We start from the raw sequence: 288358 nt of genomic DNA on the forward strand, positions 1-288358 counted from the left end.
TCAGAGCTCTTCCAAACTGGAGAGTCTAAGAATCTCAGCTTCCCAACCTCAGTGGGCCATGCCCTAAGAACCAGTTCTCACTCCTACCCTAAATGCCAGAATTCTGCCAGCCCCAGCCACCTTGGGCATCCTCTGCTCTTGAGGCATATTTGGGGCTTTGATCCTTGTTAGGCGGACCATCTAGCCTCTACTCTCCTGGCAATATTTACAGTCTTCTCCTCTTGCCCCGTCTCTCTGTCTGTGCCAGCCCCTCACTCATGGGCTTACTCATGACTTCCCCTTGTACATTTAGTTCTACCTCAGTCGCATCTTGCAATCTTATTGCGGCAGGAGTGAGAACTGCAAGCTTAGCCCCAAGGTCTGGGGGAAGGTCTGGAGGTGTCTAGTTACATCTCCCACCTAGTTCATGTTATTGGAGGGCGTTACCCTACTACTAATCAGAGAGTCAAAGCGGTGACCTATGAATATTTGTGTTGCCCCTTAAAGTGGAGCAAGTGCTAACCTACCTTCTCTCTTATTGGCCCATATGCCTGTTCCTGTGTCTGGTCCTGAGTTCTGATTGATTCCTTTTCTTGATCTACCCCGAGAATCTCTCTAGAACCCAAAGTAAACTAGTCATATTGGAGCACCCATCCTGCGCTGGAAACTTTTATTGGTTATCACATTTAATCTTTGCCCTCACATTAAGGAAAAATTATTAACGGCCCCATTTTGCAGATGAGAAAAATCAAGGCCTAGAAAGATGAAGGAACATGTTCAATATTGTACAATCAGCAAGAGGTAGAAATTTGAACCCAGAGCTGCCTGATTCCAAATTTCTATGTTCATTCCATTGTCCCATCCACCAACCTAAATTCTTGTTGGCAGCTGGATGACTTGGGCACCTACCAGTTCTTGCCAGTCTAGCTCCATGGACTTAGACAATCCTGTGTAACAATATGTAGACATTTTTGTCTGCCAAAATTCCAAGGCTGGGGGACTGTGAAGGACAAAGCAACCTGCTGGGGCCATGAGGTCACATGTCAGAGTTCAGGCTTCAGAAAGCTGCAGAGTATGACATAGCAGTTCTAGTGGAAGAGAAGGGGTGGAACAGCTAGGGAACAGGAAGCTGGCAGGTGGTTACACCTTTTATGGAGCTTGTCATCTATCTCTCTCACTGGATTAGAAATTCTAGGAAGATAGGAATTTTGTCTATCACTGCTGTACCTAAAGCATTTACGACAGCAACTAAAACATAGTAGGGACTCAAGAAACGAATGGATGTGGTTGTCCCTTGCCTCCACAAATATCCAATAAAACTACAAAAATTATGATGTACTCTGTGTGATTGGATTTCTTGTGAAAGTTGATGAGGGATGAGGTATTGCACCCAGGTGAGAGCCATGGTTTGCTGAGACATGGATGCAAAGGAGTAGAGACAGAGAGAGCCATAAAAAATAAGTCTGGAAGTGTATAGTAGTTGTGTGGTGGGTCCTCAATAATCCCTAGTTGTGAGGGTGGATATTTGAGGAAAGTTTACCTAAATCTCAGGGATTTAGGTAGGATACGATAGGAATCCCCCAAATGACTCCTGAAAGACCTCAAAGAGACAAATGCTCCAGATGATAACTATCTTCTTCCTAACTTTTAATACCAAAAAACATCCTCCCCCTGCATGTATACTGGGCAAATACCAAGAGTTTTCAGTATGGGGACAGTAGCAATTTTCTCTTAGGCACTAGGTCCCAGTTTCCCTGTTGTCCCTACTCATGCCCATTCTTCAGAAAGGCTAATTTAGGTCAATGGCTGCCTAACTCTAGTCCATAGGATCTCATACTCAAATTCATCTTGTCCTTGGGGACCCACAATATTTTGAGCCCAAAGAATCTAGGACTATGACACGGACCCTCATTCTCCTATGGCTTTTGTCTTGGCTCCCACAGTCCTGATTGATGGCCCATCTGCCTCATCTGCTGCCCACAGCTGGGTTACAAAGTAACCCAGGGCTCAGGAGCACAGGCTGCAGATCTTTCTCGCTCATCTTCCATCTTATCTCATAATCATCAGTGCACCAGGCTTGCCCTTCCCCAGGTCTGTGAGTGGCTGGTGCCACCCCCCCGCATATTCTTCACACTTTCTATGCATACACTTAGCATGGGCTCAGTAAATGTGGCTGACTGAGGAGATGTTGGATCACTCTGATTTAAATTTTTTTTTTTTTAAGATTTTATTTATTTGACAGAGAGAGAGAGAGACAGCAAGAGGGAATACAAGCAGGGAGAGTGGGAGAGGGAGAAGCAGGCCTCCCGTGGAGCAGGGAGCCAGATGCAGGGCTCCATCCCAGGACCCTAGGATTATGACCTGAGATGAAGGCAGACGCTTAACCGTCTGAGCCACCCAGGTGCCCCGGATCACTCTGATTTTTAAAGTCCTGTTGGGCAGCAGTTGTTACCACTTAACCTGACTCTCAGTAGGAGAATCCTGAAAGGATGGTGAAAGCTCTAAATTTCCTTAGTTATGCCTCTGCATAATTTTTGTGCTATTCAGAGTTTTTTTCTGCACCAGAGGTTCTACTCTCACTTAAATTTGGAGAGACCTCAGTAAAAACAAAACAAAACAAAACAAAACAAAACAAAAAAACAAGGTTATAGAGACACATTCCAGAGAAGACTAGAAAGATAGCCCACAGCTTTGAAAGAGGAGAGAAATCATTGTCTTTTTTTTTCCTTCTTATATTCTATTTAATAGGCATACAGTGATGACAAGCGATAGCAATGGTAATGAGATTAGGTGTAAATGATTAACTATTATGGACTGTTACTATAGTTATTGTGATTTGCATGGCTCTACTGTTGATGCCTAGCAATTAAAAGATTCAAACTAGATTTTAACCATAAGGTACTGGGTATTAAGGAAAAAAGGCACATACAGGAAAGCAGTAAAGAGCAACTGAGTTTTTAAATTATGGAAGGTCTTTGAACAGGTGTGCTTTCTGAGGAGCTATGCAGAATTTACATGTGGGTAGGTGCTAGCAAGCATGGCAATGTGGCGGAGGGTCTTGGTGATAATAAACTGTAGAGTGCACTGAACACTGCTCTTTCTATTGCAGACAGAAGGGGGAGATTCCTGTCCTCAACGTGCATCATCCTCATCCTCCATCTCCTGGCACCCCATGGATACTCTGAAAAGCTCTCTTCCCAATTTTCTCTTTTTTACCTTCCCAATTTGCTCTTTCCATCCCTGCTGCCCCCCTTCCTTTCTCTCATCCTTGAAATACAGCTGCTTTCCACACTATTCTCAGCCCTCTGTTTGATTCTTAATATACCTTCACTTAGAGACCTTACTCACTCTCAAGGAGTCAGCTACCACTTCTGAGCTGCTAACTCCCAGACCTTTATTTCCTCCCCTAGTGCATTTTTCCAGGCAAGGGCACACATTGCCTACCTGATTTTCTACTTCATTTCCAAGTGATGCATCACTTAAAGCTCAGGATGCTTCAAAATGAACTTTGTCAAAGCTAGTTTCTTTTCCCAAAGTCTCTCTTTCCAAGTACGGTATCACTATTCCCTTAATTCCCATCTGTCCCTCACCCTCCATATCTAATCAGTCATCAAATGGCATGCCTTTGATCTCCACAGTTCTTTCATCCAGTCCATACATATATGCCCATTTGCCACTGCCAGAGTTTGGGAGCTTAATCCTTTTCTGGACTATTAAAATGGCCTCCTAATTGATTCTTCCTGCCCTTAATCTCATACTGCCTCATTACAACCTAAAATCTGCTGTCAAATAATTTTTTTTCAAATACTTCTGGGATTGTTTCATTTCAGTTGGGACTGTTTCAGTTCTTATGGCTCTTCATTATTCATTGTCTAAAGAATAACTCATGCAATCATTCATTGAACAAATATTTACTGAGCACTTAATATGTGCCATGTTGGGATTAGGCAGTGAGCAATATGGAAAAGATTCTTGTTTTCATGGCTTTTGAGAAGGTAGGCAGTAAACAAACAAATAAATAAGATAATTTGGTGCTATGAAGGAAATGAAATGTAGTAATGGTAGAGTGAGTTGCTGGATAGAAAGAGAATTGTTTTCACAAGTTGGTCAAGGTAGACTTTTTAGAAGAAATGACTTTGATTGAAGACCTACATAATGAGCAGGACCTCAGCATCTGGAGATCTGGGGGGAAAGCATTCTGAGTAGGGAAAAGAGCAAGTACAAAGGACCTCAGGAGGGAAGGTGAATTATTTGTCATTCTTGGCCTTTCCCATGTCGGGCCAAGATAGCTTCTTAGTCTAATCTCATATAACAACTCCACACGATACTCAGGTTCCAGCCAAATCATCCTTCATACTGTTCTCCAAACATGCCTTTGTGTTCCTGCCTCCATTTTTGCCTTTCATGTGGAAAGCCCTGCTCTTTCCTATGACTATTGAAATCCAGCAAAAACCCAGTTAGAGGCCATCCCTTCTGTGAAAGCATCATTGATCACCCCCCAGCAACAGTCCAGTTTTTCCTCATTGAAATCTTATTGCATAGGTTGGTACCTCTTGTGTCTTACTTGCCACATCCAGATGGTGCTATAGGAGGCTGCATTCCTGGAAAAGGCATGTGATTTGAAGTACATAAGATGAATCTGAATTTTCTCATGGAGACTGTGTCATGATGATGGTTATTCTCCCAGTCAAGGACTTGATCACTGGAATATAGAGAAATGTTCTGAAATAATAAATTTGAGGAACTCTGTCTAATAAATCCATATGCTATCTCAGAGCTATTCAAACTTTATTTTTAAGCTCCCTGATAATATATACCCATATTTTCTACTCTGTAAAGCATAAAAGCAGAACCAGTCTCGTTGAATCAGGGAAAGGAGACCCAGGAGCCATCCTGCTCAGCTTCTTTGCCCTCTGCAAGAAGGATCCTCCATCTCTATCCCTCACCTCCACCCCCTGAGTCCCTGAGACCTTTGTGGGACCCTAGGGCTTCAGGAATCTGATTCAATGATGCACAATCTTACCCAACATAAAGCATATATAAAATCAATTCAATTACCCTCATTTTAATTTTCTTTAGAAGCAATTTAATGGAGGCTTATACCCCCATCTATATATCTATATCGCTACCTGTGTCTACCTACCTATTGCTTAGAAAGGCAGCTGAGATGGATATTAATTACTTTGATCATAGTAAATATTTCACAACATACACATATGTCAAATCATCAAGTTATACATCTTAAGTATATATAATAAGGGGAAAAAAAGAACAAAAAGGCACTTAATACATGGATCAGTAGATAGTGGCTGCTGTTGTTTCCATTGTTGTCAATGTTATTATTATTATTATTATGTTATTAACAATAACAATATTGTTAATATTGTTATTATTCCACAGGCTACGGCCATAAGAAGTTAGGAGGCTTTGGGCTGCAACCATCTTGCTGCCTCAAGGGAAGCCAGCCAGAGGGTGAGGCCAGCACAGAAAACAGTGAAGCCCAAGAGTGGGAGAACTGGGCCCAAAGACATGATCTGAGTCATGCCTGACTCGGGACTAAGCCCTGCCTGAAGCCAACCTTATCCCTAGACTTTCAAAGATGCGAGCTGATGAATTCCCTTTCTTACGCAATCCCCTTAGGGTTGTATTTGCTATTATCTGGAGGGAAAAGATTCCTTATTGGCTCACTGTTCTTTGGTGGCAAGGGAATAAACAACATTTTGAATACAAATGTGGGAACCAGGTGATCTTCTAGACTCTGTTCATCAGATTTGTGTGTCATTATGACCTTATAGATACGTATGGCAGGTTTATCCCCTTTGGATGTGGAAACTGAGGCTAACAGGGATGAAGTGATTTTCCTAAGGCCTAGAGCTAGTCAGGGGGTGGATGTGAATCATCCACCCCCTGACACCAAGGCCTGTGTTCTTCGGCCACAACTTTCACCTCTCCCCAAAGGAGGAAGAACAGATAAGACCCCAAAGGATAAGTGCTCCTTATTTAGGTACTTGAACTTGGAATGAAATTTAAATCTTCCTGATTTTGATACTGCCTCTGTATCATACAATAAGACTCAATCCCAGGGACAAATGCTAGTTAGCCATCAAATGTTTGGAGAATCAATAATCTAATTTTTAGAAAAGGAATTAATACCATATTTAAATTTTTAGGTTCAGATTTCATTTTCTTAGAGCTACCTTAAGGCAGCTGAGCATTAAAAATAGAAAAGATTATGAAATTAGTGTGCGGAAGTTTTTTCCTTTCTTTTTCCCCTTGCTACTTTTAACCCCAGGCTCTGGGTGGGTGGCAATCCTAATTAGGAAATGATTTCCTTTCAATTAATTGTAGATGGCCACAGTCATACTAAAGGTTGTAATCCACAGGTCAATATTAGTATCTTGGGCCAAAATTTTATGTTGGCAAATGTTCCTGTGGTGAATTGTGACTGTCTTGTTTTTAATAGTTATTTTCCTCCTGCTCTCTATAGAATTAACCTCTTATGAATCCACTCATAAACTGTTAGCAAGAAATTTAATTGTAAAGAAAATTATATGAATTCTGAGCTACTTCACGACACGTACTCTGCACACACAGTTCTCTACATGATGATGGAGGGCTCTTGTTTGAGAGCAAAGCTCTGCCCATTACACTGGGTTGAAGGCTGCTAGGATAAGGAGGGAAGTTTGTGGTAATTCTAACCCTTCCATGAAAAATCTCCAGGATTTCTGCCACTATAGTTTTGCAATTCATTATTCCTGCTGTCACTTGTAATACTTCATTTTTACAAAAAGCACAAGTTGCAAACCCTCGTCCGTCGCTAGTGTAAGTTCTTTACCCCACAATGGCCCTAGTGAGGAAAAGATTATTAAAGTTGGTTTCTGAAATACAAAGATCATGAAACAAAATGTAAAGATAACTTTAAAAGTAATAATTTATAAAAAGAAGTATTGATAGGTGCATCTTTTCTAGGATGTGTAATTCTTCCAGCTCACCTCTCCTGATTATGTTTGGTGTTAATTTTATCTATGTTTGTTGTTTAAAAGAATTGATTTTGCATAAAAAGGCAACAGAAGAGGAAGAACTCTGTCCCTGAAGTTGCTTTGGGGCATTTATTTGGAGACACATTGGATAACACTTTTAGCAACTAGTGAAGGTATGTTTTTACCATAATCAAAATTCTTTCCTCCTTCAGCGCAAAGGAGGGCTTGTGGCAGCGGAAACCTGTTGGAGAGGGTTTCTGGGATACTTTATACCACTTTCTTACCTAGAGTTTAGGACAAAGAATGTCACTTCACAGTGAAGCCTTTGGAAGAGGGAGAGCTAAGGAATTGTCAGCCTTCCCCCTTCTCTGTTGAAGCTTATACCTGAGAGGTGGTACACTGGATACAGCATTGTGCTTTGGATGCAATTCCAGTGCAAATAAAAAAAATGGTATGGTTTTACCATAACCCATTATGCATGTTCATCAAAAGCCAACTTGCCGTGCAAACTGTACAAAAAGGTCTTTGGGCAATCCATTAGAAAAGGTAACTGAAGGTAAATTTGTTAAGTCGTGCTCCCTGGACTCTCTTATTAGGCCAACTCCTCTGTCTGTCAAACAATTTATACTTAACATGTGTCCACATCTCTGTAATCTGGCCCTTCTGCCTCATCCAGGGAGGGGAGCAGTTTGGAAAGTCAGATGGCCTTCTTTCCTGGACAGTGGATTGGTTGATACTTCATGGCTTGCCTTGACTTCCTCTACCTTCTATTCTGGAAGAACACTGTCTGCAGACCAGAGATAGGCTATGGAAGGGCCTCTAACATGGTGGTTTATCCCTTCCCTCCGCCAGGCCAACATTACAAAGAATCCCTTAAACTATTCTTAGTTCTTCCCCTTAGATTCAAGTAATATAATCTACCGGACATAATCAAATTGTGGTAGGTGTCTCTAGTCTGCTTAACTTGTTCCCATGCCTCATCTACAGGCATGGGCACACATTTCTAACCTTCTGGAGAGCTGTACATGTCGACTCTATCAGTTGTTGGCAAATTCTCCATAGAGTCCCTCTTTTATACTCTTTTAAATCCTCTCCACCCCCCAGCCCAAGTGTCTGCTTCCTCTCCTTCCCCATTGTGTTTTTTGGCATTAAGCTTAGTCATTCTCAATACGAGACAGAGTGGAAGGGATACATAGGGTCTAGACTCTGGAGGGGGAGTGGGTTATCAAGTCACCTGAAGCTGAAATATCTTTCCAAAAATCTTATTTTTCACACTGCTAAGGTCACACAGACTTTTTCTTCCCCCCAGCTACTCCCAGGCCATCTTAGCACATGAATATATATCTCTGTACATGTCCAATTAGCATAGTGACCATCTTTGCATATTTCTGCTGCTCTTCTGTAAGTGTTCCTATCTATTTTCATTTGTAACTGTCCCATTTTCTTGCCCGTGTATTTTTTTTCCCTCCATTAGATTTCACACATCTAAAAAGAAGGGGCCATATCTTCTATTTCACTTTAATACCCTAAATTCTCTACAAAGAGCCTTAATGGACGCTCTTGGCTGCCTGATATGACTTACCAAATAACTTTGATTCTGCTGGTGCCCTGGGCTTTGCAGAGGAAGCTTGTCACATGGAGGTGCCCCCTTTGACCTTGAGCAAAGCTCTAAATCCCAGTCAGCTGCGTGTTTTCCTTTTGTCATAAAAATACCGCTGCCAAGGAGTCGCGGCCCAACACAGATTCAGGAATCAGACCCCAAATCTGACCCCACTGTCGCTGTTGAGAAAAAAAGGACTGCAAGTCATACGCTGGACACTGGCTTTCTAGCTCGAGGGAAACTGTGTGTAATGAATAGTTCCGCTGACATAGATTCAACCACTCTCTTTCTCTGTGAAGAGAATGCTTGCCTGACAGGCTCCTGATGAAATGCTTTTTGTCCCTTTCTTGTATTCTAAAAAATAAAACCAAGGCCATTCGCGGGATAATGACATCAAAATAACACTAGGCTTGTGAATGAGCATAATGAATGCAGAGAAAATTGCTGGCAATTAAGTCTGAAACACTGTCCTTGTCTTTCTAGGCATAGCAACGCCTTTCCCGAACAGCTTTCTTCCTCCTCCATCCTGCCCAGGTTTTTTGAGGACATTTAGACATTTGGTCATTTTAGCCTTTGCTGTGCTTCTTCCTTTTGATTTGTTGAGGAGTTTGTGGCTTGCTCTTTTAGTGTTACAACTCCTTTCATGTTATTGGGATTTTCAAGGAGGATGTGAATGATCCCAGGGAGGACAATGTTTCAAAAGCTGCTAAACTGACAGATAATGATGACACTAGGGTGAGCCAGTAAACAAAGAGAGCAAAAACTAAGCTCAGGTTTTAGGGAAAACTGGCATTCAAAACTTGATACAGAGATCTGAGGTCAATCAGGCACTCAGAAACCCAACACGGGTTATAGTCAGTGTCAGACGATGAGAAATACAGGTCAAGATACAAATGGCCTCAGGTTTGATGATGGGGGATATTGGATTGGACGTTTTATTTTGACTGATTATATCTTGTAACTAAAGTGGCAAATGATGGACTTTATTGGTTATCAGATAAGAACTGTTAGGGAAAGTTGGAGACACATTTCTTTGACTTTGTCTTTGGATTAGGCTCTTGAGCTTCACTGGCTCTTGATCCCATGAAAAGTGATGGATACCTAGAGTTATAATTTTCTTTTTTGTTTAGAAGAGCATCATTGCCTTCTCTCTTCCAAATTCCCCTTTTAATTTCAATATAACTACCTCTCCCTTGCTTACATGTAATCTTAAAGGGGAATTCAGCATCTATTTATGAGAATCAGTTCCCCCAGTAAGGAGGAAATTCAGACTTACTCTATGTTATTGAAGGCCAGAGAGGAGTCCTTTTATAACACTAATCTTGAATTTACTTTAAACCTCATTGATCTTTTTTTAAATGTATGCTGATATCCCTTGACCTACCTTGAATTATTATTTTTTGTTTCCATGCCCTTACCTACTTTAACGTGAATGTCCGTGCTTTTCGTATCTTTTGATGGCCCTAATGTCTGAAATCATGCTGAGAATCTCTACAATTTAATAAACAGAGAAGTACGATATATTTACCCTGTCTCTGTAGATACTCAGGTCTATCTCACAAAGAAAATGAATTCATCTCTAAGGTTCAGGGCTTCCCAACTGCTTCAAAGTCATGCACTCATATGCATTGATGTGAATATGTATATATACATACAGGGCTTAAGAAATAGAATCCCCTGTGCACTGCTACAGCTGGGTTCTGGACTAGCGAAAACGCAGCTGGGAATTCTTTTCAACTCATAATGGGCTCTACTCCAAGCTGCAACCATCACACTGCTTGTTTTAAAACATTTATTCAACTCCTAGGGAACATACAAATTCCTGCAGGGAGTAGTGGGGAAAGAAGAAGGCACAATCCTGCCTGCCAAAGTCTAGAGGGCATGAGCCAACCTCTCATAAGGGATGAGTTAGAGCAGAAGAAAGAGTCTGGCATTTTCATTTGTTCCACATTGTACTCTGGCAGTAGCTAGAGTCAATACCAAAAGTTGGTTGACAGTAAAGGTGAGGTGGGGGAAGAAAGGTAGTTTTGATTATTTGGTATTAATAATGACATCCCAAATATTTTCCACTGCATTTCCTTTTAAAAGAAAAGATTCAATCAAGAAAGAATAGTTAAGGGGCGCCTGAGTGGCTCAGTTGGTTAAGCGTCTGCCTTCAGTTCAGGTCATGATCCCAGGGTCCTGGAATCCAGCCCTGCGTGGTTGGAGTCTGCTTCTCTATCTCCCTCTTCAACCTCCAACCCCCTGCTTGCGCTCTTTCTCAAATAAATAAATAAAATCTATTTTTTTAAAAAAAGAACAGTTAAGTTAGTTTGAAAGGGAACAAAAATTTCAAAGACAATGAGAGTTAAGTAAATCTTATGCAGAAACCAACACACACAAACATCAGGCTTTTGAACAAATTCCTATTCTTAGAAAGGCAAAATGTTCTCAGTATAGTAAGGGATTTGTCCACAAAATGTCCTTTCCCTCCCTAATATATTCCGTTTAATTATGAAAGCAGATGTCAGAAGGGGGTTATAAATGTTAGTTTTTGCTCTGGATACTTCAGCTTCTATCTACCCAGGTCTCTCTTCTTTTCTGTCCATGCCTGGAGTCATTGGCCAGTCATATACTCACCAGCTTTTTAGGGGACAGCAGCCAAATTGGGCAGTGTGCATGTGGATATACACATAAAATTCAAGTGTTATTGTCAGCACTAAACTTTGAAAGGACGAGAAACTGGCTCCATGCCCTGTCATGACTTGCAATTGATCTGTTGATGCATAAACTTTGGTTGGAGGAAAATAGGTCCTCTGACAATAATTCTGAACATTAATTTTAAGTGCTCTCCCACAGATTTATTTAACTTCCAAAAATACCATGCTTCAAATTAATGGTCCATTTGTTTGAACAGAATAGATGCAAAAATGGTGAAAATGATATTCCAACTCTCAGCTCAGAGGCAGGGCACCTGGTTACCTGCTAGGTTATCTGGGGAAGGGGAGAAAAATGTGAACAGAGTTAGTGTCAACGTTCTTCACCCCAGAAACAGAGAACTGCAAGTAACTGAATCAAGACAAGTGGTAACACTTTATGATCCTGGAGTCCCGGGATCGAGTCCTGCATCGGGCTCCCTGCTCGGCGGGGAGTCTGCTTCTCCCTCTGACCCTCCCCCCTATCATGCTCTCTCTATTTCTCATTCTCTCTCTCAAATAAATAAATAAATAAAATCTTTAAAAAAAAATAAAAAAGATGCGTTTAAAGTTATCTTTTGCTAAATTTACATTCTAATGACCTTGCAGAGTTTATTTTTGAGAAATTGTCTCCCCTATTCTCCCTGCTCTCCAAAACCGAGTAAGAGCTTATGCTAAGAGCATCCGTTTCCTTACTGTGATTTAGGAGTTATCTTTGATAACAGAACTGCCCCTTTTTCATTCACTCAACAAATATTTATAAGTGCAAATTACTGGGCAAGTTCTGTGGCAGATGTTAATGAAACAACAGGGAGTGCATTAAGACCCAGTCCCTGTCCCTACAGGAAACTTAGAATCTTGAGGAGAAAGACAAGTTAATAGGTGACTGCAATAGAGAAGGATAAAGATCACTCTGATGGTTAATAGGGTACTTGGGAACACATGGGAGGGAAACCCAACCCAGATACTCAGGTATATTCTGGAGGAATAGATGGGTAGACTAAGACCAGAAGAATCAGGAGTTATGGAAAAGGAGTTCAAAGTTGGAGTATGTGGGAGAATTTTTCAGGAAGACAATGTGCTCCGTCATGGATGGCAGTGAGGAGTGAGTTTCTCATTAACTAGAGCAGTCAAATTCCAATCATTGTTTTTGTTCACATTCTCCAATGTAAGAGAGGTCAATAATGAATATTTCTACAGAGCAGGTAAACATGGAAAATGACTTGGTTTTGAACTTGTACCCATGGAGGTAGGCACACCAGGGGGCCATTTTGCCTTAGAATGGGATTTCATGTAAGAATATTACTTGCTTGTTCTTGTGACTGTTTTTGATAACTGGCAACAATAGCCCGTAACTTTACTTTTGAATGGTACATACATTCATGTGGTTGATAATTCAAAAAGAACCAAAAGGAACATCATTATATATATATATATATATATATATATATATAATTGAATCATATATATATAATGGGATAATGGGTGCTGCTTTTTGTTCTTTTTGAATTTTATATATATATAAATATAAAAATATATAACATATATATAAAATATATATAAATATAAATATAAAATTCTATACATATATATTGTGTATGTGTGTGCATGTATATATGTACCCTCATTTCCTCAATAGTAGATGAAGATCATTCCTAATTGGTAAATTAAATAATCCCCCATGTTTTTCTAATGGTTTCATAGTGTTCTGTTTTATGGATATACCATATAATGATACTACAATACAGACATATAGGTTTATCCAAATTTTGATCTTACAAATAATTCTGTGGCAGTAACCTTGTACATTGCTGCAGGTTGAATTTCTAGAAGGTGAATTGCTGGGTCAAATGTTATGTGAATTGTAATTTTGTTTGATATTGACAAACTGTCATGCATAGAGCTATGTCAACTTATACTCTCATCAGTAATGTATAAGAGTCCATGTTTCCCCACAATCTGTGTAATTTTTGGATATCTACCAATATGATAGATTTTAAAAATGACCTATCAGAATTTTAGTTTGCATTTTTTCTTATTATAAGTGAAGTTGAGCATTTTCTTTCTTTTCTAAAAAGCTACTTATATGTCTTTTTGGGGAACTGTCTTATATAACCTTTGATCCCCTTTCTACTGTGTTTTGAATTTTCTATCCGTTCAAGGAGCTCTTTATATAAAGAAACATGAAATGTATGGCACATAGTTTTCTTTTACACTGCTTAGTGTGGGCCTAAATACTTTTGGGGCCCAAACTTGTTTTAGGTTACACCCCAGTGTAGTAAATGGGGTCTTAAGCGTTAAGATTCAAGTGATCTAGGGAATTCAAAAATGCTTCCTAAGAAATATGCTAGCTTGGATTTCAGATACTCCCACCTTTCTACATAAAGGAGAATGTGACTTATTTTCATCATAAAATATCCCTACCCACTATTCAACTACATGGTTTTCAAAGCCAATGAGTTAGCAGTGACAAGATCATTTCATTCAGGCCCTCCTAAGGATGTAGACGTTTGGTGTGCTTAATACCAGCTCCCATGAGGAGCTGTTTGAAGGTAATGTCCTCAAAGTGTGAGGTATGATAAGGTGTAGGGGCAACGCTATCTGATTATTCCTCTAGCATTGTACTCTAAGTTCTGTCTGTGCGTCATTTGAAGACCTCAGGACTATACACTAAAACCATAGCCCTATAATCCCTTTAAGAACTGCCCTCATTGCAGTGAGTATTGCATGGGTATATACTTACCTCTAAACACATCAAGTTGTATACATTAGAACATACAGGATTTTGCATTTAATTATACCTCAATAAAGCTTCAATAACGTAGTTTTTTAAAAGCTGCCTTTACTTTGTCATCAAGCATGAGAATTTCTCTCAGAATTTGTGCCAGGAAAAATTCTGTTTCCTAAAGCACTAATTTGTTTCCTCCTTTTAGGGAACTAAAGTTTGAATTCTATCCCTACCCCAAACCTCTTCTATTTAAATGCCTTAAATTACTGTTCTTGCTATTTATGATTATTTTAAATTTTTTGTGGAGGAGGAGTGATCCAGCTAATAACCAACCAATTTCATCAGCATTTCTCAACCCAATTTGTACATTAAAATCTTCTTGAGAGATTGAACACCTCCCCATGACCCAGACAATTCAATCAGAATATTTGGGAATGGGTCTATTTAGAAGCGGCCCGGTGATTCTGATGCTCTGTGAGGCTTGAGGACAAGTAAACTAACTAAACTTAGGTAAAGCTGTATAAGCAGAATAGAAACTGCCCAGTGACATCATTATTTCCTTCTCTGTGCAATTAGTAAAACTAATATCAAACAGGTGTTGAATTAACACTCGTAAGTTTGAAATGATATCGGGGGTGGAGAACTGGTTTCTCTCTCTCATTCACTCTGGAGTGCTGGAAAGGAAGATTCATGCAGTATTTTTCTACAAAACAAGAACATTTCCTAGAAAATCTGACCGAAGAGTTAATATTGTCCTGGGCTTTTTGAGGTGGGATTTTGTCATTTCACCCTCCCAATTGGGAAAGCTCATTAAAGGCAAGGATCATGTCTTAACAGCTTTGTATACTCGGTGTCCTACGTCTTGCCAGGCATATAGTCTGTACTTAACAAATGTTTGTGAAAGGAAAAAGGAATTAAGTTCACAATTGTTGCAATTACCTGGGAATATACTGAACATTCCATAACTGTTTTGTCATTTTATACTGCATTTAATCACTTAACAATAGAACGCCTATTATGAAAAGGAACTGGTTTTTAAAAATCACCTAAGTAAATATCCTATGAGGCAGACATTAAGGTATATATACACAGAATAAAGACAGTCTCAGTAACTGTGTTGTATACTCCATCCCACTCCATATATGTATTTATCTGTTTTATCTTGTTCTCATCTCTTTTATGTTCATCTCTGTAGGAAGAAAGTGAATCAGTGTGGGAGGAAGGCTTTCAGAAAGAAAGAGATGTGGGTGGAAAGAGAGATGCGGGAAAGGAAGAACAAAAGGAGAGGGATAAAGAGAAAGAAACAAAAGTACGAAGTAAGAATTAGTTCTACGCCGTATGCAATTAATAGGTGAAAAGTTGAAAATAACGTTCATGAAATTTTTCTATAGGTATTGACCCTTCAGATAGAGATCAGGGATGGGGTGAAGAGAGCAAAAATGTAGTAAAGGGGCCCTGACCTATAGAAAGGGAGCCCAAATCAATAACACAGATAGCCTACCAGTTCAAGCCACTTCCCCTGGCATTATGGCTCCACGGCCCACCCCATCTCCACTAATTCAGAAGTTCACTGAGGACTTAATATTTGCAAGACATGGTGCTTATGTGAATATGAAGAATATATCAAGATGATTGCAACAGGAATTCTGTCCTCAGAGATCTTATGTCTGTACCTTCAACTATAATTTAAAATAAAAATTAATATTTGCCATAAAAGGTACAGATACAATGGAATTTTATAAGAGGGATAGATTCTCCACTGAGAATTAGCAACCTTTTTGCTATTTCCTTTTCAAAGTGGTATTATTTCTAAGTGTCTTCACTTCTAGAATCAATCTATTTGCCTAAAAGGAAGTAACTCGTTATCCTGAAGTTATGGGTAAGGTACCTCCCAATTCCTGAATTCCACATAATTACCATTAAATAGTGTTTTCTAGGTGGCCAGATATGTATGTCATAGCTCTAGACTGTCAAATACACAGCCCTTGTCTTTAGGGAGTGGATAACCTCTGTAGGACATCAAACAATATATGAACACACCACGTACTGTGTATATGATGGTGTCCCCTGATTATTTATAGGAACGAAGTAAGAACTGACATGGACATCTTTAGAGGTTCTTCCAATCAATTGGAGTATGATACAGGAGAGTTAGAGCCAGGCTTGACACCAAAGGAAATCTTCCAAAAGAGTTGGGATTCAGGTGATGCAAAGGATGGAATGGAACTAACTTCAAAGTACCAGAGTACCCTAGTAAATGAAATAAGATGTGAAGGCTCATGTTCAGGGGTGATGAAAAAGAAGGACCCCCTTTTTTAAATCCTAGATTGAAATAACATTTGATATATTTGTAGAACGTATAATTTTGTCATTTATCATTAATGATAGACTTGGAAAGGGCTACTGTGGGGCGCATCTTAGGATTGCACTAAGAGAAATTTGGGAGATGAGAGGAGCCCGTTATTTTGATGTGTGGCAATCATCTTTTCTTATTATCTGAAAGAAACAGACCTCTGTGTCCAGTCCAATAGGAAACACTGATTCTGAAGTGGAAAAGGCCAGGACCTAGAGGTATTTGATTCGTCAAGTTCTACACTTAAGTACTTGCTTGCTTTTCACTTGGTTTCAAGTGAAAAATTCCTTTTGAAAAGAAAAGAAAGGAGAAGGAGGGGGAGGAGGAGGAAGGAGGAGGGGGAGGAGGGGGAGGAGCAGGAGGGGGAGCAGGAGGGGAGGAGGGGGAGGGGAGGGGGAGGAGGGGGAGGGGAGGAGGAGGAGGGGGAGGAGGGGGAGGAGGAGGGGGAGGAGGGGGAGGAAGAGGAAGAGGAGGAGAAAAAGGAGAAGAAGGAGAAGAAGGAGAAGAAGTGCTTCTGTTTCAGCAAACCAATGGCCTGAAGATTGATGGATGGATCTCATTTTAGCCAGTTCATCCAGGGAGCAAGATATGGTACTCAAGGTATACAAAGCTGGATGATTGGAAGAAGTGGGTCTATCTTTGCCAAGTGGCCAACACTAAGCTGACCTGAGCTAAGAGAGGGAGGAAAAGCCTAAGAGGAGCAATTAGAGGTGACTGGTTCACTGAAGCACCTTGGTCAAGGACGTAAGGCTGACATAGTAGGGCGGTGCAGGTGGGCTCTGTGGAGTTATTGTTAAGGAGAAAAGCAACATGGTCAAGGGTGGGGGAAAACATCCTCTTGGCAGCAGCATGAACATTTACAAAGCAGTCTCCTAAGGCAGAGCATGCAAATCCTGTGAAATGCTGCCACAGATCTGGCTGAGCTGGCTCCTAGCACTCCATATTGTACATGTCATTGTCAATTTGGTAAACCAGGCGGTGACTGTAGCCACCATTTCAGGGGCTCATAAAGTGAAACTGCATTATAATTTCAGCAGTGTTAAGAGAAACTGAAGGTTTCAACAAAACGAAACCCTGGAACTATAGATATGAAGCTCTGTCTTCCCTGAAAACAGCTTTATAGCATATAAAACCAACCTTGCTTTCTGCAATTAAATCAGGACAAGATAAATGTGTCTATTCCTTGATGTAACGGCCTTGGAGCATCGTAACGGAAACACTCTAATAAAAGTTTATCTCAAATACTGACCAAAACCTTAGTACTGGCTGCAGTGAGAATCGTGAGCAACAGCCCCAAGCATTCAGCCTTATCAAAAAAGAAACTTCTGTGTCAAAACTTGGCAATGAAGAGATCGGGATGAATCGTGAGAACTCTGGGATGAGGAAAATACAATAACATCTGGCCCGAGGCCCTCCCCTCACTATCTCAGAGAAGTTATTTCTGATCTCTTAGTCAAAAGGTCTTCTGAAGACCTCCTGATGCCTCCATCAACCCATCTATAGTAGCTGGGAGATGAAGAGGCCGGCCTCCAATCTTGCCTTCCCTGAGAGCCGCGTGAAAGAGAACAGGACATCACTGTACTTCTCACACTGGAACTGAGCTCTTTAAGAATAAAATCCCGTTTTAATCTCTAAAAGAAAGGAAAAGAAAATCTTTCAGCAGCCATAAAGGAAATCCTAAGATGTGCTCAGAAAGAAAAGCACTCCTAAGAAATGCACCTCTTAGCACTAACACAACACCTTCAACATGGATGGAAGCCTGACTGCAATTCCCTCAGAGGGTTTTCCATTTCCACAAGAATCATGATGTTTCCAAGCTTTGCCTTTGTGGAATAATGACTGTATTCCACAAACTTCAGGCCCAATTCACATGCATATCCCACTCCCACCCTGTCCCCTCAGCAGAGAACTAAGGATTGATTGATCCCCATTTCAGTCAGTGTAGTCAGGGGACAAGATGGCGCTTGAAGAACAGAAGCAAACAAACAGAAGCAAACAATAATCAAGCCATCTTAATCTAAAAGAAGCTATTAAATTGGGATAAGCAGGGTAGTCATTTTCATGTCCACAAAAAATCATTTAGCGTCTTTATTTATTGAAGGGGAAAGCCAGAATAGTAATTGACACTGTAAATTTACACTGAAATTTAGCAGTCAAAAATGGAATTCAATTGCTAAATTCATTTCCTGTTGTTCACATTGGCTTAGAAATACTACCTTGTACTATTGCTGGGAAAAGCCATCTCTTTAAACAACAGCTACTGTTCTTAGACTTCAGAAACTCACCCAGCCATATGTCAATGGCATGGACTTTCCAGTAAGTCCCTGTTTGAGTTGGTCTCAGTTTGAGTCTCTGACTCATAAGCTATTAGCTATATGACCTTGGGCAAGTTATACGCCTCTCAACATCTCAGATTTTTCATCTGTAAAAAGACAGTTACTTCCTACATGTGTTGGGAGGAGAAATTCAGATAATGGTTATAGACAGTGGTATCTGGTACTGGAAAAAGGGCTCCAAAAAGGGTAGATGTTAGCAGTAGTACTGCTCAGTTTCTCAGGCCAAGGATATATAAACTAGGCAGCATTGGCCAGGGCTGAAATATTCAATTTACCTTCAGTTTTGTTTTGCTTGTTCCACTTTCTGGGAATGAAAGGACATTAGTGAGGTTTTTGAAAAAAATGGATACAATTTTTTTTCTGTATGCAACTGGTACCCTCTTTGTTTGGCCATGAACACACTGCCACTGTGAATAATGAAAATTCTATAATGTTTCACTCAACTTCTGCCTCTTGGCAGCCATGACCAAAATCACCCTGCAGCTGTCCTTTACAACAGGGATCCCCAGCCAGTCACTCGCAGCTACCCTACTGTGAGGGGCAGCTGCTCAAGAGTATTTCAAGCAGGAACGTGACAGAGCCAGATGCTATCAGGAATTCCTCAGTGAGGTCAGAGCATTAGAAAACAGTAAGCCTTGGCCCTCCAAAAGGATGGGGACTCCTGCTTCCAACCCATGCCAGGCGACTAACCATATGATCTTCCTGAGATCTTGTTAATTACAACAAAGGCCCAGATACTTTACAGTGTTTGGAGATCTACAAAATTAGGAGGAAACTGGTGAAGCACAATGATAAAGTTTCAAGGAAAGGTGATCTGTTATGACAATCCTTTAAACCTTCCCTGTAGGAGTTCAGAATTTTAAAATGCAAGTATGTAAGTGATAACAACGCATAATTTGAACTTGCATACAACTCTTTCAAATACATAACACGCATTCTCTCCTTAAAATGCTCTGAATTTGATAACCTATTTGGGAAGTCTAAGATCTTAATGTTTCTCTCGAATTCTTACCCCACTAGAATGGGAAAGATGTTCAGAAAAACATTTTTTCATTTGTTGTTTGAGAAATGCTAGTTTCTTGGGCCACCAGCAGGTGTTACACAAAACGTCTGTCCAAATTTATCTGAGTAATATAAAATTTAATAGGATTCCTTATCACCAAACCTCCAGAGCTTTTAATATGCTGATGTACACTGTGTATAACATTTCAAAAAATATGTTTGATGAGGGGGGATCTGGGGAGGCTTAAAGGGGGGTGGAGTGAAACAGCTACAGGAACGTGTTTTCTCTGCAGCATGTTTTGGGAAATAAGTGTAGCCTCAGACTATAAGCACCTTGAGAACAGGGGCAATATTTCATTTTTCTTTTTTACTCCTAGACCCTAGCACAATGCCTGGTAAAAGCATTCATTAAATGAATTAATAAATGCTAAGGCGATTCTTCAAATTTGTTGATAAATACTTACGCAGCAAGGAGGAGAAAATAGTTTCAGGTCAGGCCAAAAGAATTGATGCTAAGATGTGTCACCTGATGAAGGTCACAATCAATTTTATAGCAAAATTAAGTAAATTAAGTGATATTAGAGTAAGCGGAGACTAATTCAGAAAAGAAAAAAGACACTGATATGTCAGGGAATGAGAACATAGTCACATATCTAGTAGAACAGAGAAATTATTTTAATACCGGAAATTCAATAAAGGATGATTTTTGCAAATGAGTTTTATAGGATATTGTCTTCTTTTTTTTTAAATAATCTGTGAACTCGTTTTTTTCTTTAAAATTTTTTATTGTTATGTTAATCACCATACATTACATCATTAGTTTTTGATGTAGTGTTCCATGATTCATTGTTTGTGCATAATACCCAGTGCTCCACGCAGAACGTGCCCTCTTTAATACCCATCACCAGGCTAACCCATCCCCCCACCCCCTCCCCTCTAGAACCCTCAGTTTGTTTTTCAGAGTCCATCGTCTCTCATGGTTTGTCTCCCCCTCCGATTTCCCCCTCTTCATTCTTCCCCTCCTGCTATCTTCTTCTTTTTTTTTTTTCCTTAACATATATTGCATTATTTGTCTTCTACTTGCCTATGTTCTGTTGATGGGAGAGAGAGACCTAAAAGTCTGCCTTGCCCTAAGGTAGGATACCTTCTTGTTCATCTTCTCTTATTTCACTTGCAGCATACAAAAAAGTTGAAGCAGTCTCTGCAGGTGTGATTGCCCTATAATCCCTAGTGAATAGATGCCAGTGGGAGGAGAGCGAACAGTCTGAAGGAGGTACATTTCTCCCTCCCAGCCTCCCTTTTATGCCCCGACACACAACAGGGCCCACATCACACACCTGGTCACTGCTGCCCTGTCTGCAGCTCTTCCCTAACCCACATGGCAGTGTGAAGACCATCTGGACCACTGCTTGAAGGCAGTGTGGATAATGAGTGCCCCATAGAGTAGCTGCAGAAATGATAACGAACCCCACATCAGCTGCCAGGGTGCAAGCTGCCAAGCCTAGCACCTGCTTCCCACAGAGACTTTACAGGGATGCTGGAGAGAAGAGCTGAGGACCTGCTTACACCTGGCAGGATACCTGATACACCAGGAGATACAATTTTTCACCTATCAGATGGGGGGAAAGACCAAACAGTTTGATAATCAACTATGCTCACTCATTTTCTCAAAACGCATATTGTTTATTCTGAGACTAGGCTGGTCAAGAGGTTTTGGTAGGCTGATAAACTATTAGCATCTTGTGTTGAAGGCAAAAATGTGTTATTTGGGTAAAGTAAGATACTTAAGTTGCAATTCTTCAGTGTACAAAAATACCTTTAAATCTCTGGCAGAATATCTATAATCTAATATCTCCTTTTACTATGCCAGCAGCTGCTGCATTTTAGGTGCTTTCCTAGGGATTCCATGTTGCCAAAAAATACAATTACTTTTCAGTTACTTCAGAAAACTTTTCAACAAACTGTCGGAAAATGTCAGAATCCGAAATAAGAATCTGCAAAAAAACTTGTTTCAATCACATCCATTTTGGCTGCAAGGTGCAAGCTTGGTGATTCCATCTTGATAGATTGTGTTTCATTTGCCTTGTGAGCACCGTGTAATTTATGTCTAGGGTTGAATTCTATCAGTAGAAATCTGAGCTCTGCGGGATTTGCTGTCGGGCTGCTCTCTGTGTGTAAGTTACCATGTAAGGCCTAGGATCTGTCTTCTGGTCAAGCCTACTGTTCAGTCAGATTGGCAGCATACAGAATGGTAAGGACAGTCAAGTCTCCAAACTGATCTCATATAATTACAGAGTAACAGTGGGCATTAGGGACTTCTAGCAAACCTTTATAATTTCTGAAATGGCTGTAGACTTCTATTTTAAAACTGGAAGACCACTGTCCTTAGTATAGCAAAGGGCTGTGCTTAAAGAACCAGGTGGTCCCAAGCCCTTAGCTGATCTCTAAAAAGGAAGAGAAAACAGATTAAGTGCTATCACATGCGATTAATGCGATTTCAAATGATCACCTTGATGATCCTATTTAATATTCACAAACCCCTGAAATGTTGGAGTTATTCTTCCCATTTTCCAAGATAGAATATTCAGATGCTAAGAAATTCATTCATGTGACATAAGTCATACAACCAATGTATTATGTGGGCAGAGCCAGAATTTGAAGCCAGATCGGTATAAATGCAAAGTCCAGGCTCTTTCCACTAAATGACCAAAAAAGGCTACATTAATTTGGTCAGTTCATTAAGATGGTATTTGAGATGCTTTTGAGCTATTCTGTTCAACAGAAAGTTATCAGCACAGTTTACTGACTTTCTTACTATCCACACCTCTAATTGTGGACCAGGCAAGGGGAAAAAGTGTACAGGACTCTTTTTGTGCCCACAATTTTAGTACACTGGGATGGAATTTAGGCAGCCTCCACAGAAGACCACCTTAAGGCAGATTCCCCATTAGCATTGGGAAAATGTGGCCCATTCAGGTGAAGCCCACCTTCATCTTCCATGCTATACCACACTGAAATGGGATGGATTTCTTTCAGTCCCACTTGGTGCTCACCATGACCCGTCTCTCCCACCAACTGCCCTGTTCAGCTTCCAAGAGCATGGACTGCTTAATTTCACTATCGGAGGAAAGCAAACATGAGTTGCAAGGGAAGAACAGGTCCTCCTTTTCCCCTTGGAGCCCCTGGAGATCAACAGTGTGCAGTCTTCAAAACAAGCCCAAGACCATACGGGCAGAACCTGAAGCTCCTATCACACTTGAGCCTGGGGCATCCTGCCAGAGGAGAAACCTGAAACATCTTAGAAGAAAGTCAACAGGATGTAGTGATTCATTAACTCACACTTTGTCTCACGAACAACAATTGTTACTCAGCTGTACCTGGACCAGTTTAGTAAGAAATACAGTACACCCTTTTAAAGAACATCTCGGCACTCTGACATTTCTACCATCCTTTATTAAAGTATTTATTTATGACACTATGTGCTAGGCACTGTTTCAGGTACTCAGTGGATATTCAACAGTGAAAAAAACAATGAATAATCACTAAAAGACATTCATGAAAAGAAAATAATACAAATTTGAGTGCATGCTTCAATCACAACTACCTAAGACACATATAAATCAAGCTAAAGAATGCAGTAGCAGATGTACAACTGAAAATAATTATATTGGTATCCAGGTGACAGTTGATTTTTAAAATTTTTTTCAAAATTTTCTTTAATATTGGTTTTATACTGAGTTTGTAATTTAAAGAAAGCACAAAAATAGGAAAATAGTTAAGTTAGACAGTAGAGTTAAGTTGTTTGAGCTGTGTTTTCATGGGTCTCTGATTCTTTAGTGTAGGGTTTTTTCCTAATTTTAATTGGGAACTTAAATTCCTTGAGTATTAAAGTGCAATGTCATTTGGGATAAGGGTTGGAGATGATGTGGCAATAAATCTATAAAGAAGAGAAAAATCTAGCTTCTAAAAGAAGCACCTACTAAATCTTGATGCTCATTTGTTACATTGTCAAACTGTAATTCCCAATGACAGGAAGGGAGAAAAGGAAAGGAATTAGATCCTATAAGCAAGAATTAAAAAATAGGGTCATGGGGCGCCTGGGTGGCTCAGTTGGTTAAGCGACTGCCTTCGGCTCAGGTCATGATCCTGGAGTCCCGGAATCGAGTCCCACATCGGGCTCCTTGCTCAGCGGGGAGTCTGCTTCTCCCTCTGACCCTCTTCCCTCTCGTGCTCTCTTATCTCTCATTCTCTCTCTCTCAAATAAATAAATAAAATCTTTAAAAAAAAACAGGGTTATGAATTAAAGTATATTCACATATACTCTTGTCCAAGGGAATTTATTATTTGAGATATAATTTTAGAACCATTATAGTTTGCCCAAAATATCCTATAATGTATTGTTTCAGAAGAGCCTGTGTATGTTAGTTGTACTATTTAGCCAGTTGAACATTTAGTAGACGTTACTGGCAAACAGATGGTGACAAATTATCGCTCTGTAATATTAATACATTAATATCACAGTGAAACTATACTTTCTCTCCTTCGCTCCTCACCACCATCTTTTCACCTGTCTGAATAGTAGTTTCTATTATAGAGATGGATTATCCTTGAGGTGACCAAGCTAAATCTTTATAATCACATCCAGATTGTTGCCTTTTTTTTGGGGGGGGTCATTATTTATCCAGTAAATGTCTTAAGAGTACTGAGTCTTATTTATACGTTCTGTATTAAAGAAAGAATTAAATATATCGTTACCACTAACTCATGTGACCAATGTCTCATTAGGAATTTGCAACATTTTCTGATTACCAAATAAACAATTTCCAATTGAGCAGGTCTTCAGGAAATTTGATGCAGTACCGAACATCACTTGTCATGTTTTTTCTTCTTTAGGTGAGCAAAAAGTTTTGTACTATCACTGAAAAGCAATCTGGTGGTTCACTTTACTGCATCTAGAAAGAATTCAGCCTCATACCGTGGTTAAAAAATAAAAAATAAATAAAATGTACAAAACGAGAAGAATCTCCATGAGTAATTTCACACATGCTGCTAAGTACTGCAGAGTATTGCCAAGACTAGTCTTTAATCTCTATGGGAGCCAAAATAGATATAAACTTTTATTTGCTGTCAAATGTCTTTTTCAGGGTTATTAGCAAAGATAGGAGATAAGAAATCCTTCCAAGTTACCTTACTTTATTTTTTGACCTGCTTTTCTTATCATTACCACTTTATAACTTCTGATAGCTTAAAATGTGCATATTTCACCAGGCCCAAGCAAAATTATGAAGTGGGATTCATGAGGCTTTGAATTTCTTAGTGTTTTCCTCACTCTGCTTTCTAGGTTTGCACATACATTTCCTTCCAGCAAGTTTCTGGCCCCCCTGAACCCCTGGCAGCTCCTACCCTCTGTCCAAACCACTTAGCAACAATTTTAAGGACATATTCTCAGCAAAATGCAGACCAGTGTGATCTACCGACCCACAGTCATGGGTCATCACGTTACTTCTCTCAGGTAAGGATCTTACATGAAAAACTGGACCGAAAAGAGTAAAGCTAAGCTGGGGAGAAATCACACTTACTAAAGTTGTCCATCTCCTGAGGGGGGGGTCCACTTGTAGATCATTAGCAGACTCCTAGTGTGCTCTAGCTTTTCACTAGAGCTCCCCAGATATCTTTGCAGTATTATTGGATTCCCCTGCCCTCACTTCTGTCACTCTGGGCAAAAACAAAAACCCACATTACCCTATAGTTTGCCAACCCTGCTGTTATCCTCCTAGTGCTGGAAACACCCTCCTAATTTTAAAACCCTTTAGAACTTGTAAGGAGTAATAATTCCCACTGTTAATGTGTGAGGGTAGGGTGGGTGAGGTGGGGGCTAGTATCTCCACAGCCTGGACAGCAGACTGTTAAATTTTGGGGAATTTTGAGAACCAATTGACATTACCTTGGCAATTTACAATCAGCCATAGATGGAACTATTTACACCATGACCTGACAAATGCTACACAAATTAGCTGTCCCCACCCCCAGCTGGTGTGGGAAGAGCCAGGACTGGCAGGAATAATAAGCAATGGTAATATTTCCTCATCACACCATAAACTCCAAGTATCTAGCTATTATATATTTACATTGTTCACTCTTATATCCCCCTTGCCTGGCATGTTAGGTCTTCACTAAGTATTTATTGAATGAATGAATGAATGAATGAATGAATGAGTGAGCTGGAGACAGAAGAGATTTTTTATACAGTAAGTACATGTTCTGGTCTTTGCTGAAATGTCAAAAAAGTCTAGGCCTATTCCCCCTCAGCCCCTTTTTGACTATCTATTTAGAAGAGCTTTTTTTAAAAAAAATTTTTATTATGTTCAGTTAGCCAACATACATCATTAATTTTTGATGTAGTGTTCAGTGATTCATTAGTTGCATAAAGCACCCAGTGCTCATCACCACACGTGCCCTCCTTAATACCCATCACCTGGGTACACCATCCTCCCACCCCCCTCCCTTCTGTAACCCTCAGTTTATTTCCTGGACTCCAGAGACTCTCATGGTTTGTCTCCCTCTCTGATTTCTCCCCATTCAGTTTTCTCTCCCTTCCCCTGTGGTCCTCCGTGCTATTCCGTATGTTCCACATATGAGTGAAACCGTAGGATAATTGTCTTTCTCTGCTTGACTTATCTCACTTAGCATAATCCCCTCTAGTTCCATTCATGTCGATGCAAATGGTGGGTGTTCATCTTTTCTGATGGCTGAGTCATATTCCATTGTATATATGATCACATCTTTACCCATTCATCTGTTGAAGGATATCTCAGCTACTTCCACAGTTTGGCTATTGCGGACATTGCTGCTATGAACACTGGGGTGCATGTGCTCCTTCTTTTCACTACATCTGTTATCTTTGGGGTAAATATTTCGTAGTGCAATTGCTAGGTCGTAGGGTAGCTCTATTTTTTTTTTTTAAAGATTTTATTTATTTATTCATGAGAGACAGAGGGAGAGAGAGAGAGACAGGGAGAGAGAGAGAGAGAGAGAAGCAGAGGGAGAAGCAGGCTCCCAAGGAGCAGGGAGCCTGATGCGGGACTCGATCCCAGGACCCTGGGATCATGACCTGAGCCGAAGGCAGACGCTTAACCATCTGAGCCACCCAGGCACCCAGGGTAGCTCTATTTTTAACATCTTGAGGAACCTCCATACTGTTTTCCAGAGTGGCTGTACCAGCTTGCATTCCCACCAACAGTATAAGAGGTTCTCCTTTCTCCACATCCTTGCCAACATTTGTTGTTTCCCGCCTTGTTAGTTTTTGCCATTCTAACTGGCGTTAGGTGGTATCTCATTGTGGTTTTCGTGTGCATTTCCCTGCTGGCTAGTGATGTTGAACATTTTTTCATGTGTCTGTTAGCCATTTGTATGTCTTCTTTGGAGAAGTGTCTGTTCATGTCTTCTGCCGTTTCTTTATTTGTTTTCTGGGTGTTGAGTTTGAGAAGTTCTTTATAGATCTTGGATACCATCCCTTTATCTGTAATGTCATTTGCAAATATCTTCTCCCATTCCGTGGGTTGCCTTAGTTTTGTTGACTGTTTTCTTTGCTGTGCAGAAGCTTTTTATCTTGATGAAGTCCCAAAAGTTCATTTTTCCTTTTGTTTCCCTTGCCTTTGGAGACGTATCTTTTTTTTGGAGACGTGTCTTGAAAGAGGTTGCTGCCTAGTTCTCCTCTAGATTTTGATGGATTCCTGTCTCACATTAGGTCTTTCATCCATTTTGAGTTTATCTTTGTGTATGGTAGAAGAGAATGGTCCAGTTTCATTCTTCTGCATGTGGCTGTCCAATTTTCCCAGCACCATTTATTGAAGAGACTTTTTTCCATTGGATATTTTTTTCCTGATTTGTAGAAGCTTAGTTGACCATAGAGTTGAGGGTCCATTTCCGGGGTCTCTATTCTGTTCTATTGATCTATGTGTCTGTTTTTGTGCCAATACCGTGCTGTCTTGATGATCACAGCTTTGTAATAAGAGCTTGAAGTCAGGCATTGTGATGTCCCCAGCTTTGGCTTTCTTTTTCAACATTCTCCTGGTGATTCGGGGTCTTTTCTGGTTCCATACAGATTTTAGGATTGTTTGTTCCAGCTCTGTGAAAAATGCCAATGGTGTTTTGAGAGGAATGGCACTGAAAGTGTAGATTGCTCTGGGTAGCATAGACATTTTAATAATGTTTATTCTTCCAATCTATGAGTATGGAATGTCTTTCCATCTCTTTGTGTCTTCCTCAATTTAATAAGTTTTGTAGTTTCTAAAGTATAGATCCTTTACCTCCTTGGTTAGGTTTATTCCTAGGTATCTTATGGTTTTTGGTGCTCTTGTAAATGGAATCAATTCCTTAATTTCTCCTTCTTCAGTTACATTGTTAGTGTACAGAAATGCAACTGATTTCTGCGCATTGATTTTGTATCCTGCCATGTTGCTGAATTGCTGTATGAATTCTAGTAATTTGAGTTTTCCATATAAAGTATCATGTCATCTGTGAAGAGAGAGAGTTTGACTTCTTCTTTGCCAATTTGAATGCCTTTTATTTCTTTTTGTTGTCTGATTGCTGAGGCTAGGACTTCTAGTACTATGTTGAACAATAATGGTGAGAGTGGGCCTCCCTGTCGTGTTCCTGACCTTAAGGAAAAAGCTCTCAGTTTTTCCCCACTGAGAATGATTTTTGCTGTGGGCTTAAAGGTTCTTATGGTAATTGCCTCCTAGCCTACTCATCCTGTCACTTTTATTCTTGGAACTGGAGTTCACCATTTGCTCTACCCCCTACCTCACATCCATTACCTCACCCATTTCTTTCTGTCACATAAGTTCATGGATATCCTACATAATATGTTCCAAAAAAGTCAGGAAGAAAGAATAAAAGAACATTAACTGTCTTAATCTGTTCAAGCTGCTATAATAAATTACCAGAAACTGAGTGGCTTATAAACAACAGACATTATTTCTCACAGTTCTGGAGGCTGGGAAGTCCAAGAGCAAGGCACCAGCAGATTTGTTGTCTTATGAGACCCTCATTCCTGGTTCATAAGCTGCCATCTCACTGTGTCTTCACATGGCAGAAGGGGGCAAGAGAACCATGCAGGGTCTCTTTGATAAGGGCACTAACCCTATGCATAAGGGCTCCACCCTCATGACCTAATCACCTCCCAAAGGCCTCATCTCCTAATGCTATCACATTGGGGATTACATTTTAACACACAAATTTGGGAGGAACATAAACATTTACTCCATAACATTAACTTGTCAGGAAACCTGCCTACTAGCCTCAGCTCAGTCGTGTGATATCTGTATAACCTCAGAACATGTAACCTCTTAAATCTTTGGTGTTTTCATGTGTAAGTGAGAATGTTATTACTGCTATACTTATTTCAGTGAGTTCATGATGATCAGATAAGATGATGCATGTAACAAGGCTTTGTTAAACTGTAAAATGCTCTAGAAATGTAAATTTTTGTTAAAGGTAGCCAGATGCAATGAAGTAATCGCTGACTTCAGAGACAGCGAGAATTAGATTTGAAATCCATCTCTGCATTTCCTAACTTTTTGACCTTAAGCAAGACTTTTAACTTTCCTAAGCCTCTGTTTCCTCATCCATAAAATGGGAAAAATGACATCTAACAGGATTATTGTCAGGCTTAAATGAAATCATGTGAAAAAGGGCCTATCACAGTGTCCCAATAATGTCTCCTTCCTTTTCCAATCTTCTAGCTCAAATGTCTTTGGGATGATATTATTATCATTGTCATTAGTCCATCATTAAGGTTTCCCTGTTCTCAAGGGAGAACAGTTTATATTTTACTGGTTAAGGGAGAAAGTTATGGTGCCAGATCACCTGGCTTCAGATCTTGCTTCTGCTACTTGCTAAGTCTGTGATCTTGAGCAAATCACTAAACTTCTCTGGGCCTCCACTGTTTTTCTACTTATTATAGTACCTACCTGGCATGATCAAGCATCCCAGCTTGCCTGAGAATAAGGAGGTCCCTGGGACACATGATTTTCATTGTGTAACCAAGAAAGTCCCAAGCAACTGGTGATGAGCTGGTCACCTCCATACTGACCTCACAGGACTATGATAAGAATGAAGGGAGCTGTAACTGTGAAATACTTAGAACAGTGGCTTGCAAGGAGTAGGTATTAGGTAGACCTTTAGTTATCACACTTATATTCTCCAGCTATATTCCCGGTTCAAAAGTTGAATGGTGAGATTTAAGGGCACAGTGACAAACTATGGTAGAGAGGCTCAGGAATAGAAAGCTGGAGTACAGCTGCCTGCCCAGGCCTGCTGCTGACAATGTTCTGAAATGTCCTCAGCTTCACAGGGTGAGTGGCAAAGGAGGGGCGCATGTCAACCACTGACCTGTGACTGTCCTTCTGGTCACTCTGAACTTGCTGCTTGAAGGGAGGAGAGAAGTCAGGGAAGAAAACTACTACCTGACTGTTGGATGCTTCTTGTGAGGACTGACCAAGGCCTGGAGGGTGAAGGGAAGTGAAGCCAGGGAAGGGTTTCAGTACTGCTTTCCCTATCCTGGCTCCAGACAGGGCCAGCAGAGGACCTGGACTGTATTTTTGATGCTGTCCTTTGGACACTATTGTGGTGACTTGACATGTTAATTCTGAGCTTCTCTCTGGGTCTGAAATCAGGCTGCCTGGGTTCCTGTGTGGCTCTGCCTCTGCTTGGTGGGTGACTTCATATAAGCTATTTAACTTCTCAGTTCCTTCATCTGTGAAACATATAATAACAGGATCAACACCATGAAAATGTTGTGAGAATTAAATGGGATAATCCACGTGATGAACTTTGCTCACCGGCATATGGGAAACTCTCCATAGTTACTCCCCTCAGTGCCCATTTATATACAGGGGTGCTGAGGGGAAAAGCTGACTCTGAGGTGTTGTTTCATTGTTATGCTTATATCTGTAGATACTAAAGGCTTCTCTTTAACTAACTAAACTTACACATATTTATTCACTCAGTCTTAACACATCTCTGAAATTAGAATGTTAAAACTATGACTAAATATTTTTCTAGGCCTAATGCTACTTGAAATGGAAATCATGTGTGGTTTCTCTGCCTTGTTAGAGTTTGTTTGCTTTTTGTCAATAACCAATAAGAATTTAAAATCTGTGCTTCTGAAAACTGGTTCCAGGAATTAGGTTTTAGTGTGTCATCAGTTCTCCCAGAAAGAATGCCAGAAATGAACATCAAACAATAAAGTTATATCTTGCATATTTAATTGCTTACATGTTTACTCAAATCACTTTTCATACTGATCAAATTCCCAATCCCCACTCTTATCAATGTTTCAGAAGCAGTTTTAATTGTGATAAGGAAGTCAAACAATGCCTGAAATTCCTGCTTCTACTTTTCCTTCCTTCGTGCTCTACTGGGTTTGGCTGTTTGGCATTCTCTAGTGTTTTTCCATGCGGAAGATCTTGCTCTTGGAAGCACGACATGAGGCAAGTCTTTCTCCTTCAGACAGACTGGTGCTGGCAGAATTCCCTGTGCTCCTCCCTCTCCCACCTCCTCTGTACATAAGGGGACCCACTAAGGGTCCCTAGTAAAGCTCTCGGGCCCAGATCCCATCACCAGGAATAGCCCTCTGCCTTCTCCTCTCACGTACTCCTACTCTTAAATAAAAGGCCTTCAGGTCATATCACTGGTGGTAGGCGGGGTGGGTTGTGAATCACAAAGGGAAAAAATCTCCTGCCCTTAGGCTGCATGGTCTTCCTAGAATTCACAGATTTGCATCGTTAATTTGATGTTTCAGTATATATAGCCAAGAAAGAAAATATTAAAAGTTTATATATTATGACCCTTGACAAACTGTACCCTCTGAGTAAATGTAGCTAAAAATATATTTTAAAGGTAATTTTAATAATCATTCACATTTCTGCTAAGTCTCTGAATTTCTTCTAGTCCTAGAGATGTTCAACCTGTGGCTTGGAGGTCAAAGATTGTATATCTCTGAAGTTTATGGCATCTATTTCAAAACTGGATCCACTCATCAAACAGTAGACGAAAAACCTGTGTGTGTTACTCTATGTATATTAAACCTAAGTTTTAAAATAAGGGGAGAAAAGTACCAGAACAGTTAATTTAGGATCTCTTGGTGATGGGGCCTGAATATGAATATATTATTCAAAATGCTCCAGGTGATTCTTATGTGCAACTAGGGAGAAGAAACATTACCTTTTAATACAGGAAGGCCAAGGGTAGTTTGGGTACAGGGTTTGGGGCATACTGGCATCTCCTAATACTGAACTCCTACCCTCTACCTCTAATAGTATGCTACAGAAGATTCAATAATGCCATTCTCTTCTAAGCTGGTTGGGACCCCTCACCCTTTCTCACCTAGACCTTCTAGAACCTTAAGTATGAGTTTGTGAAGGGTATTTACAGTATTGTTACCTGATAGCAATGACCCCAGATTATCTTTTCTCATTCATTCCCACAGAATGGACACTTGCCTTATTGTGAGATATAAAAATGCACTGAAAAGTTGAACTTACTCTGTTCCTTTAATCAGGGACTAAAATTCCTATTTTTAATCTCAGTATAATTAGTTTGCATCTCTCCTCTTCTTTGCCCTGCTCCCCTTTCTTGTCAGCCACAGAAGCACTGCTCCATGATACACTTAGAACTAAGAAAAAACTGGAGTGCCTGGGTGGCTCAGTTGGTTGAGCAACCGACTCTTGATTTGGGCTCAGGTCATGATTCCAGGGTCATGGGATCGAGCCCCATGTGGGCTCTGTGCTCAGTGGGGAGTCTGCTTGGGATTTTCTCTCTCCCCTTCTCCTTCTGCCCCTCCCTCCACTCTCTCTCTCAAGTAAATAAAATTAAAAAAAAAAAAAAAGAACTAAGAAAAAAACTGTGAATTTCACACAGTAAAGAATGAACATGCCTACCATAGACCATAAAAAACATGATTGGCAGCTTCCTGGCCCAGTCCGGAAGCCAGAGTGTGGCTTGCACTGAAAAGGGCAGAATAACTTTCATCTCTTCCCTCTGTACCCTACTGGCAGAAGGTTTTTGAAAAAATGACACTGATCGTACCATGTGCTTGATAAGAATCTTCCCATGGTCCCACTGGTTGCAGGATAAAGTACAGTCTTCACATTCCACCACTAAATGGCCTTACTCCTCAGGTCCACAGCTACTAATTCTAGCCTTATTTTCCACTATTTATCAGTACTACTCCTCGCTCTTCCCAAGCAAATTCTTCCCTTTCCACTCCTTTTCCTTCCCCGTGCCTTATCCTTGGAATATCCTCCCTCCCATTCAACCAAACCTCCAAGTGACCTCTTCTTTTCCTAACAGTATAAGACTATGTTCCCACCAGAAAGTATGGGCTTTGAACTAAGACAGATTCACATTAAAATCCCATGACCTTCAGCAAGTTTTGTTATTCTTTACCAAAAAAAAAAAAAGAAGGAATGATAATAATACTTCTGGGGGAGGATTGCTGTAAGAATTATATGAGATCACATGTGAATGCACTTAGATGATCAATACATATTTCCCTTCCCTTTACCACTCAAATAGCAGTGGTCTCTATTGGGGTTTTTGAGAGCATGTCTTACTGTCTCTATAAGAGCATCGGGTCCTTGAAAGCAAGAGCTTTTTCTTAAACTTATTTGAATATTCTTTAACACTTGCACACAGAAAGTCCTCCATAAATATTTTTGATGGCTGAATAAATAAATGTATTTTCTGATCCTCTGTTGGGTAAAAGTTAATGGCATGGAGAGAGATGTGGAGGAAAGAGCCAGCCTACTTAAAATAGTGTCCTGACAAATGTTATGATGATTAGCATTAATGATAATTATGGAAAATGCATTAAATAACGTATCCAGTCATATCCTAGACTACTTAGGCTTCATGGGTATGGACATGAGGATTTTAACCTCACAAAGAATCATTAAGCTTCTTTTCCATAGAACAGCAAAGAGGTACCCAGTATCACACAAAAATAAATTCACTGACATTTGATGTACTTCCACTTGCGATATAAAGAATAAAATAGGCTCTTACAGTTGCCTATTTAAAATTTACCTTTAATAAACTGCCTACTACTGTGTAGTCCAGATGTCTATTTAGTATATCAATGTAAAGAAATGCTTTAAATTCCAGGAAAATAGGGAGGAGGCACACAAAAGGGATGCTTTATGGAAAGTCCAGGCAGGCTTGTTGTTTCTTTCAGAACAGGGATAAAACACATTTTTTAAAAATGGTTCTGTATATAGGAAGGATGTTGCTTCACTATGAGATGAAGAACTGTTTGACAAAGAGATGATGCCAGAAGGTTTCTATTCCTTGGGAGAAATAGCTTTGTCCTCTCTCAAGAGAGAAAGAAAGAGGAACTAGATGTGATGCTTTTGAGTGTTTACTGCTAACACTGCTAAAAAAATTCATAGTCTTATTAGATGACAGAAGAACAGACTCAGTTTTGTATTGCAAGGAAGGAATGAGCCACTTATTGATGTTTAGGATCCATCAAGATTTGCAGGTAAATTGAGACTCTTGACAGATGACCTTGAAACAAAGCAGTGCTATGTGGTATTTCTCTACTACCGAAAAGAAAAGACATTTTTGACAGCTGAGAAATGGTGACCAGATCTTGAAGTCATTGTTTTTCTTTTAAAGGTATTTGAAATATAAAACTTAAGAGAGAGGTCACATCTTTGCTGGGCTTTTCAAGAGCCTAAGGTAATATCAAGATCCCGCAGATAAACAATGACTTCTCATAATTAAGTTTTTAAGAAAAAAAAAATTATAAGATTTAGTGAGGATTAAATTTAGAGCACAGTTTAACAAATGCCTCACAATTTCACATGGACAGATATTTATGCAGTTGGATCTTTCTTGCCACATCTAATACTGATGGGAAAAAAAAAGGTTCACATAAAAATTCCTTGATGTAAATATATGATAATAGTATCATTGCTCTTCCCCCGGCTAATGCTCTATTGGGTAATCAGTATGACCAAACTTAAACAATGCTGCATTTTATGAGCACCTTCAGGATGTGTTTTACCTAGTTTATTCTTTCAAGTGTCAAATAACGATTTTAAAAGAGGGAAAATCACTGTTCATATTAATGATTGATATAGCCAGTAGATAATCAATGACATATGATTATTTTGCTAATAGGTTAGATTTAGAGTGGAAAGGAAAACTGGAGGGAAACAAAAGAATGAAATTCTAGGTTCTATCACTCTCACCAAGATACAAAACATTTAATGAGAATCAAGTTATAGGGGCGCCTGGCCGTCTCAGTCGGTTAAATTTCTGACTTTGGCTCAGGCCATGATCTCGGGGTCCTGGGATCAAACCCCGGGTCAGACTCCTTGTAGGGCTCCAGGTCAGGCTCCCCACTCAGCGGGGAGTTTGCTTGTCCCTCTCCCTTTCTCTGCCCCTCCCCCAGCTCATTCTCTCTCTCTCAAATAATAAAAAAAAAGAATCAAGTTATAAACAGTAATGTTAACTTTTTTCTTTATTACCAAATATGACTGTTAAAGTTAGAGATTTTTTCCTGTTTCTTTCTAACATAAGCCTGACCATGAGATATAGCTGAAGAAAAATATCCTACAGTATCTTACTATCTTACGGAAAGCTTTTGCTGACACCATTTAAGAAATGGATACCCTTTCTAAAGCATAAGCTATGCTTCTGAACTTTTACCTTATAATGTGCAAGTAAACAGACTTAGTAAAAAGACAATATAAAATGGGAATTCATATTTTAATGTTGTTCTCTTATATATTTTTCTTCAATCACATAGCTATAATTTTGAGGCCATATTGTTCCCCTAATCAATAAAAGTGAAGGTGGAAAGATTTTCGAAAAATGTTATACCCAGAACTGATCAAAATGTATTGGTCTTTGTTTCACTTTAATTATCCTAAATCAACACCTTTGTCTAGAAGTTTCTATATATTTTTTATCCTTTTAATCTCCCAGGTACTCTAATTGCTTCCACATTGTGAAGAACGAACATTGTCATGACAACTAAGAGGAAACTTTGCCACCGGAAGTTTTTCAAAATACAATGAAATACTTACTGTTGGGCTTTCTAGTGTTGGCTGAGATTATAAAAATGTGCTTTGTGCCTCCCACCTCAAACTAGATCAAAGTATTTTGTCTGCTTACATCAGGAAAAGAGTGTTTGCTTTTAATTTTTGTGTGGGTTTAGTTGAATATATTTTTGTTACAGTAATGGTACATGGAAGGAAAAATGTTTAAAGCAATAAAACCTAATTTTCATGGGTAGGGAAGGTGGTGAAAATGCATTGGAATAAGCATGCAGCTGGTCTTAAAGGACATGCAGCTTCAAAAACATATACCAAGTTATAAAAAATGGGCAAGGCTAAACAATAGGGTCTAGATTTGCACTCTTGGGTGATAAAACTATAAAGCAAGGCAGGGGATAATTATAAAAGTCAAGGTAGTGACTGCTTTGGGAGGATGGAATGGCTGAGGTTGTTCATACGGACAGGCTTCTGAGGTGACCTGGGAGGTGGTTACAAGGGTGTTCGTCTTATTATGATAATTCATTAAGCTATACATTGACCTAGCTTTCTGTATCTGTGTTTTATTTCACAATAGAGTTTTTTTTTTAAATGTAAGGGTATGCAGCTTTATTTTTTGCAGGTTTAGGTTATGAGCATAACTGTAAGCTATTTATAATTTGGAAGAGTTTTTTTGGACTTAAAGCAATACCTCTTCTGTGGCACATCTCAAAATTGCACAGAGAAGGTTACAGTTCAAAGAGAAAGATCAAGAAGAAATACCATAAAGAGAAGGAAAAAACCAATTATTTGAAAATAAAATTTTAATATAGAATTGCCTTTAAATTATTATTAAATTATTCAGTGTAATGATTTTTTTCAAAGAGATACATACTGAAGTATTTATAAGTGAAATGACATAATATCTGAGATTTGCCACAAAAATGATGCAGTGGGATGGCATATGAAAAGTGGGGTTACAGGTGAAACCAGAGTGCCTGCATGTTGATAATTGCTGAAGCTATAGGATGGGTGCATGGGGGATTATTATATATTGTTCTCTACTTTTGTCTATGTTTGAACACTTCAATAGTAAAAAAGTTTCAAAAGTAAAGTAAATTCTAAGGTATACGGTGAGAGCATACATACTTTATAAAATACCTTCAGACAACTGTAGTCTATATGGAGTTTGTAGCATGCCAATTTTATATACCTGAATATAACTATTTATAAAAATTCAAACAGAACTTTTTTAGAGATTAGCCCTTCGTTTGGGACTAGTTCAATTACAAATTAGAGATTTAAAATAATTGCAATTCAATGGCTCTATAACTGAAATGAAATAAACCCAGGTATATGAGCAGGTAGGGAGGTTGGTGTTTCAGGCATTCAGAGAATCACAGCATTATTGCTAACCCACAATGAGGAGAGCAAGGGAGACTTGAGCAAAGGCAACTGTGCACAATCAAAATGGAGTAGAGAACTGAATTAATTCCTGACATAAAGAGGGGACAACTGGACAACAGAGATTATTTCTAAAGAAACATTGTAACTTTTGCTTTTTTTCTTCTCAAGATATTATACCTGTTCCATGGAAATCAAATCAAAGTAGTTTGGTCTTTCTTACATACTGTCATTTACTTTAACATAAAATGTTAAAGCTATAAATAAATTTGCTATAACTCACAATCTTATATTCTTCCTGTTAAAATTTTGTTCATTCTTGAGCTAACAGCTCCTCAATATAAGAAAAAGTATCTTCTCCTGGATCAAGATAGTACTCATAGCCAGCTTTTTTAGCTGCTTTCCTAATTAACGCCATTTTCTCTACAGATCAGTGTCCTCTAAAGGGCAGAAAAATAGTTCACTAAAAGAACACCCATTCCTAAACAGTAATCTTTTCAGATGAAAAAACCCTTTTCTCAGAGCCTCTTTCCCAGACATACAAAACACATAAGTCCTAGAAAACAAAAAAAACCCCTTTAATTTGGAAATAATTTCAAACTTATATAAAGATAAAAGAAAAAGAATATTACAGAAAATACCAATATTCATTTTACCCAGTTTCATCTATTGTTAGTTTTTTACTCTATATGCTTCATCATTTGTTCTATATCATCTATCTATATAGAGTGTATGTGCATATATATTTTTCCCTGAACAATTTAAAGTAATGTGTATATATCAGGCTGTTTACCCCTATATACTTCAGTGTATATTTCATAATATTAGGGACTTTTTTAAAAACATAAATAACTACAATGTAGTTTTCAACTTCAGTAAATACAACGGTGAAACAATACTTTTACCTAGTCTACCATCCATATGTCCATTTTGTCCACTAACACAATAGCATCTCAGTAACATTTCGTTCCCTCCAGAATAGGATCCAGTCTAGGATCAAATATTGCATTTAGTTATCAGCCTTTCACTGGAAAATTTCCACAGGCTTTGTGTGACTTTTATGTTATTAATTTTTTTGAAGTATACAAAAATATACACTGTTTCTCATTTGGGCCTGTCTGATACTGCCTCATGATTTAATTCAGGTTATACATTACTGGCCAGAATATCGGATAAGCAATGTTGTATCCTTTTCAAGATATCGCATCTAGAAGCACAAGATGTCTATTTGTTCTTCACTGGTGATGTGAATTTTGATTAAGTGGTGAAGGTGTCCTGGTATTTGTGTACTACATAGTTACTATATTTTCCCTTATAACTAACAATCAACCTATGGGAAATTTCTTGAAGACTATGCAAATATCCTGCTCCCCATCAAAATTAGCGCTATATTTAGAATCCACTGTGCATTATACTGTAAGCAAGAGCCCTTCCTCTCCCTTATCCATTTATCTTATTCTCGGTATGAACATGTAGATTCCTAGCTTATAATTAATTTATAATTCATGATTGGACTCAGTTATTTTGGCATTAACATTGTCCCAATTTGGCCAGTGTTAGACTCTCCGAACTAGCCTCTATCATTTTTTAAAATCACCTCCTTTATTTCTGGCACAACAAAACGTTGTAGGTTCATTTTGTACCTTTTCTGCTCCAGTCTTCTGGTATTGCTCTAAGAAGCCCTGGTTCCTTTTGAGAAAAGAATATGAGACACTAAAATATGCATACTAAGTGTACTCCTCTGAGGCCTTTCTGCTTGGCCACCCTCTCACTGCCTCTTCACATGGTCACTCCTCTGCTCACTCAGCCTCCCGCTGTCTCTCTGTGTGTCCTCATCTCCTCTTCTGACAAGGACATCAGTAAGACTGGACCAGCGCCCACCCTAATGGGCTCATTTTAACTTAGTTACTCCTTAAAGATCCTGCCTAGTCTTAGGTACTAGGGGCTAGGGCTTCACTATAAGAATTTTGAGGGAACACAAATCAGCCCATTATATCTTCCAATGTTTCATTTTGTCAAGACAGGTAGGTATGTGAATGAGTGTTTTCTTCTTTCTTACACAAATGGTAGCACAGTATTTATATTCTTTTGCGCTTTTCTGGCTTTACTCTTCTCAAAGGCATTTTTATGAAACACAGTTTTGAATTTTAGTATCCATTATGTAACATCTGTTACATATGTTCAATAGATTTCCAAGAATTTTTATGCATTTACAATGACTGCATGGGTTTTAGCCTCACAGAAACTGTGTTTGGACTAGAGAGCAGGGAGTCATTTTGGATGTTTGGTCCACCAAGAGGTCTTGTGAAACAATAATAACTAGGTGCAATAGCTTAATCCATTAAGGCAGATATGAAATAATTAAATCGCAAAATTGTTGTGATTGTAGCCAGGCAGTATTTGATAGTGTGACAAAAGAAGGAGTACTGTAGCCAGTGATTCTTGCTCAGAAGGAGAATCTTTTTCAGGTATAAATGAATATTTTCTGTCCAAAAGTCAGCATGGTCTGTATAATCCTTCTTACTATCACCACACAGCAAAGAGAGAGACAATATAGAAATATGAAAGATATCCCTCAACCCCATCCCCACCCCCAAACATCCTACAGATTAAATTTGGATTGGTACAATAGCAAATTAGGAAAAGTGGTAGCTCACACAATAGAAATATCGTTGCTAAAGACCTTATACCTAAAGTCTAAACATGCATGATTCATACACAGAGACTAAATTATCTTTGCAGAGGAAACTATCTGGCACAGTAAAAAGTGTACATGGGTTTTAGTCAAGTGTCATTGGCCACCCAGCCAAACCACCTTTAGGTGTTTGGAGAATCTGCCACTGTGTATATGAGTCTAGTGGAAGTCAGGACCGAGATTCCCATGATGGAATAAAAAATAAAGAAGCTTCTTCACTACTATGGACTACATTGTGTCTCCCCCAAAGTTGATGTGTTGAAGCCCTAATCTCCAATGTAACTAACTGTATTTAAAGACAGGGTCTTTAGGAGATAATTAAGGTTACATGACATCAGAGTGGGGCTCTAATCCAATGGAACTGGTGGCCTTATGAGAAAAGGAAGAGAGAATGAGAGAGAGAGAGAGAGCAAGAAAGAAGGAGGTCTATCTTGGCCCATAAGAAGAGGTCATAAGAGGCTACAGTGAGATGGCAGCTGCCTACAAGCTGTCTACAAGCCAGGAAGAAAGGTCTCACCAGAACCTCAATCAGCTGAACCTTGATCTTGGACTTCTAACCTCCAGAACTGTGAGAAGTAATTTGTGTTGTTTAAGCTACCCAGCCTGTGGTATTTTGTAACATCTGTTTACATATGTTCAATAGCTTAGCTCACTAATATACTTGCTCAGACCAGGAGATGCTCCCCATCTTCAAATGCTCTCTTTCTGGAGCAAAGGATGTAGAAAAGGCACACATGTAGAAATCTCATGTTGAGGGGAGCCTGGGTGGCTCAGTCGGTTAAGCAACTGCCTTCGGCTCAGGTCATGATCCTGGAGTCCCGGGATCGAGTCCCACATCGGGCTCCCTGCTCAGTAGGGGGTCTGCTTCTCCCTCTGACCCTCTCCCCTCTCATGCTCTCTCACACACACTCTCTCAAATAAATAAATATAATCTTTAAAAAATAAAAAAGCAAGCTCACATTGATGCCACAGCAGTGACAGAATTCTAACCAGATCCTTCCCCTGGCATTTAAAATTTTGTTATTTATTACATGTGCCACATATAAACACAACAATGCAAAAATGCTGAAATGTAATCATATACGCACAGTGTGCTTTTCAGTTTTTTGTTGTCCTTGATTCTATCATTCCTTATCCTGCCCTTTGCCCCACCCCAGCCAAACACTTCTGGTGACAACCTAGACTAGATCCTTCCATGTTTTTCTCTATATCATGTAGTCATACGTGGACAAATACATATTCATATTCATATATATATATTCATATATATATGAATATGTAGGCTCTGTGATGTTTTATCAAGATGGGATCATATTATAGATACTTTCCTGCATCTCGCTTTTCTTACTCAGCAACTCCTTATGGAAATCTCTCCAAACTATCAGTGAGAGCTCAATTCATCTTTATTAATGGCTGCATTATATTCCATTAAATGCATCATTTTCAGCCATTCTCCTTGATGTCCATTCACTGTGTCCATTTTATTTTCTACTATGAACAAGTGGCATGACTTGGGCTAAACTTTTGACTGCCTAGCCTCTCCTGTGTTCCTTCAACAAGTTTTGAGCCCACTTCTCCAGCATAATATCACATATTGCTTAAAGGGAAAAATATAATAAAGGGAAAAAGTATATATATAATTTCTGGAAGGATATTCATAGACACTGTGAGGTCTCTGATATTCTTCCAGTAGGTTACTGTTGTGCTTATGTTAAGCAGAGTCAGAATCTATCATTTGCAACCCAGAAACCTAAATGGTACAACAGTTTTCTCATCTTAGTTTTTATATTATCCATTATTATTTATAATTATTATTATTTATCAATTACTAACCATGTGCCCTCTTTGAGCCCTTACTTCCTTGTAGAATTATAAGAATTTGGTAAATACATGCAATGTGGTTGGTACAATAATCGATATATGCTAGGTTCTCAATAAATGGTAACAAGAATCATCAATAGTAAGCTACTAATAACAATTTAACGATATGAAAGAGGATCAGTGGAAGATAGGCAAGAAGGTGAGGGTCCAAATGGGACCAGGCTCAAGTCTTCACCCATCTTCTAATGAGAAGGATTTGGGGTTACTGAGAGAACCATATAGTATTTGTATGTCTAATTACCTATTTATGATCTCATATACTAATTCCCCAGTCTGGATTCAGACATTCTTATTTTGCCTTTTGCATTGTCACTACAAAGTTTTATGTTACAAGAATCCCTTGTGATATTAACATAAATACTGAAAGGAGTGAGTAGACACATCTGATGACCACAGGCACGATCTGGCCCAGAATGGGTACTGCAAAGAAGCAGCTCCTCTTACTCCAATGCCTAGCCTTTGCAAGTGCCACATGTTAAATTACCATGTGACACACTCCAAAAATGTATATATCCCTTTGAATGTTTCTTTACCATGTAAGGGTATGGTTGCAGCAGCTATTGCAATGAAAAGAATGTCTACATTTAGATGTCGATATTTTAGGTGGGTCATGAAATTAAATTTCCCTTCAGTAGTGAGCATATGTTGACAGTGCATGGCAGAGCTGTGTGTGCGTGAGTGTGGTTAGGAAGAAGGGAAGAGGCCTTCTGTCTTTTCGATGCATATTCATAGGGAAGCTCATAAAGTTCTTTGAGAAAAGTTCCATTTATATATTTGATTCTTGATAATTAAAGCAACTGACTTTTTGAAAAAAATCATTAGTTTCACAGTTTCCCTTATAATTTAGTGCTGTTAACATACGGCAACTAATGTGTTTAATGTATTATTTAGCATTTATTTTCTGGTTTTTCTATTTTAGATTTGTGAAATAAATTTATTTTCATTGAAAATTGTTTATCTCACCTTTTTGGACCAAATAATGATTTCCCTTTATTAATTGTTTCTTGGATATATTTGCCATTTGCCATTAACTGTCCTTGCAATTTTTTAAATTTTTTTTTCAGTTTTAAACTAGTTTACTATTACAATAATTCATGCTCAGCGCTAAAAATTCAAACAATATGATGGTGTATAAACTGAAAAGCACAAATATACTTTTCACCACAGTCTCATTCTAGAGGTAGTCACTATTTACAATCTCTTGTGTATCCTTCCAGAAATAATTTTATGTGTATGTAATTTCCCTTTAGAAGGGATATGTAACTTTCTTAAAAAGATTTTTATCATTTATTTATTTATTTATTTATTTAGAGTACACGAGCAGGGGGAGGGGCAGAGGGAGAAGGAGAGAGAAAATAATCTTAAGCAGCCTCTGCGCAGGGTGCAGAGCCCAGCGTGGGGTTCGATCTCACAATCCTGAGATCATGACCCGAGCCGAAATCAACAGATGCTTAACTGACTGAGCCACCCAGGTGCCCCAGAAAGGATATGTATATGATGCCATTTTATAACTAGAATTTTTATTTAATAGCTATCTTGAATACCTTTCCGTGTCTTGAATATCCATGTATATTATATATCCTCATTGTTCATGTGATTTCTGTAAAATATTTATATACATTTGGTGCATGTATGTTATTTTCATAGCTGATTAGTATTCTATTGCATTGGATGTATTATAAATTTTAATTTTCAACTTATGAACATTTAAAGTATTTTGAGGGTTTTTTTGTTGTTGTTAGATTACTTTTAATAAACGATTGACATCAATTCAATTGTCCATCCTATTATTGAGTCATGGACATCAACTGATCAGAGGAAAGACTTGAAATTCACCAATATCCAACCCATGCCAGCCCTGTCACAACAATAATTCCTATTGTGCTTCTCTAGCAGTATTTTGGAAACCAGTTAACTAAGCAATAACCTTCCTAGAAGCATTACTTTTGTCAGTAAAAGTCACTTACACTTTTATTTCTGGGTGAGAGTTTGCTAAGATTTAAGGAAGTTGATTATTTTAATGGTCAAGTATATAATTTTCTTTTTGATGACAATGAATGCTTACCAGAAAGGTGATGGATCAGTAAGATCTCAACTGAGCCTGTATACATTGCCTAATTGTTCATGTGATTCCCATAAGAAATGCAATAATAACAGCAAGATAATTCAGAGTGAAAAAGAGAATTCAAAAATTCTCCTACGATATGTACAAAGTGCTTCCCATTTATCTCATTTATTTTTGTGGAGTTTTTTGTTGTTACTGCTTTTGAGATTTCAATAAATCTTTTTAAAGATTTATTTATTTATTTATTGAGGTGGAGAGGGGCAGAGGGAGAGAATTGTCAAGCAGATTCCCTGCTGAACATGGAGCCCAATGCAGGGCTTGATCTCAGGACCCATGAGATCATGACCTGAGCCAAAACCAAGAGTTGGACTCTCAACCAACTGAGCCACCCAGGCACCCCTTTAACAATTTTTTTTAATTGCAATTGATTTCTTACTTTTCTATTAATGGATAGATTTCTCTCTTTTGGTTGATAACCCCATTTTGAGGTACCTACAAACATTAAGCTAACAGTGAATACAAATAAAGAATACAAATAATTTTATCTTTAAGTTTCTGAGTTTTCTTTTTCCTGTCTCTTATTTCATGAATGGTTTCAATTTTATAATGAGTCTCTTTTTCACATTTGATTGTTTATTTCTATTTATTTTGAAGTCATCACTATTGCAGATATCCCACAATACATGTATTACCTGAATTCCTTTCATTCTTTATTTCTCACTTTATCTTTTCTGTGATATAAATGATTCCTCATGCAGGATATTCCTATGCCCCTTTGAATTAACCCAGCCATTAGACATTCTCTAGTCACTTCTCTATTTTACTATCAGTTCTGAAATATGCATTATCTTTTGTTTCTTGACTATTCCTCCATTCCTCTGCAGCAACATGTGAAAATCCTTGTGCTGTGGGGGGAAGAAAGATATGCTACCAATACAAAAAACTGTATTTTATTTAGATTGATTGTAGATTTTCAAGGTATTTTCTTCTTTGTGTTCCCAGTACTTTAGAATAAGGCCTGATACTCAGTAGGCAATCGATAATTGCTCACCAGGGCATTCATGTGTTTTTTGAATAGATCCAAACTGCTATAAGTGTAACTGCAAAATTATGTTTGGTGATGGAAAAAATCAAAAAAGAATATAGAAAAATAATAATTAATGTGTTAGGGTGGAGGAGTAGCAGGTGCTTTGCTGCTTATTTTTATTGTTTGGTATTACTATACTGCTAATAGAACAATAAAAATTTCTGTTAGAGTTCATCTGTTACAGGTCTGTGCCTGACTTCAGCATTCCTTCTTCTTTTACCAATGACAGAGCACACTGTGGCCTTTCTCTGACTCACCCTCAACATTTTTTGATATAGTAAAATTTAACTGAAAAGAGCATCCAGATTGATGTTAAGGATAATGATAAAAATAAAAGCCAATATTGCGTATTCACCCATAGGCCAAGTATAATATTTAGCACATTGCTTGTAGCACCTCATTTAATCCTCTTGACATCATTAGGAGGGAGTATTATTATTGTCTCTATTTTATAGATCAGGAAGCAGAAACTCTGAGAAATCAAAGAACTTACCTGGGAACCCCCAGTATCTTGGGTCTATCTCCAAAGTCCTTTCTAGTAACTATAATGGAGCCTGACATAAGCAGTTTAGAAAGGGGAGCTGGTAGGCACATCTACTTTGCTCCAAAAGGGTTTAATGGGGTTGATTGACTATTCTTTGTACAAGGGCTATAGCTGCTACCTCAGCATTTGTTTACCCAAAACTCAGATAAATCAGAATGTAAGTGAAGTACAAATAGGGTAGACCCATGAAGGGAATTATTTGCATGAAACACAAAGGTATGGGCTGGGGAAATAAAATAAATAAATAAATAAGGAATACAATAACCACATTCTTATTCTCAGTAATAAAAGAGTCAAGACTGAAGGTTTCACTCACTTCAGGCTCATCATTCAGCATGAGAGGAAAGTGTCTGTTCAGATCTGTAACAGTCCCTGGTTCCGAGGCTAATGGTGTTACCAGCAAGAATGAAGGGGCTCTTTTGCACCATCTCACTAGCTTTGAGAACACCATTTCCTGAGCCACATAAAAGATGACATATGGACCAAGGGGTAAAGTGTGGGCAAGGGACCCCTTACATTGTAGCCTTAAAAGTTTTGTTGCAGGAAACCAAAGCAAGCAAGAAAAAAAAATGGAGATGACTCCTTTCCTGAGTCATCATGTGAGACAGCCCTAGTGTTCATTATTGGGCTATTTCCAGTGTTCAGAACTACCTTCTGTTCCTCACTGCCCTTCTGACTGCTTCCCAGAGTCACGCCCCACTGGATGAGGGTCAGCCCTACCAGAATGCACTATACCCAAGGAACTGAAATATTTTGTCATTTTTGTTATTAAATATTGTTGCTCTATAAAGATAGTGAACTCTTCAAAGGACAATATTATTTTTTGTCCCTTCAGGAGGGCTTAGCAAAATGTTGGCCATAGAGCAAGCTGTTGTTAATTCCTCATTAACCTAATTTGACATTAGTTTGGTTCTTATTGTAAGTAATTCAAAACTTTACAAGGTTGCTAAAAGGTATAAACGAAAAGAAATCCCTCCTTCCTGGCTATCACCAAGGACAACATTGCTTAGAAAGGATTAAAGCGTTTTATATCTCTACCAACCATTTCCCTAGGAAGCAAAGCCAAGCCTGTAATGCTGATTAACAATGTTAATGTTCTTCTGTAGGCGGACAGGCAACTCAGAGGCTTGCTTCGCACCTTCCCCCTCTTCCTTAGATAGAATGACTTAACTCCTCTAATTTTCAGAAAGAACAGGAGAGGAAGAAAGAGACTGAGACTTATTTACAGCTATGTAGACTCTACCTGGTATACACATATCCTACAGGAATTTAGGAAGCAGTGAACTTTAAACTTTAACAACAACACAAATACTCTAGTTTAACCCTGTCTACCGTATCAGAATAATTAGGAACCAAGAACCGAAAAGAGACTTGATGCTTTAGGCCATTTAAGGGCCTTTTTGCTGAAGTCAGTGAAGTTTCAGTATCAGAAATAGCTGCAGCCTCTAGATCGCAGTGACTATAAGAAAAATAAAATACCACAACACACCTGGCAGATTATAGTCTTTCAGTTCAGTTGTTTATTTATACGTTACCATGTACTTTCTTGACTAGGAGACTCTGTCTCTCTTGAAAACATTTTATGGCCAGACCTTAATCCACTGCCAGATTTCCCTGGTGATGACTGGGTGTTCATTAGTTTGTTTGCCTCTTGATGGAAATTAAATGGTGGGATGACTTGTGCTTACAACTAAGTTTAATAAAGCCTATTTATCCATGGCAACAAGGAGTGAGCGCTGGTCCAGGAGTCAATAAGTTTTAGCCTAATTCCTTTCTGACTTTCGGCAAAAACCTCATCTCTTTGGGCCCCATTTCCTTACATTACCCGTAAATGAGCAGGTTGGGCTAGATGTCTTAGAAGATCCAGCCCAACTCTGATGTCTTTGCTATCAACTCTGAGAGACTGAGGTATGACAGAGAGGTATCCATCCAACTGAAAACCAGAAGACGTGGCTTGAAGCCCCTGCCTTGCCATTTAGTAGCTTGTTAAACCCTTCTGAGCCTTAGTTTCTTTCACTTGTAAGGATCCATTCCAGTTCTAAATTCCATGATATTTAAGATATTGCTTATTGAGTCTGAAAAATCACAAATATAAGATCTCAGAAATTACCTTTAAGATTTTTATACTGCACATACTGTAGCACATAAACAACCCAATTTGATCATCAACCACCAGCATTTATTGTGCAAGCAAATGGTTTATCATTGCCACCTTGCAGGCATGAGAGGATGCATATTTTGCAAACACCATTCAGTAGAGGTGGCTTTACTTGCCCCGTCGTAACTGAATTTTAAATCACTGTTAGTATTTAGCACTAATTACCACCATGCTGTCTGGTTTTCACGAGGTTAAACACTGTGTCAGGTTGATTAAGTTATGTATTTTTAACAGTCTAGATTGCTTGCTTTCTATAGAATGGTGCCACTGACAAAGAGCCAAACAGATTGGCACCTTCATATGACTGGCCATTGGAAAGCTGCATGCCCATTGAGGTGCTTATGTAGCCTGCTTCCTGTAGTAGGTCCCACTTTAGGGTCTGGCCAACTCATTTCCTTCCTCTTTCAGGAAATATAGTATCATTTTTCGTACCGGCTTGATTCTGGACCAAGCAGTTGTCTGAGCTGTGAGAGTGTGCTGAGCAGAGAAGGGCTGCTTCCAAAGAGGTATCTGTAAGATGCAGATGGGGATTGCATTGCTCTGAGGGGCTGACTTTGTGCTCATCATTCTCCCTTCTCTTACTGGCTTTCCTGTAAAAGCCAGAAAGAGAAGTGCTGGCTGCCAAAGATGGTTTGAATCTTTATCTGGCAGATGCCAAAGTCAAAGAGGGAGGAAAAGAGATGGGCTGTAACCCTTACTGAGCACCTCCTATTGTTGCCAGTCACTGTTTATGAAGTGACATTAGACATGATGGAATCCACAAGCCCAAACAATGTGGTCAGCACTCTGTCTCCAACTCTCAGCTCTGCTTTTCCGTTTGGCTGTTCTCACATGGGCTCTCTTCGTGCAGTAGCAAGATGGCCACCAAGAGCCCCACTCTCATGTCCTCCTAGCTTTGCAAGCCCATGGATGGAAGACTTCTCCTTCCCCCATCTGTACAGCAATCTTGGGGAGATTCAGACTGGCCTTATTCTGTCACATGGTCATGATTGAACCAATCACCCCTCTGAGGTATGGCAAGCCTGTTCAGGAATCAGGGTGGTACAGTGGTGGCCAGCCCCAGCATAGAATGGGGGAGAGATTTCTGTAAGGAACCAAAAGAAGAGGAGCGGCAACCCTTGTTAGACAGAAAAACTCTGTCAAATAGCTACCCCAGACCACTGCAATGAGCTACCGAAGGATGATGCTGGTTGAGTTGTCACTTTGAATGCTTCCTCTAGAAGAACTGAATCAAGAACCAAAAGGGAAAGTTAAGAGCCATATACCAAGTCTCAGTGCACACATGTATTACTATACATTTATCAGACAAGCTACATAAATCTTTTTTCATCTTTTTTTCCTTTTTCATCTTTTGATGACTCTTGCGCAGAAATGGCAGTTAGCTTTCTCTTGGATACGTATGCAGTCATCTAGATTTAAAGGCATATGGTCTATCTTGGATCGTTTACAGATTGCAAGATGGCTCCGAAGCCAAACTTGCTGCTTATTTCATGCCCTGCACATTTAATTACTCCTTGATGTGAATGAAGCGTTTTATCCGAAGATACGTGCTGCTGAAATTTTCGCTGGGTTGAGTCATAAAACAGTTTTCAACAGATTGAGGCAATCTTAGAAGGAAGTTTGTGAAGAAAGTTGGCTTGAACTATCCCACTGTAAATCATAAATGTGTTGAATCAGTCTGATCACTGCTAAATAAGATGACAAATACAAGTGATCCTAGCTTCGTACTTTTCTGGAAAATTCTAAGGCTAAAAAGCAAAATTACTCTATTGGGGTTAATCAATATTGGTAAATGGTTAACTATTAACAGGTAGGTTCTGAAAGAAGGAGGGAATTTCCCCTAGCCACTTCCTTTTTTGGGTTACACTTTAGTTTGGCACAAACTAATTTTTCTGCAGTTACAAGTTTTTTTAGTTCTACTCTTCGGCTTTTCTTCCATGTCTTTGTGTGAGTTCAACCATCCCTCAAACCAGTCTTCTTAGGTGGTACTAGCCTGGGCACGGAAGAAGCAGTAACTGGGGAGACTGTATAACCTGGTGTTTCAGCAGAAGAAGAGCTCATGAGTTCAGGTGGTTCTATCTCATGGGTTGCTCTACCAACTTCTAATTATGTAAGCATAAATGTAGGGAAATATCTAGGCTTATGGTGTGGACTGGGTAAAACAATCCTAGTAAACTGCCACAGTATCTGGCCACTGTCCTTCATATAAAGTGGCTACTGCATTGTTGTTCACATTGCAAGGCTCCTCTCTGTGCACATTCTTCGTATTAAAGCACTTGAGTGGTAAGGGGTAGTTAGTAGCCACTTCTGGCTCCTGTATACCTCCTCTGCACAAGCCTCTGCTTTTTGCTTCTGCTGCCTTCCCTCCATGCAATATAACTTGGTCAAAATATGAAGAAAAAAAAAAAGATTTTATCCAGGCTCTGACTCTGAGAAACAGACTGGAGAAAGTAATTTTTTTTTACTTCTTTAAACTCCTCTAAAGCACAGCATGCTCTCTCCCTGCTTCTGAGTCTTCACGCAGGCTGTTCTTTCAGTGAGGAACATTTTTTCTCTTGTATTTGGTTCATGAGCCTTCTCACAATCAAGATCTTAGTTTACATTCCTTTCTCTCCAGAAAGCTTTGCCTGACTCCTGCTCCGAAGCCAGAGTTCAATGCTGCATCTTCTAGGTCTTCTCTGCCTCCTAGCACTGTAGACTCCCTTACCACAGCAGTGTTCACAGCAGTGTTTACCTCGGGTGACTGACTCTGGTAGGGACTGCAAGTTCCAGGAAGGGCAGAGATCATGTCTGCCTCATTGAACCATATTGATCATTGTGCTCTTGGAACCTAGCACAGTGCCTGGCCAAGAATAGGCACTCGATAAATGTCCCTTCCTTGGAAACACGTCAGTTCCTTTTCTGGAAGGGGCTCAAGGATCATTTGCTCTTTTGTATTTCCTCAGTTATCTGTCTCCTGGAGCAGCACTGCTATTATGGTGGAAATGTCCAATGGCTGTGCTGGCTAGCAGAGTAGCCACTAGCCACATGCCACTATTGAACATGGGAAATGTGTCTAGTGCAACTGAGGGGCGTACATTAGTTTAATTTAAGTAGCCATATGCGCTCTCATATCAGCCAGCACAGTCCAAGAGCCTGAGGTTTTTTTTTTTTTATGATAATTATTCTTTTTTTTTTTAAGGTTTTTATTTATTTATTTATTTGATAGAGACACAGGGAGAGCAGGAACACAAGCAGGGGGAGTGGGAGAGGGAGAAGCAGGCTTCCAGCAGAGCAGGGAGCCCGATGCAGGGCTCAATCCCAGGATGTTGGGATCATGACCTGAGCCAAAGGCAGATGCTTAACGACTGAGTCAGCCAGGCACCCCGAGCCTGAGGTTTTATTAAAGGTTTCTTTCCAGGAGCTGTAACTTGAGAAACTTTCACTTTTGGGGAAGATGGAATTGTCACAAATCCAGAAGACTGGCAATAGCACCAAAGTTTATTTAATGTTTGGAAACAAGTTCCCAAATAACACATACGTTGTGTAACTTGTTGGGTGATGTAAGCATCTGAGTTTTTGGTGAAGCAGCACAGTGTCTGGGTTAGCATGCCTCTCTGGTACCTTACAGCTGTGTGATTTGAGCAACTCACTTGACATGTTTGCCTATCAATTTTCTTATCTATAAAATGGAGCTGATAATAGTTTCTCCCTCAAATTGTGTTAAGTGACAGTGTGTGTATATGTGAGTGTGAGTGTGTAATAAAGTGTTTAGTATAGTGCCTGGCACACAGTATGTTCTCAAAAATGCTAATCACCATGACTGATTATTCTATTCTTCCATTTCTAAATCAGCATGGTATTTAGATATACAGAGGTATGTGTACATGTGTCTATATACACCCCGTCCCAAATATACCCACTGCCTTTGCTTCGTGTAAGTTTTGATCAGGCAGAATAGGCATGTGAGTGTGAAGTGCTAGGAGAAGATGAGAGAATATGTGTTTGGACCATTATTAGGGAAGGTGACTCATTTTAGAAAGGTAAAGTATCTTGATATGTTATTTTTAAAGAGCAACAAAGTTTGAAGTGGGAATAGAATTACTGCGTGCAGAAAGGCTTTGTTGCCAACATTTCTATGTTGCTCCATTTGTGTCTACCTGTCCAGGTTGCCCTTTTGCCATCCTCCCAATAGGCAAAATATTGAGTAGGTAGCTGCCTTGTACCATGCACCAAATGGACTGAAATGAGCTGAATGAAGCAATGAGTCCAAAATCCAACCTTCAAAAGAGTTTTACTACTCAAATCAGTGTGCTATACAATATTTGTATGTTCTTAGTGTCCCTTTGCCCCATTATTAGGAAACGATGTAAGCATGGGTGGGAGACAGAGAGAAAGTTTCTAGAATTGGTAGCTGATTTGCAAGCCTGAGGAGTCTGCATGAAAGGCAGCAGTAAAAGTCAGTCATCAGCTCTGATATTTATAGTGAGGGGGAGGAAAGAAAGAAGAGAAAGCCATGAAATGTTATCAGCAAGTCAGGGAAATAAAGCTATTCAATATAACTCATACCTTATTACCTGTTCTTCATTTTTTAATTTATGTATGATGTATATGTGGGGTCTTTTTTTTTTTTTTTAAGAAATGGAAACAAGAAACTGTCCTCCCTCTGATCAATGGTATGTGGTAAGTTACTATATTCTTTTGATACAAGAAATTGAAATGAACTAACCATAAATGCAGAATGAGGAGATCCAAGGAGCAATATGAGGCTTCCTTTGTTGTTTTCTTTGCTTTTTTTTTTATGTCAGAAGTTGAGGAATCACGATGAATTTCAAATAACCTGCCTGGTCCCAATACCAAACTGTTGTACACTATTTTGCAACTTGAGATGCATCTTAAAAACTATCTTATAAAATACATTTGGTAGGGTGAGAAGACAGAAAAAAACATAGTTCTCACATGATATTAGAAGAACATCTAGCAGCCTGCAAATTAGGAACAGTACAATATTGTACAACAGCAAGCATTCATTTTATTGTCAATATTCACAAACAAAAAAATAGCAATAGTCTCAGAGGCTATGAAAACTGTTGAAACCACTGAAATCCCACAGAATTGGGGAGTTCTAACATGCCCCCATGAATTGTCACTATTGGAAGTCCAGAATTATCTGGACTTATTGCTTGTTTTTGTAGCTTGGATTTATTATTATCCTGGGAGATTAAACCATGGTGTTTGGAATTCTAATTGACCCTCCACGCTTGGAGATTATACTACCTTATACTACTGAGCAACTGGAAAGCCGGCAAGCATTTTGGGGGAAATATGCTCAAATATTCGACCAAACTCCCCTTTAAATGTCTTCTTGGGTCTCTGAAAGGCATTCGTCTTAGAACTGAAACTCCTCCTTGGATTAGAATGAAGTCCCTTTGGGAAGGCTTATAAAAGAATTTGCTTCTGCAAGGCCACTGGGTTCCCCCTGCAATTAACCAAACCAGCGGCAGTAACAGAACTTAGAAGTCTGAAGGAAGAGTAGCTCTCTCTGCCTGTTATTTTGCATGTGAGAGAACTGGAACCCTAGAGGTTGGAGGCCTTGCCCAGCCCACACACTAGTCAGGGGCAAGGCTGGTCCCAGAATGCCACTTTCTAATGCTCATCTAGTACTCCTGTGACCACAGCATGCTCCCTGGAATTCTATGGTATCCAGCACCTACTCCAATGCCTGGCACACAGCAGGTTCACAATAAATGCGTATTGACTAACTGAATGGCCTGACAGCCTTATATTTTCAAGGAATCATTTTAAATTAGTTAAAAGTGCTGAATAAATCTGGTTTTGGGAGATACTAGCCAAATGCTAACGAGACCACTATGAACAAGAAGAGAGGGTAATTGGCTGGCTCGGTCAGTAGAGCATGCTATTCTAGATTTCAGGGTCATGAGTTCAAGCCCCACATTGGGCCTAGAGCTCACGTTAAAAAAAAAAAGAGGGGCTACTGAATAAAAGAAACAGGAGGAAATAATTCAACTGTAGCCTACAGTAACAGATGAAACTTATCTCATGATGGAGAGGGGCTGGGAAAAGTGGTAACTTGTGGCTATATCAGAAGCATTAAAACATTCTTGGCTATGATGCAGAAAAACATAGTGTGAGATTCCTTTGCTTTCTGCTGCTATTCAAACAGCAGGTGTGTGCTCAGAATGGTTCTTTTAGAGAAAACAGGGTGAAATTTTGACATCAAAAGGTCTTGAGATAACCACAGTAATGAGAATGACCACTGGGGAAAGAGCATCCCTCTTTTAGACTGAATTAGAATATATCTATTTTGAGCATTTTTATTCAAAAAAATGGAAATTTTGCTTAATTTCCATTTATCCTGTTCTAAGTCTACCAACCCTGCAAAGAAGAGGTATGATTGATCTTAAAATGTCAATCTCTCACCTAAGGAGAGGAAGAAAAGATTTATTTAAAGAATAAAATGTCATAGGGGTTCTTAGGAGAAAAGCTCCTGGGTTTGGATTTTGTCTTGACAGCCAGCCTTCCAAGTGAGTAATTTTGCCTCTCCATCCATCTTGTAGCAGCTCCCCAGATAGCTATGAGTGCAGACAACCACACGAGCAAATGTTTGCATGTTTTAGCCTCCTTTTTGGCAGTTCATCTACCTGGGCACTGACTTTCAGGAAAGAGTTCTTGTTACCAAAAGAAAAAAGTCCTCAGAACTTTGGGAAGATAATAAAACTCTACTCTTGAATACACTCATACCAATAAAAACTCATCCAGTAGGCTGGGTTTGGGATAAAGGAGCTAGAACTCAATGTCTTTGGTTTAGTCCTAGGGGATGCAGGTGACCAGTGAAACCTACAATTTGGAGAGCTCACCTGAGTACAGTTTAAAGTACAACTGGGTATCAAAAATGTGAATGGATTCATCAGAGGGCCTTAAGAATTCTCAGCATCTAGATGCAGTCTGCACTCTGAAGGTTTAATATATGCATTATGCTGTATATCCAGCATTTACAGCTGTGCCTGCCTGGCACATCAGAGGTATTTGATGATTATTTTGTTAAAATAATTCAGCATTAAAATTAGAGAAAATCTCCTACTGGTTTAGATATGGACAGAAATTTATATTGCTTATTAAAATGTAGCCATTATTTCATGACCCTGGGAACTAAAAAATAACACAAGCAAAAAAATGAACTGAAAAACACCTTGAGGTGTTGTCTAAATTGGCCTTCTGTTTCAGGAAAAAAAAGTCTTATTCAAATCACTCTAGATTAATGAATTCTATTTCTGAAGACCCTTAGATGGAGAATGGCAGTATATAAAAGTCCAGTGACTGGTGCCTTGGTTTTCTTTGTGTGAGGGCAAACAATTCCTGTTCTTGACATTTTCTGTATTTCCCAGATGGTGGGCAGATTAATGGTACCCCTTGTCATTGCTCTGGACTGGCTGTAGGGATCTCTATTCATCCTGACAGCCTGGAAAACTAGGTTCCTCTCCTCATCCTTGCAGTCATTACAGAGGAGTAAAAGGCAGAAAGAAGAATCCCCCTCATAGCAGAAAACCAGACCAAGGAAGAACCACTCTAAAGATAAGAATCTACAGCCTGCTCTCACTCTTAGGGAGCCTGAGGAAGGAGCCAGTCTCTCTAAGGACCACCAGGCTGCCAGAACCGAAGAAGTCTCATTTGTCCTTTTAAAGATGGGGAGGGAGAAAGGGCATAGGTGAGAACACAGCTGTAGTTGGCTATTCTGAAGCAATTTGGACAGAGTACGGCTCTAAGAAAGAAAAAAAGGGGAAGGGAGCCTACTATGGCCTGAATGTTCGTGTCTCCCCATAATTCATATGTTGAAATCCTAAGCCCCAAAGGTGATGGTAATAGCAGGTAGGACCTTTGCTAGGTGTTTAAATCATGAGGGTACAGCCCTCATGAATGGGATTAGTGCTCTTATAAAAGAGAGCCCCCCTTCCACCATGTGAAGACAAAGAAAAAATAAGAAGTCTGCAACCTGGAAGAGGGCCCTCACCCAACCTTGATAGCACCCTGATCTCAGATTTCCAACCTGCTCGTCTGTGAGCCATAAATTTCTGTAGTTTATAAGTGACCTAGTCTGTGGCATTTTGTTGTAACAGCCTGAACTAAGATAGGGCCCAACTAAGAATGTTCCTCATTAATTTTCTAAAGAGTTAGTCCACCAGGAAGCCAACTATTCTTACTTTCCAGATAAGGCAAGTTTCATTCATTTATTTATTCATTCAAATTCAGTAAACAGATATAGTTCAGACCAATATTATGGACTGGCTTGGTAAATACCTCTCTGCTTCTTAGCAGAGAATTGAGCAAGAAATTTACATGTGAATTAAGACTGTTCTAAGTAACTTCTTCTTTTTTAAAGTTTATTTACTTAAGTAATCTCTACACCCCAACGTGGGGCTCTAACTCATGACCCCAAGATCAAGAGCCACACACTCTTCCGACAGAGCCAGCCTCGCACCACATTGACTGTTCTAAATAATCTCTGTAGGTTACATAGTTACGTGCTTATAGTCCAAACATACCAAGGACAAAAGGAATTATCTCAAAATAAAATCACCCTTCAAAAATTATTAAAGAGGTCTGGAAGATGTTAAATTGAAGAGATAGCTTAACATCAAGTCAGGGTCTGAATATACCAGAACTGCTATGTCTTAACAAATTTACTCCCCTAGGGGCAACATAATATACATAAAGCTGAAAATGCACAGGCCTGCCGTTTGCCAATGGCTGTAGGGAAATACTCCAATATATTTGAAATCTGCCAAGAAAACAGTTTACCTTTTCAGTTATGTCTCATTTTATGTTTTTGAATTTTTAATAAGTTTTATTGATTCTTGTTGACCATTTTTCTATGACACACTGAGAAAATTGTTTTAGAATTTTCTCTCTAAACACCCTCCATAAAATTTAATTATATTGCTTTTCATTTGTATAGTTCTTGGATGCTATTTTCCCCACTGTGTGTCAATGACTCATCGTAGGAAAAAAAAAGGTTACCATCCATTCCTTACTTGGTATCTATATGACTGTAAGGGAAGACATTGGTTTTATCCACAAACTACTGTAGCCAGATTGTTGCAGAAATATGAATTAATTAATGCAGAACTGATGTAACACTGTTACCAGGAACCAAAGAGTTAAATCCAGGATCCAAGGTAATTCCTATAAACAAAAGTGGTTGGGATTTGTGTCTGAATCATGGTGGGGTATTAAAGTGTAAGAGGGAGTTTGGGATGGAGAGACAGAGAAAACCTCACCACAGCACATGGAAGTTTCTCCTTAGGAGAGCCTTGTGGCTCATTGTGCCTGTCAAGTAGGCTAATGTGCCTGTAAATTTCCTCTGACAGAAAACACATCACAGCAGCACCACCAGAAATTCACAACACAACCAAACTGTGGAAGACTGAAAGCCCAGCGCTTTCAAGGGTGATCAGAATGTAACAGAGTAAAAAAATACAATGCATTGAAAATAAACAAAGGCTAGGAAGAAATGAGATCACTTTCTAAGAAAAAAGCATTTATCATTTATAGGCCAAAGGAAATGCTTCTCCCACAGCCATTTTTTATACATTATTTGGCAGTCTCAGTTCAAGGTCAAAAATGTCAGAGGGTAAAAAGAATAGGACTCAAGGTTTAAGATTTGTCATGACTGGTTTGTAATTGCATAAATATTAAATATGTAGAAATAACTGTAAGCACATTCTCTCCACATCTCCCCACGTTGCTTTAATTTTTAATGTAGTCTTTTATCCGCCTTCCCCTCAGCTGGCTGTGGGTTTGTGACCTGCATAGCTAGAATGATCTGGTGCCACCAATCTACTAATGAAGTCACTCACTGAGCAGAAGAGGCTTCTAAAGATTATACAAAGCTGTAGGAAAGAAGGGTGTGGAAATGAAATTTCATGTTTCAGGTAAATGGAAAGTTTATTTTACAGCACATTTTCCCATTGTAAATCTAAAATGGCCACTTTAAAATAAATTTGGAAAACAGAGAAGAGGGCAGACAAAGCACCCACATTTTCATCATCCTAACTTATTGGTAGTGTATATTCTGATCTTTTATACCTATGCACATATATTTTTAACATAGATGTAATCACTTGTGTGTGTTTATAAAATTTTGTATCCTCCTTTTTTCTCCTATTAACATGGTTATCATAACTATAACTTTTATGACTGTAAGATAATAATAAAAAGAAAAGTCCATAATTTACTCAGCCACTCAGTTTCTGGTATCTATCATAGCAGAATGGTTAAGCAGCTGACACTGCAGCCAGATGAATCAAATACCAGCTCTGCTACCTAACTGTGTGGATCTGGACAGGTTAGTGAAGGCTGCATCTCAGTTTGCTCATCTATGAAATGGGGATAATAACAGTGCCCCTATGAGAGTGTTCTGGTTAGAGTTAAAGGAAATAATCGATGAAAAGCACCTAGCCTGGCTCTATTATACAGGAAGGACTAAAACAAAGTGTTATTGAAACCAAGAAAGTCAAATACATTACACTATAGTTTCAAAATTAACAAAAAAAGTTTCAGTCCTACAGTCTCCTGAGACATTGCCATCACCCCACAAGTTCCCTTGTGCCTTTTTCTAGTAACAACTCCCCACCTCCACTGCTAACCAGATTTTTATGGTTAACATTTCCTCACTTCGCTTCATGCTTAACATGTAAGTATGTTTCCTGAAAAATATAGCTGTTTGGCCTCTTACTGAACTTGATGTAAATGGCATCTGTCTGTCCCTCTCTCTCTCCCTCTCTCACACACACATATTCACATACACAATATCATTCTGTATTTAGGAGGCATACAATCCAAGTCTTGATTTTGTTGTGATAAAGAAAGGTTTGGACAGGGAGCCAGAGAACCTGGCTTCTAATCCAGTCTCCATGAGATCCCAGGCAAATCTTTTTGCTTCCCTGGGGCCTCCATGTAAAATGTGTGTATGTGCTAAGTGTCTTTGAAGCTCTGGAGTACTAAATTGTTAAGCCTTTCCTATTTGAGTACTGTGTTGGCATATGAGAAACCAGAGCCAAAGAGAATCCAGAGAAAGACCTGGGGCCTGCTGGAAATAAGCCTCCTTTCCCCCAAAATCATGCCAGTAATAGTGTCAGCAAACAAAGGACTATAAAAAAAAATGGAAGTGATGATCCTACACCACAAATAATTTTCTCTTCTCTGATATGTGCACATTTAGATATATTATTGGCCTTAGTGATCATGTGCATGGATATTTTCCCTAAGATAAGTCATAACCATAAAGATTTTAATGTCAGGAGTTTGGAGTTCAAATAAATAATTACATATTACAGGTTTTCCTGGACAGAGTCAGTTTTAAACATCTTCACTGATTCTAAGTATTTCTTATATGTATTTCTGTATGTGCGTCTGGATTTCTCCCAAAACTGCCCGTAGTAAATACTGCAGGTTTGCTCACTTAATGTCCATTCCACCCTCATCTTCTGGCGTCTTTCATAATGCAGAAACTGGAAGCTTACAACAGTTTCTAGATTTCTTTGCGCCTAGAGCTATGGATATGAATTAGGTCTGCAATTAGATATATTCATGCAAGATTTAGAAAACATAAGAGAAGATGGGCCGTCACCCTGACCACTCTTGGCTGTATTTCCCTAATAATTAAAGTCACTGAAACATTTTTCTGAAGCAGTGTTCCATGGCCCATCATTCAGCCCCCTGAAGGACAATAAGCAGTTGGGACAGCAGTAGCTTTCTGTCTCTGCCTGCCATCACAGGGTTATGTTACTGATATTCATATTCCAAAAGTCCTCAGCAGTCATAGCTCCGCCAATAGGTCAACTCTGTATTGTGCTAGAATCATTGATTTTCAGAGGCTCTGTCTGTCACTCACTTCTCCCACCCTGATCATTCATTCGTTTTTGTAAGCACCCTTTGTTAAATACCTTCCTTCGTGAAAATACCTAAAATTGTTTCTATTTGTTTACACTGAACCCTGACTGATACACATCCTGATTGTTACTTTAGAAAATCTGTTCACAAGGTATAAATTTTCATAACTCTGTAGAATGCTGTATTGAAAAGAGAAGTTTCGAACCCAGAAAAAACAAGCTATACCGTTTAGTATCTATGTGTCCTAAAGCAAGTTGTCTAACTTCTCTGTATCTACATCCTTTCTAAATAAAATAGATACTAACATACTAATCTTACAGAGTTGTAAGAATTAAATAGAGGCAGCACAGGTAAAGCACCTAGCATACACTGGTCATTCATTATATAGAGTTTATTTCTTTCTATCCCCATATTGGACTTTCTTTAGTAATCAAGATGATTAGTAAAATAATTTTGGGGGAAATTCTCTTTAAAGGACTTATAAAAAAAAAAACACACCCTTAAGGAACTTAAAGATTCACAAAGACAAGAGGAATAGCTTTAAATGCCATTCAGGAGCAAACAGACTTCTATTATGAACCAGAGCAATCCATTATGAGTACTACCCATTCACCCCAACTAGTGGCTCAAGGCCCAAATAATCATTAATTCATTCAACGAATATTTATTAAGCCTTGACATTGCTAGACATGACTTTATTCATTAAGATACAGTGATAAATCAAAAGGTCCCAAACTTCCAGGAGCTTGCATTCTACTGGAAGACACAGACATTAAAGTAAGTCAATAAATAATTTCAAATAGTGAGAAACACTATGAAGAAAAGGCATTCTTCCTTTAGCTCTCTTTCCCTTACCTTCTCAGAAGTTTATTATGTTACTTGACTCATCCTCTTTCTCAGCTTCATGGAAGGGAAAGCATAAGGAGGTGAAGATTATGCCAACAGTGTCGTGATTCTCTTAGGCAGATGAGTAGTTTCAGGATCTGTGAAGGGTCTGGGGCCTGTCACTGTTTCATGGATGCCAGAAGAGAACACAAGATGCCTGGATTAGAGATAAAAAAGCATGTCAAAGCAGCATAAGCATGATATTGGTGTTAGTTTCCCATGTCTCCCAAACCCCAGAGGGTCTAAAGGAAGGGGTCCAGATGGGTGCCATACACATAGCAGATTTCTGTCATAGGCCAAAGAATACCGAACTTGGAGAATTTACTGCTTTTATAGTGTTTTTGGTAAGCAAGCCTGCTCTTGGTTTGGGAGAAGATATTACTTGGTTGCTCAAGGTTGCTCACAGCAAACACAATCCTGAAATTGACCCAAGTAAAGAATAGTCAGGGGTCTTGCACTCTTGGCATACACAGAAATGATGTGTAGAGGTGCTCATGGGCCAACGGATAGGAGATAAAATGATTGAACCCTCCAACCTCTATAGTTTTATGCAATTATAATTATAAAATTTTCTTAAGTTCTTAACCCCTTTCAAACCTTAATCTTAGATATGATGTAGTTAGGCAACTGAAGAGTTCAGTCAGACTTAGAATAGCAGTTGGCACGGGAAGAAATAAATTTTCCAGTTTTACCAAATATAACCTGAGGCTCTAGTATAGACATAGACCCTCTCATCAACAGAAGAATGGAGCCAGACCTCATACCTTCCAGAAACCTCACCCCAGGCTCTATTCCTGTTCAAGATTACATTGATTGCCCATTTTAACAAACCTCAGCTGCAAAAATCTATTTCTGTAGGTAGGGAAAATAGTGTATGTTCCTACCCAAAGCACTCCTCACATGGCCATTGCTCTTGCATTCTGATGCAAATGGCTCTTGCTAGATCATCCTCACAGTCAACTTTCCTTGGGCTCTCAAGCCATGGATCAATACCAGGGAGAGAAAATTGTAGACTTCCTCCATGACATATCACTGCTGTCCAAATTATCCATGTCGACTCCATTATCCACTTCCTGTAATGGTTATTTCAAATGTTCTCTACCCTACTCGCTTCTTCATGGGACCGTTCTTCCCCTTTTCCAGAGAGTGGAAAGTAACTGGGGAATGCTCTCTCAGTATGTCATTTACAGCACACGCTGAAAAATAGCCATTACTATCCCAGTGTGGCATGTTGGAAAATGGAGCTTTGGAGATATCATATAACTTTCCCAAAGTCACAAAAGCTATGTATCCTGGAGAAGGAACCAGATTGAATCTTTATGATATGGGCCCTGCCCCCATCCAGCTTCCAGATAAGGTAAAATAAAACTTCTCTGTTTTTTTAAGTGTTGGTGTAAAAAGTTCTAGCCTCCTAAGCCACAGAAACATGTGCACTATAGAGAATGTTTGCTTTTACTTTTCCTAGATACATTTTCTCATATCATAATGATTAGATCGGTAGCTGTTTGTTTCCCTAATGACAGAGCTAATTGCTCTGGTCCAAAGGGCGAATAAAACTCTTATCATCCCCAAAGCAAAATATTATATCCTGGGATAGGCACCTAGGTTAGTTCTGAAGGTGCTGGGGAGACTGGAGTGTTATCTTTATAGTTATTTAAATTCCAACTTGGAATGAGGCCCTAGAGCTTAGAAACATCTGGAGTAAGGAGGAGAGCCTTTCAGGAGATGAGGAGGAACAGCTGCATCCTTTATCTTTATAAACACAGAAAAATCACTTCTTGTCCCTTGTCTATAGAGTATCTGGCCACTCATGTAGAAAAATTTTCATTGGCTTTCATAATATCGCCCCAAGGGTAAGACCTGGAGCAAGCTGGGAGAGTGGAGCATGCAGTTCTTATTTACTCTGGGATAGTAAGAAAATCTGCCTCTGATCCAGAACATCTCATGTGCTCATTCAAGGTAAAATGAATAAAGACAAATATTAAAAACACAATACTAGGGGCACCTGGGTGACTCAAGTCAATTGAGTATCTAACTCTTGATTTCGGCTCAGGTCATGGTCTCAGGGTTGTGAGACAGAGCCCCGTGTTGGGCTCTGTGCTCAGCGGGGAGTCTGCTTGGGATTCTCTCTCTCCTCTCCCTCCGCCCCTCCCCCTGATTGCATGCATGCTCTGTCTCTCTGAAATAAACAAAATCTTCAAAAAAAAATCCCACAATACTAGACATTTCAGAGAAGGGATAAGAACACAAATACTTCCAGACCATGAAACAAATAGTTATAACAAATACCTGGTAATATTTGAAGAGATAAAGATAGTACTTGAGCTTCTTTGTGTAGAATGAGTAGAAATTTGCTGGTGGACAAGGCTGCTGAAAAGCATTCTAAACATAAAGAATTGTACCAAGGATCTGAGGTGCACCTTTGTTCAAGTTGTTATAATATTGGCCTTTCTTCAAGGTACTTTATTTCCATATATCACAAAATTGTCATATTAATTTCATTAGAATAAGATATTCTACTGCCATCTCCCAGAAGATAGTTCTAATAACAAATTGACAATATCAGCAATACATACAGCACCTCTTAGAGATGTTCTATGTATGGTTTCTACAACCATACCCAGTGGCCCTGTCTGCTTGGCTCAACAGGAAGAAAGCAAATCGTTCAACATGACTAGCGTGAGGACTGTGAGTGAAAGAGCAGGGGTAGGGGAGGGGGATAGGCAGAGGTCAGAATTTGAAGAAACTTAGGGTTCATACTAATGTGATTAGAATTAGATGTGAAAGTGCTGGGAAACTACTGATGGATTTTAGGCAAGAACTAATGGGACTGACATTTTCCCAAACCTAGAGCATAGAACACTGGAAAAGCGGCGAAAGTAGGGTAAGATTAGTTGGGAGACCTGGTAAGGGACCAGAAGACCACAGGAGCTCTATGATAAGAAAGGATAGGGAGAAGGCTGATTTCTTTGGCCTCAGAGGGACTGGCGGGGGTGGGGGATCTTCTTCCTGTCCAGAGTGATTCTCTCCTGCAGAGCTATTGGTCCCCATCACTGTACCTTCTTCCCTACCACCTTGATCTGTCACTTAACTCTTCTTTCTCCTGTGTCTTCAATCTCTCTCTCCACTTGTTCCAACCCTGCAGGCCTTGGTTGCCCTAATATGCCAAAGTCTTGATTCTGCTCACCCTATTTTTCTGCACGAGTATTTCCCCCTGTATTAGAATGGCTTTACTCACTCTTCAGATTAGGAAAATACTACCCTTCTAACAAGTGGTTGAATAGCCCCTAAGCAGCAAAGTGGTAGCTAACAGAGCCACAAGGATCACTAGTGAAGCTACTAGGTTGGCTTGCCACACTTGCAGAGATTCAGCCAGTAAGATGACTATAGGTTCAACTGGATTAAGGTAATTTATTACTTACACAGCAAAAATAGTATCAGCATGGTGTCACCTCCCCACATCTCTAGTCCCAAAGGATGATACTCAACTGGAAGGACCTAATGAGAGAGACAGGAGTGATGGGCTGATCTGTTCCTGAGAAGCCATCTAAACTGTAGTCTGACCGTTTCTAGATTCACACAGAAGTTTGAAGCTATAATTGAAGTGGGGTGGAGTCAGATGGAAAGTCCTATGCTCTACTGAAACTAGGGAGCTCAATGAGAAATGGTTTGATAGAAGTCTGCTGCTCACAAGAAGCTTATCTCCTCTTGGTCATGGAGGAATTATAGGGCATTCCACCAAGACTGATCAGAAGTGCCTTTCTGGTTTATGTGAAGACACGGAAGGTCATGTCGTGGCCGGGCTATACCCCAATAACTCCACCCCTGACCTTTCATGTATTGAAGTAAGAATTATTTTCAGGAGTTTAGGACACCCATGAGATTACCTAATTAATTGTACTGATTGATTATAGGGACTTGGACCAAATATTTTCCATTCATTTTAGGCCACAGCAGATAAAAGTGACCGTAACTATGACTCCTATCAAGATGGTCAGGCTAACTTGAAGGATAAATTGTAAAGGCTCCCCATCCAGAGCCAAGACGGTTAAGTATGTTTCAGGTGTTGTTAAGATTGACCTGAGAAAGCCACACTGCTTTCTCTCTAAGGTAGAAGATAATTGTTCCACCTTTCCTGATTCATTAATCTAAGTGCAGTAATAGGTGTTGGCATTTGAATATATTCTCCCTTGAATGTCCAGCAGGAGGTCCAGGGCAACATGATTGTTTATTATCATTTGCATTAGAGATTTTACACTGGTTTAGGTTTGTCAGGCAAGTATAGGTCTGATGTCCACATAAGTACCCTACTGGGGGCATAACCTGTATTAGGAGTGTAAGTGCCATTTATGACAACAAGGGTGGGTCAATTTTGTGTCCCTTATGGTGGACAAACTCCTTGTTTAGAGCTAAATAATTTCCTGCAAAGCAGCCTGCAGTGCTGCTTCTGCAGAGGACAATCTGGCTATGAGAGCCAACCAGCCTAGCCCTTATGGTGTGGACTGTTCCAGGTGAACTAGAGTCTGCTAATGCAGAAGTTTGTAATGACTTCGGCAATGGCATTTTGCTGACATGGGGGTCAAGGTTTAATTCTTCAGTGTCTGAAGGAAAAGCTGTTAAGTTTTTGTCAGCAGGGTCAGGAGGGAATGATAGATGCAGCAATCAGTTAAATTCAGCAGTGGTGCTGGTCTGGAAAAAGCATACAACGATAGGGAGAGACCACAAGGGAGTAGGCTTGTGGGGTGGCAGGCATATTAATATCCAGAAAATTAATCTTGTTCCGTCATCTCAGGTGGAGGTCATCTATCTGAAAGGGCAACAGTCCCTAAAGTCTAAAAACTAAAGATCTAAGTCCTAACATCTAGGACTCTAGGATTTAAGTTAAAAATGGGTTTTCAAAGATTTTTCTTTTTCTTTCTTTCTTTCTTTCTTTCTTTCTTTCTTTCTTTCTTTCTTCTTTCTTTCTTCCTTCCTTCCTTCCTTTCTTTTCTTTCTTTCTTTTTTCTTTCTTCTTTCTTCCTTCCTTCCTCTCTCTCTCTCTCTCATTTAAAAAAAGAATGGGTATTCAAGTTTACAAAGGCATTCTGAGATGATAGACCAGGCCAGGTGTCCTATAAGTGAGAGGCAAGAGAGGCTTAATGATTCTTTCCCCAACCCCTGACTTCCCAGGGTTTAGAGTATTCCTCTCCTACCAGCTGGGCTCTTCATTACCTTCCATAGCCACATGATTGGTATAACTAGTCTCTGCAGCAATCACTTTATTCTTTTTTCCAATCCTCATCATTTCTAACCCACACCATTTGCTTGGATTCATCGCTCAGTGGTTTTTTGTTTGTTTGTTTTTTGTTTTGTTTTGTATAGCTTGTAGCATCCTAGAACTTATCCCACCCTAAAGGTGGGGACCTGCCAGGACCACTTTAGAGTTATCATCTCATACTCATTATTTTCTTCTGTGCTCTAGTTCAAATATATCTTACCAAGGCATCTGAAATACCTGCTACTTCCAGTTCGTCAGGTCCAATTAGCATAATGTTGTCATTATGAACTACCAGAATGAACCAGTGTGATGTTTTGTGGAATGTCAAGAGGATCAACATTTCTGTAGACTATATTAAGGAGAACTGATGTGCCCCTGAGGTAACCATGTGAAGGTATACCATTGGCTCTGTTAGGTAATAGCCAACTGCTTCTGCTGGTTTTTATAAAGAAGTATAGAGAAGATGGCATTAGCTAAATCAGTAGCTGTATTACAAGTACCAGGTGCTGTGTTGATTTGTTCCAGCAAAAATACTGCACCTGGAACAGCAGCCCCAACTGGAATTACCTCCTGGTTAAGTTTACAGTAATCCACATTTTTCAGGATCCATATGACTTTTACACTGGCCAAACTGGTGGGTTAAATGGGAATGTGCTAGATATCACCACCCCTGCTTCTTTCAAGTCCTTCTGGTGGTATTGTTTCTGGTTTATGATCTTGGAAGACAGTGAAAATTCCAGGAGCATCCCACTTGGCCTTCCTACTATAAAGGCACCCACCTCATGGGTTAAAAAGCCAATGTCGGGATACTGTCAGTTTTAGAACTGAGAAAATAACCACAAATTTCGTGTGTGAATCAAGTGAACTAACAGAACCAACATGAGCTAAGACTTCATCTAACTACTGACCAAGATAAACTCTAACTTTGGTTGGAGCATGAAAGAGGCATTTTGTAGTCTTAGGGATTAGCATCAGTTCAGATTCAGTAAATCTCAAAAGATCTGCATATTTCCTTTTCTCCAGTGTAGTAGATGGATACACAGCTCTTTGGGGAAGGCTTGGGCAAACATTTAAAATGTGTATTGTAGCAATGGTGCAAGGTCCTTCCTTTTAAAAAAAAAAAAGAATTGGTAAAATTATATATTTCATATAATGTATTTAATCTAACCCATTATATCCAAAATATCATTTCCAAATATAAGCAATATGAAACATTGATATATTTTACTTTTAAGGATTGAAAAATACATGTTTATTATGACATTGTCCATAGTGGCAAAAATCTGAACATGATCTGAGCGGTCCATCAATGGTACTACTGCTGTGATCTGTGCAAAGTCCTTCCTGAAGGAGACGCTCTGTCAATCAAGGGCTTCTGGGTCTGTGAACTGGTTTAGGTCTGAATACTGCATGAGAGGCTGTGATTGTCCACTCAGCTGACTCAAGTTAGATTTTACCTACCTTAGAGCTTTTGCTATTATAAATATCAAGCACTACTCTGTTAGGCTGGCTATGTACTTTGTTCCTAGGGCATCTCTGTGGACTAAGGCATCTGAGTGTCTGTACACACCTGCTGCCCTTTAAGGCAAATGTACCTACATCATATTTGGTGCCTAAGTGCTGCTTGTCCTCTGCTATTCTCAGGTCCTGTAATCTCCAGTGAAATCCAGAAGCCCATCTCAGTGGTGGCATCCTCTGTAGTCATACATGGCCTACAGAGGGGAACATCCATAGAGATTTTCAAAGATGCATGTCTTCCTCTCACTAATTTATTTCTCAATTTTTCAGTGAAGGGAGTGTCTCTGGGCCTTTGATGGAATGCAGTTGAGGATGGGTATTCAGGTAGTATATGGTAAATCCTGTATAACATTTCCCTAAGTCTTCGGATTCCCTGTTCCACATGTCTGGGAAACTTGGGCACCTCAACCTCACAAACTGGGTCCAAGTTTCCATCAATCAACCAAGTAAGCTGTTAGAACCACCTCTAGCTGCATAAGCTGAAACATATAATTAACATCATAATAATAAATTTGGCTCAATATAGTGTTCTACAGTGTCCTCCGTAGTCTAACACCCTTAGGAGCCACTCCCAAACATGTTCTCCAGTTCTCTGCCTATGTATCAACAAGGTAAGTTATTTCTCCTGCCCATGTATCAATTTTGGTGTTTAAGTTATTTCTTCCTTCACCACAGTGTGCACCTATCCCCCAGAAGCATGCTAAGATTTGACGCTATTTAAGAGTATAGTGGCAATAGAAGGTGATTGTGGTGGGTTTTGAGGAGAATGTGAATTCTCTCTCAAGGGATTGTCCCAGGTGAGGTTGTCACAAAGTTTTCAAGCAGAGGAAGCCCACCTCCTCAGACAAGGGAGGGCAACCTACTTCCACTGGTAACAGAGACCCAGAGTGACTTAATGGTTCAAGATTGCCAGTTTCATCTGGGTCCAACCCATTCTGAGTTTTGAAGTCCTATTATTTAATCATCAATACTCTTTTACATGAGAAACTTGGCACATTTGTGAATTCAACACAAGCTGTAATTCAGTAACCTGAAAATTAAAATTTTGCGTTTGATTTTCAGAAATACAATTTTTGTTGCTACAATAAGAGCCTCTTTTAGAATTGTTATAGAAGCTCTCTGGTTCTCATGCCATACCTTTGGATTTGTGTTTGTCATTTCTCTTTGTAAGTATTCAAAGGAGCTCAAAAGAATCCATCTCACACCACAGTCCTTATAGTCACCTTACAGCCATAACAGTCAAGTGTCATTGCCACTTGGGCCCCCCCTCAAGGCACATGCTTCAGTTGGCACTTCATCACAATCAGCCACAGGCAATTGATTAATTGGAACACCCTGTGTGCCATGAATCTCTAGAATCTTATTTCCCTTTGGCAAGGAGTTCAGCACTGAGCTCAAGCCAAAGGCCCAATCAAACCAAATTCCTAACCCCATCTTTCCAAAGCCATCTCTTGCAGTTATAGGTAAAGCTTAATAAAAATAAAAAAGCCTAAATGAAACAATTATAAACTATAACAGAGAATTAATGAGAGATTCACTAGTGGGAAGACAACCCTAGGGAATATACAAATAGCAGTTACTAGGAGCTAACCTTATAACTAATCCCTGGGCTGGGAGCTAGAGTTTCCCAAGAAGGCTCCCCACCCCCTCCTGACTTCACTGGAGAGGGAAGAGTCCTCTCACTCTGGCTCGCTGAATGGCAGAGAAGTAACACGGGCAGAAATATGCCCTGTGGAATTTACTACAAATCTTGTCTCTAATCTTGTCTCTAGAAAGCCTGGAAAGCTGTTCATGGGGTAGTGGCTCACCTTAGCACCTCCACTACACAACCACTAGAGTTAAGGCTGAGGGGGAAACTTCTGACCTCCAAAGCACTATCGGAATTTGGCACTGGAGAAAGCCAGGTACGCTGCAAGCGCCTGCCTACACATATACCAAAACCAGCAAGAAAAACCCTTTTCTTCCTGTAATGTCTCTTCAGCGCCCTCTACTGACAAAGCTTCAGCGGCTGCTGGCAAAGGAAAACTTACTTAAAAGGGCCCAGATCCATTCTCACAGTGCAGTCAAAAAGGGCGGATTTGGAACAGCGCGGCAATAGAGCAATAACCTGCACAGCATCACTTCTTGGGCTCCACTCAGAGACTCTGTAGCCAGCTGTCGTTTGGCAGTCTCCTTTCCCTCAGGTTTCACCAAGAAGTCACCAAAAGCAGCAGAGGAAAAGATGAGTCTGAACAGAAAGCAAAGGCCCTTTCTCTATTTCTACAGCTCCTCACCGAATTGACGTCCCAGGCACGCCAGGCCCGGGTCCTCAAGGACAGGAAACCTGGGCAGCGAAAAGGAAGTGGGGAGAGAGCTCAGCCCTTGTGGAACCGGGCTGCTGGCGTCTGCAAGCCTCTGAGGGCCTCACCTCCACCCAGGCTGCCAGCCAGTTCACAAAAGCCGTCTGAGGTCTTCTCTCCGCCTGGGCGCAGGGAGGCGGGCGCAGAGCGGGCCCGATGGGCGAAGCACTGTGATTGGTCGCCGGAGGCCCCGCCCCCACCCCGGCGCGTCGAGAGGGGGCGGGGCCAGCCGCCTATTCGGCTCCGGGGCTGCGGGCGCCTATTGACCCAGCAGCCGCCTCGCCGCGACTGTCTCCTTCTGCTCGTGGCGGGCGGTGTAGGAGCGCCGAGTGGCGCTGGAGAACCGGTGCTTCCTTTCGCAGCTGCCGCCGCCATCTCCGCATTTGCGGGGCGGGAAGGAGGGAGGGGACTCGCGGCTGCAGCTGGAGCGGGCTTCTCTCCGGGGACGCTCCTCTCCTTGCTCTCCTTTTCCTCCTCCGCGCGCCGCCGCCGCCCGCCCCCTGCGCCCTCCTCGCGCAGCCCGGGTCCGGGAGGGGAGAGGAAGGGGCGCTGGGGGGCGGGAGAGGCCAGCGGACGGGCGCGCGCTCGGAGGAAACTCCTGCCGGATCCGTTCGTCCCCGCGCCCAGGGTGCACCCCGGCCCGGCCTCGGCGGCGGCGGCGGCGGCGGCGGCGGCAGCAGGAAGGCGCTCTAGCGGGGGCGGCGCCGCGGGGGCGGGTCCGGCCGTCCCGGCGCTAAGTTGTGGGGCCCGGCTCCTCCCGACCTGGTTCCTTTCCCCTGGGCTGTTCGGACCCAGCCCTGTGCTGTCGACCCCAGAGCCGCTGATCCCGCACCTCCTGGGTGAGGGGGACACGCCTGCCCTCGTCGAGAAAACTTTTCCTGCTGACTCGGTCGGGGCGGCGGTGGCAGGAAGTCCGGGCAGCGACCTCTTCGCCTGCCCTGCGCCTGCCGGGTGCGGGCGCTGAGCTCGAGATCAAGTTTGCGGGGGCCCCTTCCGGGCTGCAGGCGGGTCCCGCCTGAGGAGGGACGCCCGACCCCAGGGAGGGCGGTGGGCCCGGGCGAAGGCCGAGGGCGTGTGGTGGCGCCGGAGACGAGGTGCGGAGTGCGGTTGGGATCCGCACCGGCAGCCAAAAACGCAGAGAGCAGGAGCCCCGGAGCAGGGAGCCTCCCGCGGCCGCCTGCAGGAGTCCACAGTCCGCCTCTTTCTTCGGTGAGGACAGTGTCCTGGCCCCGAGTCTATCGAGGAAAAATGAAGTTAAGCCGCCAGTTCACCGTGTTTGGCAGCGCGATCTTCTGTGTGGTGATCTTCTCGCTCTACCTGATGCTGGACCGGGGTCACTTAGATTACCCTAAGAGCCCGCGTCGCGAGGGCTCCTTTCCCCAGGTAAGCTACGGCGTGGGGCTCCACGAGGGTAGGCGTGGGGGCCCGTAGTTCCCCGCTGCTTCGCGACCTCTCCCTCCTGCCGAACCTCCGCGCCGGGGCAGGGCGAGGCCGAACCGGAGGAGGATCCGAGCCTCCCCCAGCTCGAGCTCTGCAGCGTTCGGACGGCGGTGACTGAGACCCGGGAGCCTTCTCCTCCCGGGCGCTCCGAGTTAACAAAGTGCCGGGTGGCATGCGGTGGCGGGATCGCGCTCAGGGGCAGTGGCCATGTTCCCGCACTAGCGTTCGGGCCTGTTGGGGTGGCCTCGGGCACCTGCCAACTGGAGAACCGGCGCAGCGCTCGATTACCGCTCTTGGGCAGCCCCTCGGCCCACAAAGGGTTAAGCTGCACAGACCCCCTGAGCGCCCCCAGTCGTGGAAATTGATCAAACAGACCCCATCTGGTCTGTTTTTTCACTCCACTGTCTCTCGAGAAATAAGCAAAAGTTTATTACGTGTTGCAAACCTCTTAGATGTGAATCTGTAGGGTTGATTTTAGTGTCGTCATTCTTCAGCTATTACATAGGGTTTGTTTGGAGCAGACGTGGGAGCCCAGTAGGGAAGCGCGTGTTATACTCCAGCCGGAAGCTGTGGGGCGCTCAGTCCTGCGCCCAGTGGTCAAATTCTCCATCGAGTTGGGAAACCACCCGTCTTAAGTCTTTTATATAAAGTTACTAAAAATAAGCAAACAGACAATTGGCTGTGTTTGGAAAGATGCCGTGCCACGTGTGAGATTTGTTTCAAGTTATTTGCACATGACCTGTACTCTTCAGAAATTTTAGTAAAACTGGGTGTTGTGTAGTAACCTCTAAAGAGTTGAACTGGAGAACTCAAAACCGTGACAAGCTGATCTAACAACTACTTGACTCAGAGATACTGAAAAAGTTGACAGAGTTTTTCTTCCTTTTGTGACAATGTAAGTGACCAGAGAGTATCCTTGCTCTTTGTTCTTGTGCTAAGGCAAAAGGCCTGAATTTAATTGAAATTAAGCTACTAACTTTATCAGAATTCGGAAAGTTAAAAAAAGACCTCTTTGTGGATGCTGTCATCAATACAGAGCCCTCAAAATATTTTGCAGGTGAAAGGTGTTAAAAATATTGTTGTAAACGTGTCAAAAAATTTTAAAAGCTTTTTTTCTTAATATGATGGAGGAAATATAGTGAGATAAGCAATATGGAATGTCTTTAAATCTTGACTTTAGAGTTTGTCCAGTGCTTGTTGATGAGACTGCATAAAATTTTGAAGTGGGGTAAACCCTCTGAAGCCATAGCAAAAGGAGTTCTAAGCCCTGCTTAACATGTTGTATAATTTGGTAGCTAAACTTGCTGTGATTCCCCCCTCCCCATATCACATTTTCAGAATTTTCTTCATTACAGGAAAAATCATAAAAACTGATACATTTTATTTAAGCTGTTACCTTGAATAATGTCCTTTGGCTTTGGCTTGATAATCACTTGAAATGATTTATGCAAACATCTGGGGCTGGGGTTCTGTGGCAACCTTGACATTTTACTGTTTCTGAAGAAGTGAGTGACTCATTCAGTTACTGGGAAATTTTAGGCAAAGTTAATTCCAATTATTTTAATATCCAGCCTTAGTCCTCCTCAGGGGGCTTAAGTTCTGCATAGAGCAGAATGCCTTTGATGGAAAGTGACAGCGTCTGCTGGAAGAGAAGGGTCTTGTCTGTATTCTGTTTTGTGTGCAAGGGGAGAGGATTTGGAAGGTGGAGCTTTTTATGCTTAAGATTGACATTCTCAGATTTTCGGGACTGGATTTTCGGTTCAGGAAGAAAGCACTTTTTTGCTGATTTAGTTTTGGAGAGCCACTGAATCCCCAAACAGGTGGACAGAATAAGCACTCTGTAAACCTAACTCTTACATGCCTGACATCAACCTTGTGTGTCGTATGGGACAAAGTTGATCCCCACCACCCAGTAGATGAGGAAACTGAGGCACAGAGAGATTAACTTGCCCAAAGTCGCACAGCTAAAAGCTGAGATATGAACAGGTGGCCTTTGGAGTCTAGGCTTTCAGCTTGCTCTTTCTTTCTTTCTTTCTTTTCTTTCTTTTCTTTCTTTTCTTTCTTTCTTTCTTGGTTTTATTATTAGAGATAGAGAGCAAGAGCAGGAACACATGCAGGGGGAACAGGAGAGGGAGAAGCAGGCTTCCCACCAAGCAGGGAGCCCGATGCGGGGCTCAATCCCAGGACCCTGGGACCATGACCTGAGCCAAAGACAGACACTTAAAGACTGAGCCACCCAGGCGCCCCTCAGCCACTTTACTATACTCTTAGTAAATCTTTGCCTACTTTTTAGGTCCCAGTCTGCCTACAGAAAAGATCTGGTGTGGAAGATAGAGCATGTTGCTCTGTGGTTTCTTAGCTTATCACCTTTTTTTTTTTTAAGGAACTTTCATTATGAAGCTGTAACGAATGTGTTCCTTTTTCTGAAATGTTTAACATTTGAGATTTATACCTCTCCAGAATGTCTTGTCGCTCACTTTAGAGCTAAACATTGTAATGAAAACCATTATGTAGCACAGCATCCAGCCTTTTGAGTTGGTTTTTATTTTTTTTTATTACTTATAAATTTTAAATTTGTTGAGAACACCACACAACAAAACTAGCTTGCAATATATTTTTTCGGTGAATTTGAAGCAAGCTAGTCCATCACTATATATCATTTTTGGTGTCTAGTAGAATGATTTATCTAGAAAGGGATTAATTTCCGCTGAATTTTAGTTTAGGATTTAGGATTTTAGTTTAAGTCAATGTGGAACCTTCAGTATTATAGATGGTCTAGCTGGTAAGCAGGATACATTGTAAAGCCATCCTAGATCAAGAGCAGCCTGTTTGCTGTTATTCTGGCTTTCATTCTTTTCCCTTCCTCCTACAAGTCTGTGTTTTTCACCACTTGGCCAGACTCTGGGGTGGCAGTAGGCCCAACTCTGGGTGCTCCCGTTTTTCCCACCCTGGAGGAACAGCCTACCTCTGACATAGTCTTTGGAAGGCTTTTCGCTTTGCTCCTCAGAGGAATTCCTTTGAGGCTTGGAGGCAACAGGCAGCCTTGTCTCTGTTAGCTTCTGTGTATATTTCAGGGTTAATAAATCTCAGCTAGAAAAATTAATAAAAATTACACTGCAGTTGAGAGGCTGACCAAGGCCTAATTTCCTGAAGATGATTTGAGGTAATATAAGAATTTGAGTAGATAGAAAAGAGAGACATTGTTAAGGTCCTGAAATTCTTCGTCACTTCTTATAAGCAGATTTCACAAGTTGCTTATTGTCTACATTGAGTTTAATAGATCTCTTATTAATGTCTTAAGTTTGGATCTGGAGAATTAATAAATCAGATTTTGTGTAACAGATGATCAATTTTTAAATAACTAGTGTAGACTATGACCATAGGGATTAATATTAACTCTTAGAAGTGTCTTCAGAGATTGGAACTCTGATAGAAGATGTGAAAGTGAAGTTCAGACTTCATCTTTGCCCAGATAACAATTATCAAGCAAGAAAGTAAGAATGTCTTTAAGATATTTGATTAAAAGACTTTGGAATGTGGAGACTTTTATGCCTTTTGGAATTTTTTCTTAGAGGTGGGGAGGAGTAAATGGAGGGAGAGGGGGAAAGAGAATCTTAAGCAGGCTTCATGCCCAGTGCAGAACCTGACGCTGGGCTTGATCTCACAGCCCTGAGATCATGACTTAAGCCGAAATCAAGAGACGGTTGTTTAATGGACTGTCCTATCCAGGCCTTTTGGATTTTAACTTTCATTGTGAATAAACACATAAAAATATGCTTAAACGTTTTACACCTTTAGTACTTTTTAAAGAGTCCATAGTTGATGTTTAATAAAAGTTGACTTTAGTCTTCCAGTTGTTTTTTCTTGCTTTCAGAAATCTGAGAATCTTAAGAATGATATATAAAAAAACATGATCCATGATCTTCCTTCTACATATTCTAGCGCACTCCATAAACTATAGCACTTGTCGCTGGGGTTTGGGCAGGTGTGTATAAGGGAGTTAGTTTCATTGTGGAGGGTGTAATGTTTGAGATCTGCGACTTTGGCAAGTGATGGAACTCTGGCAGTGGTGGCAAGCAGGCATTGAGGAGGAAGGCAAGAACATGGAAGCATCTGGAGAGGCTGGTGTCCACCACCCCCTCCTGAGGTCAGCAATTCTGCAGGACCCCTGCCCAGTGTATTTGACCAAGACCCAAGCTCACTTCCTATACACCAACTGTGACAAGAATGCATCTAGTCTGAAGGCTTACGTTTATTATTATTATTATTAATTATTACTATTTTAAAGATTTTATTTATTTGACAGAGAGAAACACAGCGAGAGAGGGAACACAAGCAGGGGCAGAGGGAGAGGGAGAAGCAGGCATCCTGCAGAGCAGGGAGCCTGATGCGGGGCTCGATCCCAGGACACTGGGATCATGACCTGAGCCGAAGGCAGACGCTTAACGACTGAGCCACCCAGGCGCCCCAAGTTTATTATTTTTTTAATTGAATTGAATTTGTTGTTCCCAGATCAGCACCGCTCTCAGGGCCTAAACAGGTATTTTTGTTTGGGAGATGTTGCAAACCTATTTATCTGAAGGGCATTTTCTCTCTGACTCATTAGTTAGCATTAAGGGGTATCTGGGCTGTGGGCAAATTGACTAAAATTACCACTTTTTTTGTTGTTTTTACTTTGAATCAGCTTTTGTACTTTGTGATAGCTGTTAAAACTTTGGCCTTTTTTGACAGACCGGAATAAGTGTTGAGATTTTTCCTAGTAGAGTGGTAAGTAGTTCAGTTGCAGCTGCTTGTCCCTCCTTTGGGTTTTCGTTTTTTGAGCCCAGTGGTCTTAGTTGCTCCCTCTCTTGCAGAGAGATCTTTAAGAAAATGTGAGGATATTCAGTACCTTTGGATAGGATCTCTGGTTGCTGGATTATAAAGGCCTTACCTGTGCTTTTGGCCCCCTCTGTCTCGGTGGTCAAGTTAACTGGTAGCATCAGCTTTTACAGTACGCATAGCGCTGAAGAGGGGAGGAGCTCCCAAAGAGTGGATTTTGCTTTTTATAGTTGTGATTAGCAGGTTGATCAGGAGCAGGGAGGTAGACCATTTTGACTAAAATGGGCTTCTGTTTCAGTTGTACATTTCAAGCCAAGCTGCTAATTTTAAGGTTGAATCCATGTTGAGGTTCAAACAAATTTGAGGGTTGATTATACTGAATGGACTTCAGACTTAGTGTTTGAGTATTGCCAAATTTGCTTTGTGATAGGCAATGAATCATTTGATTTGAATGAATTAAGTCTGTTGAGGTTGTAACGTAACTCTGTTGTGAGATAGTATATTTAATGTAATGTTATTTGTGCTTTTATGCAGACAAGCTCATAGTTGGTACCCAGGAAATATTTTATGTTGAATTTGTAAATTTAACACACCATTTTCTAAATAAAAGATCAACTTGGAAGCACTTTAGCTTAAAACTTTCATACTCTACTTTTGACTGCCTCACAACTTCATAGCTATTGATATTTGGGGCTGGATAATTCTTTGGTGTGGGGGCTGTCCTGTGCATTGAGAATGCTTAGCAGCATCCTGGTTTCTACCCAGTATAAATCAGAAATACCTTTCTTCCTTCTCCTGGTTGTAGCAACCAAACAGGTCTACAGACATTGCTAAATCTCTGAGGGGAAAAAAGTTAACCCTGTTGAAAATCACTTGGTTGCATTCTAACCAAAGGCCTATTCTTTATACCCATGGCACTGTGTTAGCATTTTGCATTTTAGGAAGGAATGATTAGAAGGCTTAGTTCTAATTCTCAAAAAGATAACTAGCATTTTTTGATGATTGAAATGTATCCTTTCTCTGGATGCCTAAAAATGCGCTTATGTTTTAGGATTCTAAATTTTAGTATATTACAGAAAATACAAGGGTAGATATTATGTTCATATGCAAATTAAAGAAAAAGAGGATTATTATAATGAAATTTCCTTTTCTAAAGTTGAATATACTTCTTCTGAGAAAAACTTTATGGGCAGGTGATAATAAATAGGTCATCTTTTACTTTTTGCCAATTGAATTAGAGATTGAAAGTAGTCCAGGTTTATTCCCCTTATCTTTTAGCATAGGAAGGAAAGATATACTGATCAGTAATAAGGTAGTATAAAAGTCATACACAAACATAATTTGAGATGTCTGAAGTTTTCTTTTTTTTTTTTAAGATTTTTTTTATTTGACAGAGACAGCGAGAGAGGGGAACACAAGCAGGGGGAGTGGGAGAGGGAGAAGCAGGCTCTCCTCTGAGCAGGGTTCCTGATGCGGGGCTTGATCCTAGGACCCTGGGATCATGACCTGAGCTGAAGGCAGACGCTTAACGACTGAGCCACCCAGGTACCCCGATGTCTGAAGTTTTCTTAAGTAAGCTTTATTTCTGTTAATTCTGATTCGAGTTACTGCATTTTGTATTCCTTCTTGAGAAAACGCAGGAACAGAAACTGGAAAATAAAGTGGACGGAGATTTCTCTCTTGTTCAATTCATTTTGTTTTAAATAGCCTTTTTTAGAGAAAGGACGATGGAAGTGGGGTAGGAAAAGACTGAAGTTTTTGGCAGATGTTCTCCTTCCTTCCCTTTTGTCCCCAAGGTCTCTGGTCTTGAACTCTGCCTAACTCAGCTAACTGTGGGCCAAATTTGGCCCACCACCTGGTTTTGTGGGGCCACAAACTAAGAATGGTTCTCATGTTTTCAACTGATTAAATATTTCATGACGGGGCCACACTCATTTCTCTACAAATCGTCTCTGGCTGCTTGTACCACAAGAGTTGAGCAGAGCTGAGTAGTAGCCACAGAAACTCTCTGACCCACAAAGCCTAAAATATTTGCTGTCTGGCCCTTTACTGAAAAAGTTTGCCAGTCTCAGATTTAAACTGTATTTCTCTATTATTAACGTTAGAGGCAAATAGTGTGGTTAGATCCGTTGAAGCAGAGGTGTGTATTGAAAACAAAATTCTTGTCACCTGGTTATTAGATAAGCATTAGTGAAACTTAGTTTGTGTTTTGAGAGTGTGGTTTAAAACTGGTATTATATACATGTTTCATAGATTTCCAAGTATCCTTGGGGAACCTCTGTGCTGGAGCATGGACATGCTTGACATGTTTAATTTGTTTCCCTCTATCACCTGCAGGCTTCTCACTACAGGACTGCTCTGGGATAGAGGGTTCTGGGGCACGAACTCTGCAAAATTGATCCATAGTCTCAAGGTCGAAAACCATGACTTTATTGTATTTTGGATTGGCTGTAATTCACAGATGGGCTGAATTCTGAGCTTAATCAGACAGCTTGGGTTAGTTAGGGTTGTGGAAGGAGAGCCTGGGTCCATCAAAGATGGAACTTGGCAGTCCTCTCTGGGACCCTGAAGGCTACTCACCTTGGAGGCAGAGAACTACCAGGATGTCTGCCTCCAGGGGCACTGGACTGCTACTCATCAAAGAGTAATTAATTCCTGCTAATTTTGATCCTTCTTCATGCTTCCTGAAGATTATGTGTGACTTTCTTCATTCCTTTTGGCACAGGCCACCACCCCATTTGTGTCCTCAGAGATTTTACTGTCATCATTAAATTGCAGTACACTTAGTCCGAACAAAAATGAGTGTAATGAGTCTCATTGAGTGGTGTTGCAGTTTTTAAGTATTTTTTTCCATTTTTAAATGTATGCATTTCAGCATTTTCCACATGTGCATGGTTTTCTCACTGGCTTCCTTTGCAGGTGGTTACCTTTGGGAGTGAAGAGAAATGAAATGCTTTTTCCAAGGACAGAGCAGGTCCCAAATGTGACCTAGTCCCACCAGTGAACCTCATTGTCCTGAATCAGGAGACTTGAGAGCCGGGGAATTTGTCAGTGATTTTTTTTTTCTTTTAAACGTGTTTTCTTCCAGGACTGATTGTTTTATGATGGGTAGCTCTCCTCCTTCAGGGTGAGGCTGTACTTTGGGGCTGAAGACAGACTTTGCAGCAATTCACCCCTGTTCCTTCATATCTCAAGTATGAAAAACTGTGGGATTTGTGGGTCCTGGCCTTCGTGGTAACATTTTTACCTGTAGAACATTAGAAGATGGAAGCCAGAGAATAGGAGTTATTCTTAGAATTACTTTCTCCCTAAAAAAGTTCTGAATTTGCATTTTGAGACTCTATGGAGGTAGTCATTCTCTTAATAGTCACCAGCACCCCTAGAAAAGTCATAATATGAGAAAGGCAGATACAGAATTTTAAAGTAGGGAGGCTTATTCCAGATCAGATAATGTAGTCTTTGATTTTTCAGAGAAGGACACTGAGACACATAAACTGGGCTTCATCAGTTTGCCCTGGGTCCCCTAACCTAGCATACCCGGGGTATGCATCCTGGCCTGTAATTCAGTGCTTTCTATTGTTCTTTACTCGGTATATATTTGAGAATTACTTTGTGTTAGGTACTGTGGAAATTACAGTAGATGTACTAGCTAATGTTTCTTGCTTTGCAAGAGCGTCTTAGTTATTTGAGGCGGTGCAACTGTTGTTTGTGAAACAATTAGAGACAGCTGAGTGTTAATTACTCATTAAAAGAGTTAATGTTAAAAAGTTAGAATAGTGCTTGGCACATAGTACATGTTCAGTAAATGCTAGTTATTGCCAATGAACAGATTTATGGAGTAACCATTGTGTACCAGGTATTTTTGTAGGTTCTGGGGATATAGGAGCTAAGAATAAAATAAAATAAGAGTCCATGACCTTAATTCTTATTCTTGGCATAAGGGTGGAGGCCTTAAAGGAAATTCAGCACTAAGTTCTGGTAGTGGCCTGGCTCAAGTTGACCAAAGGACCTGAGGCCAGAGCTCGGCTTTTCTGACTGGGTAGGACTTTGAAGGGAGAAAGAATATTCCTAGTGTGCAGTATCGTGCTTAAGGCTTGGGACATGAAGGAGCCTCGCACCCTGAGAAGAGGTGAGGAGATTGGTTTGATTTGGAATCTTTGGTGCTTGTAAGAAGTAGTTGGGGAAACATGGTAGGTAGTTTGGGATCAGATTGTTAATTGCCCTGGGAGTCAGTCTGAGAGGTTACATGAGTCAGATGGTAGGGAGCCATTCAAAGTTATTGAGTATGTTAGGAAGCTGCTTGAGAAAAATCATGCTGGAGAATTAATTTCATAAAAAATTTTAGACCTGGAAGGGAGCTAAGAGTATTCAATCTAGATTATTCTGGTAGCAGTGTGTAGGAAGACTCAGAAGCAGGAAGGCAGCTGAGAATCTGTTTAAGGTAATATAGACATAAGGCACTAAATCCCTATACCAGTATCGAAATGGCTAGAATCAAGAGGAAGAGAAAAATGTGCAGGTATTTTGTAAAAGAAACATCAGGGCTTTTTTTTTTTAAATGTTTTATTGTTAATGTTAATCACCATACATTACATCATTAGTTTTTGATGTAGGGGTCCATGATTCATTGTTTGTGCATAACACTCAGTGCTCCACGCAGAATGTGCCCTCTTTAATACCCATCACCAGGCTAACCCATCCCCCCACCCTCTTCCCCTCTAGAACCCTCAGTTTGTTTCTCAGAGTCCATCATCTCTCATGGTTCGTCTCCCCCTCCGACTTACTCCCCTTCATTCTTCCCCTCCTGCTATCTTCTTCTTTTTCTTTTTTCTTAACATATGTGCATCAGGGCTTTTTAACAGATTTCTATAAAGGGTAATTATGGGTGTGGCTTGAATGAAACAATTTTTCCCACCCTTTTCCCTTTGGGGCATTTGGAGAATTAGCTAATACCCTTTGCAGAAGGGGATAGTTTGGAAGATGACCTGGTTTGGGGAGCCAACCTCAGGTTCGTGTATGATAAGGTGGGTGTTAGTAGAATTAGCCAAGTGGGCTGCAGTGCCCAAGTGAGAGGTGAAGGGAGATGCTGATCTGGTAGTCATCAGCATAGTTAGAGTGGATGAGCTCACTCGGGACTGTGCTTTGTGAGAAGAGAGCAGACAGCCGAGGAACATTTCTTCTAGCCAAAAGCTGCGCTTCTCGTATTAAGATGATTGTGTAGCAGATGCTAATAAAATGAAGCAGCTTGTATTCAGATTGTCAGAAACCAGCTCATTGATCAGCATACCTAAGAAAAGATAAGACTATCATAAGGAAGGATTTCAAAGAAGCATTTCAGTAGGAAACTAAAAAAGACCCTTCTAATTTTTGGCCCAAATTATGGAGTGAAATGATTTTTTTTTCTAGGTTATAAGAACAGAAAATAGATTGTGTGTGTGAGAGAGAGAGAGAGAGAGAGAGAGGGAGAGATGAAGAGAGATGGATTTATTAAAGATCAAAAGGCAACACTTGAAATAGGGGCTTCATAGCTCAGGGTTGTTTTGAAGATCAGACAGATTTCTGAGTACCCCCAAACTGCCTCTTGTTGATAGTAAAGAAGAGCCCTTTTTGATTAGTGGCTGACCAAATCCTCCCTTGCTCAAACTGAACAGATAAGAACTGTCTGTGGCCCAAGGCCAACTTTTGAAAACTTGTAGGGCCCAATGACTACAACACTTAAAATGCAGGATATTTCTTCTAACTTTTAGGGAAAAGATCTAACCAATAATTGTTGAAGAGAAAGAAAAAAAAACTTAAGAAGAACCCGAGAAATTTGTATCCTTAACTCATCTTTATAGCTGATTGTATGATACTTAGAAATCTGTTTTCATTATATTTTTACATATTCTGTTGTGCCTTTCTATTATGTTTGTTGCTTCTGTGGTGTTTACCATGCCCCACCTTGCCCTTGTAGATTGAATGGTTCAGATGGACTTTTATAAAGTCTGTAGGAAAGGATTTGTGAAATTTGAGAGTCTTTGCTGCTCGAAATGAAAAGTTAGGAAATTCAGAATTTGTAATAATTCCGATGGAGCTTGCCTAGACACTTCCTTTCTCCTGTCTGTAAGGAATAGAATGGGCTTTTTTAGGAAATGATTAGTGTAAATAACATCGGAGGCAGGCTGATTACTTAAAATTTAACACTGTCTTCAGAGGACCCCAAAACTTTTCTGTATGAAAAACCATCTTAGACATGTCAGTTGCATTTATTTTAATAGGCTAACAATGTTTAGGTTGATTGCTTTTTCCACTACCAACAATTGTTCTTTTTTTACATTAATGTGTTTCTGAAAATTACTTGGGTAAATGTATGTTGATGGAACTTTTATCATCAGATCCTAAAATACGATATATGCCATTCATCCATGCAGAATGAATTTAGGTGGTATAAATAGTACATAATAACAACCCTTGTGCATAAAGGCAGGCATATCTCAAAAAATGTAAGACAAATTAGCAACATCAACCAGCAGCCATAGACCAGATGACATAAGACAGCATGACCCTGGTTCCCTGAGAATTGTTGCCGTCTGAAAGCCTATCCTGTGAACATTCATGCATGTTCTTGGGTGGGATACACTGTTGACTATCTCAGAGTGCTATATAGAAGAATAGAAGTACATTAAAAATATGTCGTAGAAGTAAAATTAGTGCGGTTTTCAAAAAAAATAATTTGCAAAAAATATATATATATATAAAGAAAGGAAATGTTCCACACAACAGTTCGGGAAGTGCTGGGTTAAAAAATTTTGTTAGTCAACACCTAATTTGCTTAGCACCACTTAATTGCAGTTATTAAATGTATTTGAAAGTTATAAAGCTGCACTGTGTGAAAATTGTTTATAATCGAAACATGGTGTGCTTACAAGCCCTTGTTCTAATAATCGTTTTAAAAAAGATGGCTGTTTTGCAGCATCTCGATTTATACACAATAGCGTGGTGTCTAAAACGTGGCCTCAGCTGGACGTGGTTTTTGTGCAGCTGCATTGGGGTGGTGTGGGTGGGGTGCCTCATAGTTCTAATCTCAGTTTACATCTGGAAACTCCTAGGGTAGGGTTGGAGGTGTGTCCTGGAGCCTGGACACAGCGCCAGCAACTGGAGTCCTGACCACATTTTTGGAGGTGGCGAAAGGATGGGGTTCACAAGGGTGGGGAAAACTGGCGTGGCCTGTTGTTACTCTAGGTCAGGGCTGGGAGGCACAGTGATTCTGACAGCTGCAGAGCGGTTACCCAGGGGCAGCGTCTGAGTGCTGAGGGTTCCCTGCCAGGGCAGGGCATGGTGAGCTTGAAGTCCCAGCTCTTCCCTTCACCGTCCCTTGGCACTCTTGTTGTATACCTGTATCTGAGTAGCCTCTACTGACGTCACACGTAGGCAGGTGTGAGGTTGATGAGTACTGATTTGCCAAGGCAAAGCCCATCGCTCCCGTGTTTTGGCTAGGTGTTATGTAATTAATAATTAAGTGCTCTTTGTGTTCATTTGGTGAGTACATTATTTCTTTGAACGGACCAGTGGAAGCACAAAGGCAATTAATACCTTGGAAAAGATTAAGGCATGATAAGCTTCAGGTCTGGGAAACACCATTAAAAGGTCATTTGTCACTGTGGTTTGTGGCTTGTTACAACTTGGTAGTGTTGCATGCATGACTATGGCCAGGGCCTCAGCTCACACTCTTTTTGGTCTCAGCACTACACATCTTAAGGGTGGAGTGGTCACTTGAGGGGTTTCTTGTCATTTTATGAAACCAAAATGCCTTCCTGTTGAGTGCCCGCAATCTGACTTAATATAAATAGCAGGATTTTTCATATAGTCGAATAGCGGCTGCCTGACTTGGAGCTACTGCAGTAACGGTGACACTCTGCTGGAAATAAGACTCTGTTACCAAATCACTGTTTTTATATTTAGCTTTCATACAGTGGTTCTTAACCGGGGATGTGTGAGAATTGCCTGGTGAGCCTCTTACAATTATTAAAGGCAGATCTGTGCACTCTCTATAGGTAATCCCCATTTGTCGCCACTGCTTTAAATTCATATTTTCACTGACCACTCAAATAGAGATTCTCCTGACTTCGAGATGTAATGTCTCTACCTGACACCACCATTGAGCTGTCTCATCATTCCAAAACAGAACTTTTGCCTCTCCCTCGGCTCCTTTCCCGGGACTCACTCCTGATTTCCCTACAATGCCACCCATCTTCCCAGTTGCCTCAGTAAAAAACAAAACAAAACAAAATGCAAAGGCTATTTTTCTTCTTTCCCTGTACCTCCCTTTCCTAGCTCATCTGTCCTGTCCCATCCTGTTGCTGTCCTCCACCACCTCGGTCCAAGCCACCACAGCATTGACTCCCTATTGCCCCACCATAGCTCCAGAGTAGCCTTAAAACCCTTTTTATTCATTCCCCTAAACCTGTCCAAGGTGAAGATGTTGTTTCTTTCCTGGAAAAATATTTTTAACTGTTAAGTCTTTTCCTGCCTCCTCTGTTCAGAGATAGGTGTAGAGCCTCATGAGACTAAAACATGGCCCTGGGAGCCAAGTTGTAGAGTCACATGCTCTCACCTCTCATTGCTCCATTGCAGGGGCTCTTGGCTGCTGAGGCTCACAGCTCTCCAACTCTTCTGATGGGGATTTGGACAGACTTCCTCTAAGAGGGCCAGTCAGTGGAAGCTTTATTTATATAGGGTCAGCTCTTTACTGCGTGTATTAGTTTCCAACTGTTGCTGTCACAAAGCAGACAAAGTGGCTTAAAAAAAAAAAACAAAACAAGAAAAATGTGTATCTTCCAGTTCTGGGGATCAGAAGTTTGAAATGGGTCTTATTGGACTAAAATCAAGATGTTGGCACGGCTGTCTCTCTTCCGGAGGCTTTAGGGGAGAATCCGTTGCCTCATCTTTTCCAACTTCTAGAGGCTGCCTGCATTCCTTGGTTCCAGGCCCCGTTCAGCACGGCATCACTCTGACCACCTCTTCCTTCTTTGTATCTCCTCTGACTCTGATTTCCATCTCCTGTATTTCCGTTGTAAGGACCCATGTGATTATACTGGGCCTGTCAATATTCTAGGACAGTCTCCCCATCTTTCAAACCCTTAAGTTAATCACATCAGCAAAGTCCCTTTTGTCAGGTAAAGTAACAGAGTCACAGGTTTCAGGGATTAGAACCTGAACATCATTGGGGTGGCCTTCATTCTGCCTACCACACCAGGCACTATTTAAACTGATTAGTATGTGCTCACTAATTTAACACTCATAACCACGCTATGGGTGAGGTATTTTTCATTACAGATGAGGAAACTGAGACACAGGAAAGTTATGTAACTTGCCCAAGGTTTCTTTGGGGTAGTGGAGCTGTAATTCATATTTGGCTTGGCTTCATTTTTTATCTTATTTTATTTTCCAGCTTTATTGAGATATAATTGACATAGAACGTTGTATTAAGTTTAAGGTGTACAATATGTTGATTTGGTTAACACTTATGTATTACAAAATGGTTATTACCATAGTGTTAGCTAATACCTTCATCATGTCACATAATTACCATTTCTTTGTTATGATGAGAACATTTAAGATTTACTCTCTTAGCAACTTTATGTAGTACAGTATTAACTATAATCAGCATGCTGTACATTAGATTCCCAGAACTGACTCATCTTATCATTGGAAGGGTTTTTGTTTTTTTTTTAATAACTGGAAGTTTATACCCTTTCATCAGCATCTCCGTTTCCCCTCCCAACCTCTACCATTCTATTGTTTCTTTGATTTCAACTTTTTTAGATTCCACATGTAAGTGATATCATACAGTATGTGACTTTTTCTGTCTGACATATTTCACTTAGTGTATCCTCAAGGTCCGTTTGTGTTGTCATAAATGGAAGATTTAATTTATTATGGCTGAACAGTATTCCACTGTGTGTGTGTGTGTGTGTGTATGCATACATGTACTTGCATAAAGTATCTCTTTCCAACCCTTCACTTTGGGTTTATGTGTGTCCTTTAAAGCTGAAGTGAGTCTTTTATGGACAGCATACAGTTAGGTCTTGTTTTTTGATTTTTGGTTTTTTTAAAGCTATCCAGCCACTCTTTGTCTTTTGAGTGGAGAATTCAGTCCATTTACATTTAAAGTAATTATTGATAGGTAAGAACTTAACGTCATTTTATTAATTGTCACCTGGCTTTTTTGTAGTTTCCATGTTCCTTTCTTCCTCTCTTGCTGCCTTCCTTTGTGACTTGGTGATTTTACATAGTGGTATGCCTTTGATTCTCTTCTCTTTATCTTGTGTGGATCTGCTGTAGTTTTCTGCTTTGTGGTTATCATGACACGTTCCATAGAACATTTTATAGATATAATGGTGTATTTTATAATAACTTTGATCACATACAAAAACCTTACCCTTTTACTCTTTTACCCTCCCTTTTATGTTTTTGGTGTCACAACTTACCTTTTTCTATCGTGTATCCATTAACAAATTACTGTAGCTGTTACCATTCGATCCAGCAATTGCACTACTGGGTATTTACCCCAAAGATACAAATGTAAGGACCCAAAGGGGTACGTGCACCCCAATGTTTATAGCAGCAATGTCCACAATAGCCAAACTGTGGAAAGAGCCAAGATGTCCATCAACAGATGAATGGATAAAGAAGATGTGGTATATATACACAATGGAATATTATGCAGCCATCAAAAGGAATGAGATCTTGCCATTTGCAACGACGTGGATGGAACTGGAGGGTGTTATGCTGAGTGAAATAAGTCAATCAGAGAAAGACATGTATCATATGACCTCACTGATATGAGGAATTCTTAATCTCAGGAACAAACTGAGGGTTGCTGGAGTGGTTGGGGGTGGGAGGGATGGGGTGTCTGGGTGATGGACATTGGGGAAGATATGTGCTACAGTGAGCGCTGTGAATTGTGTAAGACTGTTGAATCACAGATCTGTACTTCTGAAACAAATAACGCAACATATTTTAAGAAAAAAGAAAAAGAAGAAGATAGCAGGAGAGGAAGAATGAAGGGGAGTAAGTCAGAGGGGGAGATGAACCATGAGAGATGATGGACTCTGAAAAACAAACTGAGGGTTCTAGAGGGGAGGGGCTGGGGGGATGGGTTAGCCTGGTGATGGGTATTGAGGAGGGCACATTCTGCATGGAGCACTGGGTGTTATGAACAAACAATGAATCATGGAACAGTACACCAAAACAAATTATATAATATGTGGTGATTAACATCACAATAAAAAAATTAAAAAAAAATTACTGTAGCTGTAGTTGTTTTTAATACTCTTGTCCTTTAACCATTTTACTGTAGAATTAAATGGCTAACATTCCACCATATTAAAGTATTATTTTGAATTTGACTGTATATTTAACTTCTATCAGTGGGTTTTATATTTTCATAGGTTTTCATGTTACTAAGGAGTGTGTTTTATTTTAGCTTGAACTGTTTTCTGCTTTCCTTGTAAGGCAGGTGCTGTGGTGATGAATTCCACCTTAGCCTTTGTTTGTTTGGGGAAATCTGTATCTCTTCTTCATTTCTAAAGGACAGCTTTGTCAGGTGGTGTATTTTTGGTTGGCATTTCTCTTCTCTCAGTACTCTGAATATATCATCCCATTCTCTCCTGCCCTGTAAGGTTTCTGCTGAGAAATCTGCCAGTAGTCTAATGGGGGTTCCTTTGAATGTAGCAAGCTTTTTCCCCTCTTACAGCTTTTAAGATTCTCTTTGACTTTTGACACTTTAATTGTAATGTGTCTTGGAGAGGATCTCTTTAAGTTGATTTGGTGTGGTGACCTCTTATTTCCATGAACTTGGATATCCATATCTCTTCAGACTGGGGAAGTTCTCAGCCATTTTTTCTTTAAATGAGCTTTCTGCCCCCTTCTCCTTGAATTCTAATAATTTGCAAATTGGTTCTTTTGTTGGTATCTCACAGATGATGTATGCTTTCTTTACTCTTTTGCATTCCTTTTTCTTTTTTCCTCCTCTGATTGGATAATTTCAGTTGATCTGTCTTGGAACTCACTCATTCTTTCTTCTGCTTGGTCAAGTCTTATGTTAAAGCTCTTTGTTGACATCAGTTCAGTCATTGTTTTGGTCAGCTCCAAAATTTGTTTGGTTCTTATTTATGTTCTCCGTCTCTTTGTTGAACTTCTCATTTTGTTCTTATGTTTTCCTGATATTGTTAAATTGTTTATCTGTATTCTCCTGTAACTCTGAACCTCTTCAGAACATTATTTTGAATTGTTTGTGGGGCAATAGCTGTATTTCCATTTTGGGGGGACCAGTTCCTAGAGGTTTACTATATTCTTTTGGTAGAGTCATGTTATCCTGAGCCTTAGTGATGCCTATAACTTTGCACAGGTGTTTATGCTTTTGAAGAAGCAGTCACTTCTTCCAGACTTTATGGACTGACTTTGCTAAGGGAAGCCTTTCACCTGTGTGGGAGAGGGGACATTGGAGCATGCTAGTGATCCCAGCATGTCCCCAGGTCTAGCACCTGTGACTCCAGTTCTAGTGGTGCGGGGCACCAAGTGTAGGGGCACGTGGCAGCATCTCTTTTGAGGGTGGCGTGATGTCTCTTTGGCTCAGGTTGCTGGGGTCCATAGCTTTGACAACTGTGTGGTTCTTGGCAAATGCTCCAGGGTGTCAGCAGTGGCTGCAAGGGCTGCTTGTGTCCTCATTGGCACCTCCAGGCCCAGTGGCTAGGAGCTGGGGCAGACAGCCATGGTGGCCAAACCTGGTTGTGTGCACCTACTCAGCTGGAGAGGCCTGTGTAGTGGCAGGGGCTAGTTGCACACATACATGTAGTGGTGGGATCCAAGGCAGGCAGCAAAGGCTGGGGCCAACTGTGGGTGCACTGGCAGTTGCAGGCGACCTGGTTGTTGATGGTATTACCATGACTGCTCATTCTCACCATGGGCACACAGCAGTGGAGGCTGGTGGTGGAGGTCAAGCAGGGGATGTGTAGTTGCACAGGTGGAGTGTCTGATGCCAGGTGAGCATGATGGTGCAGGCTAGTGACAAAGACAGGGACTTCATCCATGTTCACAAGCAGCTGTGGAGGCCCTGGCTATCGGCTTGCTCTCCTATTGCTGCAGTCTCTTCCTGAACATTTGCAGGCAGTGGAGACTGGTGACAACTGGCAGGTTGGCAGCCTGCAAGTGCATAGCTCGAGGGGCTAGCTCCATGGCAGTGGGGATCAGCCATTGGGATCTGGGCTGGAGTCTTGCACTTGAGCAGCCACAGAGGCCTTGGCTGGCTGCTGGCGTGTTTCCTAGGTTCCAGAGGGGCTGAGTGGGGAGAGAGCAGGAGGGCCACAGGTGGGTGGCATCAACAAATGCCAATACAAGGGTTGGGTGAAAACTGGTAAAATCTGCAGGGATTCCATGGCAGCTGTGCTGGCCATTGGTTCCTTCACTGGTGAAAGCTGCTGGGTTTGTCTGTAGAGCAGGTCACAGAACCATTCTTGTTCATGCTGTGTGGCTACTATTGGTAGCGCCTGCTTTTCTTCCTTGTTCCTAGTTGTCCCTTTGTGTCCTTTTGTGTGGTGCTCCCAGTGGCAGGGGAACCTGTTTTACCCTGCTCTTCTTTCCTAGCAAAGGGAACTCTTTCCGGCTGGGGAGTTCCCTCTTGGCATTGAGCATTGCCGACCTGGGGGATGGGATAATGCAGGCAAAATAAAGCAGTCTTTTTTTTTTTTTTCTGTGTGGTTATTTTCAGTTTTTTTGTCCCACTGTGTTGCCGAAGTTTTATAAGTAGACTCCAGAGCTGTCCCACAGCTGTTTTTGTTCATGGATAGCTGTTTCATTGTTGATCTTTGTGGAGGATGGAGGTTGGGGTCTCCTTGCTGCCATTTTGATGACGTTACTCTTGGCTTGGCTTTAGGGCCTGTTCTTAATCACAGTTGTTGTGCCCTGGAAAGTGGTACCCTTTGAAGTGATTTTCAAAGCCAGGGGCATCTGTGTGGCTCAGTCGGTTAAGCGTCTCGTCTGCCTTCGGCTCAGGTCATGATCCTGGGGTCCTGGGATCGAGCCCCACATAGGGCTCCCTGCTCAGTGGGGAGCCTGCTTCTCCCTCTGCCTCTCCCCCTGCTTGTGTTCTCTCTCTCTCTCGCTCTCTCTCTCAAATAAGTAAATAAAATCTTTAAAAAAAAAAAAACCCAAAGTGATTTTTAGAAAGCTATACTTTTATTGTAGCAGCAGCAGCAAAGGTAACGTCTTCTCGAATGCCTACCTGGTGGCAGGCCCTGTGCTAAGTTCTTTTCAGCCATTCCAAGCAATAGGTATTAGCACTGCATTTTGCCCATAAAGGAAACTGAGGCCCAGAAAAGTTAAGTTACTTCCTCAAAGTCATAGTGCTAGTAAGTGCCAGACCTAGGATTAGAACCCACATAGTCTGACCCAGAGTTCTTGTGCTTAACCATCTAGCTCAACTGCCTTTATCTGGTAAAAGGAGTTATTAAAATAAAGGTATTCATTATTTGCAGTTATTAAAAATAAAAATGTGGTGAGGTATAATATCCTAAAGCATGAAATGGAGGAGTATGGTACAAGGATAATTAAGAGAATTAATATCCATTTAAGCAGATTATCCAAGGGTGCAGGTTTGTGATTTATGTTACCCTCTCAGGTAGTTTGGGGGTGATTTGCCAAATGGCTTATTGGCTGGTATATCTTAGATATTTCACTGACGTGCATGAAGTTGGAGATGTAGGTCCCAAACCTGTCCGATCACCAGAGTCACTTGTGGAATGTAACATTGTAGTTTCTGTGGCCCTTTCCAAGATTCCAGGGTGGATCCCTAGGATTTGTAATTTTTTTTAAAGATTTATTTATTTATTAGAATGCACGCACGCATGCAGGGAAAGGAGCAGAGGTAGAGAATCTTCTAGCAGATGCCCCCGCTGAGCATGGAGCTCGACTGGGGCCCGATCTGATGACCCTGAGATTATGACCTGAGCCGAAACCAAGAATCTGACGCTTAACCTACTGAGCCACCCAGGCACTCCTGGGATTTGTAGTTTTGAGCAGCCTTTCAGATGCTTCTTATGGTTACTCTTAGAGCCTTTTACCCAATCACATTGGTACATGGTGGGCACATTTTATGACAGAATCCAGGCCCAGAGAGATCTTGATGTGATGGAGTGATATACTGAATCTAACAAAATCTGACAAGAAGGGGGAAAAGAAAGCATGAATGACAGGTGATATGGAGCTAGAGTTTCAGACGTACATACACATATGTATTCCAGTAAAATTTTGTTTCTTTTGAATCCCACCATTGGTGATTATATTTTAAATCATAATATTTTATCTATCGTTCTCTTAACTAGAAAACTTGATTTGGTTGAGTGAAGATCTTTTATCACTACTGTGGTAGGAAGAATTTCAGAATCAGCCTTGGGTTCTTTTACCAAACCCTCTTTATTCCGTGCATCAGTTGGAATTAGAGCCCAGTGAACGCTGATTACTGAGAGTAGTGAACGTTAAAGCTTTTGGTTGGACTGTACAAAGTCCATAATCTTCGCCTGCCCTCGAAGAGGAGCTGCATATTCTATCCTACTTACAAGGTCATGATTGTCACTCTGTGGCCAAACAGCTCAATTTCTGTACCATTTCCCTCTCAGTCAATGAAGATCACCCTATAATTCAGGACTTTCCTTCTCATTCTTACCTACTTTTTGGGTCACAGAGAAGATTTTTGTGAATTTTCTTTCTTAAAAAAATTGTTAAGAGTGTTTTATTTTTATTCGTATTATTTTGGTGTAAGCTGTGTGCCAAAAAATGACATTTAATACTTCCTTGTCTTAGAAAAAAATGTTAGTATGTTTTTTTTTCTCCCCCCCCCCGCCCCCCAGTAAATATTTGCAGTTCTTTTGTGCATCAGGCATTGTGCTGGGCATCAGGGTACAGTGATGAATAAAACAGCTGTGGTACCTGTTCTCAATATAGAGATTCATTTAGTGATGAAGATGGGGAACAATACATGAATAAATAGGTAAAAAACGGCTGTGGAAGAAGCAAAAAATAGACCTAGAGAATAACACGAGAAGGCCTATTTTCAGTAGGATGGCTAGGGAAGGCTGCGCTGAGGGAATGTTTCAGGTGAGATTTGAAGCACTGTATAAAGGGAGAACATGTATGAAGGTCTTGAGATGGTTTGAGGAGGAGAACTAGCTTACAACTGAGATGAGATCAGGGTGAAGCTACGTTGGGGGAGGGATAGATAGATGCAGGTGTTTACTGATTGTAGTAGAAGTGCAGTGAGAAACTAGCACTGGATTGTTAGAAGGATAACGCAGTTGTGTAGGGCATGGTTGAAGGGTGTAAGCTTAGCACTGGGAAATTAGTTAAGAGGCTGCTGTGTACTAGGCAGGAGAGGTTGCTGGAGGCTTGGATCAGTGTGGTTGCAGCTGAGAGGGAGAGATGTAGAATGATTCATCGAGTATTTTAGAGGTAGTAAGGAAAGAGCTTGCAGGTAAGTTGGATGTATGAACACGGTGAGGAAGGAAGAAGAATCAGTTATGCCACCGAGATTTTGGGAGTGACCAACTAGATGGAGATTAAAGCTACTTACTGAAGATTTGAGGATTGTAGAAGGCTTTTTTGGGGAGGGTATCTTTTGGACATAAGTTTGAAACCAAGTTGAGTGGAATAGTTGTTAGGACAGATGGGTTTGTTTTTCAGAGAAGAGGCTTCAGCTGCAGATAGAAATATAGATGAGACATCAGTACAAAAAAAAAATGGAATTTAAACCATGGAGTGGATGAGATAATTGAAGATAGTATAGAAGGCAGAAGGCTCAGGTGTTAATAACCTTGAGGCAGGCACTCTGTCATGTAGATGCTGGGGGGAGAAGGAGACTGATAAACAGGAGGCAGGAGGAACCCCAAGAGCATGCTGGGCTGGGAGTAAGTGAAGAAAATGTTGCCAGGAGGAAGAAATGGTCTAGAATGCTAGATGCTCCTTGAGATGATGAGTAGGGGGGGGCAGTGTTTGCTTATCATCACTAACAACATGGAAGCCTTTGGGGACTTGGCAGGAGCAGTTTTGGTGGAGTGGTGGGCAGATGCTGATTGGAATGGGCAGATGAGGGAATGGGAGTTTATAAGGAAGGGGGGTGATGAGTACAGACTGTTGATAATCTCTGTATGTCTGTGAAGGCGTTGGGGCTCGGGAAGGGAATCGTGGGGCTAAGGGAAGCATTGGAGTTTGATGTTTTAGATAGGATATCATGTTAAGTTGAACCATAGGAGATTTGTGAATTTTACTATTTTTGATTTATGAGAATGGCAAATTTCATATAGCTTGACCTGAAGTTACATGTTACACAATTGAGAATGAGTTACTTTTAAAAAGGGAGTTTGATGAAGCAGTGTTGAGAGAGTTTTAACCAAAAGAATACCAGCCTTTGAGCTGTTGAGAGAGATGGGTTTGGAGCTCACCAGTTAAGTGTTGGCCTTTGAAGTGGGGAAGGGGAAAGGCATGCATTTTTTTTTTTTCTACTGTAACAGGAAGGAAGATGCTGATGTGCAGATTCAGCTGAGCTTGAGTGATCACAGTGATGCCAATTCCGGCAGCTAGTGCTTACTTGGGGCAAATAATTATGTCATAAGTTTTCAGATTTAGCTGTAGGTGTACATTGATTGATTTTGTTCATAGGACTGAGTGGTTTCTGATCCTGTTTTGCCTGTAGTAGGCTTTAAATTTTCTTTCTCAAAAGTCATTCGTATTAGTGATTTTTTTTGCTCAATTTTTCTCTTTCATCAAAATCAAAGTAAATCAAATATCATGATTTCCTTCTCCACTCCTCCGCCGTGCAACACCATGGCCTCCCTATAGAACTGACTGGCAAATCAAAGAATAAAATGGTTTTCTCACAAGTGATTTTCTTACCCTACAGAAAATTGTCTTTTTCGGTATTACTATCAGTATTCCTTGACTTGTCAGTGTAATTGAAACATTATCTATGATTTCTGTTACTTTAATGAAGAATACAAGCACATCCTTTTAAGGCCATACCACTCTTCTCTGCCGTATATACAAAATTTGCTTATGAGGTGTGTGTATTTCAAGAATTTCGGCCATTTGGGGGGAGATTTTATTCCACTGCATAATGTAGTTTAAAAAATTATTTTCATTAGACCATTCTGCTGACATATCCCCAGACCACAATTTTCTCCATGGACTTATTAATTCGGTACAGAATTCCAGGTACTGATCATTAATTGTATCTTTAAAGCTACCATGAGATCGAAAGTCGTCTTTGGTACCTTCTGGATTGTTTTTCACAAAACATCTCTCTCCTGTAGTGTTTATTTTGAATAATACTCTCATCCATGGGTTATGGGACTAAGGCCATCGTAAGAATATTCCTAGATAGAGCCCTCTTCTTTCTCAGTGTGTGCTTGTTGAACTGTATGCATGGCTCCAAAATTATCTTTTCCTGATACAGAAAGGTCTGGAGAAATGCAGGCACCCCTGTATTAATTTATACACTCACTGTAAGTTTATCATACGATAAAGCATGCAGCATCTTAAAAGCTCTAGGGTGCTGGTATTTTAGACTAAGTTTTACTTTATAGAGGAGGGTAGCTTTACTGGAGGCAAGACAAGTCAACATGTTCTAATTCTGCTTGGAATCAGGAACTTGATTTACTCTTGTTACCTGCTGTGGTAGAAATTGCAAGCATCACTGAAGTAGACTTGTATCTTCAGTATTGGAAATATTCAACAGAATTCATCAGAAGTGATTTCAAAAAGCAGTGTTTTGATAATAAGTGAAGAAAAGTTTTTCCTTTATTTCAGACAGCCTTTGATAGAATGTCTGTTTAGAAAAATAAATATAAGTTAGCTGCATGCCTGACTCTCATACATTTTAAGCTTCTTTGGGTGAGCTTTGGGTTATGCCAAGGGGACTCACTTTGGCCTTTCTGCTGAGAACCACTCAACCAGCGTCAATGTCTGCTGATAAAGAAGGGTTTGTAGTATGATACTGCTCAATAGCTTTGCTGACCTGGAATCTGCGTGGTTCAACCAGCTTCTCTTTGAGCCCTGAACTGGTGTTGCACTGATGCATCCTGTTTCCTTTGCTGTGCCATGTCTAGTCATGAACTGATGCAGGTTTTCTCTAGCTTTTCACTAGAGGAAATGGGGCTTGTCTTACAGGATGAGTTCTGTGTTAAAACCTTGTACTTCTGGCTTCTGTGTAATATGCTGATAAATACTCTTCAGAGTTCTACCTCTTGGAGACCTAGCATGCCACCCCAGAGGAGACAGTTGGCTTATAGGACAGCAGTTTTGACACATAGGGGCTATTTCTGTCCCATGCCTCTTCAGTAGGCCTGGGAGAGCATCTTTCAGGTGTGTGGAGGCCATCTTAATATTTCTTGTCTCTGGCTTTGGATATTTGTCCCCAGTGTCATCTTTTCTCCCACCTTCCTCCTCCCCAAAAAATTAATGGCCTGCTGACTTGCTTCTAATTTTGGATATTTCTTTTCTCATTCCAAAATATCTTCTCTAGTCCCTTCAGACTTCTGTCAGTTTCACACAGTTGGCTCCAGTGGGCTTCCCTTGGTAGACACCAGTCCGCTGACCTCTCCCCTCCCCTTGTTGAACTGGCCTCTAACACGGAAGTAGAATCCTTTTTTTCTCCTGGCTTCCCTATTACAAAGTCAGCAGCTATTCATAACAGACGAAAGAAGAATATAAATACCCATAACCAGTTTTTACCATCTTGATTATGGTCTTCCATAATTATTTTTCAAAAAGGATGATATCAGATTACTATTTTTTTATGCATGCTTTTTAAACTTTTTCTCTACTGTATCTTCTGAAAGTACCTTCCCATATACTTCTGGTTTTTTTTTATTAACAGAATATATTATTTGTTTCAGGGGTACAGGTCTGTGATTAGTATATTTCTGTTTTTAAGGAATTAATATTTCTAAATTTTCAGTGACGGAGAACATTTCCATGATATAGATGTACCATTTGACCAGTACTTTACCTTTGGACGTTCAGGTGTTTTCTCTTTTCCCTTCCTCTTTCTTACTGTCCTCCTGTTACTTCATTCCTCCTTTCTGTCTTCCTGTTATTTACTGGTGATAGAACTTTTGTTTTTGGGTGTCCAGAGTTATTTGTTCACTAGGCATAGAGTTATTTTATTAAACCCTAGTGTGGACTTTTTGGGTAGGCTGTTGCTTGTGAGAGTGTCACTTTTTGTGTTCAGGTATGGACCCATATCTTATGTGTATCTGTCTTCCCAGCATGTAGCGTTTGCCTGGTACACTGGGTGCTCACTAAAGAATTATTGTTGAGTTCCAGAAATATAAGGGCCATGGGACAAATATTTAAGTATCTACCATGTATTTAAGGCCCTAGATATAGGAATGAACAAGACAAAGATTGTCCTTGCTTTCATAAGCTGAAATATTACTCTCTACAACAAGGTTTATATTATAAAGATGACAAGCCTCTTAATGTGAGGATCAATTAAAAAACCTTAAAGTTGGGGCACCTGGGTGGCTCATCGGTTAAGGGTCTGCCTTCTGCTCAGGTTGTGATCCCAGTGTCCTGGGATCAAGCCCCACATCAGGCTCCCTGCCCCTCCCCCTCCACTCCTGCTCTGTCTCTAGCTTTCTCTCTGTCAAATAAATAAAATCTTTAAAAAAAACCCAAAAAACTCTTAAAGTCACACAATGTAGGAGAAGCAGTCTACGTGACCTATAGCATGGTTATTTTTCATGCATATGGCTAATTCAGAATTGACTAATTGATTTTCCTGTAGATATTTCTTATTTAGGATTGTCCACTAGGGTTACTACAATGGAATGATTTTTTTCAGGTTCATACTTTTTGACCCTTTCAAGTAACTAGAATCAGTTAACTGAAATTTAAAATTTCATGCCTGAACATAATATATTATACTTAGCTATTATAGAGAACTCAACAGATATTTTAGGATTGGGTTTGGGGCAATAGGAAATACATCCCAAAATATTTTTGGTTTTTCTGTTGCACATTTTAAAATACGATTAAACAAAGATTGCAGCCATGAAGATTTTTTGTTGTAAATTGTTGTTTCAACACTACCAACCGTCCACGCTTTTTGTGGTCCCACTTATAAAAGTGGAAAGTGAAGGGTGAGTGGCTGCCCTCTTGGGCAGGCACATAATTAAAAAAAAAATGTGTGTGCCTCAGCAGAGCTATATTAGAGTTTCATATAGCTGCCTTTTTCTTTTTTATTGTAGGGCCAGCTCTCAATGTTGCAAGAAAAAATAGACCATTTGGAGCGTTTGCTAGCTGAGAATAATGAGATCATCTCAAATATTAGAGACTCGGTCATCAATTTGAGTGAGTCTGTGGAGGATGGTCCAAAAAGTTCACAAGGCAATTTCAGCCAAGGTGCTGGCGCACCTCTTCTGCCATCAAAACAATTGTCCCTTGTAGTGGACCCTGAAGACTGTTCGTTCGCTTTGCAAAGTGGAAGTCGGAATTCAGATGTGCAGGTAATGTATGCATTCGTTAATGATCATTGGGATTTTCTTGCTTTTCTTTCTTTTTTGATCTGGTATCTGTTTTAACTTAGTAAGTTGCTTAAATTCTCTGGATTCCAGTTTCTGTTTTTGTAAAGTGACTAGATTAGTCACATGATCATTAAAGTTCTTTTTAGTGATAAAATTCTGTAATTCTATATTTCCCTAATTTTTTTTATTATTTTTATTCTTTGTGATTATGGCTTTTTGTATGCTTTTTAGGTCTTATTTTGTCTAGTAGATGAAGACTTTTAGAGGTTTAAATTTGACCAAAGAGATTTTCTTATCTTCCTATTAAGAGTATAAGAAAAACCTTATTCTTACTATATATCTTTTATACATTATAGGTTTTACACAGTGTAGGGTTCGATACCTTCTGCTGAATATCTCTTTGTGAGAGAGAGAAGGGAAATATTCTAGAGCTGTGCTGTTCAGTATGAAACTCACTGTCCACATGTGGCTCCTGAGCACTTGAAATATGACTAGTTGGAATTGAGATGTGCTCTAAGTGTTGAAGACTTATTATGAAAACAAATGCAAAATACTTTGTTTCATTTTACATATATATGGAGATAATATTATGAGTATATTGGATTAAATAAAATGTGTCATTAAAATTAATGTCACTTATTTCATTTTACTAGACAATTTGAAATTACAGATTTGGCTTGCATTCTGTTTCTCTTGGATAGCGCTTTTCTAGAGGGTAGTGGAGTTGTAAACTAGGATAAGAAAGGACTACTGCTTTTCTTAAATTTAAAGTGTGTCAAATGTGCTCTGTTCTGCCAGTTAGCAGGGAGCTGTATTTAACCTGTACCTTAGACCTGAAGCTGGAACTTGGTGACACGTCTGTAAAGGGCAAATGTTTTACAGTTGGACAAAATGGGTTGGCTCTGGCCTTGCTTTGGAGTAGATGTTTCCACTAACTTCTGGGGACAGAGAATGTGATAGGATCTTGAAGCCGTGGCTCACAGGCCAAGCCAGCAACTGGAGACAGAATTGGCCAGGCTTTGTGCCTACAATCTTATCAACTAGTATGTGGTCAGGTTCCCACACTATCAGGATTCTGTGCTGTGAAGGTATATCTACTTTTGTGAGTCTTGGCTTTGTATAGATTTTAAATAAGTACCTTTTAAAGGAGAACAACAAAACTCTTTTTGGAGGGGGTTGTTAAATCTGGGCTGGACAGAAACAGCAGTGTTGTGAACAACCCCAGAAGGCAGGCGGATCGAGGCAGTGGGGTACAGGGTGAGTTGCAGGGCCGGAGAAAGAACCAGAAGGAATAACAGAGACTGCTAACACATCCTCCTTTCCAGCTGGTTCCCAAAGATTTATCGACTCATCCTTGGGAGCATTTTATTTTATTTATTAAAGTCATACATTCTGAAGTGAGAGATATGTTGTTGCCTTAAAATACTTTGCATTCACTTTTTACATAATTTGCTCAGTATCTTTAAATTTTTTTGTAACCCGCTTATATATTTTATCATATATAGTGATTTTTACATAATTAAAATTTTATATATAATTTTTACATAATTTAAATTTTACCAAAGTCAAATTTTGGTAAAATCAGTTTTGTGTTCTTTGTCACATTTAGTATTATAGAGGATATGTAAAATACCAGCTTTTAGGTTTTTTTTTTTCTGCAATATTTTTTCCTTTGTGTCCAAAAAGATCATTACCTAGGACTACTACATTGGAAACATAGAGAGCATTTGAACGTTTAAAAATTTCCATTTTTACATGATTATGCCTCATTGACTCAGTTGTAGTTTTAGTTTTAGAATGAAAAAGGTGAACATAACATTTGCTAAATGAAGGAATAGCTGTAGATGCATTTCCATTCAAATACAGATTTTAAGATATATGTGATTAATTGTAAAATAAAGAACTCAAAATAAAAAAAATCATTATCACTATTGCTTGTGAAAATGCTGAAATATTTGGTCATAATCACATTTCATCAAGAAATTTTTTCTTTGCTGTTTAGTTCCTATCAGTTTCCACTAGAATGTATTAGAAGAAAAGCAGGGCAAGAAGGAATTGAATGAAATTATTTTTCATTAGAAGCAGATGGAGGAGGGGCTTATTTATCAGGATAGTTAAGTAACACAGTAGCATTTTAAGAATTTGAATGGTAATTAAATGTTTTCTGCCTTAAACTATTCAATTAATGTCTACAGAAATAGTTTTATCTAGTAAAATACATACACAGTGAATAGCTTTGAGCAAATATTTTCCAACATTAAGTTCAAATTAAAAATGATAATACATGGTTAAATTTACTCTTTTTTCCCCTATATTTTGTCTTTTGTATTTTTAGATGTTGGATGTTTACAGTCTAATTCCTTTTGACAATCCAGATGGTGGAGTTTGGAAACAAGGATTTGACATTAGCTATTTATTTAATGAATGGGACTCTAAGCCCCTTCAAGTCTTTGTGGTGCCTCATTCCCATAATGACCCAGGTAAAATTTACACTTCAAAAAAACTACAGGTTATTAAGCCCCTGTACACACAGAGTATTTTAATGAGAATCTGGTAGAGCTGATTTCTCAAGTTTTTGAGACACTATTCGCTGACTTGTTCCAGCAACGTATTCCTTTTATATGTCATTGTATTTTGAGTTTTTACCAATTTATGAGCAATTCATGGATAGTACTTGTGCAATGTGAAATAGTAATAAACACAAGAAGGTCTTTGTTTTGGGGATGAAAAGTTGAATTCACTTAAGGTGCTGACTGTTCATTGTAGTTACTTCTTGTAAAATACTGCATGGGAGAATTATTTTGTGTTCATAAACTGGCACTAAAAATTGCAGAATTCTCGTGGGAACGTTTGGATCTTTAAAATGGAAAAGCAATGTAAAGTGGTTAAGAGCCTTAGTCAGGTGGACATGAGTGTGGAGTCCCAACCCCATGGTGTGAGACAACTTTAGGCAAGTTACTGAACATAAAAGTATTTTCCCGGGTAGAATCAGAATAAAGTATCTGCTTCATAAGATGAAATGTAAAGGCATGATGCATGGCCCCAGTAACTCCTGTCATTATCATTATTGTTATTATTTCATATGACAGCTTTTGTAATTTATTGGGGCTGGAGACTTTTTTCTCCAAGGTAAGGGAAAATTGCTAAAATTACAGTGGGAAATATGATTCGATGTATAGATTTGTTAGTGTGAGTACATTGGCACAGAGTAAATACTTCATGAATTCCATTGCAGGATTTTTTGGGGAATGTACTTCGAAAGACTTCCTTTGAGGACTGACTTACACTTCTATTTGTTATTTTTCTCAATTTCTCCATTTCATCATTACTAATCAGAGGCACCATTATTCACCTAGTACTTTGAAGGTTTTTTTCTTTACTCCCAGCATTCATTTATCTCTGACTTATATCCTTTCCCACTGGTTTATTGGCATATGTTCCTTTCTGTTTCTAAGACAGTAGAACTTGTTGCTTTAGGTCTGGACACGTGATTTGGTGAAGTTGTGTGTGTCTATGTGTGTGTACACACGTGTGCTGCTTTGGATGCGAAAGGTACTCAGAGACAGTTTGGATGCTGAAATGTTTGAATTAACATAAAACTTCAAAATTCAGTATGCACAGAGGTCTGAAATATGTGAAATCAATATTATTCTGGAAATTTGTGATGAGCATATGTCACACCAGCTTCTGACTTGGTTTTTCTGTCTTTGGTCTTAATGTCTTTATCTTTTCTTACAAATACCCATCCATCTTATTAACCTCTTCTCTTAAATGTTTTGCATCTTCTTCCTCCTTAATCTTAGCCTGTCCCTTCAAATCCAAACTCCGATGGCCAGGCATCATGGAAAGACTGGAGGGATCTGGAGCCAGGCAGAATGAGGCAGGCATCCTGGCTTGGCTGTATACTGGCCCCAAGTCCTTTGGGCACATTTGTGTGTCTGTCAAATGCAGATCATATGGTAGATCATCTTAAAGCAGGAGTTAGTTATCAAGTAAATACAAAAGGTGAGGAAAATCACATGTAATTAAAATACCTTTTGCTATTTACTTACTTGTATGTCAGATTAAATAGTACATTTGCATCTAGGGTATGTGTACTGAAAAACAGGTCTTTGTTTATATCTAGACTTACAGTGAGGTGAGGTGTTCACACTTGATAGGTGGGATCCGAGTTTGCCTGTAGGACTACAGATGATTTTCTCTGTAAATCTCATTCACTCTGAACTATTCCCTTATTGAGTGAAATGGTGGCAGAGCCCCTGTCGTATTTAAATTATTCTCTCCTTTCTTCTCCGCCCGTTCAGTTCTTGTCTCTTAATTGGGTGTGTGATGTGATTCCATTGTATCCAGTTTCTTCTAGGGTCGTCAATACATTTTGCAGTATGTCTTGCAAGTCCTCATGTGAACCCATTTCTCCTCCCTTTTAGATTTTTTAAAGACTTTTATTGTCTCTTCCCCTTTTCTGCCATCCTCAGTTTCCACCAATCTCATTTCTTGTAATTCTAGAACACGTACACTTAAGTGTAATAATAAAATTTGTGATTTTCCAGGTAGCATGCCAAATGTTTTATAAACATTGAGTGCTCACAGTAACCCTAGAAGGTGAGTGCCACTATTCATGATGAAGGCGTTACCAACTTGTCAGACTTCCAGGGACAGTAAGTGACACCACAGGAATTCCTTGTTACTTTACCTGGACCTCCCACCTGAGTACACTCAAGGGACAGAGAACATGTGCCTCCTGTTCAGTCTGTCTCATTGCCTAGCATATAGTATGGACAAGTGGCATATAGTAATTGCTAAATAGAGATGAGGCCTTCCTGACCTGTCTCCATGCCCCTCTGAAGCTTCTTGAACCTTCCATACTTGCACACAGAGATGTCAACGTTTACAGCACTTCTGCTTTGTCTCCTCACTAGATTGTAAGCTCAGTGAGGGCTCACACTTTGTCTTATAACCAGCAGGTCCCTAATGCCCAGAAGAGTCAGCGGCACATGGTACTGACTCATTCAGTTAAATAACCATTGAACCAGGGAATGTGATTCTGCAGACTCAGATGAAACATTGGACCTTGACTTGCGCATTTCTTTAGCTTCCCTCCATCTCTTCTTCCTGTTGTCTTCTATTCCTTAAAAAAAAAAAAAAAAAAAAAAAAACATTTAAAATGTGCTTTGTAATTTTAAATACAAATAGCAGATGATATGAAGCTCTTCAAAGGGAGGGATTGCCTATGCCTTTGAGATTTTGTTTGTTTGCCTTAGGGGTTCCCGCTGTAGTTAGTGTGTTGTTCCGTGGGGAGATTTCTCTAATCCCTGGTCCTGACTGCTCTAAGTGAATCTTTCTGTTGGTATTTTAGCAACCAGGGTTGAGTCTTTTTGTCTTAGTAAAAGATGTTAATGACCCTTACCCTCAGGCCCTCCTCCACTTGAGGAAGAAATAATAGTCCGTCGCGGACCTTTTATTTTTTTATTTTTTTAAAGATTTTATTTATTTATTTGACAGAGAGAGAGAGAGAGCAAGAGAGGGAACACAAGCAGGGGAAGTGGGAGAGGGAGAAGCAGGCTTCCCAGGGAGCAGGGAGCCCGATGCAGGGCTCGATTCCAGCACCCGGGGGATCATGACCTGAGCCAAAGGCAGATGCTTAACGACTGAGCCACCCAGGCTCCCCCATGGACCTTTGAAAGCGAAAGGGATAGCGATTTTTGCTACCAAGCAAAATAGAGAACGGAACCCGCTGGCTTTTCTTGATAATTTTCACAGCTCCTTCACAAAAGTAGAGTTTAGGTAAGCTAAATTATTCTGTGAAGAAGTAAATCATTCACATCATGAAGAAACCCCACTTTCAGTGGAAGAAAAGAGATAAGTGTGTGCGCAAACATTCCAAGTCAAAATGTGACTCTGTAATGGGAAATCTTCGTATAATACTCCTAAATGAATGTGCAGTTAGGCGGTTTACTTTCTAAATGAGATTTATAGAGATTTGTTTGCATTTTCTGCAGCAACAGTTTAAAACAAACTTTAGCTCAGTGGTTTGTTTCATCGGAGTTTTGTCTGTTGGGGATAGGAATGTTTGAAATAGACTTATGAAAGATTCCTATATTGAGTTCCCTAACTTTAAGAATTCTGTTGCTGTGTTTTTATATATGTGGGTGTTTTTCTTTTTGGATCAAGTTCTGATATCTCACAAGACAGATAAATTTCAAATTATGTTTTGTATTTTAATTCCTAATCATGCCTTCTTCCAGTCTATGAGGACATGTAACAGTTGTCGTACAGTATTTTATATGGTTTACATGAGTTAAAACAAAATTGGAAAGCAATTGTTAAGTGAATGCTGATAACTTTGTACTGGTACGCTTTTGAAAAGTTTTGAATCATAGACCATGAAATTAAATGTTAGTTGATTGATACATGTTCATGTTATATTTAATAAGCTGATTAAAACACAATTACAGCACCTTTGTATCTACAATCTTAATTCTTTCCTTCCCACTACTTAAACTGCTGAAATATTTAGTTAATTTTCCTTCAAAAAAGTCACAGCGTGTAGAGAGTAGATAAGGTATACTAAATGGAAAGTTGGACAGCATATTGTTAGTTAAGCAATTTGTAAAATGAACATTAGAAGATAATCCCCCATGTGGTATGACTCCAAATCAGAGAGAGACCTAGGCACAAGAGCCACAGTGGAAAATCACTTTATTTTGTGCATTTGCAGTTGTTTTACAGAGTTTTTATTGATTCAAATGAGTGAGTAGGATTTTTCACTTTTTTTTAAAATTAAGGAAACAGAATTTTGCATTTAGCATTATATGGTAATTTGAAATGAGTGTATGTACCCTTATTCTTTTTTTTTCCTTAAAGATTTATTTATTTATTTTAGAGTGGTATAAGTGGGGTGAGGGGAGAGGGAGAGAGAATCCAAGCAGACTCCCTGCTGAGTGCAGAGCCGGACTTGGGGCTCAGTCTCACGACCCCGAGATCACAACCTGAGCCAAAATTAAGAGTCACCCTTAATCGTCTGAACCATGTAGATGCCCCTATGCCCTTTTTCTTAAAAAAAAAAAAAAAAAGCAAGAGAGAACAAAAACATGAGGAAATCGCAGTGTGACATTATTTTAAAGGTTTTCTGCTCATGTATTGTTTAGCAATCAGAAGAAAAGAGTTCTGGTCAGCCATAGTTGGGTAACGCCCAGACGGGTGAAAGCAGGGGAGACTTGCATCTCCATCTGCCAAAGGAACCTGCTGAGTGGAAGGAGATGGTCAAGAGAGGGGAGGTTTGTTTGTGGGCACAGTTTGGGGAGCACTTTGTTCTGTTTAATAATTGAGGGATAAAATGAGTTCTTTGGTTTTGGCCACTGTGATGGGAAATTTGAGTTTCTGGAGCTAAGATGCATGAGGAAGAACTGAGTGAGAACTGGTATTCATTGCCTGTCTTGTATCAGGGGAGTGTTTAGTGTGTGTTGCTTCATGTAATCCATTCTGCAACCCTCAAAACTGGTAAATTAAACCCCATTTACCAGGTGAAGACAGTGAGGCTAAGGGCAATATACTAATGTCTTCGAGATCCATCAGTTATAAATTGGCACAGGATGGCGAATTAAAGCTCAGATTTGCCTGATTCTAAGATCTCTGTTCTTTCTACTTACCATGCTGCTTCTCAAGATATTTTATTTAGTTCAAATGATTTTCTTGCTTTATGGGCGTTAACTAGTTTGGCACATTTATCTGAACCTTGGGCTGTTAATAGAGTTGCCAGATTTTTTTTAAAGATTTTATTTATTTATTTTAGAGAGTGCTCGAGCAGGAGGAGGGGCAGAGGGAGAGAGAAAAATCCCAAGCCGACTCCCTGCTGAGCGCAGATCCTGACTCAGGGCTTGATCTCAGGACCCTGAGATCATGACCTGAGCCGAAACCAAGAGTCGGATGCTTAACCGACTTTGCCATCCAGGAGCCCCTTGGGTTGTCAGATTTAACTTTAAAAAAAAATGTAAGTTAAGCTTACATTTCCAATAAACAATAATTTTTTTAGTGTATATGTGTTCCGAATATCATATGGAACACACAGTAAACATTTATTCATTATTTATCTGAAATTCAAATTTAACTTGGCATCCTGTATTTTATCTGGCAATCTTAATTAAGAAAATGTTGGCACTAAGAGTTAAATGTTTACATAGCTCTTTAGAATTATCTTTTTAAGCGATCTCTGAAATTGGTGTATTGAGGTTCTTTTTCAGAGGGAGAATGCTGATTGTTGGCGGCTCTCACTGGACTGCATTCCTTAGGAGCATATATATCAAGTAGCACCTAGAGGTGTAGGTGATCATCAGACATGTCCCCATTCTCCTATTTTGGTTACTTTTGTCTGTCCAGTCTGGGTGCTTCAGAGCTCACCAATGTGCCAGTTATACAAATAATTGCTAGTTTTTATGGGACTTTACTGTGTTTCAGGCACTGTTCTCTTCACGTATTAAATCCATTACTGCTCTCAGCAACTTTATGACAAAAGTCCTGTTATTACCCTTATTTCACAGGTGAGAAAACTGAGGCAGAAGAGAGTCCAAGTAATGTGTTGGTGGCAGGCCTGGGCTTGAACCCAAGCTCTGGACTCGGACTTGTAACTATTAATATTGTTTCTGGAAGGTAATACTTCTGAAACCACAGGCAGAGCTTCTAGGAAGAAGGTCTTTTAAGTGTTTCCGTGTCAGATGCCATCCACTTTAGTATGATTAATCATATAAAACATTTTATGAACTGTCTTGCAAAAGTAGACACCTCACCACACTGTTTCCCCTCCTTTTTTCCTTCTGGTCTATCCTTTTTGAAATGGATGTCCCTGTCCTTAAATACTACTTGAGTACATGAGATGGTGAGTGGTTTTCCTCATTGCTGCATATTTTACAATTAGCAAGTCATTTTGAAGCAGTATTTTTCCAGCTTTTAAATGGTTTCTTTTAGAAACTGATAATTTGCCCCACATTTGCCTTGACCGTAAGGCTAAATAGCCTCGTATCCTAAGAGTAACTCCTCAAAGGAAGTCACTTTTACTTTTACTTCTAACGGTGTCTTTCATATTATAGACACTTTTCATTTTTTTCAGACCACTAAGCCCTGTTTGGGGAAGACGTAGTAGGCCTGAAGTGTCCTACTCAGTGTGAATTGATGCTCATGGATGGAGTCCTTAACAAGGGAGGGAAGTAAATTTAGCCCAGATTTAGAAATTATTGTGTAGGTTGATCTCACAATGGCAGGTGTCAACTATCGAGGTATGCGGGTCTTTTAAAGGGCATTTAGAAAAGCACTATAGTAAAGGGGTCACAATTGGACATTATACATACAGCTGCAGGGTGAACAAAACCCTAACTGTCCTAACAGTAATGCAGATGGCTCCCGTGGTGTGGGATAGAATTTCCAGTGAGGGCATCTTAACACGGGTTCAAAAAGTGCTGTATCTCAAACAGCTTCGTGGACGTGAAGCTGATATGCTTTGAAAACTATTAGATGACACTGAATCATCTGGGAAAAAGGTGAGGTGATTCTGGAAACCTGAGTTCAGAAGCATTTATAGTATTCAGCAGGCTTCTAGGTTTCCAGAGACTCACAGGTCTTTGGAAAACTTCAGCTTCGTCTTTGAGTCTCTCTCTTCTCTCTCTTGGGAGCTTCAGTCAGTTAGCATCTTCTCTCCATTTTGCCTCCTTGGCCTCATAAACGTTTTCCAGCAGAATTTTTGCAGTGGCCTCGTTTCCTGTTTTCTACTTTACCATCTTCGTCTGTCCTTTACATTCACAGCACACTCATTTTTGAAAGCACAGATCAAAAGACCTTAACTTCCTTCCTCCTAAATTTTCAGCAAGAATCAAGAATGGTTTAGAAGATTTTCGGCGATCTGACCCCCACTTCTATTTTTATTTCTCTCCGTACTCCCACCATGTAAGCTGCCACGCAGCCATACCCGCCTGCCTTCTGCTCCCTGAAACTGACACAGACCTTCGTGGCTTAGTGTCTTTTCCATATGCTCTTCCTTCTATTTGGGAACTACCGCCTTTTTCCTCTATACAGATGATGACTATTCTAAGAATCTCTTCTGTCCTCCTGGTAGGAATTCACCACTTCTATTTTTCCCACGGCATTTCTTTCCTATTTTCACTGTGGAATCTGTTTTCATTGATTAGCTTTATTGCTTTGCCTTATTAGAGGCTTGGTTTGTGTTTGAATGAATAAACTGGAACAAGACGTTGGTGAAAACTCTTTCACAGTTTATCAGGGCGGGGGGAGACAAGCTTAACTTATAATAGAAATGTTAGAATTAAAATTAATCAGCAGCGGATTTGAGTTACGATAATACCAATTAAGATGGTACGTGATGCCTTAAGTGTAAGACTGGCTATTGCAGTCAACTATGGAAGGATTTGACAAGTGATGGGAGAAACCTGTTGATCATATGGTGGTAGACAATAACTTAATTACTAAAATGAAGTTTTATTATTTTATGAATATTTATATTTATTTTTTAATTTGAGAATATTATGTTAAAACAGAAGTAACCTGAAGCTTAAGTTGTAGTTTTTACATGTTTATTATCTGGATATAATTATTTTTGATTCAAAATTTACTATGCTTTCTTAACATTCGGTACCTATTTAACTTTGAGTAGAATAAATGTAGTCATTAAAAAAATCATTATAGCAGTTAAAATCACAACAGTGTAGCGATGATTTGAGGGGATGTGTGTTTTAAATCATCTTAGGGCTGACAGAGCTTTTTAAAATATAAAATAGAACCTTAAAAGATAATGGCCAAAGATTATTAGGTTAGCATCAGAACAGACAATGAATGCTTTAGAGCTAATTGTGTATGTGAGCAGTGTCTTTTCCTTTTGGTTTCATTTCTAGTTGGAGTAATAAATTTGTTTTTATATTTCATATACCTTTTTTTCCCCTATCCTTTTGGCCACACATTTCATTCATCTATCACATACTTACTGAATTCTTGATGGTGTAGGCTTCATACCAGGTGCTGGCTTCATGAGAATTGAATGCTTTGAAGTTCAGGTTATAGGTTTTCAAATTTGTAGGAATTGGGGCAGAAATACCTGGAGGCCCTGAGGCCCTTTGTATAAACATTTAAAAGTTATAAATCAAACTGATACATTGCTAAATAAAGATAGGTCTTTTCATCCTGCCTTGAGAAATAGCACCATTATCAGTAAGGCCATGTGTGGGTTGAGATTGATCAGGCTCCAGTTCTCTACTAGAATGTGTTGGTGCATGTGGGAAGAGCCAGCCTATGGTAGCCCAACCCTGTTTCCCAGAAATGGCCCTGTCCTAAACCAGGCCCTCCTTTGCAGACACCCCAGCACTCTTCCCACACCCCTGCAAACTGCATCCCCTCTGCCCATTGCTCAGGCTAGGGAGGTTCCACCTGCAGGTCAACTTCCCTATAGAAAAACATATAGAAGGCCCCTGGTGGACTCTAGAAACTGGCTTGAGGCTGTTTGAACACAGATTTCTGGGCCCTGGTACTCAGAAGGGCAGGTCAGAGCAGGCTCTGGGTGGGCACGTCCTTTGCTTTGGGAATTTATTGTGTGAAAGGACTGTGGTCAGAGGAAGAATGGGAAGATCCCTCAAGTGACCAGGGCTCAGGAAGGGATTCCCTTGCCCAAGTGCTAAATTGGTGCTGTGTATGCCCTTGAACCAAATGAAACTGAGTGTTCCTTGAGAGGATCAGAGTGCCACAAAGTCTTTAGATTTTGAAGCAGGATCAAGAGTGAAATTTTAAAAAGTGTTTTGTCAATGAACAGTTACGAGGTGCTTAATTGTTCACAAGCATTAAAAATAAGCAGTAGAGTTGTCAACTTTATTAGGCTTTATATTTTAGAACTTAAAATTTTTTATGATAAAACAGTGATAGCAAATTTGGAGTTATGCCTGCTTTAAAGAACTTCTAATTATGTATTCTTTGTTTCAGATATTTCCCCACTTACTTAAAAATGGTGATTAGCTGTTTTATGGGTTAAAGTGTTGTTAGAGGGGAAAAAGAATAAATGGAAAGGTATTCTTCGTGCTATTCTAGCCCTAGTTCAATTTCCAAGTGTATTCAAGGGAAAGAAAAAGACTGTGAATTGACCACTTAAGTAAATCAGTTTGCAACTCAATGTCCTAAGATTATTAAATCCAGAGGTAGGAATATAACTTTATGTCACAAAAAATCATCCCATACAACTTTTCATAAAATACTGTCTTTCTGATTGGTCTTATGTTAATATACAATTGTAGTTTTACAGTAATTGAGGAAAAGAAAGAGCCAATTCAGTGTAAAAGGGAATACTTGATTACTCTATTGTATAAGAGCAATAAAAGCTAATTTACTGTTATATTACTCAATATTGAAAGCTGCAAGAGGCTATCTTTTAGTTCATTCTTCATTAATTGTGTTATATGTAGTGATATTAGTATCTATTATAGATGAGTTTTATGGAAGGCTTTTAAGTTGACATCTCTGAGCATGTGTTTTGGCTCACGTAAGTATCTTTGACATATTTTCTGCATGATTGCTGAAGGGCAAATGAAGTGTTGAAGGCAAAATGAATTAATCAGTCACTGTGATTTCTTTATGAAAACTCCTGTGATAAACTATTCTTTGAAAGGATCTTAGCTAATAACAAATTATAACTGATGAAAACAAGTAATTGTACTTAAAAAAGAAAAAAAAAACCCTGTTACTTATTCATCTTCATAAAGACAATTTCCTCTAAATTTGCTTTCTATGCTAGATTACTAGAGTTTTATTATTAAATTAATTTTGGAGTAATTCCATTGTTCATAGTTCTTTTCTTTCATTGAGTCAATAGCCAAATAATTAGGGCTTAGTTTTGACTTTTGTTAAAATTTAGGTAAAATACCTATGTGTGATGTCTTAAAGACAGTAATTTTCACAGAGCCATTTCAAGAATTTACATGGTCCTTACTGCACATGTATAATAATAGCATGGTGCAGAAGTAGAGGTCACTTACAAACATTTGATTTTAGCTCAGTCTTGCAATATGGAGGTAGATACATGTTAAATTAAATTATTATTATGGTACTTGGTAAAATAAATTCTCCCCACAGTGCAATCTTTATTTTTCAGATGGTAATAACACTGATTTTTTCTAGGGCTAAATTAGTTTGCTAGGGTTGCCATCCCAAAGTACTACAGACTGGGTGGCTTAAGCAACAGAAATTTATTTCCTTACAGTTATGGAAGCTGGAAGTCCAAAATCAAGGTGTCAGCAGTGTTGGTTTCTTCTGAAGGCCTCTCGTCTTGGCTTGCAGATAGCCCTCTGTCTTCGCATGGTCTTCCCTCTGTGTATGTCTGTGTCCTAATTGCTTTTTCTTGTAAGGACTTATTGGATTAAGGCCCACCTTCATGACCTTATTATACCTTAATCACCTCTTGAAAGACCCTGTCTCCACATACAGTTGCATTCTGAGGTATTGAGGTTTAGGATTTCAACATAGGAATTTTGAGCGGACACAATTCAGCCCTTAATAGGGGCATAGAATGAATTCTTTGCAAACCAAAGTTTTGGGTTACCAATATGTTTAAGATGTGGAACAGTTTATTTAAATGTTTTAAATAAATGTGCCCTTTTCAAAATTTAGTGGTTAGAAATATCTTTTTATTTCCTCTTTCACCTGTTTTGATTGTAGAGATGGGGAAGGGTCCATTAAAGACTGATGAAGATGATAATAATAATAGCAACTAACATTTTTCAAGTGCTGTGTTAGATCCTGGACTCTGGTCTGAGCACTTGATGTTTTTTTGTCTTAGATGTTGGCATGGTCAGCATTAGCAGTGAGTTAGAGCATTCTTGGGGTGGGTTGGATTTTCTTTGCTTGTCCTTGGGAATCCAGATGTGGATCTTGGCTTTGTGGTCTGGGGCAGGAGTCCAAGTTTGTACCTTTGCCAAGCAAGATGGGATTCTTTGCAAAGCACTATTTCATGAGCTATCTTTGAATTTTCTATATGTATAGGCTTTTTATTTAAACATGGAAAAGTTAAATTATCCACATAGTATTCTTTGGTGACTTTAAAAGTACTTAAAGGTGCCCCAGATCAAGAAAGTCCTGTAAAGAATATTTTACACTGAATTCCTCTTTGGCTTCTAGCTTCATACCTGTCACTTTGTACATGCTCACTAAATAACTGTGGAATGAATGAATAGATTTTAGTTAAAGCAAAAGGGAGAAATACAGAGTGTCAGTGCCCTTTTCAGAAGCTCATATTTACATTGTCAAAACAGTTGCATTGTCTTCTCTGCCCTAGCACATTTTATTATTTTTCAGCTAATATAGTATATTTCAGATATTAATTATAGACAAAAGAACTAACCAGTTGACCCCTTAATATTTTAGTCTCCCCACATGTTTGAGGTTTGGAAAAAATAGAGCAGTAGTTTAGCCTGGATGTATAGAAACTCCTATCTCTCTGTAAGATTTCATAGATAAGAGGTTGTTCTTTGGAAGGTCCATGTGGCCAGTGGATAGCTGGGTATGATTTTCCCTTGGCTGCTTATCATGTTGCTTTAATGCTCTGCTAGATAGGGCTATGCTTGGACCTATGGGTCCTGTTAAAAATGTTTCTTTATAGGGATGGGGCACCTGGGTGGCTCAGTCAGTTAAGCGTCTGCCTTCAGCTCAGGTCATGATCCCAGGGTCCTGGAATCGAGTCCTGCGTCAGGCTCCCTGTTCAGCGGGGAGTCTGCTTCTCCCTCTGCCTGCCGCTCCCCCTGCTTGTGCTCTCTTTCTCTCTCTCTGTCAAATAAATAGAATCTTATAAAAAGATGTTTCTTTATAGTGAAATTGCAAATATCTTTAGATAAAATTTCCGGGATATTTGAGAAAAGTCTGAGAACTAAGTCCTCAGTATCTACAATTTTCTTTTGAAAAAGACTTGACATACATGTATACACTTGTGTTGTTTGATTAGTGTCAGTTTGTGCTTCCAAAAAGTGGAATAATTTACAGCCTTTGGAAACTAATGCCCGTTCTTGGCATAATTCTACTTCTCTGTATTCATAATAGTGCTCTTAATTACCTTACTGCTTTGCTGCTGGCTCTTATATAGTTTATACTTTTCTTTTTCTTAAGTTTACTTACTAAAATGGGTAGGGAATATCAGATGTGGTATGAAAGGATACAGTTTTCATTACATTATGAGTAGTACTGCCAGCTGGTTAACGCTGTTCAGATTTTTGGAATTAAAGCAAATTCCTTAAATTAGAGATAAATTATAAATAATTGAATTCAATACTATAATTACTAAGCATAAATAAATGCTTTTTGGCCTCAGGTCATTTTTCTTTTTTTTCCTCATCTCTATCTGAATTTGTGCAGTTTTCAGAGTGTTTTTGTCATTAGTGACTTTTTGAGTTTCATGTCCATTGAAATGGAATTTCACTACTTGAAACATTCCTGAAATTTTTAAATGTGTCTTCATATGAATGAAACATCTAAGGGTATCCAAAGGTGATGCAATGGAATGTGACTGAGTTGAAATCAGACATACGAATCAGACCTTTGTTGTGTATTTGTGTCTTGATTTAGGTTGGTTGAAGACTTTTGATGACTACTTTAGAGAGATGACTCAGTATATTTTTAATAACATGGTCATCAAGCTGAAAGAAGACTCACGGAGAAAATTTATGTGGTCTGAGATTTCTTACCTTTCAAAGTGGTGGGACACTATAGATAAGCCGAAGAAGGATGCTGTTAAAAGGTTTGTTTTAAAACTGTTTTTTTGTTTGTTTGTTTTTTGTTTTCACAATTTGCTAATATGAAACAATTATACAGTGAAACAAGAGTTGAATTTTTAGAAGGTAAAAATTCTTAGCATTATGTCTGAAACTAAAATATTTCTTCACATCCTTTTTTCCCTGATTCTGGTTCATCTCTGAAAAAGTGACTCGAAACTTTCTGTTGAAGTCCTTATGTTCCAACTTTGTCCCGAAAATTGAATTACTAGGTCAAAGGGGCTTAATATTTTAAACGGTTTTTGAAGCATATAATCAAAGTGACCCCTGGAAAGATTGTTTCAGAGTATTCTTCTATCTTCCATATAGAATTGTACCAATGTCTCTGCCTCGTTGGCCACCAGTATAATTTTTTTTCTAAAACTTTGACCAATTTGATGGGTGAAATACTTTAATTTGGATTTTTGATTACTGATAATGCATATTTTCTCAGTGTGGTATGATGGGAGAATCTGTTCCCCATGTGTCCCTCCCTTCTGCTCCCAAGAGTTTAAAAGATTATCATAGCATGAATTGCTTTCTTTTATTTATTTAATACCACATATATAGCACTTACTGTTTTAGTGCCTTTTCTGAGCACTTCACAAATGATAACTGACAATCCTTGCAGCAGTCCTGTGAAGTAGGTACAATGACTGTCCTCGTTTTACAGATAAAGACACTGGTCGTCCGGGGTCACCCAGCTGGGATGTGCCTTGCTGGCGTGCCAGCCGGGGCCGCCTGTCCAGCCCCACGGGCTGTTCCCTCCCATGCTGTGCTCTGCTGCTGCCCTAAGATGTAAATTGTCCATTTTTTTTCCCTACTGATTTGAAGTGCCATCTTTGTTGTAGTTAAATTTGCATTGATTTCTGGGTTTTCTGACTTCTTTCATGGACTTTTCTGCTTGACTCTGATTGTCGTGGCTTTAAGATCTGTTTCATTAACGGGCAATTTAAATCTCCCTTTGTCTTTCTTTACTGAAAAATTCTTTTAATGAGTGACCACTTAATTTTCCCAAGGAGCTTTAGAATTAGTTTGTTAAATTCTTCCTACTGTATCAAAAAAGAAAAGGATTTTGATGGAAGTTGACACAAATATTTAAAGATAATTTGGAGAGATTTGGTTTTCCATCATTATCCATCAGACCTTTTTTTTTTTCCTTGATAGGGCACAGCATTCAAAAACTTTGCTAGTGATACACACACACACACACACACACACACACACACACACACACACAGAAGAGATGGGAATCTAATAAAGATGCTGGTAGAGTTTTACATATGTTAGGTGGTTAGAAATAACATAAATGCTACAATAAAAGACCTGAAATTTATACTTGTAGATGTGGATGTCAGAAAGGGTACAGATTGTGAGTTAGTGCAAAGTGGTAGAAAGTGGGTTATCTGAAATCTGACAGGAAGTTTTTTGGCATATGTGGATGATTGTGAACACAGTGAACTGAGGTAGCTGGTAGACCTTGGAGGGTGTGTGTGTGTGTGTGTGTGTGTGTGTGTGTGTGTGTGTGTGTGTGTGTGTGTGTTGTCTTGTGTATCCCTATGTGGTTGGGTTCAACTGGGTGCAGTTTTCTGCCTTCACTTCTGTTTCTCAGGGACAGAATTTCACTTAAGCAATACAAAATTTGCTCCCTGATATAATCATTCACTTTGGAATAAATTTTTGTTTTTGAAACAAGCATTTATAGCAGAAGTGACTCTACCTATTTTTTGCCACTGTTCCCCTGTCAGCTCCCTTTTATTTTTAGGGATTTTATTACTTTTTAAATTTAGTACATAAGGGTTTGTGCCCGATCTTTGCTTATTAGCTCATTCAGTCATGCATTCTGCAACTGCCTCCTGAATATCTCCAATGGTGCAAGAGCGACGAGGTTTGGGCACTCCTGAGCTGAGTATTTCTTTTTCTTGATCATAAATTCTAACTCTCACCACTGACAAATAATTATCTTTTCTCCTTTTAATAACTAAAATTACTATAACTACCACTCACTTGTAGTTTGTTTGGATTTGCCTGATCTCTGTGCCCTTTTTACATTAGAGAGAATTCATTTAGAACAGTAGTTCAAATGGTTAGGCCCTGGAACGAGGCTACCTGGGTTCAAATTGTGGCAACTCCCATCTATTGTGTGACCTTTGGGCGAATTACCTAACCTCTCTGTGTCTCATTTTCTTTGTCTAGTGAGGATAATATTGGGACCTATTTTATTTGGTTTTTATGAAGAGTGAATGAATAAAAATAAATGCTTAGCCCAATGCCTAGCATATTTTAAGTCCTTAATAAATATTAAAAGCTCTTGTTACTTTAGTTTTTGTCACTTTGAGTCTTTCTCTTGGACACTCAGTGTAGAGCTTTAGTTCCGAAGTCATCCTGAGAGTCTTTATCTTTTAATAAAAGAATTTAACTATAAAATATATGCTTTCTTTCTTAAAAAAGCTTTTTAATGTATTGCTTCAGTGAAGATAACCTTCCCCTCCACTTCCCTGCTCAGACATTTTTAGGATTTTTAAAATTTTATCCATAAAATTCTAAATTTTGACCATGTATCTAGGTATAACTTATTATTAAATTTTCCATCTGTCAATTCAAACATATCTTCGGCTTATGTGTTCTGCTCTTACTAGATACTGTTTTTATTTTCTCTAGGGATTAAATTTTCTAGTTATTGAGTCTCGCTTTTCCACATGCATTTTTGACTTCTTTGTTATATTTACTATGTTTGGGAGATTTTTCTTAAGGGTTCTTTTTTCCCCCACTTCAGATTCAGTTCTTTGAGGGTATGAAACATGTTCTTTTCTGGCTTTGAATGCTTGGTTTTAACTGTTTTTGTGTGCTTGTTTGTTTTTTACCCCTCAGTTCTGCATTCTTTATGTTGTACCCTTTAAGTCCAATTATTTTCCTCCTTTTTATTCATCCTTGAACAATAACAGATGTACATACACCTGGAATTTGTCCCAAAACAGAGAGTGTAACTGGCCTTGATTCCTTCCTGTTCTAACTAAATACTTTGTTTCCTTGTTGTGGGTGTTAGTTAATAGTGACTGGCCAGCATCCATTCCCCCTGATTTCCTTTTGGGAAATGGCCTCTCACACATGTCAGATCCTCCATCTTCCTGCCTCAGGTCAGATAGGCCAGCTATGACCTGAGCTCAGCTAATCAGTGTATTACTGCCCAGCATTCTGAGTTGTTAGAGAGTGAAACGAGGATGGACAAAAGGAAGCAGAGGAGGCAGACGTAGAGGGAAGGTTGCAGGTCATCCCTCACAGCCCTGGTGCGTTCATAAGACTCTTCCTGTCCTGGGACATGGTCCCTGTGATCCCTGTAGCATGGCCTCTCATTTTCTTCCAGCCCTTCGTTAAGCTTGGACTTGTAGTCCTCAGTTTTGTGTGCCCAGGAGAGTCTCCCAGTGCATTTCCTCTCCGGAGTCAGCAGGTGTTGTTGGCAAACAAGAAAGCTAGCTGATGTATTCCCCCTCAGATCCTTTGTTGGAGAGCTGGATTCTGAAAGATTGCATAAGCATCAGGGACCCAGCAGCTGGAGAAGAGGTCCCTGTCATGAGAAGGAGTGGCCGAGGGGAGGAGAGGAGCTGGGGCAGTGGGAAGATGGGGAGATTTATGAAGTGTTTGTTCTCTGCTGGATGAGGCTGAGGAGGCCAGGATTAGCTTTCTCCATTCAGCTTTCTGTTTTGTGACATGTAAGCCAAGTAAGAGCTTTGGCCTGTCTGAAGGTCCTGCTTCACAAGAGTATAGGAGAGAGTCCAGCTACCTCCGAAGGAAACTGGGCTTGCTGCCTGCTGCTTTTCGTAAGGTGTGGCCATGCTTGTTTCCTCCCAGGATGGCTGCATTAGGGAGCTACCCTCTGCAGCAGAAAGGACCTTGGGGTCGAGAGGCTTCTCTGTAGGTTGAGCTCTCAAAGAGCCCTCAGGTTGAAGTATGGAGATAGTGATTAGTGTCTGTCCCAAGATACAGCTTTGCTTCAGTCCTTGGCCCTCCAAATTAGGGGCTGTTGCCCAAATCTCTCAGAGTCCTTTCTCTTTATGATTTGAGACTCCACGTTGATTTTTTTTGTAGGATGATGGCATCTCAGTACTTGAATAATTTTAGTTTCATCTATGTAGTATCTGTTAGATCCACTGCCAATTTTATAGCATGGGAAGAGTCCCCTTCTCCTTACTCTAGCTGGGTGCACATCTCTCTCTCTTTTTCTACTCTGTTGGCCATTTTACTTAGGTTGAGCTGTATGAAATTGTCAGTATTTCACCATTTTTATGTACAAAAATATCAATGTTACGGGATTCAACCTAAATTAAGGATAGAAAATGGTAAGATGTGGTAAGGAGTGGGAATACAAATTAGAATCTAATGCTCAATTCATTGTCTTAAACTTCTTTTGACAGATGCTATTTTGGCAATGCGAAATATTCTGGAATATAGGCCTGATCTTGATGATACAATTTTGCTTGAAGAAAATATTGTTTTTGTTTGTTCTTTTTGTTTTGTTTTGTTTTAAGATTTTATATTTATTTGAGGGAGAGACAGAGAGCACAAATGGAGGGAGGGGCAGAGGGAGAGGGACAAGCAGACCCCTCTCCTGAGTGGGGAGCCTGACAGGCTCAGTCCCAGAACCCTGAGATCATGACCTGAACCAAAGTTAGACGCTTAACCGACTGAGCCACCTAGGAGTCCCAAAGAAAACATTGTTTTATAGCAAACTTAGGGCAAATGAGTTTTGTTTCTGGTCAAGCTTTGTCAAAGTTTTCTCCCTTCTTGGCATAATCGTACACTTTTATTCACTTATTACAGTTATCTGTGGAATTAGGGTGATAGCATTTTTCCCCCTACTTACTCAAACATAACATTCTTAGTATTTCTTGCCTAAATGTATGTTTTGGGGAAAAGTTAATAGATGTATAGGTGTGCTTTCAGTGTTTAAAATTCTGAGTTTGTACTAAGTGGTGTTAACTGATAGAATTTTTTTGACTGCTAGTATAATGCTTATGCACTGGCTTATTTTTTCCTTTTTGAAGATGAGTCTATGGATTATATGTCTGTACCTAAATTTGCAAGCTAGCTATTGCAGAACAGAACCTGTTAATTCCAGCAGAGTTCCATGTAAGCTTTTATTGTCCCTGAAGAATACCAATTGATTGTGGAAACTTAACAGAAACATAACTGAAATGATCCCCATAATCTATTCTAGCAGTGACTTGTTTGATTCTCACCCCCTGTGGCGGCAGTATTCAGCTCTATAAGCTTTTAAAAATGAGAATCTAGTTAACTAAAGGGAGATCCATGCAAACAACATCTAGCCTTGTGTGTGTGTGTGTGTGTGTGTGTGTGTGTGTGTGTGTGTGATTTAAAGTAATTTAATCAATTATAGTCATGGTGCCTACTTGTAACACATATCCAGTGGATTTAAAAGAAACTTCCTCCCGTTAAATAATCAACACATTTTCTGTCTATGCTTGTTTTATTTTTGAAAATGACTAGGATGTTAACATTCTTTTTACTTTTTAGGCTTCATATTTGAATATTCTTCAGCTAAATGCAGTTAAATACTGCATGTTGTTTATAATACATCAAAATGTGAATCCTTATTCAGAATCAAGCAGCTGAAACATTAACCTTAGCATTTCTTTTGACTAGCACCCAGCATATTACATACTTATTTTTTTCTCTCTGGGCACTGAGACACTGAAACAGTTTTTACAGGGCATGTGCTCTTGCTGTTGAGACTGGTGTTCAGTGAAGAAGCCCAGTGAGTTGTTGGAACCTAGAACAGTTTGTGTTCACCGAAGTCTTGACCAGCTTCCGTGTGGATATTTTGGTATGAAATAAGGCTTCATATGTGTGTGGGGAGGAAAGGTATCATCAGTGAAGGATTATTGAAGTGACGGTTAATGAAAATATTTTATCTTCAACACATTGCTGGGTTTCGTTGCTTTGCCAAGAATGCACAATCTTTTTTTTTTTTTTTTTAAGATTATTTGTTAGCGCATGCATGAGAGAGAGCACTAGCTGGGAGGGGGAAGGGGCAGAAGGAGAGGGAGAAGCAGGCTCCCCGTTGAGCAGGGAACCCAATGTGGGACTTGATCCCAGGACCCCAGGATCATGACTGAGCTGAAGGCAGATGCTTAACCAACTGAGCCACTCGGGAGACCCCAAGAATGGAAAATTTTTATTCTTTCTGTCATTCTCTTACATATTTTTTCCTAGGTTTATATATATATATTTTTAAAGATTTTATTTATTTATTTGAGAGAGAGAATGAGAAAGAGCACGAGAGGGAAGAGGGTCAGAGGGAGAGGCAGACTCCCTGCTGAGCAGGGAGCCCGATGCGGGACTCGATCCCGGGACTCCAGGATCATGACCTGAGCCGAAGGCAGTCGCTTAACCAACTGAGCCACCCAGGCACCCCTCCTAGGTTTATATTTAAGTGAACCTTGTACCCTATTTTCTTAACTATCTGTTTGCTTATTGAAATCAGAGAAATGGTTGAGATCACATTCTTAAATAATACAAATCCAAACTTATTGATGTACATTTCAGGTTTCACTATAAAAATGTACCTTTAAAGTTCTCATACAGGTTAATTTATTATACATTTTATACAGGTCAGATTTTATGGTATTTGACTGAAGGCTGCTGTGAAATTTGCAGAGCAATAAGAAGTTACAGTGTGTCTTGTGATGTTCAGAGTAAATTGCAGATTTGGATTGAGTTTAGAGCCTAAAGATACATAGCATTTCATCAAAGGAATCAAAGCAATTCGCCGGTGTCTAAAATAATTTTAGTTCTAATAGTTGAAGCAGCAGCATATGTGTATTTGAAGAAGTATGTATTTCACCCCACTTCCTCCACTCCCAGTTCATTACCAGTGAGGCAGCTTTGTGCAGCTTCTACCCCTCAGCCACTTCGGCTGCTGGCTTCTGTCTACCTCATGGATACTGGCAAAAGCCATGAGGGACTTCTCAGCTGCTCCATCCACTGGATGTTTGCGCCGTCCCCCTGAAGGCTTTCTTTGCAGCATCAACGGTGACCACTTCACTGTCCTTGAAATTCTTTCCGTTTTTGTCTTCTGTGACCCAGAGCTCTTTCTGCCCTGTTTCTCTTCCTGCCTTGCTGAGCATTCCTTTTTCATCCCCTCAGTTTCCTCCTCTGCTCACTTCCTCCATGTCCCTTTCTCGCCTGTGGGGGTCATACCCTTTGCTTCTCCTCTTCATCCTGCAGGCTCATCCATGCTGTTGTTTTACTAGATGTTGGCCTGCGTCCAGATCTAAAGTGCCAACCTCAACATCTTTTTTCCCTGTTTAATGATAATAGTAACAGCTAACACTTCCTGAGTGCTTAATGTATACCAGGCATGTTGTAAGCACTTACATGTATATATCCGGTCAGTCCTATAGTTTTCTTAGGAGTTAAGATGAGTTAAGTTTCCTTATGAGGAAACTGAGGCAGGGGTGTAAAGGAACGCACCTAAGATCCTCCAGCTAGTGAGTAGGGCATGAGGACCAGAGCCAGGCAGCCCGGCCCCAGAACCAGTGCTGTTAAGCATTGTGTGCTCTGCCTTTTCCATCTGCCATTCAGGCCAAATCCAGTCAGTCCCCCTAAGCCTTGTTAGTTACGCCTCTTTAGTATTTCTGTGCTCTGAACCCCAGCTCCAGGCCCATTACTCTGTGTTTCCTGCTATTATGAAAACCTCCAGCTGGTCTTTCTGTGTCTACCTCTGTCTCTTCCAAGTGTCCTCCATTTCTCCAACAGAGTTAGGTTTCTAATATATCATTCTGTCCATTTCACTTCTTGGCTTTAAAATGCTTCAGTGATGCTTCAGTGTCAAAAGGTACAGATCCATCTCTTTTGTCTGGCACACACTGGCTCTTGCCCTGATTCCTCCCTACTTGTCCATCCTTCCCTCTGATCACTTCCTGCCTCACAGTCTACTCTTAGCCCTGCTGAGCCACGTGGGTGTCCTCAGACACATGTTATTTCTTGTTTAGGAATTTGCCCATGAGTTGAGCTTAGAATTTTTTTTTCCTTTTGTGCAATGGATAATCTCAATCTTACTCATTTTTCAAGACTCAGCTGAAATATTACCTTATTTCCGAAGCCTTCCTTTATTTACTCCATCATTCATTCAACAAATACTTAACTGTTCTAGACTTCGGGGATACAGGAGATGAGGAAGACAGACCTGATTCCAGTCTTCAAGGCAGAACAGGGAAGACATGTAATTAAACATAGTAGCAAAAGAAACAGTCAACAAAACCAAAAGACAACCAACAGAATGGGAAAAGATATTTGCAAGTGACATATCAGATAAAGGGCTAGTATCCAAAATCTATAAAGAACTTATCAAACCCAACACCCAAAGAACTGGGTAGAAGACATGAACAGACGTTTTTCCAAAGAAGACATCCAAATGGCCAACAGACACATGAAAAAGTGCTCAACATCGCTCGGCATCAGGGAAATCCATATCAAAACCTCAATGAGATACCACCTCACACCAGTCAAAATGGCTAAAATGAACAAGTCAGGAAACTACAGATGTTGGCGGGGATGTGGAGAAAGGGGAACCCTCCTACACTGTTGGTGGGAATGCAAGCTGGTGCAGCCACTCTGGAAAACAGTATGGAGGTTCCTCAAAAAGTTGAAAATAGAGCTACCATACGATCCAGCAATTGCACTACTGGGTATTTACCCCAAAGATGCAAATGTAGGGATCCAAAGGGGTACGTGCACTCCGATGTTTATAGCAGCAATGTCCACAATAGCCAAACTATGGAAAGAGCCATGATGTCCATTGACAGGTGAATGGATAAAGAAGATGTGGTAAATATATATACAATGGAATATTATGCAGCCATCAAAAGGAATGAAATCTTGCCATTTGCAATGACGTGGATGGAACTGGAGGGTATTATGCTGAACGAAATAAGTCAATCAGAGAAAGATATGTATCATATGATCTCACTGATATGAGGAATTCTTAATCTCAGGAAACAAACTGAGGGTTCCTGGAGTAGTGGGGGGTGAGAGGGATGGGGCGGCTGGGTGATAGATTGGGGAGGGTGTGTGCTATGGTGAGCACTGTGAATTGTGTAAGACTGTTGAATCACAGACGTGTACCACCTCTGAAACAAATAATACATATGTTAAAAAAAAAAAAAGATAGCAGGAAGGGAAAAATGAAGGGGGGGAAATCGGAGGGGGAGACAAACCATGAGAGACTATGGACTCTGAGAAACAAACTGAGGGTTCTGGAGGGGAGGGGTGTGGGGGGATGGGTTAGCCTGGTGATGGGTATTAAAGAGGGCACGTATTGAATGGAGCACTGGGTGTTATACGCAAACAATGAATCATGGAACACTACATCAAAAACTAATGATGTAATGTATGGTGATTAACATAACATAAAATAAAAAAATTTAAAAAAATAAAATAAGGGAAAAAAACAAAAAAACATAGTATCCCAATAAAGTGTTTCCTTCTATGGAAGCAAGAAGTGTGTCTTGGAAGGCTTCCTGAAGCAGGCGGTATTCAGGCTGAAACCTGAAAGGGGTTTAGAATTAGCCAGTTACATAGGGGGTGGGGAAGGAATTCCAGGTTATGAGAGGAGAATTGTGATTATGGACCAGGGATTATCAGCAAGAGCTTGGCATGTTCAAACACCTGGAAGAAGTTTATGAGGCTTCAGCAGTGAGGAGGAAGGTGTGTGTGCTCGGGCTGGTTAATGTCTGGTCATCAAGGAAATTCAGATTGTAACTACTACAGGATTCTATCACAAGCCCTTTAGAATGGCTACAATCAAAAAGCCTGACAACACCAAGAGTTGACAAGAATGTGCAGCAACTGGAACTGTCATATTGCTAGTGGGGATATAAAATGGGACAAGTGCTTTCTGAAAAACCACCAGAGTTTTCCAAAGTAACACATACATAATAAGACCTAGGAGCCCCCTGCTAGGAATTTACCTAAGAGAAATAAAAACATGCTCACAGAAAGACTTGTTTAGACATTTTCATGGTAATTTCACACTGGAAACAGTTCAAATGTCCATCAACAAGATAATAGATGAAAAAGGCATATTTGTGCAGTGGAATACTGCGCAGCAATGAAAAAGAATGAATTACTGAAATACATGGTAATATGGTTGAATCTAATGAACATGTTAAACAAAAAAAGCCTGACAGAGAAGAATAAATACTGTATGATTTTATTTTATGAAGTCTAAGAGTAGCTAAACCTATCTATTACGACAGAAATCATGAAGTAAGAATGTCTTTCTTTTTTGGAGCATTTGAGGCAGGAAATAATTGGAAAGGGGCATGAAGGAACTCTCTGAGTTAATGGAAATAGTCCGTATCTTGTTTTTGCTCGTGATTACAGGGGTATAAACACTTGTCAAAACTGATCAAACCAAACACACATGTATTGTGTTGATATCTCAAAAGTCCTTTAAATACAGTACAGCCATAAGCATGATGATAGGTCTGTTTATTAACATGGAAAGTGTGCATTGGTATAGTATTAAGTAAAATAAGTTGGTTAAAAACTGGGCCTCCCATAACCCCTTATGCATTTATAGCAAGATAGTGAATATGTTTTTGAATTTTATTCTTTAATCTCATATATTTTTTGATTCATTATGAATGAGCATTTTATTAATTTTGGTTTGGAAAATGATAGAATGAAGGTAATATTCACTATACAGTGAAATATTTAAAGACTATCCTCTTTTTTTTGTTTTCTTTTTTCTTAAGTTTTTGTTTAAATTCCAATTAGTTAGCATACACTGTAATATTAGTTTCAGGTGTACAGTATAATGGTTCAACACTTAATGTGCAACACACAGTGCTCATCACAAGTGCACTCCTTAATCCCCATCACCTATTTCACCCATCCCTCCACCCCCGTCCCCTCTGGTAACTGGCAGTTTATTCTCTACAGTTAAGAGTCTCTTTCTTGGTTTGCCTCTCTCTCTTTTTTCCCCCCTATGATCATTTGTTTTGTTTTGTGTCTTAAATCCCACACATGAGTGAAATCGTGTCATATTTGTCTTTCTCTAAGTTATTTCGTTTACCATAATACGCTCTGACTCTATCCACATCATTGCAAATGGCAAGATTTCATTCTTTTTTATGGCTAATATTCCATTATGTATATATATACATATATATGACATCTTTATCCATTAGTCAATGGACATTTAGGGTCTTTCCATAATTTGGCTGTTGTGGATAAAGCTCCTGTAAACTTTGGGGAACATGTATCCCTTTGAATTAGTATTTTTGTATCCTTTGGGTAAATACCTAGTGCAGTGCTGGATTGTAGGGTAGTCCTATTTTTAACTTTTTGAGGATACTCCATACTGTTTTCCAGAGTGGCTGCACCAGTTTGCATAAAGAATATCCTTTTATTAAAACTTTACAGAAATGGCGGTGCTTGGGTGGCTCAGTCAATTAAGCATCTGCCTTCGGCTCGGGTCATGATCCCTGGGCCCTGGGCCCGTGTCAGGCTTCCTGCTCAGTGGGGAGTCTGCTTCTCCCTCTCCCTCTGCCCCTTACCCCACTCATGCTCTCTCCCCCCCCCCACATAAATAAGATCTTTAAAAAAATGATTAATTGAGCCATCTAATATGGGAAATATTCTTAAATAACATTTCATGATTTTATGCTATAGCTATGTTAGTTTTCAGTGTTTAGGAGAAATCAGGGTATAATATTTATAGTTTAGAAAAAATTTTCATTTAATTAATGTTTTATTTTTTTAAATTTTTAAAAAATTTTTTTAAAGATTTTATTTATTTATTCGACAGAGAGAGACACAGCGAGAGAGGGAACAAAGCGGGGGGAGTGGGAGAGGGAGAAGCAGGCTTCCCATGGAGCAGGGAGCCCAATGCGGGGCTCGATCCCAGGACCCTGATCATGACCTGAGCTGAAGGCAGACGCTTAACGACTGAGCCACCCAGGTGCCCCCATTTAATTAATGTTTTAATGTAAGTCCAAGTGTATAAAGTGTATAAAGGGTACACAGTGAAGGGTAAGGGATGAACCACTCTTGTCTCTTTGCCATCTAGTTCTTCCCACAGAATGCAGCTGCTGTGAACTGTTATATTATAGATATACAGGAAAACATGTACATATACCTGTGTGCAAATACATGTTTATTATGCAAATAATAGCATGCTATGCACATTGTGCTGATCTTTTTTTGAATGACTGTTTTTTTATTGTAAAATATTCATAACGTAAAAACTTAGCATCTTACTGATTTTATTTGTACCATTTGATTGCATTAAGTACATTCACATTGCTGTGCAGTCATAACTATCATCATCTCTAGGACTTTTTCATGATCTCAAACTGTAACCGTACCTGTTACACAATAACTTACCATTCACCTTCAGTCCTGCCCCTGGCATCCACCATTCTACTTTCTGTTTCTGTAAGTTTGACTACTTTAGGTACCTCATATGAATGGAATCATGTGTCTTATTGTGTCTGGCTTTGATTTCACTTAGCATAAAGTCTTCAGGGTTCATCCATGCTGAAGCATGTATCAGAATTCCTTTCCTTTTTTAAGGCTGAATAATGATATTTTATTGCATGAATATACCACATTTTTCTTATCCATTCATCCATCATTGGACATTTGGGTTGTTTCTATCTTTTGGCTAATTGTGAATAATACTGCTGTGAACATAGGTGTTCAAATATCTGTTCAAGTCCCTGCTTTTAATTCTTTTGTGTATATACCCAGAAGTGGAATTGCTGGATCATTTAGTAATTCTATGTTTGAATTTTTGCAGGACCCCCCATGTTTTCCACAGCAACTGTCCCCCCTTACATTGCCACCCACAATGTACAAGGTTTCCAATAGCTCCGCATCCTTGACACCTATTTGCTGTTTTTTTTTTTAATCTAATTTCCATCCTAATGGATATTGTACCATGGTTTTTAATCTTAATATATCTTGGAGAATCTTTCAGGAAAGAAGAGCTCCTCTTTTTAAAGACAGTATAAAAATCTATTTTTTTGACTCTTCCCAATGGGTGACCGTGTAGTTTTATTTCTGGTCTTTTGTGAATGCATGGAATGTATCTTTATAGTTAGTGTGTATAATGCTTCTGTTTATTTTTATACTTTATTTTCTGACTTAATTTGAATGAACATGTATAAAAATGTATATGCATTTTACAATTTGATAGTTACTGCCAGCAATGTGTAACAATACCGATTTCCATACATCTTTGACCTCATCGTATGTTACACAACTTTTTGATCTTTCCAATATGATAAGTAAAACTGACATCTCCTTGATGTTTTAATTTGCATTTCCTTATGAGTGAGGCTAAATTTCTTTTCATTTTTGGGAGGCCATTTCTGAAATATATGCTGCATATTCTTTGTTCACTTGTCTTTTGAGTTATTGGTATCCTTTTCTAATAGGAACCCTGAGTGTTAAATGGTGAGCAAACTAGGTGTGACTCCTGCCCTCATGGAGCTTACAGTCTATGGAGGGAGAAAGACAGTAAACATATAGTGTGTAATTAAGTTTTGTGATAAATGTTATAAAAAGAAAGTTTTGGGTTTTATGAAAGGTAACTATATAGGTGGTTGGGCTTTAGAAGAGATGTGGTGGCTAGGAAAAGCTCCAGGTGGATCCATAAGAGCCGGTGAGGCAGGTGTTGGGAGGGAAAATATGCCGGGCAGAGAGCGTGTGGATAGTGAAATGAAAGGAGTATGGCTGGAATGAAGTGAGGAAGGAATGATGAGAGAGAACACATTTGCCATCCGTCCCTCATGTTCTAAATCTTTATATACATATATGCATGTATATACATTTATTTATTTTAGAAAGAGAGAATGTGTGAACAGGGGGAGGGGCAGAAGGAGGGGGAGAGAGAGAGAATCTCTAGTAGACTCTGCCCTGAGATCAGAGCCTGACCTGGGTCTTGATCTCACTGCCTTGAGATCATGACCTGAGCTGAAACCCAAGAGTCAGATGCTCAGCCAACTGTGCCACCCAGGCACCCCCTCGTGTACCATATTTTTAAAGACAGGCATCAACAATATTCAGAAGTATACGATGAATATCCCCAATTAGTATTATATGAGGAGTCTTAAAACAGGTTTTATTTTTGTTCTCATATATTAGGTACTTCCCATGAAATGTGTATGAATCAGACACATGATAAGCAAATGTTTTTAGGCTATTAATTGATTTGTTGGGAGCCTCCATCTTTTTGAATTTTCCACTTAACTAAATTTTCATTTAAGAATGAATCCCTGTACATCATCTTGTATTATTTCATATTTCCCCAGATGTATGATTACAAATTCAATTCATTTTCTCATGTGAAATTAATTTGTGGTTCTTTGAAGCTGGCTAAATGATGCATTTTTTACTAAGTTATCTGTAACCATTTCCCCATTAGGGAAAAAAGCTCTTTGAGTCTATCTTTCTATGTGTGACCAAGTTCCAAATGTGTGATGAGTCTACAGAGGGGAAAAAGTGACACTCAGAGAAAATGATTTGCTGCTTCGTGTGCCTGGCAAGGACATTCTTAAGTGTAAATTCTGCATCTTAGGCAAATCGAGCTGTGACAGATATGCTCAGCCTAATTTTGATCAGTTCTTTTGTTAAGCTTTTTATACCAAATTCCTCAGCAGTGAAATAGTAGAAACAGAAATGTGTAATGCTGTTACCAGTGGTTACAGGTCAACCATTTAAAAAAGTGAAACAGGAGTGTTGTTAATTTTGAAGTTAGTGCCTGGTTTCCTATTTTCTGTATGTCTGTATTCTTTTCTTTCCCTCCCTTTCCCCTTCTAGAGCTCATGTTTATTAGGAAATACGAGGAAAAGTGTACACGCAAAAATTTTGCCAGAAGCGTCTCTTGGCAGAAACGGTGAAATAGATCCTATGGAGTGGGCATGTCTTTTTTGATTTTGTATTCCTCTGGGCCAGAGAAATAGCTCAGTTGTGCTTGTTGAGCACCAAGTGCATGGACACTGAAAGCACCTGTATTCTAAGTGACTTGTTCTGTAGCTGTACTTCCCATTGCTTGATTTAAAAAAAAAAAAAAATTGAAGTCTCAAATATACAGTTGCAGTCTGTCTTAATTTTATTTTCATCATGTTGCTAACAGTGGCAATTTTAAATATAAATATATATTTAATATTTATATTTTATATATAATATACATATAAATAATATATATATATAAATTAAAAAGCCTACCTTTTTGTAGGCTACCGTAGCCTTTCTATTATTGCTTATAAATATTTTTCTGTCTTTCGTGAGGTGTTGTTTCTGTAGACTGGCAGTCCTACTTTTTGTACTTGTTACTAAATGATGATGATCATTGCTGTGTTTCTCAATCATCAGGTTAATGTTTTCCTCGTGTTTCTTTGGACCTTTTTTGTTTTTCTGTCGTTCATGAGATACTTAACTGCATATATTCTAGAATACAGGCATATACATGGGAATTTTGTGCCCTTCTCTCTTCTGCAATTGCTGTGTGTGGGTTTCTGGTTTGGTTTGGTTTTGGTGAGTGTTTGTGCCTAACACAGTGAATATTTAATATAAAGACCACACCTTCCTGCCTCTAAGAGTCTTACACTTTATCATCTGGTTTTCACGATTCTTATGTATAGACTAGGAAAACCAGGCAGTTCAGTGGAATAGGAGTACTCACCAACCTGATTGTTTGGCCAGGTATCTAGTCATTGTTATATTGCTTCATATCATTGTTATATTGTTTCATATTTCATATCATGGGTTTTTTTTTCCCCCGTTTGGTTTTTCTTCCGCTTGGTTAGAGACACTATCCTCAGAAAAGCTAAAACCTGTGTCCTTTCTGGCCTGTGACTGTGACATTCATGCCTGTTGTGACCTATTCATTTAGTTTTTCTTAAAAACCTATATGAGCATGCTCTTTCAAAGTATCAGTCTTTTGGTTTGTATGATGTAATAACTTGGCTTTCTTATGAGTTTGTTTTAAATCCCTCTGATTGAAGCTTTTATTAAATAAAACTATATCCCATTCTTTTCCAGTAATGTAATTTGCTATTTTAATAGTATAAATATTTTAAAAATTTATTTCTCAGCTTTATATTCTGGCCCACCGATGTGTCTTTTTCTGAGTAAGTCACAATTACGTGGTAGCTTTTTAACTGTAAAAATGCCTTTTACCAAGTGGGAGCATAGGTTGCGCCTCATTACTGTTTTCTAGAATGTTTCAGGCTGTTTGCACAGATTTAGTCTTTTTATCTTTCACATTTCTTATTGCCTCTATTTCCTTTTATATTTTCCTTCTGCTTGGTCCTTACTGTCCTTTTGATTGTTTTCTCCTCACCTCCTAGCTTCTCTGTTTCCTCTGTGTTTTAGTCCCCCTAAGCTTAATTTTTATATCGGCCTCTTTTCCTGAACTTTTCATCTTTGGTTAGCTCCTTTGGGATGTCTCACCGGCCTATCAAACAGCCTTATCCATATTTATATTTATGATCACAAAGTGACCTCCCTTCTCACCTCCACTGTGTGTGTCACACTACGGTGCCGTTAAACACCAGGAATTAACACCCAAGACATATGTGCTTTCATCCTTCCTTCTATTGCCAGTCATTGCCCAATTCCCATGGATGATTTTTTATGAGACACCTCCTCTCTCTCCTTTCTCTTCCATATTTCCTACCACTTTCATATTTTTTTTAAAGATTTTATTTATTTCTGTGAGAGAGAGAGAGCAAGCAAGCAGGAGCGGAGGGAGAGGGGCAGAGGGAGAAGCAGACTCCCCTATGAGCAGGGAGCCCGACACGGGGCTCGATCTCAGGACCCTGAGGTCATGACCTGAGCCGAAGACGGACGCTTATCTGACTGAGTCACCCAGGCGCCCCACCACTTTCATATTCTGAGTTGTACCACCTCACACCCAGATTGTTCAGACTCCTTTCCACCTGGCCCCTTGCTGTCCAGTTTATTTTGCATGTGTCTGTGAGCTTCATCTAATCTAAAACTTTCTGTCAATACTGACTTTGAGCCAAGAGTCTCGTTCAATCATTCCTCATTTATCTCACAGCTGTCAGAGTGCCCCTTACATGCCACACACACTTCTCAGTGCTGGGTGTGGATAAGTGAGCAAAACAGCAGGTGCTAGTCCCTGCTCTCTGGGAGCTTACAGTCTGCTCTCATGGTGGGTGGGGTTGAGGAGGGAGAGGGAGGAGACATGGAAACGGAACAAGGTAATTCTGGTTGGTGATAAATGCTGTCGTGTGAGAGTGTGGTGGTATGGTGGGAGGACTGATTTAGTTTGGGTGCTCAGGGAGACTTCTCTGGGCAGGTTTTATTTGGGCTGAGACATGAGGACACCTGGGACCAATCAGTTTGGAAAAAATAGGAGAGAAGAAAATAAGTAGGTAAAAAAATTGTGGAAAACATTTTAATGCATGGGAGGCTTTTCATGCCTTCCCAAAATTAAGTGACAAGTCAGTCTTCAAGGTAATCATTGCGTTCGAGTAAGAAGTCAGTACTGATCACAGACATCTGGGCCATCATGGGGAGGAGGAAGGGATAGATTGTTTACAAATGGACCTGGGGAAATTAGTTGCTGTATATAGTAGGTATGATTCTTTGCTCACCTAGCTGTTTCTTGGAGCCCATTCATGCCTGGGGACAGGGATCACGTAGCAAAATAAAACTGAGATGAAAAATTCCATCATTGGAGTGATTTTTTTTTTAATTTTTAGACTTCTTAATCTGTAATTTCTATTTACTATTCAGAAGCACTTGCAAAGACTTTGTTTTGACCAATTTATTTCTGAAATTTTCCAAAAGATCTGTTTACTAGAATGCTGAGTTAAGGAGCCACGTTTCTATATTTGATGGCCAGAGTTTAAATCCCAGATCTGTCCTGACATCTCAGGCTTCTAAGTACTGGCCATAAGACTTAAGATCTGGGTCTGGGCCAAGGCCTCCGGAGTATGGCTAAATCTGGCAATCACCAGAAAGAGAAGAAAGAGAACTGACTGGAAGCAGTTTGACAGTAAGGGTAGGATAAAATAGCCTTGGATTTAGTTGTGTTCTTAAAGAAATGGGTGGGGTTTTTTTTGTTTTTTTTTTGTTTTTTTTTTTTTAGAGATTCCCAGCTTATGGTCGTAAGTTCTTGATTTGGGCCTCTGAGAATCTAAGGTTTGACTGGACATTTGGGTTTTTTTAGACACTATAATGAGCCATCACAGTGTCCATGTGAAATTATGTTAGTTGGTGATTCCCATGGCAATACAGGATTAAATTAACATTTAAAAATTTTATACAAGGAATTATTCATTCATTTTTAAAATTTGTGTCCATTATCCACTCTCTCACTGATTATATGATTATGCATATGTTTGAATAAATCAGATCTTGTGTTAATGTAGTGGATTCTGTTACAGGCTTTGTAGGAAAATGTTTATCTTCTATGCCTCTGGGCAGCTTCAACAAAATTTGGCTTGGTACTTGGCTGTTAGGGGTAGGTATCCAGTGATGTGTATCCTTATTAAAGCTACTTTTCTTTCTGAAATTCTACACTATTTTTCAAACCATCTTACTGCAGACTGACAAGTCTATGGCATTTAAGGTGTTTGCTTAAATTCTTGACCTCTATACTTCCTTAGGTACTTCAAATTTTTAATAGTCTGTGATTTTTTTTTTTTTTTTTTTTTGAGGAAGGGATCTTCTTGTAACAATTCAGTTGTTCCAGGGGTGGGGAATCTAGTTACCTTGTGTGGTATTATGGCAAAGGAGTACCCAATGGACAGATAATGGTAATGTTAGAGCTTTTCACTCAGTAATGTAAAATAAACTATATAGACACATTTTAACTGAATCTGGAGCAAAGTGCTTTATAATGTTTTCTGTATTCCCAGAGGCATGTGTTATTTACTGGCTTTACCTTTATTATTATTACTTTTGTGTAGTTTGCATGATTAACTTACCATTGTCAGAAGGACTAAAATAAATATTGATTTTCAATATAGGTATATTGAAACAAATATCATGCTTAAAATGACAGCCCTCCAGTAAACATTCAGCATATACTGCAAGTAAAGCACTTTGCTAGGTGTGCTTTGTAAGATTCAGAAATAAATCAGATGTGTCTCCTGACATCAGGATCTTTGAAGTTGTCTGGGAGATTATAACCTTATGAAAAGGAACTTCCAAAGTGACCTGCAGAGGCTTTGTCTAGGAAGGAAGGGTCACACACACACACTTCACTAAGGATGTTTTATCACCAGGGCCCCAAAGTTGAAATTTATTCCCTGGTTTAAAAAACTTCTTTAGTAACTCATGTGAGTAATGGTTATACTTGCTTAAGGGCTGTCCCTGATGTTTACGCTATTTTAAATCTTTTATTTGAACTGTTCTTGTGGATGTTATTGTAAACTCCTATATTTATTTTCTCTCTAGTTTGCTACAGAACGGTCAGTTTGAAATTGTGACAGGTGGCTGGGTTATGCCTGATGAAGCTGCTCCACATTATTTTGCCTTAATTGACCAACTAATTGAAGGACATCAGTGGCTGGAAAAAAATCTAGGTATGTATTGACGTCTTTCTTCTTCATTTGGACTACTTTGGGCAATTAATTTTGGGGAACATGAGATGAGGCTCTATTTTATTTTTTTAAATAACTGATTTCCCCAGTATTTTTTTTATCCTTCATTAATTTATGATGTTTCCTCCATCATAAGCTAAGTTGCATAAATATATTGTGGTCACTTTTAGGGTCATCTACTTTGTAATCTATTATTTTGTGTAGATTCTTATTTATTTTAGAATAATTTTCTTTTAACAGTATCCCATTAGGATTTTAATTTTATATTAGTTAAAACTGTTGGTTAGAAGAGGCAAAACTTAATTTACTTGCCTAGGAAAAAGAAGGAAAAAGAAGAATGAAAGGAAGGTATTAGTTTTGTCATTGAGAATTCAGGAAGTATGGTAGGTTCAGGTAAGGTTGGATCCAGGAGACTCAGGTTATATTGTGTGGACACCATCTCTTTTGGCTCTGCTTCCTTGCTTGCTTGCTTGCTTGCTTATTTATTTATTTATTTATTTATTTATGAGAGAGAGAGAGGGTGGGGGAGTGGCAGAGGGAGACGCAAAGAGAGAATCTGAAGCAGTCTCCATGCCCAGCATGGAGCCCTACTCGGGGCTTGATCTCATAACCCTGAGATTATAATCTCAGCCAAAGTCAAGAATCGGATGCTCATTCGACTGAGCCACCCAGGCTCTGCTTGGCTCTGCTTATTTTTGTATGACTTTAGTCTTCTCCTGGTTCTCTTCACATGGTGAGTAAGAGGGCCATAGGCAAACTAGGATTCTCATCTTCCCAGTCTAATCAGTAGAAGTTTTTCTTAATGCCTTACCTAATTGTCTTACTTTGGATTAAGTGCGTAACTCTGAGCCAGTTTCTGTGGCCAGAGGTATAGGGGCTGAAATCATCAAGCCCTAGTCAGTTTATTGGAAATGGTCATGGGGGAGAGGGGTTTGTGGAAGGCATGGTCCGCTCCACTGGAACCATGTGAATACGTCCTCCATGGGAAAGAAGGATCTTGTTACCACAAGATGTGTGGGAGAGGACCCTGCCCCGATAAAACCAGGTGTTCACTAGAACTGGTAAGAACATGGGACTCATTTAAATCTTTGCAGTACCTAATATTTGCATCCTGCAATGCGGTAGGTAATTCTTTTCAAATATTTCATATCTGAGTACAGTTTTGTAGCATTTAGGAAATCCAGGCCCCCAGACACCAGCCAAGGGCAAACCTTCCAAGCAAGACCTTTCTAAAGATAGCACTTTCAGACCTCCTGTATTATCTTTTTTGTGTACAGGTGTGATATCGCAGCTTATTCTAATAATAACAACAATCACACCGATGATATGGCAAAAGAAAAAATAAAGCAAATATGTTAATAATTGGTAAATCTGGTGGAGGAGTTTATGGGAGTTCTTCATATTTTTCTTACACCTTTTCTTTAAGTTTGAATTATTCCAAAATATAAAGAAAGAATGAGTGGGGTGGCAGGGACTTTAACACAGAAAAAATTTTTAAATGGGAAAAAAACAGAAATGCCAATAAATAAGTCCAATAAAAAACATGTATCCTTACCACACAGATACTGTGGAATTGTTTCACTGTGTTTAAACTGTGTAAAAACAATGTAGTTTATGCTAATCACAGATGCTACTGTGATCGTGTATTGAGTTCTTTTCCTTCTGGAAGTCCCAGAATCTTAATATGTACTGCTAGGTTGAGGATGCCTCCATGACCAGCCCCCCAAAAATACCCTGAACGCTGAGTCTCTTAGGAGCTTCCTTGTTTGATAGCATTTCACTGTTGTCACAGTTGTTTTGATTGTTGTCAAAACATGGACGGATTGAACCTGTCCTGTGTGACTTGTGCTTGGTTTCCCATGGACACTGTGCCCCTGTGCCTTTTCCCTTTGTGGATTTTGCATTGTGTCCTTTCACTGTAATAAGTCATAGCTGTGAGTATGACTGTATGCCGAGTCCTGTACATTTTCTTAACAGCTCACTAAATGGGGGTGGCAGACTTAGGGACCCCCTACACAGTGCCACTTTTCTTAAATAATTATGTTCTAAACCAAGAATATTTCTTTTATAAACCTCAGTTTGGGGATTTTTTTCTTTATGTTTAGCTTTTATTGACATATAAGTTCTATGCAGTGCAACATGCAAATCTTTAACTATAGAGTTCAAGTTTTGGCAAATATATATACCTAGTTAAGCCACTTTTTCATCACCCCAGGAAGTTCCCTCATCCTCCTCAACTCTCCTGCAGCCAACTGCTCTCTGATTTCTATCACTGTAGATTATTTTTGCCTATTTCAGAACTTCGTATATATGGACTGACTCCTTTGGATCTGGCAACTTTTGCTCAGCATAAATTTTCTTCTTAAAATTGTATTGTCTCCAATATCATCAAATTTATCCCCTTAAAGTATACAATTCAGTAGTTTTTAGTATATATTCACAGAGTTGTGCAACCGTTGCCACCCTCTATTTTTAGAACATTTTCAACATCCCCAAAAGAAATCTCTTACCCATTAATAGTCACACTCCTTTATGACTCCACTCTTCCCTGCCCCAGGCCCATGCCACCACCAATCTACTTTTTTTTTTTTTTTAAGATGTATTCATGTATTTTAGAGACAGGGAGAGTGTGTGGGAGTGGTGCAGAGGGAGAGAGAGAATCCAAGTAAGACTCCCCACTGAGCACAGAGCCTGACATGGGGCTCAATCTCAGGACCCTAAGATCATGACCTGAGCCTAAATCAAGAGTTGGACGCTTAACCAACTGATCACCCAGGCACCCTCTCACCTGCTTTTTGTATGGATGGATTTGACTCTTCTGGACATTTTACATACACCAAATCATACGATATGGCCTTTGTAACTGGCTTCTTTTACTTGGCATGATGTTTTCAAGTTCATTCATGTTGTAGGATGTATCAGTGCTTCATTCCTTTTTATAGCTGAATAAATACTATTTTGTTTGGAAAGACCACATTTGTTTCTACTTTTTTCAGTTGATAGACATTTAGAGTGTTCCCCTTTTTGGCTACTGTGAATAATGCTGCTATACACACTTGTGTAAGGTTTTTTTGTTTGTTTGTTTTTTGGCTTTTGGCTTTTTTTCCCAGCAAATATAGTTTTTTAATTTAAATTCAATTTAGTTAACATATATTATTAGTTTCAGAGGTAGAATTTAGTGATTCATCACTTGCATATAACACCCAGTGCTCATTACATCAAGTGCCCTCCTTAATGACCACCGTCCAATTACCCCATCCCCCTACCCCACACTAACGTAAGTTTTCATGAGGACATACGTTTTCATTTCTTCTGCGTTTATACCTAGGAATGGAATTGCTGGGTCGTATGGTAGCTCATGTTGAGCATTTTGAGGAGCTGCCTAATTGTTTTCCATGATGGCTGCACCATTTTACGTTCCCCCCAGCAATGTATGAGAGTTCTAATTCCTCTACATGTGCAACATTTGTTACTGTCTTTTTTATTTTAGCCATGCTAGTGTGTATGAAATGGTCGCTCATCATGGCTTTGACTTGCATTTCCCTAAAGGCTAATGATGTTAAACATTTTTTCATGTGTGTATTGGCTATTTATATATCTTCTTTGGAGAAATGTCTGTTCAAATTATTTGCCTATTTTTACAGTTGGGTTCTTTGTCTTTTTATTTTTGACTTGTAAGAGTTCTTTATATTCTTGATGCTAGTTTCTTGTCAGACAATGATTTGCCAGTACTTTTTTCCGTTCTGTGGGTTGTTTTTCAGTTTCATGAAGGTGTCCTCTGATGCACAAAAGTTTTGATTTTGATGAAGTCCATTTTAGTTTTTCTTTTGTCACTTGTGTTTTGATGTCACAGCTAAGAAACCATTGTCTCACCTAAGGTCATAAGGATTTACTCTGTGGTTTTTACCTAGGAACTTTATGGTTTTAGCTCTTACATTTAGATAATGAACACATTTGAGAAAATGAAATATCTTTTTGTAGCTTTGGCTGCATTTTGTAAATTCATGTTCTGTTTTGTTTTTTAAGCAATTTAGAACAGCATGTTGTTTTGGACACTTGATATTTTGTCATGGAATGCTTTTTAAATTGTTTAGTTTTTTGTTAATTTCTGCTTTTGTGACCTCTATTATGCAAATATCATTATAAACCTATTGAAGTTTGAGTTATTAAGATTATCTTTTGCCCAAAATATCATAAACTTTTTGAAGTTTGAGTTATTAACATTGTCTTTTGTCCAAAATACCTGTTTTTCTAACTGTTCCCTGACTTCTCTTAAGCTTTAATATTGAATGTACTTGGAATAATCCAGTGACAATTATATTATTCATATTACTTATGTTCTAATTTTTAAGTCTGTTAGGTTTGTCAAAAATTGAGGGGTGTATTTTATTCTTTTTAATGACCATTTCTTGTCATTTTTCCTAACAATTTTACTTTATTATATATTTTGATAATCTTGCTTGATGGCACAAAATCTTTTTCATGATCTTTCCTGGTATTATTGGCAAACATACCCTTTATAAAACTTTGGCGCTTTTTTATGCTGCGCTTTTACCTAAATTTGCCCCTTACCCCTTTTAAAACAATACTTACCATACCAAGGAAAACCCTAGTGGGATACTGGGGTCCTCTCTAGGTCTCTGCCTAGCTCTCACCTCCTTTCATGTCAGAGTTTTAAAAAATATGGTTTACATTCTTCCTTTTCTGTCTCATCACCTCCCAGGGACTCTTAAGTCCAGTGCAGCTAGGGTGCTGCTCCTGTGGATCATGGGAGTTTGATAGGGAAAACATCCCTAACGTTGCTAAAATCTGACATCACTGTAGAATTTGATGGTGATTTTTACTCTCACTTATAAGCTAATTCCGCCCTTGTTATTTGGGATGTTGCAATCCTTTATTATTTTATAACTTAATTTTGTTATAATTTCAAACTTATAAAAAGCTGCATGACAGCTGGGAAGGGCTCTTTTATATGTCCTGTACTTAGATTCATAATGCATGTTTTTCTGAACTATTTGACAGTAAGTTGGAGGCATCTTCTTCCTTTATCTTCCAATCCTTCATTGTGTGTTTTCTAAGAAAATAGGGACATTTTCTTCTTAATCTCAGGAAACAAACTGAGGGTTGCTGGAGTGGTGGGTGGTGGGAGGGATGGGGTGGCTGGGTGATAGACATTGGGGAGGGTATGTGCTATGGTGAGCGCTGTGAATTGTGTAAGACTGTTGAATCACAGACCTGTACCTCTGAAACAAATAATACATTAGATGTTAAAATAAAAGAAGATAGTAGGAAGGTAAAAATGAAGGGGGGGGAAATGGAGGGGGAGACGAACCATGAGAGACTTTGGACTCTGAGAAACAAACTGAGGGTTCTAGAGGGGAGGGGGGTGGGGGGATGGGTTAGCCTGGTGATGGGTATTAAAGAGGGCACATTCTGCGTGGAGCACTGGGTGTTATATGCAAACAATGAATCATGGAACACTACATCAAAAACTGATGATGTAATGTATGGGGATTAACATAACAAAATTTTAAAAAGTTAAATTTAAAAAAAAGGACATTTTCTTATATAACTAGAAGAAGGTTATCAAATCCAGAATGTTAGCAGTGATATACTGTAATCAAATTCATAGGCTATATTCAAATTCTCAATAGCATTTTTTTTTAATAAAAGGTGCTTTTTTTTTTTTCCCCGTGGAGTCCAGGATCCAACCATGCTCATGTGTTGCATTTAGTTATCACATCTCTTCAATCTCCTTTAATCTGGAACAGCTAGCTCCTCAGCCTTTTTTATCAGCCTTTTTAAAAAATTTCTTGACCTTGATATTTTTGAGGAGTGCAGAACTTTGTTGTAGAAAGTCCTTTTATTTGAGTGTGTCCATTTCCTCACGATTAGCTTCAGGTTGTTTTTCCTTCCTTTCCTTCCTTCCTTCCTTCCTTCCTTCCTTCCCTCTTTCCTTCCTTCCCTCCCTTCTTCCCTCCTTCCTAACCTAAACCAATCTACTTCTTTTTTTTTTTTTTTAAAGATTTTATTATTTGTCAGAGAGATAGCGAGCACAAGCAGGGGGAGTGGCAGGCAGAGGGAGAGGGAGAAGCAGGCTCCCGGCTGAGCAGAGAGCCCAATGTGGGATTCAATCCCAGGACCCTGGGATCATGACCTGAGCCGAAGGCAGTCACTTAACCGACTGAGCCACCCAGGTGCCCCTAAACCAATCTACTTATTTTGCTCGAATATCACTGCAGTGATGTTCCCTTGGCCTCAGTGCATCCTGTCAGGAGGCACATGATGTCTCCCTGTTCTAATACTGGTGCTGCTAGCCTTGGTCAGTTGCTTAATTTGTGTCTCTTAAGTTTCTTTGCTGTACTGTTATATCTTTTTTCTTTAACTAATAACTTATTTGTGGGAGACACATTGAGATTAGCTAAGTATCCTATTCCTCATCAAACTTGCCTGTTGTAATTTTAGGATCCGTTGATGGTTTTCTAATTCTGTCATTCCTTCTATAATTATTAGTTGGCATTCTACTGAAAGGAATATACCTTTCCTTTTGGTTTCCTTTTTGTTTCCTTTATTTCCTATTTCTTTCTTTTTTTTATTTTCTTTTTATTTAGGGTTCATGGATCTCGTGGCTTCTTATTTTATTCAGTGGGTTATAACCCAGTACTATCATTGTTTATTTTGATGCCCCAATTGTCACACATTTGGATAGTGGAAGCCCCTACAGGCTGTCTCCTGAGTTATTTTAATATGTTCCCATTATTCTTTGACCATTTCTTTACTTTATGCTCTAAGTATATGTTCCAGGCTTATTTTGTATTTTACCAGCCACTGTCCTGGGATGAGCCATTTCTTTAAGGTTATTTTTAATAGAGCATAGTGTTTAGAAGTCATCATCTAGAAGCTAAGGTGTGCTCATTGGTACTGAGGTTTTACTGCATCTAGGCCCTCCTGGGGCAGAGCTAGAAAATGGGTGTGGGTGTGGGTGTGTGTTACAAAACCATAAATTAGTGCTGATACCTCCTATTTCAAGTCAGTGTCCTAAAGTACATTCTGCTCTCCCACATTTACATATTTGGTAGTTCCTTAACAGTGTGAACCCTGGCTCCCTGGTCTTAATTTGCTCAACCTTAGAATACATGAAAAGTAGTTCCAGAATTGTTAAACCATACCACCACAAAAAACCAAAAATACTAAATTGAGTGTGATTCAGTGAAGCAACTGACAGCACAGAAATATGAGCTAAATTGGGTGGCTCAGTAAGTTAAGCATCTGCCTTTGGCTCAGGGTCCTGTGTTCAAGTTCCTCATCAGGCTCCCTGCTCAGCGGGGAGTCTGCTTCGCCCTTTACCCTGCCCCCCTGCTCATGATCTCTCCCTCCCTCTCTCTCTCTCTCAAATAAATAAATAAACTATTTTTAAAAAAGATTTCTTTACAGTTTTTAGAGGTGAATTACATATGTGAAACGCAAAAATATGTGGTCAGTTCTTTGAGTTTTGACACATATTCTCGGTCCTCTGAGAGTTCTGACTTTTTCTCCTCAATCTCCTTTGCTGGTTTCCCAGCTCTGTGTTCATCTTCAAGATTGTTCCACAGAGTTCTTCCCTCCCCTCCCTTTTCTGATACTCTGTATTACACCCATTTGCATGATATTCTGTGTAGTCAGGATCAAGATAAACTCATTTTTGTAATCCTAGAACCTCTCATAGTCTAGGTATATGGAAGTGCTAACCAGGGTTTGACTGAAAAAAATGCACATAGTAATACTACTTCTATAGATTTGTATAGGTTGTATGTGCAAGTTTGCTTTTGAGTATCCTGAATAAATAAAAGATCAGATTTGTATAATGCCGGATGACTAGTCTTTCATTAATTCCAGTCTTTACATTTATTATGTTTATTTTTTACATTGTACCCTATGTGAAATTGAGCTATATCTTTAGTCGATGGCTCTTAACAGTTGCTATGGGTCAATTGTGGAAAATTCCATTAATCCTTTCTGGGTAGAGAGAAAGTACCAGCATTATATTATATGACAATTTTATTATATTTCACTAAGATTTAATGAAATATGGTACAGTTAATTTGGCCACTTCTGCTACCGTATAAAAAGATCATTTGAAGCTATTGTGAGGTATGAAAGACAGCCTGAAAATTCCTTAACGTTGGGATTGAGGAGTCCAGGTTGAAATAAGTTAGCTTACTTTTCTTTATTACATAGCAGCAAGTTGCTGGGTTATCCACCTCAAAGGAAAACAAGACTGTGAGGTCTTAGAAGGATGGGGGCTAGGTCCTGTTTATTTCTCTAGCTCCATCAAATGGCAGGAGCTTTTTAGTACCTATGAGATGACAGAGTACTGACTTCAGCGCCGGTTGATTAACCTCTAGCGCAATTCCTCTGCCTGGGAAGAAGACATGGCAGCAGTAGCATCCTCCCATCTGGGAGCCCTGCTGGGAGCGTATGCTAAAGGGACATGCTGGGCAGATGCTTTGTCCTCAGACCCAGAATACCATAGAACTCTGATGGCTCTGAATAGATTGTGACTTCTTTTCATTTCATTATCAATTAAAAAAATAACACTTATTTTCTTTATCGACAGGAGTGAAACCTCGGTCCGGTTGGTCTATTGATCCTTTTGGACATTCACCAACAATGGCATATCTCCTCAAACGTGCTGGGTTTTCTCACATGCTTATTCAGAGAGTTCATTATGCAGTTAAAAAACATTTTGCATTGCATAAAACGCTGGAATTTTTTTGGAGACAGAATTGGGGTATGTAGAGTGTGATAAAAGTGGAAGATCTCACTTGACCTAGATGTTATTTTATAAGGGTTATGAACTCCTGCTGTTATGGGCTTTATTCAGAATGTCAGTCTTGAAAATTAGGCTGCTTCAAGATACACAGTCTTACGATTTTTTTCCCAGTGTATTTGTGTTAAGATTCTCTTAAGCAGTGGTGAGGATATTTATCTATAGAACACTGTGGATTCTTTTTTATGCCTAAAGGAAGTAAATAAATGTAAGGAATTAGTCTTTTGCAAATAATGCTTTTACTTGCTTCTGTTTTGAAAAGGACGTGTTTTATCACAAAATTGAACATGTGTGAGAACTTACATCCAGTCATTTATTTCACATTCAGCCTGTGTTTCCTCCTTCTGTCTTTCCTGTCTCTGCATCTAGTAAGAAGTGCCTTTTAAACCATTAATCCTGTCCTCCTGGAACAGCCCTCCTATTACCTGTCCTGCTTGTTTTCACGCTGTATTCTGTGGGTGCACAGGTGGTCCCAAGGTCATACTTCTACAGCTCTTTGCTGAGGGGTGGGAAGGAGACAAGATTTAGGCTTCTTGAGAGGTTTTTGCCTTTCCCAACCCCCATTTAATTCAGAATACCTTATTATTTCTTTTTCTTTACTGAGGTCTTTATTAGGGGCCATGCATTGTATTGTATGCTTTATATCTGCTCTCTCACTAGATCTTTATCTTTTAACTTCGGTTCTCTCATTATCCCTTTTAAATGGTGAAGAAATGGATGCTTAGAGCTGTGAAGCCTTTTGCCAAAAGTACAGGTAGTAGGTACAGAGGCGAGATCTGAATCCAGCTTTGTGTAGTTCAGAAGCCCAGGCTTTTAAGCCCCTGCCATTCACTGCTTTCCCGGTACTGGGTTTTCAGTAAGATTTCATCCACAAAAAGGGTTCTGTTGCTAAAACAATGTTCAGAAATTACTGCATTGCATCGTACTTGTTTTCCTGTGTTAGATCCCCCCTTAAGTGTTTTCAAAAAATCGTTTGTAAATCTAGACAGTAACTTCCTTATACGTACTGCTGTTTTTTCAATAAGGAAAGAAATTAACTATATAATTTTTTATTCTGGAAATTAAAACCTGTAGGGAAAACGAGAACTTGTAGGGGGTTATATCCTGTATAGTTTGATCAAATGCAAAGAGCATATTAATTAAAAAAAAGGGGGGATTGTTAATTTGAAGAGGCCCTACTTACAGTATTGCCTATATTCAAATTGCCCATAAATATCAATCAGCAAGAAATTACTAAGTACTTTTATGTGCTTAATACCATGCTTGGAAGAAATATAAAAAACTTCCTTGCCTATCAGGAAATTACAGTCTTAATTTGATAAAAGACAAGACCAACAGCAGAAGATAAACTGAAATGTGTAAATGAGCTGCTAAATAGTACGGGTGAGGCGAAGGAGTGGGGCTGTTGAGTGTCTTTGATCTTCCCAGGAGAAGGGAAGAAGAGTTGCCACTGAGGGCCTCTGTGCGGATAGCAAGCATTAGTGACCGGCATCCCTGATGTCACACTCGAGTGTGATTCAGTGAAGCAACTGACAGCACAGAAATACACAAATTATAAAAGCTTTAAAATTTGGAAATGAGCTGGTAATTACTTTAACTAAATGGAGTATGAGATAGAACTGGAATATTTTAGCACTTACCAGATAGATTTGAACACGTTCCTTCAAAATTATGTTTTGGAGCTCATTTGAGCTTCTTTGTTCCGGTTCTTAATGGAGTTATTTTCATTTTTTAAAACGTTTGTTTTCGTTGTTGTTGTGTCTGTCTTTGTCATAAAAGCAGTACATAACCCACTGCTGAAAAGTAGAAATCCACACTTAAATAGAGACAGAGAGGTGTTTACAGGTCAGGAGCCTAAAAGATAACCATTTTTAACCCTTGCTCAAGTCCTCCGTCACTGTGTGGTAGGCTTCTGACCTCTCAAGGGCAGGGATAACAACACTTGCTGGCATTGAGGATTTAATTAAAGACAGTTCTGCATCAGGAACCAGCACTCGCTTTCAGTATATTTTTTGTTTGCTTTGTTTTTATTCTTGGGTTTTTTTGTTTGTTTGTTTGTTTGTTTTTAAGAAGTACTTCCCCTTGTCCTGTGCTGCTTTCTTGGTGAAAAGTCCCAGTGGCTCGTCATTGGTGAACATTGGGGAGACTCTGTGAACTCTTCCGGTTGCCCTTTCTTTTCCTCACAGCGAGAAATAGATAGGAATTTGCCCAGCATTCTCACAAGCCTCCCTACTTCTTCCTTTCCTCCTTTTATTCTCTTCCTCTTTCCTTCTCTCCTTTCCTTTGCGGCTAGTGTCATGGTCTTCCCCAGTGTGTCCCGTTACTGATGTGGGGACAGATGTGGCAAGGAGCTGGCAGCCAGGGATGGACACAGCCCATATTTTTGGATGAGCCAGTGATAACTTTTGCTTCTGTTCCTTTGTATCTTTCCAGGCCAGTGGACTCTGGTCCGTGATGGGTCTCTGCTCAGTTTAGATAGAGGAGGTAGAGAGAGACTGAGATGTGAGTCTCTTCCTTCAGGCTGGTGGTCTTTAAATGCCACTGGAGTTTATGTACGAGTAGTAGTTAAGTAGGTTGTAGATTTAGGGTGGAGCTTGTATTATATATGTAGAAAGTACTGGCATTTTGAACAGTTTTGGGAAAACACAATTTATAAATCCAGGTTTGTCTGTTGGCTCTTTATTTTAGATCTGGGATCTGGCACAGATATTTTTTGCCACATGATGCCCTTCTACAGCTATGACATCCCTCATACGTGCGGACCTGATCCTAAAATATGCTGCCAGTTTGATTTTAAACGGCTTCCCGGAGGCAGATTTGGTTGTCCCTGGGGAGTCCCCCCAGAAACAATACATCTTGGAAATGTCCAAAAGAGGTATGAAAATATGCATTTCATTAAGACAGCATCTTGAACAAAGCAACAACTCTGCTGCTCTTTGCTAAAGGGTTCAGTAGCCAACATTATCCATGCTCAAGGTACTTATTCAACCAGATGTAAAGCAACTTAAAAATGCCAGAGCTTTGACTGTGCCTTTTATGTGTTATAACTTAATGGAAAATGAACAACAGTTGATCAATATACAGTGGAGAACCTATAACACTGTTATTACCCTCTCCTTTGCCCTCATTATAAAAGCCTTCTGCTGCTTTTGATTGATCTCACATACTTTCGTTGATAATAAAACTTCTGGCCTCTGTTGTATACTTTGGTAAGAAAAGCAACCCAACTACAAAAACAGGTTTATTGAAATGGAACACATAAAGAGTATAATTATCTGTTCTTTTAATACAATTTCAATAATAGTGGATGCTGCCCAGCTCTGATGAATACACTCTTTCGATCTTTCTGATATTTTTGACTTACAATTTTTAATTAGGAATATTTATACTTAAAGATATTTACTTAAATAAGAAAGGAATGAATCCTTTTTTTAGGAAGAAAATTACGCTCATGACGGAAGCATCTCATTACCTATACTTGTCATTTGTGTGCTTTTAAAGTTTAATTTCTTCACTTTAAAATTACTGGTGTATAATGCCTTTAAATAAAACATTGTGTTGCAATATAAACCGCTCACCTCTGGCAGAAAAATGATACAGGCTTTTTATTTTTTTAGATCGATCGTGTTATTTATTGAACACATGAGGAGATTTTTGAGAGTGAGGGGGGAGCTACAAACAGTTAAACTAGGATGACAACCATAAATTCTGCAAACCGCAACATTCATTAACTGTTTTTAAGACCCTGGAATTTCTGGTTTCCGAAAACCTACTCTGCCTAGGTTCTTGTACATGTTGTCCTTAAAAAATTTTCAATAACATGATGGCAACACAAGTGTAGGAATATTTTTAAACTCATCATATTGTGTACACTAATTGTATAACAATAATTATGTGCAGTTTTTCTTTGGCCATTTGTAAGTTTGATGGTTTTGGGGAACTCCACACTCGTGCGAATTGCTAAGAAGAAGCCAGGCATCCTGCCTTCCACAGGAGGGTTAAATGGGCAAGGGTGAGGCAGGTCGGTAGTTACCAAGCATGGCTGCCCAAATCACCCAGGGAGCTTTCAGAAAAATCTCCAGCCCAACAAAATGAGAATAGGGTGCCAACATAACCATGCCCCCAGATGGTTGCAAAGCACAATGGTAAAGCCTTTTAAATAAAGTAAGATCTTTGCACTGTGCACTATCAAGTCTATTTATTTTAAAAATTGCTTTTTTAAAAACTGTGTGGAAGGAGAAGGTGAGATTGAGTCTCTGCCTTGAGTCAGTCCTTGTGGCCATAAAATATTCTGTTGAGGGCCCCTCACTCTGGCACACACAAAAGTATTTTAACATGGCAGCCTTCTTGAAGCCATAGATCGCTTCTAGCAAAATCTGACTTTTATGGTTATTTTGAAAAACTGTCCCAAGATTAGGGATTAACCTGGTTTCATTTTATTGGTTCCTACAGCAGGGAAGAAGAGTGAATAGCATGCTTTCTGGGCTTAGGTTAGTTAGGCGGAGGAGAATAATCCAGTATATATATATATATATATTTTTTTAAAGATTTTATTTATTTATTTGACAGAGACACAGTGAGAGAGGGAACACAAGCAGGGGAGTGGGAGGGGGAAGCAGGCTTCCCTCGGAGCAGGGAGCCCATGCGGGGCTCGATCCCAGGACCCTGGGACCATGACCTGAGCCGAAGGCAGATGCTTAATGACTGAGTCACCCAGGTGCCCCAATAATCCAGTATATTATGTGGCAAAAGGTATAGAGCTAGGCAGCATACGCTGTTCTGTAGCTCAGGGAGTCAGAGATAGGGAATTTCTTTGAAGGTAACCAGATGCTTTAACTGGGGACTCCCAGTGCACCAAAGACCTTGTGAGGCTCCTCTTTTTCTTTCTTGGGTGTTGCTGAGAGTACCTGTTTAAAGTGCATTATTGGGGGGGGCTATTTTGCATAATTCTTTTGCTGTGTCCCATCTGACACTACAAAGATTGCTCCCCAGGAACATACCTTGTGCTCAGTCAGTTCCAGTGAATCTGCAGGTGATTTCCAGGCACCTGGGGACATAGAGGTGAAAGAGTCTATTTAATACTTATGTAGATTTTTTAAAAAACTTCTTATAATTCTTGAAATCTTTACTGGTTACTTCACATCCAGATATCACCGTCCTTTTTACTTTGTGATGAATGGAGAGCAAACATGGGCATTCCAGCTTAGTGGCACTTGATTTTTGATACCCTAAAGAAAATGAAATTTAACTCTAATTTACAGGTGATAAAATTGGTACTGTTTAGTTCAGCAGGTTCCTCTACTTTGCAAATAAAGAAGTACCATTCTTTATCACGTTGAGTTTTTGTTCTCATACAATGTATTTTACATATGATGGTGATTTATGTGTCAAATGATACAGGATGTTCTTTGTTCTAGTTAAGTTGACATTTCTAACCTGGTAGGAGTGAAGAGCAGATTGCTGCTGCACATCTTCAAGTGTGATATTGGTCATTTCATTTGGCATTAGTTGTACCATGTATTTAGTGAATATCCACTCTCTACCAGGTAGTATAGATTGGTCTCTTGAATTCCGTGTTGACACCTCCTGAGCAGGAGCTTGGGAGTTAGGACAGATGCTGAATGGAAGAGTAACACTTAATGTTTGTGATTTCTTTCCTCTTATGTGTCATATGCATATACACACAAGATACGGTATATCTAGTAGTAGACCTTGGCATTCATTAATGATCACTTATACTTTTCTATGCTGGTTGCCTAGGGGAGTCTGATTGGATGCTCAGTCACAGTGTATCTTTCTCATATCTGTGATTTATATGTTTGGTTTTTTTCTCTTATTTTTCTCTTATTTATCTTTCTATTTGATTAATCTCATTAGACATGTATTCTTTAATTATAAGTAATAATCCAAGGTTATTTTTGGTAAGTGTGGAATATTAGTAAATTATTAGTAAAAATTAAGTACTCTACTGAATGCTAATCTCAGAAACCTATGCTATGTAAGAACATTATGGTTATATTTTACTCACCAAGTTATTGAATTTTGCTAATAATTTAATATTTGCAAGGCAGTTTCAGAGACTATCAGTATAAAAAGATCATGTGAGATTCTAAATTTAGTTAAATGTTTTTAATTCTATAAAATACTTTGTTACATTATTGATGTTCTTTGAATTTCTTTCATAAGTTTTTATATTATGAATTGGAGCTTCTCGATAACCCTAGAAATGAAAATTGGAATACTGGGTAAAAAGCATATTAGTCATTTATCACTGATTTCTTAAGCTTGGCATTACAAACATAGAGAACTACTCTGAGTTCATCCGCTTATTTAATTTCATTTTTGTAAGCCATTCCTCTTAAATACTTTGTATTCCTAGACTTCCTCAAATGGTACCCCAGTTCAGCATTCAGCAGTTCAATCCCAAAGGTTTTCTGCAGAATACTAGAATATGAAATATAAAAACACATCAGCACCTTTAGTATTTAGCTGACCTTTGGACTCATGGGTTAGATTTGAGGGAGGTAGAAATCAGAAAAGCTAATTGATCTCCAAAGCTGTATCTGTTGATCAGCACTGAGAAGGACACTGACAGATATCCAGTTTATTGATGGCAGGTATTAAGTGAGTTGTTTTTCTTCCTTTTGAAGAGGAAATCAGGTTCTATAATTGGTTTCATGCAAACTATTAATTTTTTTATGTTTAATCAGGCAAGTTTAGATCATATTAGAGAAAGGGATCTTAAGTCAAAGCCAACTTCAAAGTTTATATATAGATAAGAAATCCTTATTGGCTTCTTGGACTAAATTATTTTAAAACACAGGCAACCTGGGATCCAGTGTCTATGGCCAGGCTTCAGGGAAGCCATTGATGTTCCCAGTAATTTTATGTCAAAGTTGGTATGTGACTTTATTTCTCTAAGGATAATCCATTGGAAAACTGTGGGGTTTTCTCTCTGGTAAGAATTTATGAATATATTTTTTAAAAGATTTATTTATCCATTTTAGAGAGAGAGAAAGAGCAGAGGGCAGGGGCAGAGGGAGAGGGGGAAAGAATCCCAAGCAGACTCAGAGATGAGCACAGGACCTGATGCGGGGCTTGATTTCATGACTTAGAGACCGTGACCTGAGCCAAAACCAAGAGTCTGGATGCTCAACCAGCTGCGCCACCCAGGCACCCCAAAATTTGTGAATATTTTAAGTGGATAATGAAAATTAGTATAGTAGTTTTAAAAAATCTGCCTTATAAATCATACTAACCTAGAATACAGGTAAAATATATAATTTCTTTTAACATAATACACTTTTTAATGAGTTGCCCCGTTGTCTTTTTCTTAATACTATTCTTATTTTCCCTTTTTCTTTTGTAGGGCTGAGATGCTTCTAGATCAGTACCGAAAGAAGTCAAAGCTCTTCCGTACTACAGTTGTCCTGGCCCCACTAGGAGATGATTTTCGCTACTGTGAACGCATAGAATGGGATCATCAGTATAAGAATTATCAGCTGCTTTTTGATTATATGAATTCTCATCCTGAGTATAATGTTAAGGTAATTTGAAAATATTTAATTATGATACTGTATTTGAAGTTGAGCCTTTATTATTAAATGAGGCTAAAACACAACAGCCTTAGTTTCTTTGTCCCACATCCCAATATTTCCTAGAATATGTAGTTCTTATGTAAGAGTAGTTCTTAAAAAGGAAAATTATGTAGTACTATAGTTGCATTTCTGAAGTTGTCCCTTTCCCCCCATTCCTACAGCATTAAAGAGACGTTACTTTTATGTAGTTATAAACATGTACCTACTAAGTTGTGATCTTCAGTTTTCAGTGATGTCCTGTTTTTCTACCAGCATCAAAAGTTTGTTTCTCTGATGGCTGCATCCTTGTGATTTTAGTAATGTGACGGGCAATGCAGATGAACATGTCATGAATTTTGCAAATGAATGTCTTGTGTCCAGAGAATACACTAGCATCTTTCTTAGTTGAGAAGACTTCCAAAATTACTCATGTACCTGTAGTTCTTCCTCTTTTTTTTTCCCCTTTTGGAAAATTTTGAATGTACCCACCCAGGTGCCACCCTAAAGTTTTGAGAACAACTTAAGTACCCTTCCCCTGACCCCTGCCTCCCCATATCCATAGCTCAGCTACCACATTGATCAACTCGAGGTCACTCTCACTTCAGCTGTGCCTCACTGTCCTCTCTCACCCTCTCCCAGGGATTATTTTGGAGGAAATAGTAGTCATGTAGTTTCATCTGTAACCATTTCAGTATGTATCTAAATGATAAGGACTCTGTTTAAAAATACAATCATAATGCCACTATTACATCTAAAAAATTGACAATAATTCAATATTATCATATATCCAGATAGATTCAGATTTTCCTGATCACATACAGGCATTTTTTTTAAGCATATGTTTCATGAGTCAGGATTCAAACAAGAGTCCTATATTAGACCCTCTATGAGAAAATTACCCAACGTGTTTATTATATTCACATACTAACCTATGAGACAGTAGAATATTTGTGGAAGGGCGCTTGGGTGGCTCAGTTGGTTAAGCGACTGCCTTCAGCTTAGGTCATGATCCTGGAGTCCCGGGATCGAGTCCCACATCGGGCTCCCTGCTCAGCAGGGAGTGTGCTTCTCCCTCTGACCCTTTTCCCTCTCGTGCGCTCTATCTCTCATTCTCTCTCTCTCAAATAAATAAATAAAATCTTAAAAAAAAAATTGTGGAAATACTACAGAAAGGAAGAGATGTTACTGTTTAGAAAATTAGAAAGCTGATGATAGGCCACATTTTATGTAGGGAGAATTCAGGTTTATTAAGTAAATGTAAATAATATCAAATAGTTAAATAAACTTAAATAAAATGCCAAGTGTATTCAAGATACTTACAACTGAATTTCTACCAAATTATGAACTTTAGGGCTATGTTTAAATCATCTCTGTAGTCTCCTCAAAGATGAAGCTGATACACGAACATTTGCTTAGGGGATGGCATATGTAGATGGGTATTTTATCCCTAAGTACATCTTCCTAGTGAATGGTTTTGAGATCCACAAAAGGATCTCCCACTCATTCTAAAGAATTAAAGTACTGATTTTTGTATTTTACCTATTTCCTTCTTTGCCCAGGAGGGCAATTTGTAAAGTCACTTTAAAAATTGAAGTATCACATAGGAGACGTGCACAAACAGTTAAGTGTACAGAGAATTTTTCAAGTTTAGAAACCCCCATGTGACTGCCCTCTAGTCTAAGACAGATCAATTATGGCATCCCAAAAGAGTCCCTTAGACGTCCTTCAAATCATTGCCAAATCTTAAAAAAGTAACCTTATTTTCCCTTCTATCATCATGATTAGTGTTTTTTCTTTTGAAATGATACAAGAAGGAAATCTTAAGTATGTGTTATTTTGTGTCCGGCTTTCCTTGCTCCGCGTTATGTTTGTGAGATTCATCTGTGTTGTTGCCTGTAGCAGTATATATATATATTTTTGAAGATTTTATTTATTTTGGAGGGGGGGAGTGTGAGCAGGGGGAGGGGCAGAGGGAGAGGAGAGAGAGACTCTCAAGCAGACTCTGTACTGAGTGCGGAGCCCAGTGTGAAGCTCATTCTCATGATGAACCAAAATCAGGAGTTGGATGCTTAACCAACTGAGCCACCCAGGTGCCCCACAGTATATTCATTTTTAATACTGTATATTATCTTTAGTATTCATTTGACAAATATGTCACGATTTGTCCATTGTATTATTAATAGACATTTAGGTTGTTTCCAGTTTTTGTCTATTACAAATAAAGCCATTTTGAATATTTTGTGCATGTTTTTATATGTATGTGAATTTATGTGGGTATAAAATGGGATAGAAATTTTTGGTCATTGGGTATGCACATGTTCAACTTCAGTAGATATTGCCAAATGGTATCCCAAAATAGATGCACTAGTCGTTGCATTGTATGACAATTTCGGTTGCTGTATTCCTTACTCAGATTTTTTATTGTTAGGATTTTTTTTCATTTTTATTTTTTTATGATCGATATGATGGTTTTATTTTATATTTCCCTGATAGTTAATGAGTTGAACCTCTTTTCATAAGTTTATTGCCATTTAGGTGTCCTCTTTTGTGAAGTGACTATTTAAATCTTTTGATGACTTTTCCTTAAATTGGATTGTCTGTTTTTTTGTACCATTTATAACTCTTTTATATATTTTGGTTTGAGTCTTTCTTCAGATAAAAGTTATGCAAATATTGTCTCCCACTATGTGAGCCTGTTTTTTAATTTCTTTCTTAATGCTGTCTTTTGATAAACAGAAATTCTTAGTTTTAATTAAATCTAATATAACAGTATTTTCCTTTCCATGTCATGTTCTGCTTAAGAAATTTTTGTTTATACCGCATAGTCATGAAAATATGCTTCCTATGAAGCTGTCCTCCAGAAGCTTTATTGTTTTACCTTCAATATTTAGGTCTGTAATCTGTTTGGAATTGATTTTTTTGTGAATTGTATGAAGATAGGGATCAAGGTGCATTTTTGCCCATATGGATATCTACCACCCTTTATTGAAAAGACCAGTTTGCCCACTTTACTACAGCATCATCTTTTTCATTAATTTTGAGTGAAACTATTTGTGTGCCTCTTGTATAGACTCTATTCAATTTTGTCTATTTAATCTCAGACTGTCTTAATTACTGTAGTTTTAGAATGGATCTTAATTTCTGATAGCCTAAGTCTTCTAATTTTGTTTTCTTTCTCAAGATTGCATTGGTTTTCTTTATAGTTCTGTATAGGTTTAGGATCAATTTTTAAATTTCTACCAAAAAAAAGTTGGAATTTTGATTGGGATTGCATTGAACCTATAGATCAGTTTGAGTACAGTTAACTTCTTTACAAATATTAGGCCATCCATGAATGTGGTATATTCCATGTATAAAAATACGGTTGACTTTTGCATTCTAACCTTGTACCCAGTAACCTTCATGCATTTCCTTTCTTTCTGGAATTTTTGTCACTCAAGTGTTGGCTGCTTTGATTGTCCTTAGATCCTTCAAACAAAAGCTTTTTTTCTCTCTGTGGTTTATCTAGTTATATCTGTTCTCCATAGGATGTTTGAAGTTATTTTGTCCAAGCCAGAAGCTTCAATTTATTATTTTCTTTTAATGAAAGGAAAAACACAAGTAAGCAATTGAATTTAGATGGCTAAAAAATTGACATTGTACCAACCAAGCCAGTTAGTTTCCCATTGGTCATCACTTATTTAACAATGTATGTATTTTTTCTCATATGTTGCTCTGATAGAGGAGTTTGATTATGTTTAAGGTTATGTTAAAGATATAATTTGTTGTCTTTTGAAGTAAAAAACATTTACTTTTTTTTTGGTTATTTGGAATATGTACTTTGAGCTACCAAAAGACTGTAGAAAAATTTACTCTTAAATAATTTCTTTTGAAACTACTCTAGCGTAGATACAGGATTATTTATCAGTCCTTTGAGATTTGAAGTAAGTTTGTGAGAATGCACACCAGGCTGCTTACTTAAACTTTGCCTGGGGAAATTACCAAGAAGGAAATATTTTCATCTTGGCTAATACCAAAAATTAGTTACAATATTCTAAAAGGGTATACTTTATTGTTAATATTAGCTCTGTAGCATGCCACAGTTCCCTAAAATCTGAAACTGAAGGGAATTTTTGTTATCTCATAGAAATCCCTTTTTATATAGATGAGAAAGTGAGTCAGAAATTTAGATTGTTGAATATTTTGGTACTTCTATCAGTATACTTCCCTGAGCTTATCTGGACTATTGGGCCTGAAGTTAATGCTGTATTTCTTTGCATTTGTGACCCTCGTGGTTATACATACACACTTATATTCTGCTGCTTAGAATGTGTTAAGTGAGTGATAAATAACACTTAATTTTTAAGTACTTACTATTTGCTATTAACTTTTTCTTTTAGAGAGAGAGAGAGCTTGCACTTTGGGGCGGGGGATGGGGATGGGGAAAGGGAGAGAGAGAATCTTAAGCAGGCTCCATGCCCAGCACAGAGCTAGTTGTGGGGCTCAATCTTATGACCCTGGATCATGACCTGAGTGAGCTGAAATCGAGTCAGATGCTTAACCAACTGGGCCATCCAGGCACCCCTGCTATTAACTTTTTAAAGTGCTTCACTTTAGTTAACTTATTTATTCTATTTAATTCTCTGAACATTTTCTGGTAGGTACTATAATTATCCCCATTATAGATGAGGAAACCGAGGCACAAATATATTAATTTGCCCAAGATACATTGTATTTGGTGAAGCCAAAATAAGACTAGGTAATATTGTTGAAAATTGCTTTTCTGTGATGTAAACATAAGGATTTAGAAATAATTATTTATTTTGCTGTTATAAAATTTATTGTGTCACAGGTACATGATGATAACTTCTATTTGTCTTACATATCATGTTTCCAGCTGAAATTTTGCTTTTGCAATAGAAAAATGATAGCTAAAACTTAGACCATTATTTCCCAGTTGTGTTTCTAAGCATTTTACTTAGAACCCTATTAACTGTAACACAGACACAGAGACAATATATAAATATGCTCAAAACCACATTGTTAGGTAAATGGTAGAGATGGAATTCAAACCAATGCTTTCTGGATCCAGGTTCTGTGCTGTTCTTAACCACTCTTCTAGAGTGCTGCTCACTGTTTTTAACTACTTTTTTTTTTTTTTTTAAAGATTTTATTTATTTGACAGAGACACAGCTAGAGAGGGAACACAAGCAGGGGGAGTGGGAGAGGGGGAAGCAGGCTTCCAGCCAAGCGGGGCTCGAACCTAGGACCCTGGGATCATGACCTGAGCCGAAGGCAGATGCTTAATGACTGAGCCACCCAGGTGCCCCTGTTTTTAACTACTCTTAATTATTTTTCTGCCACATAGAATCAAAGTAGCTTTTAGTATCTGTGTGTGTGTGTCTGTGTGTGTGGTAGGAAACAACAAAAATAGCATCTTAATATTCAAAGAAATACATTCCCTGTTAAATTCTCTGTTTATCTCTAAAAACACTGCCTTTTAATACCTGTTTACATGGTGTGGTATAATACTTCTTTTTTCCTTTGATTTATGGAATAGCTTGGGCTCATAAAAAATGGATTTATGTTCTGGTAATTTAAATCATTAGTCAAAAGACCTTTTCGTTTGAGCAGTCAACCTTGCAGTTCTTGTTACTCTTTGTGTTTTACTTCTATTCAATGTTACCTGCTGGTAGAGAAAGTCCATTTTTTTAATGACCTGCTGTTCTTAAAGTCTCCCTTATGAGAGCTCAAGCAAGGGGGATGGGGAGGCAAGGGGAGTGTATGTGCATATGACATATGAAAATACTTAATGGTTAACCAAACTGTATGTGTTTTATTTTTGCTGCTTCCTCCCATCTTTTATTCATCTCTGAATTATTCTATTCCCTGACCCTTGCACATTTTGAAATTCTGGAGATTGGTAAGGCATTTTCAGATCCACAGATTTGTATATCTAAGTAGTTCTTCTAACCCCTTAGGTGTGTAAGTTTTATTTTAGTTTAATTTGAGACCTGATGCAAGTGAAAGAGCTACTATATATTTTCCCCCTGCTTTTGAGTTTTGTAAAATCTGAGCTAGAATTTCATCTTAACTGGAAAGCACATCTTAAATATTTACTATTAACTTTTCCTTTCAGTCCTAGAAGTAATTTTAAGGTAGAGATGAATAATTTAAGTGTCACTTTTTTTCTTATTAGATACAATTTGGGACTTTATCAGATTATTTTGATGCACTGGATAAAGAAGATGTAACCATTAGAAAGAATAGCCAATCCATGTTCCCTGTTCTAAGTGGAGATTTTTTCACTTACGCTGACCGAGACGATCATTACTGGAGTGGCTACTTTACATCCAGACCCTTTTACAAACGAATGGATAGGATATTGGAATCCCATTTAAGGTACAAAATTTACATTTGGAAAGCTACATTAATTATTCACCTTTTTTATGTGATCATAGCACATAGCATAGTATAGAGTTTTGCATAACATACAACATGTATGCAGTATTGGGATGTGCTTAATGTAATTGTGAAATTCTAATGCAATCAGAGCTATGTTTCCAGCGCATAATCAGATTATTACATGGGCTTTTGTTCTGAAAGGAAAAGCAGTTTATGTGATTAGACTTTCTCCTGTATCTTATGTTTTGTATGTTTCTAATTAACTACTGGTATTGTTTGCACACCGTGATAACATCCAGTGGCATTGTTATGTGTGTCTGCACGTCAGTAGCCAGACAGACTAAATTGCTGGAAACAAGCAAGGGTCACAAGAAACAAGTAGGGCTTGTCTGTGGCTAAAATGTGGGCCTCAAAGTACACAATCTAAAACTAATGTATTTTATATGTGGGAGAACATCAGAGGCTCCACCTCAGTTCTTATTTATTTGAAACATATTTCTATAGGTGTGATTCTCTGCTTAGAAGAACATAACTTGAAAGAGATGAGAACTGATGGTAGCAGAGTGATTGGCTGAAAAAGCATAGTGACGGAGAAGGCAGAAAAGTCAGGAGAAAACAAAAACGCTTTAACCAGCGTTGTCCAGTAGAACTTTCAGTCACTGTCCAGCAGAACTTTCTGCAGCGGTAGAAGTCTTTTGTTTCTGTTTTCTGCACTGTTCAGTATGGCCACTTGCCACATGTAACTGTTGAGCACTTGAAATGTGACCAGTGTGGCTGAGGAAGTGAACTCTTAATTTCCTTTAATTTGAGTTGATTTAAACGTAGTCACACATGGCTAGTAGCTATCTTTGTGGGTCTTGTTGCTTTTTGGTAAAGATGAACCACCCCGGGGGCTCCTGGGGTTCTTTCTATGTGTGTGTAGCCTGGGAGGTTAATTCATTTTCATGATGAGTTCACTTTCAACTTAGTTCAGATCATGAATTCATGATGATTAATTTTCATGATGAATCTCAGTATTAAAAATAAAAAGTCATGTTATATCTACCTTTTTCTCTGTACTGGTAGAAACAGTACATTTTGGAAAGCCTTTTTATAAAGATCATGAATTTCTCCCAGAGTTGTACTTTGGTATAGTAGTGTGTTTTTTTTTATTTTTACTGTTTTGTGCTGTCACCATTATTTCAAAAGCCTGATCTTTGCCTGTTTTTGGGGATATTCACAAATGTGCCAGATGGATACATATTTCTGTATTTCTAATAAAATGGTATTTCTATATTACCATTAGAATAACATAATAGAGAATTAATATTCTATTGGGCAAGAATGCCCAATAGAATATTCTTGCCCAATAGAATATTAATTCTCTATTATGTTATTCTAAACTACCTATGATAAAAACAGAGAAAGTACTAAGTAATGTAGAGATTCTTTTGGACTACTGCATTTTTTTAAAAGTGTCAACTATTTTTTAGTGACAAAGAGTTACAAATATTGATTCAATTTTAATTTAGTGAACATATTTAAGGTGAAGTACTTAGTGTGAGTAATAATATGTTTTGAAAATTCTGTTTTAAAATAAAACAACAGAAAACCATATAATAATTATGAATTTCAAAATGTAATCAACTTATTTGAAAATAAGTTTATTGTCTGATTATAGATATTTCATCTTTTTTTTTTTAAGATTTTATTTACTTATTTGACAGAGCGAGACACACAGTGAGAGAGGGAACACAAGCAGGTGGAGTGGGAGAGGGAGAAGCAGGCTTCCCGCGGAGCAGGGAGCCCGATGCGGGGCTGGATCCCAGGACCCTGGGATCATGACCTGAGCTGAAGGCGGATGCTTAATGACTGAGCCACCCAGCTCATTTGTAAAACATTTGGATAGGATAGAAGAGTATAAAGAAGAAAATATTTTTTAAATCCCATTTTTACATTTTGGGATATCTATATGTATATGTACTCTTTGCAAAGCCAGGAATATGTGCTATGGATATGGATGAACATATATACACAATTTCTTTTATTTAAATTTAGTGTTTCTCCTGCCATGAATTTTGGAACGATTAGATTTTAAAGGCAGAGATTATTTAGTATCCTTTAATTATTTCAAAATTTAAAGCAATTCCTTTTTTTTTTAAGTACTTTAAATTTCTCCTTTTTCCCTATATTGTGATACATTTTCAAGCTGCCTTGGTTTTCTCTCCATCCTCCTTAATATGTTTGGCATAAAGAACCTTCTTACACTTTTTACTTCATCAAGCCATATCTCTTTTTAAAGAACTTTTTTCGAAACCTGTCTTGAACCATATCCTCTGATGAAAAAAATAAAGCATGAAAATGATAAGTCCCTATGTTCTTGCTCAAAAACTACTCTTAAGCCAAAGTATTTTTTTCTTTAAAATAAACAAGAAGTGACAGCATATGTTTTATCACCTTTCAGTTTATATCGTTACTTTCCCTCTAGTTACTGAATGTTCTCATTCAGCGCGGAGACTAGCTGTTGTCACTGAGCTGTCAGGCCATCGCTTTCTGCCTCTCCTTCACTGTTAGTCTCCCACTCATGTGACCATTTCCGCACCATCTCTCCTTTAATGTACTTATGTGAGAGTGAATGGCTTTCTCGTGATGAAGTTCCTTTTATGTGTCTGGGCTGATCTTGGAGAGAAGAAAGGGCAGCAACCACTATCCACTTTTTACTGCTGTGTCGAGCTGTTTTTTTTTTTTTTTTTCCACCATGTTATATACATAAGTACACCTATCTCGCTGCCAGTGGGTACTGGCTTCTTTCCAGGACCATCTAGAACAAGGGCCCTTTATATCAATTTAGACATGATGTTCTCTGATGATTGATAATCTAGATATATTAGATGGATACCTTGATGGTTTTATAGGAATATTTATTATCAATATCTTTTTTATAAATTGTGCTGAAATTGTGGATTTTTAAAAAAACGCATTTGAAAATTGTATCAGTACCACATATTTTAAATAGTAAATGTTTGTTTTGAAATAAGAATTAATGACTGTTTTATACAATTAGGGCTGCTGAAATTCTTTACTATTTCGCCCTGAAACAAGCTCAGAAATACAAGATAAGTAAATTTCTTTCATCATCCCATTACATGGCACTGACAGAAGCCAGAAGAAATTTGGGACTGTTTCAACATCATGATGCTATCACAGGAACTGCAAAAGATTGGGTGGTTGTGGATTATGGTACCAGGTAATATAATTATTAAAAAGTGATTATAAAACAATTTTTTTAAATTTTGGGTCACAGGCTTATATCTTTGATGAAGTTGTTAATATACATCAGACTATATCAATAATGACATCCGTATAAGTATTGCTATAGAAAAACAACATCAATATTCAAAGCATTTTTCAAGAATCCTATTGACAATGTACTAGCTGTCCTAACTTTTTATTGCAGTGCATTTCTGCAAATGGAGTAGTAAAACATTATTATAAAGCTGATTCTGTTTTCTCCCAAGTATAATGTGGTAGTTGGGGTTACCTTGTTGATCAGGAATTTGGTATCAAATAAATCATAGCTATAATCCAAGGAGATAAAGAGCCACACTTGACTGTATAGCAGTTTAATTTCATCCTATTTCATATCCAGTTGTTCTCAGCTTAGAGGATAGCCAGGAAGTAGAAGAACCTAGAAACCTTGTCATATATAGATGATATAAGGAATTGGGATGAGAAGGGTTGGCCTGGGTATTGATATCAAAGCCATCTTCAACTCTTGGAAGGTCTGTGAGATGAGTGAGGGAGGGAAAGCTAAGTTATTTTCACATTGCAAGTTTGGAAACAGTGAGTACAGGCTTTAGCTCAGAACAGCAGGAGACTTTGTAAATAGTGCTTCCCAATAATCAAAAGGCTTACCTTTTGTGATAGTGAGATTTCCATCATCATGCCCTAGTTTGGGTAACCATCCATTAGGATCATTGTAGAGGAGATTCCTATGTAGGGGAAGGAGTTTTGACTATTGTTTCATTATGGCTTAGTTATTATTTCTTCCAGATTTTTTTCCTATCAATAATGGTGTACTTCAATAATATTTTAAAATTGTTAAAGTATGCTCTGATTTTCTTATAATATAGATTTAAGAAGAGAATCTCTTTTTTTAATAAATGCTCCCTCCCATATGTTAAAAGTGTATACAACATATAAAGTCAACATTACAGATTGATCCACAACTGATACCATTAATCATTATAAGTGTTAATTAAAATTTTAGTTATAGTATTTTGACTGCCTTTCTAGATATTTGAAAAACAAATTCTTGAGGTTTCATTAGTTGACTTGAGTCCTTGAAAATATATTCATGGTAGCATCTTGAATATCTTCTCCGTTTTCTTGTGGCAAATGTATTTGGCATCTGTTGAGGTTGAGCTGGGCTTAAAATGGAAAACATTCATTGGCTGATAATGATAATTGATTTTTCTCCCACAGAAGGCATTTTTTAAAATAAGGTCAGATCCTCCATTTTTTTCCTTTTCACCTGCTCCTGTCTTCTTGGTTTATTGAGTTTAAAAGTGAGGCTTATATTCAGAAAAGAGTTCCTAAGAGGAAATGAAGAAATCATTCTCCTATACTGTCTACTTGCTCTCTCTTTGGCAGCCATATTGAAAGAGACTTGAGTACAGGTCATTGAGTTTTTGCAACCGAACATTTTCTGTCTCATAACCTTTCCAGAAGGGCTATCATTAGTTCCTCCATATGTTTGGTTATACTTTTAGCTTATAGAAACATCACTGTACAAAATTGCATCTTAGAGAAAAAAGACAATAATTCTCAAATTATACTTGACATTTGTAAATTTGCTTTGTGAGCACTTCACACTTCATTGAGAAGTCATACACAATTATCAAGTCATTAGCATAGACATTTTAAGTAGGAAATTTCAAAACACAAGTTAGAGAGTTATAAACAAAGAGGCAGCTAGCGTTGGGTGTTCTCTTGTTCTTAGACTGTTGACTGTTTATTCAAATGTTGGCAGAAGTGTCCCTGTGAACAAGTGTATGAGTTAAGGATTGCATTTGGCTGCTAGTAATAACAACTTGAAACTGAATAAATCCTATCCTACTTATTTTTATGCCACGTGGAAGACGTCTGCAGGTCCCCAGTTCAGGTATAGCAGCTCTACAATGCCAGCAGGGGTCCAGACCCTTCTAGCTTTCTCTTCTGCCATCTAAAGGTGGTTCTTACTTAGAGTACTGCTCTCAACAGTAGATTGAATGTTTATATAATTATCACCCAGAGAGCAAGAATACATCATGGCTATTTAAAGGTTAATTCTAATCATGACATGAAAAAATGAATTAGACTGGGACAGTGTTTGTGATGGATGTTCGGCCTAAAAGTGGATAATGGGGCTATTTGCAAGAGAAGAAGTGGTAATGAGATCAGTTACAGAAAGATTTAGAATTCTGCCTATTTCTATGCTGTAATTAAGATAGGAAGGAGAAAAAAATGAACAAAGGGTAAGTATGAGGGCCCATACGTATAGATCAAACTATTCACTGACAAACATGATAGTATCTGCCTGAAACAGTAGTAATGACACAAGAGTAGAAAACTGATTTCTAAGTAATGGTCCGGTTCAGTGATAATAAAATACGGGCATGTTCGAAAATTAGAGGCTCTGGGAAATCCCACAATGATGAATTGTTGAAACATTAAAATTTTGCTTTACCCAGTGTTTCCCAAACTTAATTTACTGTGTTTAGTCTTGTTTTGCTTTAAACAGAATGGCTTTATGCATCCTGAGAAACCATTTGGGGAATATGGTACCAGTACTTAGTGCTTACCTCGTTAGAAGACTGTGCATGTGCCTTTAGGATACAAACATTGATGTGTGGCATTCCCTCGGTTTAAGCTCCAGTGCACTGTAATACATATAAGGTTTTAGCTGATGGAGAACATGACTTTTATTCTTCAGGTCTGACAGCCTAATAAAGATAGCCATGTAGATAAAAATAAATTGAGGGGCTTGTGTCTATCACTGAATTGTAGTCATTCATATTGTCTTTTAGTCTGGTGAAAACACTTGTTATCACCTAGGAAAACATTTGAATAGACTAAGAAACTTAGCTGGATGATGGCCTGAACTCACATGCATAAGACTTTAATACTATGTATGTATAACACATTTGCATAGTTAATTAACTTACTGATTGTGATCACTTACATCTTTGAAAGTAATCTCAATGCTCTGCAAAAAGAAGTTATTTTTAATTCTCTTAAACATTTTTTTGTTGTTGCATGCCAACCAAAATGTTAACATGTAGGTCCAAAATTGCTTCCTGTATTGGGGAAAATAATATAATCACCCTATAAACATAATAGATTCAATGGCTGATTGAAAGCATGTTTAGCCAAGTTTCTTGGCAGATTTCTGCAATGACTTTACTTAGGGTTACCTGTTCTATAAAGCTTTAAAGAAACAAGATGGAACTTCAGAAAAAACTTCAAATTCTTTTCCCAGGTGTAGTGCTTCAGCAATAGTTGATACTGTACCAAGATTGTATTCCAGAATGATCTTGAGTAGGTTGATTCATACGCATCTCTTTGGTTCCTCAGACAAAAATACAATTTGAATACAATTAACAATTTTATTTATTTTTATTTTTTTAAAGATTTTATTTATTTATTTGAGAGAGAGAGCATGAGAGGGAAGAGGGTCAAAGGGAAAAGCAGACTCCCTGCTGAGCAGGGAGCCTGATGTGGGACTCGATCCCGGGACTCCAGGATCATGATCTGAGCCGAAGGCAGTCGCTTAACCAACTGAGCCACCCTGGCGCCCTACAATTAACAATTTTAATGACCAAGAAAAGTAACAAGGAGAAAGACAATTTCATTATCCAGACCTGTGAAAACTTTCTCTTTTTTTGAACAAGAACATGAAACTAAAGTCAACAAAATATTTATTTGAAGTTTTCAGGAATTTGAGTTTTTGAAGTATGTATACTGAATGAATGTTCTTGAGAGTGACAGTTAATCTCATGCTTTCTTTGGCTGTTTCAACATTTGTTAAATAATTTTCTAAAGGACAGGACCAAATCACTTTTTTGGTAACAAAGCCTTAAAGCTATTGGAGTGATCATGTTGAATATTCTTAGTATTTGGCATGATATTCATAGAAAGTATTGGTAGTTTGATTAAGCTTACATGTTTCAGGTGTATACAGAAAGTTTTCTATTTTAAATGAATCTTTATTAGTGAAATCTTTTGACTGACCTTTTTTTCCTAAGTACTTAGTTCTGGGCAAAGAAGAGTCAGTTCATTACAGGTTCATTATAGGTTTCATTTTGTGAATACAGGATGATGGTGGTTTGCCCGTTATTAAAGAAACTGAAAATATTGTATACTGATGTTTGAATTACTTCTCAGACCAGTAAAAATTTTTGGTTCACAGACTCTTTCATTCATTAACGAATTTGAAGAAGATAATTGGATATTCTGCACTACTTCTTATTTTGAAGGACAAAAACTCATACAACTCTTACTCTTTTGATAACCTCCTAGACATGGTTAGTTGCTACCTTTTATATTATAAAAATGTGTGATTCTTTTGTTCTTGGTTCAGAAAAGGGGGTGAGAAGCTGAGTGAAAAGAAACCTTGAAAAATAGTGATTTCCTTGTACATGATTTGAAAGAATTTGTATCATTTTATATGAAATGCCTATGTGTTCTTCTTTCCTGTAAGTGTGTCTGTATTTGATTTATGGTGTATGTTTTGTTCTGACTAAGTCTAAGCGTGAAAACTAATGAACTTCATTATGTGGAACATACGGCTTTGAGAACACTATTAAGATGATACTGTAAGGTAACTGGACGTAGTAATTAGTTATTTTGCTTGGCTTTAATTAGAAGCCCCTGAATTGTCTTCTGGTTTCAGGATGAGCCCATGGAGCGCTGTGGGCAGTGCTCAGATGTGTGTAAGAGCAGAGGAGCAGTTGAGGAATTAGAAGACTAGCTGTTAGCCCCACCTCTGTACCTGATTGCATGGGCCTGAAAAAGTTGCTTAACATCTGTGAGCCCTCATTCATTTATCTGTTAGATGGGATGATTCCTGCCTTGGCTTGTATCATGGCTAGGATCAGGGGAGCCAATAAAACAGAACATACTCTGAGAGGAAGAATTTACTCTTCAGCAGCAAGGAAGAACAGTGGAAAAAAATGGTGGATTGTAAACCTCTTTAGAATTCCATTTGGCAACTCAGATGTTTTAAAATTGTAACATTTTATCATTAGAGTCTATTGTGAGCCATAGGCTTTGAAATTTTACATGTAATTGGAACTTACACATCTGGAATTAGAGATAATAAGTTCAGTATTTTCATTACTGATGCTTGCAGTCAAATTATGGTTATACATTTTCATGTTAAAGTAAAAAATCCAATAAATGGACATACATTGCTTAAGGATATGAAACCTGTGATACAAAGTAAAATAGTGAAACTTTTTGCAAAATGATCTTTAGAACTTTGATTTACTTGGTTCCTAATTGGACTCTAGTAGTCTGTGTAACACACGCCGTACTGAAGTCTAAAGACACACCCATAAAAATGCACACACACAAGAATTACTTATTTTGAACTTTGCTGGACCTTTATGTAGCTAGAAGGAGGACACCATTGTGTCCTTTTTAGGATTTTTGTAAGTACTATTACATAGCTAGTTTTGAAACTTAAGTTTTAAAAGTAAAATAAAAAATTTTGGTTTATTTTTACAGGATTTGAAACAAAACTCACAAGGTTCTCTACCACAAAAAACTGTAATAATGCTGAGTGCAGAGCCAAGGTAAATACATAATTTCTCATACACTTTGCTACTGTTCTGACTTGACTTTTTTGCTTTTCATGTTTCTTTTCCCTAGCCAGGATATACTTTGAGGCAGTATTTTGTTTAATAAATTTATTAATTTAAAAAAATTTTTTGAAGAAATGGATTTTTCTCCCATGACTGTCATGTTCAATGTTAATAGCGAACACAGTGCTTGATGCATTAATTAGTGAATGAACAATTATAACAATATTTTTTTACAGGTATTTGGTATGGATGGTAAATATGATTTATGATTATGTTCTTTCTTAACCCTTTGTTTACTTACCTTTTCATTGATCCCTGATCCCATTTTTAAAATGAAGGAAGAAACCTAATTATGAAAAGTTCCTACTATAAATTGTTTACTAGATAACTGTCATTGTGCTGGCCAGACTGTCTCATTTTGACATTGTGGATTTATGTCAATGGGAAGGGTGTTCAGTTGGCCTGAAAATGGGGTGATTAATTGGCGGCTGCCTCTGATTTATAAAGAAATGTTTTGTGTTTTTATTGGTAATTATTTAACCAAGTCTTCTGTTCTAAATGACCAAATATCACTAGGTCAGTACCCACTATCCCCAGATACACACTATATTCTTATATAATACAACTTTTTGCTATCTAAATTGAGAAATTTAGTATGTACAAATTGTAGGATAAAAGAATAATTGTAAAGGATAATTCATGATTTTAGGTATTCTTTATTAGAATTATTTTAAAAGAAATGGAATCAAAGTATTACAGAAAATTTACAATTGCTAATAAAATTGACATTTTTGTTACTCAGAGAATAAAACCTTAGTTGGCTAAATCTCTTCAGGAAGTAGAGACTTAAAATGTATACAGCTCATACCTTAGAACAAGAAGACAGTTATTTTTCAGTAACACTAAAGTATCACTAAAGTAATGGTAAAGAAATCCTACATTTCTTTCTCTTGGCCAGAAAAAGAAGGGATTAACTGGAAAAGACAGTTTAAGTCTCAACTTTGAAGTCCTGTTGCAGGCTTAACAGCTTTCAGGTTGCCAGGTCATGAGAGAGTAATGATACTCCCATTACAAAATGTTTTCTTTGTCTTAAAATAAGTAATATTTTGATGTAGTTGAGATTGTATGGCTGTTCCTTAAATATTGTGCCCCTAATAAACTCTGGTATTAGGCATAATCCCCCTTTCTCTATTTTAGTAGGGGAAGATCTTTGTTTCTCCTGACTATAAGAATGCCTTATTCTTGCTATAAGTAATTTATGCCCCTTCCCCACCCCATTGGTCTTCCTCTGGATGCGTGGTAGGGTGGGTAGGATGGAGCCCTAACGGGCTACAAACCCTGTAGCTTTTCTTCTTCCTCTTGTCCTTGCTTTAGCCAGGAGTAAGTGATGATTTAGCCCTACTTATGCTGGAGGAAGAAAGGAGATCCAGGTGTATTAACTAAGAAGAAATATATTTGGGGGCTTTAATATTGAGTTTTAACTATACATCAATGTAAATAGCATTTTTGAGACTATTAGTAAAATGATTGCTTTCTGATATTTCCTTTTAAACAGTTTGTATTTAAATAGTGTTGTTCATCTTAATATGACTCCTTCACAGTTCTTTTCTACCAAATGTCAGTGCTACTACTATTTCCGTAGTTAGGTGAATTGGGCATACTTAGGATTGTCAAGTTCTTATTTGTATCTTTATTATCTATTTTGTACTTGAGGACCTCGTGAATAGAACTACTTATACTTCTGGTTTTAAAATCTATATTTTAGTTTTTAGCCACAAATAATCTGAGCTACTGATCTCTCAGTAAAATCAGTGAAGAATGGCGGAATGACAGTGGCCTTTAAAATGGAAGAATTTCATAGTTTTATTTAGCAGATACTGAAAGTGAAATCATTGCACTTCTCAGTCTTGAAGTTGAAAGTTTCAGGAGTATGGTCCTGAGTCTTTCTCATGTTCTTCATGAGTCCCTATATAATGATCTAAGGCTTAGCATTATTTTGAAGTTAAGAATAATTCTTGTTTGAGCAACAATTTATTAATCTAAATAAAACATGCATTCTCAGTGAGAGAGACATCCTCCTTAGGAGAGTAAAAATTGGTTCTTAGGGAGTTTGAAAAAAAAGTATTTTTTTAAATATATAAAGCATAAAAATAGTACTCAATAGTACAATAACAGATATGCTTTTAAGTGTTGTATTAAAATTGTATGGGGGGATGATTAGCAAAAAATGCCCAAAAAGAGTCTTTAAGGAGTTATGTGAAAAGTCTGAGAAACACTGATCTAACACACAATTCCATAGCTATTTTTTTTTAAAGATTTTATTTATTTGACAGAGAGAGACACAGCAAGAGAGGGAACACAAGCAGGGGGAGTGGAAGAGGGAGAAGCAGGCTTTCCTGCTGAGCAGGGAGCCCGATGCGGGGCTCAATCCCAGGACCCTGGGATCACAACCCGAGCCGAAGGCAGATGCTTAATGACTGAGCCACCCAGGCACCCCTAACTCACACAATTTCAATAATACATGTAAATGAATTTGATCATGCTGTTTGGGAACATTAGTTATAGCTATAACCTAACATAAGTTAGTTTGGGAGTCTTTAAAAAGGAGTCCCTAGTTTGCTCATGGAGATGTAGTACATGTCCGTGAGCCTGATTGAGTTCACAAGGTTAGGTAAGCTCCATAGTATATGCGTTCATAGTCTTTATGTGGAAAGAAGGTACAATTGAGAGTTAGAAGTTAGGGCACCCTGAACAAGTCATAAATTTTCTAGCCTTAAATAATCCTCGAATGTACCGAGGTGTTTCTTTTCCTCTAAGGAAACCAGTTGTAAGAAAAACTGTAACACAGGATTTAGGGATGTGTGCGGGACACAGAGGACGGAAGGTAAACTCCTGGGACAGGCAGGGATTTCGGCCTTCTTTCAGTGTTTGGTACTTCAGGCAGGATGGAAGCAAATACCACGCAGCACAGGCCGCCAACTCAATGTGTTTTGACAACATGGGGAGGAACTTTTTTTTTAATGTGGATAATTTGAAATGCCACAGAGTATACAACTAAAATTGCATTGAGATAACTTCTGTAAATCTGAAAATTTAATTTTTCAAGTAGAAAACTTAGTTTGAGAGCAATTTATTCAAACCCATTACAAATTTACCATTAAGTATTTTTAATGTTTAGCAAGGTGTTTATTGGTAAGGGATCTTACATCTCTTTTGGCCAGAAAAAAGAAGGGATTAACTTGAAATGAAACCACCAGCCATGTGGAGACACAAAAGAAGTCCTTGTTTTCAGGGCTTGGGTGACTTTAGAGTATCAAACAGATACTAAAAGTACTCAGTTCCTGAAAAAAATAAAAAATAAAAAAATAAAAGTACTCAGTTCCTGAAAAGGCACTCAGTACCTCCATTGTCATGTGCTTGTTGTAATGGTGCTTCCTGGATGGCTGCCCAGCACCTCTAATTTAATTTCCTCTTGTTTTCTCCATGTGTGCTTTCTTTTTGGATCCTAGTCTTTATTAACAGCATCATTCTCTTTTTGGTTGTCTAGGTGCTGAAAAATAGTCTTTATATGGAAAGCAGGTACAATTAAGAGTTAGAAGTTAGGACACCCTGAACGAGTCATAAGTTTTCTAGCCTCTAGAACCCACTTTGACTTCCACCTTTTCTTGTTCTTTCAAGTTTCATCAGCTGGAGAGTCTTTTGGATTTTCCCCTCTGCTCACCTCTGACATTCTTCGTCTCCTGTCTTTCTATTACTTTCTGGTTTTAAGGCTTCTATTATGATTTTTTTAAAATGTTTTACTTGAACTACTGCAATGACTTCCTGCTCTTCTGTCTTCAGTTTCTCTCTGCCCCTAATTTATGGCATGTAGTTGTCACAGGAATCTACCCATAGAGGAACACAAGAAAGACGCCTGGGTGGAAGTGGCAAGGCTTCTAGGACCTAGCCTCAGAACTCCTGGAAGGTCCTTTCCACTACATTCTTAGTGAAGCAAGTCACTAGGGTCAGCCAAGATTCAAGGGGGAATTATTCTCCGTTACTTGAAGGGAATGATGGCAGTCATCTTTGGAGGTGGTCCATCACAGTTTATCCACTGGCCACTACAATTCACATACTTAACCATGTGCACAATATTCCACCTCCTCCCACAATGCCAAAGTGCCATCCCATTATGATGCTGGCCCCAAATTTTCATCTAAATCAAGTCCAGAATGATTCAATCATGTAACTGGGAATTGATGTGTTTTCTTATTTCTCCCAGTATAATAATTATTTGAAGTTAATTCTGCTAGATTGTAAACTCCTTGACAGTAGAAACTATTTCTTTTATTTAGTTCTCCCACCATGCCTGTGGAATTGCAGTCAACATAGTAAGAATCGAATAAAGACTTGTTGAAATACAATTAATTACTGATTGAAGAGAATATTAAACTTCAGACACCAGATATGCGTAGACATTCTATGTGAAAATGTGATATCCTGGTATATCTTCTCCCCAAATAGTTTTTTCATCCAGTATTTGGAGTTTGGATGCCAGAGGGCTTCTGAATACACTAAATAATACTACAAGCAAAAATAAGTAACAATTCAAAGCTTTGAATTTGCTCAACATTTGGACAACTCCTCATTGGAGATTTTAGAGTTTCATACCATGGGACCTGAAAAATTTTAGGTTGCATCTCAGCATCATTGCATTCTTACAGAATTACCTTTGTGGAGATTGCTTTCTTTTTTTTTTATTTTTTTTTTATTTTTTTTTATTTTTTATTTTTTTTAAAGATTTTATTTATTTATTTATTTGAGAGAGAGAGAATGAGAGATAGCACGAGAGGGAAGAGGGTCAGAGGGAGAAGCAGACTCCCTGCTGAGCAGGGAGCCCGATGTGGGACTCGATCCTGGGACTCCAGGATCATGACCTGAGCCGAAGGCAGTCGCTTAACCAACTGAGCCACCCAGGCACCCTGGAGATTGCTTTCTTGAAGACACTTTAGAATGGGTGGGTTCAAAAGATACTCCCAAATATCTAAATGAGTTTACCTGATCAGATGAGGTTTTTTTAATTTAAATTGAAGTTAGTTAACATACAGTGTATTATTAGTTTCAGAGGTAGTATCTAGTGATTCATCAGTTGCCTGTAACACCCAGGGCTCATCACATCAAGTGCCCTCTTTACTGCCCATCACACAGTTACCCCATCCCCCCCACTTACCTCCCCTCCAGCAACCCTCAGTTTGTTCCCAGTAGTTAAGCATCTCTTGTGACTTGCCTCCTTCTCTGTTTTTATCTTATTTTATTTTTCCTTCCCTTCCCCTGTGTTCATCAGTTTTGTTTCATAGATTCTAGATATTAGTGAAATCATATGGTATTTGTCTTTCTCTGACTGACTTATTTCACTTAGCATAATACACTCTAGTTCCATCCACATTGTTGCAAATGGCAAGATTTCATTCTTTTTGATGGCTGAGTAATATTCCACGGTGTGTGTATGTATATCTATATATATATATATATATGTCTTCTTTATTCATTCATCAGTGAATGGACATTGGGGCTCTTTCCATGTTTTGGCTATTGTGGACATTACTGATCAGATCAGTTTTTACACACAAGACTTTCTGTTGTTGCTGACTTAGAGTATTTGCCTGATTCTGCATTTTGTGTTTTTAATGTTGTTATCACAAACCATTCTCCTCACAGTAATTATCTATTAGTGTAATGGAATTCAAGACTTTAAATCATTTTTTCATCAGTTACCATATCATCAATGTATTTTTATACCAAGTCACACTGTATCTAATCTTCCTACCAGTTGTTTAAATGTAAGTTTTAAGTGAAGTAACCAAATTCACAGCCGTACAGTTATTGTTTGGAAGTGGAATTTCTAGGGAAATAGAATTCTCACCATTCAGATTCTGGCAGTGTTATTTATTATAATATAGACCTGGTAGAGTCATCTGTAGCTCAAGAACTGAGCTGAGATTCCGCTACTTGAACGGAAGTGGTTCTAACCTGAGCACCTGGCGTCTCCTGAGAGGGCTGTGAACGTCACAATGCAGCTTACTTTGTACATGGTAGTTTTTCTTGGGGGAGCTGGAACAGTGTTAGCAGTGATAACTGTGATAAGTAGTGTAAGAACTATGCTTATTGCTCATGGATCGTAACAGTGTGAGCTCACATCTTGTCATGTACTAGAAAACTAGTGCAGAAATGTCTTCACATTAGCTGGCAGAAAAACAAATGTACAAAGTCACAGAGATTGAGGGTTTCTGTCCTTGATAATGAAGGGCTGCATTTTAACATTATCCCAAGGGAATTTAAAGTAATAATAGAATACATGATTTGACTAGGATTTGACACTCTGGACCCTCTGCATGTTCTGTTATTATGAGAGCACCTGAAATGTCCTTTCCTTTTAAAGTTACTTTAGAACTTTTCTTTTAATGGGGCAATTGTTAACTGACAGTCCTGGAGACTCTTAAAAATAAAAAACTGAGTTCTAGTCTAGTAGAGGGCTATCTGGGTAAAAATAGCATAGTCTATTTAATTAATTCCCATTACTGGTTTTGAAGGAGGAGTTCCTAAACTCTCCTCTGAGATGCTTTTCTGTTTAAGTATTTCTTGCTTGTGAAAGTTGTTTGTGTGTTTTCATCTATGTTGCATCTGAGTTACATTTTATTAATTTTGACTTGTTTCAAGATATAGATTGACCGGTTCTCCAATTATCCAGAAACACGTTTCAGCCTGTGTGTAATGTGGGATATTTTTAGAAAGGATGTCTGACCCAAAAGACTTGAGTAGAATATAGTACATTACTTTAAGTAACCAAAAACTTCCTAGGGAGTTGGAGATACTTTCAACACGATATATTAGTTAATTTTATGTTATAACTAGTTTTAGAGCAATCATGTCTGGATCACAACATCAAATAATCTTATCCGGTGTTTGCCATTCTAAATCAGTCATTCGCAGGCTTGTATTTTGCCTGATTTTTTTTCAGGGAAATATAAAGGTCTCTGGGGGAGAGAATTTCTACCTTTCCCACAACAGTCTCCCTACCCTTAACATTTCTATTTATTTTATGATATCAGAAATGATGAGTATTAATTCCAGAAATACTGTTTCAGCCTTACATTGACTTAGATGAATAACACTTATTATATGAAAAAACAAAAAAGTTGACACTTTCATTTTATGTGATGGCAGACTAGGGACTCTGAGACTGACTCTCTCAATTTCCTCTTAAAACTCATGAAAACAAAGATGATGATGAACAATCAGAGGAACACCAAACCTTGGTTTGACAGTCAAGCTATTGCCACAATTTAAGATATCCACAAACTATAAAGTTGATCAACCGGACTGGAAAGTACAATTACTCACTGACCAGCGGTAAACAGTTAGAAATAATAGCTACATTGCAGGTCTCTAGAAGCAGGTGTGGAGATTGATTCCTTTTCATTTTTATAATGTCTACCCCCAAAGCTTTGAAATTTGGGTACTCTACCACCTAGAACAGAGAACTAATATTTTAATACAGGGACGGGGCTACTTTTTGAGCGTGGTAAGGAGAAAAAGTAACTATTCATTCTCTCTTCCTAAGATTTCTGTTAACCAGTCTCCATTTAATTGGCCAACTAGATCAACTGATTCTCTCCATTCCTTTTTTGTGCCCATGATAACCTGACCTTGTCCCTAACAGGCCACTAGCTAGGGAAACTGGTACAATTCTCTCCCTCTGGTCTTTCCGTTGAATTGTATGATTATCATGAAACAATTATTTATTCCCAGATCAGTTGTTCTTGTTATTTTTCTTGCACAATTTGATTAATTTTTATTGAACTGATGAATTATACGAAAAGATTGTTTTTTTTTTTAAATGAAGTTGGGTTCTTTAGAAATTTTCAACAAATGTGAATCACTGGTGAGATGCCTAAAAAAAATTGGGAAGAAGTCATAATGATGTAGAAGCAGTCTGTACTCATATTGCTTAATATTTTTTCAAGTGGTGAAGTTCTTGGTCTGCTTTAGAAAAACCTAATCTGGAAACCATACATGATTAATCACATGCATAGTTATGCAGAAAATATGACATGGGACTCCAGTTAGTGGTCCCATAGTTAAACCAGAAGCTTTGCTCTTAATATCAGTAGATTAGGAAATGTTATATATATAAGTATATATAAAACATATGAAAACATGAATTATTAAGTCATATGTGTGTAACTTAAAATTGTACTACCTAAAAACTTTAACTTTCAAGTCAACTTGATCTCTTTCAGTTAATAGGTCTATTGCCAGCCTTACTCACACTTATAAGAGGGCTTTCATTGTGTCTGTATTTCACAAAAAATTTGGAGAATGAATCTGACAGAAATAAAATGGGCAGGTGCAGCCACTCTGGAAAACAGTATGGAGGTTCCTCAAAAAGTTGAAAATAGAGCTACCCTACAACCCAGCAATTGCACTACTGGGTATTTACCCCAAAGATACAAATGTAGTGATCCGAAGGGGTATGTGCAGCCCAGTGTTTATAGCAGCAATGTCCACAATAGCCAAACTATGGAAAGAGCAAAGATGTCCATCAATAGATGAATGGTTAAAGAAGAAGTGGTGTGCATATATATATATATATATACACACACACACACACATACATACACACACACACATACATACAATGGAATGCTATGCAGCCATCAAAAAATCTTGCCATTTGCAATGATGTGGATGGAACTAGAGGGTATTATGCTAAGCGAAATAAGTCAATCAGAGAAAGACGTATCATATGATCTCACTGATATGAGGAATTCTTAATCTCAGGAAACAAACTGAGGGTTGCTGGAGTGGTGGGGGGTGGGAGGGATGGGGTGGCTGGGTGATAGACATTGGGGAGGGTATGTGCTATGGTGAGCACTGTGAATTGTGTAAGACTGTTGAATCTACCTCTGTAACAAATAATACATTATATGTTAAAAAAAAAAAAGAAAAGATAGTAGGAAGGTAAAAATGAAGGGGGGGGAATCGGAGGGGGAGACAAACCATGAGAGACTATGGACTCTGAGAAACAAACTGAGGGTTCTAGAGGGGAGGGGGGTGAGGGGATGGGTTAGCCTGGTGATGGGTATTAAGGAGGGCACGTATTGAATGGAGCACTGGGTGTTATATGCAAACAATCAATCATGGAACACTACATCAAAAACTAATGATGTAATGTATGGTGATTAACATAACATAATAAAATTTAAAAAAAAGAAAAGAAATAAAATAGGCCAGAAACAAGTGGGGAACTGATGGTAGAGCATTGACCTAGCGAAGTATCTGTTCAAGGAGATTACTATTGACAGTGGCATGGGCCAGAAGGATACCCATGATAGTCTTTGCTGAAGAAAGAATCCCTCCATTTGTTCGCCAGAGTTGGCATAAAACAATGAATATACAGGCATAGCCACCTTGGATGGTGGCCTTTTGGACCTTTGCACTCAGGCTAGCTCTATGCATGTGGACTTACTTCCTTATTATATATTTTATATATTATATAACTTTCTCTTCTTCTCTTCTTCATCACTGCATTTTTCTTCCCCTCCTTTAGGCATTATTAACAAGCTGGTTATTTAGGTTATTTGTTTCTTGCTGTCTATCTCCCTTGCTAAAATATTAGCTCCATGATGGCAGGGAACTACCTTGCTTTTGAATCCCCTGGCAAATACCTTGCTTTTGAATCCATTGCCAAATACTTGTCAAATAAACTAACTCTAGGTAAGAGAGGGGCTTTAATCCCAAAATAAAGACCAAGAGTACCATTAGTATACACAGGGTCTGGATGTCTGCTTCTGTGAGGGTAAGTAAAGGGAAAGTTATCCTAGCAAACCTTTGCAAAGGCTCTACAGAACGACAGAAAGTAGTGCTACATGAAGACTCAGAAGAACAATTTACCTTTTAAAATGATTTATTACAGAGACCAGGAAAACATTACAAAAAAAACCTCTTTGGAGTTCTCAAAAAATTTGAGTCATGATCTCTAAGAAATCTGAAACGGAAAACAAAGAGCCGAGATGAAAAATGGTGAGATGGTACGGGGGAGCGACAAAAGGGAAGGTTATTGGTGGGGGCACGATGAGCGAGCATCTTTACAAGTGATACTGAAGAGTGAGGCCGACATTGTGAAAGAGCGTCCAGAGACACGAAAGAAAAAAAACCCATGAGATGCTTTGCAAGAATGCAGAGAAAAGGAAGAGGAGTGGAAACAACGAGAGAGAAGATGATCGGTATGGAGGACAAGGTTTTAACAAAAGACTGATTTTCTTCAGGAAAAAAAAAAATGGAGCAGAGACAATGATCAAAGATAGAAGTGATGAAAAGTTTTCTGAGCTGAGAAGGTCTGGCTTTATAGATAAAAGGGTTAAGTTCTGGGTAATATAAATGAAAAGAGGGTCACTCCTGGTATGTCTTGGTAACTTAGTCCAATTAAAAGGAAAGGGACACATTGTAGAAGTACCCAAGCAGAAAGACAGATACTGTATAATATGGAACAAAAGCTAAACAGACTTAGGTTTCTTCTCTGTAACGAGAAGACTGTAGAGTTTTTAAATCGTTTTATACTCACAGTTATCTTTTATATGTGAAAGCAACAAAAAAAGACATTTTCAAATATGAAAACACAAAATGAACCATGGGTACTCTTCTTTTTGAAAATTTTCTTGATAAAGTCAACTCAGCTGACTAATCAAAAGTAAGAAGGCATTGAAAATAATGAGACATCGTGAAATGCAGATCATGACTGGAAATTTGGTTACCAGGACTGCAGCTAGGTATGTACTGTAGAAAAAGCTACAGGAATATAGATCTGTAGCTTCAGGTTATGTTAAAATCTAAAAGAGGTAGAGAGTCAAGAGCATATAAGAGATCTTAATTAAGTAATTGTTTTGCCTCAGGAAGATTTAAAAGATAAAAGCTCCTGGTGAGAGTGATATTTCCTACTCGATTGCCTTCATTTATTGTCCGTGTACTGTTGACTCACCGTATACATATCTCTTCTGAGAAAAGTTTGCCAAGTTCTGCCCACAGGCCAAATGGGTAGCTCCATGGGAATGGTCCACCTGTACCTCCATTTGAGTGCGTATAAAACTGAACTCCCGGGGCGCCTGGGTGCCTCAGTCATTAAGTGTCTGCCTTCGGCTCAGGTCATGATCCCAGGGTCCTGGGATTGAGCCCCGCGTTGGGCTCCTTGTTCAGCGGGGAGCCTGCTTCTCCCTCTCCCTCTCCCACTCCCCCTGCTTGTGCGCTCTCCCTCGCTATCTCTCTCTGTCAAATAAATAAAATCCTTTAAAAATTTTTTTTAATTAAAAATAAAATGACTCCTACTCTCTACTCAAATATTCTGTGGTCCCGAGCTCCTTAATAAAATTTCAGCATCGTCATCCAGTTACCTGGGCCTCAATTTTTGAGTGATCATGTATTCCAGTTTTTCGTTAGTGTCCCCCTTCAGTCTCAAAGGTATATTCATTTGTACAATAAAGTGCAGGATTACCCTGATCATCTTTGTCTCTTCTCTTTCACTTTCTCCTTGTACCCAAATAAATACCAGGTCTTTTCATTCTACTTCCTAAACGGATCATAGTTTTGTCCGCTTCTCCTTAGCTTCAGTACCAGTGCCCTACTTTAGGTGGCTCCTGTCTCTCCCCTGAGTGATGGCGACACTCCTGTGACAGGTGTCCCTCCCTCATACATTTGTCGGAGAAATTAAATAAGGTTACGTATATGAATTTTTAGTGTAGAATCTGGTACTTAGTAGGCATTTAACAGATACTAGCCATGATGTTACAGCTGCTCAAAACTCTTCTTTTCTCCACTGCCCTAAGGATAAACTCATAGACTCTTTAACTTGAATTATGTGTCTACATTTTGGTTTCTCTAGCATCATCTTTCACATTACCCCAGCCTGCACTGTGTTTCAGCCCTTCAACTATCAATTCTCTTAACATGCCATGTTCTCTTACTTCTAGACCTTTGCTGCCTGGAAACAAAACAAAAACCCCCTCCCACCACATCCCCAGTCACACACACACACACACACACACACACACACACTGCCTGGAAACAAAACAAAAACCCCCTCCCACCACATCCCCAGTGACACACACACACACACACACACTGCCTGGAAACAAAACAAAAACCCCCTCCCACCACATCCCCAGTGACACACACACACACACACACACACACACACTGCCTGGAAACAAAACAAAAACCCCCTCCCACCACATCCCCAGTCTCTCTCACACACACACACACTTTGCCTGATTGACCCCTGGTTATCTTTTAGGACTCAGCTTAAATGTTACATTCTCTGGAAACTTTTTCCAGTATACTTGAGTCATGTTAGGTGTCACTCTTGTATGCTCCCATAGGACTGTGTGTTTCACCACTGTTGTCCCACATAGCACATATATAATATTCCTCTGAAGAAGCTTGCTATAAACCCCATGAAGGCATAGGTTGGGTCTTATTCATCATTCTTACATGACACCTAGCAGTCTGTCTAGAAAGTAACCCAGTAATATGTGCCAGGAGTGTTCAAATTAGGCATTGCACTGTAAGAAATCTATCCTGTGTAGAGATGAAGAGAACTGTGGGCAAAATCTTTCTCTCAGCTTTATCACCTGAAAAAATACTTTAAAAGACTTAACTGTTCAATAATAACCATCGAGGAATTGGTCAAATATACTATGTTCATAAAATTCTATATAAAGTTAAAAACAATGCCTACGCTAGCATGTATTTTGTAATAAAGAGCATAGGATTGGTAAATTCTGAGGTTTTAGCTTAAGTTTTTATGAAATCTGCCTTTCACATTCCATGGAGAAAATAAAGAAGACTCACTTGAATTAAAGAAGTTATGAATGGTTGAATGAAATAAGGAAGAAGTACTTGGTATACAAGAGATGTTTGCTGATTGATCATTAAAAATTGTGGTAGAGAAGGTGACAATTATGAGAAGTTACGTGTAGTAATTGATAGGCAATTAAGGACAGATTTAAAACTAAGCATCCCTCTGAGGAAAAATATGTTTGTAGTGATCAATCTTTATGGGAAAATTTTTGCTTTAGGAGAATCATCTTGCATTCAGTATTACCTTCTTTTAAGATCAGTAGGAGTTTTGGGTACTTCAGTATCATTTGTTGTGAGTATAGTGTTTCGCTTCAGACTGCATTCAACTGCATGTAACAAAAAGTGTGCTACATTGGCTTCCCAAGAAACCAAGTTTCAAAGTAGTAGGTAGTCTAGGCCTTGTGATGCATTCCATGAGGTCGTGAAAGGACCAGGCCCCGTTTACCTCTCCGCTCTGCATTAGCCTGTGGTGGTTCTCCTGGTCTCAGGATTGTGCCTGGTTCTCTGGACGTTGCATTGTGTTCCAGCCAGGAAGGGATAGGACAAGCAAAGGATGAAAGTTATGCCACTTGAGTCTGCTGACTTCTATTAAACTGAGGATATAATAACTTTCTGGGAAGCTCCACTTGCTGAATTCTAATTACATTTCATTGGCCAGAACTGTGTCACGTAGCCACCTCAAGCATGGAGAATCAAGGGCTTTTTTTTTTTTTAAGCCACGATTATTGTCTTCCTGAGTAAAATTGAGTTTCTGTCAGGAAAGGAGAATATGGGAATGGCTATTGGGTAGGCAGCTAGCATTATCTGCTCATTAGGTTCATTAACTAGACGACTCAGGCCAGCTTCCATGTTTTCTGATCATGGACTACTCTTCCTTGCCCTCTTCTCTCAGACTGGAGTTGTATTCTGCACACTGTAGAAACAGGTCTGTGCTGAATAAATCAGTCCTGGGTGCTAGAAGCTTCTTAAAAGCTTGTTCTCAAGACTCTCCTACCAGTTAGGAAAATCATATCTAACACAATTATTAAAGAAACAGATTTTCCATTTATTCTAAAACCAAAACATAAGTAGATATTGCAAAATTAAGAATTGGGATAGAGGTAAAGTAAAAGCATATATGTCCTATTGGGATTTGGGGTATTCATATATTAAGAAAATAGAATATTCTTAAATGTTTACTGTTTCTTAATGACCTATTTAGGGTCATGTTAAAAGATACTTATTCCTTGGTTCAGGTAGTCAGCCATTCAATGACAGATTTATTTTGTGTTCCTGCCTTTGTAGCACTGTGCTGGGATATGTTCATGTTTTCCTTCCCCTTTCATTTCTTGGTTTTTTTGTTTTTTGTTTTTTGTTTTTTTCTTTTTCTTTCTTGCTCAGAACCACATATCGGGTGTCTTCTATAAGTAGTCTGTGACTTGGACTGCTTGTATAGCCTACCTTTAAATAAAATCCTCAATCCTTTACCTGAAATCTTTTGTGAATTCAGAATTTTTATTTTCTAGGAACATAATATGCATATATGGCATATTATTACATAAATATTTAAGTCTGGGACAGGGTTCATTAAATAATTTAAAATTTCTGAATATTAATCAAGTAGAATAAATAATTTTATGTGGCTTCATGTCATTTCAGTTTGTTTTGCCACCAAGTGAGTTTTGAAAAAACCTGATTTTCAGAGTTTTTCAGATTTTGCAGGTAGAGATTATAGAACTATAAAATAAAGGTTTGGAAGAATTACGAAAAAATTAGTTTAAAGTAATTAGCAAATTCCCTAATAAAGGCACAGTACAGGAGAAAGCACCATAACTCTTCTGACTTGCATTGGATTGTTACTAGCATCATGCTTAAGTGCCTCCACTTTTCCTCTTTGTCCGGCTTCCCATCCCTTCCAAAAATTGAAAAATGTCTGTCTTTCCAGAAATTTTTGCAGGTCAAGTGGTGCTGACTCTTCACCCTCTGTACCACATTCCAGAAGCACAGAGGTATTTAAGTGCTAACTTTTCTTCTTTATAAGAGTCCTTTCCTTGATTCTGCTTGTCTACTAGTGTTCTAGCTTCTTGAATATACATTAGGCTTCCTCATTATCAGAATTAAAAAAAGAATTCTTATTCCTTTCTTGTACCTCCTGAAATAATACTTCGTACAGTTTTGCATTAGGCAGTTTAAAGTTTATGATAGGCAGCTTTAAATAATATAACTGTATTATTAATTATATATACATTTTTACTGTCATTTAGAAGTTTGGAAGAAAATGTTTGTCAGTAGGCTACCATCATTCTCACATACCGATTTCTGAAAGATTTACAACGTGGTCGGAGTTTGTCTCCTTAGTGCTTTCAGGGCATGATATCTTAAATCATTCTTTTCATCAATTTTATGTGAACTTGAAAAAAATCTTCCTTGCCAGGCCCTTATAATTAGTCTGCTGTGATTTTGTTCCTAGGTACAAAATTATTTTAGATTTTATTAGCTTTAGATTTTATCTGTGGAAGTGCCTGAACAGACTGCATTTAAAATGGTAGTTTTAAGTTTTATTTCTTGGAAAGCAATGGCAAAGTAGTTATGTGTTCAGTGAACACCTGCTAAATTGCCTGGTTAGTCTGTGTTTTAATTGCCTTTTTATTGTTTATACTTTAAATCAAACTTTCTTAACTAGCTGTGTGGTTCTAGTTTGTTGTCAGATTATTATACAGTGAATTAAGTTTATACAAGGTGTTTTAGTTGTGTGGTTTGTCTAATGAAATCAAAGTGATTTTGTTTGTTGCTTCCAACATCTTGCAATTACCTCATCAAGGATCATAATCGGGAGAGTGCAGAAGATGGAGAGGAAAAATGTGTGCCCTCTGTGTGTTGGATTATGATGAGATATTTTGTTACACTGTGAAGGTAGAGTTAGCATGGGGACTACCAACTGTAATCTGGGAAGGATTATAATAATTTTTAGTTATGATATTTGGAAATGCATAACTTGGTAAAACCTAAGAAAAACTTGGGAAAAGAGATGAGATAGTGGCAAAGAAAAGCTGACATTAGTTTTGGTGTATCTGCCAGGTAATGCAAATCTTGAATGATTCCCTTCTGTTATTGCTGTGGTGCCAAAGGTTTTCCCCCTGTTAGTTGGAACTGTGTAATGCACCATGAAAGAGAGAAAGTCAATATCTGGACTACGAGTCATTTTTAAAAGTGATTTGTATTGGGGTTGGTGGGGGGAAGTGATGATTAAATGAGAGTCCTTAGCTGGGTTTTTTTTTTTTATTCTGGCTTCTTGCGCACTCAGTCCTCTGTTCTCTCTCTTCATTCCTCCCCGTGTCCATCATGTCTTCTGAAACTGGGGAGACAGGGCTAATTAACTCAAAGCAGTTCACAGCATAGACTGAAGTGATATGGCGTATTTCAAAGTCTTCTATTCTTCTGAACCAGATTTTTTTTCCTTCTAAATGCAGATTAATAAGGCGTGCACTACAAGACGAGCAAGGAAAAGGATTTTAGTGAAGGTATCCTGATCCTGAAAAAGTCAGGAAGGGCTTCAAGCCCATCTTGGACTTCAGAACACTTCACAACTTTGTGGTAAAAGAAAAATTTTAAATAGAGCCTTTGGACGTATTTATTTCATCCTTATTTGGAGAGCAGCATTATTTTATTATTTTATTTTATTTTAGACAAGAATATTGTATGTGAAATTAGGCTACTTTTCAAAGTAAAACATACCTGGGTTTTAGGGGTTTTTTTGTAGGTGCTTAAAATATACTCGAAGTATTATAGGTAGTTGGATGGCTTGTGTGTTTTTCTTCGAACCGCGTTCTTTATCCCTTGTGACATTGTGTTTGCCTTCACTGTAAGTGATGTTTTCTCTAGTGTTTTGTATCTTCTTCAGTCGGTTCATTGGATTGTAGAGTAGAATGTCTTTCCCAGGACCAGTATTGTGTCTAAAAGTGTTTTGAAAATAGAAAGTGGTTTGTGTTTTGTTGTTTTCATAATTTTACCTTTTATATGATGGCTCACTTGCATGGAGAGACATAGCACCAACATAAAGTTGTTGTTTTTTTTTTTTTTTCTTTTCACCTGAAAAACCTTACACAGGATAGATTTCTGTTGTTGGCAAAGATATACAAAGTGAATACAAACATATTTGCTGTGTCTGTCTTTAGTAACAAAATTTTATTTTACTGCATTAACTTTTAAGGTCTTTTTATTCATGAAAATCAGCCTGTTTATGTACTATGTGTTCCTCCAAAGTTACAGTGTTATAGTTATTGGAGAAATGAAATTTTCTCCCAGTAGATGAAAATTACATTTTGATTGAACATCATTCCTTATGCAGTCACCCATAAATATAATGCCTTCTGCTGTCTTTTCAGAAAATGGCTACAGATGTGATTTCTGAATTGACAAGAAAATAGAACATCTTAATGTTTTAGGTAAAACAGATGGTATTTTTGTTTTAGGCAAAACTCTCTCATAGTGAAAGCAACTTAATTGGTGACAAGACTCGTAGGGTCAGCCAAATTATGTGCAGCTTTTGTATCTGTTTATTATTGCTTTAGTACCAAAGGTCTTAGAATAGTTGGAAAGGAGTATTTATCCTTCTTATTGCTGTTTTCTCTTATGCCCTTAAAATAGATGTAAGGTTTTTCAGGCCTGTTTTATTTATAAAAGTTGTAAAATTGCATGTTGATTCTACTTTGGTTAATATTTTGGCTTTTAGAAGTGCTTTCCCCATTCCTGAAATATGTAGTTGTACTTTTGACAATTAATGCCTTATAGTATCAAGTTGCAGCTATAAAGAATATTTGCAGCAATAAATTCTGACAACATTTATATACTATTTCGTTTCCATACCATTGAGCTTTGGGCAGATTTCATGGTCAGGTGCCTAAAAAGAGCACAGTATTGTGAAGGGAGCCCCGGACTGAGAGTCAGGGGCTCATTCTAGTCCCACCTCTGGCACTAACTAGCGTCATTTTTTTTTTTTTTACTTATTTTTTTTAAGATTTTTTATTTATTTATTTGAGAGAGAGAGAGAAACAGCATGAGAGGGGAGAAGGTCAGAGGGAGAAGCAGACTCCCCGCCGAGCAGGGAGCCCGATGTGGGACTCGATCCTAGGACTCCGGGATCATGACCTGAGCCGAAGGCAGTCGCTTAACCAACTGAGCCACCCAGGCGCCCCTAGCGTCATTTTTTTGAAACCTAATTCCATTTGCTACATGTGCTGGGGGAGAGGGATCCGAAGTAGGTGATAACTAGAGTTGCATCTAGCTAACAGTGGTTGTCTTGTCTGTTAACACATAAATCGTATATAAAACATTCATTTGGATAAACACTACGAAAGGAAGTTTTTACATAGAAAACTCAACCGTGGAAATTAAGCAAGCTCGTCCAATAACTGGGACATAGGAAACTATTTTCCAGAATAACACCACAATTGCAAAATGGAGACTTACTATAGCAGTTCCCTTCCTACCACCTCTTAAAAAAAGTTAGAACTTAGTGAAAGAACAGCTTGTGTTGTCATTATAGCAGCTCAGGAAGGTAGCCTTGATTTCATCTCAAAGAAACTCCCTTAAACCTCAGTCCTGCCATTGGAGGTGATTGGAGGGTTTCCGAGTGAAGGCTCTTTATGGGGTGGATACAGAGCACTCTGATGAAGCAGCAGACCGAGAGCCTTGGGGACATGGGGACTCTGATGGGACTCCTGAGTGCTGCGGACGGCGCATCTGCTTCTAGCGCATACACTGGTGGAAAATAGAACCACCCTCCTTACCTGCAAGGTTCCTTGGAGCCTGACTGCAGGAATTTAAATCCTGGCTCTCTCACTTAAGTGGCTCTGTGTCCGTGAGTGGATACTGAACCACTGTACACATCTGTAAAATAGGTATGATTTAGGATGTCGTAAGTTAGTTGTGAAACTGAACAGAGTTAATTCAAGTGAAGTACATCCTGAATGCTAGGCAGTGTTCTAAAGGCAAATTAAGTACAGCTGTTGGTGTAATCGGTATTGTTATTACCATTTTGGCTGAAAAACATTATACCACTTGCTGAGTCAAATTTACTATGAGTTAAAAATAGCAAAATTATTTCTTTATGGTAAAGTGCTATTTATGAATTACTGCATTGTCTATTAGTACTATAAACAAGCATAGTTGTTGTCATATTTTTCTGATTATTTTAAAAAATACATACTTTTCGTAGAAGAGGGTTTTACATCCAGAAGTATTAAAAAGTAGTTGCAGAATATTCACTCATAATACCAGAATCTAGAGGAAGTACCCTGTTAATAGTTTAACTTCTCTTCTGCTGAATGTACTCTGTTGTTAAATATATCTGCAGAATTCTTAATTTCAAATATTTCTCCTTAGAGAGTTTCATTCTGTTTAATTTTAATGTATTCAGTTTCTGTGGTGAAAGTGTTCATCCCTTCACCTACTTAGGAGAAGTCTTATCAGTTAAACTCCAGTATCTAGAGCATGTGTAGTTCTCATTCTTTTGTCTTTTTCTCCTTGGTGTTTAATCATGAGGCTCTGTTTTTGGGATGTCTCGAAATTTTGTATTAAGTGGTAGATATTGAGTATGAAATTTATGTAGTCTCCAGAAAATACTTTCTTCTGGAAAGCGTTCAGTCTTCCTCTAATCAAGCATTATGCTAAACTGAGGCTAATTCATGACTTGTTCATCTAGTTCTCCAAGTTTTCAGCTAATAGTCTTGGATATTCTGTGGACCCTACTCCCTGGTAGGTTCTGAAATGTCATGAGGGGGCACATGTGTGGCTCAGTCGGTTGAGTGTCTGACTCTTGGTTTCGGCTCAGGTCATGATCTCAGGGATGGAGTGTCACATTGGCCTCTGCCCTCAGAGGGGAGTCTGCTTGAGATTCTCTCTCCCTCTCCTTCTGCCCCTTCCCCCCCCCCACTCTGTCTCTCTCTCTCTCTCTCTCTCAAATAAATCAATCTTTGCATAAAATATCTTGAGATGTCTCTGCTCTACTTTTCATCAGCTTTCTGTTGAGGGTTTAAGCTTCCCTTTCTGTACAGCAGCCCAATATTTGCCACGTGTACTGATGAGAAAGCTACGTGTATACTTGAAGCGTCCTGAGTCCTCACCAAATGCTTTTCAGCCACTCTGCTCCCACAGTGACCCTCCTCTAGGCTTTGTGTGGAACTCAGCCATTCTCAGGCTGAGAATTGGCATGCCCCAGGGTAAAATGGCTAGAGAAGAAAGCTCACGTCTCTGAAGTTCTTTGCACCCCTCGGCAGCGTTCTCTGTTGCCTGCAAACGATTATCGCATCTCTCTGGGTTTTCTAGTTGGCCGGTAGAAGTGGAGCTCTTGCCTGTCAGCTCCTCCGTCTCTCCGAGAGCTGTGTCTCCTAGAGGCTGAAGCAGCCCTGATTTTTCGACTTCAGTCTGACAGTTGAAAAAGGTTCACTTTCTCTACTTGGGCATTTATGTTTCTATTGATTTGTAAGAGCACTTTACAAATTTCCCAAATTTGATTTTCTTTTCTTTTTGGATTCTTTAACCTTAAGGTAGAAAATGCTTAAGCTTTATTATCAATTCTGCTAGCCTTTCACTTCGCTATTTTTGTACTGTTATGGTTAGAGAGACCCTTTGTGCCACAGAGGACATACTTATCTTTTTCTACTAATCTTACATCATTTTTTATGTTTCCACATTTTTTTAATCTAGAATCAGTGTTGGCATATTGTTTTAATGTGTCTGTTTAACCATTTGTCTTGCCTGTCTATTATTATAGATATAGAATTGTTTTTTGCTCTTTCTCCCAACAAAAGGTTTTCAGTGAGATTTTGATTAGCATTGCATAAGATTCATGAATTAACTTTGAGATAGTTGGGGTTTTTTGTCGGTCTTTTATTTTTATCTCCTAGGCAAGTATGTCTCTCCGTTTATTCATTTTTATGTCTCCCAATAAAGTTTTGTCATCTTCTGTATATACAATCATTTGGTGTAAAATTAATTTCCTATTTTGAATACTCTCCTGATTCTTAATCATTCTGCCACCTTCTTGTGTGCATCGCAGGATGCTCTGTGCGTACCTTTATTACCTACCCTGTTGTATTGAACTTAACAGTTTCCGTCTCTCTCTTCTAGATTGTAGGTGCTTCCACGACAGGGACTATGTAATCACACTCATGAGTTTGTAACTACACATAACAGGAGGTATCCTTCTCTCCACCATGTGGTTACTTTGTACATGGGCGTATTATATGCACCTGTGCGTTTATTTCCCCCCTCCCATGTTATCTGAACTCTCGTTTCAAGGAATCTTTGTTATCACATACGTAGTTTAGTTAATTTCTGTCATTTAGATTTTTATATGCCTTACACCAAAAAGCATTTAAGGCAGCTCAGTGACCTGGGTTAATTAAAACACTCACTTCACCATCCAGTGTGATTCATGTACCAGAGTCCCTGGTCAGGACGCCAGGAGGATTTTGTAAGGAAAAGGAGAGATTTAATTGCTTTTGGGATTCTACTTTGTCTCAGGTCTGAGCTATGTGATTTTCCAAACATTTTATCATTTAACTCCAATAAGAGTCTTATCTCCTGATTTTATAGATGAGGATATTAAGACTTGGAGAAATGAAATACCTTGCCCAAAGCCTCTCAAATTCTAAGGCCTGTTGTGGAGTTTTCAGCTTGAATTTGTTTGATTCCAGAACCCAGGAATCATAGAACTCTGTGATTTTTGAGACCTGTCATGTGTCAAAATCGCTTTTTGTTTTTAATATCTTGATTCTTTTCCCCTTAGCAACTAACATTGTAAGCATTATGTTTTTAAATAGAGAAAACTAGGTGGACTATATCAGAAAGACTTCAAGTCTAGAAATTGAAATTTTTACAAACATATAAATCTGTATATTTCCACCTTCAGAAAATTCTCTAGGTTTACTACTACTCTTTAGATTATGCTCCACTGATGAGGCTACTTAGGGAAGATGAATATATTCTTATTTGATATGAATTTTTTTACTATGCTGTCATTGATTAAGAATCAGACACACTGAGCTCTAGCCTGCTTTATTCTTAACTTTCTCTGTGATCTTGGATCTGTCATTTCTCCTGTCTTTGAAAAGGGGTTAATTATATAGCTTGTCGACCTTAAAAGCATTTTTTTGTGGAATTAAAATTATCAAAATGAAAATGATCTGATAAAATTATAAAGCCCCGTACTAGTAGGCATTATTTATAAATGATACATTCTCCTAGTGGGGTTTTTGTGCATTACTCATTTATCAACTATTTATTGAATGTTATTATTCTGTGTCAGGTACTACACTAGGCACGTGAAGTTACAATGATTTTTCATATAACCTGGTGTTTGCTTACTTGATTTTAAACACTTAAAGGGGACTTGCAGATACTTCTCATTTTTATCTCCCTTACACAGTCATAAATATATGTAATGCTTCTTAAATGTTTTCCTTGAATATTGTTTTGCTTACCTCATGTCGTGAGGTCATAAGATGAGCTCCTTGGTGTATATTGCAAGATTTTTTCTGTTCCAGTGTTCCAGTTTATAAATTTTCATTTACAAATATAATATGTTGAAATGCAAATAGCTTTCTGTGAATCCTGAACTTCCCAAAGAAAGAGACTCCATGGGGATCTTTGGCATCAGTGAGGAAAAAAAATTCTCCACATATGAATTTGGAACTAAGGAAATCTCCACAGGAAACCCATTGTCAAAAAGGTACTTAATGAGCTTGACCTGTGAGTAAAATGGTTAAGAAGATGGCTAAGGGGGTAAGGTCAAGTTCAAAGCCTTATTGTGGCACTTTTTGCTGGGTGAGTATTACCTGTACCTAACCTCAGTTTCCTACCTGTCCGGTGGGAAAGATGAAAAGCTGTACCTTATAAGTTGCCTATACAGGCCCGAGGGCTGGGCCGCACAGACAGGAAGCATGCTAAGTGGTAACTCCAAGGTCACTCTGACCATGAGGCATACTCCTTCCGCTCTGCCCTTCATCCAGTCCTAGAAGGAGGTCCATGTGCTCCTAGACTCTTGTTCAGAGTTGGCACCAATTAGATTTGCCTTAGAGAGAGAGTGCCACAGTCATCTTTTTTAACATGGCATGAATCATTTCTACAAAAGGGATGAAGGAATTCTAAATATACTCATCCTCGATAGAGTCTTCAAGGACAGAACCACATTTACAATGGAATTCTAGTTCTTCCATAAAATGATTCCCAATTTGACTACAAAGCATGTAGATGTCCTTTCATTTTTCTCTCAAAGTAGATCATAGTCTGTCATCTAATTTGATGGGCAGGTAGCATATGAGCTTTGCCTTTGTGAGGTGAGGGTTGTTCCTTGTACACAGAGAATTGAGATCATTGCTGTAAGCCCAAGTTAACGGGGCTAGTGTCATAATGAGAATGAGAAGGCTGGATGTGACCTGGTGAGAGATGACAGGAAGAAGCTAATGTGGGGAAAATCGAGGGGGAAAAAGTTAGGAGCTTCCTTTACAGTTACTTACAAGATAAAATAGAAATTAACTATCCCCATTTTTAGTATATAAGTATTACTCTCCTCTTCTTTAGTGTGAATCAGATATTAATTTTCAGTAACTGAGTTTGATATTTAGGATATTGAAACCTGTTGGTTTCATTCACAGCTGATGAGTTTAAATGGACTCCTATTTAGGGATGTTGGCAGTATAACAAATGTTTGACTACCAAACATAATAAAAATGAACATTTAGTTAATTTTTGATTGTGTGCTTATTTCCAAAGGAAATATTTCATATGTGATTATACTTTCTCTGTACTCTACTTAAAATGTATGTAGATAAGAGTTGTGTGTATGTCAGGTAAATTTATGCTGTGGTGTGCTTGAAGAACATGGTGTGAATCTCTAATTATGTTAAAAAAATGATTTTCTTAGTGCAACATTATACTCATTATGTACTCTACACATTTAGTTTTTTAATAGATTCCTGGCATGATAATTATATAATCATTCAGTACAGTAGAAGCATCATTATGGTCACATACTAATTAGCTACCAAAATGAAACAAAACAGACCCTAGTTCACAGCTTATTATAAAAAGCGATTTAATATAAAAAACCAAATGTATGGTTAAAATTATTATTTGCTTTAAATGTGAATCTTTTTCCCCCTATGAGACATGGGAAGGAATCCGTGTTCTGGATGCTTATTACCTAATTTATTTCTTGGGCACATGTTACATTTTATTATCAGAGCCCTTATGACCAGACCTGTGTAGTAGAGCATCCAACGAACCTGCCAGTAGGAATTCTAGGCTCAGTACCTGGGTGTGCCTCAGGGCTTCTGCAGAATCAGGATACTGGCCCGAGTCTTCAGACCATATTATCTCTAAGCCTCTGGGAACATGGGGTTAAGCAGTAAATCACTCATTTCTGGGATGCTGGCTTAAACATCTTTGGTGCTGAGGATAGGTGATCCTCAACTGTTTTTCTTCCCCATGTTGCAATTAGGAATACAGTATTTTCTTGCTGGTAACAATGAATCCTGGCAGTTGTGATTCTCCAGGTGTGTTTGTGATGGGACGATTCAGGTGACACATAAGCTCTGGTAGAGGGCAGTAGGAGGGTGCCAATAGGTTGGCAGATCCCTCAGGTAAGTCTGTTAAGCATTGCCCTCACTATCCTTTAGAATTGCTTCTGTGGATAAAATAGGGTTTTACCCAGTATGTCAAGACTTCAGTGTCCTTTGTAAATATGTTTTTGACTACACAGCTTCAGCCACTCCTCTCGTACATCTGTGGAATCTCGGTGAACATAAGTGATGTAAGCTACGTTGTGTGATCCTGGTGCATACTATAAGCCATTAGGAATTAGAGACATTTTTATTGCTGTGTTGTCGCTTTTGGTATCTCAGAATACTATTTCCATCATAAGAGCTACCTTTTATAAGGTATAAAACCTTATATATACCCTTTATAAGTCAAACATTTTATAGATTTTATGCTACATGCTCTTTCTTTTGTGTTTTCCTATTGTCCTTCACTTTAGTTTTGACCACTGCAGGTATTAATTTTACTTCTTACGTGATTTGCAATGCAATTGAAATACACAGGACACACGTAAAATAAAAGAGCATGACTGCGCTTTCTAATGCACTAAATACACAATATTAGTTAGTGTCTCTCATCTTTGATGTAGCTGCTATGGGTCGGGGAGATGGGGTTGCTATGTGGCTATTCAGTTCTGTGTTCCTGCAGTTACAGAATTGTATAGGAAACCAAAATATTTCGATCAAGAAAGTATTCACTAATGAATCAGTGAGTTATATTATTCAAACATCCTCTTTGAAATATCTTTTGATTTATTTGAATATAATATGATTCAAATTGATCATAAAATCATAAATCTTTCAAAGACTCTATTTCATGAAGTCTGTGATATGATGGTCTAGGACATTTCTGCTCACAGGCAAAGCCATGAAACAGTGAGGATCTCCAATTAAGAATTCTTTGAATATCAAAGAAATTAAGAAGAGGACTTTAGGAAAAACGATGAAGTCCTTGAATATTTTTTACAAATGTAGTTATGTTTAAAACCATCCTATAAAAATTAAATGTGTGAAGGGTGTCATAATGTGCTAATATAAAATATTGTTGGAAAAAGTCTGCCAGAAACTCCAGTTCATTCATTTTTTGCTCATTCTAAGAATTGCATGTAGTTTAAAATAATTGTCTAAACTTATTTTAATAGTGTGTGTTGTCCTTTTTCTAGCTAGGCCCAGTCAAATCTTTTTTAGCACTATTTGTTATAAAATTTTAACCCCCTTTTTAAGTGGAGTTACTTCAAATGATCTTTTTTCCAGAACCAACTCTCTTGGGGAATAAGGACCCCATGTATATAAAATAAATGTGTGATTCTGTGGGGATAGCCATACGTTTTTGTTGTCTTTTAGTGGTCTAAAATGAATGTCAGGATTTTAATTGAAATTAATTGTGGCTAAAGTACAAATAGGCAATGTATGTGTTTTCTTACTCAGCAAGCTTAGGCAGAGATCAGGAAATTAATCGTATAAAGCTGATTATTTTAGAAAGGCTAATAAAACCATGTGTTATATAGGTCATTTTCTGGGCCATGGAAATAACTTTATTATAGTTCTATTAATGTCTTCCATTTGTATAACATTTTGTTCTTAGAAAGTGAATCATTATTTCATTACCCTTTGTACTGTGTGTTATTTGTGATGAAATTGCGTGTTCTCCAAAAATTTTACCAGAATGTTCCTTGTAAGACCTCTCCATGTGTTGACTCTATGTCTACAAGCTGAGTCCTTACACATAGTGTAAAAGAAGTAGAAATACTGTTTTAAGACCCAAGTAGTGAAGCAGCTGTTTTTGCAGGTATCTTGTGGTCTGTAATCCTTCAGAACAAGACCGAATCTCAGTAGTCTCAGTCTATGTGAGTTCCCCCACAGCACAAGTGTCTTCTGCTTCCGGAAAGCCTGTGGAAATTCAGATGAGTGCAGTTTGGAATACAGCAAGTACTATTTCACAGACAGCCTATGAGGTATGTTTTTGCCATAGAACTTAAAGAGGCACCATTAAAAAAGCATAGTTAGTATGTAGTTTATATCTGTGTCCATGCCCCCTCAAGCCGTCAAATTGGTGTATGTGAAGTGGTTAAAGCTGTGGATACCAGAGGATTGAACTGACCAGTTAAATGACACTAAAGGAAAAGAGATCCTGTGTTTCCTAGAATACTAATATCTTCGTTCTTGTGTATATCACATGTTATTATGAGTATGTTATTAGCATGTATATTGTATATCTTTGTAAGTATTGGAACTTTTTCCTGAAGTAATGAAGTCATCATTACCTAAAAAATTTTGAAATTTTTCGTTTAACTCAATTTAGTAACAGTTATGCACACTGAAGTTGAGATAAATAACACCTTTTCTAAATGACTTCAGGTACTTTCAGCGTTTCATTGCAAAGGTGACATGACACACCATAAAAGAAGGACTTCTTAAAATAGAGGAAGGTGCTTTTTACCTGAGATACAACTGTGGAAAACCTGGCCTGAAGTAATAGACATTTTTGGAGAAAATTTCTTAAAGTAATATTAAACTGGACCCCCACATCACTAGAAAAGTTGAATTTTTGGAGTCTCGAGTGCAAGTTAAACTGTACTTCTGAAGACACAATGATAAGCTGGGAACTCTAAATGAGAATTACTTTGCTTGTTAAAAGCTCTTGCTGGCTGCTTTCATAAATTCATAATCCTTTAGTTAGAAAGGAGAAGATAATAGAAGTTTTGGTCAGATGTTACAGGAAACAGCCTATCTAGAAAAGGGAGGAATAACTCCTAGAAGGCAGAGGTCACGACTTACGGTGTGTGTGCATCCTCTGTGCTTTGTCTGCTGGACCCCAGGCATTCGATGGCCACTGTTAGCGTGCCTAATATTTATAGTATTACGTTTACCACTTTTATTTTTAATGTACTTGAAACCATAGTATGAAAAGATTCCTGATAATTAAGAAAAATCGTTGTTCACCTAAAGCTCCTACCTTCATGAAGAATTTTCTCCTCTGAGCATCCATTAAGAGCACCATAGGACAATTGAGGATGCTCGTATAATTTCATATATTGAATGAAAGCATTCATGCCTTTGATAGTCCTACCAACTTGAAGTTATTAGATTCCCTGGATAAACGGAAATGTGGATACTCTACCCATAAATTCTCAAAACATCTTTATAGTAGAGTATTAAGTTCTTTTTAAAATATGATAGTTTTGTTGTTGTTGTTCTTACTAGATGTATAAATGCTTTTCTTTCAGTAGATTGCATTTCTCTTTAAAAAAATTCTCTCCTCTGTCTTTTAAAGATCTCTTTCCTAGTGCAGATGCCACCACTCGGACTGAAAGTGTATAGAATTTTGGAATCAGCAAGTTCAGACCCACATTTAGCTGAGTATGTCCTGCATAATGGTAATGTAAAAGATAAAGGAATTTTCAACATGAAGAACGTAAAAAGTACTGAAGAAGATATAACTCTGGAGAACTCCTTTGTTAAACTTCGGTTTGATCAGTCTGGGCTTTTGGAGGTATGTTCTGAATAGTTTTCAAATTCATGAAAGGCTTATCACTTTTATTATAATATGTGCAGATTACATATGCCGAGGGGGGAAAGTCGATGCAAATACTCTGGGAGAAAGGATGGATGAGCTATATGTATCTGATTTATGTGGTCCACTGTGACCACTTGCTCCTAACAAGGGTGGTGTGTGGGTGCTGCTGCTCCGTGAACTGTTACTGGTCCACACGATAAGTATAGAAGCTGTGATGGTTGAGAAAAATGTTTGTGGAAACTCTGAAAGCACAATGACACAATAAATTTATGCTTGCTGAATCTAATAATAAAAAATTTGAGTGTATATTTTGTATATCACTTTAAATTTAACTTTTCTAGTAATTCACTCTTATTGTACTTCACAAAAATATTGGTCCATGCATACTGGAAATAAAAAAATAAACCTGCTTCTTCAGTACAGAAAGTCTGAGAAGCACTGGTCTACATCTCTTAATTTGTGTATCTCTTTCTTCCTTAATGAAGTGTGTTCTGACTTTTTGTTTCTATTGTGAAAGTTTTAAATTCTAAGTATTAGCTATAAAAGTATACTTTTAAATATAAGATTTGGGGTGTTCATCCAAGAATCGTGAACATTAGAGGCTGAATGTTAGCATTTTTCTGTCTGTCTTGAGGTTTTTTGGTGTTTTTTCTTTAATCAACATATACATGGAACCAGATACAACATTAAAATCTTAATATAGTGAGTTGCTTTTAAACATTGTTTTTATCCTTAGGAAATGATAAATAAAGAAGACAGTAAACATCATGAAGTAAAAGTGCAATTTTCATGGTATGGAACCACCAGTAAAAAGGACAAAAGTGGTGCCTACCTCTTCTTACCTGATGGGGAAGCCAAGGTAAGTGCCAATGAACTGAGCTGTGAATAAGCATTTATTGAAAGAGTAATGAAGAAAATAATAAGTTCATCTCATTATTTTGTCATCTGTTAGGTATAGATGAGTTGGTTCCACTATTATATTTCCTTATTGACACTTGGCAATTGGTAGTCGTGAGTATTAGGTAAATAATTTTGCAGGGTTGGAATTCATTAAGGTGCTACAATGAACAGTTGCTCTCCATGGAAAGAAGCCAGATTTGATGGAGGGTTCAGGTGCTGTTGTGGTGTTCTGTACATATGTGGCACAGCATATATACAGAGACAAATTATCTAGCCATAGGAGAAGAATAAATTGCCCAATGGGCCATTTTTCTCCTTAACTTTCAGCACTTTAAAAAACAAAAAAATTGGGCGCCTGGGTGGCTCAGTTGGTTAAGCGACTGCCTTCGGCTCAGGTCATGATCCTGGAGTCCCGGGATCGAGTCCCACATCGGGCTCCCTGCTCAGCGGGGAGTCTTCTTCTCCCTCTGACCCTCTTCCCTCTCATGCTCTCTATCTCTCATTCTCTCTCTCTCTCAAATAAATAAATAAAATCTTTAAAAATAAAAAAAATAAAGAAAAATGTTTCCCTCCCCTTGACTGTAAAGGTGTAATATATATAAGTTTTGGCACATTTTTGAAAATGCAGAAAACTGAAGAAAACAATAAAATTTACCAACTATTCCGAAGGCCATGCAAACCACTGCCAACATTTTGATGTATTTTTTATTGTCTTACTATGCATATCCCTTTCTCCCCCATTTTCAAGTTTTGTCTTCCTACATTTACATATTTTTTCATTGTGACAGTGCTCACAATCAAATGGTATATTCTTCGAAAACACAATTTTAATATATACTGTTGTGATTAAAGGTCTGAGGGTCCAATGTCTAACATGGGGACTATAGTTGATAACACCGTATTATATGATATGCTGAGAGAGTAGAACTTAAATGTTCTCACACACACAAAAATGTTGTATATATGTGGAAAAAAAAAAAGAATTTCCTATTGTTGCATATGTAGATTTTCTCCCAATACCTCAATACTTCACTACTGTAACATTGTGATAAGCTTTCTTTGTAGCATTCTTTTTATGCAGTGATGATTATTTCCTGAGAATAACTTTCTAGAAGAGTCATTTTGTGTCAGTGGATGAGGCCTTTAAGACTTGATACGTACTGGGGCGCCTGGGTGGCTCTGTCGTTAAGTGTCTGCCTTCAGCTCCAGTCATGATCCCAGGATCCTGGGATTGAGCCCCGCATCGGGCTTCCTGCCCAGTGGGAAGCCTGCTTCTCCCTCTCCCACTCCCCCTGCTTGTGTTCCCTCTCTAGCTGTGTTTCTCTCTGTCAAATAAATGAATAAAACCTTAAAAAAAAAAAAAAACTTGATACGTACCATTTCTCTGTCCTCTAAAGTGATTGCGTAAATTTTCACTCCCACCAGCATTTTTGAGAGTAGCTCTCTAATACAGCACTCCAAGCACTGAGAATCAGCCATATCAAAAGCTTTACCTATAATAATGGGTGAAAAATATTTTACTGTTAAGTTTTTGTGATTATTAGGGAAGCTAAACTTCATACATTTATTTCTCTCTCCTATATCTTTTGTGAGTTTCCTATATAAGTCCTTTGACCGTTTTTCTACTGGTATGACTTACGGATCTATAAGCATTCTTTATATATGGTAAAAATTAATCCTTTTTCCTATATATTGTGGAATGTTCCATCCATGCGTCATCTAATTTAATTATTTTATGCTGTTACAGTATTTTTTTTTTAATTTTTGTGTAGTCCTGTATTTTTTTCTTTAGAGCATCTTCCTTTGCTCTTCTACTTATATAGGTTTTCTCTACTTCAAGATAAGTTAAATATTCTCCATATTTTGTTGCCTAGAGACCTGTCTCCTGCAGAAGTTACTTTTGTTCTTCAATTTAGAAAAACCTGCTAACCAAAATCAAATAATTTTAAAGAAAAGCATTGACTGTTCTAAGGAGTCTAGTTTTTTGTTGTTTTGATTTTTTTTTTAATCAGTGAGGAATTAAAGGTAAACTACAGCTCATAGTAGCCATTCTAGGAAGGGTGGTGCATCCTAAGTATAAGCTGTATCAGTCTGTTCTCACTTAGACAGGAATTTGGGTTTTGGGTTTGCTTTTTTTTTAAGATTTTTATTTATTTATTTGAGAGAAAGAGGGCACAAGCAAGGGGAGCAGCAGGAGGAGAAGGAGAAGCAGGCTCCCTGCTCAGCAGGGAGACTGAAGTGGGGCTTGATCCCAGGAACCTGGGATCATAACCCCAGCCGAAGGCAGATACTTAACCAACTGAGCCACCCAGGCACCCCAGGAATTTGGTTTTGATTGAGTGTTCTTATACTAAAGAAAAAATGAAAAGTAGCATACTTATGGAATATTATGTATGGACAATTGTGACTAATTTATTTAAAATTATTCTATCTTTAAATAGCTCTAATATTAAATAAAAAGTCCAAGAGAATTATCATATGTTTACAAAGAAAAAATAAAAGACTATCAGGGAGGCAGGTGGGGGCATCAGAAACAGGTAGGAGCCCAGAAATCCCCATGCCAGCTTTCATCTTCTTCCCTTACTTTTTAGCTATATAGTAAAATTAGATCCAAGAACTTTGTAAACTCTTAACGCATTATATTAATTTCAGAATATTTTTTCTAGAACCAGAGAGGTACATTTGGAAGAAAATTGCACAGTTCTGAAAATCTGATGCTACTTAAGTAGTTCGCAATGCAAGCCTAGGTGCCATTGTTGAGCTTCTGCAGCCTGTAATGCTTAAGAAAATATAATTCCTTCCAAAAAAAAAAAAAAGAAAAAGAGAAAATATAATTCTTCATAAATGCTTTCAGTGTGTTCCTGTGTCACAGAAGTTAAGTTCTGTTCCTGTTTTTTCTTGACACTAGATTCGAAATGACGAAACCTTAAACCAGTGGTTGCCATAGTTTTTTCAAGTTTGTAAATTTGCTTTATATTCAGCTAGGGCAGTGTGTTTTAAACACTAGTAAACCTCACTGTGATTAAGCGATGTCTCTGAATCCTGCTTTCTGTTTGCTTAGATGACTCCCTGTGGTCATCCTTGCCACCTGCCCCCCGACCCCTGAACATTAGGGGGCCACGGTTATAATAAATGTTTGCCTGGGAAAATGTCACTGCTGTAGAATGAATGGTATTTCTAATAAATAGCAGATGGACAATATAGAAGGGTTTTAATTATAAATTTTTATAGCTGGGAGGAATGTTTGTAGATCATCTAGGCCAGTCAAGTTGTAAACATTTTTATTTTCTATTTTCAGTACTTTTTGTCTAATGAAAAACCTTATACTCCATTTTTATAGCATGCGTCTGTTCTGATACCTTGTAAGGTTTGGTTTTCACTTGAGATTGCAAATATCAGGTGGTATGTATTTGCCATTTGGGAAATGATAATAAACATCCCTTGGAAAAGTTAAAAGCTGAAATTTTTCTTAAAAATGTCATTTCCTCCTCAGCCTTATGTTTACACAACACTGCCCTTTGTCAGAGTGCAACGTGGAAGGTTTTATTCAGACGTGACTTGCTTTTTGGAACATGTTACCCATAGAGTCCGACTGTACAACATCCAGGGTAAGAAAACAGAGCAGCATAGCTGTGAAACATGTGCACTGGTTCTGGAATTCTTTGTCGTTTTTAATAAACTAGCAATTGGTTTTTTGGGGGTTTTTTGTTGTTGTTAATGTTATGTTAATCACCATACATTACATCATTAGTTTTTGATGTAGTGTTCCATGATTCATTGTTTGTGCATAACACCCAGTGCTCCATGCAGAACGTGCCCTCTTTAATACCCATCACCAGGCTAACCCATCCCCCCACCCCCCTCCCCTCTGGAACCCTCAGTGTGTTTCTCAGAGTCCATAGTCTCTCACGGAGCAATTGGTTTTTTGAACATGGTATGTATGGTAGTCTTTCCTAAACTTGTCATCATACTCACTGTGTGGTTTAAAAAATATACTTATTAGCCTTTTGATAATCAGAAATGGTAAAACATTTAACTCTACATATGTATGTTCTTTCCCTATGTATATCTCCTCTTACCTCTCATAATATTTGTCTTGGTCATGAGTTCATTAATTGGAATCTTTATTTCTAAGATCTAAAAACAGTGGGGTTTTTTGTTGTTGTTTTAATTTTACAAAATGGGAATTCTGTCAAATACGGCTTTCAGTTAGTGGATCACTGACTGTCTCTGACATGCACACACTCCCCCCACGTATGGCCTGCCTTAAATATGGAATGTATTACAATAGCAGGTGTTACTGGAATTTAACTTTCTTTTAAGAAAAATGTTCCTTACTAGTTCTTTTTGTTTACAAGTCTTTACCTGGGAGAGTATAAAATCGGGCGATTGTTTATTGCTTTTAGGACGGGATTGATGAGCAGCATCTTTATCAACCAAGTGACAAGTAAATAGGCTTTTAATCCTCTTAGGGACTTAACCATGGGCAGTGGATTTGGATGGAGCCGTGGCTCCCAGACACCCTCAGAGTTGCACATTTATGTTGGTTGGTGTTGAATTCACTGTCTTTAGAATGGAGTACTTTTCCAACCACAAATTTAATCCTAGTAACCAGACCACTTAACCATGGTATCAACTCTCTTAGAAAAGGACCTCATAAAAATGCCACTTTAGATTTTTCTTTGCTGTTAGCTAGGCTGAAAAAGTTAGAAAAGGAAATATTGTTTCCTTGAATCTTTATACCAGTAGATAATAAAGCGTTTGGAAACTAATGATAAAATATATGGGCAGGCACTGTTTGCTTTTTGGGTTTTGTGGCGAAGCAAAGGGTACTGTGTTCAGGGAATATTCACTTTGCTACCTACAAGAAAGTCTTTGCTTCTGAAATAATCTTTTATTGAGTTTTCTAAAATCTCTAGTAAGTCAGAAACAATATTTTTGACCATCCTTTTCTACTCTTGCATAAGCCATTGTTCCACATCTCTGAGAGCTCTAAAATTACACCTTCAGCTATGGCCAGAGGTTTCATTTTATGGGTACAAAGTAGCATCCCCATCACACAGGAGATGTGCCTTATCTGCTTTTAGATTTGCTTAAAAAACTGTTGCTTGTAATGGAATGTTTCTTCCTTGAGTACAGCATGGCACCCGCTTTGGCCCAGACCTGTGTCATCAAGGATGGTTTTCTGTTGTTTTTCCTTAGGTATACTTAGGAGATAGGCTGTGTCGCAGAGTTAATGCTGAAGCAGCTCGCCAGAGAATTCCTACTTCTCAGTCAAGTCTGTTTGCTTAATTGCTTTTGCTTTTTGTTTAAATGAGTCTGTCACCATCACTGCAGCCTCAGAGTTTTCGCAGGTGGTCCAGGGGATCTGGTGCTCATCACAGAGGATAGTTTCTGTAAATTAGAGGGCCCTCTTCTGCTGCTGTGACTGTGAGCTTATCCCAGTGGTTGATTTGGAAATTAATAGGCTCCGACTTGCCTGTGTACTCAACCCAACAAACATGCATTTACCAGGCCCTAAAAGCTTTTCTTTTCTCCTCTCTCCTTCTCCCTAACTGAGCAGTCCAAAATGCCCAGTGGCTGACTAGTAGCCCCTTAGCGGAACCAGGAACCACCAAGATTTAACTGACTCCCGGCCCTCCAAGGTGACAATGCCAGTGGATTGGTCAGTTAAGAAAGAGAAGTTGTTATCCACTGGGCGCTTAGAGTATTAGCATAACAAAAGTAATAAGAATACAGACCTCAGATTGCCTCTGGATGTCACAATGGGTGGAATAAACAGGGTGAAGCATTTGTATGAGATTTCTGTAGCTTGAAAGCAGAAAGCTTCAGAAGTTGGTGGGAGACGGCAGATAAATAAGTTAGGTATAATGTGAAGTTAACTTAGAGTGCTTCTCCCGATGAGTTTTACTGTTCTTGGCCTGGACTGAACCTGAAACCAGCATATATAACTATTCGAAGTGACATAGCAATCTTTCTTTTTGCTCTCTCAAGCCCAGAGCCTTTATATTTTTTGTTTTTTTCCAACATGAAAGCAGTCGGTGGGAGATGGAGATACCAGTTCACCTGAAAGACTTTCATCCAAACTATACATCCTTCTATGTTTGTATCTGAGCCCCTCTCAACAAATCTCCCTCTTGGAAAAAATAAGCCCTGTTGTGGAGAGAGAGCCTTTTCTCAGTGGCCTTCCTGACCTCCCTCCATCTGTCGTTTTCTTTCACACACCGTTGCATGAAGGCTCAGGTTGTCTGGATCCTGGCTCATTGGAGTTTTAATTAAATCACTGGTCGAAACCTAAGGAAGAGAGATGTGAGGTCTTCAGGGTGTTTGGATGTCGACGAGTTCAAAGTGCCTGAATGGGGTCTGGTTATGCTGCACCAAAGCAGCCATACTGTGAAATACTTGAAAGCTCTTCGGTGTTTTAAACTTTGGCCTCATGTAAACCAGGCATCTGGGCGATTGATCAAAATCCATGGACAAGATGTAGCTTTTCATCTTAGGTATAGAGAAAACATCAGCCAACTTCCATGCTTTTGTCGATTGGCTTGTGTTTAATATTTCTTGAAAGAACACAAATACCTACTTTCGAATTTAACTTTCTAAACTGTCTTTGGATATATGCTAATTTTGCCCCCTTTAAATAAACTGACCAGATGCAGTTATTCGGATGAGTATTAATGAATAGAGTCTGTTTGTTGTTAGTACCAAATTTATGAGCCAGAAAAACATGGGGCTTGGGGGAGAGAAACTATTAATATTTTACGATTAGATAAATTGTATTAGGTTACTAAACCATTAATTATGCAAAAGATTTTATTACCTCTCAGCAACAAGGATAAAGAAACAGAGTTGATATTATGGAATATCTGTCTTTATTAAGAGTCTATATTAAATGTTTCAAATTCAGTTTACTTGAAATATTCTTTTAAGAAAACTAAAGTAATACAAATCTGATAAAGTATCCTTAAATTCCTCAGTCTCTATTTTAGTTACTCCTTGACCGTTTTCTCCTCAAAGTAACCTTTGGCCCCAATTAAGCTTTGCGAGAAAACAAAATCAAAAACAGAAATCAAACAGCACTTCCCAGATTATAAAAACTGTGTGGTCATCATTGATTTTGCAACAAACTGAGTTGGGAGGCATAGGTTCAACCAACTTTGTTTTTTTGGTTTTTTTTTTTCTTGGTGTTTTATATTTAAGTTTTAGTGTCTCTATTTGTGTTCTCTCCAGATTCTGAAAATGGTAGGAGGTGCAGTTTAGAGTCCTCTCTTAACATCATTTAAGCTATTAAAAAACACTCTTGTGTTTCTTTTCATTATTGCTCAAACATTACATTCAAAAGGTTTCTAGAAATATTAAATTAGAGGAAATCTTGTGCTCACTAGCTTTAAAAGCTCCCTAAGATCAGAGGAATTTGAAAGATTTCTAATGCAACACAATGTTTTGCCTTCTATCAGGTTAAATAAGAAATCCATTTGTAGCACCCATAATTTAATGAAATGCCCTTTTGGAACTATTTTTTTTTATTTTTCAAAGATTATATTTAGTTTATAGAAAATAACATTTTTTCTGGAGGAAAAGATGGGAGAAGTGAGGATTAATTTTTCTTGTACTATAATCATCTTTCATTAAATTGAAGGAAGCTTTTCATGACACTAAGGCTACTTTAGCTTTTTTTTGTTGTTGTTGATCTTGATTTGGAAGATAGAATGTGATACAGGCAGGAGCCCCTGTATCCCCTTATGTTATATTTGTTTCATCACAATAAGTGCATACCTTGCAGTGACATCATGATCAGTAAGTGACATTTGCTAGCTGTGGCTTCATTTGTCTTCGGAGTTGTAATTATTAGACTTTGGTGCCCTAGTTTTCTGACATCAACAGCTACTTTGAAGAATTAGGTTGCTATGGGTTACCAGTGTGTCATGTACATTTTCACTAGCACAAGGTTCAGGTTCCAGATCGGTTAAAATATATACCTTCAAGTTTTTTATCCCCCCAGGACTACGTTCTCCTAGGCACATGTTTGTGAGTGAATGAGTATGTGTGTAAACCGTGTTTCAACCCTTAAGAGAAATATCTAAATGCAATACTTTTGCCTATTTTCCACTGACATATTATAAAAGTACTATGTGTAATGGATCTTGCTAAAAGAAAGCAAGTAGCCTGGAGGTAAAATGTAATGAACTGCCATCAAAAAGTATGGAAGAAAAGACTTTCCTTTGGCTGCAATGACTGAGTAATTTCCTTGCGTGGGCACATTTAGCATTCAAAAAGAGGTCCCTTAGTTTTTCTCTGTTTTGAATGTGTAATGTGATTGGATTAATAACATGACCCTTGACTTTTAGAGAGTCAAAATGAACTTCATCTAGTTAAACACAGAATCACATTGGGAACTAGAGATCTGAATCCTTAGTTGCACCTTGAAGCCAACCGGAGTGACCTTGAGTTTGTCCTTAAATTTCTTACGGACTTGGTTTCTTAAACTGTAGAAAGATTAGATAGATGGCCAATTAGGTATAACCATTAAGGAGCCTTCACAAAACTTAGTATCACGTAAAGTCTCTGTTGTGCTTAACTCCTTGCTCCTAAATTCATCTTCTAAGGATGGTTGAATCTGGGCCTTCCATCCCTGGAGTCCTCCTCCTTGTAAACAAGGTCTCAGAGCTTCACTGAAGTTGTTTTTATTTCCATAAAAAGATTCATGAGGATATTAAAATGGTTTGCAATCAATCTCTCTTTTTTTCCCCATGACTGCGTTCCATATTTAGTTTAAGAGTAAAAAGCATTAAGTAAGTTATGGCTAGGCAAACTTAGGTAATTAAAACATTTTTGGAATACCATAATATGCAATTGACTTCTAAGGATTTTTCTTTCCTGCTAATTGGAACTTTTAAAAATTGAAATAAGTAGCTATGTGTCGAATCTGATTATTCCCTACAGGCATGAAAGAGGAGGTTATTTTAAGGGACTGTAAGCACATTCTGGCTACACAAATTCAGAACTCAGAGGTTATCTTGGGGGCTCTTTGACAGCAGCCGCTGTGTTGAAAGCATAGCTTCTTGGCAGGGAAGCATCCTCCCCCACAAATAAGTGTTACACTAAACTCAGATGAAGGGCAGGGGGATGGGAAATATAGGGGGAGTATGGTGGTTAAGAGCTCAGACTCCAGAGTCAACGAACCTGCACGTCATCTGCAGCTCCTTTCCCAGCTCCACCGCTTACTAGCTAGCTGCTTGACCTTGCACAAGTTATTACCTCTCTGTCCTTGGTTTTGTCATCCGGAAAAAGGTGACAATAATAGAGTCTACCTCACAGAAGTGTTGGAGGATTAACTGAGTTAATATACATAAAGGCTGGCACATATTAAGTGTTGTGTTTCCTTAAGAGGTTGTGTAGGCTTTGGGCGCCTGGGTGGCTCTGTCGGTTAGGCGTCTGACTCTTGATCTCAGCTCAGGTCTTGATTTTAGGGGTTGTGAGTTCACGCCCCACATTGGGCTCCATGCTGAGTGTGGAGTCTACTTAAAAAAAAAAAAAAAAAGGTGTGGGCCAGATGAATTAACATAAGTGTTACAAAAGACAGTAGCTATTGAGGGTTGGGGGTGTTGGGGAAGATTTGATAAAGGAAGTGAGCTGTTGAGATGCTATGACTTAGAGAAATGTCATTTATATAGGCAGGAAGGAGGGAAAGAACATTACAGAGTGTGAAGTGGGGTTTTTTTTAATAAGACTCCTTTGTTCCTATTAGAATTTGAAAAACTCTCTCTTACATATATTTAAGTTGACATCTAGTTTTTATACATTTAAAAAATTGCCAAAGATGTTTTTTTCTGGAATATAATAAATATTGATATTTTAAAATAAGCATATCCAGTGAGTAGCTATTTGATTTCCAAATCATGCATTTTTAAAAAAGGCCTGAATAAGATCTTTAACAGTCAAATTTCACATTCTTATTTTCTCCTTGAACTCATATTTCCATTCTACTTCCCACAGAATTTTATCTTAGTGAAATATTTTTATGCTTGAGAGTCTTGTTATTGATCAACCTTTCATTACTCTTATGAAATACATATGTATGTGTATATTAAGTTTAAAAATTCTATCATCCTAAAAGTAAGTATTAAATTTTTTCTGGATTGAGTTATAAAGATTATTAGTAGTATACAGTTGATCAAGATAGTCCCTGTATATTGCCATTTTGGTCATTTATTTCATGAACTTTAATGGAAACCTTTCTCTCAGTGGGTGAATCGTATGTGCCCTTTGTATCCCCATATGTTCATGTATCCATCGGTGAATGTTACTTATTGCTAGAATGAGATAGGTTTCAGTATCGATTTTCTTCTTAATTTTTGTTTTTATAAAGGTAAGGCAAAAAAATGATGTTACCGTAAATATGTGGGAATGGAAGGAGTTCTGTTATAAGAATGTCATTCAGTCCCTTGAACTCCTTCTGAGTTATGGTCCATAAATTACAGAATTGTCTATTGTCAAACTTGAGTTTCAGTCAATTATTTTTAATGATCTACTGCCTGACAAATTGATTAGATACACCTTCAGTTTTGTTGAAAGCAAACAATAGAAAATCACATGTTTTGGAAAAATATTTGTTACCCAGCCTTAAAGTTCAACCAAACACCAGTATTGCAAATTGTCTCTGTTCAGCGTCCACTGGAGTTAGGATGAGTGAGTGGTATGCTACTGATTCTTTTTTGTTAATTCAAGAGAAGGAACGGATGGGGCGCCTGGGTGGCTCAGTTGGTTAAGCGACTGCCTTCGGCTCAGGTCATGATCCTGGAGTCCCGGGATAGAGCCCCGCACTGGGCTCCCTCCTCAGCAGGGAGCCTGCTTCTCCCTCTGACCCTCCCCCCCTCATGTACTCTCTCTCTCTCTCTCATTCTCGTTCTCTCAAATAATAAAAAAAAAAAAAAAGGAACGGTTAAAGTGTGGTTTAAAAAAAAAAGAAAAGAAGAAACAAGGAAGAACTGCTTGCCTCCATGGCAAGATCAACTTGAGAAGTAAGAGTACACAGAATCCAGGCTTCCTGCATTAAGCTACCTTGGAAAGGAGCGTGTTAGGGAGAGCGGGAAGTAGGCAAGTTCAGAGTAACTGTCAGTGTGGAGAGTATGCGAACAGACCATTGTGAGTATTCTAGCATTCTTCCCTCGCTTGTCCTGGACCAGCCCCAGCTTGGATCGTGGGGAAGGGAACAGGAAAGCTATGGTGTTGTGAGCTGTTTTATTCACTCCCCATGGAAGTGCTTTCGTTAGATCTTGTCTGTTTTGGATTTAAAAAAATATTACTGACGTAGATGTTGTATTCCCTCCAAGACAGAGCTTCCAAAAAACCTGTTGTTTCTTAAAATCAATGCTTATTAGGACAAAAAAAAAAAAAAAAAAAAGACAGCTTTCAGTGTTCTTGTGTATTTTTTTCTATTATTAGGTCTTCAAGTATATTGTAGTTAATTGGTGTCATCTTTAACCAAAAGTTGCAATCCATGGAATCAAAATGCTCTACCTTTCCTATTATGCATTTACTTTTGTGTCATTTTAAGAATTACTGCAATGAAAAGCCTAAAATATGTAGACTAGTGCCTCGCTCATAATAAGTTGATAGGTCATAGTAGTTATTTATCGAGTGCTTTAGAAATGAAACGAAGTGGTGCATCATCATTTTCTTAAATTCAAGACTTGGAATGAAATTTACTCAAATTTATATTCATGAAAGCAGATGTTAAAATTTTCACTTGTGGAGAAATAGTCAATATGAACATTTACAGACCTGGAAATCAGCAAGTACCTCAGAGGATAAATTGGATTTTAAAATGGATGGGCAAGTTGAATAAGTCAACATGGACAAAAAGGTCATCCAGTTATGGAAGTTATTACCATTTCATTCTTGGTACTTTCAGATGTGAGTACAGTTTTTAAAATGATAATATTTGCTTTTTTAGAAACATCATCTCCATATTGGCCTACTAAATTTATCATTGTTGCGAGAATTGTCGTTAAAATTATGTATTGAATGAAGCAGTGTGTATTAGTTAATAACCCTAAGTGTCAACTCCTGGTTAAGTTGGGTAAGTTCAGGGGCACCTGGGTGGCTCAGTTGTTAAGCGTCTGCCTTCGGCTCAGGTCACGATCCCAGGGTCCTGGGATGGAGCCCCACATCGGGCTCCCTGCTCCACGGGAAGCCTGCTTCTCCCTCTCCCACTCCCCCTGCTTGTGTTCCCTCTCTCGCTGTGTCTGTCTCTTGTCAAATAAATAAATAAAATCTTAAAAAAAAAAAAAAACTCCTGTTAAGTTGGGTAAGTTCACAAAAACACTGCATGAAAGTAAATACATAATGGGAAAGGTATTTTTATGTTTTTGATGATTTAAATATAGAACAAAATACTCCCAAAATTGGAAGGGCAATACTTAGAATTTCAAGCCCTGGTTTTTCAGGATAGCTTTTTTTGTTCACTATTGTTATTGTCAACAATTATTGTTACCATTGTCTTACTTCTGCTGTGAAATGATGGCTCCAGTCACCCCCTCTGCTCAGACACAGATTCAAGAAAAAGGAATGAGGGCAACAATTAGATAACAAGCTTGCATTTTTGCCCAAGAACCTACATTTTTAAGGATACTCACTGAAGACCTTGCTTTGAATCTTAGATGGGTTTTTTGAGGATTTATTTTATATGATTTCATATCTATGTCAGATTCAGTTAAACACCTCTTTTGGGTTCTCACCTTCACTTTTCAGTTTCCTCGGTGGGTGTGGGCCAGTTGCTGTTACTGCATCCTGATGTAAGGACTTGTCCTAATCACACATTGAGTACCTCTAATAAGATATCGAAATCTTGCCAAGTGTGAGTCTGGCTCTCTTTTGCTCTTTTTCCCAAGCTGCTGCCTCTCACTCCTATAAGCATTTGAGTATGGTGAGTAGTGTCTGATTTATTAGGTGTACTCCCTGGAAAGGTACACTTTGCATTTCAAAATTGCTAGAATAAGGTGATTGGGTTGGTGGAGAGGATTGGACCAACTCTGAGATTCTGCAGGTTGGGGTTGATTTCAGCTTCCCAGATAGGTGTTACAATGATCTGATGGTGAAGAAAGGAGACTGCAAGAAAATGAGGTCTAGAATTCTCCAAAAGCCACCAGCTGCTGCCCAGAGCCTTAGCCTCAGGTTTTCCATCTGCATTCCTCAGCCACACCCTCCCTGGACATTTCCATCCACCTCTTCTTTCACACACAAATGATGTGTCAGAGATACCTTCCAGGTTTTCTTTCCCCACGAGAAGGGGTACCCTTCTCAGTTTCATTAAGACTGGTGCTAAGCAACAAAATCAAAAGGTGATGCCTCCCTACCCCGGGCCCTAACCCTACTCAGTTTCATCTTTTTCCCTGCCTTCCTAGAAAATAATCTTCTTTTAAACATGCTTAAAATAATTTTTATGGGGGCACCTGGGTGGCTCAGTCATTAGGCGTCTGCCTTCAGCTCAGGTCATGATCCCAGGGTCCTGGGATCGAGCCCCACATCGGGCTCCCTGCTCAGTGGGAAGCCTGCTTCTCCCTCTCCCCCTCCCCCTGCTTGTGTTCCCTCTCTTGCTGTGTCTCTCTCTGTCAAATAAATAAAATCTAAGAAAGAATAGAATAAAAAAGATAATTTTTATGTATACAAATAATACATATGTATACTCTTGACAAAAATGTCAGACATTATAGTATATATATATATATATATATATATATATATATATATATATATATATAATGTAAAATCCCTCTAGAATCTGTGCGTGGTCCCTATCCACTACTGAAGAGAGGTAATCAGATACCTGTGTGCACACTCGATCACTTGCATTCTCTCTCTCTCCTCTCTGTCTCTCTCTCTCTCTCTCTCTCTCTCACACACACACACACACACACACACACACACACCCCTCTTGCATGCATATCTGTAGAAAGGTATAGTATTGTGTTTGGTTTTAGCAAAAAGTTCATCACACTGTACAAATGCTCCGTTCACTTCTTACATCAGATATCTTGCTTTGCCAGGGCAGAGAGCTACCTCATTCATTTGCTACAGAGCAGTCCAAAACGTGGGTGTACTGGTTTTATTACTCATTTGTCTGTTGGTGGGCATTTAGCCTATTTTCCCATGTTTCTACCCTTGGCACCAGTGCACAGTGAACATGCTTGTGCTTGTGATTAGTGTTCATCTTAGGTAGATAAGTGAGATCATAGTGTCTTTAATTAGTATATATTACTTTATTGGCTTCTAAAGTGACTGTGACATTTTTAAAGAAAGATTTCGGATTGTTTTAAAGAAGTTTTGTATTCTGGCAAGCCTGTCCCATAATTATTTTATATTATTTTTATTTTATTATTAATAATATATTTGTCTCCTTTAGGTAGCACTTTCAGCGTATCAGATCCCAGATCAGTACCCTCTTCCTTTCTTAAAAAATAACCTGGAGGTCTCCTTTCTACTTAGAGGCACTGCAAAGCTTCTCCAACCCATGGTCCCAAAGTAACTTTAACATTCTCTAGTGGTCAGTTTGCCATTGAGACATAATGGCCGAGAGGCTTAGTGCTGGTTCTGTCAGCCTTGTGATCTGGGGCAAGGTATGTTCTCCTAGGCTTAGGGTCAGGATTGAATGAGTTACTGTATGTAAAGCATACGACAGAGCATATGGTACATAGCAAGGACTCAGTAATTGTTGGCTGATTCCTCCACGTAACTGCTGCCCGTCACTCAGCAAACACTATTATCTGCCTATTATGTGCTGGGAGCATAAAGATAAATAAGACATGGTCCCAGTGCTTGAGGAGCTTACATTCTAACCTGCATGTGTTTGCTCAAAATTACCTATTCCCTTATCTTTCTGTTTAAACTCTGTCCATGGCCTAGTTTGCTTTCCTCCCATGTCAGCTGACTTCTCCATCATGGACAGCCTCTCACATCTTGACTCATTCTCTTTAATGGTGATTCGGCACCTACTACATCCCCAAAATGTTGTTAAAAACTGGAATGCAGAGAGGGTGTGTAAGACAATCTGTAAGGAGCTAACAGGCTCCAGGGAGGAGGAAAAAAACAAAACTTCAGAGTTCTGCAAGACTCTTTCCGCTTCTCTATGATGGCTTTCCACCTGTGGACTTGCTCTGTTTTTACCTTGCATTGCTTCTGTTAATAAAGGTAAATAATCTCCATTCTCTCTTTCCGGGGACAGAGTGTGAGGTGTTAGCAGCAAGGGGGTACTTAATTCTCTGTCTTTGTCAATGACATAACTCACCCCCACCTCTTTGGACTACTCTTGTTAGGTAGGAGCTGTTTTCTTTCCCAGGACTGAAGAAAAACCAGAGGGGCTTAGAAATTCCCGGCCATCCATGCCCAGGTGGAATCAATTTGGTAAAAGAACCTTTTGCTGCCACATACTGCAAAGATTCTGCAGGTCACTGAGACCGATCGGTTCATACCTATGCTTCCCAGGGAGTTCTCCCCTCAATCCCATGAGCTTCTTTGGGAATGGCACACCTTAGGGAATTCTTGACCTAGAGTAGGAAAAGGTAGCAGTCCTTAATCCCCCTCACATAGATTCTTCTTTAAAAACTAATTACCTTTGATAACTCAGGGATACCTCCTTGCTTTGATTACCATTATAAGATTTATTTGGTTTGTTCATAATAAGTATATTAGGTTTGATCTTACTTTAAAAGCCTGTCCTGGCACAGAATTTAAATTAATGTCTTGCTGAATTGTGAATGGACATCGAGGCTCCTTTTAAAGGAGACTTAAGCATTTGTTGCCACAACAGGATCTGAGCATAATACTGAGCTCAAGAAAGATCATTTTCTCAACAGAAATAATTTATTATTGCCAGAGGTAATGTGAAATTATTTATTTTTTCTTGAAGCATGTTTTATTGTAAATGTTTTCCAGAGATACATGACTTGAAATTAATGACACTCTCCTTTGTTAAGACTTTATTTCATTTCATGTACTCTATTGACCCCTGGGAGAATATCCAGTCTAGAGAGGAGAAAACGTACGCGGTGCTAAACAGCCACGAATGCCTCCAGCAGATGAAGTGTTCTCCTGAATGCTTCATGGGGGACTTCATCCCTAGTGCTGTATTTTGTGTTTTTGGCATCTTTGGTTCATTTGTGGAAGCTTGTCTGTTAAAATTCCATATACATTTCATTGGCTTTGAAAGATATTGAGTTGACATAAACCTACTGAAAGGAAAGTTTGCATCGAAAGTAATACATTTCCTAGTCAAAGAAAATACCGTTGTTCCAGCATCAGTGGATGTGATTTTTTTTCTTTTAACTTCCCGGTAGTAGTGAAGCTATTTGGGTCAGCTATCTGGTAATTGTCAGAAGGAAAGTTATATGTATATTTTACAGGGCAGAGGTTAGTGGTTCAGACTGGCCATAAAGTGGGAGGGAAAAGAAAAGGACCTTCTAACCCCCCACACATGAGGTCACACTGCTCATCACAGCTTTATGAACATAGTAAGAAACTGAAGTCATCTCTGAGGTTGTCGAGTTGAAAGAGTAATATCTCCCAGAAAAGAACTTCTGTGAGAATTCTGAAAATTCTGTTGATGGAGGTTTCCACCCATTTGGTATTGTCAGCATATTACTACTTATGTCTTAGAATTTCCGGTGTACTTCTCACGTAAACCTGTAGTGCCTCAGCTAGCTGCACTTTCATTATTTTCCACAAGTCCCACCAATTCAAACTTCCTTCCTTTAACTGTTTGCTTTCACCTTCTCTAAGCCCTGGGGATTCTTCTTGGCTTCCAGAAAAAGTCCTCCGTACTCCCTTCTCCCAACTCCCCTTTCTCTTTACATAGCCCTCTTTGTCTAAAGAGTGTGCTGGTGATCAGCACACTGTGACAGAGTGTGTGTGAGGCCTGGTGGGTAATGACTGACAACTGCAGGTACGTGTCCAGGGTTCTTAGAACCTTAAAAACCTTCTGCCATATGAAATAGGATAGGGCCAGTCTTTCTTCTTTTGATTGCTTGCTTTCCTGATTTCGTAGAAGATCCAATATCTCTTCTACTCAGTCTGTATTAGGAGTGTTGGATTTCGCCATAATTCCCCTCTCCATCTCGGAAATAGACCCAAGGCTTCACTCAGGACCAGAAGATATAGTTAGGGTGGCATGACAGATAGAAATTAGTGAACGGTTTAGGCTTATCCAAAAAAATACTTGATACATCTGGGACTTCTTCAAGCTGTCCTCTGCTTTATATAGCAAAGGACAAAATGAATCACTCCATAACAAGAGGTCCTGAGAGATACCAAACTCAATTAAAATTGATTTAACTTCTGGGGCGCTCTCCAGATTATACTCCACAAATACTAATATGATAATATCCATTTTAGCCATAAATCATCTCATCGGATCTCGTGTCTCTTCCTAGATTATAGATCATGGGCAATAATAGACTGTCTCTTGAACCAACAGAGTGTAGATCTCACTGCTTCAGATTTCCAGTGCGGAATGCTAGCCGTGAAGAAGTAGGCTCAAATGGCTCTGTTGGAGAATGGCCGTACACGTGACAGGCGGCCTGGCCTAGAGCGGGGCTGACCTTTTCTCATTTAACGTCCTCTTTTCCCTCCAGAACTCATTGGAGAATCATTTGCATGTTATATTTCATCTGCATTTATCTCATCCCAACCTCTTCATCCTTCTGTTGAGTTACATGCGCTCCGGAGTAAATGTTTTCTACCGTCTGGCAGTGTTAAAAAAAAAAAAAAAGAAAAAAAGGTGAACAGTGGCACAGTTAACATGAAAAATGGTGAAGATAGGAATAGGAAAAAGGAAAATGTATGTCACTTTGGAAGTTCTATACAGTATAAGAAAAGTGGAGCAATAAATTTCTATTAACGTATATGTTCTTTTAAAATTTAGGAATAGATGGACAGTCTGTGGAAGTGTCCAATATCGTGGACATCCGAAAAGAACATAATCGTGAGATTGCAATGAGAATTTCTTCTAGCATAAACAGCCAAAACAAATTTTATACTGACCTGAATGGATACCAGGTAATTTTCCTTTAAAATGTCTAAGTAATAGCTGTTAGTGTGTAACTTTTATATATGGTAATGGGCCGGTTAATATCGGATCCTTTGAAAAATATGCTTAAGTTTACAAACTATTTCTAAAGGAAAACTGAATTTTAACAGGTACTTAGAGGTTCTATATTCAACCAGGTTTCCAAAGTTAGAACAGATATTTGAGAGATTGGTTTGTAGAACATCTGATTTACAGATGTAGTTTTTTCAAAGGCAGATTTGGTGACCATTTGCATGTTAAATACCTTGACACCAAAATATATCTGAATTTATCTAATAGAAAGGAAACATAATTAGGGATTGGTGGAGTATATGTTTTTCCCTTCATAAAGAAATGGTCTGTGCATATTTAGTTTATTACATACATACTTTTAAATGTATAATATAATAATGGGCTCTTAAATTTTAGGAAAACTCTTCCCCTCTTTTTATCAATAATGTATGTGTATTTACCTTTGTGCACACACAGGTGTACATATACGTAGACCAAGAAATACAAGCACATATATATTTAGAAATGTGGGTAGGTATGTATTTAATCAAAATGTTCACAAAATAGTTTGAAATAATAATGAGAAAATTGACTCAATTTTTTTCAGATTGTTAGCTCTCTAATTTAATAGGGCTCTTTTGATTGTTACTTAAATTTCTATATTCAAAGTATATGTGTGTGACAATGTAGCTTTGAAATAATACTACTAAAAACATTAGCATGTTTTTGAGACATTAGCATTTTAGAAATTTCTGGCTGTGAATAGAAATAATTTCACAACAAATGCTTTTACTTTGTCTGATTTTCAACTGGGATGAGTGGAAGGGATTGTGATAATTTTCTCTTCTACAATTTCCTGCAAAGGTTAAATTTAAACCTTTTTCAAAGCACAAAAATTGCATTATACACTTTGAATTTACATGTTAATTCTACCACAGCTGTTTGGTTTTCAAATGAAGCCCCGACTTTATGGTGGTGATTCATTTTCCTTGTGTACAAAAGAAACTCTTTTCTTAAAATCTTACAGAAGCAATTATTTGTATGTGTGGGTGTATACATGAATGAAAAAAAACAGTGAAAGTGAATAAAAATGTGAATTTTCTTTTCCAGGATCGAGCATTTGAATAAATGGGAAAATATTATTTCTAAATTTATAAATTTCTAAATTTATGACCTAAGTATTTCTGCTTCTAAAATAGGCCATTTTTTAAGCCTTGGAAAGAGTAGTCCTTGGGCAAAACTAGAAATCTAGACCGACAGGTAGGGAATGAGGGTGGCAGCCCCGTAGTCATGACAGTGTGAATGTCCTTTTCATTGAGTATACAAGTTAATTTGAGTGGGAAGGTCAGGATTGGAAAGGAGAAATGGAAAATTCTTTGAAACTATCTCTTCTTTTCTCTTTCTTTTTTTCTTTTTTTTTTTTTTTTTAACATTTTGCAGTTGTTTCTTCAGTTTCATAATTTCCTGGGCCTGTGATACAAATTACCACAAACTGGGTGGCTTAGAACAACAAGAATTGATTCTGTCATAGTTCTGGACACCACAAGTCCAAAACCAAGATGTCTTCAGGGCCACATTCCCTCCAGAGGCTCTTGGGAAATGTGCTTCCTTGCCTGTTGTGGCTTCTGATGGGCTTGTAGACCCATCACTCCACTGTCTGCCTCTGCTGTCCCAGAGGCCCTGTCGTATTCTCCTCGTGTCTCCATGTGTGTCCTTTTGTGTCCAGATTTCCCGCTTAGAAGGACACCAGCCCTTGGATTAGAGCCCACCCTAATCCACTATACCTTATGTCTGTAGAGATCCTATTTCAAAACAAAATCACATTCACAGGTTGTGGGTGGCCATGAATTTGGGGGACACTATTCAGTACAACCAGTAAGTTGAAGGATGCACTACAGGGTTGTTGTAAAGGTTAAAGATCATATTTGTGAATGCCCAGTACTTTGCCTCCTTATAATGGGCACTCAGTACTATTACAGTAACTTTGTACTCCTTTCCTTCTTGAGTGTCATGTCAGACTTGCATGAGCTGAACAGGAGAGATGTCATTTTTATGTGGTGTGAAAAAGATACCTCATAACGAAGTCTCTGTTTGATGTTTCCTCCTGCGGTTTGAGGGAATCTCCTTAACCCCAACCAGCTTAGTGAATTTTTGGTCAAAAAACAAAAAAACGTATTTCATGCATTCACATGCTAGACCAAGAAAAATTAAAATATGGAACTACCTACATTGACACTAAACAGGAAACATAAGCACTGAAGAGTTTTTAAATATAAATATGAATTTGATTATTTTAATGTAATGTGTTAGAGGATTTGATGAGGGGATATGTGGTATTTGTTAAAACTGATTCAAGAATTATAAGAGATATTTTTTGAAAGGGAATAGAGAGCTATTATGCTTAGCATTCATTACAAAAGCAGTATGTTAGATTTAGATGAGAAATGAATACTTAATACCTTTATAATTTGTTTTATGCAAATATTGGAAAGCTAGAAGACTTTTGTTAAGGATTTTTATTCTGAATTTAAATAGGAATGCCTATTTTAAAAACCTGGATAAGTTCTACCTTTCTCACTTAAAAGTTTTCTAAGATCCTCCTTATTTTTTTTTCATATTGTTTGAAAGAATGTTTTAATTCCCAAATTAGCTCTTCCTTTGAACAAGAAAGGAAGCTATATTTTTTTCTCTTTGGAAGAAATGTGACTATAGTCAGTACTAATTTTTAACGTACATCTGTAAATATCACTTGATTTCTTTAAAGTGAACTGTTTGGCCTTATAGATTCAGCCTAGAATGACAATGAGCAAATTACCTCTTCAAGCAAATGTCTATCCGATGACTACAATGGCCTATATACAGGATACCAAGCATCGCTTGACACTACTTTCTGCTCAGTCTTTAGGGGTTTCAAGTTTGAAAAGTGGTACGTATTGTTTGGATTCTTTTTTGCTCTTACAAGTTTCAGTTCCATGTGTATAATTTTTCTGTTGGTCATATGTATTAATTATCATCTTCAGACACCAGCTATTAGTTAATTTTGGTTTTGTGAGAATAACATAAAAAAATGTATTTCCTCAATCTTCTGATGAAGAATGAGGGACCTAAAACTCCATGAAACCATTGTTTCTTAAAGATTAATTTTTCTCTCCTGATAGCTCATTGTTTGCACAAGCCTCTGTCGTTGTCATAATAGAATGGCTGTGGAAACTCTCCGCGAAGCCAAAGAGGAGAGGGAGCTGAGATAAAAGTTAGAAATTCCCAGAGTTGCCTAAGTTCGCAAAGGCGGGACCTAACAGTTTAAACCTAGGTCCTTCTCTGAATCACATCCTTCTAGGGCACTTCCACCCAAAAGAAGAAAGGGAGTTGAAATGATACAGCTAGGCAGATAAAGAGGTGACAGACACAACTTTAAGGATTCCAAAAGATAGAACAAGATGGAGAGAGAAATCATAAACACAGATTAATTTTTTTCCTTTTTTTTTTTAAGATTTATTTATTTGACAGAGACACAGCGAGAGAGGGAACACAAGCAGGGGGAGTGGTAGGCAGAGGGAGAAGCAGGCTTCCCGTGGAGCAGGGAGCCCAATGCGGGGCTCGATCCCAGGACCCTGGGACCATGACCTGAGCCGAAGGCAGCCACTTAACAACTGAGCCACCCAGGCACTCCATATGTTTTGATTTTTAAAAAATTAAGTCAACTATTTATAGATTGGACAACTTCACATAAAATTCCTAAATGTGGTTTAGGGGCAGAGGAGCTTTATTTCTCAGCTTGCCTTTATCAAGGGAAGTGGCATAACTGTCTAGTCCATGATTGCTCCAGTCCTAATGTCTAGTTCCCTATTTAAGGACCCAGCTTTGAGAATTTAAGGCAAGGTTTAAAAGTGGGGGGCTCAAGAGTCACACCTGGCCCAGGTGCCCCTGCTACAGACAGCCAAGCACCCTAGCATTTGAGTACCTACAAACAGAAGAACAATTTGAGTACAGCCCAGATTTACTGAGTGTCACATGTTATGAGGGCTAACATTTGGAGGCAGGGAGAAGAGAGAAATTGCCAAGAGATTGATGTACTCATTTGGGTGTGACGTGATCAAGCTCTAGATGGCCAGTTCGTCCCAGTGCCTGAGGAGCACATTCTAGACAGTTGTGTTCTAAAATAAATTTGGAGGTAGTAACAACGAAAATTCTGACCATCACTGGCAGTTTTATGTACTGGGTACCTAAACTGAGAAGAAAGAACTAAACAGAGTTGGATTGACTATGTAAAAATAATAGTTATTAAAATATTTTATGTATTGCTCTTTTATGCCAAAAGAGCATTTAGTACTATAACAAATGTGAATGAGTGGATGGATGAATATGCATATATTTTTAAGTACGTATGACTAGTTTTTTTTTAGTGTAAATATATGACTGTGGCTCTGGGTGGTTTTTTGCTTTGTTTTAGATAGGGTTTTTTTAGTTTGTATTCTCATAGCCTAACTCTTAGCTTACAACTTAAACTAGAGGAGGTGTGGAATTATTGTACAGCCAGTGAAGGAACCGAATATGACCTCTTCTTGAACTGGAGGAGAGAGGATAGTTGATGCCACTAACCTAATACCAGGGAGGGAAGGGGGTACGTGCTGGGAGTCTCCAAATCCTGGGGTTTCTTCAGAGAATCACCAGATATCAAGTAACCTAAACTGTCTTTCAAATCCTTTTTAGATTCTACACCTCTGTATTTGCCTTGTTACTCCATGTGTGATGTATGTTTCCTAATGAACCTCGTAAATGTTTTTAAATTCCAGATGCTACCACTAAAAATTTTAGAGGACATAATTTACTCTTCAGATTAATTCTTTTTAAATTTCACTTAAGTTTTGATCTGTCTCATTTTTAAATTTCTTACCAGATTTTACCAGACATTAATGAAGAAGAATGGAAATACAGTCCTGTTTTTTGCATTTGTACTAGCTGTTTTGAGAAAGCCCTTGGTACTTTGGGCTGTATGGATCTGTCTCCTTGGCTTAAATCAGGACTGTGCCTAAACTTATGTGATTCTCACTGGGTTTGTATTAAATAACTCTGGCCAGTTTGTTTGTTTGTTTGTTAGGTCAGATTGAAGTTATCATGGATCGAAGACTCATGCAAGATGATAATCGCGGCCTTGAGCAAGGTGTCCATGATAACAAGGTTACAGCTAATTTATTTCGAATACTACTGGAAAAAAGAAGTGTTGTGAATATGGTAGGAAAAAAAAAATAACTCATACGTTCTTACGTTGATTGTTCTTTGCCACCCAAAATTTGAAATTATGAATGTCCACTTTTTTTATGATTTACAGTTCCCAGGATTGAGATATCTTTATAATAGGTGTAGCCTATATTGACAAAAAAGAGAACTTCAGTTACACATATGTCAGATTTGCATTTAGGTCATCTTATTTTTTATTTTTGCTTATTATGTAGATGTAAAATAATGTTAAGGAATCAGTTTGGGTGAGATTTTCTGAAATTATTTTGAAAGAAAATAAGAGTTGAATTTAAGAATAGAACTTAACCACATACTTAGGAGATTAAGTTTGATTAGTAAAATTTATTGGAAACCTTAGTGTGCTTATTCTAGTCTTAGACTCCTCAATTGAAAATGGATTTACTTGTCTATCTTCTTGCTCAGTTTTGATTTCTCAAAACAAAACCCCAGCATTCCATTAAAAAATCTGGCTCAAGCTCAGTTGGATGTAAACCAACATGACAATACGCCTCTTCAAGGCTACACAAAAGTCATCATCACAGTCCTCCATGCTTTACTGATCTCCCACCGCAGATGATCTCTACACAGCCTTTTTTTCCCTCACTCTGCTCTCCTTCTTTCTTCACTGACCCATTTCAGATGTTTTCTACTCTTTTTAGCTGGTGACCTCACCATCGACTTCACATCTGACAGGGCTCTCGGTTCTAGGTATCAACCATCTCCTCCCACCCTTTCCTTCTTCCCTCATGTTGCGGTAGAGACATTTTTACCTTCCTTTCCTCCCAGGCCAGTACCTCCGCTTGTCCTTGCAACATACCCCGGCGCCCTCCTCAGCATGATCTCAGCATGATCATCCTCCTTCTCTCTCCCTGCCCTTCAGAGCTGACATTCCCCTAGGAAACCCTTTCTGAAGGCTTTTAGACACTCTTCATTTTCTCCCATTAAAAATAAAAACCAAAAACAACGTCCACGCAGACTCATTTCCATTTGCCCTGCTCTCCTGTCCTGTCTTCCACACCCAGTTGAGCCGGTTTGGGAGATGGGTTTATTTCATTGCTTCCATGTCACACTCAACTCATTTCAGCTTTGCTTTAGCTCCTCCATCCACACACACACACACACACACACACAGCCTTGCCAGTGTCACGAGATCCACCGTCTTACTTCACCTTGCAGCAGCATTTGACACTGACCACGTCACTTCTTAGAAGACAGTCTAGTCAGGGCTTCCGTGGTGCCGTGCTCATTTGGTTTTCCTCCTACCTCTCAAGTGGTTCTTTATCTCTCCAATGGTTATTAATTAAGCCATTAAATGTCAGAGTCCTCAAGGGTTGGCCCCACGCCTTCTCCTTTTCTCATTTTATATGTTCTCCCTCTTCAATGTCTCCTACTCCCGTGGCTTTGGTGACCACCGCTATGCAGATGACATTTCACCTCTTACCTGCAGACCCATCTACCTTGCTGCGTCCTGCTATTCAGACCCGACATATCCATGATCCCTCTCATGATCTCTCTTCCCTTCCCCCCAGACCTGCTCTTTTCCAGTGTTTGCTCTCTCGGGGACTAGCACCACCTTCCATCCAGAACCACACACATAGGAGTCATCTCTCGTTGATACTTCTCCTTTGCCTGCCCCTTTCTTCAAACAGTGGTCCCCAGTGCTTGGCTATCTTATTGCCTAAATATTTCAAATCTATAAACTCGCTTATTTCGACCACCGTCATCTAAACAAACATCATGTGTTTCCTGAATCATTCTGCTCTTCTTTTCCTGCCATATTTGGTCTCAGTCAAGTAAGCAAAGTGATTCGTCTTTTCAAAATTCAGTCTGACCTCACTGCCCCCTTCTTAACCCTCAGATGTCTTCTCATTGCTCTCCTAATAAAAGCCAAAATCCTTCCCGTGGCCTGAAGAGCCCCTCATGATCTGGGCCCTGCCTGTCCCCCAGCTTCATCTAGCAGGACTCGCGTTATTTCTGCTCTAGGCCCACTGGTTTTCTTTCAGTCCCAAGTACTCCCCACGCACCTGGGGCCCACAGTACCTTTGCATTTGAGTTTTCATTCTCTGCCCCGGGAACTCTTCATAACAGTTCAGGTCAAAGCTGCCTTGGTCAACTGCTTTTTCTTGACCAGGCCAGATCACCATCCTCAGTGTCTCCTCAGAATTGCGCATCTGTCCTCCATGCATAAATTATATTTGATCATTGTCTCTCTCCTCTTTTGGACCATAACTTCATGAGAGTGGGGGCCATGTTCCTCTGCTTCTAGAATTGTTCCTAGCAGAGGAAGCACCCGATATGTGTTGCATGAATGAATGCACAAATGCATAAGTGAGTGGAGCTGTAATAGTGCGTTGTGCCACTGCATTTATCCCAGCCCCTGCTTTACTGCCTTGTCGTACTCGGCATGTTCTCTTCCCCTGCTCCATTCCAGGGACTTGCCTGCTTCGTTTTCATGTACCCCACAGGGCTCCTTGCCTGTGGTAGCTATTCTATAAATAAAACACTAGTTGATTGAATGAAATGGCAACAGCTCATTAAAGCCAAGAATTCTTTCAGTATCTAGAATCTTTTAGGAAAAAAGACTTTAATATCCATTTTTAGATGTCAAGATTTAAACCAGTTCTTGGGACTCATGGTTTAAATCAATTACTGACAAGATAGCTTAATTTGAGGACTAAAACTGCACAGGAAAATCATTGTCTGAGTGCTGGCAGCTACTATCTTTTTCTCCTCCCGAAAATGTCGCTGGCTTTTATGATTTTTTTTTCTCTCTATATAGACACTAATTTGCAAAGCTTCTGTTAACTCTGGCAATAAGCATTTTCATGTCAGATCTATAAAGCTTTCACTTAGAAGTGAAGTAATTTGTTTATTCCCTTTCAAAACTCCTTGGATAGTAATTGATTGAAATTTGATCCAATGTTTTCATAATCCTATGTTGGTTAAATTTTTCTTTTTGCTCAACTATAGATTCTTGGACTTAAATCAATAGTTTCTTTTAAATAAAAAATGAACTAGAGAAGAGAAAATACATTTTAATTTCTAGTGCAATTGATTAAAAAGACATTTGATTAAGGAATGTTCCATCTCCTATAACTTAAACTTTACAGAAAGTGTTTTTATTTTCAACTCAGACTCTCATGTTTAAAATGTCGATGGTAGGAACCGTGGTGAGGAGACAGTCTCTGTACAGGAAGGCATTTTAGTGGAAAGTCTTCAGCCTGCCAGAGCCACTGGGAGGAATGATCTGGGTGACTAAGTGGAACCGAATCCTGTTCGTGAGTGTTCCGCAGAGAGGCAGTGAGAACAAGGACTGGAATGATGATCGCTGTGAGATGTGCAGATGCCCAGTGGGTTACTGTAGCTATGTGAGGTAGACTTTCATCCATGTGTAATGACCAACGGAAGTGGAAAGTGGGAATTGTCTCTTTAGCATTGACCCTTTAGGTTTTCTTTCTTTGATGCTTACTCCGTATCCCTTCCTGCTGAAGACTGCTATAGGTAGCGGGCATTGAACCAGGAATTAGGAGTGCTGGGAAGTGTTCAGGTATTACAGTTGTGTCATTTTACCTGTGGATACCAGTTCTTTACATGTCAGGAAAAGGAGCTAGGAGAGATCGGATGAAAAGCTCAAATGCTTACAGGGCTCAGAAAAGTGATGGCATGAGGGAGGTTGGTCACGTTTAAGGGCAAATGCTTAAGTGAGGTGACCCCAGCTCTGTGATGAGTGAGGACACGTCCCACCAAGGAGCTACAACTCAGCTGCACTTGAGGGAATATGGGGGCCCAGGGTGACTTGGGTTTCCAGTGTTTTGGGTTTTAAAAAAAAAAGTTACCTGTTTTGGGGAGTTTTGTTGTTGTTGTTGACAATTTCAGTATGAAATCTCCTGGATTTTTTTTCTTTTTTTGAGAGTTGGCCAAAAAACAGACAACTTTTTAATACCATGCAGACCTACCAAAACCTATCTATAGGCAAATTTAGCTCACAGATCACCAGGCTTCACCTCTGCACTAAATAAGATATATTTCTGTATCTTATGATTCATTATATTTTCATTCATTATTTCTTTTGTCTCTTTTTACCGCATCCTTTCCCCTACTGTATTTTTCTCTCCTTTATTTATATTACATTTACTTGTTGATAGATTAAGTTCAGAAAAACATTTATCAGGTTCCCACCATGTATCAGGTCATACTGACTGAATAAGCCAAAGTAACTCAAAATATCATCTCTTATTGTCTTAGATAATTTATTTAGCAAGTTTTGATGTAGATGGATGGAAACCTTTGATGTTTAGGGATCAGATAACTTAAATGGGCTTCATGAAGAACACCATGGAGCCTAGCAGGAAGTTCTGACTTATAAAATAAGGGCTGGAACCCAATGGAGATCTCAACTTCGTGTGGTTTGGATCAGAATGTGCTAGAAACTCTTTATAATTTCATACAGGCTGCAAGGAGAAAGCTAGATCTGAACAGCTTGAAGCTTTCCAACCCACAAGGAACCAAATAATGTTTACAGTAGTATATTAGTTACTGCAAGCTGGGGAATTCATTTACAGCTTAAAATTTCCTATAGCAAACATGTGTTATAAACTTTGGGTTTATCATAAAGGTTACAGTTAAAAGATTACCTTTCCAGGAGATTAATCAAAAAGTGATAATTCACCAGCTAAATATCTTGTCGAGCCCCTCATTGCTGTAAACATTTAAGAAAGTGCGTGAATTGTGGAACCTTCTGTGAGATTTTGTCCCACCCTGCCTGGCCAGCTTCCAGCAGCGTTATTTGTTTGTGGTGCTTTTATAGCTCTGAACCACAAATCTTCCCTAAACTTCTCTTCCTTACCCTACTTGGGACAATAAATGGCACAGTTCTTGAATTCTCGAAGCACTTACAGTCATGACATTGTTTCCTTTGACGAGACTTATCATTAACATGTTTCTGAGTCTGAATCATTTTCTTAATTCAAAACTAGTTAAAGGATGAGACTCAGACATTTGATTCCAAAGGCAGTGGTTTCTTCTACAAGGTTGGGAGGGTGTCTGGGGTGATGATTCCCAGCACGTGTCCACAGAGCTGTGTCAGAGTGACGGAGATTTGAGATTCACTCTGGGGGCTGTTAAGCTTTGGCTTCCTAGGGCTCCCCCCTGGAAGTTCTGATTAAGTAGATTTGGGTTAGGGTTCGGGGATCTATGTTTAAAGCTCCCCAAGCCATTTTTATGTATGGTAGGTTGGGGATGGGGGGCACTGAGAGTCAAGGGAACTGGTGTGGTTGGGAGGAAGAGTATATGCACATTACTGTTTGAAAGGTATACATAATCCATCAAGAAGTATCCCACCTATTCACTGAAGTGTCTAGGGATTCCTCCAAGAGCATAGAACAAAGCCAGAGAGCTTTTTCTGAATGTTACTTGACCTAGAATGGACTTAATGCCTTCTGATTCTGATACGGCAGGTGTCTTCTTTTCTGTTGGGATCTTTTATCTTTTATTACTGAAAAGTGATTTTGTCAGCAATCCTGACCTAGATTATGAAGTCCTTTGATCTTGGAGTACATTTAAAGTTTCCAGTTAAAACTGTTCCCTCAGTATTCAACAACATGCATTAAATTTCAGTATTGTTTGGTGAATATTATTATATATGCTTTATGTAATCTTTCTTTTAAAAAAAGAGTGTGGGATGGGTGCATATTTTTTTTACAAGTCTTTTAGACCTTGTATCAGTCAGTATCTTAATATGCAGTGTCCCTCTACTGCCTTTAATTTTTTTCTCTCTCCATAGTCTGAATTGTAATGACATCTACAGTTCGCTGCTGGCAAGATGCTTGCCACTCTTTGCTCAATACCCTCTGTTCAGTGCTAATCTGACATTCCGAATTTTAAGCCCCGTATCTCCTATAAATCCTATCTTTTCAGCCAGATAAGTAGCCAAGCCTTTTATTTGAGCCCTGTATTGCAAAAAGGATGCAAAATCAGAGGATATCAGTAAAATGGACAGTTTAAAAATAAGATACAAAATTAAATTTGTTGCACATGTCACTGTTGATGAAAAAACCTTTCTACATAAATTACTTTCTCTTCTTATTGTTTTTCTATGTGTGCTCTTATACCTTAGGCATTATTGGTTAAGATTCTACTTAGTCATCGATTTAATTAATTGAGTGTATCATCTACCATATGCCTATCCCCAGCCCTGGCAGACTTATTTAATGTTTGAACATGCCGAACCACTTGTCTTTAAGTATATACCATAGCAATGACTAAAGTGCTTTTAAATTCTACTAAATAATTGTGTACTAGGTAAATATGTACTAACTATTGCATAACATAATTTAACAGTTTCAGTTCAGTGGTAGTGATTTACCAAATTTAACAGATGATCTAGGTATACGCCCTGTGTTATTTTAAAAACCTTATTTATTTTGAGAGTTTTTTCCCAAAAAATCCTGTCATTGGGTAACATGTATCGAGCATAGCTTCAGATCACTACAAGATGTTATGGTCTAGTTGAGTGTATAAATGAAACCATGAGGATATGGTGGGTAAAACCTGAGGGAGAAGAGATCACATTTGATGATGTGCAAGATGTGTGAATATCCCAACCCATCTATTTAAGAATTTTGTTGCAGGTTGAGAAGGAGTTTCCATAAAATGTTATACCTTGTCCTAAAATGTTTTTTGGAAAATGTTGTCAGGATTTTTAATACTAAAGCAATGGAAAAAAGATCTTTCTAAACATGAGTTAGGTGGACACTGTTCATTTTCTTGTATTGCTTATAAATGGACTTGGTAATCTCTGTGTTGGCTAAGACTGTTATTTACAAAACATAATAAAATTAAAATATTTGTTTATGTTTATATTTCTTTTCTCTTTAAGCCCTGTCAGGTAATTCCATTAATATTGTAAAAACTGCATATATATAACTTTTAAGCATTTCTGTTTTTTCTTGCTAGGAAGAAGAAAAGAAGTCGGTCAGTTATCCTTCTCTCGTTAGCCACATAACTTCCTCTTTCCTGAATCATCCTGTCTTTACAATGACAGAAAAGATCCCCGTGCCCACCCTTCAGCTGCTAGGTGAATTCTCTCCGTTACTGTCATCTTTGCCTTGTGACATTCATCTTGTTAATCTGAGGACAATACAGTCAAAGGTATATCCCAAAATGTATCTATAAAGAATTACTTTTTTGTAATGTATTTGATATAAGGGGATGAGAAGCAGAAAGAACTGCAGCTGACCCTTGAACAGCATGAGCTGGAATTGCACTGGTCCACTTACACAGATTGTTTCCCATAAACACACCACAGGACTGAAAATATATTTTCCTTATGATTTTCTTAACATCGTCTTTTCTCTAGCTTCCTTTATTATAAGAATACAGTGTAACATACATATAACATACAAAATATGTGCTGATCAACTGTTCATGTTACCAGTAAGGCTTCCAATCAAGAGTAGGCTATTTAGTAGTTATGTTTTGGAGAGTCAGAGTCATTCGGATTTTTGACTCCGGTGGGGGGGAGGATCGTCGCCCCTAACCCCCTGCACAGTTCAAGGGTCAACTGTACTGTGGGTTTTACTGTGCTTCAGGGAGCCGTTAAGAGGACTTGGCCTTTAGGCAAAATCATTCTACCTTTCATTTGACTGTTGCTGTGTAGTTTAGAGCGTATCCCACTTACTAATTTATGTTATTCCCAGAAAAGTTCTGTGTGGTGCCAAGGTCAGGGTATATTATCTTTGTACAGATAAGAAAGCAAAAACTGGCCCTGGGGTCACATTGTAGTAGGTGGGAGAACAGGCCATAAGATCAGCTTTTCTGGCATTTTCCATTCATTTCTCCTTGTTAGCCAGTGTATCTTGAGGCGTTAGAGAATTAAGAAGCATAGCATTTAATTATTTCTGTATCAGAGGCCTTGTACATTCCTATCTTTCTCTTGAAAATCACTGCAACTCAGACGTTTGCATTGAGAAACCAACTATTTAGAGACATCTAAGGATACACTAGAGGAAGAGAGGGGAAGGTTTGATTAGATTTGGAATTTTAATTCAGTTAGACTGCTTTTGTTTACATGTATGCCTACTTTTAAAGTCAGAGATTGCATTTGAAAAGAATAAAAAATAGACATTTGACATTTTTATCTTTTGTAGAGCTGTTTTGATATTGTGAATTGACATATGCATAGCTAGAAATAGTCTTAAGTGCTTAGGGATTCTGCAGGGAATGTAATAAATGGCCTGAGTATGAAAAGAAGAGAATGCTCATGTTTGAAGACCACATAAGAAGAGAAAAACGTTTCGTTTAAGCACAAAGAACTAAAGCAAACCAAGTAAAGTAAGGATAAATGCTTGCAAATTTGAACATATAGGGCTTTTAAAACTCTATGACCAAGAGAAGGAACTTAGGCCTGACTATGTGGGGATATCCATGCGGCTTGTGATAATGAGTACAGGTGAACACAGGAGGCCTGTGTATATCTGCATGTGTCAAAAGGCTTGTTTGATCATGTGAACGAACCTACAGGATTTATTTCATGCCACTACGTGCCAGTTACAGCTAAAGGCACTGGGGATACTGTCGTGAGCAAACCAGACCATCACCCCTGCCTTTCTGAAGCATGGATTCTGGTGGGAGGAGAAAAATAAAGAAGAAAAAATAAGAGAAACATATAATGTGTTAGATGGTGCTAAGTGTTAGGGAGGGAAAATAGGAGGGAAGGTTCTGGAAGGTGATGCGAGTTTGCATTGTGTGGTTGGAAGAGGACCTTGCAGAAAGGGTGTTAATGGAGTAAAAATCTGAAGGAGGTTAGAGAGTAAGTGACTCATGCAGATTTCTGGGGGTAGAATGGTCCAGGAAGAGTTACAAGCAAGTAGAAAGGCCTAAACGTGGGTGCTGTGAAAATAGAAGCTTCATGTGAGCTGGCCTTTTCTTTCATTCCTTGCTGCATCCTGTTGCCTAGAAGAGTGCTTGCACATAGAAGGGGCTCAGCAACAATTTGCTGGTTGAGCGAATCTCATGAGCTCTCTTTCTAGGATTCTGCTAGTCTTTTGTGGGTCAACTTTTTTGACTCATGGAAAGAACACACCAGCGATGGATAGCCTTCCTGAGTTTTTCCTCTCATCAATTCATAAGCCAAAGGGAAGGAGGGGATAGAGTAGGGGGTACTAAAGACTCCGAGCCTCACGTTGCCGCCTCTGAGCGTGGATGGTAGAGGACATCAGCAACCTAAGGATCTGAGGGCTTCTGGGGCACACAGTGGCCACTGTTCCTTAGCCTCGTTTCTAGATGACTCTTTCCCATGATTGTTTTCTGGAAGCAGACCCAGTTGTCTGGAGTCAATGACTGTAGGGTTTCCCCTCTATAATCCAGGGCCGACACTTGTTCTCCAGATCACCTCTTTTCTGTGGTTACCTGCTTCCTGCTTATTGCCTGCCTTCCTGTCATCCAGTTCTCATCACTTCCCAGATTAAAAATCCCATTGCTATTCAGTTGGTTCAGACTCTGAAGAATTTGGCTCCGTGTGGTCTGGCCTCCACTCACTATGTCCGCTTGGCTTTCCCTTGTTCCTCACACCCTTCAACAGGTGGCCCACCTCCACTCCCTGATGGCTGGCCGAGTGCCAACTCAGCTGCCCATTATAAAATGGGGCTGCTATCAGATCTGCCTGCTGCAGGTCTGTTGTGAGCAACACATAAACTGATGCTGTGAAAGCCCTTTGGAAACAGAAGTGCTTTGTAAACATACATTGTCACCCTGATGGTGCACGGTACTTGCCAGCTCAGGTGCAAACTAGAGTTTTAGCAGAGGAAATAGAAAGCAATTTAACAATTTGACCAGGAAGAATAAAGACTGAAATATTAATGTGTAACCATAACTAGCACACTGGCACATGATCAGAACTTGGTATTATTTGGGGCTGTTTTACGTTATCCTATCAATCAGTGCCGGTTCCTGTGTTAGTCTTTGACTCTTAGCACATATTTCTAACAATTGTTTAAAAGCTCACCAGTAATCCAAGGGGATTGATTTGTCCATTCAAAATCACTTCTTTAAAGAATTGCTTTCTGTCCCTTAACCTCTGATAATAGGAAAATAATCATTGAAAGAAGCTGATGTAGGTATTGAATCAAAGAAAGCTTGGTACTTAAAAAGGTGTCAAGTGTAATTTCATGGTTACACTAGAAGAAGACAAAAATCACTTGGAAGAAATCCAGAAACCAGACCTCAACATTTTGGACTGTATTCCTATTTTTGTGTGCTGGCAGCTCCAAACTTATAATAATGAATTGTTCCTTTGGAGGTTGCAAAGCATTTTTCCCATTGAAATAATGTGAACATAGTTCTCGGCTTCCAAGCAAGACCAGAGGTCTCCATTGGCCTGTATGTAAGTAAGCATTTTCCTAACTACCACCTCCCACAAGAAATGTGTCTGAGAACCACCTTGACACGATGGAGGCACATTTTTGTTCCTGCCTCACCCCCTCATCAGCAGCGAGATGGAGGAGGCCCCTGCTTGCCCAGCTCCCAGGTCACCGTCTGAAGGTTCCTCAAGTTCTAAACCTCACTTGGGCAGCCTGACTCCTCAGGAAGAAAGAGGTTATGGACTCGAGCAACAGTGAGAGAGGCACGGTAGGGTTGGAGGTGTTGCTGACCCACCAAGGTGCTGCAGCATTTCCAACTACCAGCCCTCAGAGTCTGTGTGTCCAGATCACACCGGGGAGATTTTGAAATAGAGAAGACTTTTACAAATTTCCCCATCTCTGAGATTCTGATTCCCTAGGTCTGGGGTGGGGCAACTTAAGAATTAGTAATTTTTAAAAACTCTCATGATTCTAGACATTACTGTTATCTCCATTTACTAAATTGGGAAAGTAAAAGTTAGAAGTTAAATGACTAAGATACAGTTACACAGCGGTACATGGCAGAATTAGGACCCACATGCAGGTTTTCTGAATCTGGGTGCTGTACAGGGCCTTGGAGGGTGGTGTTTGACTTCTTAAGAGTTACTAAATCTGTTCCTCGGAGTCCAGTTTTTCAGGAATTATTCTATATTGGTAGATGAGTTTATGGTTTTATATAAGCATATGTTACTCTTATTTTTATGTGTTTTTGGAAAAAACTGATTGCATGCCATCTAGTTGCAGTCAGAGGACAATGGGAACAGACATCTCTTAAACCCTGCCTCGCATCATGGCCGAGTGCGCCAGTGCAGTCCCGTCTAGCAGTGAACTGTCAGCCTTCTCCTCCTGGAGGCTCGGCCCCCCTCTCTTCTCTTTATCATCTCCTTTTCTTGTACTGTCAGAAGCTTGAGATACTAAAAAGAAGATTCTGTAAAGGCTTGAAAGGTGGGGAATTGGAGCACCAGTGAAGTGGTCGGGAACAGGAAAACCATGCCATCCTCAGGAAAAGGGTATTGATTAGGGGGGAAGGGAGTCTTGGTAGAGAGGATGTTGGGGGAATCTCACGGGGGCACGGATCATCGGTCGGGGTTCTGTAGGCTGGAGAGATAGCTTCAGCCTGGAATGTGGACATTCCAGGGACCAGAAGGAATTTGATTAAGCCATTTAATTAGGCTTCATGGAGCCATGCTGCCTTGATGTTTTGCACAGTGATACGTTGTTTGACCTTTTTCTTTCCTCCCAGATTATTTCCGCCTCTTTTATGTTCAGATGTATTTTTATTTAATTCATTTATAGATATGTATCTTATATCTACCTCTCTGTGTATTACATTTAGCTTTATCTCTGTGACATTTTATTCTGATTTCTGCTTAACCATTTCTTGCAAATAGTTAAATAATCATTTCAACATCAGCACCACTTACCGAATAAGATTTTCTCTCTCCGCTTGTTTACACCGCCCCCTTTTCTTGTAAGAGGCAGTTTAAGGTTTTTACTTCATTTTGCCTTTCTTATAAGAATTGATCGGTGCTTTATTAATCTCCCTAGCTTCTGGAAAGGTGAAAATTGTGGAGAAAATTTCCTCGTTGTACATATCTAAGAACAGCCCTTCACCTTCCCTGTTCTTTCTGTCATCTTGTTGATCAAAACAGGATAACTGTTATTAGACATTTTAATAAATGCCCTGGAAAATGAATTCCTACTGGTTACTTCCTATCTCAGGACTTAAAATGCAGTGTGCAGTTTTCTCACCTTTCCACTTGCCTAGAATACAGGGAGAGATGGATGTCGGTAGGCATTTTCAAGGAGTCTGGGCAGGTTGGAGAAACTTCTCCACCAGCTGTTTAGCCATGCCTTAATCTGTATGGACCTTAGACGTTCTTTGAGGAGGGTGGAGACACATTTCTCTTAGGGAATCTCGTCAAAGTTATGGCTTCTCTCTTCCACAGAAAAAAAGGGTGCACACATAACGTTGACTGCAGTTTCCAGGAGTGTGCTTATCTGTTGATGCGCTAGGCAAACTTCTTGTGGTGTGAGGCGGGGCCGGCACAGCTCTCTCTGGCTTCTCTCCCACTCCGATGGAGGGAAACTTGCCTGCTGCTCTGCTTATGAGACACTGCCGTGTGCGCGTATGATGTTCAGAATGGCCTTAAATCCCATTTCAAATGGCGTGGGTGGGTGGAAATGACAGTGTCCACGCCTTCCTTTCTCAACTGATGTATGTTTTGATAAGTCGTGGTTTTAGGGCTGTTGGAACCTCGGATTAAATACTCCCTTTTTCTAACCTCAGATCAGAGAGTGAGCTCCTTCAGGTTATAGCCTTTTCTTCTGTCACATTAAAAGTGATCTTTCTCTTTTCCCTCCTAGCGGGTATCCTTGGGCACCAGTCCATAGCTAGCGCGGAGGCAGGAGGGCGAAGCTGGTAGAGCACTTTGGAGTCCCGCTGCCTTCGTTTGAGCACATCACCTGCGCTTACCGGCCGGTTCGCTTAATGCACAGCCCCTCATTCTCCCATTTGCCTCATTCGCAAATGGCCATGATAACAGGACCCACCTCAGAGATGTTCTAGGGATCAAATGAGTTAACGTTTGTAGAGCACTTAGAACAGTATCTGGCATGTACTAAGCACTGAGTGCGTGACGGATGAAGGTTCTCAATGGTGAGAGTTCAATGAAATAAAAATATAGGCACCTTTTTTTTATATAAATTGGAGGTTGAATTTTATTCCCAAAGTAAATCTCGATGTCTCCTTGACTTATATTCCGTATATATTTTTTGAAAAATTAATAGGATGCCTAAAATTGTCTGTGTGCCAGGCATTAAGCTGAGTGTTTTCTTTGTAAAGAACCTTGTTTAGCTCTCCCAGCAGTACTGGGAAGGTAGGCAATATTGTGCCCCCCTGTTACAGAAGAGGAAACCAGCTGACCTAAAGATGTTCGGTAGCTTTCCCAGGTCATGCAGCCAGTGAACGGTGTGCTGAGAGGCGCACCCCAGCATGTCTGACTCCAGATCCCGGTCCAGAACCTTACACTCCTCTTGTATGGGAACAAAGGGGCGTGAGAGTGCTGAAGATGTTAGGGAATACTCTGCCTGTTTTTCTCTTGACCACTCAGTCCCTTAGAAGGACCCACCCGCCATCTGTGGGAAAGATCGTGAAGGACTAATGTAGGGTCAGTCAGTGATAATTGCTAGTTGACTATGAGAGGGCATGCTTCATGACTGCAGTGTTCACATGCACTTAAATATAATAATACAAACTTGTATACCACCTCCACCATTTCAAAGGCTGTTATGAGATGAATTGAGTTCTTCCGTGAAAAGTATTCTGTACAGGGTCCCACACACGGCAAGTGCTCAAAAAGTGTTAGCTGCGATTGCTGTTACTGTCATTATGGTTGGGACTTGATCCTCAAAGGGGCGCTTCACGAATCTCCTGAGTTTTGTGAGTTCTGAGAGGTTAAAGGAGTATCTGCAGACACAGGACTGGTTCGTGTGTCTTGCTCCCGATCCAGCTTTTTCTAGCCTTGATGGCTTCATTCTGCCGGCCGCACCATCTTCCATCCCCCCGTGCCCCGTTGCCAGAGAAACTTCCGGGCCCTGCTTAGCCACAGAGCCACAGGTTGCTTTATCCCCTGGAAACAAGTTCTGTAGTGGATTCTCTGAGTGGCTTTGGAATACCCAAGCCTTCCTGAGGGGATTCAGCCTCAAATGTGATCTGAGCTGTATACAGAGACACTTGATTTGAAGCTCACCTGTGGTGCAGTTTCAAACTTGGTAAATGTTCTTCCCTATCCCCTTCCCTTTTTTTTTTTTTTTTTCCTGAGGTCCGGAGAGTACTCACACATTAATTAATATAAAAACAGATCTTTCAGAGTGTTTACTCTCCTCGAGTGAACAGCATCTTTTTTGTGAAGGTATCTGTTTTCTTGCATGCATATTCAAGTTAAATTCAGTTTCCGTACTTTGAAAAACAGTTTTCTCAGAAATAAAATGACGAGACAGACTTTGAAACTGAAAAACTGCTGCTTCGCCTCAGGTATTTTTGCTTGAAAACTGATACTTTCATGAATATTTAATTTTTAAAAACTTGGACAAGATGATTGCTATTTCAGTTGGTGTTCTGGTCCTTACGAAAGCAATGTAGTTTTGGTTTTTAGAGAAAGTGTAACTTTTTTCCATCAGTGAAAATTACTCTTTATGACTTCAAGTTCTACTTTTGTATTGTTTAAATCTCTTGTAAAACTAATGGCAAAATTCCAAAGATGCTTCCTTTTTTTTTTTTTTTTATTATCACCTCCAGTCTGGTAAAGGCCTCACACATTCATTATTTCAAGAGCAGATGTGTTGTGGGAATTTTCACAAAGCCTGCTGTCTGGTGGTTTTGTAAGGATGGTCTAGTGAGTTAAAATGGCCAAATGCTTTAGGTTATAAGGATAGGTGCTTTTAAAAGAGCCTCATCAATAGACCATGTAAATAGTGAATCTGAATTGGGACTTGGTCATGATTTTGTTATGTTATGATTTTGATGCATAATTGTTGACATATAGTTTGGAGGGTCTCTGATTCCTCAGCTACAGAGTTGTAATGTCACCAAGAAAATTTATGAATAAAAAGTTAAGTGAGCTATTGGGAAAATAATCACAAATACTTATAGATTACAATGACAGAAAGAATAATAGCTAAAATGTACCAAGGGCTTCCTCTGCTGCAGACACTGGGCTGAGTCTCTGTTACACAATTGAATTTCATCTCCATTTTATGGTAAAGGAAAAACCAGGTTTTGCTAAAAGCATCTAGGAAATTGCAGAGCTAGGATCTAGATCTCGAGCTGCCTGACTCCCAGCCCAGGTTCTGATCCATTTTCTCTAGCTTCTGCACCAACACATTCTGTCCTATAAGCTAAGCCACCATAGTATTTTCAACGTCTTACAGACACCATGACTCACATGAAGAGGGGAAACCTGCATTAGGTCCATTTTACAGACAAAGAAACTGATGCTTAAGTAATCAGTAACTATTCTAAGCCTATACACTTAGCCCACAACAGACTTATCCTTGTTCTTCTGGAGACCTTATGTATGTGATAAATGAAGGAATTTTTTTTTCTTTTTTTACTGTGCTCCTTTCATGCTATCTTGGGACTGTGTGAAACACCTTGAAATTTTATTAGAAAACGTTGTCATATGATTTAAACTTGCTATGTTTATCATGTCGGTCCTGTGATGACTCAGAATTCCTTAAATGACTCTTTCCTCTCCCTTCAAAATCTTAGCAGTACCACTGCAAAATACCAGTGTGAAATATCATAAAACAGGTTATTCCAGCCAAGAATCTGAGGTGAGGCCAGCTTTAAATTGTTCAAGCACATTAAAGTCAAATCAGTGGTGAGAATACTGGCAGCTCCTCAGAGAAGATGTCTCTGTGGCACATTTAAAAATCATATCCCCCAGTGAGGATGATTAAGAACTTGGACATATTCGTATCTGTGGTCACAGAGGAGAAAAAGGGATCATTTTCATCACAGGTCAGTGCTGAGCACACTCAACTCCTTTGAATAGCTGTCCCTTTCTTAATTCGTCCAAGGATTCTTATTTTGCTTATTATCAGAAGCGTCTCCCCCCTTGAGGAAACATAAAATTTATTAAGAGAATTGTAACTTAAAATTTTCAGAGCACTCATGGCATCCTTACTTAAATGGATGCAAGAAATTTTACTGCAAGCAAGTGTATATTGATCCCTGTAGCTGACTTGTCATGTTTAGTATTTTTCTCTTTGCCTGCACAAGAATAGCTTCTGTAATGTGAATTTAAATGATACATCAAGCTAATAAATGTGGTTGGCCTAGCAAGTGATAAGCATAACTAATTCAATTTAAATGTCTTTTATATAAAAATAATGAACCAGTGCATTAAAGATTAAAAATGTTAATGCAATTAGCAAAAATTAGCATTCAATAAAGAAGTGTGTTTCAGTTTTGAGATGGATGATACATCATTCAATGACCAGATAAGGACTAAATTCAGGTACACTTTATTCAGCTGACATGTATGTTAAAAACTAAATAAATAAAAATTAAATGCTTTATTTGCCCCTTTGCAACGAAGTGGATGGAACTAGAGGATATTATGCTAAGCGAAATAAGTCAATCAGAGAAAGACAATTATATATGATCTCACTCGTATGTGGAATTTAAGAAACAAAACAGAGGATCATAGGGGAAGGGAGGAAAAAGTAAAACAAGACAAAACCAGAGAGGGAGATAAACCATAAGAGACTCTTAATCATAGGAAACAAACTGAGGGTTGCTGGAGGGGAGGGGTTACGGGAATGGGGCAACTGGGTGATGGACATTTAGGAGGGCACGTGATGTAATGAGCACTGGGTATTATGTAAGACTGATGAATCACTGACCTCTACCTAGACATAAAACCAATAATACATTATATGTTAAGTAATTGAATTTAAATTAAAAAAAATAAATGCTTTATTTGAAGAAACTTTGATAATACAGTATGTGACATGTAGACAAAAGGACACCCAGGTCCTCGGGGACTGTGCCAGAAACCAGGGCATGAGGTGACTTAAAACATATTGTCACCTGCCTCCTTGTGGGGAAGGTAGAGGGGATGTAGCAGGTCTGACAGTGAACGTGGGACTGGAGGGGAAATGAATTTTCCTGGCTTCACTGCTAAATAAAATGAGCATTTTTGGTTTGGGGATGCTGACTTTAAAACAGTGGAGTATACAGTGGTGTCACTATTTGCCTTAATGTCGCTGTGGCGTCTTGTCGCTCTCTGCTCATCTGCAGGTGGATGGCAAGCATTCCGATGAGGCGGCCTTGATCCTCCACAGAAAGGGGTTTGACTGCCGCTTCTCAAGCAGAGACACAGGGCTGCTTTGTTCTACAACCCAGGGAAAGGTGAGCTGAAAAGGGATTTTTGCTTATTGATTTCATGTGCTTTGAAATCCTTGCTTTCTGCTAATCATTCTGACAATAAGATACTGTTTCATTGCCTCTTCACGGACTCATTCCCCTCAGCTGCTGTAATTAGCTCAAGTCTCTCCATCTTAAGAAAGCACTTTTCAACCTTCAGTCTCTTCTCCTTGTCAGCATCAAAATGCACGTCTGGAACATGGGCACGTGTAAGGGCAACATCCTCTTCCATTCTTAGGCCTTTCATTGCCAGCCACAAAGCATCTTCTTCCCTCCCCCCGCCCCATATTCCCTCCTCTCTCACACATGCTTATGTAGGATCTAGTTCCGTGAAGTCTCAGAGGGGCGAAAGCAGGTTTTATAATAACTGAAGGTGGGGTGGGGTGGGGTAGGGAAGCGGTGACACTGGCCAGTCGGGGAGTTTTACCACAGCCCCGAAGCACCCTTACTTAGCTCCAGTCAGTTGTTTTCCCAGGGGAAATGAGGGTCTAGAGCTCCTGATCAAGCCAGATTTGCATAGGAGTCCACACCGTGCCAGCCAAACAGGTCCTCAGACTGACCTGCCGGCTGCCTGGTTTTTCTGTCTTCTTCGAGCTGGTCTTTCTCATAGTTCCCTCAGGCTCTCCTTGGAAGGAAATGAACCTCCAGCCTTCTGCCTCTGGCTCTGAGCAGGTTGTGCTCAGAGAAGACAGTTGAATGGCACACAGGCAGGTCTGCCCCTCGGGGCAGCTCAGCTGACCCAGCTCTTCTCCAAAACCTCACAGATAACCTGTAGATCAGACTTAAGTGATTCAGTTCCAACCCTACAAACTAGAATGTGCATAGGATCTGAAAAGGAGAGAAAAGACAATATGGCAGGGCGTCAAAATCCACTTAGGCAGATAAGCTTCTTCATTTCTCGTATCATGCCCTCCGTGGAATTGGTGCGAAGAAAGCACTGATAGTTTTGGGTTTGTTTTTCATGATATTTACGCTTTACCTTATTACTGATGATGTGAGTATACTTGGTTGTAAGCATTTGTATGTAGACATTAAGGCGTCAAGGGGATTATATGATCCAGAGAGACATGGGATGAGGGTAGTACTTTCTCAGCAACCCCCCAACCCTGAAAATGGGACTCACTGACATGAGGACCCTGTGTCCTTTCTCTCAGCTCTTTGGGAACAAGAAGAACCACAACTGTTAGGTGTAAATGTTGAGTGTAAGAGGACACAGATGTTTTTAAAGCTTGCTGGCTCATAGATGTGTTTTCTTTTATTGAAAAAGTGGCCCCTGCACGTGATAGGTTCTCAAGAAATTCAGAAGAAGAATGTAGAGTGAGCTGTCCTCTCCTGGTTACCCTTCTCCTAGGTGTCTGTCCCAGGGCGGTCTGTGTGTCCAAGCACGCAGAGCTGTGTCTAATCTCCTTCCTTTTCCCCTTTTTATCATTAAAAGGAAACTTTAAACACACTATTTTACTCTATTTTCCACCGAATAAATATATAGATGTGCTACTAATCTTTCTTCAAAGTTGACCTAACTGCAATTTTTTTTATCATTTATTTTCTAGATTTTGGTACAGAAGCTTTTTAGCATGTTTACTGTCGCAAGTCTCATACCTTCATCATTATCCTTGATGCATTCACCTCCAGATGCCCGAAATATAAGTGAGATCAACTTGAGTCCCATGGAAATCAGCACATTCCGAATCCAGTTGAGATGAACCTGGCTTTCAGATTTGGATTGGGAAGCATTGTCTTTTATATACTTCTTGGTTTGACGTGCAATAAGGAAGCACATTATTTTAGCTTCTGGCTACTGTGAGGACATGAATTCTGTGATTGTTATTATTTTTTTTTTTTACTAGTACAGAAAGAAAAAAAAAGCCATGCTATAGCCAGTTTTTTTTTTTTTAAGTTCCATCCATGAACCACCACCATCAGTATGAATCGATGCAACAACGAAGGAAGAAATGTCTAAAACAACCTCTCCACAGATTGTATCTCAGGTTAAATGCTAACTAACTATATCTGTGTCAGGGGTTGTGAAGAGATTGTTGTAAGTATTCATGTTGCTGATCCTTCATTAGTTTTACAAAAATACCCATTTTTACCAAAATGGAATAAAAAGCTGAAGGGTAATAGCTAATGGCCAAAATGGTTGCAATCATTCATACGCATTTGAAAAATTTTGTGTATTGAAATATGTGGAAAAGTGCAATCCATCAACCCTTATGATATCTGTACATCATTGATCTTCACACCTTTTTCTAATGAACCACTTGACCCCTCCCTTCTCACTCTTTGTAAGTATTTCCAGAAATAGCAGATTTTGAATCATTCAATAGTAGAAAAAGAGGCATATTTTCATTACTTGACAATGTGGGATAGGTGCAATTTATTCCATTGTCACTAAAATAGAAGAAGCAATCCCATAGGTACCATAACCTCTTTTAGGTACCACAAGGTGTCTTTTTACACAGCTCATTTGAATACAGATGTTCGGAGAGGGGTTTTCTATTTTAAAAATAACCATATCAAAATAAATGTGCCTTATTTTTTTATAAGTCTTGTTAAATCTTTTGGTGTCCATATGACTGAGGAAGGGGGAGAGGGGGCGGGGGTGGGGAGGAGGTGGGTACTTTCTGTGACACGTGAAGTGTTACCAGTTTTGCCTGACAATGCTGGCCACGTTCTGATCTGTTTCATTAAATCTGTGGTGATGTTATTCTAAACATTTTGACTATTTGAATGTACCGAGATGTCAGAAAACAAAACAAGGAAGAAAAAGTACTGTTCATTAAAATCCGCTGCTGCCAAGAAGACGGCAGCTTGAAGCAAGGATTGTGTGACATGCAAAATCCATACACTGTTTCCATTTCACAGGAGGTAATTCTATGAAAGAATGCTTTAAAAGGGACCCTGTTTTGAAACCCACTTATAGGTAGCTCATCCTGATTTATTTTATTAAAGAACGTGTGTTGAGTGAATTCCAAACTTTTGTACGTGCTAAACTCAAAGTGAAGTTCCAAGCCTATGTGCCATTACAATACTTTTGATAAAATTTATTTGGGATCATGATTAACATGACATTAACACTGAAGCAACATTAGAAACATTTAGAATATTCAGTTTTAGGATAGAAAGGACTCACTGAGTATGTACACTTTTGAAAATTCTCTTTGTGTTACCTAATAAATTTAGTATTCTCTGACTTTAAACTTCCTTTTACCTCCTGCCATTCCAGCATCTTTATAGAGAAGTTGAAACCTAATTTCTGTTTCACCGGGTAGTCTGATGATCATTTTTTTTTTTTAACCAAGATGCAGCTCCTACAATTATTGCTAAGTTATGTTAAGTTCATAAACTTTTTTCACCTTTAATAATTAGGGAAACAATACTGGTGTTGATGAAGATATTATAAGGGAGTAATTTCATGCAATAAACATGTACTGTAAGTTTCCTTCCTCATTTTGGGGGATAAACAACTAAAAGAAAAAAAAAACAAACTTCCTTTTTGTGGACATCTATAGATGTTAAGATTGCCAGAAGCAAATCCCAGGAATAAGATCAGTATTTTCATTGCATCTTAAATGTAAAAGCTTCCTTTGGGAGTTCACTGTGTTCTGTGGTTAAGTGGGTGTGCTTAATCATTCTGGAAATTCTGATCAGTTGAAATAAAAAATCTTGATGCAATAACAGTGGTTTTGCCACTTCTGGTTGTTTGAGATGGATCTGTCCCATGTCAGTCGGGGTCTTAGTGTTGTGTTGCCACCGTCCACAGATAAAGCAGAAATTCTCTTTAAACCAGCAAATTTCTGCTTTTTATTTTTAGAATAAGTCATCAGGGAAATGAGAGGATGCTTTTGCTTTGGGTTGTGGTCAAGACCTGATTATTTAGTGTCTCTGGCACACCTAAAAACCACACACTTCAGTTGTGATCTCGGTGGTATATTTGTTTGCTTGGGTTTTATTACATTTGTTATCGCAGATGTTCAGTTGAGCAAGTAGGTCATTCCTTTCTGTGATTTTTTTTTTTTTTTTGAAAATTTGAGCTTTTACCTGCAATGTTTGAGAACTCGGCATCCTTGTTTTCTTCAAATACTGATTAAAATAAAATGCTATAAAATGTGAAACATTGTAATTACCTTCCCATGTCTGTTGTACTTGTGTCAAAATGTTTTCACATTCCTTTGGAAGAAAATCTGTGCTTTCATTTTGATTATGTTGCTTATCTTGGAATCAAATAGGTTTTGATATTTTTCTCTTGGAAGATTTTATATCTTTTTGGGAATATGTAATATAAGATCTCTAATAAAAGATAAATCTTACCATGTACATAGTCCTCTAGAGTGCTGCTTAAGTCTTATTTTGTAAACAACATGTATTAATACATTTTGAGGGGTAGGGTGGAATAGTGAGGGTCTGTTCTTTGTTCCTTCAAGAATGAGTCACTCCACCTTCTGCCCAGTGCTAGTTGGGAAATACAGTTTTAGAGAGCAAGTGGCAGGCGGGGGTGGTGGTGAGTTTGTTTGAGTTTGGGGGCCTAGGAACCTTCCAGACAGTGTGGTACCTGTGGGGCCTTCTGAGCCAATTGGAGGAGCAGGGTCTGGCCAGATTCCATGTATTTCAGGACAAAAGTGAGAGGAAGGCAACACATGAGGCTAAGAAGTTTCCTGTGAGCTGATCCAGGAGGGAGAGTTGGGTTGGGAGAGTGGGATCTGGAGGCGCTCCGCTGGCCCCACCCAGCGCCCAAGGCAGTAGCTTCAAAACCGGGAGGTGGTGGAGGTTGAAGGACAAATACGCTGTTGGTTCTTATGGGTTAGTTAGCCAGGCAAGTAATAACATGCTAACTAGGGAGTTTGGGCTTGTTTTGGGTAACTTAGTAAAAAGGCTACTCAATTTGTAATATGTATGTGCCAAACTAAAAACTTAAGAAATACCCATAAGCATTTCATTAGCAGATAAGGAAAATAGTCTTTGGCTCCATCATATGTGATTATCAACATGTCAAAATAATTTGAATATCAAAACTTGTAAAGAAAAACTTAGTTTATGTAGGTGTACGCTCGCACGCCTCCTGTGAACCCGTGAACTGCAACCAAGGGAGTGTGAGTGTGACTGGATGGCTGAACGGGTAGCCGGAAGGGGAGTGGCCGAGAATTAGCAAGGCCCACCGGCTGAAACGGAAGTAGGAAATTGTCCCCAGTAACTAACGGTCGAGGGTAGATGGAGCACTGCAAATACAGGCAGAGCCAAGTATGAGATGATGTCATCCAGGATCTGTCTTCATCTCCTGGTTTGGCTTTCCTCTCCGTGGTTCTCATTCCCACGCAAGGGCTCCACATTTGAGGGCAAAATGGCTGCCAGCAGCCCCAGACTCGCATTCGGCTGGCTGGGTGCCCCACTGAGAGAGCGCCTTTAATTATTCAGCCAGTGTCCTGGGATTGATGTCACTGGCTGTCCTCTGGCTCATATGCTAATGACCGTGGTGAGGGCAGCGTTCGGTTCACATGAATCACACGGAATCGTGTGAGTGAGTAGTCCTCCCCCTCCCCAACATGCACACCCATAGAAAATGGGATTCTACAACCAGAGAAAAGAGCTGGGTACTTTGAATACGAGGCGGACAAAATACAGTAGAAATACATTGTGGAGAAAAACCAAATACACAGATTTGAAGGAATCAGCGCACCCAGTTTCAGTTCCAGGAACGTTCCATAGAAGACGTAGACTTGAGATAGTTCTTAAAAGATGCATTTGATTTGAACAGAGACAATACGTGTGTTCCTCGGAAAAGACAGGATAAAGAAAGATGGTAACAGGAGGCATAGAGAACTAGAAATAGTTTCTTCGGCCTGGAGCAGTGCCACCCAATAAAACTTTCTTTAATAAGGGCAAGTTCGTTATCCATGGGCTGTCGGATAGAGTAGCCACTAGCCACCTGTGGCTTTTGAGCATTTGAGATGTAGTAGTGCAACTAAGGAACTGAATATCTTACTTTAGCTTAATTAAATTAAAATAGCCACATGTAGCCACTGTTTCAGCACCAGTCTGTACACGGTATGCACAGGACAGTAGCAGGAAATACAACTAAATATGTAAGTTAAGGTCCCATGTGCTAGAATCCTGCTACTGAGTGTGGTTCTCAGACCAGAAGCTGTGACATCACCTGGAAACTGGTTAGAAAAGCAGAATCCCAGGCCCCACCTCAGACCCGCGGAGTCACAATCTGCACTTTACGAAGATCCCTAGAGGATTCACATGCACACTAAAGCACTAGCCTAGAACATTCCTCAGGGAGTAATTTCTCTCTGCTCTTACTGAACTTTTCCAAGTAGCTCTTGACCGTAACTCCTCTACCTCACAATCTCTAGGAAGCATGCCATAATACCTGTCCACTTGTCCCACTGCCACCCAATTCCAAGCCACCTTCGTGCACATGGGACTCTGCCTTACAACAGAGTTGTAAGGGGGCTCCTGTCCCCTTATGTCTCTTTTTTTTCACACAGAAGCCAGAAAATAAAAGAAAGTAAAATTTGAAAAAATATCTTCCCTGTTGAAAACTGTGTGTTTCCCATTATACCTGGAATATCATGCAACCTTTCACCATGGGCCAGAAGCCGTGCCTGGCTTGGTCCATGTCCTTCCCCTTCATCTCAACTCTGAGAAGAGGGTGCGGGTGTTTAAGAAATCCTTTCCTGACCCAAATTAGCTTTATCTCCCACCATGCCCCCTTCTGAGTGTTGTCTAGGATCCTTGTGGGTCTCTAACGTGCCAAGATTATCCCTTTTGGGGGCTTTTGCACTTGTTCCTTCTGCTTCAGACTTGCTCTCAGATCCTCCCTTGGCATGCACCTTATTATTCTGGTTTAGTTCAAGCATCATCTTCTCAAGAATCTTCCTTGACCAGCCAATTTAAACCAGTCCCACCTCCACTCCCTCGCTGAGTATTTTTATTACACTGCCTCCTTTCTGCTTAAACAGAGTCAAACTTGAAATGATGTAGTTTGCCTTCCCCACCAGAATATAAGCTCTCCTGAAGGCAACAACCCCAGCATTTTTATTCAGCATTGCATCCTCACACTTGGAACAGCAGGCGTTCGGAAAATATTTGTTCAATAAATGAATGAAAATATGTGTACCACCAGTAAATGTTGTGAAACAAGAATTATAATTTTCAGAATTACAATGTTTCCAAATCCCTTACATCTTAATCTGCTCATGTTATTTTCCTGCTCAAAAGCCTTCAGGAAGGTCCCATTAGCAGAAATTAAAGTATAGAGGTTTCAAACGGCATTCCTAATCTCCCTGAAGGATGTGACCTCCTTATAGAAGATACTGTAGTTGCTTAATGACCCGTCATTGCCCCTCTGCCTTCCGTGCTAATAAACCCTGATTTTATTCATAATCAGATACCCAGGAGCTTCAGGAGGTGAATTGTTCTTGATCTAAATTAGTCATGAGAATTTTCTTCTCCAGGCTGGATGATGAATTTAAGAATTGGTATGTGACACAATTTTGGCCAATGAACTATCATGGGAAGTCAGGTGGGGACTCCTGGGGGAGGCCTCCTTCTTCTTCAGAAGGAGGGAGCATCTTACCCTCAGAGGACAATGTTTAAAGGTAGTATTGATATAAGTGTTGATGCTGGGCTGCTGCAGCCATTTTTGCAACCTTGCAGTGACAAGCCTGAGGACAAAAGTCAACTAGACGACCAAGTCAAAAATGAGTAGAGCCCGGGTTCCTGATGATATTGAGCAGCTGAATGAACCAACTCCAACCTTCTCGTTATGTGAAATAATGCCACTTTGCTGTTTAAGCCATTTTGAGCTTAGTGTTTTGTTAGAAAGAGCTAAAAACACTTAAACTGGTGGTTCTCACCACTGCCCCAGCGCCGTGCTTTCTCCGTTAGGTACTCTCCTGAACAGGGGCGTGTGTACTTGCTCAACTAAGGCTCAGTCGTAGTAGGTTCCTCAGAACACATCCTCTCCTTACTTTGTCCCTGCTGCTCCCACCACCTTGCATATTTTGCTCAATATGTTTAACAAAATTATGTTTAATCAATTATATCGTGAAGAGGTTTTTTTCAACTGTAAGGCAAGAAGAAGGTTTTTAAAAAATGCAAAGTGAGTTAAGGATGTGTGTACTAGCAACCTGCCTGAAGATTGCAGAGTCCCTTTGGCACAAAGAGTCAGATTCACTTCAAGTGTGGGATTGGGGCTGGCTCCTGTGCACCGAGATGAACCTTCCACATGTCAAACAAAATCTGGAAGGCAGAGGAGAAAAGGACCAAGGGGTTGGGCTGGGAGCAACAAATCAGTGGGACTAGCTCCTTTGAAGTACATCAGCTAACGCTTTAAATATTTTATTATTTTTTCCCAACAGATGTCTATCATTGAAAGATTATAAGTGAATTTCTGAATCTCCAAACAGGCAAAGGAGGGAAATTGGAAGAGTGCTATTTGAAAGGGCATATTTTAAGGGCTTTGGATGGAGCCTAGTGTTCTTGGCTCCCCTGCTCCATATAGCTTCCCAATTTTTTTATTCACAAGCTTAGCCTTGGGGCTCATTTTCTGGTCCCAAATCTGAGTAGCATTGCTACCAAGCAAGATGTGTCTCTAGGGTCTGGATGTATAAAACACTTCACTAAACCAAATGTAGCCTTCGTTGGTTGGCTTTCAAAGCACGATCTGAAGTTTCAGCAAGGCCTTTGTTTTGGTCCGAAACTCCCCTCTGGAGCAGAAGATCAGAGCACTTGCCTTTCTTGAGACGGATTTCCTTGCCACACGCAGGACTGAAATCATTACGGGCTGCCTGTATGGAAGTGAGTTTTCAAGAAAAACAATTTGACTCATTCATTTGTCTTCTTAAATGGATTTTTTTAAGTGCAGTTAATAAGATTACTTTGAAGTTAAAATGTATTTTCTTAGGTAAAAACTACAAATTAATCCTCATTTAATTTATGGGGCGCCCCTTAATAGAGCCTGCAGGTAATCTGTTTTAGATTTTGCACTGAGCTTTCAATAAACATTAACTGAAGTTGTCATTTGGGCAGGGTACCTGTGCTAGGCTCCGAGGGAGAAGGATTTTAATAATCTTACCCTGTGGTCTAGTAAAGGAGAGAAGATGTCCTGTATGGAGTGAAGAAGGCATACGATCAGAGAGCAAGGGAGCCACCTCAGCGCTGACTGCACGGGTGATGGATATTTGGATACAGGGGAAGGAGAGTTGGCTTCTGTCCGGAGTGATGCAGAGGGACAGCGGGGAGGTGGGAGGCTCTGAGCTGAGCCGGGAAGGATGGAAGCATATCACCTACCAGGTGTGGGAGAGGAGGTGGCAAGACAGCAACGGCACCAAAACAAGGTGTCTCAAATCTGGTGGAAGTTTCATGAAGGGAAGTCACTGGAAGTTAGACCAGAAGTGTCTTTGCTGAATTTAAAGACCCTCTGTAATCTGTATCTAAGCTTTGGACCCTACCGAAGAGGACGGATATGTGGTAGTGTGCCCATGAAGGTTGATCTGTTGGCACATTGAAGAAAGCGAAAGGAAAGAAACGCGTATGTCATTTTCAGGAAACTTTAAGGTAACGTCACATAGTTGCCAAAATTGTGAAGAAAAGGGCACCTGTATCTCTGAATTTGTGATACTTTTATTGGAGCCATGCGCTGCTGGATTAAGGCAATTATGAAATGGATATTTCTTATATATGAACCTGTTGACTTCAGAGCTCCATGGCAATGATACGGTGAAGACTTCCAGTGTCGAATCCAAGCTTGGACAGAACAATTTTACAGGCTATTTCATTAGTCTACAGTCAATCTATTCAGGACTGTCCCTAGGGTTTAATTTGTCAACCATAAATTCAGGAATATTTGTCACCTACATAAGAGGTTAAAAAATTAATGAGACATATTATTAAATACTTTCAGCTTTAAAAGGGTTTAATATTTTAAAGTTTAGTAGAACCTTGTCATAATGCAATCTCTGGGGCCTGTGTCATTGAAATGTAATAATGATGAGGTTTTATAATCCAGTAAAATCTACAGCAGGTGAAAGATAGCCCACCTTATCCTGAATCCCACCCTATTTGCATGAGGAGAGATGAGTAAGGTTTCAACAAAGTTGAAGCCCCAGTTCCTGTAGCTTTCACAAGCACTGGAAAGATGGAGCTCTGTGAAGTACAAAATTTCAAATTAGAAGGAAACAGAAGGAGCATGGTTGCACCAGCAAAAACGACTGGTCTTTGAAACTATGCACCTGGCTTCATTAAAATCTCTAGAAATAAACAATGAAAGTGAAAGCTTTTCGATATTTTAAAAGAAACTACCTGTTTGAGCACCTGGTGTCGGGGAGCCAGGAGGCTCTAGGAGCTCAGAACTTACCAGGGTTCCAAATAGAAGACAAACTGTCTATGTGAGGCATATGGAGCCCTGGGAGCTCAGAGTGTGATGTTACCATCTGTGTGATTGTGATGATCAGCTACCCGATAATGTTCGTGAAGCAGAGGGTGGCTCATGGCAGTGGGCACATTTTGGTTTGTCTGGGGGCAAGGGAAAAAGAAAGATCACTACATGTTGATTCCTTTGTTTCTCTTCCTTTTTATGGAACGTATGATAAAAAGTAAACTAGTGGTAGAATAATAATAAAAAATAGTAATAGAGGTGAATGGGTGAAATGGGTGAAAGAGAGTGAGTGTACTTATCATGATGAGCACTGAGTAATGTATACAATTGTTGAGTTACTATACTGTATACCTGAAATTAATATAACAGTATGTTAACTGTAGTGAAATTTAAAAAAATAAAAGGGGCACCCGGCTGGCTCAATCGGTTAAGTGTCTTCATCTCAGGTCATGATCTTGGGGTTCTGGGATTGAACCCCACGTTGGGCTCCCTGCTCAGCGGGGAGTCTGCTTCTCCCTCTCCCTCTGCCCCCCCAGTTGCCCCACTCAAGCTCTCTGTCTCTCTCTCTCTCAAACAGATAAATAAAATCTATAAATAATAATAATACTAATAATAATTGCCAACATTTATTGAGTGTTACGTGCCAGGCACTATAAACACATGACATACTTACATCATCGAATCCTTACAACCAACCTATACAGCTATACTGTTATTATACCCATTTTACAGAACAGGAAAGTGAGAGTTAATGAAACTGAACTCCAACCTTAGTCTATCTAGGGGCCTGAGAACTACTACCGTCTACAGGCCAAAGCAAACCACTGCCTGTTTTTGTAATTAAAGTTTTATCAGAACATAGTGATGCCGTTTGTTTACATATTTTCCATGGCTGCTGTATGGCTACACAGGCAGAGTTGAACAGTTGTAACAGAGACCATATGGCCCCCAACACTGAAAATACTTACTAATGGTCCTTTAGAGAAAGCATAGAGTCCACTTGGTATAGAATCCCTAGAGTTGTCACTCCAGGGAGTATTTTAGTTATAAGAGAATGGATGGGGTGCCTGGGTGGCTCAGTCGGTTGAGTGAGGGACTCTTGGTTTTGACTCAGGTCATGATCTCAGGGTCGTGGGATCAAGCCCCAAGTTGGGCTCCACAGTCAGTGTGGAGTCTGCTCAAGATTCTCTCGCCTTCTCCCTCACCCCACTGTGTGCGTGCTCTCTCTCTCTCAAATAAATAAGTAAAATCTTTTTTTAAAAAAGAGAGAGAATGGAAAATGTGGTATCAGTAGTGGAAAGAGCACTAGACCGGGATCCTGTAAAAAGTGGCCCTGGGACCTTGGAAAAGTCACTCCACCTCCTAAGAAATCTTTTTTCTGATCTACTAATTAAAGCCACCACTGCCAAGTTTCCAAATTAGAAGGTGTCCTAAACACTTCTTTCTGGTTTGCAAAAAGCTATTTTAGCAGATGAAACAAAATGCATTTTTACTGGTTCTCCATGGCAACGCTCACAGCCCTTGCCAAGTCACCTTTTGAAGTCCTATTTCTCCATGTTTTGGTTGTGGCACCTTTGGGTAGCTAGACGTTTGGGAATGGAAATAGAATTATCTGTTTGATGCAAAAAATGTATTTTTGTTTTGTTTTCTTTTTGTGAGCACCAGTATTTTCTTCTCCTGAAACAACCTAAGCTGAAGCTTTCTCTGGAGGGGTAGATGCCTAAAATTGAAGAGTAATATGAAAAATCCTGAAAGGACTATGTGAAAACCATTGAGCTTTATCCTATGAATGAGCACTGAAAACTCCTACACAGCATGGCTTCAGATGAGTGCAGGTGCCCCTGGGACAGGAGATTCTTCCATTGAAGGACTAACACAAGAGATCACTTTAGATCTCAAGAAATCTTAATCTTTGGCCCTCTGTGATTAAATTCAGTCCTGCTGTAGCTATGCTCTGAAAGATTGAGGGAAAGGTCTGCTTAGGGAAATACAGGCTGCCCTTGTGAGAAGCACCTGAGCTGTTGCCTTTTGCAAAGAGGATTTGACGGGAAGGCTGGTGTTGAGATCTTTATCTTGTTCTGTGAGGCGACATGGTAGTTTGAAATAAGAAACGTGCTAGTTTGGTGATCCTGTCTTGACTCTTTTCTATTCAGGGTTTGAAGATTTGGAATGGGAGCCAGAAGGAGATAATTAAATGTAAGTCTTTGAATTCCACCTCAGTCAAGTTTGAGTCTGAGAGAAGCTATATGAATATTTTAGGAACAGCAAAATGTCAGAACTTCATGAGCATCATTTGAAAATGAACTTCCATTTGGCTACTATCAGCTGTGGCCTGTTGGGTCTCAAGCTGATAAAGCACTCCATGTTCTGAGCTTGCTTTGCATTTACCTCCTCTTATGATACAAGGCATTTGAGGTGGGTTGAATGGTGGCTCCCAAAAAGATCTGTCTGTGCCCTTATCCCGGGAACCTGAATATGTTACCTTATTTGGGAAAAGGGCCTTTGCAGATGTAATTCAATTAAAGACCTGGAGTTGAGATCATCCTGGATTATCTGGGTGGGCCCTAAATCTAATGGCAAATACCCTTAATAAGAGCCAGAATAGAAAACACAATGAAGAAGAGGCAAGGTGACCTCAGAGGCTGAGACTGGAATGACGCAGCTACAAGTCAAAAAATGCCAACTGCTACCAGAAGCTGGCGGAGTCAAGGAAGGGTTCTCCCCTGGATCCTCCAGAGGGAGTGCAGCCCTGCTGACACCTAGATTTCAGACTTTTCTGGCATCCAGAACTGTGAAAGAATAAATGTCTGTTGTTTGAAGTCACCCAGTTTGCAGTAATTTTTACCGCAGCCTCAGGAAACTAATAAAGAGTTCTCAAAACACATTTATCCAAGCCATCCCACTGCCCTCTGGAGAAGTACGTGGGGGCTTCTCGGGTCTCCCCGGGACCCTGTCCAAGAATGAAGGGCTGCAGGATTATGTTGATTTGTGACAGACATGGTCCTGGACCAAGAGGACAGACGCACAAAACTAGACAAGAGGTCTTCAGTCCTTGATTCATTTTGTAGGATGACTTCCCCACTGGCAGTTCAGAATACAAGTTGGACTAAACCAGGAAGATGTTTTCACTGATTTGCCACCATTTACCACAGAATGTTACTCATCTAGTTCCAATCCGTTCGAGTAAATTCTTTCAAGATGAGATTGCTGGATACTTGTCAATAATAGAGAATACGAATAATTCTCACTTCTCAGGAACGTCTAGTTTTTAGAGCACTTTTAATATGCAGACTAATTTGCACCCTCTCATCTCACAATAACTCTGTGAAGCAGGTCAGACAGGTATGATTATGGATCTTTCAAAGCTGAGCATCTTAACGTTGGAGAGCTAATGAAGGAAGCCAGATTGGAAGATTATTTTTCCTGATCCAATACCCTGCTCAGCGGCTTTCTCTTTAGGGAATAACTGCACTTAACAGAGACTTGGCAAAATGACACTATATTTACCTAGAAATATCCTTGCATGAAATCAGGGGGGAAAAAAAGCTTAGAAGAAGAAAGATAGAGATTTTTTCCTTTCACGTAACAAAACATACATATAAAATATATGTGTCCTACATAGAATATGATAAAGATTGCTTTCACATTGGTGGTAAAGAGGTAGATCATTCAATAAATAGTAGGGTGTTTATTTGGAGAAAAATAAAATTGCATATCTACCTCAAACACACATAAAAATAGTTTGCAGATGAAAGATTTATTGCAAAAATTAAGACTATAAATATAATAGAAGAAATGCAGGAAAATATCTTAAATCATTGGAGAGTAAAAGCCTTTCTATGCATGGTACGAACTTGAGAACAAAAAAAATAGATGAATTTGATTATAAAGGTTAAAAAATCTTATAACCAAAGACACCATCAATAAAGTTAAAAGAAAAAGAAAACAAATTTATTCAACATTTTTGGAGCTATTTATTCAAGTATGGGCCAGACACTATAGTCGGAGCTGGGAACACAGCACTGAGTAAGACAAGTGCATGCCTGGGGTGCCTGGGTGGCTCAGTCATTGGATGTCTGCCTTCGGCTCGGGTCATGATCCCAGGGTCCTGGGATCGAGCCCCGCATAGGGTTCCCTGCTCGGTGGGAAGGCTGCTTCTCCCTCTCCCACTCCCCCTGCTTGTGTTCCCTCTCTCACTGTCTCTCTCTCTGTCAAATAAATAAATAAAATCTTAAAAAAAAAAAAAGGACAAGTGCATGCCCGACCTCATGGAGCTTGTGAACCAGTAAGTGAGGAACCCACACTGAACAAGTACCTTTGAGTGTAATGAGTATCATCAAGGTCAATTCTGGTTGCCATGGGAAAGTATGATGTAGATGAGTATTGACAGACAAGTGTCAACACCTCTAATGTATAAGGAACTCATGGAAATCAATGAGAAAAATATTAGTATAGAAAAAATGACAAAAGATATACAGTGGAAATTCCCAAATGAAGAAATATAGTCCACCAATAAACATAGGAAAAGATATTTATCTTCATGAATAAACAAATGTATGCAAATCAAAGGTAGATATAATGTTTTACCTATCAGATTATCAAAGAATAAAATGAGTTACAATAGTTAATGATGTTGATGTTAATGATGAGTTAATGATGAGATGTAGAGGATCGGGCTCTCACATACTTCAGTAAGAGTATAAATTGTAGAAAGTCTGATATGCATATGAACATTTACTATTTAAAAATCTGTTACCCTAATATGTTATGGACTGAACGTTGCTGTCCTCCCCAAAAGTCGTATGTTGAAGCCCTAACCTCACAATGTAATAGTATTTGGAGATGGGGCCTACGGGAGGTAATTAGTGTTAGATGAGGTCAGGAGGGTAGAGCCCCATGATGGGATTAGTGCCTTCAGGAGAAGAGACACCAAGAGCTTGTTCTCTCCTCAGACACACTCTGCGAGAAAGGCCATGTGAGGATAAAGGGTACTATAGAGGATTATGCCTCAACTGATAGGGAGATTCTTACATATAGTCATGGGTATATGTCTTAAGATATTTTGTTAAGTGAGAATTATAGCTCAATATGTATAACATGATCCATTTATGTAAACAATATATATAAAGATGGATAAAGACATTTTTATGCAACCATTTATAAAGTGCTAGGGCGTGCCAAGTACTGTGCTCAGCACTTAGCATAATTTATCCCACTTTTTTTCCCATATAAGAGCCACATGTGGTAGGTAGTATTATTATTCCTGTTTTACAGATAAAAGATTGAGGGCTGAGGTTAATTTGCCTCGTCACACAGCTCGTAAGTGGCAAAGCTGGAATGTGAATCCATGCTCTTAACCATTACACTCTGCATGAATGTTCAGAAAGGACAAATACTAACAGTTACTGTCATAGAATAAGGATGGGAATAGGAATAGAACTACGGATGTCTTTAATTTTTTGATATTATTTCTTGTGTTCACTGGTAATATGGCATTATTGTTAAAAATTCAAAAGTACTTCTGTTTTTGGAAGAAAAAGAATGTATGAGAGCATTCCATGACCTTTGTCTACCTAGGAAACGATGTTTACAGTCAGTAAACTGTTGATTGCTGTCACATTAATGCAAAATACACTGAAAGCTGTCATTTAGGATCACTTCTTAATGAATTAAGCTGTTATCAGAAAACCGACTCAGTTTATAAATGAAGGAAAGAAAGCTTTAATATAAATTATTTTTCTATAAAACTTGCAAAACAGGGAAAACTATAAAATGTCAAAGCTTGGAGTAACCACCATAGAGTCCCCTAAGTTTTCATTAGTCAAAGGGATACAATTTTCCTGCCAAGTCATTTGAAAGGCATAGTTGTGGCTTGGTGAAAACACGTTTACAATGGAAATAAATTAGATTGCATTTAACTTAACGATTTGGATTTAAATCTTGGCCCTGCCCTTTTACTAGCTAGTTCATTAAATAACAATTTATTTACTCTCTTGAAACCTAGCTTTCTTCATATTTAAAATGGGGATGTTAGTCCCTAACTTTCTGGGTTTACATACATTAAAACCCTCCGGCACATTGCCAACCACTTAGGTGCTTAATAAGCATTGGCTCTATCTATAGAGATACAATTTAAGCTCTCAAGTAGAGAGTTAAAATTGGTCACCTCAGATTTTTCTGTCCTCAGCTACACTAGTCCAGAAGGAAGGTGGTTTTCTCCCACTCACTAGCAGAAGCCGGCAACAGCACCATCCGGACTGGATGTTCATCACTATGGTAACAACCGTGGTCTCCCTGCTTCCTGCTCAGTGTTTGTTCTCCCATTTTTCTCTCTTCTCAGAGCCAGACTCAGCTTCGTGGCTCCCACTCAGAAGTCCTTTCAAAAAGAATAGACAAATTATAGCAAGGGGAAATTGGACATCATCTCTTGTTCCCTCAAAGTAATTTACTGCTATAGTACCCCATTTTTTTGGTAAAAGGAATCTAAATATGGTACTTCCAACTTGTAACAACACAAGATTACCTCGTTTGATGAAAATATAAGCAGGAGACAAGATTTTGGATGCTCACTTAATCCCCTAACGGATTTGCTGACTACTCTTTAAAGCCCTAACCCAGGAGCATTCCACTGAGGGGACTGTGAGAGCAAAGACACAGATGTAAGAAGGCAATCAGTGGGTCGGGAGGTCTGCGGACGGGCTGGCGCAGGTGCGGAGCGCGATGTAAAGCTGGAGTGCTAGTTCGGGGCCATGCTGTCAAAGAGTAGATACTACTCATCTTGTTAGTTTCTTGAAAGAAGTCGTCTCTCATTGTACCAGTTTTCTCAGTAATGATATCTAGAGTACTGTACTCCCTATGTTTCTGTGATTCTTGCATCTACAAGAGACCCTGAAGTAGAGAAACTCAACAATGTTTGGTCTCAAGTTTGCCATCTAAGGCCCTAGGTGCAATGCTTACACTTGCATAAATTATTTTCTTCTTAGCTTCCTGTTTCTGAGAAGCAATCTATCTAGATTATTGTTTTTACAGGAAAAAATATTTATGCAAACATTAAACTGACTTTTCTTCATTCCCAGAAGTCATACTGCTGTGTGGCTTGGCACTTACTAAATCAATGGGCTTCATCATTTCACAGGAGGTTGGAACAGAGAAGTCATTTCTTGGCCTTCAGTGGGAAAACATATTTTTAAAAACTCACAGTGAGACCGTAGTATTGAAATCCAGGCTTTGTTGAGAGGGGGAAAAAAGTTGTTTAAATTTGCCAAAATTCCTTTTCTAAATCAAATGCTAAGCCTAGGGAATCTGGGTCACTGAATTTTATTATAAGCCATAGTGTAGAGGACTGATATATGCATTAAGGGCCATTTCTACCTTAGAGGAACAGGGAAAACCCTTCATAATTCTGAGAGGAGGTGGCTGGGAGGTGAAAGAAGAAATACACGTCATTAGACATGAATATCCCAGCAGTCTGGCCCCCCTTGGGGTTGGTACTTTGTTGGATTCTGTGGTGGAAACATGTTCCAGAACAGTGGGTTTATCCTAGCATATATTTCAGAGCCTCCCCACAGTTGGCATGACACTACGTCTAACATGCTGCCAGACAGGATTTTGGAAATGGCTGAGGGAGGTGTCTAGGGGGCTGAGCTTTAGATATCACCCCATTTCTTCATATCCTACCATATGCCTTATCCTTGGCAGAGATGGGAAAGGAAAGAAGCAGTGGACAGAAGAGCCCAAGCATCAGAAAGAAGGCGTTGCATGTGTGACCTTACAACTAAGGCTGTGACCTCAGCAGAGGGTGCCCATGTGGCATTTGAAGGAACCAGGTGAAGAGAAGCATACTTCAATGGAGGCTACTACTGTCACATGGGCGACAGACCAAACAAGTGGCAGCACATCAGAGACCAGCAAGGATCCAGCGGATGGCACATGACCCTAATGACATTTCTTTTCTGGTATGTGGTCACACACAAGTGTACCTTTATGTCCAGATGCCAACTTGAGCAGGAAAGAGGGCAGGACAATACTGAGAGGAAGATCGAATTTTGAACTCTCTAGGATGGAGGCATTTTTAGATAGCAAATGTATAGAGGATCGAGAAAGTTTATTTTTACTCAGAGTGTGTTATTTTGAACCCTTTACAACAGCATTCTTAACCCCACAGAGAACTTCTTGGAAGACTTCTGGAGGAGTACATGTATGTTTAGTCTTAAATAACAGAGAAAAATTAACCACTCCTAATGGTTGACCTAAGGATATGATAGAATCATAACATCTCATGGTTAAGGGAGATCTTTTAGTTTAACCATGTAGTTAACCTGTATCAGTGAAAACATGAGCGTATCAATCAATGTGCAGCCAGCAGCATGCCATGATGTACCATGATGACTGGAATCCTTGTTGTCCAACCCAGTGCCCAGTGAATATGGATTTCAAATAAAAATCGATGTTACTTGAGCACATTTGTTTTTTGTAAGGCATGGTGCATTCTGTGAATGCTCAGTCAATATTGAGTAGAAGAGGGTAACTTGTAAGAGACCTTAGAGGTCATGTATTTTAATGTTTCTCTGGATCATCTGCACTGGAATCCCCTTAAATGTGTTCAAATGCAGATTCTTGGGCCCTACCCTTTATCTACTGAATCACAGATCACTAGGGATGGGCTTGAGGTCTGCAGTTTATATAGCAGATTTGCTTTATGCCCCTCACGCCACTGATCTATCCAACCCCTCATTTAGCAGATGAGGAAACTGAGGTGAAAAGCAAATGGGTTGGTCTGGATCATTCCACCTGTTAGTGAAAGAGCCAAGATTGTATCTAATAATGCTTGTTGACAGTTCATTTACGCAAGGAGTCAGTTTCTATACACAGTATGATGAAAGAGGAGGGAGAGACGGTGGGGATCGTTGCATGAGATACACCAGGCTGGTTGGTCTTGCCTTGTAGTCACATGATGCTCCTTTCTCTCCCACACTCCACCTCCATGACTCTCCTAAAGCTGTTGTTCATATGGTCATCGTTCGTGTGGATCTGACTAGGTCAGTAAACTCTGTTAGCTAGAAGTTACAGTCTCAGTCCAGTGATATAAGAATTTCGATGATCAGCACATTCCAGTGATGAGGTTCCAGAAGAATGGACTTCTTATCCAAACCCATATACAACTCTGCTTTGTACTGGGAAGGTGATTGCCTGCATTATATGGGAGGTACAGGTGGACCCAGAACCAAGACCAGTCATCCACCCACAAAGGTCAGTCCTTTCTGATTTGAAAGATACACTGAGAAATGAATACTCCACATCAGTAGATTGTTTTTTAAATTTTCCCCAAGAAAGGAGGTTAGGCTTTCAGCACAGAGATGATTTCTTTTCAAAGGCACGGTTGCTGGGAACCATTTGCTGTCATCAGAGGCCCCAATGGTTCAATCCTTCTTCTTCTTCTTTTTAATATTTTATTTATTTGTCAGAGAGAGAGTGAGAGAGAGAGAACAAGCAGGGGGAGTGGCAGGCAGAGGGAGAAGCAGGCTCCCCGCTGAGAAATGAGCCCCATGTGGGGCTCGATCCCAGGACCCTGGGATCATGACCTGAGCTGAAGGCAGACGCTTAACCAACTGAGCCACCCAGGCGTCCCTAGTTCCATTCTTCTATTGTCCTAAATACAGTGTAGAATTTTGTCTTTATGTCTCCAGCAGATATTCAGTCTTGCCTAATTCCTCTTCTCCGTGGAATGCTTTCTCATTTCTAGAGTTGTTCTACGGCCTGCTTTTGCCTACCTGTTTATATGTTTATGTGCATTTTTATGTTATCATTGTCATTGAACAAATGAGACTTTTAAGGGACAGTCATAAAGTAACTGAAAATTTTTTTTTTCTCTTACAACTACTGCAGCAAACCTACTTCAGGGACTGGCTCTTTTCTGTCCCCTGATGAAATCACACACCAGAAAATAAAATAGCCTTTCATTTCCAGAGTCGTGTCAATTCTGCCACCTGGATGTCTGTCCAGTCAAAACTTCAAAGTTTATTGAAAGTTATATTCTCCCCTCTTCCAGCTTTGGCCTGGCAGGGCCCAAGAGGAGAAGGTGAGCAGGATGTGACTGGCTCCCTTACTCTGCAAGCTCTTCTCTGCCCTCCTCCCCAACTCTCGGACAAGATAAGAGGGAAGGAAGAAAGGCCAGGACTGGCATTAATCTGTGGTAGACATTTAAAGTTGACTTTGTCCTGGGACATTTTCCTGGGTTCTTTGAGATCATCCATTGCTGGGAATCTCTCACCAACCTTTTCCTCCATGTGGGCACATGCTTTTGTTAATCACTATGGCTTCCTTCCCCTACCCCCTAGGTATCTTGTGTGCGTCTCCATCCTTGAGTGCACCATCTTCCCAAAACACAGTCCATTTTTCCTTTAGCCACCTGTTGGCACCAAGCCTCAGCCACATAGTTAACTCGTCGATTTCTCAGGCGCTAGCTGTGTGGAGCTTGGTGTCGGAGATCACACTGAAGCTTCGACTTGTGGTCTACTTTCAGCCCCCTCACTAGACTTGGAGAAATGAAACACAGGTGAAGACAGCAGAAAGTAACACTGATCACTCTCCCAACTGGGGTTGAAGAAGGCACAGGGTGTGGGAAGGGATGAGACTCAGCACTGTGGCAAATGTCTCTAAAGAAATGTTTTTCTCTAATTGCTCTTCTCCAGGTATTTAATTTCAACCATTTCATAGCCTTCTTTTGAGAAAGGCAAAACTGGATTTGAACCACATCCGTTACAATTCTTGCAGAGGTAGTCTTGTGCATCATTTTGGAATCTGAAAACAGTTTCCGGCTATTGTCCTAGAGCTCAGACTCAACCGAGACTGAGTCCCATTTTATCTTCCTGTGGTGTTCAGTTGGCAACAGATCTGTGCGCCTGGGGGGTAGGGTGGTGAAGACATAACCTCTGAGGGTTTAACTGCCTGTTTCCTTATGTTTGGGACCCTCTCCTCCCCTCTTTCACCTCTTAAGTGCCTCTTCCTGTGAAGTCAACTGCACAGCGCCAATTTTGTACCATTATTCATTCTTGGATTCTGTGACTCTCCCCGGTTTGATATTTCCTTGGTTGATATCTCCCTACCCTTAAACCTGAGGATTTTTAGGTTTTGTTCCTACTGACTATTCAATTCAAGGCTCCTATTAAAAGGTAAGAGTTATAGTTTTTATTTATGTATTTTTAATTTAAAAAATTTTTTTAAAGATTTTATTTATTTATTTATTCGACAGAGAGAGCACAAGTAGGCAGAGGGAGAGGGAGAGGGAGCAGCAGGCTCTCCGCTGAGCAAGGAGCCGGATGAGGGACTCCATCCCAGGACCCCGGGATCATGACCCGAGCTGAAGGCAGACACTTAACCGACTGAGCCACCCAGGTGCCCTGAGTTACAGTTTTTAGAAAGGAACATTAGGGAAGTTTTTCCAATACCCTGGGCTCTTGGTTCCCTAAGTACTTGCCCTCCAGTCCTTCTACAGAGTCTTGCTCGCTTCAAGGGAACTCTGCCTGCTTGTAGGCACAGAGAGACCCTGTTGTTTGTTGCCTACAGAAGTGTGGTATAAAGCATTAAAAGGGATCATGCTGTGAACTCTATTTGCCAGTGTATTTCAAGCTTGTATGTACATATTTTTTTCCACTTCTTTACCTGCAGTCAAAGAACAAACAAAAGCAAACTTTAAAAAATGGCTTTGGAAAAAAAATAAATAAAAATAAAAAATGACTTTGGTAAAACAACACAAAGCAAGCATGGCCATTTTTTTTCAGACTAAGATTTTTTTTTTTTTTGAAGTATTTTATTTACTGTTGAAAAGAAACTAATAGAAATAGATTAAAATAACGTAGATGCAGAGCTAGGAAGATATTAAAATCAACACACTGCATTATATTGTTATCAGTGATTTATTTGGCCCCATGACAAACGTTATAAATGTTTCAACTTTCCTCTAGACCCTAAAAGGAATGTTTCTTCACATTAGACTAATATACTTTGGGAAATAATTTGAATTTAAGAAGCTAAATATTTAGAACAATTTTGATTAGACCTTATATTAAAGAGGGCTTATATATTCATCATTAGTAATTCCCAATCTAATATTGCCAATGAGGAAACTCTGAAGAACTGCCATCTAGAATTCTAAAATATCACTTGCTGATAAATGTGCAACATAAGCACCATAGCTCAACAAAATGAAGTGCAATTTTCTCTTCAGTCAGAGAAAAGAGCAAGTTCAAGATTAGTTATGCATTAAACAGTCCATTTGGGGAGGCTAATTAGAGAGAGAAGACCTTGAAATAGAAGTCATCAGAAAAAGCTAGCAGATGAGTATTTTGGAGACTTAATTTGTCCTTTGTCACAGACAAGAACACCTGTGAAAAATGCAAGTTGCCCTCATCCAAACTCTGGTTATGAGGTTCAGAAGGTTTTCTAATCCTAGAGAGGAAAAAAAAGCCAAAACAAAACAGTAATAGTTCAGGAGACTGTCTTTAGGGGTACTAGAGCCCTTTGAGTTCAGGTTTCCAAATCGGTACAACAGGCATGCAAATTAAATGCCCCCAAAAGACATGAGCACAGAATTTGTATGGTTCTCTCTTCCCCACGACTTTACAAGGACTGAGAATGAAGAGGGCATATAGTGTTAGGACAGTCACATTTTTCAACAGGAAATCGAACATGTGAAAAAAAGTATCTGAATTCTATGCCATTTAAATGCACTCGGATCAGTGTAATTCTCACTCTCACCATATAACAATGCTCCGAAGCTGCCCCAGTTTAATATCATGTATTATTTTTTTGTACTACATTAATCAAGAACAAGAAAGAAGTAATTCTCGTATAAGTTGGAATCACGTTAGTATCATTAATGTGCGAATTTCCCAGAAAAATTAGATGATATTTTTAAACAAATTTGTGTTGGATGATCACTGTCTGGAAGGTTTCTCAGTATTTTCACATAAAAGGGCAAGGAAAAAAAAATGTTTTGGAGAACGGTAACAGTGTTGATTGTTCATTATGACGGGTGTCTACCAGAATTAGAGATCTCTCGCATGAAATATGTCCGAGCAGACTGTCCTAGGCCTGTCTTTTCTAAGGAATGGACAAAAATGCCCTCAAGAAAAGACCAGAATAATAAATTAAGTGTTCTTTTTTTTTCTTAGACGCTATTTTCTCAAGAGTTGGCAGCCCAGCCCTGAAGCGAGATAGGCCAGATGTTCAACTCTTAAACTTTATCAGTGTCAAAAACTCTCAGATGATCTATTAAAATCTAAGGTCATGTATTTCCTCTTCAGAAAAACTATTTTTATTGTACAAATAAACTAGTTCTGTTCTTCCTGTGCAAGTAGCGAGGCTAAGGAAGGTCAGTTGTGCTGATTCCATAATGAGGCTTCGCGCATGGCTAACCTTGCCCACTCCTCCAGACCCAGCGGAGGCAGCGCTTAAAGGCCAGAGAGTTGCTTCTGGGTCGTACCAGTCAGCGCTCTTCCGCCTCTCCTCAACCTTCCTCACCTTTGTAGGGGATATAGCTTAGGCCCAAGGGGCAAAACAGCCTATTGACCTGAGTAGATTACTGCGCGTATATGCTTCTTGAAAGAAAGCTCCAAATCTCCTCAGTCTTTGATCTCACCCACGTGAAATACCTCATTCATATTTAATTCCTGCAATCAGAGAAAATATTCAAACTATTTAACGACAATAAGGCACCTTTATGGGTAATTCCAATGGCACCCCGGAATAGTGTAGGAGCAGGGCCCTGGAGGCACCTCTGCCTTTAGTTGGAAGATTACGGAGAAAGCAAGTAGAAACCATGGGGACACTGGAGGGCCGAGGGCAGCCGTTATTTGCCAACTGGTACTGAAGAATTTCAATATTTTAATAATCAATACAGCCGTACAGTATGTGCCATCTGGATAGAAGCCCTGCTTACAGCACTGTGAGGTGGAAATTATAATCGCTCCTTCAGTTGAGGAAATGGAGACCCAGAAGGTTAGGTATTTTTGTCGTGATCACTCAGCTAGAGGGAGACAGGGAGGGGGAAAACCTAGAGGGCAGCCTGGCTGGTAAGACTTTCCGTGGCCTCTCCGTGAGCCAGGCCAGCATTTGTCATCAGCTCCTCAGTGTCAAGTCTAGTGTTAAACCAAGCTTAGATACGACCTCCGAGGCTTCCTCATTCTGTGAAGTTGGCCGGGCCAGAAAGGCTGCAAGGAGACCAGGGAGCTGAGCGTCTACAGAGAACAGGTGGTCGCTGTCCCAACACCCTACCTCCAGCAGCGGCAGGAGCCCATGGCTGTATTCAGGCTGTGCAAGACCCCACAGTGGCTGTGTTCGCAAATAAGAGATGGGAGTTTGAGGGGCCATCTTTTCTGAGGTTGCTTTGGGAACAGGAGGCTTAAATACAGTCTTCTTATATATACTTTTTTCCTCCTCCGCTTTTCTCTCTGAAGATCAGGGAAGCGTATGAAGGAAAAGAATTTTCTTTTTTCTTTTTAAAATTTCTTGGAAATTAAAAAAATTTTGGTGTTGCCTGTAAAATTCACATATATTCATTGTAGACAAATGAGAAAAAATGGAAGGCAGTTTTAAAAAAATACTTAAGCTCCAAAAAAATTACTTATGCTCCTATTGCATGCTATTTTATTTATTTACGTACATAGGCTTGGAATCATACTTAGCATTTTAAAGTTGTTTTTAAAATTATTAGCTTTTTAGGGGCGCCTGGGTGGCTCAGTCGGTTAAGCGGCTGCCTTTGACTCAGGGAGAGTCCTGGGATCGAGTCCCGCATCGGGCTCCCTGCTCGGCGGGGAGCCTGCTTCTCCCTCTGCGTCTGCCTGCCCTTCTGCCTACTTGTGCTCTCTCACTCTGTCAAATAAATAAATAAATAAAATCTTTAAAAAATTAAAATTATTAGTTCTTTAAAGCTATTTTAAAGTAGTTTTATGAACCCTTCCCCCATTATATTGCATTATCTTTGAAATTTATTTGATTACTCCTTTATTGTCAGACATTGAGGATACATCCAGTGTTTCACTGTTCCGCATGAGACTCCATCTAAATCCTGATAACACGACTCTCTGACTCACCACAGACTGTTTCCTTAGGGAAAATCCTAAAAACTGAGTTGACCTGAGTAGATTACTGTGCGTATATGCTTCTTGAAAAAAAGCATTGAGAGATTGTCCTTAAGGGTCCTTTATGGTTTTTGTTTTTCTAGTTTCTTACAGCCCTTGGCCCAAGGTTATAATCACGACAGTGCTTATCTTAAGTTTTTCCTTTAACTTCTTTATGTTAAAGAAGTTATGTATTGAATTAGCATATTTCATATCAAATAATAGCACCCAGTATATTGTTTACCAATTGAGAGTTGGTATTTTTTTTTTTTTTGTATAGAAATGTTTTCCATTTTATGACCAGTTCCACTACCCTTTTCTATTTTAATTCTTACATTGGTTAATTCTTTAAAAGACATTCCAAACATCCAGATCTGATAAGGATTAAATATTTTTCTTCTCATTTGTTTGAGGCTAATTTTTAACCTTTGACTCTAAGCCATTAGAAGTTTTATGTGATTAAGGTAAATTTTTTTCTTCAAAATAGTGCTGTAGTTACTCCAGCACTGTTTATTGAATATTCATTCTTTCCCCCATGAAGATATGGTACTACATTTCTCTTACACTAAATCATTACATATACAAACACGAAATAGTCTATATACAAACCAAGTATTGGCTTCGTGGCAATCTGTTTTGTCCTATCGATGTACCTATATTTCCTCAAAGCAATACATACCACTTTGTTTATTGAAACAAGACTCATAGGATTACCATAAAAGAATTACTGTCTATGCTCGAATTTTCATTTTTAAAAACCGCACTTATTATAAGAACTAAAAAAAATTATGAAGAGATATATGTACATAATTTATTTATGCATCTTCATTACCAAAGGCTTTCAAATATTTTAGACAAATGTAATATAGCACAATAGAATGAAAAAATTTAAAAATAAGGTAAATTCAGGAGTCAGGTACAGTACTCTAACAGTGATACACGCTTTGCTCCCCCCCACCCCCCTACCCCCCACCAGGACCTTTCCAAACACCAGCTATAAACTTCTTCACTGCTTGTTTTCCTAACCTTTGTGACTGGCATCATGCTTGGAACAGTAGAGGGCTCAAAAATTATAAAAAAAAAAAAAAAGAAGAAGAAAAGAAAAGAAAGAAGGAAGGAAAAGGGAGGGGAAGAAGGAGAGGACTTTGAAATCAACACGGGTTGGTTGAAGTTAGCACTGACTTATTTTATATTTTTTGATGCTATTGTGAATGAAATTGTTTTTCCCGATCTCCTTTCCAGGTAGTTTGTTATTATCGTATAGAAAGGCAACTGACTTTTGTATATTGATTTTTGTATGTGCAACTTTACTGTACTTAATTAGTTTTAATATTTTTTTGTGTGATATCTTCAGGATTTCTTATATATAAGATCACGCCGTTTGCAAACAGGGGCACTTTGCTTTTTTCTTTCTGATTTGCATGCTTTTATTTCTCTGTCTAGGACTTCCAGGACTGTGTGGAATAGAAGTGGCAAGAGCGGGCCTCTTTGCATTGTTCTTGGTATTAGTGGAAAAGCTTTCTGGTTTTCACCTTTGAGTATGATGTTAGCTATGGGCTTTTCATGTATGGCTTTTATTATGTTGACGTACATTTCTTCTATACCTAGTTTATTGAGCATTTCTATCATGAAACGGAGTTGGATTTTATCAAACACCTTTTCTGCATCTATTGAGATGATCATGTGATTTTTATCCCTCATCCTGTTAATGAAGTATATCACATTAATTGATTTTCATATGCTGAAACATCTTTGCATCCCAGGGATAAATACCACTTGGTCATGGTGTATGATCCCTTTAATATGCTGTTGAATTTGGTTTACTAGGATTTTATGGAGGATTTTTGTATCTGTGTTCATCAGGGACATTGGCTTGTAGTTCTTTTTTCTTGCAGTGTCTTTATCTTTGTCTGGCTAGTGTATTTTTCAGTTCAGTTGTCTTCAGCAACCTGATTGTTATTTGATACTTAAAAAAACATCTTTTCTGTTTGTTGACATTTTCATTTTGTTCATGCATTGTTCTCCTGACCTCAGGAAGCATCATTATCATGGTTATTTTGAATTCTCTATTAGGTAAATCATATATCTCATCTGATTATGATCAGTTTCTGGAGATTTATCTTGTTCCTTTTGTCGGGGGGGGGGACAGGGGAGAGAACATATTTCCATGTCTCTTTATTTTCCTTGATTCTCTATGTTGGTGTCTGTGCATTTTATAAAATAGCCACTTGTCCCAGTCTTCATGGACTGTAAAGGAGAAGACCCTCAGGGGCACCTGGGTGGCTCAGTCAGTTAAGCGTCTGCCTTCTTCTCAGGTCATGGTCCTGGAGTCCCAGGATCGAGGCCTGCATCAGGCTCCCTGCTCAGCGGGAAGTCTGCTTCTCCCTCTGCCTCTCCCCCTGCTCATGCTCTCACTCTCTCTCTCGAATACATAAATAAAATATAAACAAAAGAAGAAGAAGAAGACATTCAGCAATATGTCCAGTCAGAGATTCTGGAGCCCTCTCAAAGCTTAGTGCTTATCCAACCTGTTTTCTTTGTTCTTAGCAGCCCCCAGGCATCCAGCGTGTGCCAGGTCCTGTCAGTACTCAGAGGCGGACGAGACCGAAGCCAATTCCTCACGCAGCCCCCAGAAAAGTTGGATTGTTGAACACTCTGTCCAACCCTTTCCCTCCCCCAAAGAGAAGCTGGGATCTGAGGGGTTTTGCCTGTTTGTTCTGGGTTGGCAGGAGCGGCTGTGGTGAGTAGTTGTGTGCTAGATCACACCGCCGTCTTTGTTCTCTGTAGCCCACAGGGGGCTAGTGTATGTCGGGCCCCGTCAGTGCTCTGAGACATGTGAGACTGAAGCCAGTTCCTCAGGCAGCACTAGGAAAAGTTGGGACATTAGATGTGCGATTGGACTCTCTCCCTCCTCAGGGAGCAGCTGGGGTTTTGGGCCTGCTCACTCTGCGCTGAGCCTGAGGGGAGAGCCATGGTGCATGCCCGCCCGCACACCCATGCAAACTACCACTTTGTTCTCTGTAATCCCAGGGGACTAGCAACTCCCTGCGAGAGGCAAGATACAAGCCAGACCCTTGGGTGGCACTCAGCAGAGTTGGGACACTGGATGTATGTTCCAACTCTTTTGCTCCTTAGGGAGAAAGTGGGCGCTGAGAGTTCCTCATCATATGGCTCTGGGCTCTGTCTCAGGAGCGGGGATTCTGGCGAGAGAGTGTTATCTGTTTTCCAGACTGGCTCTGATGTGGCTGGATTGGCACTTGTCCAGGGCGCGAGAACCTTTCCTCTGGTTTCTGGGCTTCTCATGAAGGGCATTGAACCATGTGCTTTTGTGAATCATTGTGTCTGTGGAAGGTGGAGTGTCCGGGCTTCCTATTCCACCATCTTCATGATGTCAGGGGAGCCCCAGCCTGTCCTTCTAACTTGTCCCTGGAACCATCCAGGGTCCCAAATTCAGTTCCCACCACTCAGCGCAGTAGGAATGGGATTTTAAGCTCTTCGCTCACTGTCCCCAATCCCAGCCCTGACAGTACACTGTATATGCTCATAGTAAATGGCACCAGATGATTTTTATCGTCAAAGTGATGGAATTTTAGGGACAGAATCATTTCCAGTTAATAGTGTGACATTAGTAGTTGATAGATTTAGCTTCAGCCTCAGAAGCTAAGTCCAGCTCACTCAAACTGCCTTCAGCGATGCTGTAACTTAGTTCAAAAGGACCGTTTGGAAAGCAGAGCTGCCAGCCACTTGCTCACTGCTTTTAAGATAAGGGAGGCCCATTCCCTTCGCTTATTCTCTGCCCATAATGTGCTCACAGCATCTGTCAGGACTCATTGCTTACAAAAGAACTTACCTTAAATCAGCTTATGCATGAAATGAAACTCAAAGCAACTAACTCATGCAACTTGTGCAACTAAAATGTCTAAGGAAAGTTGTCTCAGGGCTCAAACCAAACCCTGTCACCGAGCCTCAGTTTCTCTTTTTCTCTCTCTTCACCTCTCAGCTCCATTCTTGTGTGTTGGCATTAATCTTAGGTAGGTGCTTCCCACAGGTCTTTGGCAGTTCTTGCTCTATATCCTACCAACATGTTAACCCCAGAAGAGAACTTCCCTTTTCATTTTATTTTCCTCTCTCCTAATAGCTTATAGCCCAAGTCCCAGGATCTGAGTGAGACTCAGTGGTCTGTCTCAGAATCACTCACTCTATCCAGGGGGTTGAAATGCTTTCATTGTCCATTCCTAGAAATTTAGCGTTGGGGTCAGCCCTGGCCCAACTACATGGATCGAGTGTGGACAAGGAGTGGTTCCCTAAAGGGAAATAGAGTCAGGGAGTTAAAATAAGAAAGGGTAGATGTTGGGCAGACATAACGGTTAATTTTATGTCAACTTGACTGGGTCGCAGGGTGCCCAGATATTTGGTCAAATTATTTTGGGTATTTCTGTGAGGGTGTTTTGGCATGAGATTAACATTTAAATTAGTAGATTGAATAAAGCAAACTGCTCTCCCTAATGTTGGTGGGCATCACCCAATCAGTTGCAGCCCTGAATTTAAAAAGGCTGACCTTCCCCCAAGTGAAAGAGCGTGCCCTTTATCTCAATACATTTGACCTAGGACATTGGCTTTTCCTTGTCTTCAGACTCAAACTGAAGTGTCAGCTTTTTTGGGGTCTTGAGCCTCCTGGCCTTTGGATTGGAACTTACACCATTGGCTCTCCCTTTTCTCAGGCCTTCAGACTCAGACTGGAACTAACGCATAGGCCCTCCTAGGTCTCCAGCTTGCAGACTCACCCTGCAGATCCTGGGACTTGACAACCTCCATAATAATATGAGTCAATTCCTTATAATAAGTAGCTTTTAAAAAATATGTATTTTATTTATTTATTTGAGAGAAAGAAAGAGAGAGAGAGAGAGCATGAGCATGGGAAGGGGGAGGGGCAGAGAGACAGGGAGAAGCAGACGAGGGCAAAGATGCAGGACTCGATCCCAGGACCCTGAGATCATGACCTGAGTCAAAGGCAGCTGCTTAACCGACTGAGCCACCCAGGCGCCCCATAATAAATATCTTTATATTTATAGATATATCCAACCGGTTCTGTGTCTTTGAAGAACGCTGATTAATAAAGAAGACAAAACGGTAGAAACTCTCTGTACCCTTCATTTCCTCTCTAAACCCCTCTGGTTGTTTTTGTTGTTGTTGGGTGTGTGTGTGTGTGTGTGTGTGTGTGTGTGTGTTTGTGTGTATTTTTTAAGGCCCATGCTCTATCTGCCTGCATCCTTGCCTTCCTGTCCCTGAAATACGTGGGTGGCCTAGTCCAGAGCTCATCCTTAACGTCTCCTTTAAAGTCCTCCCTTGTTTTCTTCTTGAAGAACTCGGCATCACCTAGTTTCACAGGGCACTGGACTTGCTCACATCTGCTCATTCTGTTTCCACATAGACTTCTCTAGCTTCCCTACCTTTAAGAAAGAAAGCACACTTTCTTTTTTTGTGCACCTACTATGTACAAAACACTGTGTTAAATGTTTTATGTAATATGGATAGGAAATACTTGCTTCTTTCTCACCAGCAAGGCAAGAGTCAGATAATCATGGTTTCCTCCTTCCCTCTGCTAACCTAGCTTTCTTATTCATCTCTGGTCAGGCAATTCATGATATTTTTAAAAGTTCTACTTTGTCCCCAGCCCTGCTGTTAGGGTAGTAATTAGGTTCTAGGACCAGTGGCAATAAAGCAGAGAGATGTCTAGAAAGAGCAGTGGAATTAGCTTGAGTAGCAAATTAGTGGTAAGCGCTGTGAGAGTTGGTCCCTCAGGGTGGTTAGAGTCTGCTGAAGGAGGGTCAAGACCAGAGACGGTGTGTTGTGCCTGAATGGGGAGTGACGTCAACTACAAATGTAGCAGTAAGACCCACCCCCAAAATGTCTGGTTTACCTTGTAGAAGCCAGTCTGGCATGCTGTAAATGATCACAAGGCCCAGGATCAGATCTGGTGCCACCATTGTCCCAATGTGAGATCATGGAGAGGCCACTTCACTTTTCGGGGTTTGCTTTCCCCTCTGTGACTTGAAGATAATGAGTCCTCAAGGCTGACTTCATGGTTGTCATAGCTCAGCGCAGTCCCTCAGAATCCCATGCTTAGAATGGCCCCATACTTGGGTTACTGCTCTGCTGTCACTGTTTTGAAATTCTTAACGACATTTGAATAAGGGGTCCAGCATTTTCATTTTGCACTGGGCCCTGCAAATTATGCAGCTGGTCCTGTGGGCCAGGTCAGTGGTCACACAGGATCCCTAGGCTTCTTCTATGGACCGAGGAACCCAAAACCCTATTAGTTTGGAAAAAAGATAGGTTAACTGTTAACAAAGCTGAGTAGGTCTCTGTGTTGGAGGACATCTCAAAGTCTTTAGCATGTTAATGTGCTTTGTCATTTTCCAGGAAGGGGATATGAAAGTCATTTTCAAAACTTATTTGACCACAAAGCCCCTCCACTTTTTTTTCAAGAAGCATCTCACGTAACAACTGTTACACATCCTGGGGAATATTGACCTCTGTGTTTGCACAGGGGGCTGTCATCTCTAGCAACATTTTCTTTTTTGATTTTTATGAGTCATGTGTGGAGGGTGGGGGGGGGGGTAGGAAATAAAGCTGGAACCAACGAGTGAGGATAATACTATTTCATGCCCCATGACTCGTTGCAAGGAAGCGTTATGCTGTTCTAGTCTCCCTGAAGCCCACGTGGACCCACCGTTTTTCTCCTCTGAGTCTTTGCTTATGTCGTTCTGTCTGCTTAAATGCCCCACTCCACCTTCATCTAGTAAATTCTCGTTGTTTCTTTTTCCAAAATACATCTCAAATTTATCTACCTTTATATCTCCCAGCTTCACCCTTATATAAAATACATTGTCACAAGTGGACTAATGCTATTGTCTCCTAACTCAACTCCTAGCTCCAGCACATTCTCCACATGGGACTCTGACTTGACTTCTCTTTTCAAAATGCCAGTTGGCCTCATGCCACTGCCCAGCTTAACACCCTTCAGAGATCCTGCTATAATTAGGAGAAAATCCAGATGCTCTCCCATGGCCAAATGCCTGACAAGACCCGAACCTCATCTACTTCTCCAGCCTCTTCTCCAGCTGGCCTGCCCTTTGCTCCCATTCTCCAACAGAGTGACCTTTTGAGTCTTCCTTGATAACCCCCAATTCTTTTTCTTTTTAGGAATCTTTTTCTTGTTGCTCACCATATCAAATGCTAACTCCTTATCTATGTTGTCTTTCCAGACTTTTTCCAATCAGAAGCAAGTCTCTTTTGTCTAAATTCCTGTACCTCTTTAGTGTACTCCTTTATAGCTTTCATTTTTGCTTCTTAGTATTATTTGTGGGTTTACTCTATCTTCCTAGTTCCTCAAGTTCTTAGGAGCAGTATCTCACAGATCTTTTTATACCCCAGCTATGCCTGGCACAAAATAGGTGCTCTGTAAATTCTGATTGAATTGATTTGAATAACTGAAAGAGCTTTCAATAAAATAAACAATGAAAAAAATGTTAGAGAGGTTTATTTAAAAATAAAACCACAATAAGCACTGGACTCCTTGCCAAAAATGGGCATGCTTCCCGGACGTTTTAGAGGTCTTGGAGGATGGCCTAAACACCGATCTCCACTGATCCAAATCAACTTCATTAAACACTCCCTGGGCCTGGGAGATGGATGGCATGGGAACCAAGTCCTGACAGGTACGGAGAAAAGATCTCCTGCCTCCAGGTGTTCCTGGCCTCAATTAATGGCCTTGACACAGAAACTTTCAAGGAGGAAACTGCCATGGTCATGGAGGACCGAATGGTGCCCTTTTCCGCATCTTTGGGAAGTTCCCTCCACCTTGGGAGGAAGCCTGCATATGTGTGCATGGGTGTAATTGCAGTGAAGACTTAGGGAAATGAGAAGGTGTCTGTTCTGGCCAGAACACTCAAATGTGAGTGATCATTACCACTTCGAATTCATTTTGTTTTATTTGTAAAAGCAACAGTACATAACTCACAGGGTGTGGGAGTATTAATTAAGATAATATGTGTCTTAACTTTATATACTTATAATAGATGGTAAATACATGTTAAATTCCTTCCTTTCTCCCCTTCCATTCCAGGTGAGAACTCTACCTATGACCTCCAGGGTGGACTGCTTTCAGGGTACATAGCTAGAATTTGTGGAAAGGGCAAGAATATATATATATACACACACACACACACACACACACATATATAGATATAGATATTGATGTGTATGTATGTGTATGTGCATATGGTTCATGTATATATGTTATATAGAGGGAAGTTTCTATTTGCTATGCATTTTGATATAGTAAGTGAATAATAAAATGATGTGCAATTAGCATCTGTTGCTTTTGTACCCACAAGAGAATGTGATTGGACTCTTGATCTCAAAGTGGATAGAAATGAGTTGCTAGACTAATATTAGTCTGTAGGAAGAAAATTTCTATAACTGTAAAGGGGCAAAAAAAGTAAAATTTTCTTACTCAAGCCAGGAATAAGAACACATTTAATCTGAGGCAGATTGATGAGCAGCATAGAAAAATCAGAATTTCTTGTTTAAAGTTTCCTCAATAGCCAGAGTGAGGAATTTCCACTGGTAGATACAGAAACATTTTCAGGTCAGTCTCCAATATTTATTAAATGAGCATGGGAAATGAGTGCCTGTATTAGTTTGCTAGAGCTGCTATAACAAAGTACTGCAAACTGGGTGGCTTAAACAATAGACATTTATTGTCTCATAGTTCTGGATGTTAGAAGTCAGAAATCAAGATGTCAGCAGGATTGGTTCCTTCTGAGGACTGTAGAGGAGGGATCTGTTCCAGGCCTTTCCCCTTGGCTTGTTGATGGCTGTCTTCTCCCTGTAACTTCACGTCATCCTCTGTATGTATCTGTCTCCATGTTGCCCCTTTTTATAAGGACACCAGTCATAGTGGATTAGGGCCCACACTAATGTCCTCATTTTAACTTGATTACCTCTGTCAGGACCCTATCTCCAATTTGGTCACATTCTGAGGAACTGGGGATAAGGACCTTAACATAGGAATTTGAGATAAGGGGAGGGGATACATTTCAATTGAATTTCATAACAATTTTAAACTTGAAAGTCTCTGTTAAGATGCTCTGCTCCTAGCTCAGCAAATGAGCAGCCAAGTCATAAGACAGTCATTTTTTGGTCTCTGATGACCAGTTCTGGACAGAGGTATGGAAAACAGATTGCTTGGAGACAGAACACTTCCAGGAAGAGCTCACTGAAGGTCAAGGACGTACTGAAGACAGTAAGTGTGATGTGATGCGACAGGCTCACGTATGGACCAACTGAACCAAATGCATGGAGGACCACTGAGGCATGCATCTCCTGGAGGATTATCCCCACAACAACTTTACTTCAGTTTTCGGGAAATGATGCTTCTGGCACCTGCTCTGTGTGTCTGGCATAAGCTAATCTCTACCTGAAGCATTTCCTCCATTCTTTCATTATAAATGGGCAAGAGATCTAAAAAGAAAACCAAAATTACAGTAAACAAACAAACATAAAACCCTCAGAAGATCATATATGTACAGGAATAATAGATGGAATTTGAGGCAAATAATAGATGCAATTTGAATGACCGCTGTCGTTGAAAATAGCTCTTTAAAGTTTTGTTTATTGACTTTTAAATGGCATGTGAACTGGATAAGGATTGTGGGATTTTTTTTTTTGCATTTCTTTTATAATTATAAGATGTGGAAAATAAAACACATATTTGTTTTGTCGTTAATGTTGTTGAAAAGGACACAGTGTCACAGAAGGAGATTCTTCCGGAGAAATTGTCATCTGCCCAGACATTCAATACTCTAACAGCAAACAAGCAAAGCGATAGGGAACTAATGTAACAAGTTCCAGAACGTTAATATTTCAGAGCAACCCCCCCAACTATTTGTTTCGTCCCTCCTCCATCCCACTAACACTGTGGCACAATGGCATAGGGTCATTTATTAGATGAGGCCATTTATAAGATGAAACAATGATGTTTCTTCGGAGCGGAGACCCATTCAGTCACTGAGGGAAGGCACAGGCTGGTAATGGGAAGAGCACGCGTCCTGCAGGCATTATTAAAGATGGCCCGGCGTCGATACAGCAGAATGTCAAGATGTCTTTGGTGAAGGGTTTTAGCCTTCTTTTAGCAACGAGCAGATCACCTCATGTAAAGACAGGACAGAACCCTCTGAAATCTTCCCTGGAGCTTAACCAATGGATTTGAACATGCTTATAAAAATGACTGCATAAATATTTTTCTTTGCCCATTTCAGTGCATGCTAATCAGAAAGGCTCTTTGAAAACAATATTTTTATCTGTACCTCAAATTCATCCATACCCATTAGCTGCTCAATTAGGCGAAACAAACTTTTAGTTGCATGCCAGGGGCTTAATTTAATTTGCCTGGGATAAGCAGTTGGCTATAACTGTGAAACCCTGTGTTTTTTTAGAAATTAAACCAGAGTAGTGAAGCAAAACTTAAAATACAGTGTGGAAATTGAAGCAGACCATAGTTCATATTGTGTGGCAATGCGAAGCGATTTAGTAAGCAGTATGCAGGTATGTTAGTCACATCCTCCCGACTTGTTCACTTTCCAGTTACTGCTTGTTCTTTGTGTTGTTTTTCGCTCTAGTCCTGGGGATTCTAAAGCAGAACAATTGAAGTGACATCAGTTCATGAAGACAAAAGCAGCTTTTTTTTTTTTTTTTTTGATTATGGCTGGGTGGGTGTTTAGTTCAAGCAACAGCAGAGCCAAATAAAAATGGCCTTTAAAAATCCTTAGCCTAACGTAATTTTCTTGGATTCAAAATGTAAATTCTGTTCAATTACTTTCCAGTCATCATATAATGTACTTAAGCATTTCCAGATAGTGAGACACATTTGGCCTTAGTGCAAAGGGGGAAAAATTTAACTTTGCAGAAAACTGTTCTTTTGTTGATAATCATCAAAACAACATCCACGATACACAATTCTTATAAAAAGGAAGTTACAAAGTTGATCCTTCCCGGCAGGTAAAATAAGTATATTTAGGTATAAGGCACCTTCCTAGAAAAACGACGGAATCCAGAGCAAAGCCTAGTTCCATTGCGTGTCTCTCACTGTCACACATGTGGTGTGGAAAAGCAGGAGGAACCGCGGATGGGGCATTGGGGGTTCAGGGTGTGAGTTCTGCTCTGATACTGGTATCAGCTGCCTGACTGCAGGCAAGTCACCTGGCCACGTTTTCTCTCTGTATCCTGATACATGAAAAGGTGAAACGAATACTATCTGTGTGATACTGGCCGCAGGTTGGTCTTCATCAAAGGAGAAAAATATGAGTGTGATAACGTATGTCAGGGGGGCAGGAAACAGGCATGGGGGACCGTAGCTTCAGAGGAATTTGGAAGTGAAAAACAAAAGGGCCTGACTTCGTGGCTAGTGAGGAGGATGCGCAGAAGAAAAAGCCTTGGGGAATGCGAGCAGTGAGGAGCTGCAACGAGAATGGACAAGACACTGCAGGGGTGGGAAGCGTGGAGCTCCCTGAGGGAGTTGGGTGGCATCTTCCGCCTTGACTGTCTTTGCAGTGTGCACCTTCCGCAGACTGTCCCCGCTCTGTATCGGTGAGAGCGGGGTTTAGGAATCCTCGTGGAGTCAGGGCCAGGGAGGAATCCGGGGAACAACTGCATTGTGTTGAGACGGAGTCCCCAGCTAAGCCTGGTGGATGGGAACAGTCCATGCAACCACTGAAGAGTGATGAGGTGACAACTGAACACAGAGGAAAAAGGAGAGAAAACCACTGGACGGACACCAGTCCCCTGAGATTCTCCGTATGCCAGGTTTATCCAGCAGGGAAAAAGGAATAGAGGGGAGCGATTGGCTGGTGATGGCTCATTTGTAGAGTTACTGGCTTAATTGCCAATGAGGGAGAGAGGCTGCTCACAGGTGAGTTGCCAAAGTGAGTAAATATGAGTTATGTTAAGAAATTAACAAAAGATGAATTTTAGGCAACTTTCTGGAAAACACAGTCTGGCGATAAGATCCACTGGACTGTGAAATAGAATTTCAGCGGGAAGGGGAGGGAGTGCCATCATTTAAGATATTTAAAACAAGACTAGCTAAAGCATCTGCTAGAATCTTATCCAGAAGGGAAAAATCCAGACCTGGCAAGAGATGAGCTAGCTGATGTCTGGGAGCTCTCACACCTCTCGTTCTGGATGTTGAGAAGTTGGGGTCGAATCCCTGAACATTTTCACAAATGCATTTAAGACTGGAAGCTGTGTGACTCATTAGTCATTGTGGTAATCTCTAGGATTCAGTGCCAGCTATGGAATTTCAAGCAGATGTGGCAAAACAGTGAAGACCACCTTTCAGATTCATATCCTCTTCTCTCACTCTGGTTCATCCTTGGAAGAATATAAGCGTATTTTTAAAGGGCAAGTTAGGTAGTGGCAGAAATATAAAAGAAAAAAAAAAGGAAAGAGAAAAATCTGTTTAAGAAAGAAAGCTTCTAATTTCCTAATTTCTATTAAGGAGAGGAAAACTGCAAATGCCAGATTTGAGTACTGTGGACTATGCCTTGATCTGACCGTTATAAGACTGTGCCCAACTCAGAACAATTGTCAACGTGCTAATTATGCATTTGAGCATTAGGCCCAGCGAATTGATAATTCCAGACCATCTCCCCTCTGCTGTCTAATATGTTTCTAGTGTGTCCCTCGGCTCTTTGTTAGCAGAATGAACTATATCCTTGATAAGACGGTCATTTGAGAGGAAATGCATCTGGAAGGACTGGCAGAAGAGAAGAGATAGGAGTGCTCCCTTGATAAGAGTAACGACCATCTGTCAGCTCTGAGTCTCTGGGCTAGGCTAGCTAGGGAAAAGACAGGTGCAGATCAAAGTGGAAAACACTCGTTTTGAATGAATTTGTCAAAAGTTTGCCTTACTTAATTTCCAAAAGATATTAAACCAATGGCTTTGAATTGGCCTCCCGAGAGCGGCACTTCCATTGCCTACCACTGCACACATGGTGTGTGGAAAAGCAGAAAGAACCAGGGATGGGGCCTCAGAAGCTCAGTGTATGAGTCCTGGCTCTAATATTTGTATTAGCTGTTTGATTTCAGACAAGTTGCTTAACCATATTGTCTCAGTTTCCTGATGTGTGAAAGGTTAAAAAAAAAAAAACAAAACCCTATCTTTCATAGATAGCCCACAGGGTTGTCTCTACTGAAGGAGGGGAAAAAATGGAAGCAATTCGTATATGTATTCTGAAAGAAAAGCACTTGGGGTAGAAAAATGTGTCCTCTCAAAGCCAGGTCTTCTATCCATTTAGGAACTGGAGCTTATCCTCTCTCACTTAAACTCCAACAATTCCTTATTGTCTTAGCCAGTTTGGGATGCTATAGCAAAAATATCATAAACTGGGTGGCTTAAACAGCAGAAATGTATTTCTCAGAGTCTGGAGGCTGGGAAGTCCAAGATCAAGGTGTTGGCAGCTTTAGTTCCCGCTGAGGGCCCGCCTCATGGTTTGTAGACGGACTCCTTCTTGCTGTACCCCCACATGGCTGAGAGGGGTAATTTCTCTCATGCATCTTCTTAAATGGGCACTGATTCCATTCGTGAGGGCTCCACCCTCATGACGTAATCACCTCTCAGAGTGCCCACCTCCCAGTACCGTCATATTAAGGAGTAGGGCTTCAACATGGGACTTTTGGGGAGACACAAACATTCAGTCCATAGCATCTACCATCAATTTTCTCCTCTCTACTAGATGATTCCCACAGGCTTGCACTTATAATATTTCTCATCATAAAACAAAAACAAACCACACGGACAAAAAACTTCTTTGAACCCAAGTTTCACGTCTTGCTCCACCTACTGCCTACTTACACTGCTCTGACAACACGGCACTCCCACAGAGCTGTCTGTACTCTGCTTCCACTTGATCAGTTTTCGGTCCCTTTTTTAACTCATTCCCTTGGGTTTTGTCCTCACTACTCTTTGAAACCATCATGGCAAAGTCATCAGTCACTTATTACCTATTACCAAATCACCTGACAGCCCTCATCTTTTGTGAACTTTCAGCATCATTTGACATACATTTTCACTTCTTGTTTTTGAAACACTCTTCACGTGGCATCTAGCCATCACAAGTGCCTGATATTCCTTCTAAAACCTCAACTACTTCTCAGGCTTCTCTGCTGATTCCACCTTTTCTTTCTGACCACTCTTCTGGGGTGCCCTGGCGTTCACGTCTCAGATCTCTGTCTTTATATCTGCAGGTGATTGCATCTAGTTTCATGGCTTTCAATATTATGTGTCTCCTGTCTCCAGCCCCAGCCCTTCCTCTGAGCTCCAAACTCACATCAAGGTGCCTTGCTGGCATCTCCAATGTCTAATACATTTCTCAAACTCAGCATGTCCAAAAAAATCTACTCAGGTATTCCGGTCAAAATTACAGGAGTAGCCTTTTAATCTTTTGCTTCCTTCATTTCCTAGATCATACACGTAAGCAAGTCCTGTCCACTCTTCAGGTTACATCTCAAATCTAGCTACTCCTCAATTTCAAGATGATTATTCTTTTTGCTTCACCATCTGCTCTCATTTAGTGCAAAAGCCTCCTAATGGATTGTCTTGCTTCAGTTTGCGACTGCCCCAAATCCGATCTCCATACCACAGTCTCAATGATCTTTTGGAAACCTAAGTCAGATCCTGTCACTTCTCATTCAAAATTCTCTAACACATTACTATCACATCTATGGTAAAATTCAAATTCTTTATCAGGCCAACAAGTCCCATATAATTTGGCTTCTACCTACCTCTCTGATCTAATTTCCTACTTCTGTGCCCATTACATAGTCTGTTTAGTCACATGAGCTTTCTTAGTTCCAGGAATAGGCCAGGCTTATGTCTTCCACGGGATCCTTGCAATTTCTCTTCCCTCTGTCTGAAGAGTTTCTTCCAGATCTTTACAAGAGTTTTCACGTAGAATCTCTCCCTCACCATCCTATCTGAAATAGTCCTTGCCCCCCGCTGTCTTACCACAATCCTTCAACCTGATCGTATTTTCTTCAAAGCATCTATTAGTATCTGAAGTTACACCTTTTTTGTTGTCACTTGCTTTTCTCTGTCTACCCAATAAATGCAAGTTCCTGATTAAGTTTACCTTTGGATCTTCAGTACCTAGGATAAACATAGCATACAGTAGGTTCTCTGCTATGGTATGAATGTTTGTGTCCCCTGTCCCCCTGCCCCCCTCCCTGCCTCCCACCAAATTCATATGTTGAAATCCTATCCCTCCCAAATTATGGTATTAGTAGGTAGAGTCTTTGGGAGGCAATGAGGTCATGAGGGTAAAGCCATCATGAATGGAATTAGCGCTCTTTTTAAAGAGATCCCACAGAGTTCCCTCACCCTTTCTACCATGTGAGGACATAAGGAGAAGGTCCTGGCTATGAGCCAGGAAGAGGACCCTCACCAAAATGTGGCCATGTGCCTTGATCTTGGACTTTCCAGCCCCCAGAGCTATGAGAAAGAAATTTCTGTTGTTAAAAGCTACCCAGCCTGTGGTTTTTGTTATAGCAGCCTGAACAGACTAAGATATGCTCCATAGCCATTTTTTTTGCACCTTGTTAATTCACCACATCTTTTATATTTCTTTAAAAATTGTTTTGTTATGGTTGACTTTTGATACATAAGGAGACTAGGTCTTCTTTATGGAGGCAGAAGATGCCTGCTGTATTGGCTAATTCCAACATGTTATTCTTTATTCCCGTAGTTGAGTAGCAATATTTGTTTAGTGGCTGATTCTTTATAACTCCTGTGTTTTTTCTCTCTAAGGACTCCGAGATATGTCAGTGTACATAGATCACAAGCAGAATTGACCACTTGTATGTTCTTTGGAATTGGCTTTTTGATGAAACTATTAAAAAATCTAGGTTCTTCTTTGGTCATCCTCCTGAAACACAGATGTGTCAGTATGGGGATGCAGGTTGAAGCAATTAGACTTCAGAATAGAGGAGAGTGAGCTGACAAAGAGTAAGCCATGTTGAGGCTTGGTCCCAGCATAGCAAAGAAAGCAGAACTGAGGGCCTGGTGCGCAGATGGATATGATACCTTGAGGCAGAGCAAAGAGGTCTGGTTTCTGGAAGGTGGGAGGCTAGTGAAGGCCAATGGCAAGACAGGAGAGGTGATAATGGGACTGAGCCAAAGGAGCAGATAGCAGTCTGCAGAAAAGAGGACATGGTGGTGAAGGAGAAACAAACTTCCACTGGGGTGTCCCTCGGATATCTCTTTCTGGAGTACTAACCACATGCTTCATTTAACTTAACTGATCATTTATGAAGAACCCACATCTTCCAAGCTTTGTGATTGGAGGCTAAAAGATGCATTCTGTGTTGTCAAAGTGCTCACACTCTGATGTGTTCTTTGTCCTTGATAAACCTATGTGCATAACAAATCTTCGTTAAACTAAGGAAATTTGGTTTAATTTCAGAAAGATAAAGAATATGGAAATTGGTTGAGATTAGGGGACAAAAGGAAGGTTACACAGAAGAGAGAAGATTTGAGGAGGTAAGGTGCCTCCTTGAAAATAAAGAATTGTCTTTTTTGGTTTTTCATTATTATTTCAGTATTTATCAAAGGCTTCCTCAGTGTAACTAGTGCTTCACTGTCAATAGGGAAAATTTCCCCTTTTTCTCTTTTGCTCACATCAACGAAGGAGCATGGATGATGAAATAGGAAATCTGAAATCAGTTAGATAGACACATTATTTCCAAGAGTATCTGAAAAAATTTATACAGGAGAATTTTGAATGTAGGCAAACGTTTATAAATGCTGTTCTTATCTTCTATGCTCTTCTTTCTTTTTTTCTCCCTAGGACTCCTTGGAGGAGTCTGCATGACATTCTGTTTGACGTAAAGTCAGCATGTGTCCCAAGTAAATCAACAACAGCTGTTTTAAATAGCAGATTGTATCCCAAAATATCATTATGAACCAGGGGAAGAATTGCTTGGATGCTTATGTTTTCAGATTACACTGATGGATCCTAGCATCTGGACATTGTGGCCATGGGTAGAGATGGTGAGAGATGGTGAGCTATTAAACAGAAAATGTGACCTTTGGGGGAAATTTCAGTGTGATCTCAGGGTTAGAGACGCCAGCAAGAAAGGAGCCCAGCTACACTCTAAGGAGTCATGCTTCAGTTAGTTGAAGCTTTCACTTGGAATCTTGGGAATTTCTCTGAATGGCCCAGCAAAGCAGTTCAATAACAGATGGTTCCCCAAAACACCCACATCAGTGTTCTAGCAAATATTCAGTACCCTCCTCCCTCCAAGAATTTGTTATATAATATGATAGGCTAATTGTATTATGCAATGCCACAGAAAAAGTTTCTGTTCTATGACCTAAAGAATGTTTTAGACTCAGGATAGAACCAGCTCTACCTTCGGTCTCTTGCATTGCCTCCCATTAGTTGGGATTCCTTTGACAATGACTGTGGCACTGCTCTCTGCTTGGATATCAGGCCGAAGAGAAAGGGTTAGGCATGGTGGTGGTGGCACATGCATATCTCAGGAGCTTCAGAGCAGGCCCAGTCCATCTTACCCATGCCGGCAGCACTTCCCTGGGGAGCCTCCCTTCTGCCTTACCTTGTAGGCTTGCTAAGGGACATTGCACCAACTTCCACTTCTAAGAGCTCCCTCCCTGCATGAGCAGGCTTGTCCATTGGGCACAATTTCATAAGTCCCTATGTCACCTCATACCTATGGGGATAGCTACTTTCAAAAAATCAAAAAATAGCAAGTGTTGGCAGGGTATGGAGAAACTGGAACCCTTGTGCACTACTGATGGCAAGGTCAAACGGCATGGTTGCTATGGAAAACAGTATGGTCGTCCCTCAAAAAATTAAAAATAGAATTACTATATGACTTAATAATTTCACTTCTGGATATTTATCCAAAATAGTTGCAAGCAGGATCTTGAAAAACGATCTACACACCCACATTAATTGCAGCAATATTCACAATAGCCAAAAAGTAGATGCAACCCAAGTGTCCATCAGTGAATGGATGGATAAATAAAATGAGGTATATACCTACAATGGAATTACTCAGGCTTGAAAAGTAGGGAAATTCTAGGGGCGCCTGGGTGGCTCAGTTGGTTAAGCGACTGCCTTCGGCTCAGATCATGATCCTGGAGTCCCGGGATCGAGTCCCACATCAGGCTTCCTGCTCAGCGGGGAGTCTGCTTCTCCCTCTGACCCTCTTCCCTCTCGTGCTCTCTATTTCTCATTCTCTCTCTCTCAAATAAATAAATAAAATCTTAAAAAAAAGGCACTAAAAAAAGAAAAGTAGGGAAATTCTAACATAAGCTACAGCATGGATGAAACTTGGGGACATTATGCTAAGTGAAATAAGCCAGTCACGAAATGGACAAATATTGTACAACTCCAATGGAGAGTCGTTGCTTAATGGATATAAAGTTAGGATTTTGCAAGATGAATAGAGTTCTGGAGACTGGTTATGCAACAGTGTGAATGACCATAACACTATTATACACTTAAAAATAATTAAGAAGATAAATTTCATGTTACATATATTTTACCATCACCAGAAATTAAAAAAAAAAAAAGATTAAAGAAAAAAAAGGCTGTGTGAGTAGTCTCATTATCTCATGGAACTGCCAGATTTGACCTTGTGCCCCAGATTCTCTGTGACATCACACCTTCTGTCTTTGGACTGACAGCCCTAGAAAGCTGGACCCTTGGCCAGAGCTAGTCCACCTTTCCTACATTTACTCCCAGCCTGAAGACAGTCCCTTCCCAAGCCCCCACACTCAGCCATTGGCAGGGCTTTGGGCCCCCTGCTACTTTGGGATAAGGTTTGAACATATCTCCATTGGTCATAAACCCCCAAAGACATTAACGAGAAACATCTGTTTCTATCGCTTATATCCAAGTTTCGCCTAGTACAAATAAAAATGTGAATCCAGAAAGTTCACTGGTCTAGCTTGTGTTTTCCCACTGATTTGGTGCCCTTTTATTTGAAATGCTTGGTGAGGTACCTGATGAAACGGTTGCCGGTCCCAGACCTCTCTTGCCACAGAGAAAATGAATCTGGGGAACAAAATTACTTATTTATTTTTAAATATTTACTGTTAAAAAATAGGAAAAAAGCTCGTAAATTTCAGTGCTTCTAGAATGGCTTCCAGTTAGGTGCAAATCGTACCCACCCTATAGGGCTCAGCTCAAATGCCAAAAGATCCTCTGAGTCAGAAGTGATCAATAACCTCCTCTTTTGAATTCCCATAGCATTTTATCTGAAGCTCTCTTAAGACCTTTATACTTTTTATCCTAGATTATGGTTATGGATATATACCCATCATTCGTATAGACTCTGTTGTGCAGGCTACTGTATTGCCACGTCTCCCACAAGGCCTGTGCATGAAAGATGCTTAAGATATATTTGCTGAATACAAAATATAGAAATCCTTGGGAAGGTTATGCTAACTCTGCAAAAACAGATTGAAAATGGCAAAATTTCTGGTCCCATAGCTCCTAGGCAGTGCAGATATCTTTGGCCAAGGGTGGTGGACCCTTTCTGGTTCTTCCCACACCACCCTCCCCAGGCAGCTGAGACTCACAGGAAGCCTGACTCCAAGTGTGAAGTTGTTAATGAGACAAATGCAAAGTGATTTTGACCATGCATCCAAGTCACCATGGACTCTAATTAACAAGCGTGGTCTTGACCAACACGTGAGAATGAGAGTTCACGTGCGTGCTAACATTGCCAGGGAGACCTTTCTGAGGAAAAAGGAGTCTCACCAAGTGACAAAAATGGTCATTTCACAGAGAGAAGCAGCCCGGTTGTTTTAATGGAGCATGGGCAGGGAAATCTGTTCGGCCTGAGAGACCCAGACTTAACTCTTTCAAGTGAGCAACAAAGGACTCTCCAGCTTTCAAAATGCATTTCTTCTGTCTGGGACTCTCTCCTAACTCATGCGCAAGGTCAGAGGAAGGATGGAGCTACAAATGGAGTTACAAAAAATTTATTATCAATGCTGCTACTTTTCCCTTGGAGGTTAATTTCTGTTCAGAATCCTCTTCACGGAAGAGCTTAGAAAAAAACGCAAAAGAGAATCAATGGGAACAGTACCCAAATTGCTCTTTCCCTGGGAAAGAGCTCTTCACAAACCCTTCACGGGACACTCCACTGAGCAAGGCATTCTTGCTCTTCTCCCCCTCATAATTAACAGGTTATGCAGCCATGTTAACCTGTCCCTTCACCTAGATCCTGAAGTTACTTTTAGTGCCTACCAAAAACAGTGAATATGGAGAACATGTGGTTCATGCCTTCTGGTGTACTGTATTTACTGTGTGATCTTGAACAGCCAGGGAGTATATGGATGAGTCCCCATGACTGGCACCTCACGAAACCTCTTCTGGTGTGTGGTATGTTTATTTCCCCTTTATTAGCCATCTAAATGCTGCTTGTATGTGCACAGTTTTCACCATTGTTCAATATTTGAGTGTCAACAATAAGCCAAGTATTGAATATACATTTAGATAATGTTTCTACCCATAAGGATGTGCATGGTGAGTGGAAAGCAAAATGATTACTAAAAAAAATGCAATGCCTAGAGGATTAGGGGAAGTACCTACGTCCATCGTAATTCCCTTTCCCTAGAGGAACCTGGCAGAAGCCTACTTTCTTCACAGATGTCCTCCATTCCCCACCCACCAGGCCAACCCTTCTTTTGCTCCCACATCAGATGTGCTTACAGACTTGAGGACTGGCTCTAGCTCTTCTGAATTCCTGAACCATATGTTTACATTCTTTGTTTTGAAAAGTGCTGAGTGGTTCCACCAGAGATAGAGATTCATAGCCAAACTCTACAGTAAGTGCCCCCTGCTTTGGGAGGTGAAAATGATGATGTTCAGCAAGAGCCAATGTCGCCTGAGTATAAACTGATTGTGGGATAGTCACAGAGCTAGAAAGATGTGTTTGGGTATGTCCTGTGATCGAACACGTGTGAGATGATCCAACGGGTCTTGGGGTTTTTCCAGTGGAAAATAGGAAGGCTTTGGAACAGATTTATGTAGGAACTTCCATATCCTCCTTATTAATCCTTTCTCCAACAAAATTTGATCTGATTCCTGAAAATAAGACTAATCCTAGAATATTCCATTCATTAATTTGTCTTTCAGTTAACACTTATTGAGCATCTGCTCTGTGCAGATATGGTTCTCCAGACAAACAGAACAAATATATATATTTATGTTTATGTTTAATAAATATATATACGATTTCCAAAGAAGAATTGGTTTCCCATGATTATGGAGGCTAAAAATTTCACCATGTGCTGTCTGCAAGCGGGAATTCAGGAAAACCAGTGGTGTAAATTCCAGGCTGAGTCCAAAGTTCTGAGAACCAGGGACACCTGATGGTCTAAGTCCCAGTCTGAGAAGACTGATGTCTCAGCTCAGCAGTCAGGTAGAGAGAGCAATTCAACTTCTTTCTGCTTTTTGTTCTGCTTGGGTCTTTAGTGGGTTGGTTGATGAACACCCTCTGTGGGGAGGGCAATCTGCTTTACTCAGTCTACCAATTGAAATGCTCATCTGTTCTGGAAACAGCTTCACAGACACATCCAGAGATGATACTTAACCAGGTACCTGGGCATCTTGTGGCTCAGGTAAGTTGATAGATAAAATTAACCATCACAGCAGGTCTTTGCTCTGGGTACAAATAAGTTAGAGCAGGGCCTTATCTTCAATGTACAAACCACTAAAATAATTTCTCCCTTAAAGAGAGCCTCGAGTGGGCTTTTGTCAAGCAGCTCTTACTTGCCCCTTCACCTTTACTTTACCTCTCCTCACCAGGTGTGACGGGCCAGCTTGCAGTGACCTAGGTGAGTTGTATTCTCCGAATCTTCCGACACTCAACACAAGCTATGTCCTGGGGGGAAGTGGCCTCCCTGCCTTTGTGTCCCCAACACACACTGATCTCTCAGATCTGATCTCTCAGATCTGAGCTCAACAGCTACCTCCTCCATAAAGCCTTTCTTGATTTATTCAGCCAAATTTGGATGCTCCTGCTCCAATACTCTCCTAACCCTTTGTACACACAATCTCATAAACTTGCTAAGAAATATGTCTCACCCCCAAACCATAAGCTCTTTGAGAGCAGAGACCACATACTTTTATTTCTCTATCCCCATGATCTTCCACAATGGCTTGGTAGGCGCTCCACAACTATCTGACGATTGACTAAATAAATAATTAAATGTAGAAAATGATGAATACGGATAAGTGGCAGCTGTTGTTTATCGAGTGCTTCTTCTCTGTCAGGCCTTGTACTAAGCTTGTATTTGTTACGTCATTGTTATTTCCCAGGGGACAGATGAGGAACCTGAGCTTGGAGAGGTTTGTTGTCTTGCCTGGTTTGACACAGCTAGATGTGATGGAGTCAGAATTGGACTCAGGCCTGTCGGGTTGCTCTTAAATGCCACGTGGTGTTGTTCCCGTGGGGACTGAGTTGACCCACGAAAGTCAGCCTATAATTGAGAATGCTGAGGTTCTTTTTAAAAGCAGTAATCAAACCCACATGTAGTATTGCACATGGATTGCCCATTATTTCCGATTCTGACCTATAGCCTCCGGGGATGGTTTTAGGAGGAAACAAAACACTGGAGCTGAATGAGCAGAGAGCAGGCAGTGCCTCTTCTTCAGAAGCTAGGTCACTGAGTAATGCACAGTGTTTAATTGATGCCTGATCAAATTCAAATCTCATTTGAATGTGGAAATTAAAGTTCTCTACAGTGAACTCTGAGGGATTTTGTCAACATGAGATAACTCTCTTCCAAGATAATGACTAAATTTAATCTCACAGAAGCCTGATAACAGGCAATTCTCCTGACAGCCGTGGAGCTGCTAGGCTGGTGTGTGAGTGGTGAGGAGCCGAATGGTGTGCAGAAGTCTTGGAGTGTGGTACGTGAGGAAAGCGGGGAGCAGACAACAGGGCATTTCTAGGAAAAAGAAGGCCCGAGTCAAAGAGGCCTGGCTAGGCCTCTTAGAGCCAAGAGCTCTGTCAAAATACACACAAAGATATAACTGAAGTCTTGGAGGCATTTTTGGATGTGTTCATTTCTATTTCTTTCTGTCTCTCTCTCTCTCTTTTTTTAAATGCTATGTTCCTCTTCCCCAACAACGCTGCCCCTAGGAGTTGGTTTGTCCTCCTCAGGGTGAAATAAAAGATATAATACTTCCTCACTTCATACCCCAATCTGGAAACACTTAAGCCTAAACATATATTGTCCATATGGATTGAGTACAGAGAAATTAGCCAATGACTGAGGTCCTAGGTCCTTCTAAATTTACTTTTAAAAAAAAATCTAAGTCCTCTTATTTGAACTCTGCTGGAATTGGACTTTGAATGGATTTTCTTTCTTTTCCTCCTCAACCCCTGCAAGTGATCAGTGTCTCCAAGGCTCATGAGGGTCCCTGTGCCTTGCTTCCTAGGGCAGGTGGCAGGTGGGACTGCTGACAGGCCATAGCCAGGCATGACTGTGTGGGTCCTGGAGAGTGAGGTGGGGGCATGCTGTCTTTCTGTTGTTTAGGGCTTTTTATCTGTGAGGGTCTACTCAGCTAGCTCTACTCAGAATTTCATTTCAAAGCCTCATTTCCAATTTCCCCAACTCTCTCTCAACAGGGCCTGGCCCTCCAAGGACACTCAAGGTGAAGCAAACAGGAAGAGTCCTTGTGATCATTTCCAGTGATTACCGGCTGCCTGTGGTCCATCCCTGCAGCTGCAGGAGGCTCATGGTCCTGTTACCCTCTCTTGCAGTTGGAAGGAGCCAGATAAGGCCTTTGGCTGCCAAAACGGGAGACCCAGACCTACTCCGCAGTTGGGACTAGAGGAAGATGCTGCAGTTACGGAGTGGAAGGCACCACTGTTTGTATCACTGACTCCCTCACTGAGGGGACGACCACACAGAAATAGACAGCAGGGACACCCATATGGACAAGGCTTGCCAGACCTCCGTCGGCTGACCAAGATCACGTGAAATTTTTGTGACCTTTGGAAATGACAGAGTGCTGTGTTCTCTTGACTCAGAGTACGAACGGGTAAGGAGTGTGAAACCATTCCCTGGGTTGTGTATTGTTGCTGTTTTATTTATTTTTCTTTCTAATCAATCATGGAAATCCAAGGGTGTGCTGAAATGATTTGGACTCGAGGAGATTATGATGCGGAGGGATGCAGCGATAACACAGACGTAATAATGGAGAACAATGGAAAGGAGTATAAAATGTCTGCAAAATTGTGCGCAGCCATCTGAAAGGGCTGTAGGAGGAGACTTGAAGGCTCCAGTAGGTAGCCAAGACAGGCTTTGAGAAAAAGTCACTAAAGCTTGGTCTTAGAGAATGTGCCAGATTTGAGTAGGGGGAGGGAAGGACATTCTCAGAGCCAAGAATGAAGGGGAGGCTTACAGAAGCTTTTGTTCAATATTAAAGAAAAGTGGAATAACACTAAGCCACGGAAGGACAGGCTGTGAGGGTCTTTGACTGGGCGCCGAGTTCCTGAGGGCACCCTCGTTGCGGGTAAATCAACTGTGAATCTCCCGCCTGTCAAGGGTCCGTTAGGTGACCCCTCAAGGTCACCAAGCACCATGGTGCCAGATTGCTGTGGTGTATCTGTGCAGCTGTAGGCTCAAAGCACTGCTCTCTTAACCACCTTGCTTTTGCTTCCACTCCTAACCCCTCTGAAGCTTGCCAAAACACAGGCGCGCTTTTGTTTTGATTACAAACTCGGAGAGCTGCCGGTGGGACTTTCTGAATCAGGAGGCTGCTGTTGGTTCTGCAGCTGCTTCTGTCCTTCCCACGGAGGCCTGAGCTGTTGGGGGAGGGGAGCCTTTGGCTTCAGCGGTTTGGGTGGGAGGTGCCTTTTCCACGGTTGCTCCCCATCTCCCTCCCTTTGGAAGCAAAGGCTGCTGGCCCCTTTCAGGGAAGATCAGGAGCTTCCTCCTAGTCACGGATGGCTCTGCAGTGCCAAGCTCTGACAGGAGGTCGTGGCTGCTTTCAGCTAAGCATTAGCCCTAATGGGTTTGGCAGGATTTTAAGATAATCAAAACAAAGCAGGTAAAAAGGTCTGGAGGGGGAGGGATATGGTGACTGCCTGAGCTGGGATCACAGGATCTGCCCTGCAGCCAGGGCCCAGAACAGCTCCAAGGCCTGATACCAAGGGTCTGAGCTGAATAGAAATCTGGAGAGTCGCTGTATCAGAGAAATTAGTCTGTGATTAGAGCTGAAAAGAGTCACGAGTCTTAACTTGTATTTAGCACTCCAAGGATAAGGTGTCCCGGGTGGGACTGAATCATTCCCTCTGGCTCAGGCAGTCTGCAGAATGAGTGGAGACGCTTATCAAAGAAGGGGGAGGGGGGAGATGGGGCAGATGGGGGATGGGGTGACTCGGAGAAATCTGGGAGTGGACATGCTTTGGCTTTGCTTGGGGAAGTTTCAGTTCAGTGATCAGATCCTAGAATATGTGTTAGAGCTAAGGAAAGACACAACTTTGACCAGGTTGGGTATTGAGCTTTTAATAAAATTAGAATAGTGAATAAAATATCTTTGAAAGAAAAAATAGGCCTTCAAGGTGGTGGAGAGCAAGGAAGTTTCCCACCTGTCTTTCCTTCTGGCTTTGTGGCAGCGGGATTGTGTTCTAGCCCCTGGCACTGAAGCCTGGTGTGTCCAGGTGGGACCGCCTGCCCATGGTAGGGTCTTGGGCTTGCTTCCTTGTCCCTGACCCCAGGGCAGAACTCAGGGACACTTCAGGGGATACGCAGTAAGTTACAGTTTGAGACCAGCTAGGGAATGAGGCAGTTGTCAACAGCCATCTCTGGTTTTGCTCCCACTTCTGCCAGAGGCTCTCTCCTTCAGCCTTGGTGCCTGTCTTCTAGCTCCACATGCTTCTGGCAAAGGCAGAGCGTTGAAAAGATTCTTTCAGAGGCAGCAAGAGGATCTGGCTCTGAAACGGGCCAGGCATTGGTCAGGCCAGGCGGTGGGCAGGTTCCCAGCCCAGCATGGCCCTGAAGTCTGGGCTAGGCCCTGCCTTCCCTTGGCCAGGGGTCTTCCTCAAAGACTCTTTGTGATTGCACACAAACCAGGCAGAATGGTGGACTGATGCTAAGAGAATGGGGCTCTTGCCTGACACCAAAGGGAAGAACATGTGGCTAGGCTGGGGCCCAGGGCAGGCCAGGACTAGCACCTGGAAAATGGTCAGGAAGCAACACCATTTCTTTCTCTCTTTGTTTCACTCCGGGACTTGCCAGGCTCTGGCTCTCCACCTGCCACTGTGCTTCTGCTTTATTTTTTCTCTCACTGCACCAGTGTTTGCTATTTCTTCAGCACGTGGCGGAAGAGGGCCACCTCTTAGCTCCCAATTTTGCAAAACCCTCAGTTCTGCTGAACAGTTGAGCCGGGCCTCTCAGTGCCAATTCCAAAGTCACAGAAAGGAATCTGATTAGTTTAGATTAAGTCCGTGCAGGTAAAAGCGTTGGGAGAGAGGGATGTGATGATTGCCTCAGTTTGGATCATACTGTATACCTAGCAACCTGAGGCCAGAGCAGCTCTGAGGCTATGGTCATAGGCTAGTGGGACAAGGGAGGGAGAAGGAAGGGGTGTGGTACTAGAGGGTGGTCATAAAATATTACGCCTGCCTGGATCCTCATTCACTAGGGCTCAGAGATGTGTATTTATATGTGTTTGTGTGTTGTGCGTGTGGTCTTATGGTTGGACGCAAACCTCCAAAGTGCCTAGCACATCAGATAGATAACCAGAGAGAGAGGGGAAAGTTGGATCCACCTTTTATCTAGAAATTTCTTTTTTTTGAAGACACCTCTCTGCTTTAAGTTCTTCATTAACATGGCCCTTTGGAATCTGGAGCTTTTGTCCCAGATTATGTAATCATCTTCTGTCTTCCCTGGGTGGATAAACTGATATATGCTGGGGAGCCTTTTGTGAATTTACATTTCCTTTAATATGCATTGGGCACAGATGGTTACCAGGTTGTCTCCAATCCATAAGTCTTCTTCCATCAAGGGCTGATCAAAATTTAGTGCAAGCAGGTTTAAAGGGACAAGCTTTTAGTCTTGGAAATGTGCATATAAATAAAAATGTTGCTGTAGCGGCTCCATTGTTAATGAAAGAAAAATGATCCATGTCCTCTTCTGGGATAGCGGAGTCTCTGAATATATTTATTTCAAGATTTAGGTGCTGGGGGGACCGGCCACAAATCACAGAGCAACCATTAATGAGCCTCTGTCCCTACCTGTTAAGCTTATTAACTGCCTGTTACCTACAGTTCTATATCCCACCTGGGGAAACAAAATGGATGCTTTGGCAATACAACGGGCTGAAAAATACAGAAGTTAATCAAAAGCACAGGGGGGGGCCTGGAAATGCAGTCAGAAGACATGTGCTGTGTGAGATTAGTGGGGGACCTGGGGGTTCTTGGGAGGAAGCCTCTGACGCAGTCTGATCTGAGATTTAGCTCATTAAACCCAACCGTCCTTAAATCAGTGACTCCTCACTAGGTGCGTGCAGAGGACATGAAAGGCACCGTCCTTGCCCTCAAGGAACCTGCATGCCAACTGGGTGGTCATGTGCCACATACCTGAAGCAGAGGCATTCTGATGGCAAGCAAGTTCAGGGCAGTTATGCAGAGTCCGAATGAATAAGGACTCACGTGATTAAAAGGAGCACACGGTCTCCTAGAATGAGCCCTTCGCTGGGACACAGGAGACTTTGGGTTTTGCTTTGGTTCTACCACATGACAGTGTCTGTGCTATTTATACATTCTCTCCCAGTCTTGGTTTACTCATTGATAAAATAAGATTTTGAACTCTGTCATTGCTGAAGAGTATTCATGAAATGCATCTTTATGTCTCCATGAGACAGGAGTAGGGGCAGAAAATTGCTCAGAGGAAGGGAAACTTGATTTGAGCGTTTAGCAAAGTGTAGGATTTAATTCACGGAGAGGAAGGAAGAGCCATTCTTGAGGATAATCTTGTGCCCGGAGCCTCCAGGTCCTCCGGTGTGTGCTTGCGGAGGGAGGGTGTCACACCTATGGCTGTGTTCTTCGACACAGTTTTTAATCCTCCCAGTCGCCTCCCCGCTTCTTGCTACTAACAGCCGCAGCGGTCTTTTTTAAGTAATTTGAAGGCAGAGATAAATACTGGACACTAAAAAGCCTTCACTCTATGATTAATTAAAGGAATCATCTTAAATTTAGAAAATTGTTTAAATAAAGGAAGACACAAAATTGCATCAGTGCGCCTCCATATGTTAATTATGGCGATTCTTCCTTGTTTCTGTGCTGCTGCTACAGCCACGGCCCATCTATCACTTGGTTTCAGGCGTCATGATCAATTGACTGTACCATAAACAACATGTTGTACATGTGGCAAATGATAACATCATTTGACTCGACACAGGGTAAAAAACTCCCACGTTTTCATCCTTCTCATCTCCCGGAAGAGAAAAAGGAGAGCCTTGAATTAGTTCCTTACTTAGAGAGTCAAGCAGACATTTTTGGCAGACTCTAGAGGGGTAAAGAAGGGGGACCCAGCTGCCCCAGCACTAGAGCCACTAAGATGGCAGCTGCGGAAAGGAAAGGAAACCTGTGCCCCGCGCCCACCCCCCCACCCCGCCCCAGAATAGCTCCTGCCACGGAGTAGGCACTCAGTTGCTCCACATTAACCAAACCACCAGTCCTTATTTTAGTTTCTCTGGTGTAGGTGGTAAACTTCAGAGAGAATTAATATTCATCACCAGAAGAGATGTTTTTCCCCTTGCAGAATAACAAATCTTTTGTTTGTTGAAAATACGTAAATATTGAAGATCTCCTAAGGAGGAAGCACTTCACTGACGCCCAACTCCTTATGGAATTAACCGATGGTCTTCCATTTCTTCTCTTCTAATACATGGTGACTGCAGCTTGGGACACCCTGAATACACATAGTCAGTTGGCCGCTCAGCATCATGCTTTTGTGCTTCTGCTCCTTCAGTTAGCTATGTGCCCATGTGCTTA

At 39.5% G+C, this 288358-nt stretch overlaps 1 protein-coding gene across 2 annotated transcripts; it reads left to right on the forward strand.

Annotated features, from left to right (window-relative positions):
- The first annotated feature begins 70151 nt into the window (after positions 1 to 70151).
- On the forward strand, positions 70152 to 236292 carry MAN2A1 (mannosidase alpha class 2A member 1). 2 transcript variants are annotated; one of them, XM_028102691.2, is made up of 22 exons: positions 70152 to 70804; positions 96961 to 97218; positions 99572 to 99716; positions 112828 to 112999; positions 132477 to 132604; positions 141219 to 141392; positions 144120 to 144306; positions 148801 to 148978; positions 155187 to 155389; positions 158436 to 158618; positions 162822 to 162936; positions 164141 to 164208; positions 190477 to 190642; positions 191962 to 192180; positions 192941 to 193063; positions 196598 to 196712; positions 211022 to 211155; positions 213962 to 214103; positions 216276 to 216409; positions 223370 to 223564; positions 233621 to 233731; positions 235297 to 236292. In XM_028102691.2, exons 1-22 carry the CDS (start codon positions 70670 to 70672, stop codon positions 235447 to 235449), a joined length of 3438 nt encoding a protein of 1145 aa, XP_027958492.1. In that variant the 5' UTR covers positions 70152 to 70669; the 3' UTR covers positions 235450 to 236292. The 2 variants fall into 2 exon arrangements, with proteins under 2 accessions (XP_027958492.1, XP_087879549.1); XM_088023423.1 differs by lacking the exons at positions 70152 to 70804; positions 99572 to 99716 and having other exon boundaries at positions 97163 to 97218.
- Positions 236293 to 288358: the final 52066 nt, after the last annotated feature.

The sequence above is a fragment of the Eumetopias jubatus genome, unplaced genomic scaffold, assembly GCF_037043125.1.
Source record: "Eumetopias jubatus isolate StellerSeaLion01/CBP00866 unplaced genomic scaffold, mEumJub1_p1.0 scaffold_5, whole genome shotgun sequence".
Taxonomy (NCBI): domain Eukaryota; kingdom Metazoa; phylum Chordata; class Mammalia; order Carnivora; family Otariidae; genus Eumetopias; species Eumetopias jubatus.

Coding starts and splice junctions, on each gene's coding strand:
- MAN2A1 (XM_028102691.2), top strand. CDS start 70,670: ATGAAGTTAAGCCGCCAGTTCACCGTGTTTGGCAGCGCGATCTTCTGT. Junction 141,393..144,119: donor TTTTTGGAGACAGAATTGGG/GTATGTAGAGTG, acceptor TCTTTATTTTAG/ATCTGGGATCTGGCACAGAT. Junction 192,181..192,940: donor ATCAGTCTGGGCTTTTGGAG/GTATGTTCTGAA, acceptor TTTTATCCTTAG/GAAATGATAAATAAAGAAGA.